General features: G+C 33.7%; 1 protein-coding gene across 1 annotated transcript; it reads right to left on the reverse strand.

Moving 5' to 3' along the window:
• Positions 1 to 109,363: 109,363 nt before the first annotated feature.
• LOC139888301 (eukaryotic translation initiation factor 5A-like) lies at positions 109,364 to 243,574 on the reverse strand. The gene is made up of 6 exons (XM_071871318.1): positions 243,452 to 243,574; positions 242,605 to 242,746; positions 171,427 to 171,470; positions 171,278 to 171,346; positions 166,307 to 166,312; positions 109,364 to 109,474 (listed from the first exon to the last, which is right to left on the reverse strand). The coding sequence occupies exons 1-6, from the start codon at positions 243,572 to 243,574 to the stop codon at positions 109,364 to 109,366; spliced, it is 495 nt and encodes a 164-aa protein (XP_071727419.1).
• Positions 243,575 to 243,793: the final 219 nt, after the last annotated feature.

Consider the following 243,793-nt stretch of genomic DNA (forward strand, 5'->3'; position numbering starts at 1 on the left):
CGGAAAATTCGTTCACAATTCGTACGTCATCCACACTCTTCACCTCGGTTTCTAACGTTTTCACATGTGTTAAAACAACAAGACGTCCTTTCTTCATGATCTTTTGTGCTTTCATGCAACTAATGAGGTTCAGATTCGAGCTACATCTCTCTCTGTAAATAATCAGTGGCTCATCATCTCCGTGTGGTATACAAAGAGCTTTATCTCCACAGATAATGTCGGCCCTTATCTTGGTCAACCAGTCCATACCGACAATAACATCAAAGCTTCCCAATTTAATGGGTATCAAGTCAATCTCGAAATCCACACCAGCTATATTGATAATAGCTCCTCGGCTAACTTGGTCAAATTTCTCAAGTTTTCCATTGGCTACCTCTACAAGCATACTCTCCTTTAAAGGAACTAACGACCAATTTATCTTAGAGAAAAAGTGTCTACATACATAACTTCTATCGGCACCAGTATCAAACAGCACAGAAGCTAATAGATTATTGATAGTGAATATAACTGTGACCAAGTCGGGGTTCTCACGGGCATCCCTTGCGTTTACATTGAATGCTCTTCCACGCGGTGGTCCGCCATCCTTTCGCTTGTTGGGACACTCATTTCTGAAGTGGCCAGTCTGTCCGCATTCATAGCACTTTCTCGGTCCAGTAGGGTTTGTCTTCACATTCAGGGTGGTGACCTTGCAGTCTTTGCCAATATGCCCAGTGTAGTGACCCGAACTTTTCCATGTTTATATATATTAAATGAAATTGTTATTTACATAATTAAGTGTTTCCAACATGTTAAGCAATCAAACTTGTTAAGACTTGATTAATTGAAATAGGTTTCATATAGACAAGTTGACCGGTGATTCACGAACGTTAAAACTTGTAAAAACTATATGATGACATATATATGATTATATATATAGTAACATGATATTATGATAAGTAAGTATCTCATTAGGTATTTTAACAATGAGTTATATACATAAAATTGAGTTTATTGAATTAAGAAACTCGAAACGATATATATAACGATTATCGTTATAACAACGTCTTACTAAATACATATGAATCATATTAAGATATTGATACACTATGTTTAATCATGATAAATTATAAGTAAACATGTCATTAAGTGTATTAACAATGAACTACATATGTAAAAACAAGACTACTAACTTAATGATTTCGAAACGAGACATATATGTAACGATTATCGTTGTAACAACATTTAACTGTATATATATCATACTAAGATATATTAATATATCATAATATCATGATAATGTAATAATTTAACATCTCATTAGATATAATAAACATTGGGTTAACAACATTTAACATGATCGTTAACTTAAAGGTTTCAAATCAACATTTACATGTAACGACTAACGATGACTTAACGAATCAGTTAAAATGTATATACATGTAGTGTTTTAATATGTATTCGTACACTTTTGAAAGACTTCAAGACACTTATCAAAATACTTCTACTTAACAAAAATGCTTCCAATTACATCCTCGTTCAGTTTCATCAACAATTCTACTCGTATGCACCCGTATTCGTACTCGTACAATACACAGCTTTTAGATGTATGTACTATTGGTATATACACTCCAATGATCAGCTCTTAGCAGCCCATGTGAGTCACCTAACATATGTGGGAACCATAATTTGGCAACTAGCATGAAATATCTCATAAAATTACAAAAATATTAGTAATCATTCATGACTTATTTACATGTAAACAAAATTTCACATCCTTTATATCTAATCCATATACCAACGACCAAAAACACCTACAAACACTTTCATTCTTCAATTTTCTTCATCTAATTGATCTCTCTAAAGTTCTATCTTCAAGTTCTAAGTGTTCTTCATAATTTCTATAAGTTCTAGTTTCATAAAATCAAGAATACTTCCAAGTTTGCTAGCTTACTTCCAATCTTGTAAATTGATCATCCAACCTCAAGAAATCTTTCTTATTTATAGTAATATATCTTTCTAATACAAGGTAATACTCATATTCAAACTTTGATTCAATTTTTATAACTATAACAATCTTATTTCGAGTGGAAATCATACTTAAACTTGTTTTCGTGTCATGATTCTGCTTCAAGAACTTTCAAGCCATCCAAGGATTCTTTGAAGCTAGATCTATTTTTCTCATTTCTAGTAGGTTTATCCACAAAACCTGAGGTAGTAATGATGTTTATAACGTCATTCGATTCATATATATATAAAACTACCTTATTCGAAAGTTTAAACTTGAAATCACTAGAACATAGTTTAGCTAATTCTAAACTTGTTCGCAAACAAAAGTTAATCCTTCTAACTTGACTTTTAAAATCAACTAAACACATGTTCTATATCTATATGATATGCTAACTTAATGATTTAAAACCTGAAAACACGAAAAACACCGTAAAACCGGACATACGCCGTCGTAGTAACACCGCGAGCTGTTTTGGGTTTGATAATTAAAAACTATGATAAACTTTGATTTAAAAGTTGTTCTTCTAAGAAAATTATTTTTCTTATGAACATGAAACTATCCAAAAATCATGGTTAAACTCAAAGTGAAAGTGTGTTTTTCAAAATGGTCATCAAGACGTCGTTCTTTCGAGTGAAATGACTACCTCTTACAAAAATGAATTGTAACTTATATTTCCAACTATAAACCTATACTTTTTCTGTTTAGATTCATAAAATAGAGTTCAATATGAAACCATAGAAATTTGATTCACTCAAAACGGATTTAAAACGAAGAAGTTATGGGTAAAACAAGATTGGATATTTTTTTATTGTTGTAGCTACGGGAAATATTGTAACAATTCTATACAAATCATATCCTAGCTAACTTATATTGTATTATACATGTATTCTAATATATTATTTAATCTTAAGATACCATAGACACGTATTCAAATGTTTTTACATATCATATCGACCCATCTATATATATTATTTGGAACAACCATAGACACTCTATATACAGTAATGTTGGAGCTAGCTATATAGGGTTGAGGTTGATTCCAAAAATATATATACTTTGAGTTGTGATCTAGCCCGAGACGTGTATACACTGGGTCGTGGAATGATTCAAGATAATATATATTAATTTATTTCTATACATTTAACTATGGACAACTAGTTGTAGGTTACTAACGAGGACAGCTGACTTAATAAACTTAAAACATCAAAATGTATTAAAAGTGTTGTAAATATATTTTGAACATACTTTGATATATACGTACATATTTGTTATAGGTTCGTGAATCGACCAGTGGCCAAGTCTTACTTCCCGACGAAGTAAAAATCTGTAAAAGTGAGTTATAGTCCCACTTTTAAAATATAATATTTTGGGATGAGAATACATGCAGTTTTATAAATAGTTTACGAAATAGACACAAGTAATTGAAACTACATTATATGGGTGAATGATCGAAGCCGAATATGCCCCTTTTGCTTGGTAACCTAAGAATTAGTAAACCGATCTACTAATTGACGCGAATCCTAAAGATAGATCTATTGGGCCTAACGAACCCCATCCAAAGTACCTGATGCTTTAGTACTTCGAATTCGTTTTTATCATGTCCGAAGGATTTCTCGAAATGATAGAGGATATTCTTATATGCATCTTGTTAATGTCGGTTACCAGGTGTTCACCATATGAATGAATTTTATCTCTATGTATGGGATGTATATTGAAATATGAAATCTTGTGGTCTATTATTATGATTTGATAATATATAGGTTAAACCTATAACTCACCAACATTTTTGTTGACGTTTTAAGCATGTTTATTCTCAGGTGATTATTAAGAGCTTCCGCTGTTGCATACTAAAATAAGGACAAGATTTGGAGTCCATGCTTGTATGATATTATGTAAAAACTGCATTCAAGAAACTTATTTTTGATGTAATATATTGTTATTATAAACCATTATGTAATGGTCGTGTGTAAATGGTATATTTAAGATTATCATTATTTGATAATCTACGTAATGCTTTTTAAACCTTTATCGATAAAATAAAGGTTATGGTTGTTTTAAAAATGAATGCAGTCTTTTAAAAACGTCTCATATAGAGATCAAAACCTCGCGACGAAATCAATTAATATGGAACGTTTATAATCAATATGAACGGGACATTTCAGTTGGTATCCGAGCGTTGGTCTTAGAGAACCAGAAATTTGCATTAGTGTGTCTTATCGAGTTTGTTAGGATACATTAGTGAGTCTGAACTTCGACCGTGTTTTCTTTAAAAACGATTGCTTAACACTTTTGTTGGGAACTATATATTATTAACATGTAAATATTATGTGATATATTAACCTCTTAATGTGTTTGATATTGTGTGATAGATGTCTACCACTAGTACAAATTCCATCGACTCACCTAATAATAATGAAGAGTCGAATATACTTTGGGAAGATTCACAAATTCCCGAAGAGGAACTGGAAGAAGAGGAACCGGAAGAAGAGGAACCAGAAGAGGAGGAACCGGAAGAGGAGGAACCGGAAGAAGAAGAGGTTCCGGATGAAGAAATATTGATACCTATAATAAATTGATTAAATAAAAGAAAATCCTCAACCAACGGACCAAAGTTAATAATGGTCAATGGTGTTGCCGCCGAGGAAGCAAAATATTGGGAAGATTACCAATTTTCCGATGAATCGGATCCCGATGAGGATTCCGATGATGTTATAGAAATTACCTCGACCCAATTTAATAAAGCGAAAGAAAATAATAAGGGAAAAGGTATAAAAATAGAGAAATTCGATTCCAACCCCGATGAACTTTATATGTATCGGCAACATCCGTATTTCCTAAAATGTAACAATGACCCGGGAACCTCTAAACCACCAGGTTTTTCTAAACCATTGTGAAAAACGACGGCTCGTATTAGAGGAACACCATATATTCCTAGAAAATTAAGAAAACGAACCAAGTCCGAAGAAGAAGAAACCAGTGATTCAGATTAGAGGGTTGTAATCATATTATATGTGTTGTAATCATATTGTATATTATATGTGTTATATGTAAAAATTGCTTGTATTGTTTGTTAATTATCTTTTACGAATCTAATCCTTGTCTATTTTACAGTATAAAAACAAAATGGACGTTAAGGGTAGACAACGGAATATTTTAGAAGATCTACCAGAGGATATGATTGAGGAAATCTTGTCTAGAGTCGGTCAGAATTCATCAGCACAATTAATTATGGGCAAATTAACTTGTCAAACATTTGAAAGACTTTCCAGAAATGCCTTAGTTTATTAAAGGCTTTCCTTTGATAGGTGGGGTATATCACATTGGGGAGACCGTAAGTTACGCCGTGTTTTCTTTAAAGCGTTAAATGCAGGGAACCCAAATGCAATTTTACGCTACGGGTTAAGAACCTATTTTGACTCAACATATCCCAACATAGGATTTCGTGAATTAGAAAGAGTTTCTAACATGCAACATAAAGAAGCATGTTATGCTTACGAGTTAGTGAGGTTTGCTTCTTACCAAGGTGAGAAAAAGAACATCGGATTGCAACTTTTAAATAAAACCTTCCCACAAGTGACGGATTCAGTAGTTGGGGTGAGAAACAAGGTTTTTAGATTATTACGGGGCTGTTGGACATTACGAAACCTTCGTCCTTTTGACGACATTACAACATGCTGCCTAGCCAATGGTCATAACGGTTATTTTCCACAAGACGAAGGATGGGAAGTCGTCTTAGTAAAATCGGAATGCATGACTTGTTTCTAGACTTATGAACTATGTGTCTTTATTTCCTTTGCTGAACAACTTGCATATTAACTAGGTTTATCTTCAAAAACTTTCATGTATCAAAGTGTACTATATTTCATGTTATATGTAATATAGCGAAGTTGTAAGTTTGAAGAATATTTGTATGTGATATATTATTATAATCAGTTTTTCATATGGAATTGTAGTAGTTGAATTGTATATTAGCTACTAAGTATGAACTTAACGGGTAGGTAGTACCCGAATTTAAACTTATAAAATGCTAATATGAAGAAAAAGCTTTTATAAATGAGTTCATATTATGCTACGAAATACTATTGACTACTCTAAATATTCTGTATGATTAACTCAATTCAGTTGGCTATTTTGAAGGAAATGGCACCGACTACTCGACACACCATGAATATGAGCGAAGAGGAATTTCGTACCTTTCTTGCTGCAAACATAGCCGCAGTACAGGCTGCGGTACATACCAACAATAACTCTGAATCTAGCAATGCAGCTAACGGCACAAGAAATCATGTAGGATGTTCATACAAAGAATTCACTGCCTGCAAACCTTTGGAATTTGATGGAACCGAAGGACCAACTGGATTGAAACGGTGGACCGAGAAAGTCGAATCAGTGTTTACCATAAGTAAGTGTACTGAAGAGGACAAAGTTAAGTACGCTACGCATACCTTCACAGATACTGTGTTAACGTGGTGGAACACCTATCTTGAACAGATAGGACAAAATGCTGCTTACGCACTACCGTGGTCGGTATTCAAGTAATTGATGAACGAGCAGTACCGTCCTAGAAACGAAGTCAATAAACTTAAGGCAGAACTTAGAGAGTTATGAATACAAGGGTTCGACGTTACCACATATGAATGACGATTCACAGAGTTGTGCTTATTGTGTCCGGGAGCATTCGAAGATGAAGAAGAGAAGATCGACGCATTTGTAAAAGGGTTACCAGTAAGGATTCAAGAAGATGTGAGTTCACACGAGCCCGCTTTTATACAGAAGGCAAGTCGAATGGCTCATAAACTCATAAATCAGATTGAGGGAAGAATTAAAGAACAGGCGGCCGAAGAAGCCAACACGAAACAACTCAAGAGTAAGTGGGAGGAAAACGGTGACAAGAGTCACCAGTACAACAACAACAACAATTACAACCACAATCGCGACAACTATCCCAACAACCGCAACAACAATCGCAATAATAACCGCAATCCTAACAATAACTACAACAAACATCCCAACAACAACAACTACAACAACCATTTCTACAACAATAACAACCTCAACAACAACCTCAATAACAACAACGGCAACAAAAACCAAAAACAACCATGTCATAGGTGTGAAGAAAATCATTAGGGGTTTTGTGTGATGACCCAGAAATTTTCGACTAAATTTAAACTTTATCTTTATATTATTCTGACACGATAAGCAATGTTTGATAAGTTAAATCTCAAGGATTTTAAACTATGTTTATACATTCATTTAAACCTCGACCAAATTCCAATGATTCACGAACCATTAAATGAACATATATGAATATGTATGTATATGTGTATATGTTATAAATTAAAAATGTCAACAAAGTATTTAAACGTATAATGCTTTATATGAACGTATTTGTTTCAATATGATTATAGACGAAATTAAAAAATATATATATTAAATGATTGAATTATCAGAAACTTTGAATTATGATTACAAGTCTCTGTTGAGAGGTCCACTATGATTTGAGAAAATCTATTCCTCTTAACGATATTCGGAATAATTTGTAAAGCTATTTATAAATAAAAATAAAAGTGTCATTTACGAAAGTTAGACAAAAGCTAGTGGAGAATTGGTTTCCATAATATTCTATTAATCTATTTTCAAACGTACAAAAACGTTTTCTGTTTAAAAAGAACTTTATTATTAAAACATATATAACTTTTATAAATATCTAGAATCACTTTTGACAACTCATTACTTAACCAGTATAATAAATATAACGATATTTATATTTTATTTCATTAAATATATATAACGATTTAAATTAATATTATATATATTTATACGCGTATTATACGTACATAGTTTTATACTTTTACTATACTTTAACTTTACCTTTACTTTACTTTTACTTTACTTTAACTTTAATAATTCACTTTAATAATTCATACTTTAATAATTCACTTTAATAATTTATACTTTAATAATTCACTTTAATAATTCATACTTTAATAATTCACTTAAATAATTCATACTTTAATAATTTACTTTAATAATTCATACTTTAATAATTCACTTTAATAATTCAAAAATCTATTATAAATAGAATTCAATAGGTTTCATTATTTCATAGAAACTTGTAAATATATTTCTCTAAACTCTCTCAATCGAATTACATATATATATTTACTTAGTATTATTTCAAGATATTATTAGTATACATAAAATATTACGACGGAGTGATGTCCGAGTGATTTCAAAATAGTTTTTTTGAATGAGTCGAAGCTAAGGAAATTATGGGTTATAGCTATGGAGGTGATGGGTATGGTTCATGGGTATGCTCGTAAGGTCAATCTAGTGTTTATCATCTCCGTTGCATCTACGTACTTTTCTGCAATATTGAATCTCAATATTGATATGTGAGCACTCATAACTTAACTTTTATATATCAATAGTGTATCCCTGACTAGTGCTCGAGTATATAGGATTATGCATGCTTGTACAATCGATATTGTCCTTAGATAGGTTTGTTGAATCCTGAATTAGATACATATGCTACTGAGATAGGGTATATGATATGCATGTCATTGGAAAGCTAGCGAAAAATTAAGAACTTTTTATTTAGATATGGAATAGTTTTGATGAACGAATTAGAAGTTATAGTCAACTGAATTTTAGTATTATTGTTAAAATGATTATTATTACTATCGTCGTTATTATTTTAATAGAAATATCATTGTTATTATAAAATATCATTATTACTATTATGTTAGTATTATCATTTTATCATAATAACATTTTTAGTAAATATAAATATTGTTATTTTTTTATAGAATAATAATAATTATTATTACAAAATAATACAACTTTTACTTATTATTATTATGATCAATATTATTTTATCAAATAAATAGGGGATGCAAAAATATTTTTCACCACGCGTAATATCATTACATTAATAATACTTACCACTATAGTTTTACGATATTAAGTGAACTTTATAAATTTTACTACTTAAGATATATAAAAGTATATTTTAATATATATAAACGTTAATATAAATTTTTATTAATAAATGACTTTTATTATTATAAAATCTAATAAATATATTTAAATATATAAAACGACTATAGTTAAGTTATATAATAAACACGTATAAATTTTAGAAGTCATTTTGGGTCAAGTTGACTTTTGTATATTAGTCTCGAGCATTAGGATTGTGGTACACTATGACTTGACCAAAAATTGTTAGACAAATATTGACCAACATATAAATATATATAATTAATATAGGTTCGTGAATCCGAGGCCAACCTTGCACTTGTTAAATGACGTTATATGTATTTTTACTACGAAATACAGTATGGTGAGTTTCATTACTCCCTTTTTATATATATTTTTGGGCTGAGAATACATGCGCTGTTTTATAAATATTTTACGAAATAGGCACAAGTACTAAAACTAATTCTATATGGGTTTAAACCAGAAATATACCCTTAGCTTGGTAACATTAAACTACTTGTCTATGTACGGTAGGCACGAATCCTAAAGATAGATCTATTGGGCCTGACAAACCCCATCCTGACTATGGGATGCTTTAGTACTTCGAGGTTATTTTAAACACACCTGATCTGGTGTACTTCAGAGGGTAAAACATGAACGTTAAGGCTTGTTACCGGGTGCCTACAGCTTATAGAATACTTTTATACACTTGCGAGTGTACATATATTTATAAACGGAAATCTTGTGGTCTATTAATATATTGAAATGATTGTTATGATAAACCTATGAACTCACCAACCTTTTGGTTGAAACTTTAAAGCATGTTTATTCTCAGGTATTAAAGAAATCTTCCGCTGTGCATTAGCTCATTTTAAGGATATTACTTGGAGTCATTCATGGCATATTTTGAAAGACGTTGCATTCGAGTCATTGAGTTCATCAAGATTATTATTATGTCAATTATAGTTAGATGTATTATGAAATGGTGTGCATGCCGTCAACTTTCGTTGTAAAGAAAGTTTGTCTTTTAAAAACGAATGCAATGTTTGTAAAATGTATCATATAGATGTCAAATACCTAGCGATGTAATCAACTATTGTGAATCGTTTGTAATGTATATGAACGGGTCCTTTCAGTTGGTATCAGAGCGGTGGTCTTAGAGAACCAGGTCTTGCATTTGTGTGTCTAACTGATAGTTGTTAAGATGCATTAGTGAGTCTGGACTTCGACCGTGTCTGCATGTCAAAAAGTTTGCTTATCAATTCTAGTCGGAAATCATCTACTTATCATCCTTAGGAAATTACCTTCTTATCATATTAAGTCTAGACGCGTTTTCCTGCATTTATTGCATAATAGTGTATAGACGGATTCTTATCTTAGCACATCTATTACTGTGAACTTTGACTGTCATCTTTTCAAAGATTCTCCGTAATTTACGGAATTTTGGTATTATATATACATATGCAAATTCTGTAATTGAAGAATACCAAATCTAAATTCTACAATCTATTTCATACCAAAAATTCTTTCCCTGATCCTACGAGATGGATCCCTCAACCAGTTCGAATTCCTCAGATTCCGACAGCTATTCCGATATGGATATCTACCTGAGCTCCGAAAGTAGCATCACCGGAATGGATCAACCAATTTCCCATCATCTATTTTGGATGAATTGGGGATGGGTCTATAGTCAACTCAACCATTGAAGACAAGAAGAAGGTGATCCCTTCCATTCACCACATTGCCCTCTTGGCGATGAACCTGAAGCACTTACCGGCGAACCTGTTCGAGTCACCATTTTCTCACTCATTGCTAGAGTATCTCGTCATGATTATATACTATTCCATATTGCAAATCTTATTCATCCGCTCTTTCCAACCGCCAATCATCCCGGGGTACTAGCAGAAATTAACGAACTTCGCGCCCGAGTAGTGGCTTTGGAACACATGGTGCACGGATTACAAACACCATCAGCAGCACCAGCAGCATAACCAATACCGCCAGTAACATCCACATCGCAAGCCTCAATACCACAAGCTTCAGCAGCATCACCAGTAGTTACCGGCAGTATCATCAGCATCAATAATATCGTCAGCACCACCATCACCGTCAGTACTGTCAGTATCATCAGCACTAGCAGCACCTATAACATCACAAGTTCCGTCAGTTCAAGAATCGCCGTGGACGTCATCATTGATCAACAACGAGTATTTTGTATCAACGAGTTATGAAGTATTAACTCATTCTTCTGAAGAAATTATATATATATTTTATATATATGAATGTTGAAACTATAAAAATCTTTCGTACTAAGCTATTGAATATGAATTGAAAAAGGGTAGATACTACTCAGTTAAATTCATATTACTAATATGCTATGATGTACATCCTTCGTTAACAACCTAACCATCGTAACTACAATCTTTGATTCAATTAAATGAATTCGGTTTCATAATAAACCAAGTGCATCATTCAATAACATGTTTGATTTTACACTTTCATCTTCAATGTACTCGAAACTTACTGGAAAACAACATTCGTATCTTGTGAAGTTAGCAAGAGTTCTATGAGCATCAGCATAATTCACTAAGGAAATATCTATAAGAATAAATATTGAAGTATTGATTACATTAGCGAAATACTCCGCGAAGATTATGTAATCTCTAATGTTTTAGAGATTATTCTTTACTAATCCAAGCCGAAAATCAAATAAGCTTAATATGATATTAACTCATTAAATCTGTATTACATCTGAAGAAAATATACATACATATATTTTCATAAAGACTGTAATGAAAAATTTTTGTTCAAAATATTATTTGTGACATTTTTTTAACGGGAAGGTAATACCCGAGAGATATATAAATGCACAATTAATATATTACATTCTTCGATTCTAATTCAGTAAATCATCAACTATACTCCCTATTTTCACAACAGTATACCTTCTTTTATAAGAAATCAAAACAACCATACTCATTCAAATTCAATCACCTATTCTGATTTTTGAAATCTCAGAATGCAACTCGAGATATAAGAAAAACCATCACTCTTAGATCCTTACATTTTTTTTTTTCAAAGCTATACTTTGACTTTAAAACTGTGATAGAACATCACTTTTAATTGTAACACTCAAAAGGATACGAGAATCAATCGAGATTTATGACGAATTTATCCTTTGGATATTGACAATGACAAGCTGCATTTAAAACGCTTCAAAATTTTGGAAGACACTTCAAATAAGGAACAATCGAGATGATGATCCAATCACACATTACCCGAAGTCTTGTACCTGAAAAACTCTCGAACCCAAAGTCATAGTTTAACATGTATCCGCGTTGAATTCTTTAGCATTTATTAGCAAAAACAACCTTACGATTCTTTTCAAAGTAGCCAGTTTTGTCACAGCTCCAACAAGTCAACTTCGACTTTTCAGTAAAACTAATTTTATTATAACTTCGATAGATACGCTGCCCTTTCACCGTCGTTACTGTGGAACCTTTCATATCTCACCACATTAGCAGTAAACTTATTAACAACTTCATTAACCTTCGACTTAAACCTCTCCGAAAAGTCACTATACTTATTCATTGAAACTCCATCTCTTACTCATCCGCATCTTGTAACAAGAATTGCCATACCAATTACTGAAAATCAGCAATCAGTATTTTGAAATCTCGCAGCGTTTCTACTTTAATAGTTATATATACATATAACGTCTATCTCCTAAACTTACACACTTCGAATGTGAAGTTTCTAAAAAACATCTCAAACTGTGAATTAGTTCTCGAAATGCTAATGAAGCAGCAGAAACTGTAAACGACTTTAACAGTCAAAAGTTTGATGACAAAGAATAATGTGTTGGTAAAGGCCAAAAAAAGAGAAGAGTTGGTACTGACAATGGATTGAGCAGACCGTGAAGGAGACCAAGGACAAATACAAGGACCAAAGTCTGTATTTAAAGAATCTTGATGATTCTGTTTCTGACGAAGTCATTAACGAATACCTTGCTCCTGACTCTAAACCTTTGCGGACCTTATACTTCATCATCATCTTATCTTAAATATTATAAGATATCTTCGTATCTCTTATTATACATATTCTCCATATTTCTGGAGATATTTTCACAACTATTCTTATCTGAGATCATTTATCTCTCCATAATATCTGCAACATAAAAGAAACTGTGTTGGTTTCTAAATTCTGAAGAAAAAAAATCAAATATGAATGTTTTGAAGTAGTATTGGGAACTGAAGCATGAGTTAGTATAATATAATGACACTTGATCAACATGATTATATTACAGTAATTCATGCTGAGTTTCTAATGGAACGTGATGATTAACAGAACATACCATCATCATGTGCCATTTACACGACTCTTACATTCTACCAAATCTCCAAACATATTAAGAACATATCTTCTTGATAGTTCTATCTTTTCGGATATTCTGGTAATTTGCCAAATCAAGATTGTACCATTACGATTTCCTGCTTAGAACATTAACTATGTTCATTCTGAAATTCATATCTGTGAATACTGGACCATTACAAGTTGCTTAATCGCAAGAAGAAGAAACGAAAGGACAAAACTCCAAAATAGAAATTGGAGTATAAATCGCAGCAAATAGAATGGAGCATTAACTGTGGATGTCAATGATTATAAAAGACAAAAGCAGGGGCTTTTAAATATAAGGGAAAATATAAAACCCAAGAACCACCCAAAAATTATAAACCATATATATCGATGCATATAGCAATATAAAGACACGGAAGAACTAAAAACACTATAAAACCGAGAGTATAGTAGAAGTAAATAGATTCTTCCGGAGGCAGATAAAAAAGAAGAACGACAGATATGAAAGTGAGGAGTATATCGTGAATCAGTACTGGATGAAGCATATTGACAAATACTTTAAAATATGAGTTGAGGGAGAAAGAATAGAAGGTGTGAGTTGTAAGGAAACGAAGGATGTGGATTTATAGTGAAATACCCGACAGAGAAATCAAGATGGATTATCGTATTAATTCGAAGAGAATCATAATCTCCTTAATCACCGAAGCATCAAATCCAACATAGATTACAAAGATTTTCTTTAAATTCGGAGATCAATTGTGATGATGTCAAAAGATATGACGAATCACTATAATCTTATTTCCTTCATTTACGATAACTTCCCTCATACGCTTCGAGTAATCGAATTATTTTATCCATACTTCTTAGACATGATAAAACTTGATAATCATCATAATAACATTCTCATTGTTAGCCATAATGACCTCTATCAAATTTCGGGGACGAAATTTCTTTAACGGGTAGGTACTGTGATGACCCGGAAATTTTCGACTAAATTTAAACTTTATCTTTATATTATTCTGACACGATAAGCAATGTTTGATAAGTTAAATCTCAAGGATTTTAAACTATGTTTATACATTCATTTAAACCTCGACCAAATTCCAATGATTCACGAACCATTAAATGAACATATATGAATATGTATGTATATGTGTATATGTTATAAATTAAAAATGTCAACAAAGTATTTAAACGTATAATGCTTTATATGAACGTATTTGTTTCAATATGATTATCGACGAAATTAAAAAATATATATATTAAATGATTGAATTATCAGAAACTTTGAATTATGATTACAAGTCTCTGTTGAGAGGTCCACTATGATTTGAGAAAATCTATTCCTCTTAACGATATTTGGCATAATTTGTAAAGCTATTTATAAATAAAAATAAAAAGTGTCATTTACGAAAGTTAGACAAAAGCTAGTGGAGAATTGGTTTCCATAATATTCTATTAATCTATTTTCAAACGTACAAAAACATTTTCTGTTTAAAAAGAACTTTATTATTAAAACATATATAACTTTTATAAATATCTAGAATCACTTTTGACAACTCATTACTTAACCAGTATAATAAATATAACGATATTTATATTTTATTTCATTAAATATATATAACGATTTAAATTAATATTATATATATTTATACGCGTATTATACGTACATAGTTTTATACTTTTACTATACTTTAACTTTACCTTTACTTTACTTTTACTTTACTTTAACTTTAATAATTCATACTTTAATAATTCACTTTAATAATTCATACTTTAATAATTCACTTTAATAATTCATACTTTAATAATTCACTTAAATAATTCATACTTTAATAATTTACTTTAATAATTCATACTTTAATAATTCACTTTAATAATTCAAAAATCTATTATAAATAGAATTCAATAGGTTTCATTATTTCATAGAAACTTGTAAATATATTTCTCTAAACTCTCTCAATCGAATTACATATATATATTTACTTAGTATTATTTCAAGATATTATTAGTATACATAAAATATTACGACGGAGTGATGTCCGAGTGATTTCAAAATAGTTTTTTTGAATGAGTCGAAGCTAAGGAAATTATAGGTTATAGCTATGGAGGTGATGGGTATGGTTCATGGGTATGCTCGTAAGGTCAATCTAGTGTTTATCATCTCCGTTGCATCTACGTACTTTTCTGTAATATTGAATCTCAATATTGATATGTGAGCACTCATAACTTAACTTTTATATATCAATAGTGTATCCCTGACTAGTGCTCGAGTATATAGGATTATGCATGCTTGTACAATCGATATTGTCCTTAGATAGGTTTATTGAATCCTGAATTAGATCATATGCTACTGAGATAGGGTATATGATATGCATGTCATTGGAAAGCTAGCGAAAAATTAAGAACTTTTTATTTAGATATGGAATAGTTTTGATGAACGGATTAGAAGTTATAGTCAACTGAATTTTAGTATTATTGTTAAAATGATTATTATTACTATCGTCGTTATTATTTTAATAGAAATATCATTGTTATTATAAAATATCATTATTACTATTATGTTAGTATTATCATTTTATCATAATAACATTTTTAGTAAATATAAATATTGTTATTTTTTTATAGAATAATAATAATTATTATTACAAAATAATACAACTTTTACTTATTATTATTATGGTCAATATTATTTTATCAAATAAATAGGGGATGCAAAGATATTTTTCACCACGCGTAATATCATTACATTAATAATACTTACCACTATAGTTTTACGATATTAAGTGAACTTTATAAATTTTACTACTTAAGATATATAAAAGTATATTTTATCATATATAAACGTTAATATAAATTTTTATTAATAAATGACTTTTATTATTATAAAATCTAATAAATATATTTAAATATATAAAACGACTATAGTTAAGTTATATAATAAACACGTATAAATTTTAGAAGTCATTTTGGGTCAAGTTGAGTTTTGTTGACTTTTGTATATTAGTCTCGAGCATTAGGATTGTGGTACACTATGACTTGACCAAAAATTGTTAGACAAATATTGACCAACATATAAATATATATAATTAATATAGGTTCGTGAATTCGAGGCCAACCTTGCACTTGTTAAATGACGTTATATGTATTTTTACTACGAAATACAGTATGGTGAGTTTCATTACTCCCTTTTTATATATATTTTTGGGCTGAGAATACATGCGCTGTTTTATAAATATTTTACGAAATAGGCACAAGTACTAAAACTAATTCTATGTGGGTTTAAACCAGAAATATACCCTTAGCTTGGTAACATTAAACTACTTGTCTATGTACGGTAGGCACGGATCCTAAAGATAGATCTATTGGGCCTGACAAACCCCATCCTGACTATGGGATGCTTTAGTACTTCGAGGTTATTTTAAACATACCTGATCTGGTGTACTTCAGAGGGTAAAACATGAACGTTAAGGCTTGTTACCGGGTGCCTACAGCTTATAGAATACTTTTATACACTTGCGAGTGTACATATATTTATAAACGGAAATCTTGTGGTCTATTAATATATTGAAATGATTGTTATTATAAACCTATGAACTCACCAACCTTTTGGTTGACACTTTAAAGCATGTTTATTCTCAGGTATTAAAGAAATCTTCCGCTGTGCATTAGCTCATTTTAAGGATATTACTTGGAGTCATTCATGGCATATTTTGAAAGACGTTGCATTCGAGTCATTGAGTTCATCAAGATTATTATTATGTCAATTATAGTTAGATGTATTATGAAATGGTGTGCATGCCGTCAACTTTCGTTGTAAAGAAAGTTTGTCTTTTAAAAACAAATGCAATGTTTGTAAAATGTATCATATAGATGTCAAATACCTCGCGATGTAATCAACTATTGTGAATCGTTTGTAATGTATATGAACGGGTCCTTTCATTTTGCATGACATTTTGCAATAGGTGTAAAAGAAATGGTCATAGCGCGACAAAGTGTGAGGTCTACGGACTAAAGTTTAACAGAACTAAAAGAACAAATAATGTCAGAACAAGTAATGCCGAAACGAATAGTGTCGGAGCAAGTAATACCAACGCTGTTTGTTATAAATGTGGAAAACTGGGCCACATTATTAGAAATTACCCGAATCAGGGGAATACTAATGGGCAGGACCGTGGAAGAGTTTTCAATATTAATGCGGCAGAAGCACAGGAAGACCCGGAGCTTGTTACGGGTACGTTTCTAATTGACAATAAATCTACTTATGTTTTATTTGATTCTGGTGCGGATAGAAGCTATATGAGTAGAGAATTTTGTGCTAAATTAAGTTTCCCATTGACGCCTTTGGATAATAAATTTTTACTCGAATTAGCAAATGGTAAATTAATTTTAGCAGATAATATATGTCGGGATAGAGAAATTAAACTGGGTGATGAAACGTTTAAGATTGATTTAATACCAGTCGAGTTAGGGAGTTTTGATGTAATAATTGGCATGGACTGGTTGAAAAAGGTAAGAGCAGAGGTCGTTTGTTACAAAAATGTGATTCGCATTATGCGTGAAAAAGGAAAACCTTTAATGGTGTACGGAGAAAAGAACAACGCGAAATTAAATCTTATTAGTAGTTTGAAGGCGCAAAAACTAATAAGAAAAGGTTGTTACGTCATTCTAGCACACACCGAAGAAGTTTAACCTGAAGAAAAGAACATCAGTGATGTTCCCGTCACAAAAGAATTTCCTGATGTATTTCCGAAAGAATTACCGGGATTACCCCCACATCGATCCGTTGAATTTCAAAAAGACCTTGTACCAGGAGCTGCACCAATAGCTCGTGCTCCATACAGACTCGCACCCAGCTAAATGAAAGAATTACAAAGTCAGTTACAGGAACGTTTAGAGCGTGGTTTCATTCGACCAAGCACATCACCATAGGGAGCTCCTGTTTTGTTTGTCAAGAAGAAAGATGGTACATTCAAGTTGTGTATTGACTACCGAGAGTTGAACAAACTTACGATCAAGAACCGCTACCCACTACCGAGAATCGACGACTTATTTGATCAACTACAAGGCTCGTCTGTTTATTCAAAGATCGATTTACGTTCTGGATATCATCAAATGAGGGTGAAGTAGGATGATATTCCAAAGACTGCTTTTAGGACGCGTTACGGTCATTTCGAGTTTATGGTTATGCTGTTTGTATTGACTAACGCACCAGCTGTGTTCATGGACCTCATAAACAAAGTGTGTGGGCCTTATCTTGACAAGTTTATCATTGTTTTCATCGATGACATACTTATTTACTCGAAGAATGATCAAGAGCACGAAGAACATTTGAGAAACATGCTAGAGTTGTTGAGAAAAGAAAAACTGTACGCTAAGTTTTCAAAATGTGCATTTTGGTTGGAAGAAGTTCAATTCCTCGGTCATATAGTGAACAAAGAAGGTATTCAGGTGGATCCAGCAAAGATTGAAACCTTTGAAAAGTGAGAAACCCCAAAAACTCCGAAACACATACGTCAATTTTTAGGGCTAGCTGGTTATTACAGGAGATTCATCCAAGATTTTTCTAAAATAGCAAAACCCTTGACTGCATTAACGCATAAAGGGAGGAAATTTGAATGGAAGGATGAATAAGAAAAAGTGTTTCAATTGTTGAAGAAAAAGTTAACTACGGCACCTATATTGTCATTAGCTGAAGGGAATGATGATTTTGTGATATATTGTGACGCCTCAAAGCAAGGTCTCGGTTGTGTATTAAAACAACGAATGAAAGTAATTGCTTATGCATCTAGACAATTAAAGATTCACGAGCAGAATTATATGACGCATGATTTGAAATTAGGCTCGGTTGTTTTTGTATTAAAGACTTGGAGGCACCACTTATATAGGGTCAAAAGTATTATATATACCGACCACAAAAGTCTTCAACACATATTTAATCAGAAACAACTGAACATGAGGCAGCGCAGATGGATTGAATTGTTGAATGATTACTACTTTGAGATTCGTTACCACCCAGGAAAGGCAAATGTGGTAGCCGACGCCTTGAGCAGAAAGGACAGAGAACCCATTCGTGTAAAATCTATGAATATAATGATTCACACTAACCTTACTACTCAAATAAAGGAGGCGCAACAAAGAGTTTTAAAAGAGGGAAACTTAAAGGATGAAATACCCAAAGGATCGGAGAAGCATCTTAATATTCGGGAAGACGGAACCCGGTATAGGGCTGAAAGAATTTGGGTACCAAAATTTGGAGATATGAGAGAAATGGTACTTAAAGAAGCTCATAAAACCAGATACTCAATACATCCTGGAACGGGGAAGATGTACAAGGATCTCAAGAATCATTTTTGGTGGCTAGGTATGAAAGCCGATGTTGCTAAATACGTAGGGGAATGTTTGACATGTTCTAAGGTCAAAGCGGAGCATCAATAACCATCAGGTCTACTTCAACAACCCAAAATCCCAGAATGGAAATGGGAAAACATTACCATGGATTTCATCACTAAATTGCCAAGGACTGCAAGTGGTTTTGATACTATTTGGGTAATAGTTGATCGTCTCACCAAATCAGCACACTTCCTACCAATAAGAGAAGATGACAAGATGGAGAAGTTAGCACGACTGTATTTGAAGGAAGTCATCTCCGGACATGGAATACCAATCTCTATTATCTCTGATAGGATGGCAGATTTATTTCAAGATTCTGGCAGACTTATAGCAAGCATTAGGAACTCGTCTAGACATGAGTACTGCCTATCATCCACAAACTGATGGGCAGAGCGAAAGGACGATACAAATGCTTGAAGACATGCTACGAGCATGTGTTATTTATTTCGGAAACAATTGGGATCGACATCTACCGTTAGCAGAATTTTCCTACAACAACAGCTACTATTCAAGCATTGAGATGGCTCCTTTTGAAGCACTTTATGGTAGAAAGTGCAGGTCTCTGATTTGTTGTAGTGAAGTGGGGAATAGACAGATTACGGGTCCTGAGATAATACAAGAAACTACCGAGAAGATCATCCAAATTCAACAACGGTTGAAAACTGCCCAAAGTCGACAAAAGAGCTACGCCGACATTAAAAGAAAAGATATAGAATTTGAAATTAGAGAGATGGTCATGCTTAAGGTTGCACCTTGGAAAGGCGTTGTTCGATTTGGTAAACGAGGGAAATTAAATCAAAGGTATATAGGACCATTCAAGATTATTGATCGTGTCGGACCAGTAGCTTACCGACTTGAATTACCACAACAACTCGTGGTTGTACATAACACTTTCCATGTCTCAAATTTGAAGAAAGGTTTTGCTAAAGAAGATCTCACTATTCCGTTAGACGAAATCCAAATCAACGAAAAACTTCAATTCGTCGAAGAACCCGTCAAAATAATGGATCGTGAGGTTAAAAGACTTAAGCAAAACAAGATACCAATTGTTAAAGTTCGATGGAATGCTCATAGAGGACTTAAGTTCACCTAGGAATGAGAAGATCAGATGAAGAAGAAATACCCACACTTATTTCCAGAAGATACGTCAACACCTCCAACTGCTTAAAATTTCAGGATGAAATTTATTTAACGGGTAGGTACTGTAGTGACCCGAACTTTTCCATGTTTATATATATTAAATGAAATTTTTATTTACATAATTAAGTGTTTCCAACATGTTAAGCAATCAAACTTGTTAAGACTTGATTAATTGAAATAGGTTTCATATAGACAAGTTGACCGGTGATTCAAGAACGTTAAAACTTGTAAAAAGTATATGATGACATATATATGATTATATATATAGTTAACATGATATTATGATAAGTAAGTATCTCATTAGGTATTTTAACAATGATTTATATACATAAAATTGAATTTATTGAATTAAGAAACTCGAAACGATATATATAACGATTAGCGTTATAACAACGTCTTACAAAATACATATGAATCATATTAAGATATTGATACACTATGTTTAATCATGATAAATGATAAGTAAACATGTCATTAAGTGTATTAACAATGAACTACATATGTAAAAACAAGACTACTAACTTTATGATTTCGAAACGAGACATATATGTAACGATTATCGTTGTAACAACATTTAACTGTATATATATCATACTAAGATGTATTAATATATCATAATATCATGATAATGTAATAATTTAACATCTCATTAGATATAATAAATATTGGGTTAACAACATTTAACATGATCGTTAACTTAAAGGTTTCAAATCAACATTTACATGTAACGACTAACGATGACTTAACGACTCAGTTAAAATGTATATACATGTAGTGTTTTAATATGTATTCATACACTTTTTAAAGACTTCAAGATACTTATCAAAATACTTCTACTTTACAAAAATGCTTACAATTACATCCTCGTTCAGTTTCATCAACAATTCTACTCGTATGCACCCGTATTCGTACTCGTACAATACACAGCTTTTAGATGTATGTACTATTGGTATATACACTCCAATGATCAGCTCTTAGTAGCTCAGTTGAGTCACCTAACACATGTGGGAACCATCATTTGGCAACTAGCATGAAGTATCTCATAAAATTACAAAAATATTAGTAATCATTCATGTCTTATTTACATGTAAACAAAAGTACACATCCTTTATATCTAATCCATATACCAACGACCAAAAACACCTAAAAACACTTTCATTCTTCAATTTTATTCATCTAATTGATCTCTCTCAAGTTCTATCTTCAAGTTCTAAGTGTTCTTCATAAATTCTATAAGTTCTAGTTTCATAAAATCAAGAATACTTCCAAGTTTGCTAGCTTACTTCCAATCTTGTAAAGTGATCATCGAACCTCAAGAAATCTTTCTTATTTATAGTAAGATATCTTTCTAATACAAGGTAATAATCATATTCAAACTTTGATTCAATTTCTATAACTATAACAATCTTATTTCGAGTGGAAATCTTACTTGAACTTGTTTTCGTGTCATGATTCTGCTTCAAGAACTTTCAAGCCATCCAAGGATCCTTTGAAGCTAGATCTATTTTTCTCATTTCTAGTAGTTTTATCCACAAAACCTAAGGTAGTAATGATGTTCATAACGTCATTCGATTCATATATATAAAACTACCTTATTCAAAGGTTTAAACTTGAAATCACTAGAACATAGTTTAGTTAATTCTAAACTTGTTCGCAAACAAAAGTTAATCCTTCTAACTTGACTTTTAAAATCAACTAAACACATGTTCTATATCTATATGATATGCTAACTTAATGATTTAAAACCTGGAAACACGAAAAACACCGTAAAACCGGACATACGCCGTCGTAGTAACACCGCGGGCTGTTTTGGGTTTGATAATTAAAAACTATGATAAACTTTGATTTAAAAGTTGTTCTTCTGGGAAAATTATTTTTCTTATGAACATGAAACTATATCCAAAAATCATGGTTAAACTCAAAGTGGAAGTATGTTTTTCAAAATGGTCATCAAGACGTCGTTCTTTCGACTGAAATGACTACCTCTTACAAAAATGACTTGTAACTTATATTTCCGACTATAAACCTATACTTTTTTCGTTAAGATTCATAAAATAGAGTTCAATGTGAAACCATAACAATTTTATTCACTCAAAACGGATTTAAAACGAAGAAGTTATTTGTAAAACAAGATTGGATATTTTCTGATTGTTGTAGCTACGAGAAATATTGTAACAATTCTATACAAATCATATCCTAGCTAACTTATATTGTATTATACATGTATTCTAATATATTATGTAATCTTAGGATACCATAGACATGTATGCAAATGTTTTGACATATCATATCGACCCATCTATATATATTATTTGGAACAACCATAGACACTCTATATGCAGTAATGTTGGAGTTAGCTATACAGGGTTGAGGTTGATTCCAAAAATATATATACTTTGAGTTGTGATCTAGCCTGATACGTGTATACACTGGGTCGTGGATTGATTCAAGATAATATATATTAATTTATTTCTGTACATTTAACTATGGACAACTAGTTGTAGGTTACTAACGAGGACAGCTGACTTAATAAACTTAAAACATCAAAATGTATTAAAAGTGTTGTAAATATATTTTGGACATACTTTGATATATATGTACATATTTGTTATAGATTCGTGAATCGACCAGTGGCCAAGTCTTACTTCCCGACGAAGTAAAAATCTGTGAAAGTGAGTTATAGTCCCACTTTTAAAATCTAATATTTTGGGATGAGAATACATGCAGTTTTATAAATGTTTTACGAAATAGACACAAGTAAATGAAACTACATTATATGGGTGAATGATCGAAGCCGAATATGCCCCTTTTGCTTGGTAACTTAAAAATTAGTAAACCGATCTACTAATTGACGCGAATCCTAAAGATAGACCTATTGGGCCTAACGAACCCCATCCAAAGTACCGGATGCTTTAGTACTTCGAATTCATTTTTATCATGTCCGAAGGATTTTCCGGAATGATAGGGGATATTCTTATATGCATCTTGTTAATGTCGGTTACCAGGTGTTCACCATATGAATGATTTTTATCTCTATGTATGGGATGTATATTGAAATATGAAATCTTGTGGTCTATTATTATGATTTGATAATATATAGGTTAAACCTATAACTCACCAACATTTTTGTTGACGTTTTAAGCATGTTTATTCTCAGGTGATTATTAAGAGCTTCCGCTGTTGCATACTAAAATAAGGACAAGATTTGGAGTCCATGCTTGTATGATATTATGTAAAAACTTCATTCAAGAAACTTATTTTCGATGTAATATATTCTTATTGTAAACCATTATGTAATGGTCGTGTGTAAACGGTATATTTTAGATTATCATTATTTGATAATCTACGTAATGATTTTTAAACCTTTATAGATAAAATAAAGATTATGGTTGTTTTAAAAATAAATGCAGTCTTTGAAAAACGTCTCATATAGAGGTCAAAATCTCGCGACGAAATCAATTAATATGGAACATTTATAATCAATATGAACGGGACATTTCACCCAGTCCTTTTACATTTTTCGCAGACCACGTTGCAGTACCCGGTGTGATGCTTGTAGCATCTCGTGCACTGCTGTAGACTATCCTTGTAGTTAGAGTTCGAGCTAGTGTTCGGGTTGGGGTTGTTTCCCTTGAAACCTTCATGCCTCTTTGCCGGGTTTTGATCATAGACTCTCCCCTTGTTGTTGTCCTACTTACGCTTCTCACTACTACCCGATTTGGATTTTGCTCTTTCCGGTTCATCGCTGATAATTTGGTTCATTAACGTGTGCGCCATGCGCATTGCTTCCGGGACATCAGCTGGCTTTGAAGAGGTAACATTTCCCTTAATGGTCTTAGGAAGTCCCCACAAGTACCTTTCCATTCGCTTAAACTCCGGGGTAACCATCGTGGGACACATCAGAGCTAATTCCAGATACCTACGGTTGTAACCATCAAGATCGTTTCCTACCACTTTCAGTCCCCAAAACTCAGTTTCCATCTTCTGTATCTCCGTTCTGGGGCAGTACTCTTCGATCATAGCCCCCTTAAATTCCTCCCACGGGGTAGCATACGCCTCATCAATACCCTTAGCTTGAGCAAGTGTGTTCCACCAGGTTAGTGCGCCGTCCGATAGCGTAGATGAGGCATACTTTGTTTTGTTCATCTCTGCTTACACGGAACACCGATTCTAATTTCTCAAACCACCTAGTGAGACCAACTGGCCCCTCAGTACCACTAAAGTTGTAAGGATTGCAGCTTTGGAATTCCTTATAAGTACACCCATTACGAATGGGCTGGTTAACTGGTGGGGCTTGGGGGTTCATTTCCGCTAAAGTTGCGGCTACTCGTTCAGTGATCATTTCTTCGATCTGTGCTGCTGTGGGCGTTGATCTTCCGTTGGCCATTGTTGTTCTAAACAAAATTTTTGACTCAAGTCAAAATCCAGTATTCAAATAATAGTAATACAGTATATGGTAACCAACATGGAATCAACACAACACATGTTAATTAAGTAATGCAACTAGATACAGGTACCACGAAATCATCATACAGTAACGTAAATAGAACACCGTACAAAAGTTAAACAACTCAAAGTTCCATTCATTAATAAAAAGTTGCATACATTCGCATAAGATTCGTACAATACATGAGTGAAACATGAAACTACAAACGAGATTACATAATGAAATCTAATACAAATGTCCTATGGTGATGGTGGGTGTAGGATGTCCATTACGTGGGACATCTGGTCCTCGAGCTCAGTGACCCGAGCAAGGAGGATCTCCACTTCCCTCGTCAGTTCCTCGACAGAGGGAGATGGTGGGGCAGGCGGTGTAGTCGGTACAGGTGGTGCTGGTGGTGCAGACGGTCCAGCACCAGAAGTAGATGGTGCATAACGGTAAGGATTACGCACAAATGGATCAGCAGGGTACGGCACAAGACGCTTACGGGTGGTAACCCTAACCCGCTGACCATGTGCGTCAATGAACGCTCTACATCCGTTAATCCCTGGAATAATGGTACCATCGAAACGATACCGCTTCTTCGGCGGGGTGGAGGGTGGCTGTACGGGTGCCTCATCAGGGTCCTCATCGGAATCCTCGTCGCTGGAGTCGTCGAAGGATGAGTCATCGGATGATGAGTCAGCGGATGATGGGTCATCTGAATCGGCTGGGGGTGGCTGCACGGGTGGCTCTGCTCGGCCAGCTATCATCAGTCAGTATCTGAAAGGCGGGATTGACACGAGACGTCCATCAGGAAGGTGTCGGCACCAATGGTTATGCTCATTACGGAACGAACCTTCCCCATGTTCCCCAGGAATCACAGCACCACCGGAATGGTGCCGTGGCTCCGAGGGTCCTGGGGCAAGTGGAGCTGGAATCTCCTGTAGGTCCTCGGCTCCGTCTGAGGTGATCACTGGGTCAGGTGCATGGCTACTGGCTCCAGAGTACGAAGCGCCGGAGTCGCTAGAGGGTAAGGAGGACGGGATCTGTGAATCGGCAACAATGGCAGGCGATGTGGCGGATGAGTCTGAGTCGCTCTCCAAAATGATAACGGGCGGGACATCCGACATCTGAAAAAGGAAAAAATAACTTTTTCCAGGTCAGTAAGTCATAAAGCAAGCACGTATTAGGCAAAGTAACTACGACAGTCTAGATCATCTATAGCAGTAAGTAGCATGGCAATAACGACAAGTATCATGCAATCGAAAGCAGATAATAGATGCAGAAGTGAAAGCAAGTAACAGTACACGGCATATAGTAGTAAAAGTAAGCAGCAGCATGCAGCAAGTTTCGCAGAAACAGGTAAACTAGCAAGTTGTAGATTAGTCCTATTAGTGAATCCTATTCGGTCCGGTCTAGACTCACTAATGCAACCTAATTCCCTACAACCAATGCTCTGATACCAAATGTAATGCCCCGTACTAAATCAATGTGAACGGACCATCATCAACATGATCATTACAAGGTCAAACACTATATGCTGTTTCAAAATGAGTTTGCATTCATGATAAAAGGTGACGTTTTAACCAACGTCAAATGTTTAACATCCGAAAGTATGCTTCTACGAATAGCAAGCAAAAATAATAGTACGTGACCCATTGGTCATTACAAATACATTGTTTCAAAAATAACATTGTTTGAATGTAAATTAAACGTTTCATGCAGTGATGTAAAGTAGGCCACGAGATTTCAGTGCTTCAAACAGCGTTTCAAAACAGTATGAAAAGTATATGTTTAACCGTGGGCACTTGGTAACTAACTTAACATAAGTAACGCCCCCTAAAAGTACATTTGGCGAGTGCGTAAGTTTACGAAGTATTAAACACCCGTTAAATGCTAGCGCTACTAGCCCGAGTGGGGATGTCAAACCCTATGGATCCATATCTAAGATTCGCGTTCACCGGTTCAAAGACCGATGACTAAACGTTACCGAGCTAAGGGGAAAGTTTATGCCGTTGTATAACCCACACATATATAAAGTTTAAGTACTCGTGCCTAGTATGTAAAACGTTAAATGTGCATGTATTCTTAGTCCCAAAATAGTTAAAGTAAAAAGGGATGCTATAACTCACAGTGGAAAGTAGTAAAAGTTGATACGCGGGAATAGTATGCAAGTGGTTAGTCCGGAAGGTCCTCAACCTAAGTAAAAAGTAATAAGTCAGTAAATCATTCCCGAAGGTTTAAAAGTATGTAAATTAGGTCTTAACTACCATCATCATTCATCATTAAACAAAAAGTGTAAAGTAAGTTTCAAGTCAAGACTAGGGTTTGAAATAAAGGCTGAATTCGTTCAGTCGCCACGACTTCTATACAAACTGAAATGAGGTGAGACCAGTGGCCATGGCTCCGTATATGAGTCCCCTAGAGGTTGACCAATTTCCAGAACCAAACTCATCTTCGTTTGACCGTTGTGACGGTTTAAGTGCTAGTAGGTCAGAAATTTCAGCACAACGTTAATAGGGTGTAGTGACTTTCGGGAGGCCATAGATCCTAAACCGTAACTCGGATTAAGATGAGGTCTAAACGGAAAATCATATAATCGAACCGAACTAACTGAAAATCAACTTTACAGTAGCTTAGGTAGTCTGATCAGTTCCAGAAACAGTAAGTAAAGGTGTTCCAGTGGGTTCTTGGTGCTTGATGCTCATCACGGTTCTCATCCTTGATGCGTATAGCTTCAAGTGTACAACTCGTTGATGGGTTTGTGATGTGTACAAGGTGGTGTATAAAATAGTTATAATTTTTACAAGAAAATACTATTAAATACGATACAATTTTACACAAGATATTTATTTATTTATAGAATGGATATACCTAAACCTTGCTACAACACTTATAGGCAGTGTACCTAATCGTACAGTAGTGTAGTTTTTAGTAAGTCTGGTTCGTTCCACAGGGACCTTATAAACTAGTTCAACGCTATATTAGTTTTAACTTATAGTTGTAAAAATACAAAAATATATATAAGTAGTATTATTATTATAAAAGGGGATTTTACCGTTTAATGACCGGTTTGTCGATTTTAAAACTTTTAGTCGCAGTTAAAACCTAATGTAAAATATTAAAAATAAATATAACTTAATTTAAAGCGTAAAGTAAATAACGATAATGAAATTGCGATACATAAAATTGCGATAAAATAAAATTGCTATAAATAAAGAGTACGATAATTAAAAATGCAATTAAATAAAATGACAATAAATAAAAGTGCGTTAATTAAAAGTGCAATTAAATATGAAATATATAAATTATGCTTATTTACACTTCCGTAATCATGATGTTTGACGTGTTGATTTTAGTTTTATTACCATGGGTTAATTGTCCTTTGTCCTGAATTATTTGATATGTCCATACGGATTTGTCCATAATAGTCCATCAGTCATAAATATAAAGTGCGAGAGCCTTCGTCAAGTTATTCTTATTCCCAAAGTCAAATATTCCAACTAATTGGGGATTCGAATTGTAACAAGGTCTTAATACTTTGTTTAATGAATACACCAGGTTATCGACTGCGTGTAATCCAAGGTTTTACTACTTTGTTAACAATTACACCAATTACCTTTGAATGTAATCCACCCCTATTTCAACAAGTCTATTAACTATTAATCCAGTCCCGTGTCCGGTAAAATGAACAATTATTGGTATTTATAGATATCCCGCCCACCGTACCCAGTCAAGCGTATGTGGTTATATATAAATACGTCAAATTATAAGTCTATATATTAAATCAACGAGGTATCATTTAGTTAATATAAAACCCATTAATAGTCCATAGTCTAATTTCTACAAGTGTCATTCTTTTATCTAAAACCCAATTATGGTACAAAGCCCAATTACCCAATTTTAATATTTAGCCCAATATCATGATTACTTCATCTTAAATAAGCATAATAATAACTTAGCTACGAGACATTAATTTAAAAAGGTTGAACATAACTTACAATGATTAAAAATAGCGTAGCGTTACACGGACAGAATTTCGACTTACACCCTTACAACATTCGCTAACATACCCTTATTATTAAAATTAAAATTAAAATTATAATATATATATATTTATTTATTTATACGTTGAGAGAAGAGAAGAAAAAGATGGTGATGATATTCGATCAAAACTGCGCTTTTTATAGGAATGTGGCCCTCCACTGTACACCATGCGATCGCATGGAAAATGTACTTCCAGGCCATGCGATCGCATGGCCACTTTTTCCAGCTCACAAAACTTTGTTTCTTTCTTTGCCGACGGATTAATAAATAAATATAATATATAAATAATTTTAAGAATTATTTAAATATTATATTATATTTATGTGCATAGTTGACTTGTAATTTTTAGTCCGTTACGTCGAGCGTTGAGAGTTGACTTTGGTCTCGGTTCCGGATTTTCGAACGTCCTTGCGTACAATTTAATATCTTGTATTTTGCGTTTCGCGTCTTGTACTCTTGTAATTTTGAGACGTTTCTCATCAATAATTGGAACCACTTTGATTGTATTTTGTACTTTTGAGCTTTTTGGTCGTTTGCGTCTTCAAATCATCGAATCTGTCTTTTGTCTCCACCTTTTATTATTTAAACGAATATCACTTGTAAATAGAACAATTGCAACTAAAAGCTTGTCTTTCTTGAGGGATAATGCTATGAAATATATGTTCGTTTTTAGCATTATCAAATATTCGCACACTTGAGCGTTGCTTGTCCTCAAGCAATATAGTCTTGAAATAAAAACATACTAGAATCACTTCTTTATTCTTCACACTTTGTACATCAGTGATTTCTATACGGTGGTATAAACAATGATAGTAACGATGTGGTTTACAGTCCCACATGACTATAAAAATTTAGATCCTTTAGGAAATTGGATCTTTATGAAAACATTTGATCTTTTTGAAAATTAAATCTAGCTTTTACCCTAGATAAGTTTTCCGGAATAACCCTTCACCGGTGTTTACGAAATTGTTTTTGTGGGTTTGGTGGGTTTCATATTTGAAAATTTTTAGCTCAAAACTTGCGGTTTTGTGTCACCCACTTGCTAACCTTGTATTGGGAAAGCAACACGTCCAGTATACTTGCTCCGTATATTGCCTTTCGATAAACTACCGTCCGGTTGTAAAGGAAAGCGTTGAACAAGCAACTGTTAAGGCAATGTCCCCTGACATGCTTTTAATTATGGTCTATAACGTGTCGGATGCAATTACTATCCTTTGTAGGAGCAATAGTAAAGATCACCCTATAGTTATTCGGTCTGGCACAAGGTCCTGTCTTCGACCATGCTATGCAACCACCGTTCTTATGGTTGACACCCGATTTGGTTCAGGTGACCTAATGAACTCCAGGTGAATTCCTAGGATTTTACGTTCAATGGTAATGAACGCATTTAAAATGGGTTTTTTCAGAAAACAAATAGGTTTGTAATTTTGATCGAAATATTTTCTCAATCTTTAAAGTCAATCTCAAGGATTGAGTAATATCAGGCTTAAAAGTTGATTTTTAATCTTTAAGGAGATTATCCTTTCTGGGGGTCTGATTTATTAGTCTTATCAAGCTAATTTGCACGGCGTCCTCCCCATTTTACAAGACAGATCCTCTCATGGTTAAGATAAGTCTGACCACTTGGCGACCCTGTTTGATGCTGAGCTCCGTGGATTTCCTGCTGATTTTAGAGATGACTTTTCAAGGTTTTTCGTAGACTCTACAACTGGTCTGGACGACAACTTCCTGACCTAAATCAAGAAGCGCGTTTCTTTTTAGGAAGACTTTACTTCCTTTTAATGATGGAATTGATTCATCGTGTAGATCCATCTTTCTTTCAAATATATTACAATAAATCGGGTAAAACGGTTAATTTTGTCCAAAACAAAAGTATGTTCAATTATTTATAAAAATATGTGATATATGTTCAAAATAACTTGATAAATTTTTCCCACACTTGGCTTTTATTTTCCTTTCTTTGCCTTTTTATTGTCCTCTATTCCATTTTAAATGAATTCTAACATTTTGGGTTGTTTCTCAATTTATGTCCTTTCCGAGGTAACAATAATTTCGGTATTAACACCTAGTTTTATCGTTCATAAATATGTATAAACATGATTTTGAGTTCATTTAATTGAAAATTTTGAAAAATTTTACTAGAATTTGGTAGTCAGTATATAAGACTAGGGCTGTTCTTTATTATCAGAGAGCACTAGATTCTAATACAACTACTGCGTTACTAGTATTTTTTATGGTAACCAAGTGTATAAGTCAAAAATTTTAAAAATCCGAAAGAATTTAACCCCTTCCCACACTTAAGATCTTGCAATGCCCTCATTTGCAAGAAATCAGTAACAATTTTAAATTATTGAGGGTAATTAGCGTAGAAAAATGATTAAATTTTACCAAAGTTTCCAAACATATTGGCGTTTGTTTGTTGAATGATAAATGGTGCACATCATTTGTTCATTCCGTCTTGTTGTTACATCACATTTGTTTTTCGTTTTGTCGTCAAAATTAGTAGCTTTTGCTGAACTTAATGCCAGTCTTTGAAAATGCGCTGTTTTACCCTGTTGTGTACAATTGACAATATACATACATACAAATATAAACATGCATGGTAATTTGAAATGGGACTTAAAATCCCACTTTCAAATCAAATATGAAATATTAGTACAAAATAATAAAAATATTAAACAATACATTAATGTATCACAATATCATATGTTTAAACATAAATAAATAAAAATAATAAAAAGATAAAAATCATAGAAATCACCAACTGGGACTATATCAATCTGGATAGGGGTTCCAGTTCATGTTGTCGTCCGGGTTCCATGGTTGGTGATAGGTGTACTGGTAGGCCTGGTTACGGTCGTAGAGAGTATATGGTGGTCTCATCTAGGGCTGGTGTGGAGGATAGTAAGCGGGTCGGATTGGGATGTAGTGATCCTGAGGTGACAGCCAGCTCATAATCTGACGCTGATGATAGTCCCATCTATCATGCTGTCGTCGCCTGGAATGCTCGTAATCATTCCGGGCTTGCCACTGCTCCATCCGACTAAATCTTTCCCCGTTTGTCATATCTACCTCGTCTACACGTTGGTAGACGTCAGTCATAGCCTCCCTAATGACATCCCTAATGTCATCCGCTTCCTCCATTTCCTCATCTGAAACTCTCTCTACCTGAGGATGACTACCTTCATAGGGTACTGGCTGGTTACGTCTGCTCTTTAATACCTTAGCACCCTGATAGACCTTCAATCCTAAAGGCTTAACATGTTCCCTACATTCCAAAAGTGGACCCCCTTGGTTCCTATCTACACCCAAATACTCTCCAATGAGAGTAACAAAAATACCTCCTCCTATTATTCCTCCTTCCTGTATTCCTTCCACCATCTTAGACAAATAAAAACCAACACAGTAGGGGATATTAACAAAGCTTCTTGGGTCTCGAATACACTTTAGGTAAAATAAATCATGTAAGGTCATTTTCTCCTTGTTGTGACCTCTCTGTGTAATCGAGTTAGCCAGAAATCTATGAATTATACGAAGCTCGGCTTTGTTAATATGTAAGTAGGAGTGTTTTCCTCCCAGTGTAAAAACATTATAGTTTGACATACGCCTCCAAAAGGCGTTCGCGTCAAAATTCCTATCTACCCTTTCACCACGATAAATCAAATTCATACAATCGGGTAGTAGCAATTCACTAGGAGTGTAAATCTGTAATGCCCTGGCCATGTCCAGCATGGACATCCTGTACATCATACGGCCAAGTATAAACCTAAGAAAACTTCTATCATCTAACCTATCTACATCTACATTTAATGCTAGAGTACTCATAAGCTCTATACACCATTCCTTATATACAGGTCTACGGATGGTGAATAAACGTTCCCAATCATGAAAAGAAGTGCTGCCATACCTTTGGATCAAATGCTGTCTAACAGAGTTAGCAAGTTGGACCCTTTCCAAAGGATCCCAATCGATTACCCTTGGCACTTCTACATTTTTCGGTATCAGTTTGAATTTGTTACTTTGATATGCCGGGTAATCCCTCCAGCTTCTATCGAATCTCAGATTAGGATGCAACGTGTGTTCAGGAATTGTTGGGTATTCTACTGGTGGATGCATCGGAAATACTGTAAAGGCATCAACAAATTGTAGCGGATCATAATAATGTACGTGTTGATCAGGCTGTTGTTGTGGTTCCTGTTGTTGTTCCGGTTCAGGCTCGTATTGCGGCTCATATTCTGGTTCATGTTCGTATTGCGGTTGTCTAGATGATGATGAAGCACCAGCAGTATCGGTTTTCTGCAAAACACATTAAACACAAAATTTGTGCATCCAAATATGCATTAGTGTTAGCAAAATAACAACTTGAAACAATTACAATAACATGTTAAATCAAAATTAAACTTATACACATTTTCACAATTTTATCAATTCTACACTTTTTCAAATAAGTCTATATGAAAATGTATACAAAGTTCATAAGTATTTAACTCAAATAACATGTCAAAATAGTCATTACTAATAATTAAACAAGTCTCAAATGGCAATTATATCAAATTAATCAAGTTCATGAATTTTGTACCTAAAAAGTCTACTTTAATCTCAAAAATCATGTTTAGGATCAATGTTTGGATCATTTAGCTACCTAAACATGTTACACTACTTAATTTAGCAATAATTCATGACAAAAATCGGCCATAACCTGTTTATATCAAAAAGCCCCAAATTGCTCAAGAACACAAACCCTATATTCCTAAAAATTTTGAAGTTTTTGGCTTCAAATCATGTTAAATAGCATCAATTTAGGTTATACATGCATAAAATACTAACAATTTAACTCTAATTACACTAGAAATTAACAAAATCAAATTAGGTATAATATTGGTAAATATTACAAAAATTAGGAATTTTAAGAGTTTAGGGGAGTAATTTTTACCTTTTTGTTGAAAAATCCGAACCTAGACATGATTATAGCGGATTGTAGGACGAAATTTGGTGAATTTTTGTGAAAAAATGGTGATTTTAGGAGTGTATATGTGTGTATGTTCGTGTGTGTGTTGGTGTTTGAAGTGAGGCAGATAGCAGAACTCGCTGGCCTTTTCTTTCTGTCTAGAATTCCAGCCTCATGCGACCGCATGAGGTTTGTGAAGGAACCCCATGCGATCGCATGGGGCCTGTATTTTTTTTTTTTTTTTTATAAAAACCCTTACTTAATAAAAGATATATTTAAATTAAATTTTAAAAATTTGTTTCTTTTTAGGATGAGGGCGTTTCGGAACGATGTCCTAGTCCGTCCCTCGACAAAATTTTAAAATTTGTCATTTTTAAGCGCGGTTTTAAAAGTAAAGATTTTTGGGTAGTTTAAATGTTTTTGGCATACTTTAATTCAATAAGCTTAAAAATAATGATAATATAAGTTCTCGTCCCTCCCTTGGGTAGAGCAATTTCGGCTCAACGACCTAGTTTTTAACTCACGACGAATTTTAAAAATCAAATTTTTAACTTAGCGAAATAAAGTAAATTTTGTTTTTAATTCACACCAAACTTAAATTTAAAATGCATAAAATTAAAAATTCATATTATGAAAATTGAAAATTCACACCAAACTTTTATTATAATTTTGTTTTTATACATACAAACTTATATTAAAAATATTAAATTTTTAAATATTTATAAACTTAAATATATTGATTTTAATAAGTTACATTAATAATTTAATATTAATTTTAAAAACAAAGTAAAAATAAAATTTAAAATCTTTTTGGTCTTTTATCCCACTTTAATCAATCAAATATTATCAAAAATATTCGCCCCTCTTTTCGGTAAAGTAATTTCGGTTCCATAACCTAGTTTAACTCATGACGAATTTTTGAAATATTTTGGTTTGATCGATTAAAGATATTTATACCTTAAGAATAAACGGTAAATTTCGCAGTGATGTAATAAATTTTTGTATGATATCAATAATTTAGGTCGCAAAACCTAATTTTATTGAATACCAATTTTATACTTTATAGCGAACGATTTAGCGTTTATTATCAAAATGTTAAAAGTAATAAAATAAAAATAAAAACTGTACAAACTTACCTGTGAGATAGAATTCTCAGTGACCTGCTTTAGCCCACTCATAGGATAGTCGGACTAATTGGTTTTCCTTAGCTACATAGGCATAACCTTGAGCATTCAATGATTTTTCTTCGAAACATATGAACGGTCCTTCTCTGCATAAAGTAACGAACTCGGTATTGGAATATGTTTGATTCATCGAGCATTTTCCTTCGTGTGACCATTTTTCGCATTTGTGACATCTTTCAAGGTGTCGTGCTCTTCTTTTCGCTGCGGATTTTGATTTTCCTTTACCAAAATGTAACTTATTATGATCGTTTCTGAGTTCTTTTCTTACTCCGTCCAATTTGGCTCTTATTACTGATACCAGGTCACTTGGGAGTGTGTCATTATTACGTTTAGTGATCAAAGCGTGTAGCATTAGACCATGGTTCAGATCAAAGGAATTCTTCATCTCGTAAAACCTAAAAAAATAAAAATTCAGAATGGTGGGAGAAGACTAGTTCTTTAGGGTCTGCTAGGGAAAGACCATTCGGATTCCATTCTCGAAGACTACACGAAAACAGAATATCTAACTCTAACAGAAATACATATTACCCTAAAAAGATTCGAACCTCCCCACACTTAGTTAGATGTGGTGTTGAAATTGTGATTAACTTCGTTGTCAACTTCCATCGGATCATGTACGTAATGTTTAACTCTGTGACCATTAAGTCTCACAGCTTTAGATGCCGGAAAGAATTGTTTAAGAAATTTTTCAACTAAAACGTCCCATGTATCAATCGCCCCTTCAGGTAACGATTCTAACCAATCTTTGGCTTCTCCCTTTAAAGTCCAAGGAAATAACATGAGATATATCTGTTCATCCTCCACTTCTCTTATTTTAAATAAAGTACAGATCCTATTAAAAGTACGAAGATGTTCATTTGGATCTTCCTTCGGCGCACCACTAAATTGGCATTGATTAGTTACCATATGTAGGATTTGTCCTTTGATTTCATAATCTGGCGCATTAATGTCTGGTTGAGTAATTGCGTGACCTTGGCCAGTGCGTTTAGCTCGCATTCGGTCTTCCATACTTAACGGTTCCAGATTCTCCATAATTGAATTTGTTGAATCTAAATCACTAGAGGATTCTGATTTAATAGTTGGTTCTTCTACAATCTCTGTTTGAATGATTGGTGGTTTCGGAGGAAAGATTAATGGTTCAGGATCTATGAATTGTCCCTGAAGATCCTCCGGATTCTCAATTGTGAGGTCGGGTTCAAAAAATGGATTATCGGAAATTTGAATTGGTGTACTTGGTCGACTGGATGACGATTCTAAAGAAAAATCAACGGCGACAATATTTGCTAGATGTCTTGATCGAGTTACAGGTGGTGAACGTACAAAAGGTGGTGAACGTTTTGCTCGGTGCATTCACTGAATATCCTATTAGTTATAAAAAATTAAAAATTATATAAGTTATCAAATTAAGAGACTTTTCTGCTTTTGTCCATGTTTCGAATAGCCAATAGCTGCAGCAGGGAGCCAGAACCCTTTAAATCAGAAGCTCACAACTCAGCCACTAACAAATCCAACTATTACTACGAAACAGAAAATTTGGATGTCTATCAATTTAACCGCTTAAAATAATTTTTCGTTGAAATTTAAAGAAATTTTAGAGAAGAAATAGAAAATTCTAAGTCCTAAAAACTAGAGTGTCGCGAAATAAGAAAGAAAAAGAGCGCGTCGAAAAAACGTCAAAAAATAAAAGGTCGAAAAATAATAGGTGTCGAAAAATAAAAATAAGAAAGTAGCGCGTCAAAACTTAAAAAGGAACTAAAAACTAAGAATTAAAAGTTACGTCTAAAAATATTAAAGCTTAAAAGAAATACTATATCCCAAAATGGCAATAACTTAAAAATGTACTAAAATATTAAAAACGGCGTCGCAAAATTCTAAAGCACCTAAATTTTAGTCTAAAGAAAAAGCACTTAAGGGATTTTACGGCAAAGCCTAAAAATCTAGAAATAAAAATAACTATGGCAAAAAACTATGTCTTAAAACTAAATACGAGCGAAAAATACAAATATTACGCTAATACAAATAAAAAGATACAAAAAAAAAATAATCTTAAAGTTGTAAAAAGTACAATTTTTATAAAAATATATTATTTTTATATTATTTATTTTATAAAAGTATTAATTTTATAATTTATTAAAACTAATTAATACTTAAAATACAATTTAAATAATAAAAACTAAACTTAATTAATTTAAAATTAAACCCTAATTAGGGTTTTAATAATAATAATAAAAATATACTCCGTAATTATTGCTGTAATCAGTCAACTGTGGCGTGTCAGAACCAGTCATGCGATCGCATGGACTTTTGCCTTCTGGCTCATGCGATCGCATGAGCTAGGTTTTCGGGCCAGGTTATGGGCTGCTATAGTACCGGGCCTCGAGTGTTTTAATATTTTTTTTTTTCTTTCTGTTTTTCTGTTTTTAATATAAATAAATATTTATATAAATTAAATAAAAACTTAATTCTTAAAAACTAAAAATAAAGATAAAGAAACTTTATAATTTTATATATATATATATGTAACAAAATCTTAAATATATATATTTTGTTGTTCTTTTTATATATTTTTTATATTTTTTTTAAAAAAACGTATATTTTTAATAAAAACTTAATAAAATTTTTTTTTATATAGCGTTGCGCTTCCAGCGTTTAAGCAAGAGTTCCCCTGCAGCGGCGCCAAAAATACTTGATGTGTGCGAGGTGGTGTATAAAATAGTTATAATTTTTATAAGGAAATACTATTAAATACGATACAATTTTACACAAGATATTTATTTATTTATAGAATGGATATACCTAAACCTTGCGAAAACACTTATAGGCAGTGTACCTAATCGTACAGTAGTGTAGTTTTTAGTAAGTCCGGTTCCTTCCACAGGGACCTTATAAACTAGTTCAACGCTATATTAGTTTTAACTTATAGTTGTAAAAATACAAAAATATATATAAGTAGTATTATTATTTTAAAAGGGGATTTTACCGTTTAATGACCGGTTTGTTGATTTTAAAACTTTTAGTCGCAGTTAAAACCTAATGTAAAATATTAAAAATAAATATAACTTAATTTAAAGCGTAAAGTAAATAACGATAAATAAAATTGCGATAAAATAAAATTTCTATAAATAAAGAGTACGATAATTAAAAATGCAATTAAATAAAATAACAATAAATAAAAGTGCGATAATTAAAATTGCAATTAAATATGAAATATATAAATTATGCTTATTTAAACTTCCGTAATCATGATGTTTGACGTGTTGATTTTAGTTTTATTACCATGGGTTAATTGTCCTTTGTCCTGGATTATTCGATATGTCCATACGGATTTGTCCATAATAGTCCATCAGTCATAAATATAAAGTGCGAGAGTCTTCGTCAAGTTATTCTTATTCCCGAAGTCAAATATTCCAACTAATTGGGGATTCGAATTGTAACAAGGTCTTAATACTTTGTTTAATGAATACACCAGGTTATCGACTACGTGTAATCCAAGGTTTTACTACTTTGTTAACAATTACACCAATTACACCAATTACCCTTGAATGTAATCCACCCCTATTTCAACAAGTCTATTAACTATTAATCCAGTCCCGTGTCCGGTAAAATGAACAATTATTGGTATTTATAGATATCCCGCCCACCGTACCCAGTCAAGCGTATGTGGTTATATATAAATACGTCAAATTATAAGTCTATATATTAAATCAACGAGGTATCATTTAGTTAATATAAAACCCATTAATAGCCCATAGTCTAATTTCTACAAGTGTCGTTCTTTTATCCAAACCCCAATTATGGTACAAAGCCCAATTACCCAATTTTAATATTTAGCCCAACATCATGATTACTTCGTCTTAAATAAGCATAATAATAACTTAGCTATGAGACATTAATTTAAAAAGGTTGAACATAACTTACAATGATTAAAAATAGCGTAGCGTTATACGGACAGAATTTCGACTTACACCCTTACAACATTCGCTAACATACCCTTATTATTAAAATTAAAATTAAAATTAAAATTAAAATTATAATATATATATTTATTTATTTATACGTTGAGAGAAGAGAAGAAAAAGATGGTGATGATATTCGATCAAAACTGCACTTTTTATAGGAATGTGGCCCTCCACTGTACACCATGCGATCGCATGGAAAATGTACTTCCAGGCCATGCGATCGCATGGCCACTTTTTCCAGCTCACAAAACTTTGTTTCTTTCTTTGCCGACGGATTAATAAATAAACATAATATATAAATAATTTTAAGAATTATTTAAATATTATATTATATTTATGTGCATAGTTGACTTGTAATTTTTAGTCCGTTGCGTCGAGCGTTGAGAGTTGACTTTGGTCCCGGTTCCGGATTTTCGAACGTCCTTGCGTACAATTTAATATCTTGTATTTTGCGTTTCGCGTCTTGTACTCTTGTAATTTTGAGACGTTTCTCATCAATAATTGGAACCACTTTGATTGTATTTTGTACTTTTGAGCTTTTTGGTCATTTGCGTCTTCAAATCGTTGAATCTGTCTTTTGTCTTCACCTTTTATTATTTAAACGAATATCACTTGTAAATAGAACAATTGCAACTAAAAGCTTGTCTTTCTTGAGGGATAATACTATGAAATATATGTTCGTTTTTAGCATTATCAGTTTGCATCATCTTAACCAAGGTTTGACCATCATAACACTAGTATAAGTCTAAGATATGTAGCACAACTCACTTAAGAGTTGTATGTAGTTTGATGAACCAAAGTTACATCAAGATCTTAGATCCGACACATACATGAGTTCTACTAGTAATATTAAGCTACAAACTTGAAAGTAAACTAAATAAATAAGATCTTAAGTTGTAGAACATAGTTCTTAGTTAGATCTTGAAGATCCTAGACCCAAAAGTCTAGATATAAAGTTCTTAAGTTAAACCCTAAGTTATATAACTTGGATCTTAACTTTAATGAAACCGTAAGTCATGAAACTTAGATTTTCATCTTGTAAAATGTATGTAAGCTTATAAGCTCTTGTTTACAACAAAATTAGAAGACCATAAGCTATAGAAACTTAGATTCAACATAAGTGTATGAAGTTATAACTAGAAAGTTATACTTCCATGTTCTTGAACTTATAAAGTTAACTTTAGTTCAAGAAATATGAGATCAAGATTAACTAGTAACACTTGACCAACAAACAACAAATCACGAATTTAAAAGTGCATAACATGAAGAAATAAACTAAATTTACAAGTAATAAGTTCATGGTTGTTCATACTTAGAAAGATTCAAGCCAAGGCTTTGATCTTTAAGAAAGTAAACCTTAAGTCTACAAACATGAACACAAGTATGATAATGAAACTTATGAACTTTAAATCTATAAAACATTTAAGTGTAAAACCATAAACTAGAAAGTTTAGATTCTTGTTCTTGGTTATTTACAAACAAAAGATGGAAGTAACCAAGATTACATGAAGATACAAGTTAGAAAACTTGATCTTTAACATAAACAAGAAACAACAACAAGTAACAACAAACTACAACTAGTAATTGATGATGATGGATGGCGGTTTTGGAACAAGAAAAAGAAGAAAAAGAAAAAGTTTTGTTACTTACAATATTTGAGAGAAAAAAAGATGAGAGAAAGTTGAGAGAAAGTGTAAGTATGTGTGTGTGAAGAAATGAGGAAGTAATACTAGTAAATAAGTATATAAAAAAAATTTGAACTCCTCCCTCCTACACACCAAAACTGACAGTTTCAAGGGAGCCAAAAGGGGCAAGGTTCAAATCTAATTTCATGCATGGGGAGGTGGTGAGAGCTTGAAATGGTATTAAAGCTAAATGGTATGGGAAAGTGATGTAAGTATACAAGTAACTAGTCTTTACATAACACTAATTAATCTAGTTTAAGCCTTAATGAAATACTTGCATAAAAGTGGGCTTACTTAGTCCATTAAGAAGGTAGGGTGGGCTTCCAAGTCCATGTACATTAATAGAAGCCCAAGTTCAAGTAAGTAACAAATTAAATAAATAAAGCCCAAGTAATTAACTAGTTACATTAGTTAATTAAAAATGATTAATAATAATTAATCATGAACGTAAATAATATTTAAAATATTATTCGTGAAAAGTACGTGTGTCACAAAGACAAGTCGGGAAATGTAAAGTCAAATACGATAATAAGTAACACGTATAAGAACACGTTTATTAAAACACAAGCATTAATAATAAATTATTAATAATTAAACGTTGGAAAATCCAGGGTCGTTACAATAAATATATATATCCATTTATATAACATCATGTAGTTTTTACAAGTTTTTAACGTTCGTGAATCGCCGGTCAACTTAGGTGGTCAATTGTCTATATGAAACTCATTTCAAATAATCAAGTCTTAACAAGTTTGATTGCTTATCATATTGGAAACATTTAATCATGTAAATATCAATCTCATTTAATATATATAAACATGGAAAAGTTCGCGTCACTACAGTACCTACCCGTTAAATAAATTTCGTCCCGAAATTTTAAGCTGTTGAAGGTGTTGACGAATCTTCTGGAAATAGATGCGAGTATTTCTTCTTCATCTAATCTTTACGTTCCCAGGTGAACTCGGGTCCTCTACGAGCATTCCATCGCACCTTAACGATTGGTATTTTATTTTGCTTAAGTCTTTTAACATCACGATCCATTATTTCGACGGGTTCTTTGATGAATTGAAGTTTTTCATTGATTTGAATTTTGTCTATCGGAATAGTGAGATCTTCTTTAGCAAAACATTTCTTTAAATTTGAGACGTGAAAAGTGTTATGTACAGCCGCGAGTTATTGTGGTAACTCAAGTCGGTAAGCTACCGATCCGACACGATCAATAATCTTGAATGGTCCAATATACCTTGGATTTAGTTTCCCCCATTTACCAAATCGAACAACGCCTTTTCAAGGTGAAACCTTAAGCATGACCATCTCTCCAACTTCAAATTCTATGTCTTTTCTTTTAATGTCCGCGTAACTCTTTTGTCGACTTTGGGCGGTTTTCAACCGTTGTTGAATTTGAATGATCTTCTCCGTAGTTTCTTGAATTATCTCTGGACCCGTAATCTGTCTATCCCCCACTTCACTCCAACAAATTAGAGACCTGCACTTTCTACCATAGAGTGCTTCAAACGGCGCCATCTCATTACTCGAATGGTAACTGTTGTTGTAGGAAAACTCTGCTAATGGTAGATGTCGATCCCAACTGTTTCCAAAATCAATAACACATGCTCGTAGCATGTCTTCAAGCGTTTGTATCGTCCTTTTGCTCTGCCCATCAGTTTGTGGATGATAGGCAATGCTCATGTCTAGACGAGTCCCTAATGCTTGTTGTAACGTCTGCCAGAATCTTGAAACAAATCTGCCATTCCTATCAGAGATAATAGAGACTGGTATTCCATGTCTGGAGACAACTTCCTTCAAGTATAGTCGTGCTAACTTCTCGATTTTATCATCTTCTCTCATTGGCAGAAAGTGTGCTGACTTGGTGAGACGATCGACTATTACCCAAATAGTATCATAACCACTTGTAGTCCTTTGCAATTTAGTAATGAAATCCATGGTAATGTTTTTCCATTTCCATTCCGGGATTTCGGGTTGTTGAAGTAGACCTGATGGTTTCTGATGTTCAGCTTTGACCTTAGAACACGTCAAATATTCTCCTACGTATCTAGCAATATCGGCTTTCATACCCGGCCACCAAAAGTGTTTCTTGAGATCTTTGTACATCTTCCCCACTCCGGGATGTATTGAATATCTGGTTTTATGTGCTTCCTTAAGTACCTTTTCTCTCACATCTCCAAACCTTGGTACCCAAATTATTTCAGCTCTATATCGAGTTCCGTCTTCCAGAATATTAAGGTGTTTCTCCAACCCTTTGGGTATTTCATTTTTCAAATTCCCTTCTTTTACAACTCCCTGTTGCGCCTCCTTTATTTGAGTAGTAAGGTTAGTACAAATAATTATATTCATAACTTTTACCCGTATAGGTTCTCTGTCCTTTCTACTCAAAGCGTAAGCTACCACATTCGCCTTCCCGGGTGGTAACGAATCTCAAAATCGTAATCATTCAATAACTCAATCCATTTACGCTGCCTCATGTTCAGTTGTTTCTGATTAAATATGTGTTGAAGACTTTTGTGGTTGGTATATATAATACTTTTGACCCCATATAAATAGTTCCTCCAAGTCTTTAATGCAAAAACAACCGCGCCTAATTCCAAATCATGCGTCGTATAATTCTGCTCGTGAATTTTCAATTGTCTAGACGCATAAGCAATTACCTTCGTTCGTTGCATTAATACACAACCGAGACCTTGCTTTGAGGCGTCACAATATATCACAAAATCATCATTCCCTTCAGGCAATAACAATATAGGTGCTGTAGTTAACTTTTTCTTCAACAATTGAAACGCTTTCTCTTGCTCATGCTTCCATTCGAATTTCTTCCCTTTATGCGTTAATGCAGTCAAGGGTTTTGCTATTTTGGAAAAATCTTGGATGAATCTTCTGTAGTAACCAGCTAGTCCTAAAAATTGACGTATATGTTTCGGAGTTTTCGGGGTTTCCGATTTTTTAACAGTTTCAATCTTTGCCGGATCCACCTGAATACCTTCTTTGTTCACTATGTGACCGAGGAATTGAACTTCTTCTAACCAAAATGCACACTTTGAAAACTTAGCGTACAGTTTTTCTTTGCTCAACAACTCTAGCATTTTTCTCAAATGTTCTTCATGCTCTTGCTCATTCTTTGAGTAAATAAGTATGTCATCGATAAAAACAATGACAAACTTGTCGAGATATGGCCCACACACACGGTTCATGAGGTTCATGAACACAGTTAGGGCGTTAGTCAATCCAAATGGCATAACCATAAACTCGTAATGACCGTAACGCGTCCTGAAAGCAGTCTTTGGAATATCATCCTCCTTCACCCGCATTTGATGATACCCGGAACATAAATCAATCTTCGAATAAACCGACGAGCCTTGTAGTTGATCAAATAAGTCGTCGATTCTCGGTAGTGGGTAACGGTTCTTGATGGTAAGCTTGTTCAACTCTCGGTAGTCGATACACAACCTGAATGTACCATCTTTCTTCTTGTCAAATAAAACAGGAGCTCCCCACGGTGATGTGCTTGGTCGAATGAAACCACGCTCTAAAAGTTCTTGTAATTGATTTTGGAGTTCTTTAATTTCGCTGGGTGCGAGTCTGTATGGAGCACGAGCTATTGGTGCAGCTCCTAGTACAAGATCTATTTGAAATTCAACAGATCGGTGTGGAGGTAGTCCCGGTAAATATTTCAGAAATACATCGGGAAATTCTTTTACAACGGGAACATCATTGATGTTCTTTTCTTCGGTTTGTACTTTCTCGACATGTACTATCACGGCATAGCAACCAGTTTAATTTCTCGATTCCGACATATTTTATCTGCCGAAATTAATTTACCGTTTGCTAATTCGAGTAAAAATTTATTATTCATAGGCGTCAATGGACCACTTAATTTAGCACAAAAATCTCTACTCATATAGCTTCTATCCGTACCCAAATCAAATAAAACATAAGCAGGTTTTTCATTGATAAAAAACGTACCCGTAACAAGCTCCGGGTCTTCCTGCGCTTCTTCCGCATTAATGTTAAAAACTCTCCCACGGCTTTGCCCATTATTATTTCCCTGGTTTGGGTACACAGTTTTGTAGTGGCCCTTCTTCCTGCATCCATAACAAATAATGTGGGCATTACTTGTTCCTTTACCCGATGGTCCATAAACTTCACACTTCGTTGCATCATGACCCTTTCTATTACATTTGGTACATGTTGCCGGACAAAAAGTAGTTGGATGGTACCCTTCACACCTTAGACACGGAATTTTCTAATTTTGAATACCAGTGTTGATATTGATCTTGTTGTTGGGATTGTTGTTATTGCGGTTGGTATTGTTGTTGGGATGATTGTTGTAGTTGTTGTTGTTGAAATGGTTTTTGTTGCGTTTGTTGTTGCGAAAAACGGTGCGATTTTGGTTGTGGTTTTGGTGTTGATTGTTGAAGCGATAGTTACTGTTGTTGTGTTAATTGTTGAAATTGTAACTCTTGTCACTGGGTTCTTCCTACTTTCTCTTGATTTGCTTCATTTTGGCCTCTTCGGCCGCCTGCTCCTTAATTCTTTCCTCAATCTGATTTATGAGTTTGTGAGCCATTCGACTTGCCTTTTGTATGGAGGCGGGCTCATGTGAACTCACATCTTCTTGAATCCTCTCCGGTAACCCTTTTACAAATGCGTCAATTTTCTCCTCTTCATCTTCGAACGCTCTTGGACACAATAGGCATAACTCTGTGAATCATCGTTCGTACGTGGTGATGTCAAAACCTTGAGTTCGTAATCCTCTAAGCTCTACCTTGAGCTTATTGACCTCATTTCTGGGATGATACTGCTCAGTCATCAGGAGTTTGAATGCTGACCATGGTAATGCGTAAGCAGCATCTTGTCCCACTTGCTCGAGGTAGGTATTCCACCATGTTAACGCAGTACCTGTGAAGGTATGCGTATCATACTTTACTTTGTCTTCTTCAGTACATTTACTTATGGAAAACACCGATTCAACCTTTTCGGTCCACCGTTTCAATTCGATTGGACCCTCGGTTCCTTCGAATTCCAAAGGTTTGCAGGCAGTGAATTCTTTGTAGGAGCACCTACACGAGTTCTTGTGGAATTTATTCCACTGCTAGAACCAGAGTTATTGTTGTTATTTTGCATTGCGGCTTGCACTGCAGCTATGTTCGCAGCAAGGAAAACACGGAAGTCTTCCTCGCTCATGTTCAAGTTCTGACGAGTAGTCGGTGCCATTTCCTTCAAAAATAGCCAAAAGAATTAAGTTAATCATATAGAATATTAAGAGTAGTCAATAGTATTTCGTAGCATAATATGAACTTATTTATAAAATCTTTTTCTTCATATTAGCATTTTATAGTTCTAATTCGGGTAGTACCTACCCGTACGTTCATACTTAGTAGCTAATATACAATTCAACTGCTACAATTCTATATGAAAAACTGATTACAATAATATTTCACATTCAAACTTATATACAATATTTTGCAAACTTACAATACCGCTATTATACATATAGCATGAAATATAGCACATAAAAACTTTGATACAAAGCAGTTGCGAAGACAATTCTATTTAATACGCAAGTCATTCAACAAAGGAAATAAAGACACGTAATTCATACGTCCAGAAACAAGTCATGCATTCTGGTTTTACTAAGACTACTTCCTATCCCTGGTCTTGTGGAACATAACCGTTGTGGCCGTTGACAAGACAGCATGTTGTAACATCGTCGAAGGGACGAGGGTTTCGTAATGTCTAACAGCCCCGTAATAATCTAAAAACCTTGTTTCTCACCCCAACTACTGAATCCGTCACTTGTGCGAAGGTTTTATTTAAAAGTTGAAATTCGATGTTCTTTTTCTCACTTTGGTGAGAAGCGAACATCACTAACCCGTAAGCATAACATGCTTCTTTATGTTGCATGTTAGCAGCCCTTTCTAAAGTTCGAAGTCCTATGTTGGGATATGTTGAGTCAAAATAGGTTTTTAACCCGTAGCGTAAAATTGCATTTGAGTTCCCCGCATTTAACGCTTTAAAGAAAACACGGAGTAACTTACGGTCTCTCCAATGTGATATACCCCATCTTTCAAATGAAAGCCTTTTATAAACTAAGGCATGCCTGGAACGTTCATCAAATATTCTACAAACTAATTTTGCCGTAAATAACAGTGCCGACGAATTCTGACCGACTTTAGACAAGATTTCATCAATCATGTCCCCGGGTAGGTCTTCTAAAATTTTTGGTTGTCTATCCTTAACATCCATTTTGTTTTTATACTGTAAAAATAGACAAGGGTTAGATTTGTAAAAGATAATTATCAAATAATAAAAGCAATTTTTACATACAACATAATAGTACAAGCACACTTATATTACATATTTTACACCTCATGATTACAACTCTTTATTCCGACTCACTTGTTTCTTCCTCTTCGGACTTGTTTCGTTTTGCTAACTTTCTAGGGATATATGGTGCTCCCCTAATACGAGCCGTTCTTTTCACAAATGGTCTAGAAAAACCTGGTGGCTTAGAGGTTCCCGGGTTATTGTTACAAATTAAGAAATACGGGTGTTGACGATACATATATAGTTCATCGGGGTTGCAATCAAGTTTTTCTATTTTAATGCCCTTTCCCTTATTATTTTCTTTTGCTTTTTCAAATTGGGTCGAGGTAATTTCTATAACATCATCGGAATCCTCATCGGGATCCGATTCATCGGAAAATTGGTAATCTTCCCAATATTTTGCTTCCTCGGCGGAAACACCTATTGACCATTATTAATTTTGGTCCATTAGTTGAGGGTTTTCTTTTATTTGTCTGTTTTTCAGTGGTTCCTAAAATTTCCCCCTCTGGAACCTCTTCTTCCGGTTCCTCCTCTTCCGGCTTCCTCCTCTTCCGGTTCCTCTTCTTCCGGTTCCTCTTCGGGAATTTGTGAATCTTTCCAAAATATATTCGGCTCTTCATTATTATTAGGTGAGTCGATGGGATTTGTACTAGAGGTAGACGCCTATCACACATTATCAAACACGTTAAGAGATTAATATATCACATAATATTTACATGTTAAATATATATAGTTTTCAACAAAAAGCGTTAAGCAATCTTTTTTAAAGAAAAATATACGGTCGAAGTCCAGACTCACTAACGCATCCTACATACTCGATAAGACACACTAATGTAAATTTCTGGTTGTCTAAGACCAACGCTCGGATACCAACTGAAATGTCTCGTTCATATTGACTATAAAGGTTCCATATTAATTGATTTCGTCGCGAGGTTTTGACCTCTATATGAGACGTTTTTCAAAGACTGCATTCATTTTTAAAATAACCATAACCTTTATTTTTATCGATAAAGGTGTAAAAAGCATTACATAGATTATCAAGAAATGATAATCTAAAATATACCGTTTACACACGACCATTACATAATGGTTACAATAAAAATATGTTACATCGAACTAAGATCTTGAATGCAGTTTTTACACAATATCATACAATCATGGACTCCAAATCTTGTCCTTAATTTAATATGCAACAGCGGAAGCTCTTAATAATCACCTGAGAATAAACATGCTTAAAACGTCAACAAAAATGTTGGTGAGTTATAGGTTTAACCTATATATTATCAAATCATAATAATAGACCACAAGATTTCATTTTTTCCATAAATATACATCTCATATCAGGCATTTCGCAAACTGCATAGAGATAAAAATTCATTCATATGTTGAACACCTGGTAACCGACCTTAACAGGATGCATATAGAATATCCCCATCATTCAGGGACTCTCATCGGATATGATAATTCGAAGTACTAAAGCATCCATATCGGATGTGGCTTGTTGGGCCAAATAGATCTATCTTTAGGATTCTCGTCAATTAGGGGCCATTTCCCTAATTCTAAGGCTACCAAGCTAAAAAGGGGCATATTCGGTTCGATAATCCAACATAGAAAGTAGTTTTGATTACTTGTGTCTATTTTGTAAAACATTTATAAACTGCATGTATTCTCATCCCAAAATAATAGATTTTAAAAGTGGGACTATAACTCACTTTCACATATTTTTACTTTGCTGGAAATAAGACTTGGCCACTGGTCAATTCACAAACCTATAACAATATGTACATATACATCAAAGTATGATCTAAATATATTCACAACATTTTTTATTACATTTTAATGATTTAAGTTTATTAAGTCATATGTCCTCGTTAGTAACCTACAACTAGTTGTTCACAGTTAGATGTACAGAAATAAATCAATATATATATTATTTTGAATCAATCCACGACCCAGTGTATACATGTCTCAGGCTAGATCACAACTCAAAGTATATATATTTTTGGAATCAACCTCAACCCTGCATAGCTAACTCAAGCATTACTGCATATAGAGTGTCTATGGTTGTTCCAAGTAATCTATATACATGGGTCGATATGATATGTCAAAACATTGTATACGTGTCTATGGTATCCCAAGATTACATAATACATGTATAATACAATATAAGTTAGCTAGGATATGATTAATATGGATTTGTTATACAATTTTCGTAGCTACAACAAGTAAAATTTTCCAATTTTGTTTTACCCATAACGTCTTCGTTTTAAATCCGTTTTGAGTGATTCAAGTTGCTATGGCTTGATATTGAACTTAAGTTTATGAATCTAAACATAAAAAGTATAAGTTTATAGTCATAAATACAGATTATAAGTCAATATTATAAGAGGTAGTCATTTCAGTCTAAAGAACGACGTCTTGATGACCATTTTGAAAAACATACTTCCACTTTGAGTTTAACCATGATTTTTGGATATAGTTTCATGTTCATAAGAAAAATAATTATCTCAAAACAACAACTTTTAAATCAAAGTTTATCATAGTTTTTAATTAACTAACCCAAAACAACCCGTGGTGTTACTACGACGGCGTATGTCCGATTTTACGGTGTTTTTCGTGTTTCCAGATTTTAAATCATTAAGTTAGCATATCATATAGATATTGAACATGTGTTTAGTTGATTTTAAAAGTCAAGTTAGAAGGATTAACTTTTGTTTGCGAACAAGTTTAGAATTAACTAAACTATGTTCTAGTGATTACATGAATGACTCCATTTGATAGTATATCCAATTATAATTGACTTAATAATAGTATTGATGAACTCGACGACTCGAATGCAACGTCTTTTGAAATATGCCATGAATGACTCCAAGTAATATCTATAAAATGAGCAAATACACAGCGGAAGATTTCTTTCATACCTGAGAATAAACATGCTTTCAAGTGTCAACCAAAAGGTTGGTGAGTTCATTAGTTTATCATAAACATTCATTTCTATCATTTTAATAGACCACAAGATTCTCATTTTTCATAAATATTATTACACTCGCAAGTGTATAAAATCCATTCGTATGATGAACACCTGGTAACCGACACTAACATAATGCATATAGAATATCCCCCACATACTCGCAAGTATGCCATAATATTGGCAATCGCAATCACCATTTAAATCGAAGTACTAAAGCATTTCAAATTCCATAATGGGGTTTGTTAGGCCCATAGATCTATCTTTAGGATTCGCGTCAATTAGGGGCCATTTCCCTAATTCTTAGACTACCAGACTTGAAGGGGCGATATTCGGTTTAATAATCCAACCATAGAATGTAGTTTTAAGTACTTGTGTCTATTTCGTAAAACAGTTATAAAAACAGCGCATGTATTCTCAGTCCCAAAAATATATATTGCAAAAGCATTTAAAAAGGGAGCAAATGAAACTCACCATACTGTATTTTGTAGTAAAAATACATATGACGACATTGAACAAGTATATGGTTGGCCTTGGATTCACGAACCTATATCATTTGTATATTCATTAATACATATTCTTGTAATCGAATTTATATATCTTTAGTTTTGTTTTAAGATTAATATATATATATATATATATATATATATATATATATATATACAATTTTATTAATACTTATCATATATTATAATGTTCATTTGATATATAATTTAATTACCGTTATATCAATGTAGATGATATTATATTAGTTAAAACATAATATTATGTAATATTAGTATACTTAGGTAATAAATATATTCTTATAAAATTTTCTTTTGTTTGAAAAATATTTATGATAATAGTACTAGAATAAGGATATTTATAGTTATAATACTAATAATAATGATAATGATAATAATAATAATAACTTTAATAAAGATGGTAATTTTGATAATAATGATAGGATAAAATGATAGTTTTCATAAAGATAATATTTTTAACAATAATGGTACTTTTAATAAACATGATGCTTTTTAATAGAAATTTTACTAATCATATTACTAATATTACTAATATTAACGTTAAATGATAATTCTAATACTAACTATTAATAATAATGGTACTTAGTACTAGGACTAATTTTAATGATAACCAGTGGATAATTTTTAGTAAAGATGACAATAGTAGTAATAATTTTCAATAATAACAATACTAATAACGATAATAATCCTATCAATGATAATATTAATAGTAATACTTATGTTACTACTAATAATTATAGAAATGGTATTAATATTAATATAAATGAAAATAATAATAATTTGTATCATTTTTCATAATAATATTTATATCCAAGATTTCTGTATTTATTATCTTATCAATATTATTAAAACACGCATATTCATAGTTATAATATACATAACCTTCGCGTTTAATTTATAGCCTAATGACGATAATTTATTTTAAAAACTTATTTGTAATCATGATAATATTACTAGCATTAATACAATAATAATAATAATATTAATAATAATAATATTAGAAATGATAATACTACTAGTGTTTCTAAATGATAATACTAATAATAATAATGATAATATCGTAATTTACATTAACGAAGTTAATGATACCAATCATAATGATAACTAACAAAATGACCATAATTAATAATATAACAATAATAATAACAAACAATAACAATAATAATAATAATTTTTAGAAAAATGGAACTACCTCATGAGAAGCTTTAAAAAAAATTGTCGCGAACCGGACTCGAACTCAAGACCTCCCGCTCACTCAACTAAACCCCAAACCACTCGTCTGTCTCTTTATTTCTATTTTAAACCCAAACTAAATATTTATAACCGATTATTATTTTTGTTTCCTTTTCTTCTTTTTCTACAGCTCGATCAGGGATAAAAACATTAACAACAGCTAATTAAATAAATGATTTAGGTTCCTTAATTAAAACAGAAACGACCCATACAGATTGTTTGAATTAAAAAGAACGGAAAAGAAGAACATTAAAAAATATATATCTGTACAGGTTGGAAGAACGCGGGTATGAACTCAAATGCAAAAATCAATTTTTAAAACGTTTTAGACTCAACTTACAACATGAAAAAGATTTTAAATCACACATAGAAACTTTCTGGATAAACAATTTAACTTGAAACACAAAATCCAATTTGAATTTTAATGAAGAACGTTCGGTTGACTTTTGAATTTTATAGTTTGACACTTAAATTCAAATTTGATAGATGAAATTAGATATTGAGGCTTTACAGATAGATTACATAATAGTTTCCTAACAGAACCTCATTAATAGATTTTTGAATTAAATTCGAATTAGAGCTTTTAAAAAAAATAAAACACGAACAGGGTACTCGACCTGTGTTCTTCATTTTTCTACTTTAATTTCTCAAACTGTAAGCTTTTAAAGGTAGCTGTAGTTGATAATGGTGATAAGAAGTCGAATACAGTTCCTTAACAACTTGTAATGATCGATTAAATAGAAATTAAGGTCGACAGGAAATATTTTTCAAGGACAGATAAATAAATAAAAAAATAAAAGTGTATACGATTTGTAACGGATTTTGTTTGAATCTGTAGATTTATTCGCCTGGTAACCAGATAAGAAACAAAAATATAAAGGTGATCGTGATGTTAAACTATTTCCAAAGAAAAAGAAACTCATTTCTTATTTTTAGTAAATAATAAATATAATATTAATAATAATTGTATTAAATATTATTAACAAAATACTGATAATAATAAAAAAAATATATATATAACGATAAATATATGAGGATTTTAATAACAACCAAAATGATATATATATATATATATATATATATATATATATATATATATATATATATATATATATATATATATATATATATATATATATATATATATATATATATATATATATATATATATATATATATATATATATATATATATTTTATCATAATGATAATAATAATATTCTTATTGATACAAATAATAAATTGTATTATTTTCTAATAATATTAATACTAATGATTTTAAGGATACTGGTAAAAATAATAATAATAATAATAATAATCTTAATCAAAGTTTACTACTCATAATAACATAATAATGATATTAATACTGATAACAATAATATTTGTAATAATAATATCATAACAATTTATATGTATCAATGGTCATCCCCATATATTATCTTTTGAAAATAATAATAATACTATCACTAAATTTTAATATTAATATTAGTATTAATATTGATATTAGTATAACAATCATATGTTTAACTTATAATTACAGTTAATATATTACACTTTATTGATTATGTAATATTACCATATCCTATATTATATGGTAACGTTTATTGAATATTTGATATAGATATATATATATATATATATATATATATATATATATATATATATATATATATATATATATATATATATATATTACAATTTAATAATAATTATGAATAGAATTCATGTATAGATTTATATATATACTACTATATATACAATTATGTTTTAAATATTAAATAGATAACTACTTATATATATTAAACAATTAAACTCAAAGTATAAAGTTATACCTTTAATACTTTAATAACGTTGACAATTTATGTTTGAAACCATTTATATCTAATATACTCTATATATTTAAAGTAACAATTTTTAGTTATTTAAGGTTATCTTTCATAATAACTACCTCACTTAATAGTTCATTAATATATTTAATTTATTATATATAATTATTTACATATATAATTATTTATATATACATTTCTATTTACCATTACAGGTTCGTGAATCGTCGGGAATAGTCAAAGGTTAAATGAATCCATGAAAATAGTTAACAAGTTTTGAGACTCAACATTACAGACTTTTCTTATCGTTTCGAATCATATAAAGATTAAGTTTAAATCTGGTCAGAAATTACCTGGTCGTCACAGTACCTACCCGTTAAAGAAATTTCGTCCCGAAATTTGATTGGGATCGTCATGGTTGTCAATAAGTATGTTTTCATGACTCATATGAATTGATGAAAATAGAGTTTTATCATCATTGAGTAATATGAATAAGACAATTCGATTACTCGAAGAGTACGAATGAAGCTATCACTAAATAGTGAAATGAGAAAGACAAGTTTCATCATAACTTTTGACTAGTCATGGTTGAATTCCGGAATTCAAGGAATTTAGAGAAAATTTTCGTAATGAGATTTGATTCTTTGGTAATTAAGGAAATTAGAGTTTTCTTTGGTTAAAGGCAATAATCTGACTTGATTGCTCTGTCTAATATTTCACTATAAATCCACTCTCTTCATTTCCTTTATATTTTGAAGTTCCATACTTTTGTTTTCTCTTCTCGACTTGAAGTCAAACGAATAATGGTCCAGAATTCGTAGGTATGAAGTTTCGAATGAACATGACTAATGTTCTAAGAGAGGAATTGTAATAGCACGATCTTGATTGGTTAAATTACCAGAATTCAAAAGAAAAGATAGAATTATCAAGAAGATATGTCTCGGTATGTTTGGAGATTAGGTAGAATGTAAGAGTCGTGTAACATGGCACATGATGACGTTATAGTCTGTGAATCATCATGTTTCATTAGAAACTCAGCATGACTTAGTGTAATATAATCACGTTGATCAAGTGTCATTATATTATACTAACTCATGCTTCAGTTCTCAACACTACTTCAAAAACATTCTTTTTTTTTTAAACTCGAAGTTTTCAAAATTTAGAAACTAAAACAGTTTCCTTTATGATGTGATACAAATAACGCGAGGAGAATAGATGATTTCAGATAAGAATAGTTATGAAAATATCTTCAAAAATATGGAGGATATTTACAATGAAAGATACGATGATACCTTAGAATTTCTAATATCAATGGATGATGAAGTAGATTTGTCCGTAAGGATTTAGAGTCAGGAGCAAGGTATTTGTTAATGACTTCAGCAGATACTGCATCATTTGAATTCTTTGAAGGCAGGTTTAGTCGTTGTGATTCGTTCAGAGTTTCCTTCATGGTTTGCTCAATCCATTTTCCAGTACCAAAATCTTTGAGCTTTTTCAACACTCCATTCTTTATCATCAAACTTTTGATTGTTAAGGCAGTTTCAGTTTTCACTGCTTCATCACCTTTTTCAAAACTCAGAAATCTGGTTCATAGACTAAAGCGCTTTTCAGAAATTCAGAATTGAAGTTCGTAAATCTAGGAGATAAAAGTTATATATATATATATATATATATATATATATATATATATATATATATATATATATATATATATATATATATATATATATATATATATATATATATATAATTGTTATCGTAGAATCGCTGAGAAATTCGATATTATCGATTGATGCCTCTCGGTATTTGGTATGGTAATTATCGTTACAAGATGCCAATGAGTTCATGATAAGACTTTAATAGATAAATATAGTGATTTGTCGGAGAGATTTAAGCCAAGGAACAACGAGGTTGTTGTTACGTCTGCTGGTAATATGGTGGAATATAAAAGGTTCCCCGATAACAGTAAAAGAGCACTGATAGTGCTCCAAATGAACATATATTTAGTAACAATATTCTCCCAATATGTAAATTATTTAGTTGTAATTGTCCTATTGTAAGTTGTAATCGTTTATATTAAATAAGTGCGAAGACAAAAGGCAAAAACGACAATTTGAAGACGCAAATGACCAAAAAGCTCAAATGTACAAGATACAATCCAAGTGGTTCAATTTATTGGTAAGAAACGTCTAAAAATGACAAAAGTACAAGTTGCGGAACGCAAAGTACAAGATATTAAATTATACGAAAGGACGTTCGGAAATCCGGAACCGGGACCTGAGCCAACTATCAACGCCCGACGCAACGGACTAAAAATTATGAGTCAACTATGCACAAGAATATAATATAATATTTAAATAATTATATAAATTATTTATATATTATATATATTTAAATAAAACGTCGACAAGCAAATGGCCAAAAATTTGTGAACTGGATTTCGGACCTCCGCACTCGCGGAGATCTGAAGGCTTAAACCTCCACGATCGCGGAGCACACCAGGATCAAAATTTCCTATAAATTCAACGAGCTTCTGCCGAGTTTTACCACAAAAATAAATAATACTCCCTCTGTAATAATATATATATATATATATATATATATATATATATATATATATATATATAATATATATATAATATATATATAATATATATATATATATATATATATATATATATATATATATATATATATATATATATATATATATATATATATATATATATATATATATATATATATATATAGTATAGGTTAGTTTTATATTAGTTAGTTTGGGTTATGTTAAGATTATTTTACGGGTTTTTGAAGTCGAAGTTCTGTCCGTGTAAAACTACGCGATAAATAATCAATGTAAGCTATGTTCTCCTTTTTACATTAATGTCTCGTACTTAAGTTATTATTATGCTTATTTAATGCCGAAGTAATCATGATGTTAGGCTAAAAATATTAAAATTGGGTAATTGGGCTTTGCACCATAATTGGGGTTTGGACAAAAGAACGACATTTGTGGAAATTAGACTATGGGCTATTAATGGGCTTTATATGTGTTTAACTAAATGATAGTTTGTTAATTTTAATATAAATATTACAATTGGACATACTTATAAATAACCATATACACTCAATCGGACACAATGTGCGGGATATTTATATGTACGAATAATCGTTCATTTAACCGGACACGGGAATGGATTAATAGTCTATGGAATTATTAAAACAGGGGTAAAATTATGTACAAGGACACTTGGCGTAATTGATAACAAAGTATTAAAACCTTGGATTACATGCAGTCGATATCCTGGTGTAATTATTAAACAAAGTATTAAGACCTTGTTACAGTTTAAGTCCCCAATTAGTTGGAATATTTGACTTCGGATATAAGGATAATTTGACGAGGATACTCGCACTTTATATTTATGACTGATGGACTGTTATGGACAAAAACTAGACGGACATATTAAATAATCCAGGACAAAGAACAATTAACACATGGGAATAAACTAAAATCAACACGTAAAACATCATGATTACGGAAGTTTAAATAAGCATAATTCCTTTATTTTCATATTTAATTGCACTTTTAATTATCGCACTTTTATTTACTGTTATTGTATTTAATTGCACTTCTAATTATCGTACTTTTTAATTATCGCAATTTTATTTTATCGCACTTTTATTTATCGCAATTTCATTATCGTTATTTACTTTACGCTTTAAATTAAGTCTTATTTTTAATATATTTTACATTAGGTTTTAACTGCGACTAAAGTTTTAAAATCGACAAACCGGTCATTAAACGGTAAACCTCCATTTTATATATTATTATATATAATTATATATATTTTGTACAAATATAGTTAATTAAAATATAGTGTGAAATAACCCAGCTCCCTGTGGAACGAACCGGACTTACTAAAAACTATACTACTCTACGATTAGGTACACTGCCTATAGTGTTGTAGCAAGGTTTAGGTATATCCCATCTGTAAATAAATAATTAAAACTTGTGTAATTCGTAACGTATTTCGTAGTAAAAAAATAATAGTATTTCCGTAACCCCACGCTACGACATCAAGTTTTTGGCGCCGCTGCCGGGGAATCGGCAAAATGCTATATTTTTTATTTTTAATATATATTTGTGTAAATATTTTTATATATAATTTTTAGAAAAACAATATAAAATTTAAAAAAAAAAAATTTCAGAACCTGTCGAATGAAACCAGCACCTCATTTGAATTTTCACCCTTCGCGACTCGCGGAGTTCGCCTAGCACGTGGCACCGCACTCGCGGAGCCGTCTGACACGAGCCTGGTCCAGCAATTAATACGATTTAGGTTTTAATTAATTATTATTATTATTATTAAACCTAATTAGGTTTTATATATAATATTATTTAGTTTAAGTTTTTAATTAATTTGTAATATTAAGTTTTATTATTATTTTTAATTATATAAATTAATACTTTTTAATAAATAATATAAAAATAATATTTTTATAAAAATTGTAACCTTAAGTTTTATTTTTACTTTTTGTTTTTTTAATCGTTTAATCGAAATTTGTATATTTATCATTCGTAATTAGTTTTAAACTTAGTTCTTGCCGTAGTTATTTTATATTTCTAGATTTTTAGGCTTTGCCGTAAAATCCCTTAAGTGCTTTTTCTTTAAGATTAATATTTAGGCGCTTTAAAATTTTGCGACACAGTTTTTAGATTTTAGTGCCTAATTAAGTTATTGCCATTTTGGATATAGAATTCCTTTAAGCTTTAATACCTTTAGGCGCAAATTTTTAGATTTAATTTTTAGATTTTTAAGTTTCGACGTTTTCTTTCTTATTTTTATTTTTCGACGTTTTTCGACGCTTAATCTTTTTCTTTCTTATTTCTCGACACACTAGTTTTTAGGACATAGATTTTCTATTTCTTCTCTAAAATTCCAAACGAAAAATTATTTTAAGCGGTTAAATTGATAGACATGAAATTTTCTGGTTCGTAGTAATAGTTAGATTTGTTAGTGGCTGAGTTGTGAGATTCCGATTTAAAGGGTTTTGGCTCCCTGCTGCATCTATTGGCTATTCGAAATGTGGGCAAAAGCAGAAAAGTCTATTAATTTGATAACTTATATAATTTTTAGTTTTATAACTAATAGGATAATTAGTAAATGCACCACATTGTAGCTAAAATTTGGTAATAAGCGCATTATGGAAACTCTCGATGATATTTTGGAAACTCTTTATAACATCCGAAATCAATTTAATCAATACTCTCAAACGGGTGTTGATGACAATTCGTTCAGTCAATCTAGGATCACGAATGACGAAACAATAACTGGTTGTGAAATCTGTGGAGATTATCACTCAACATGGGAATGTTATTATTACGTTCCTATGAAAAATTACACACCCACGGAACCTGAATGGAACGATTATGAAGAATACAATTCAAATTGGGATTATTCCCAAGAATATATCCAGACTCAACAACCAGAAGACGAGGAAAATTATGTGCCTGAAAATTCTTTAGATTATATGAAAATCAAACTCGAAGAACTTGATGCTCAAAATGAACAAATGAGAGAGTTTGTAAATCGGCAAGCTGAAACCCTATCAGATTACACACCTGTTGATCTGAGGAGTCGTGTGCAAGAAAATATCATATCATCGAATTTTGATGAATTCGAGAGCTCCGAAATCACCAATTATCCCGATGATACTTTTTATTCAGCTTTACCAATTTCACAACATATCGACACATTAGCCTCAATCGACGAAATCATCGATCCATCAATGGATGAAGAAGAAGAAAGGGTGACAAATTGGTACTCATGAGAAAACAATAACGTTGAAAATTTTACCCCCGAGACTAAAGTGGTGGGACCGATAAGGACCGTTAATGAAGAAGAATCTACTTCGATCCCGAAATTCAAAATTCCACAACCATCCAACCCAATATTCTCATTAGACGAGTCATCTACATAAGATGAACTACAAGCTGTAATAGATATTGACACGTCGAATTTCACCCAATTGGGTAATCGAGGTGAAAACTTTGATCCAGAGAATAAACGGAAGGAAATGTTAGGAATTGTCCACCCTATAGAAATATGTATATCGGTGTATATCGATCCATTTGACCAATAACCAGAAAAGAGACATATCCATTTACTAAAAGCTACACTTAAAAAAGAATTAAGTAGTGACGATCGGGTGATTCTAAACTTTAAACCCATTAATATATTATACACCACCCGAGATGTAAATAACTGGCTCACTATTCTAATTCATGGAACTTATTCTACCGACTTCACATGTCGTCAGCTAAGTGTGGGGAAGTCTAACCCCACTTAACGTTAAATTAGGGGTTTGGGTTAGTGCATAACTCGTTAATAAACATGCATGATGAGTAAGGGTAAAAGACGCATTTTTAAAAATTAGCAAACAGTTCAGAAAAGTAACCGTTTTTGAAGAAAAACATGTGTGATAAAACAAGAAGGAATGAACGATGAGGTGCGCCATCTATCATTTGACGAGCTTTGTAATTCCAAACTGGGTATTTTTTTATCACTTTTCTACACTAATCACCCTCATGAATTTATAATTATAGTCTGATTACATGCAAATGAGGGCATTGCATGACCTCTGTAGTGACCCGAACTTTTCCATGTTTATATATATTAATTGAGATTGATATTTACATGATTAAATGTTTCCAACATGTTAAGCAATCAAACTTGTTAAGACTTGATTAATTGAAATATGTTTCATATAGACAATTGACCACCCAAGTTGACCGGCGATTCACGAACGTTAAAACTTGTAAAAATGACATGACGATATATATATGGATATACATATGGTTAACATGAGATTATGATAAGTAAGTATCTCCATAAGTATATTAACAATGAGTTATATACATATAAACAAGACTACTAACTTAAGGATTTTGAAACGAGACATATATGTAACGATTATCGTTGTAACGACATTTAAATGTATATATATCATATTAAGATATATTAATATATCATAATATCATGATAATATAATAATTTAACATCTCATTAGATATAATAAACAATGGGTTAACAACATTAATTGAGATCGTTAACTTAAAGGTTTCAAAACAACACTTACATGTAACGACTAACGATGACTTAACGACTCAGTTAAAATGTATATACATGTAGTGTATTTAGATGTATTAAAATACTTTTGGAAGACTTCAAGACATATATCAAAACACTCATACTTAAAGAAAATGGTTACAGTTACTTTCCCATTCTTTTCTTTCATCAAGAATTCTAGTCGTATTCTTACCCGTATTATACACAGCTTCAAAACGTACTTACTATAGGTATATACCAATAGGAACTAGCATGGAATTCCACTCTTGATTATGTCATGTATGACTAATCAATTTTAACTTCTACCATGAGCTAGTCAACTAACTAGAACTCCTTTTAACCCCACTCACCACTCACCAATTACCACTCATCATTCACTCCATTTCACTTCCAATTCTCTTTCTAATTCTCTCTCAACACACACACACACTATTATGAACGTATTTTTTCAGTAGTTAATCATCATCTTCATCAAAAATCACTTCAAGAATCAAGCTATAATCATCATAGGAAGAACACTTCAAAAATCCCTTCAAGTTTACTAATTTACTTCCAAGCTTTCTAATCCATTCCAAGTAATCATCTAAGATCAATAAACCTTTGTTATATACAGTAGGTTATCTTTCTTATTCAAGGTAATATTCATATTCAAACTTTGATTCAATTTCTATAACTATAAACTATCTTAATTCGAGTAAAAATCTTACTTGAACTTGTTTTTGTGTCATGATCCTACTTCAAGAACTTTCAAGCCATCCAAGATCCTTTGAAGCTAGATCATTTCTTTTCACTTCCAGTAGGTTTACCTACTAAACTTGAGGTAGTAATGATGTTCATAATATCATTCGATTCATATATATAAAACTATCTTATTCGAAGGTTTAAACTCGTAATCACTAGAACATAGTTTAGTTAATTCTAACTTTGTCGCAAACAAAAGTTAATCCTTCTAACTTGAATTTTAAAATTAACTAAACACATGTTCTATATCTATATGATATGCTAAATTAATGATTTAAAACCTGGAAACACGAAAAACACCGTAAAACCGGATTTACGCCGTCGTAGTAACACCGCGGGCTGTTTTGGGTTAGTTAATTAAAAACTATGATAAACTTTGATTTAAAAGTTGTTATTCTGAGAAAATGATTTTTATTATGAACATGAAACTATATCCAAAAATTATGGTGAAACTCAAAGTGAAAGTATGTTTTCTAAAATGGTCATCTAGACGTCGTTCTTTCGACTGAAATGACTACCTTTACAAAAACGACTTGTAACTTATTTTTCTGACTATAAACCGATACTTTTTCTGTTTATATTCATAAAATAGAGTTCAATATGAAACCATAGCAATTTGATTCACTCAAAACGGATTTAAAATGAAGAAGTTATGGGTAAAACAAGATTGGATAATTTTTCTCATTTTAGCTACGTGAAAATTGGTAACAAATCTATTCCAACCATAACTTAATCAACTTGTATTGTATATTATGTAATCTTGAGATACCATAGACACGTATACAATGTTTCGACCTATCATGTCGACACATCTATATATATTTCGGAACAACCATAGACACTCTATATGTGAATGTTGGAGTTAGCTATACAGGGTTGAGGTTGATTCCAAAATATATATAGTTTGAGTTGTGATCAATACTGAGTTATGTATACACTGGGTCGTGGATTGATTCAAGATAATATTTATCGATTTATTTCTGTACATCTAACTGTGGACAACTAGTTGTAGGTTACTAACGAGGACAGCTGACTTAATAAACTTAAAACATCAAAATATATTAAAAGTGTTGTAAATATATTTTGAACATACTTTAATATATATGTATATATTGTTATAGGTTCGTGAATCAACAGTGGCCAAGTCTTACTTCTCGACGAAGTAAAAATCTGTGAAAGTGAGTTATAGTCCCACTTTTAAAATCTAATATTTTTGGGATGAGAATACATGCAGGTTTTATAAATGATTTACAAAATAGACACAAGTACGTGAAACTACATTCTATGGTTGAATTATCGAAATCGAATATGCCCCTTTTTATTAAGTCTGGTAATCTAATAATTAGGGAACAGACACCCTAATTGACGCGAATCCTAAAGATAGATCTATTGGGCCTAACAAACCCCATCCAAAGTACCGGATGCTTTAGTACTTCGAAATTTATATCATATCCGAAGGGTGTCCCGGAATGATGGAGATATTCTTATATATGCATCTTGTTAATGTCGGTTACCAGGTGTTCACCATATGAATGATTTTTATATCTATGTATGGGATGTGTATTGAAATATGAAATCTTGTGGTCTATTGTTACGATTTGATATATATAGGTTAAACCTATAACTCACCAACATTTTTGTTGACGTTTAAAGCATGTTTATTCTCAGGTGAATATTAAGAGCTTCCGCTGTTGCATACTAAAATAAGGACAAGATTTGGAGTCCATGTTTGTATGATATTGTGTAAAAACTGCATTCAAGAAACTGATTTCGATGTAACATATTTGTATTGTAAACCATTATGTAATGGTCGTGTGTAAACAGGATATTTTAGATTATCATTATTTGATAATCTACGTAAAGCTTTTTAAACCTTTATTTATGAAATAAAGGTTATGGATTGTTTTAAAAATTAATGCAGTCTTTGAAAAACGTCTCATATAGAGGTGAAAACCTCGCAACGAAATCAATTAATATGGAACGTTTTTAATCAATAAGAACGGGACATTTCAGTTGGTATCTGAGCGTTGGTCTTAGAGAACCAGAATTTTGCATTAGTGTGTCTTATCGAGTTTGTTAGGATGCATTAGTGAGTCTGCACTTCGACCGTGTTTACTTGAAAAATGATTGCTTAACAAATTTTGTTGGAAACTATATATTTTTAACATGTGAATATTATGTGATATATTAATCTCTTAACGTGTTTGATATTATGTGATAGATGTCTACCTCTAATACAAGTCCCATTGACTCACCTAATAATAATGAAGAGTCAAATGTAATTTGGAATGATTCATGGACTGATTCACAAGTTCCCGAAGAGGAACCGGAAGAAGAATCGGAATCGGAAGAAGAATCGGAACCGGAGGAGGAGGAACCGGAAGAAGAAATAGAACCGGTGGGGGAAATAATAGAACAGTTAAGTAAAAGAAAATTCTCAACCAACCGACCAAGGTTAATTAAGGTCAACGGTGTTTCCGCCAAGGAAGCAAAATATTGGGAGGATTACCAATTCTCCGATGAATCGGATCCCGACGAGGATTCCGATGATGTTATAGAAATTACCCCAACTGAATTTAAAAAGGCAAAAGAGAACAATAAGGGAAAGGGCATAAAAATAGAGAAATCTGATTCCAACCCCGATGAACTTTATATGTATCGTCAACACCCGTATTTCTTAAGTTGTAACAATAACCCGGGAACCTCTAAACCACCAGGTTTTTCTAGACCAATGTGGAAAACGACGGCTCGTATTAGGGAAACATCATATATCCCTAAAAACTTAGCAAAAAGAACCAAGTTCGAAAAAGAAGAAATGAGTGAGTCGGAATAAGATAGTTGTATTTGTGCGGTGTAATATATGTAATATAGTGTGCTTATGCTTTACGATATATGTAAAAATTGCTTGTATTAATAAGTATCTTTTATGAATCTAACTCTTGTCTATTTTATAGTATAAAAACACAAAATGGATAGACAACCCAATATTTTAGAAGACTTACCCGGAGACATGATTGATGAAATCTTGTCTAGAGTCGGTCAGAATTCCTCGGCACAACTATTTATGGCAAAATCAGTTTGTAAGACATTCGAAGAACGTTCCAAGAATGCCTTGGTTTATAAAAGGCTTCTGTTTGAAAGATGGGGGATATCACATTGGGAAACCCATAAGTTACGATGTGTTTACTTTGACGCATATATTACGGGGAACCCAAATGCTATTTTACGCAACGGGTTAAGAAATTATTTTGACTCAATGTATCCGAATATAAGACTTCATGATTTAGAAAAAGCGGCTAATATGCAATATAAAGAAGCATGTTATGCTTACGGGTTAGTAATGTTCGCTTCTCACCAAAGTGAGAAAAAGAACATCGGGCTACAACTATTAAACAAAACGTTCCCACAAGTGACGGAGTCGGTAATTGGGGTAAGAAATGAGGTTTTTAGGTTATTACGAGACTGTTGGTCATTACGTAACCCTCGTCCCTTTGACGACGTTACAACACGCTGTCTTATCAACGACTATAACGGTTATGTTCCACAAGACCAAGGATGGGAAGTAGTCCTTGTAAAACCAGTATGCATGACTTGTTTCTGGACGTATGAATTACTTGTCTTTATTGCCTTTGCTGAACGACTTGTGTACTAGCTAGAATTATCTTCACAACTATCTTGTATCAAAGTTATTGTGTGCTATATTTCATGCTTTATGTAAAATAAGCGGTATTGTAAGTTTGTAAAATATTGTATAAAAGTTTGAACGCGAAATATTACTATAATCAGTTTTTTATATAGAATTGTAGTAGTTGAATTGTATATTAGCTACTAAGTATGAACTTAATGGGTAGGTACTACCCGAATTTAAACTTATAAAACGCTAATATGAAGAAAAAGCTTTTATAAATGAGTTCATATTATGCTACAAAATACTATTAACTACTCTTAATATTCTGTATGATTAACTTGTTCCATTTGACTATTTTGAAGGAAATGGCACCGACTACTCGACACACCGTGAATATGAATGAAGAGGAATTCCGTACTTTTATAGCTTCAAACATAGCCGCAGTACAGGCTGCGCTACATACCAACAATAACCTTGGATCTAGCAGTACAGGAAATCGTGTAGGATGCACCTACAAAGAATTTACTGCCTGCAAACCTTTGGAATTTGATGGAACCGAAGGACCGATCGGGTTGAAACGGTGGACCGAGAAGGTCGAATCGGTGTTTGCCATAAGTAAGTGTACTGAAGAGGACAAAGTGAAGTACGATACGCATACCTTCACAGGTTCTGCGTTAACATGGTGAAATACCTATCTAGAGCAAGTGGGACAAGATGATGCGTACGCACTACCGTGGTCAGCATTCAAGCACTTGATGAACGAGAAGTACCGTCCCAGAACCGAGGTCAATAAGCTCAAGAAAGAACTTAGAGGGTTACGAAACCAAGGATTTGATATTACCACGTACGAAAGACGATTCACAGAATTGTGCCTATTGTGTCCGGGAGCGTTCGAAGATGAGGAAGAGAAGATCGACGCGTTTGTGAAAGGATTACCGGAAAGAATCCAAGAAGATATAAGTTCACACGAGCCCGCCTCCATACAACAGGCATGTAGAATGGCTCACAAACTAGTGAACCAGATTGAGGAAAGAATTAAAGAACAGACGGCTGAAGAGGCCAATGTGAAGCAAGTCAAAAGAAAGTGGGAGGAAAACGGTGATAAGAATCACCAATACAACAACAACAGCAATTACAATAATAATCGCAACAATTATCCCAACAATCGCAACATCATTCGCAACTACAACAAACGGCCCAACAACAACAACAACAACAACAACAACAACAACAACAACAACAACAACAACAACAACAACAACAACAACAACAACAACAACAACAACAACAACAACAACAACAACAACAACAACAATAGCAACTACAACAATCATCCCAACAACAATAACAACCGCAACAACAACAACAATCAGAAGCAGCTATGCCAAAGGTGTGAAAAGTATCACTCGGGGTTCTGCACCAAATTTTTCAATAAGTGTAAAAGAAATGGTCATTGTGCGGCGAAGTGTGAGGTCTACGGACCAGGGGTTAATAGAACGAAAGGAACAAATGGTGTCGGAACGAGTAATGGCGGAGCAAGTAGTGTCGGAGCAAGTTATGCCAATGTTGTTTGTTATAAATGTGGAAAACCGGGCCACATTATTAGAAATTGCCCGAACCAGGAGAACATGGATGGACAAGGCAGCGGAAGAGTTTTCAATATTAATGCGGCAGAGGCACAAGAAGACCCGGAGCTTGTTACGGGTACGTTTCTTATTGACAATAAATCTGCTTACGTTTTATTTGATTCGGGTGCGGATAGAAGCTATATGAGTAGAGATTTTTGTGCTAAATTAAGTTGTCCATTGACGCCGTTGGATAGTAAATTTTTACTCGAATTAGCAAATGGTAAATTAATTTCAGCAGATAATATATGTCGGAATCGAGAAATTAAACTGGTTAGCGAAACATTTAAGATTGATTTGATACCAGTAGAGTTAGGGAGTTTTGATGTGATAATCGGTATGGACTGGTTGAAAGAAGTGAAAGCAGAGATCATTTGTTACAAAAATGCAATTCGCATTATACGAGAAAAAGGAAAACCCTTAATGGTGTACGGAGAAAAGGGCAACACGAAGCAACATCTTATTAGTAATTTGAAGGCACAAAAACTAATAAGAAAAGGTTGCTATGCTGTTCTAGCACACGTCGAGAAAGTACAAACTGAAGAAAAGAGCATCAATGATGTTCCCGTCGCAAAAGAATTTCCCGATGTATTTCCGAAAGAATTACCGGGATTACCCCCACATCGATCCGTTGAATTTCAAATAGATCTTATACCAGGAGCTGCACCAATAGCTCGTGCTCCTTACAGACTCGCACCCAGCGAGATGAAAGAACTGCAAAGCCAATTACAAGAACTTTTAGAGCGTGGTTTCATTCGACCAAGCACATCACCGTGGGGAGCTCCTGTTTTGTTTGTCAAGAAGAAAGATGGTACATTCAGGTTGTGTATCGACTACCGAGAGTTGAACAAACTTACCATCAAAAACCGTTATCCACTGCTGAGAATTGACGACTTATTTGATCAACTACAAGGCTCATCAGTTATTCGAAGATCGATTTACGTTCTGGATATCATCAAATGCGAGTAAAGGAGGATGATATTCCAAAAACTGCTTTTAGGACGCGTTATGGTCATTACGAGTTTATGGTTATGCCGTTTGGATTGACTAACGCACCAGCTGTGTTCATGGACCTTATGAACCGAGTGTGTGGGCCATATCTTGAAAAGTTTGTCATTGTTTTCATCGATGACATACTTATTTACTCAAAGAATGATCAAGAGCATGAAGAACATTTGAGAAAAGTGCTAGAAGTATTGAGGAAAGAAAAAACTGTACGCTAAGTTTTCAAAGTGTGCATTTTGGTTGGAAGAAGTTCAATTCCTCAGTCACATAGTGAACAAAGAAGGTATTAAGGTGGATCCGGCAAAGATAGAAACTGTTGAAAAGTGGGAAACCCCGAAAACTCCGAAACACATACGCCAGTTTTTAGGACTAGCTGGTTACTACAGAAGGTTCATCTAAGACTTTTCCAGAATAGCAAAACCCTTGACTGCATTAACGCATAAAGGGAAGAAATTTGAATGGAATAATGAACAAGAGAAAGCGTTTCAGTTATTGAAGAAAAAGCTAACTACGGCACCTATATTGTCATTGCCTGAAGGGAATGATGATTTTGTGATTTATTGTGACGCATCAAAGCAAGGTCTCGGTTGTGTATTAATGCAACGAATGAAGGTGATTGCTTATGCGTCTAAACAATTGAAGATTCACGAACAAAATTATACGACGCATGATTTGGAATTAGGCGCGGTTGTTTTTGCATTAAAGACTTGGAGGCATTACTTATATGGGGTCAAAAGTATTATATATACCGACCACAAAAGTCTTCAACACATATTTAATCAGAAACAACTGAATATGAGGCAGCGTAGGTGGATTGAATTATTGAATGATTACGACTTTGAGATTCGTTACCACCCAGGGAAGGCAAATGTGGTAGCCGATGCCTTGAGCAGGAAGGACAGAGAACCCATTCGAGTAAAATCTATGAATATAATGATTCATAATAACCTTACTACTCAAATAAAGGAGGCGCAACAAGGAGTTTTAAAAAAAAGGAAATTTAAAGGATGAAATACCCAAGGGATCGGAGAAGCATCTTAATATCCGGGAAGACGGAACCCGGTATAGGGCTGGAAGGATTTGGGTACCAAAATTTGGAGATATGAGAGAAATGGTACTTAGAGAAGCTCATAAAACCAGATACTCAATACATCCTGGAACGGGGAAGATGTACAAGGATCTCAAGAAACATTTTTGGTGGCCAGGTATGAAAGCTGATATTGCTAAATATGTAGGAGAATGTTTGACGTGTTATAAGGTCAAAGCTGAACATCAGAAACCATCAGGCCTACTACAACAACCTGAAATCCCGAAATGGAAATGGGAAAACATTACCATGGATTTCATTACTAAATTGCCAAGGACTGCAAGTGGTTATGATACTATTTGGGTAATAGTTGATCGTCTCACCAAGTCAGCACACTTCCTGCCAATAAGAGAAGATGATAAGATGGAGAAGTTAGCACGACTGTATTTGAAGGAAGTCGTCTCCAGACAAGGAATACCAATCTCTATTATCTCTGATAGGGATGGCAGATTTATTTCAAGATTCTGGCAGACATTACAACAAGCATTGGGAACTCATCTAGACATGAGTACTGCCTATCATCCACAAACTGATAGGCAGAGCGAAAGGACGATACAAACGCTTGAAGACATGCTACGAGCATGTGTTATTGATTTCAGAAACAGTTGGGATCGACATCTACCGTTAGCAGAATTTTCCTACAACAACAGCTACCATTCAAGCATTGAGATGGCGCCGTTTGAAGCACTTTATGGTAGAAAGTGCAGGTCTACGATTTGTTGGAGTGAAGTGGGGGATAGACAAATTACGGGTCCGGAGATTATACAAGAAACTACCGAGAAGATCATCCAAATTCAACAACGGTTGAAAACCGCCCAAAGTCGACAAAAGAGCTACGCTGACATTAAAAGAAAATATATAGAATTTGAAATAGGAGAGATGGTCATGCTCAAAGTTGCACCTTGGAAATGCGTTGTTCGATTTGGTAAACGAGGGAAATTAAATCCAAGGTATATTGGACCATTCAAGATTATTGATCGTGTCGGACCAGTAGCTTACCGACTTGAGTTACCTCAACAACTCGCGGCTGTACATAACACTTTCCACGTCTCGAATTTGAAAAAATGTTTTGCTAAAGAAGATCTTACTATTCCGTTAGATGAAATCCAAATCAACGAAAAACTCCAATTCATCGAAGAACCCGTCGAAATAATGGATCGTGAGGTTAAAAGACTTAAGCAAAAAAAGATACCAATTGTTAAGGTTCAATGGAATGCTCGTAGAGGACCTGTGTTCACCTGGGAGCGTGAAGATCAGATGAAGAAGAAATACCCGCATCTATTTCCAGAAGATTCGTCAACACCTTCAACAGCTTAAAATTTCGGGACGAAATTTATTTAACGGGTAGGTACTGTAGTGACCCGAACTTTTCCATGTTTATATATATTAATTGAGATTGATATTTACATGATTAAATGTTTCCAAAATGTTAAGCAATCAAACTTGTTAAGACTTGATTAATTGAAATATGTTTCATATAGACAATTGACCACCCAAGTTGACCGGCGATTCACGAACGTTAAAACTTGTAAAAATGACATGACGATATATATATGGATATACATATGGTTAACATGAGATTATGATAAGTAAGTATCTCCATAAGTATATTAACAATGAGTTATATACATATAAACAAGACTACTAACTTAAGGATTTCGAAACGAGACATATATGTAACGATTATCGTTGTAACGACATTTAAATGTATATATATCATATTAAGATATATTAATATATCATAATATCATGATAATATAATAATTTAACATCTCATTAGATATAATAAACAATGGGTTAACAACATTAATTGAGATCGTTAACTTAAAGGTTTCAAAACAACACTTACATGTAACGACTAACGATGACTTAACGACTCAGTTAAAATGTATATACATGTAGTGTATTTAGATGTATTAAAATACTTTTGGAAGACTTCAAGACATATATCAAAACACTCATACTTAATGAAAATGGTTACAGTTACTTTCCCATTCTTTTCTTTCATCAAGAATTCTAGTCGTATTCTTACCCGTATTATACACAGCTTCAAAACGTACTTACTATGGGTATATACCAATAGGAACTAGCATGGGATTCCACTCTTGATTATGTCATGTATGACTAATCAATTTTAACTTCTACCATGAGCTAGTCAACTAACTAGAACTCCTTTTAACCCCACTCACCACTCACCAATTACCACTCATCATTCACTCCATTTCACTTCCAATTCTCTTTCTAATTCTCTCTCAACACACACACACTATTATGAACGTATTTTTTCAGTAGTTAATCATCATCTTCATCAAAAATCACTTCAAGAATCAAGCTATAATCATCATAGGAAGAACACTTCAAGAACACTTCAAAAATCCCTTCAAGTTTACTAATTTACTTCCAAGCTTTCTAATCCATTCCAAGTAATCATCTAAGATCAATAAACCTTTGTTATATATAGTAGGTTATCTTTCTTATTCAAGGTAATATTCATATTCAAACTTTGATTCAATTTCTATAACTATAAACTATCTTAATTCGAGTAAAAATCTTACTTGAACTTGTTTTTGTGTCATGATCCTACTTCAAGAACTTTCAAGCCATCCAAGATCCTTTGAAGCTAGATCATTTCTTGTCACTTCCAGTAGGTTTACCTACTAAACTTGAGGTAGTAATGATTTTCATAACATCATTCGATTCATATATATAAAACTATCTTATTCGAAGGTTTAAACTCGTAATCACTAGAACATAGTTTAGTTAATTCTAAACTTGTTCGCAAACAAAAGTTAATCCTTCTAACTTGAATTTTAAAATTAACTAAACACATGTTCTATATCTATATGATATGCAAACTTAATGATTTAAAACCTGGAAACATGAAAAACACCGTAAAACCGGATTTACGCCGTCGTAGTAACATCGCGGGCTGTTTTGGGTTAGTTAATTAAAAACTATGATAAACTTTGATTTAAAAGTTGTTATTCTGAGAAAAATGATTTTTATTATGAACATGAAACTATATCCAAAAATTATGGTTAAACTCAAAGTGAAAGTATGTTTTCTAAAATGGTCATCTAGACGTCGTTCTTTCGACTGAAATGACTACCTTTACAAAAATGACTTGTAACTTATTTTTCCGACTATAAACCTATACTTTTTCTGTTTAGATTCATAAAATAGAGTTTAATATGAAACCATAGCAATTTGATTCACTCAAAACAGATTTAAAATGAAGAAGTTATGGGTAAAACAAAATTGGATAATTTTTCTCATTTTAGCTACGTGAAAATTGGTAACAAATCTATTCCAACCATAACTTAATCAACTTGTATTGTATATTATGTAATCTTGAGATACCATAGACACGTATACAATGTTTCGACCTATCATGTCGACACATCTATATATATTTCGGAACAACCATAGACACTCTATATGTGAATGTTGGAGTTAGCTATACAGGGTTGAGGTTGATTCCAAAATATATATAGTTTGAGTTGTGATCAATACTGAGATACGTATACACTGGGTCGTGGATTGATTCAAGATAATATTTATCGATTTATTTCTGTACATCTAACTGTGGATAACTAGTTGTAGGTTACTAATGAGGACAGCTGACTTAATAAACTTAAAACATCAAAATATATTAAAAGTGTTGTAAATATATTTTGAACATACTTTAATATATATGTATATATTGTTATAGGTTCGTTAATCAACAGTGGCCAAGTCTTACTTCTCGACGAAGTAACAATCTGTGAAAGTGAGTTATAGTTCCACTTTTAAAATCTAATATTTTTGGGATGAGAATACATGCAGGTTTTATAAATGATTTACAAAATAGACACAAGTACGTGAAACTACATTATATGGTTGAATTATCGAAATTGAATATGCCCCTTTTTATTAAGTCTGGTAATCTAAGAATTAGGGAACAGACACCCTAATTGACGCGAATCCTAAAGATAGATCTATTGGGCCTAACAAACCCCATCCAAAGTACCGGATGCTTTAGTACTTCGAAATTTATATCATATCCGAAGGGTGTACCGGAATGATGGGGATATTCTTATATATGCATCTTGTTAATGTCGGTTACCAGGTGTTCACCATATGAATGATTTTTATCTCTATGTATGGGATGTGTATTGAAATATGAAATCTTGTGGTCTATTATTACGATTTGATATATATAGGTTAAACCTATAACTCACCAACATTTTTGTTGACGTTTAAAGCATGTTTATTCTCAGGTGAATATTAAGAGCTTCCGCTGTTGCATACTAAAATAAGGACAAGATTTGGAGTCCATGTTTGTATGATATTGTGTAAAAACTTCATTCAAGAAACTGATTTCGATGTAACATATTTGTATTGTAAACCATTATGTAATGGTCGTGTGTAAACAGGATATTTTAGATTATCATTATTTGATAATCTACGTAAAGCTTTTTAAACCTTTATTTATGAAATAAAGGTTATGGTTTGTTTTAAAAATGAATGCAGTCTTTGAAAAACGTCTCATATAGAGGTCAAAACCTCGCAACGAAATCAATTAATATGGAACGTTTTTAATCAATAAGAACGGGACATTTCAATCTCAAGTGTGGGGAAGGGTTATAAATTCTCTCGGGTTTATACTTCGCTTATTTTCTAAATTTTGTGAAAATTTTAAAATTTTTCAACTAAATGAATTCAAAATCATGTTTATATATATTTATGAACGATAAAACTAGGTGTTAATTCCGAAATTATCGTTACCTCGAAAAGGACATAAATTGAGAAACAACTAAAACGCTTGAATTTATTTATTAAATATAAAAAGACGCATGATAAAAGCCAAGTGTGGGGAGAATGTACCAAGTTATTCAATTAAAAACTATCTATCATATGTTTCTGTAAAGTTATTGCAGGTGCTTCTGTTTTGGACTAAATTAACTATTTTACCCGATTTATTGTAATACTTTTGAAAGAATAGATGGATCTACACGATGAATCAATTCCATCATTACAAAGAAGTAAAGTCTTCCAAAAAAGACACGCGCTTCTTGATTTAGGTCAAGAAGTTGTCGTCCAGACCGGCTGTAGAGTCTACGAAAAACCATGAAAAGTTTTCTCAAAACTCAGCTGGAAATCCACGGACCTCAGCATCAAACAGGGTCGCCATGTGGTCAGACTTATCCTAACCATGAGAGGATCTGTCTTGTAAAATGCGGAGGGCGCCGTGCAAATTAGCTTGATAAGACTAATGAATCAGACCCCCAGAAAGGATAATCTCCTTAAAAGATCAAAAATCAGCTTTTAAGACTGATATTACTCAATCCTTGAGATTGACCTTAAAGATTGAGAATTACAAACTCATGAAATTCAATGATATCTAAACTCGAGCTTGAACGAGAAAATATTTTGATCAAATTACAAACCGATTTGTTTTCTGAAAACCCATTTTCAATGCGTTCATTACCATTGAACGTAAAATGCTAGGAATTTACCTGGAATTCATTAGGTTATCTGAACCAAATCGGGTGTCAACCGTAAGAACGGTGGTTGCATAGCATGGTCGAAGACAGTGAAATGTCCCGTTCTTATTGATTAAAAACGTTCCATATTAATTGATTTCGTTGCGAGGTTTTGACCTCTATATGAGACGTTTTTCAAAGACTACATTCATTTTAAAACAAACCATAACCTTTATTTCATCAATAAAGGTTTAAAAAGCTTTACGTAGATTATCAAATAATGATAATCTAAAATATCATGTTTACACACGACTATTACATAATGGTTTACAATACAAATATGTTACAACAAAATAAGTTTCTTGAATGCAGTTTTTACACAATATCATACAAGCATGGACTCCAAATCTCGTCCTTATTTAAGTATGCGACAGCGGAAGCTCTTAATAATCACCTGAGAATAAACATGCTTAAAACGTCAACAAAAATGTTGGTGAGTTATAGGTTTAACCTATATATATCAAATCATAATAATAGACCACAAGATTTCATATTTCAATACACATCCCATACATAGAGATAAAAATCATTTATATGGTGAACACCTGGTAACCGACATTAACAAGATGCATATTTAAGAATATCCCCATCATTCCGGGACACCCTTCGGATATGATATAAATTTCGAAGTACTAAAGCATCCGGTACTTTGGATGGGGTTTGTTAGGCCCAATAGATCTATCATTAGGATTCGCATCAATTAGGGTGTCTGTTCCCTAATTCTTAGATTACCAGACTTAATAAAAAGGGGCATATTCGATTTCGATAATTCAACCATATAATGTAGTTTCACGTACTTGTGTCTATTTTGTAAATCATTTATAAAACCTGCATGTATTCTCATTCCAAAAATATTAGATTTTAAAAGTGGGACTATAACTCACTTTCACAGATTTTTACTTCGTCGGGAAGTAAGACTTGGCCACTGGTTGATTCACGAACCTATAACAATATATACATATATATCAAAGTATGTTCAAAATATATTTACAACACTTTTAATATATTTTGATGTTTTAAGTTTATTAAGTCAGCTGTCCTCGTTAGTAACCTACAACTAGTTGTCCACAGTTAGATGTACAGAAATAAATCGATAAATATTATCTTGAATCAATCCACGACCCTGTGTATACGTATCTCAGTATTGATCACAACTCAAACTATATATATTTTGGAATCAACCTCAACCCTGTATAGCTAACTCCAACATTCACATATAGAGTGTCTATGGTTGTTCCAAAATATATATAGATGTGTCGATATGATAGGTCGAAACATTGTATACGTGTCTATGGTATCTCAAGATTACATAATATACAATACAAGTTGATTAAGTTATGGTTGGAATAGATTTGTTACCAATTTTCACGTAGCTAAAATGAGAAAAATTATCCAATCTTGTTTTACCCATAACTTCTTCATTTTAAATCCGTTTTGAGTGAATCAAATTGCTATGGTTTCATATTGAACTCTATTTTATGAATCTAAACAGAAAAAGTATAGGTTTATAGTCGGAAAAATAAGTTACAAGTCATTTTTGTAAAGGTAGTCATTTCAGTCGAAAGAACGACGTCTATATGACCATTTTAGAAAACATACTTCCACTTTGAGTTTAACCATAATTTTTGGATATAGTTTCATGTTCATAATAAAAATCATTTTCTCAGAATAACAACTTTTAAATCAAAGTTTATCATAGTTTTTAATTAACTAACCCAAAACAGCCCGCGGTGTTACTACGACGGCGTAAATCCGGTTTTACGGTGTTTTTCGTGTTTCCAGGTTTTAAATCATTAAGTTAGCATATCATATAGATATATAACATGTGTTTAGTTGATTTTAAAAGTCAAGTTAGAAGGATTAACTTTTGTTTGCGAACAAGTTTAGAATTAACTAAACTATGTTCTAGTGATTACAAGTTTAAACCTTTGAATAAGATAGCTTTATATGTATGAATTGAATGATGTTATGAACATCATTACTACCTTAAGTTCCTTGGATAAACTTACTGGAAAAGAGAAAAATGGATCTAGCTTCAACGGATCCTTGGATGGCTCGAAGTTCTTGAAGCAGAATCATGACACGAAAACAAGTTAAAGTAAGATCATCACTTGAAATAAGATTGTTATAGTTATAGAAATTGAACCAAAGTTTGAATATGATTATTTCCTTGTATTAGAATGATAACCAACTGTAATAAACAAAGATTTCTTAAGGTTGGATGATCACCTTACAAGATTGGAAGTGAGCTAGCAAACTTGAAAGTATTCTTGATTTTATGTAACTAGAACTTGTAGAATATATGAAGAACACTTAGAACTTGAAGATAGAACTTGAGAGAGATCAATTAGATGAAGAAAATTGAAGAATGAAAGTGTTTGTAGGTGTTTTTGGTCGTTGGTGTATGGATTAGATATAAAGGATATGTAATTTTGTTTTCATGTAAATAAGTCATGAATGATTACTCATATTTTTGTAATTTTATGAGATATTTCATGCTAGTTGCCAAATGATGGTTCCCACATGTGTTAGGTGACTCACATGGGCTGCTAAGAGCTGATCATTAGAGTGTATATACCAATAGTACATACATCTAAAAGCTGTGTATTGTACGAGTACGAATACGGGTGCATACGAGTAGAATTGTTGATGAAACTGAACGAGGATGTAATTGTAAGCATTTTTGTTAAGTAGAAGTATTTTGATAAGTATATTGAAGTCTTTCAAAAGTGTAAAAATACATATTAAAACACTACATGTATATACATTTTAACTGAGTCGTTAAGTCATCGTTAGTCGTTACATGTAAGTGTTGTTTTGAAACCTTTAGGTTAACGATCTTGTTAAATGTTGTTAACCCAATGTTTATAATATCAAATTAGATTTTAAATTATTATATTATCATGATATTATCATGTATGAATATCTCTTAATATGATATATATACATTAAATGTCTTTACAACGATAATCGTTACATATATGTCTCGTTTAAAAATCATTAAGTTAGTAGTCTTGTTTTTACATATGTAGTTTATTGTTAATATACTTAATGATATGTTTACTTATCATAGTATCATGTTAACTATATATATATATCCATATATATGTCATCATATAGTTTTTATAAGTTTTAACGTTCGTGAATCACCGGTCAACTTGGGTGGTCAATTGTCTATATGAAACATATTTCAATTAATCAAGTCTTAACAAGGTTGATTTCTTAACATGTTGGAAACATTTAATCATGTAAATAACAATTTCATTTAATATATATAAACATGGAAAAGTTCGGGTCACTACAGTACCTACCCGTTAAATAAATTTCGTCCCGAAATTTTAAGCAGTTGGAGGTGTTGACGTATCTTCTGGAAATAAGTGCGAGTATTTCTTCTTTATCTGATCTTCTCGTTCCCAGGTGAACTCGGGTCCTCTACGAGCATTCAATCAAACCTTAACAATTGGTATCTTGTTTTGCTTAAGTCTTTTAACCTCACGATCCATTATTTCGACGGGTTCTTCGATAAATTGAAGTTTTTTCGTTGATTTAGATTTCATCTAACGGAATAGTGAGATCTTCTTTAGCAAAACATTTTTTCAAATTCGAGACGTGGATAGTGTTATGTACAGCCGCGAGTTGTTGAGGTAACTCAAGTCGGTAAGCTACTGGTCCGACACGATCAATAATCTTGAATGGTCCAATATACCTTGGATTTAATTTCCCTCATTTACCAAATCGAACAACGCCTTTCCAAGGTGCAACTTTAAGCATGACCATCTCTCCAATTTCAAATTCTATATCTTTTCTTTTAATGTCAGTGTAGCTCTTTTGTCGACTTTGGGCGGTTTTCAACCGTTGTTGAATTTGGATGATCTTCTCAGTAGTTTCTTGTATAATCTCCGAACCAGTAATCTGTCTATCCCCCACTTCACTCCAACAAATCGGAGACCTGCACTTTCTACCATAAAGTGCTTCAAACGGCGCCATCTCAATGCTTGAATGGTAGCTGTTGTTGTAGGAAAATTCTGCTAACGGTAGATGTCGATCCCAACTGTTTCCGAAATCAATAACACATGCTCGTAGCATGTTTTCAAGCGTTTGTATCGTCCTTTCGCTCTGCCCATCAGTTTGTGGATGATAGGCAGTACTCATGTCTAGACGAGTTCCTAATGCTTGCTGTAATGTCTGCCAGAATCTTGAAATAAATCTGTCATCCCTATCAGAGATAATAGAGATTGGTATTCCATGTCTGGAGACGACTTCCTTCAAATACAGTCGTGCTAACTTCTCCATCTTGTCATCTTCTCTTATTGGCAGGAAGTGTGCTGATTTGGTGAGACGATCAACTATTACCCAAATAGTATCAAAACCACTTGCAGTCCTTGGCAATTTAGTGATGAAATCCATGGTAATGTTTCCCATTTCCATTCCGGGATTTCGGGTTGTTGAAGTAGACCTGATGGTTTCTGATGCTCAGCTTTGACCTTAGAACACGTCAAACATTCTCCTACTTATTTAGCAACATCGGCTTTCATACCCGGCCACCAAAAATGTTTCTTGAGATCCTTGTACATCTTCCCCGTTCCAGGATGTATTGAGTATCTGGTTTTATGAGCTTCTCTAAGTACCATTTCTCTCATATCTCCAAATTTTGGTACCCAAATTCTTTCAGCCCTATACCGGGTTCCGTCTTCCCGAATATTAAGATGCTTCTCCGATCCTTTGGGTATTTCATCCTTTAAATTTCCCTCTTTTAAAACTCCTTGTTGCGCCTCCTTTATTTGAGTAGTAAGGTTATTATGAATCATTATATTCATATATTTTACTCGAATGGGTTCTCTGTCCTTCCTTCTCAAGGCATCGGCTACCACATTTGCCTTCCCCGGGTGGTAACGAATCTCAAAGTCATAATCATTCAATAATTCAATCCACCTACGCTGCCTCATATTCAGTTGTTTCTGATTAAATATGTGTTGAAGACTTTTGTGGTCGGTATATATAATACTTTTGACCCCATATAAGTAGTGCCTCCAAGTCTTTAATGCAAAAACAACCGCCCCTAATTCCAAATCATGCGTCGTATAATTTTGTTCGTGAATCTTCAATTGTCTAGACGCATAAGCAATCACCTTCGTTCGTTGCATTAATACACAACCGAGACCTTGCTTTGATGCGTCACAATAAATCACAAAATCATCATTCCCTTCAGGCAATGACAATATAGGTGCCGTAGTTAGCTTTTTCTTCAATAACTGAAACGCTTTCTCTTGTTCATCATTCCATTCAAATTTCTTCCCTTTATGCGTTAATGCAGTCAAGGGTTTTGCTATTCTGGAAAAGTCTTGGATGAACCTTCTGTAGTAACCAGCTAGTCCTAAAAACTGGCGTATGTGTTTCGGAGTTTTCGGGGTTTCCCACTTTTCAACAGTTTCTATCTTTGCCGGATCCACCTTAATACCTTCTTTGTTCACTATGTGACCGAGGAATTGAACTTCTTCCAACCAAAATGCACACTTTGAAAACTTAGCATACAATTCTTCCTTCCTCAATACTTCTAACACCTTTCTCAAATGTTCACCGTGTTCTTAGTCATTTTTTGAGTAAATAAGTATGTCATCAATGAAAACAATGACAAACTTGTCAAGGTATGGTCCACACACTCGGTTCATAAGGTCCATGAATACTGCTGGTGCATTAGTTAAACCAAACGGCATGACCATAAACTCGTAATGACCGTAACGTGTTCTGAAAGCAGTCTTTGGAATATCATCTTCTTTCACCCGCATTTGATGATACCCGGAACGTAAGTCAATCTTTGAATAAACAGACGAGCCTTGTATTTGATCAAATAAGTCGTCGATTCTCGATAGTGGGTAGCGGTTCTTGATGGTAAGTTTGTTCAACTCTCGGTAGTCGATACACAACCTGAATGTACCATCTTTCTTCTTGACAAACAAAACAGGAGCTCCCCACGGTGATGTGCTTGGTCGAATGAAACCACGCTCTAAAAGTTCTTGTAATTGGCTTTGCAGTTCTTTCATCTCGCTGGGTGCGAGTCTGTAAGGAGCACGAGCTATTGGTGCAGTTCCTGGTACAAGATCTATTTGAAATTCAACGGATCGATGTGGGGGTAATCCCGGTAATTCTTTCGGAAATACATCGGGAAATTCTTTTGCAATGGGAACATCATTGATGCTCTTTTCTTCAGTTTGTACTTTCTTGACGTGTGCTAGAACAGCATAGCAACCTTTTCTTATTAGTTTTTGTGCCTTCAAATTACTAATAAGATGTAGCTTCGTGTTGCCCTTTTCTCTGTACACCATTAAGGGTTTTCCTTTTTCTCGTATAATGCGAATTGCATTTTTGTAACAAACGATCTCTACTTTCACTTCTTTCAACCAGTCCATACCGATTATCACATCAAAACTCCCTAACTCTACTGGTATCAAATCAATCTTAAATGTTTCGCTAACCATTTTAATTTCTCGATTCCGACATATATTATCTGCTGAAATTAATTTACCATTTGCTAATTCGAGTAAAAATTTACTATCCAAAGGCGTCAATGGACAACTTAATTTAGCACAAAAATCTCTACTCATATAGCTTCTATCTGCACCCGAATCAAATAAAACGTAAGCAGATTTATTGTCAATAAGAAACGTACCCGTAACAAGCTCTGGGTCTTCCTGTGCCTCTGCCGCATTAATATTGAAAACTCTTCCGCGGCCTTATCCATTGGTGTTCTCCTGGTTCGGGCAATTTCTAATAATGTGGCCCGGTTTTCTACATTTATAACAAACTACATTGGCATAACTTGCTCCGACACTACTTGCTCCGCCATTACTCGTTCCGACACCATTTGTTCCTTTTTCTCGTATAATGCGAATTGCATTTTTGTAACAAACGATCTCTACTTTCACTTCTTTCAACCAGTCCATACCGATTATCACATCAAAACTCCCTAACTCTACTGGTATCAAATCAATCTTAAATGTTTCGCTAACCATTTTAATTTCTCGATTCCGACATATATTATCTGCTGAAATTAATTTACCATTTGCTAATTCGAGTAAAAATTTACTATCCAAAGGCGTCAATGGACAACTTAATTTAGCACAAAAATCTCTACTCATATAGCTTCTATCTGCACCCGAATCAAATAAAACGTAAGCAGATTTATTGTCAATAAGAAACGTACCCGTAACAAGCTCTGGGTCTTCCTGTGCCTCTGCCGCATTAATATTGAAAACTCTTCCGCGGCCTTATCCATTGGTGTTCTCCTGGTTCGGGCAATTTCTAATAATGTGGCCCGGTTTTCTACATTTATAACAAACTACATTGGCATAACTTGCTCCGACACTACTTGCTCCGCCATTACTCGTTCCGACACCATTTGTTCCTTTCGTTCTATTAACCCCTGGTCCGTAGACCTCACACTTCGTCGCGCTATGACCATTTCTTTTACACTTGTTGCAAAATTTGGTGCAGAACCCCGAGTGATACTTTTCACACCTTTGGCATAGCTGCTTCTGATTGTTGTTGTTGTTACGGTTATTATTGTTGTTGGGATGATTGTTGTAGTAGTAGTAGTTGTTGTTGTTGTTGTTGTTATTGTTGTTGGGCCGTTTGTTGTAGTTACGATTGATGTTGCGATTGTTGGGATAATTGTTGCGATTATTGTTGTAATTGCTGTTGTTGTTGTATTGGTGATTCTTATCACTGTTTTCCTCCCACTTTCTTTTGACTTGCTTCACATTGGCCTCTTCAGCAGTCTGTTCTTTAATTCTTTCTTCAATCTGGTTCACTAGTTTGTGAGCCATTCTACATGCATGTTGTATGGAGGCGGGCTCGTGTGAACTTATATCTTCTTGGATTCTTTCCGGTAATCCTTTCACAAACGCGTCGATCTTCTCTTCCTCATCTTCGAATGCTCCCGGACACAATAGGCACAATTCTGTGAATCGTCTTTCGTACGTGGTAATATCAAATCCTTGGGTTCGTAACCCTCTAAGTTCTATCTTGAGCTTATTGACCTCGGTTCTGGGACGGTACTTCTCGTTCATCAAGTGCTTGAATGCTGACCACGGTAGTGCGTACGCATCGTCTTGTCCCACTTGCTCTAGATAGGTATTCCACCATGTTAACGCAGAACCTGTGAAGGTATGCGTAGCGTACTTCACTTTGTCCTCTTCAGTACACTTACTTATGGCAAACACCGATTTGACCTTCTCGGTCCACCGTTTCAATCCGATCGGTCCTTCGGTTCCATCAAATTCCAAAGGTTTGCAGGCAGTGAATTCTTTGTAGGTGCATCCTACACGATTTCCTCTACTGCTAGATCCAAGGTTATTGTTGGTATGTAGCACAGCCTGTACTGCGGCTATGTTTGAAGCTAGAAAAGTACAGAATTCCTCTTCATTCATATTCACGGTGTGTCGAGTAGTCGGTGCCATTTCCTTCAAAATAGTCAAATGGAACAAGTTAATCATACAGAATATTAAGAGTAGTTAACAGTATTTCGTAGCATAATATGAACTCATTTATAAAAGATTTTTCTTCATATTAGCGTTTTATAAGTTTAAATTCGTGTAGTACCTACCCGTTAAGTTCATACTTAGTAGCTAATATACAATTCAACTACTACAATTCTATATGAAAAACTGATTATAATAATATTTCGCGTTCAAACTTTTACACAATATTTTACAAACTTACAATACCGCTTATTTTACATATAGCATGAAATATAGCACACAATAAATTTGATACAAGATGGTTGTGAAGATAATTCTAGCTAGTACACAAGTCGTTCATCAAAGGCAATAAAGACACGTAATTCATACGTCCAGAAACAAGTCATGCATTCTGGTTTTACTAGGATTACTTCCCATCCTTGGTCTTATGGAACATAACCGTTATGGCCGTTGATAAGACAGCGTGTTGTAACGTCGTCAAAGGGACGAGGGTTACGTAATGTCCAATAGTCCCGTAACAATCTAAAAACCTCATTTCTTACCCCAATTACTGACTCCGTCACTTGTGGGAACGTTTTGTTTAATAGTTATAGCCCGATGTTCTTGTTCTCACTTTAGTGAGAAGCGAACATTATTAATCCGTAAGCATAACATGCTTCTTTATGTTGCATGTTAGCCGCTTTTTCTAAATCACGAAGTCCAATATTCGGATATATTGAGTCAAAATAATTTCTTAACCCATTGCGTAAAATAGCATTTGGGTTCCCCGCAATATATGCGTCAAAGTAAATACATCGTAACTTATGGATTTCCCAATGTGATATCCCCCATCTTTCGAACGAAAGCCTTTTATAAACCAAGGAATTCTTAGAACGTTCTTCGAATGTCTTACAAACTGATCTCGCCTTAAATAGTTGTGCCGAAGAATTCTGACCGACTCTAGACAAGATTTCATCAATCATGTCTCCGGGTAGGTCTCTTAAAATATTGGGTTGTCTATCCATTTTGTGTTTTTATACTGTAAAATAGACAAGAGTTAAATTCATAAAAAAAATACTTATTAATACAAGCAATTTTTACATATATCATAAAGCATAAGCACACTATATTACATATATTACACCACACAAATACAACTATCTTATTCCGACTCGCTTGTTTCTTCTTCTTCGGTTTTGGTTTGTTTTGCCAAGTTTCTAGGGATATATGATGTTCCCCTAATACGAGCCGTCGTTTTCCACATTGGTTTAGAAAAACCTGGTGGTTTAGAGGTTCCCGAGTCATTGTTACAACTTAAGGACTTCGGGGGTTGACGATACATATAAAGTTCATCGGGGTTGGAATTAGATTTCTCTATTTTTATGCCCTTTCCCTTATTATTTTCTTTTGCCTTTTTAAATTCAGTTGGGGTAATTTCTATAACATCATCGGAATTCTCGTCGGAATCCGATTCATCGGAGAATTGGTAATCCTCTCAATATTTTGCTTCCTTGGCGGAAACACTATTGACCATAATTAACCTTGGTCGGTTGGTTGAGGATTTTCTTTTACTTAACCGTTTTATTATTTCCCCCACCGGTTCTATTTCTTCATCCGGTTCCGATTCTTCTTCCGGTTCCGTTTCTTCTTCCGGTTCTGACTCTTCTTCCGGTTCCTCTTCGAGAACTTGTGAATCAGTCCACGAATCATTCCAATTTACATTTGACTCTTCATTATTATTAGGTGAGTCAATGGGACTTGTTCTAGAGGTAGACATCTATCACATAATATCAAACGCGTTAAGAGATTAATATATCACATAATATTCACATGTTAAAAATATATAGTTTCAAACAAAATTTGTTAAGCAATCATTTTTCAAGTAAACACGGTCGAAGTCCAGACTTACTAATGCATCCTAACAAACTCGATAAGACACACTAATGCAAATTTTCTGGTTCTCTAAGACCAACGCTCGGATACCAACTGAAATCTCCCGTTCTTATTGATTAAAAACGTTCCATATTAATTGATTTCGTTGCGAGGTTTTGACCTCTATATGAGACGTTTTTCAAAGACTGCATTCATTTTAAAACAAACCAAAACCTTTATTTCATCAATAAAGGTTTAAAAAGCTTTATGTAGATTATCAAATAATGATAATCTAAAATATCCTGTTTACACACGACCATTACATAATGGTTTACAATACAAATATGTTACAAAAAAATAAGTTTCTTGAATGGAGTTTTTACACAATATCATACAAGCATGGACTCCAAATCTCGTCCTTATTTAAGTATGCGATAGCGGAAGCTCTTAATAATCACCTGAGAATAAACATGCTTAAAACGTCAACAAAAATGTTGGTGAGTTATAGGTTTAACCTATATATATCAAATCATAATAATAGACCACAAGATTTCATATTTCAATACACATCCCATACATAGAGATAAAAATCATTTATATGGTGAACACCTGGTAACCGACATTAACAAGATGCATATTTAAGAATATTCCCATCATTCCGGGACACCCTTCGGATATGATATAAATTTCGAAGTACTAAAGCATCCGGTACTTTGGATGGGGTTTGTTAGGCCCAATAGATCTATCTTTAGGATTCGCGTCAATTAGGGTGTCTGTTCCCTAATTCTTAGATTACCAGACTTAATAAAAAGGGGCATATTCGATTTCGATAATTCAACCTTATAATGTAGTTTCACGTACTTGTGTCTATTTTGTAAATCATTTATAAAACCTGCATGTATTCTCATCCCAAAAATATTAGATTTTAAAAGTGGGACTATAACTCACTTTCACAGATTTTTACTTCGTCGGGAAGTAAGACTTGGCCACTGGTTGATTCATGAACCTATAACAATATATACATATATATCAAAGTATGTTCAAAATATATTTACAACACTTTTAATATATTTACATGTTTTAAGTTTATTAAGTCAGCTGTCCTCGTTAGTAACCTACAACTAGTTGTCCACAGTTAGATGTACAGAAATAAATCGATAAATATTATCTTGAATTAATCCACGACCCAGTGTATACGTATCTCAGTATTGATCACAACTCAAACTATATATATTTTGGAATCAACCTCAACCCTGTATAGTTAACTCCAACATTCACATATAGAGTGTCTATGGTTGTTTCGAAATATATATAGATGTGTAGACATGATAGGTCGAAACATTGTATACGTGTCTATGGTATCTCAAGATTACATAATATACAATACAAGTTGATTAAGTTATGGTTGGAATAGATTTGTTACCAATTTTCACGTAGCTAAAATGAGAAAAATTATCCAATCTTGTTTTACCCATAACTTCTTCATTTTAAATCCGTTTTGAGTGAATCAAATTGCTATGGTTTCATATTGAACTCTATTTTATGAATCTAAAAAGAAAAAGTATAGGTTTATAGTTGGAAAAATAAGTTACAAGTCGTTTTTGTAAAGGTAGTCATTTTAGTCGAAAGAACGACGTCTAGATGACCATTTTAGAAAACATACTTCCACTTTGAGTTTAACCATAATTTTTGGATATAGTTTCATGTTCATAATAAAAATCATTTTCTCAGAATAACAACTTTTAAATCAAAGTTTATCATAGTTTTTAATTAACTAACCCAAAACAGCTCGCGGTGTTACTACGACGGCGTAAATCCGGTTTTACGGTGTTTTTTGTGTTTCCAGGTTTTAAATCATTAAGTTAGCATATCATATAGATATAGAACATGTGTTTAGTTGATTTTAAAAGTCAAGTTAGAAGGATTAACTTTTGTTTGCGAACAAGTTTAGAATTAACTAAACTATGTTCTAGTGATTACAAGTTTAAACCTTCGAATAAGATAGCTTTATATGTATGAATCGAATGATGTTATGAACATCATTACTACCTTAAGTTCCTTGGATAAACCTACTGGAAAACAGAAAAATGGATCTAGCTTCAACGGATCCTTGGATGGCTCGAAGTTCTTGAAGCAGAATCATGACACGAAAACAAGTTCAAGTAAGATCATCACTTGAAATAAGATTGTTATAGTTATAGAAATTGAACTAAAGTTTGAATATGATTATTACCTTGTATTAGAATGATAACCTACTGTAAGAAACAAAGATTTCTTGAGGTTGGATGATCACCTTACAAGATTGGAAGTGAGCTAGCAAACTTGAAAGTATTCTTGATTTTATGTAACTAGAACTTGTAGAATATATGAAGAACACTTAGCACTTGAAGATAGAACTTGAGAGAGATCAATTAGATGAAGAAAATTGAAGAATGAAAGTGTTTTTAGGTGTTTTTGGTCGTTGGTGTATGGATTAGATATAAAGGATATGTAATTTTGTTTTCATGTAAATAAGTCATGAATGATTACTCATATTTTTGTAATTTTATGAGATATTTCATGCTAGTTGCCAAATGATGGTTCCCACATGTGTTAGGTGACTCACATGGGCTGCTAAGAGCTGATCATTGGAGTGTATATACCAATAGTACATACATCTAAAAGCTGTGTATTGTACGAGTACGAATACGGGTGCATACGAGTAGAATTGTTGATGAAACTGAACGAGGATGTAATTGTAAGCATTTTTGTTAAGTAGAAGTATTTTGATAAGTGTATTGAAGTCTTTCAAAAGTGTATAAATACATATTAAAACACTACATGTATATACATTTTAACTGAGTCGTTAAGTCATCGTTAGTCGTTACATGTAAGTGTTGTTTTGAAACTTTTAGGTTAACGGTCTTGTTAAATGTTGTTAACCCAATGTTTATAATATCAAATGAGATTTTAAATTATTATATTATCATGATATTATCATGTATGAATATCTCTTAATATGATATATATACATTAAATGTCTTTACAACGATAATCGTTACATATATGTCTCGTTTAAAAATCATTAAGTTAGTAGTCTTGTTTTTACATATGTAGTTCATTGTTAATATACTTAATGATATGTTTACTTATCATAGTATCATGTTAACTATATATATATATCCATATATATGTCATCATATAGTTTTTACAAGTTTTAACGTTCGTGAATCACCGGTCAACTTGGGTGGTCAATTGTCTATATGAAACATATTTCAATTAATCAAGTCTTAACAAGTTTGATTGCTTAACATGTTGGAAACATTTAATCATGTAAATAACAATTTCATTTAATATATATAAACATGGAAAAGTTCGGGTCACTACAGACAGGACCTTGTGCCAGACCGAAAAAATCATAGGGTGATCTTTACTATTGCTCCTACAAAGGATAGTAATTGCATCCGACACGTTGTAGACCATGAACATCTGCATGTCATTAGACATTGCCTTAACAGTTGCTTGTTCAACGCTTTCCTTTACAACCGGACGGTAGTTTACCGAAAGGTAATATACGGGACAAGTAAACTGGATGTGTTGCTTTCCTAATACAAGGTTAGCAAGTGGGTGACACAAAACCATAAGTTTTGAGCTAAAATTTTCAAATCTGAAACCCACAAAACCCACAAAAACAATTTGCAAACACCGGTGAAGGGTTATTCCAGAAAACCTGTCTAGGGTGAAATCTAGAATAAATTTTCAAAAGATCAGATGTTTTCATAAAGATCCAATTTCCTTAAAGGATCTAAATTTTCATAGTCATGTGGGACTGTAAACCACATCGTTACTATCATTGTTTATACCGCTGTATCAAAATCACTGATGTATAAAGTGTGAGAATAAAAAAAATTGATTCGAGTGAAGTATGATTTAATTTCAAGTTCTGTATTGCTTGAGGACAAGCAACGTTCAAGTGTGGGGATATTTGATAGTGCTCCAAATGAACATATATTTAGTAACAATATCCTCTCAATATGTAAATTATTTAGTTGTAATTGTCCTATTGTAAGTTGTAATCGTTTATATTAAATAAGTGCGAAGACAAAAGGCGAAAACGACAATTTGAAGGCGAAAACGACAATTTGAAGACGCAAATGACCAAAAAGCTCAAATGTACAAGATACAATCCAAGTGGTTCAATTTATTGGTAAGAAACGTCTAAAAATGATAAAAGTACAAGTTGCGGAACGCAAAGTACAAGATATTAAATTATACGAAAGGACGTTCAGAAATCCGAAACCGGGACCTGAGCCAACTATCAACGCCCGACGCAACGGACTAAAAATTATGAGTCAACTATGCACAAGAATATAATATAATATTTAAATAATTATATAAATTATTTATATATTATATATATTTAAATAAAACGTCGACAAGCAAATGGCCAAAAATTTGTGAACTGGATTTCAGACCTCCGCACTCGCGGAGCTCTGAAGGCTTAAACCTCCACGATCGCGGAGCACACCAGGATCAAAATTTCCTATAAATTCAACGAGCTTCTGCCGAGTTTTACCACAAAAATAAATAATACTCCCTCTGTAATAATAATATATATATATTTAATATATATATATATATATATATATATATATATATATATATATATATATATATATATATATATATATATATATATATGTTAGTTTTATATTAGTTAGTTTGGGTTATGTTAAGATTATTTTACGGGTTTTTGAAGTCGAAGTTCTGTCCGTGTAATACTACGCGATAAATAATCAATGTAAGCTATGTTCTCCTTTTTAAATTAATGTCTCGTACTTAAGTTATTATTATGCTTATTTAATGCCGAAGTAATCATGATGTTAGGCTAAAAATATTAAAATTGGGTAATTGGGCTTTGCACCATAATTGGGGTTTGGACAAAAGAACGACACTTGTGGAAATTAAACTATGGGCTATTAATGGGCTTTATATTTGTTTAACTAAATGATAGTTTGTTAATTTTAATATAAAGATTACAATTGGACATACCTATAAATAACCATATACACTCAATCGGACACGATGGGCGGGATATTTATATGTACGAATAATCGTTCATTTAACCGGACACGGGAATAGATTAATAGTCTATGGAATTATTAAAACAGGGGTGAAATTATGTACAAGGACACTTGGCATAATTGATAACAAAGTATTAAAACCTTGGATTACATGCAGTCGATATCCTGGTGTAATTATTAAACAAAGTATTAAGACCTTGTTACAGTTTAAGTCCCCAATTAGTTGGAATATTTGACTTCGGATATAAGGATACTCGCACTTTATATTTATGACTGATGGACTATTATGGACAAAAACCAGACGGACATATTAAATAATCCAGGACAAAGAACAATTAACCCATGGGAATAAACTAAAATCAACACGTCAAACATCATGATTACGGAAGTTTAAATAAGCATAATTCCTTTATTTTCATATTTAATTGCACTTTTAATTATCGCACTTTTATTTACTGTTATTGTATTTAATTTCACTTCTAATTATCGTACTTTTTAATTATCGCAATTTTATTTTATCGCACTTTTATTTATCGCAATTTCATTATCGTTATTTACTTTACGCTTTAAATTAAGTCTTATTTTTAATATATTTTACATTAGGTTTTAACTGCGACTAAAGTTTTAAAATCGACAAACCGGTCATTAAACGGTAAACCTCCCTTTTATATATTATTATATATAATTATATATATTTTGTACAAATATAATTAATTAAAATATAGTGTGAAATAAGCCAGCTCCCTGTGGAACGAACCGAACTTACTAAAAACTATACTACTCTACGATTAGGTACACTGCCTATAGTGTTGTAGCAAGGTTTAGGTATATCCCATCTGTAAATAAATAAATAACTTGTGTAAAATTGTATCGTATTTAATAGTATTTTCCTTGTAAAATATAAACTATTTTATATACACCTCTACGCACATCAAGCACGCATATATATCAAGGTTATAATAAGGTTTATTCGAATGAAAAGTCAAATATGATCTGTTGAAGCTGTGACAAAATTGGCTAATTTGAAAAAGAATTGCAATGTTATTTTCGACAATAACAACGCCAAAGGAGCTAGCATAGATATGTGTTAAACGTTTGCTCAGGTTCCGAGTGTTTTCAGGTGCATATCTTTATGCATCAATCTTTTCTTCCGTAGATGAGATGCAGTTGGTTCATCCTCTTGATTGAGGCGTTTTCAAAAATCATGAAAGGTTTGAACGCAGATTGTAATCGTCGAGATACAAATGAGGTTTAAGATGAAATCAAGTGGCAAACTTAAAGAAATATTTAGTTTCATATATTATAATCAGTATTTTAATTCATTTTAATTGTCCAATATTAGTAGTCCACAGTTGATAGTCCACAGTTAACAGTTCAATAATTCATATATAGTTTAATATATAATATTCGAATTAATTAATACATGTCGTGACCCATTATATACATGTCTTAGACTCGATCACAACTCAAAGTATATATATTATTTGAGAATCAACCTCAACCCTGTATAGCTAACTCAAGCATTACTGCATATAGAGTGTCTATGGTTATTCCAAATAATATATATATAGATGCGTCGATATGATATGTCAAAACCTTGTATACGTGTCCCGATATTTAAAGTGCGTAAAATAAATAACAGAAATTAAATGATGATAAATAAAATTGCGAGAATTAAAATTGCGATAAATAAATTGCGATAAATAAAATGTAATCAGTTAGCTAGGAACAGTTAGCGTGGATTCTTAACAAAATTTTTCTCATAGTTAATTTGTTTGTTTCTAACAAATTTTATTTTTGTCCAATGTTTTCTTCATTATGCCACTTGTTGGATTCTGATATGTCAAAATCCAAATATGAAATTGAATGAAAATGGTTATTCTGTGGTGAATGAATTCGTATATCTGTGGATGTAAGTAGGATAGTAAATGACTGTTGAATCAAATTGGAAGAATGTACAGTGTAACTTATTAATGTAAAATCTAAATATTCCTCGGGTATTACCTACCCCTTAAAATATTTTCACCATTAACAGTTTGTACAAAAGAATTATTTTTATTACAAACCTTATGAAAACATATATATACATATATATTTTCTTCAGATGTAATCATGGATTTATGAGTTAATATGATATTAATCTCATTTGCTTTTTGGTTTGAGCTAAAATAAATAATCTCTAAGACTTTAGAGATTACATAATCGCCGCCTAATAGTTCTCCAATGAAGTTATGAATCAATACTTCATCGTTGATTCTTATTAGTCCTCCTTGGTATCTATGGTAAGTACGATGTTGATGCTCGAGGTACAGATTATGATGTCGAGGTGTGGGATGCGGATGTTGCTGTTGGTGCTTGTAATCTTTGCACCATATTCTCCAAAGTCACTACCCGAGCGAGAAGCTCGTAACTTCTTCTATTACACCGGGATGATTGTCGGTTTAGACGAGTGGATGAATAAGATCTAGAATCTGAGATAGTATGTAATCCTGATGAGATATTCGGGAAATAAGGGTGAAAATGGTATTTCGAACTGGTTCACCGGTAAGTGCTTCAGGTTCTTCGTCAAGAGGTGAATTTGATTGATGGAAAGGATCACCTTCTTTTTGTCTCCAATGATTAAGTAGGCTACGAACCCATCAGATGAATTGGTTGATTCATTCTGGTGACACTGCTTTCGGAGCTTAGGTGAAACTCCATATCGGAATAGCTGTCGGAATCCGAGGAATTCGAACTGGTTGAGGGATTCATCTCGTATGATCAGATGAAGGATTTTCGATAAGAAATATATTATAGGATATAGATTAGTACCCTGCAATACCTAATTTACATATTCATATATAATACTAAAATCTCATAAGTTATGGAGGAATCTACGGAAGTTGTCAGGCAAAGGTAACAATAACAGATAAGCTAAGATATGAATTTTGTCTATACACTATTCATGCAATCAATGTAGTAAGATATGTCTAGACTAGGAATGATAAGCAGGTAATTTCCTAAGGATAATAAGTAGATGATTTTCAACACGAAGGATAAGCAAAACTTTTGACATGCAGAAACGGTCGAAGTCCAGACTCACTAATGCATCTAAACAACTATCAGTTAGACACACTAATGCAAGACCTGGTTCACTAAGACCACTGCTCTGATACCAACTCTAATGCCCCGTCTTAATCCATCTGGACGAATACATTACATTTGGTTACATCCATAGGTAATTGACCTCTATATGATATGTTTTACAAACATTGCATTCGTTTTTAAAAGACAAACGTTCATTACATTGAAAGTTGATGGCATGCATACCATTTTATAGTATATCCAATTATAATTAACTTAATAATAATCTTGATGAACTCGACGACTCGAATGCAACATCTTTTGAAATATGCCATGAATGACTCCAAGTAATATCTCTAAAATGAGCAAATACACAGCGAAAGATTTCTTTCATACCTGAGAATAAACATGCTTTCAAGTGTCAACCAAAAGGTTGGTGAGTTCATTAGTTTATCATAAACATTCATTTCTATCATTTTAATAGACCACAAGATTCTCATTTTTCATAAATATCATTACACTCGCAAGTGTATAAAATCCATTCGTATGATGAATACCTGGTAACCGACACTAACATAATGCATATAGAATATCCCCCGCATACTCGCAAGTATGCCATAATATTGGCAATCGCAATCACCATTTAAATCGAAGTACTAAAGCATTCCAAGTTCCAGAATGGGGTTTGTTAGGCCCATAGATCTATCTTTAGGATTCGCATCAATTAGGGGCCATTTCCCTAATTCTTAGGCTACCAGAGTTGAAGGGGCGATATTTGGTTTAATAATCCAACCATAGAATGTAGTTTTAAGTACTTGTGTCTATTTCGTAAAACAGTTATAAAAACAGCGCATGTATTCTCAGTCCCAAAAATATATATTGCAAAAGCATTTAAAAAGGGAGCAAATGAAACTCACCATACTGTATTTTGTAGTAAAAATACATATGACGACATTGAACAAGTATATGGTTGGCCTTGGATTCACGAACCTATATCATTTGTATATTCATTAATACATATTCTTGTAATCGAATTTATATATCTTTAGTTTTGTTTTAAGATTAATATATATATGTGTATATATATATATATATATATATATATATATATATATATATATATATATATCTATATATATATATATATATATATATATATATATATATATATATATATATATATATATAATTTTATTAATACTTATCAAATATTATAATGTTCATTTGATATATAATTTAATTACCGTTATATCAATGTAGATGATATTATATTAGTTAAAACGTAATATTATGTAATATTAGTATACTTAGGTAATAAATATATTCTTATAAAATTTTCTTTTGTTTGAAAAATATTTATGATAATAGTACTAGAATAAGGATATTTGTAGTTATAATACTAATAATAATGATAATGATAATAATAATAATAACTTTAATAAAGATGGCAATTTTGATAATAATGATAGGATAAAATGATAGTTTTCATAAAGATAATATTTTTAACAATAATGGTACTTTTAATAAACATGATGCTTTTTAATAGAAATTTTACTAATCATATTACTAATATTACTAATATTAACGTTAAATGATAATTCTAATACTAACTATTAATAATAATGGTACTTAGTACTAGGACTAATTTTAATGATAACCAGTGGATAATTTTTAGTAAAGATGACAATAGTAGTAATAATTTTCAATAATAACAATACTAATAACGATAATAATCCTATCAATGATAATATTAATAGTAATACTTATGTTACTACTAATAATTATAGAAATGGTATTAATATTAATATAAATGAAAATAATAATAATTTGTATCATTTTTCATAATAATATTTATATCCAAGATTTCTGTATTTATTATCTTATCAATATTATTAAAACCTGCATATTCATAGTTATAATAATCATAACCTTCGCGTTTAATTTATAGCCTAATGACGATAATTTCTTTTAAAAACTTATTTGTAATCATGATAATATTACTAGCAATAATTCAATAATAATAATATTAATAATAATAATATTAGAAATGATAATACTACTAGTGTTTCTAAATGATAATACTAATAATAATAATGATAATATCGTAATTTACATTAATGAAGTTAATGATACCAATCATAATAATAACTAACAAGAATGACCATAATTAATAATATAACAATAATAACAATTAATAATAATAATAATAATAATAACAATAATAATAATAATATAATAATAATAACAACAATAATAATAACAATAATAATAATAATTTTTAAAAAAATGGAACTACCTCATGAGAAGCTTTAAAAAAATTATCGCGAACCAGACTCGAACTCAAGACCTCCCGCTCACTCAACTAAACCCCAAACCACTCGTCTGTCTCTTTATTTCTATTTTAAACCCAAACTAAATATTTATAACCGATTATTATTTTTTTTTCCTTTTCTTCTTTTTCTATAGCTCGATCAGGGATAAAAACATTAACTACAACTAATTAAATAAACGATTTAGGTTCCTTAATTAAAACAGAAATGACCCATACAGATTGTTTGAATTAAAAAGAACAGAAAAGAAGAAAATTAAAAAAAAAAATATCTGTACAGGTAGGAAGAACGCGGGTATGAACTCAAATGCAAAAATCAATTTTTAAAACGTTTTAGACTCAACTTACAACATGAAAAAGATTTTAAATCACACATAGAAACTTTCTGGATAAACAATTTAACTTGAAACACAAAATCCAATTCGAATTTTAATGAAGAACGTTCGGTTGACTTTTGAATTTTATAGTTTGACTCTTAAATTCGAATTTGATAGATGGAATTGGATATTAAGGCTTTACAGATAGATTACATAACAGCTTCCTAACAGAACCTCATTACTAGATTTTTGAATTAAATTCGAATTTGAGCTTTTTAAAAAAAATAAAACACGAACAGGGTACTCGACCTGTGTTCTTCATTTTTCTACCTTAATTTCTCAAACTGTAAGCTTTTAAAGGTAGTTGTAGTTAATAATGGTGATAAGAAGTCGAATGCAGTTCCTTAACAACTTGTAATGATCGATTAAATAGAAATTAAGGTCGACATGAAATATTTTTCAAGGACAGATAAATAAATAAAAAAAATAAAAGTGAATACGATTTGTAACGGATTTGGTTTGAATCTGTAGATTTATTCGCCTGGTAACCAGATAAGAAACAAAAATATAAAGGTGATCGTGATGTTAAACTATTTCCAAAGAAAAAGAAACTCATTTCTTATTTTTAGTAAATAATAAATATAATATTAATAATAATTGTATTAAATATTATTAACAAAATACTGATAATAATAAAAAATATATATATATATATAACGATAAATATATGAGGATTTTAATAACAACCAAAATGATATATATTTTTATCAGAATGATAATAATAATATTCTTATTGATACAAATAATAAATTGTATTATTTTCTAATAATATTAATAATAATGATTTTAAGGATAATGGTAAAAAAAAATTATAATAATCTTAATCAAAGTTTTACTACTCATAATAACATAATAATGATATTAATACTGATAACAACAATATTTGTAATAATAATATCATAACAATTTATATGTATCCATTTTCATCCCCATATATTATCTTTTGAAAATAATAATAATACTATCACTAAATTTTAATATTAATATTAGTATTAATATTGATATTAGTATAACAATCATATGTTTAACTTATAATTACAGTTAATATATTACACTTTATTAATTATGTAATATTACCATATCCTATATTATATGGTAACGTTTATTGAATATTTGATATGTATATATTACAATTTAATAATAATTATGAATAGAATTCATGTATAGATTTATATATATACTACTATATATACAATTATGTTTTAAATATTAAATAGATAACTACTTATATATATTAAACAATTAAACTCAAAGTATAACGTTATACCTTTAATACTTTAATAACGTTGACAATTTATGTTTGAAACCATTTATATCTAATATACTCTATATATTTAAAGTAACAATTTTTAGTTATTTAAGGTTATCTTTCATAATAACTACCTCACTTAATAGTTCATTAATATATTTAATTTATTATATATAATTATTTACATATTTAATTATTTATATATACATTTCTATTTACCATTACAGGTTCGTGAATCGTCGGGAATAGTCAAAGGTTAAATGAATCCATGAAAATAGTTCACAAGTTTTGAGGCTCAACATTACAGACTTTGCTTATCGTTTCGAAATCATATAAAGATTAAGTTTAAATTTGGTCGGAAATTTTCGGGTCGTCACAGTTTGAGTATGAGTATTACCTTGAACTAGAAAGATATCTTACTGTAAATAAGAAAGATTTCTTTAGATTGAATGATCACTTGAAATGGATTTACAAGATTGGAAGTAAGCTAGCAAGTTTAAAAGATTTCTTGAAGTGTTCTTGAATGGTTGTTTTTATGATGATTAAAGCTTGTAATTGAAGCTAAAAGATGGTAAAAATGCTTGGAGATGATCAGGTATGATGTTAGGAGTATTTTGAGAGAATTTGGAGTGTAAGTATGAGAAAATGGAATGAAAAAATGGGGTGAAATCATAAAAACGGGATTACTTGTTATAAAGAAGAAAAAAAAAAGATCCTTAAGTTTGTTTTTAGCTCATTAGTCATACAAGTTGTTAAATAATGATTCCACATGTTTTTGACTCTAAGATGGCTGATAATAATGAATGATTAAAGATGTATATACCAATAGTAAATACATCTAGAAGCTGTGTATTGCACGAGTATGAATACGGATACATACGAGTAGAATTGTTGATGAAAATGAATGAGAATGTAATTGTGAGCATTTTTGCTAAGTAGAAGTACTTTGATATGTGTCTTGAAGTCTTTCAAAAGTGTACTAATACATATTAATACACTTCATGTATATACATTTTAACTGAGTCGTTAAGTCACCGTTAGTCGTTACATGTAAGTGTTGTTTTGAAACCTTTAAGTTAACGATCTTGTTAAATGTAATTGATCCATTGTTATAATACTTAAATAAGATGTTAAATTGTTATGTTATCATAATAACATGTTGTATAAATATATCTTAACATCATATATATATGTTAAAATACTATTACAACGATAATCGTTACGTATATGTCTCGTTTCGAAATCCTTAAGTTAGTAGTCTTGTTTTTACATATGTAGTTCATTGTTAACACACTTAATGATTTACTTAATTTTCATTTTATCATGTTAAATATAGTGTAACAATATCTTAATATGATACATATGTATTTAGTAAGACGTTGTTATAACGATAATCGTTATATATATCATTTTCGAGTTTCTTAAATCAATAATCTCATTTGTTTGTATATAACTCATTATTAACATATTTATGGAGATACTTACTTATCATAATCTCATGTTAACCATATATAAATCCATTTATATAACATCATGTAGTTTTTACAAGTTTTTAACGTTCGTGAATCGCCGGTCAACTTGGGTGGTCAATTTTCTATATGAAACTCATTTCAAATAATCAAGTCTTAACAAGTTTGATTGCTTATCATGTTGGAAACATTTAATCATGTAAATATCAATCTCATTTAATATATATAAACATAGAAAAGTTCGGATCACTACAAATGAAATGGCTATATTTACACACAACAAACTTTAAATTTAGTAGTTAGTAACATAAAAGCTAGTTTATTCCATAAACACATAGATTCATATTAACTATGTCGATTCAACAACAAATTGAATATGGTGAACATCTTTTAGGTATGCTTTTCTTGATAAAAAAAAAAAGGCAACACCGCCCAATAGATGGGTTAACTACCCATAAAGGCTCTAACTTTGACTTTTCAATAACATGTTTGACTCCTATCAAAAACACCAATTTCAATACAACTTTATTTTCTCTCCATCATCCTACTAAAACAATAATACTTGGTATTATTCCAGTGTGTAAGTTCAAAGGAGATTTTAATATCATATGCCGTTTGCATCATACCTGATTAAGAGCTTTTAACTATTCAAAAGTTACCTCCAATAACAAACTTTCTTACACTTTACTTTTCTTTCTCCTACGTGTTTGGTTTACCTAAATGTGTGAGATGTGAAGAGGTTCCACATCCAACGCTTTGAGCTACAACTGTTTAAAGCAAGTATTATTGTAAAGTTTGTTTTTGAAGATACTAAAAATGATACAGATATCCAAAGTTATTACTACTTACTTCTATGTTACACTTGGCAGGTCAACGTCCTTGTCCTTTGAATCAACGAACCATGGCATGTGCAGTTCATTTAACTCCAAGACGGAAGCGGATACGGGATGGCTTGCTTATGATACAAAGCATCCTCCGAGTATCTCTTACCTTTGATCAAAGACATCTTACGAATAGGACGATCAGTCCTAGTGTTACAGATGTTCAAAAAAGATATAACAATTGTATCAGTAAACAAAAAACAATAACGTAGCTGTGAAATCTCTTGAAAGCACAAAAAAAAAACGTATAATTTTGCTAGAATTATGACTGTATATGACTTCGTGTGTATTACACTATTGTAGACAATGACAAAAAAAATATTAAGTATAAACGAATTCCAGGAAATCACATTTTGACAAACCAAAACTAAAACATATAATTATACTTATATGTAAGAAATACATAAGATCGTTATTTTATAAATCGTAACATTTATACTGTTAAAAAATTGCCTATCAACATTGAATATTCGAAGCAACTACTAAAATCATTAACTCATATCATAATCATAGAAAAACATTTGTTTTTTGACAGTTAAGTTAAAGAGATTCCACAACACCTAATCAAGATATCAAGATATTAACAATAAATTAGAAATTCAAAACTTGTATTAACAATTTAATGACTATAAAGATACCTTAAAGTGCTAGCTGAGATCAGCAACCCTAGGTGTGCAAGATTAAAAATAACAATCAAAACATACACCAATTAATAATTACATCTAAAAAACCCTAGAAACACCTAATTTACCAATAAGCGTGATAATTTTGAAAGTTAAATAGAAAAACAGAATTGTTAAAACTTACATTTAATAGGTTTTCGTGTTCCTTTGATTATTTCGCATGAAATTATATATCAACGTCAACAACAAAAACATTGGTTCAAAACATTCGATACATAAGAAGTATACATCATATATTGGGCGGTGTGAACTCACCTTGCCGACAGTGACGACAGCAGCTACAACAGTAATGGCGAAGGTTTCAGGTAAATCTCCTAAAACCCTAAATTATACTCCAAATATGCACTCGATTTTAAAGATCTGGGGAAACGGAATATGTGTTCTTCACGAACACCAACTAAAAAACAGCGGTGAGTGGCGGCAAGTAACCCGTAATCCGTCTTCCAAATTGCGTAGTAACCAACATAAAACCAACAAATCGATAATCCTAATTAATTATTTAAGGTATGAATTTTGAAAACAAATCAGGCTTTGCAGCTTCGGGGATGGCAAAGGAGACGGTGATGGCGGCGGAGACAGTGGTGGCGGTGGAGAAGATGATCGGTGGCGGTAGTGGCGCCAAAATCGGCTGAACCTTCTCGGAGTGTATTGCCAGGAAGCAAATGGGATTGCTTAAATGAGAGGGAAATCGCCAGAAGCGTCTGGAGAGAAGGTGAATGGGGAAGAAATGACAAAGTGGTGATAAATATATAATGAGTTAAAAAGACAAAAATACCCTTTAAGAGTAAAATAATGTGGTGAATAGTAAATTTATGTTCTCTATTGATATATGTACAATAAAGATTTATTTTATTCTATTAATATATTAGAAGCTTCATGATGCGTTGACATTCATTTTGATCAATTTCAATTAAAAAAAAAGATAAAAAAAAACTAAAAATATTTGGAAAAAGAATTTAAATAATAGAAAAGCAAAAATAAAAATATATATAAATAAAAAATAAAAATATATATAAATATAAAAATTCAAACATTAAAAAATTCAAAACTTAAAAAATAAAATTTTAAAATAATTAATTTGTTTTTTAAAAAAGTAACATATTTAAAAAAAATAAAAATAAATAAATAAAAACAAATAAAAAACCAAAATTATATCATTCTAAAATTTAATAAGAAAAATAGATCTCAACCCAATCCAACCTGTTTGGACCTGACTCATTCGACACGTTTGAAAATTGAAACTCGTTCGACTTATTATTCGTTTTGACCCAAATCCGTTAGATCTCTGACACAACCCGTTGCCAGGCATTAAAATTGGGTTTTGAAGGGTTGTAAGTTTTGTAGATCTAAAAGTTTATAAATTAACAAGTTTAGTCCTTTTAGTTTCATAAATGTAAACAAGTCTTGACATGTTCATTAGGTTTTCTTCACCATGCCTACAAATGGACATTCATTTTTTGGATACGAGTAGCCCTCAACTTTCAATGGCTCTCAAAAAATGTTAAAAAAAAGTTGCAATTGTAACTCTCTCGATCTCTTTAGCTCCTTTGTCATTGTATTAAAATTTCACACCTCCCTCCTGTTTTTCACCTCTTTCGACCATCGGCATCTCTCCCTCTTGCGTTAATTATAGTATCAACAACATTAACTAACGCCACCTAAGCAATGAGGTCCAGATTGAAACATATTGTAGCAGCTGATCGGTAGCTCTATGGACATCAGGGCGGATGATTTAAAGGGCTGGGGTGGCCATGGTCCTCCCAAAAATTTATGTCTGTACTAACAATTTTTCTGGTTTTAAGGACTAAACACGATAATTTTTAATCTTAACCCCACCAAATTAAAATTAGAATATGAAGAGACTACGTTATTTTCAACTCTATGGAACCTATTTATATATTAGACGTTACAAGTTTTGATTAAGTTATTTTGGACTCCTTATTGTTAGTGTTCAAGCTCCGTCACTAATGGACATGATCCACAGTGACCAGAAACCTTGCTTCTGTAGAGGTGGACCACAATGGTGGAGCCTTGCAGCATGTAAATGATCACGGTTCATGGTACAACAAAGTACAAACGTTTCACACCAACAAATTTAAATAATAAAAAAACACATTCAAGCATTTGAAAAACAAAAACGTGTAGATGTGAACTGGCATTGAAGCGTTGCAACTCTATACTTAAAAATATGATAATTTGATTCTATTACCTACAATAAAAGAAACTATCAGGACTAACACAGGTAATGATTATTTGACTCTATGATAATTTGTGAGAAGCTTAAAACTTTTGGACAATTTTTGGTCAACCAAACGTACACATACAAAAGAATTACTCATTTTGACATGTTACCCGACATGCTTAGCAGAATAAGTTTTGTACTGATAGCATACCAAAAAAGTTGAAAAACAAAACTACATAAATAATAAAAAGAAAAAAAATTAACTTGACATCTTGGAATTAATATTATTGTGGTTTTCAGGGGATGTAAAGAAAATGGAAGGTTGGAGATGCTTTAAAATAATCAAGGATTAATAATTGTTGGTAGATTACAGTATCTTTTATCCCGCTTTGGTTATCAAGTACGATCGAGATCAGGGGCGGAACATTATGGAGATGGGGCGGGTGCAGCTGGATTCTCTTTAAAAAAAATTTACACTAAAAAAAATAAATAATTTACTACAAACGAAGGTTTTTTTTAGTATTCGCTCCAGCTGTCATTGAAAAATTTAATAAAATTTTAAACACGCCCCATATGTGGTCGGGTTCAAGTTCCGCCACTGATCGAGATGCTTGAAAATAATCAAGAATTAATGATTTTTTGTGATCATGGAAGAAATGGAAAATCTATCTTTATCTGGCTTTAGTTATCATGAACGATAAACAGGAGAAAAGTGGGGCAACAGCAAATGACAACGTGCTGTAACATACACAGACTGTTCCTTGTACTCAACTGTGCACGTTCTCGCAGGGTGCTCAGTTGTACCTCTAATCCTCTATGATCTATGCATGCTGTGACAAAATAATACCACCTTTATTCCAGGTTATGATAAAGATGCACATAAACGGAATGTAGCCAATAATTTGAGTGAACAATTTTGCTCACCAAGATCAAACACACATCGATAATTCTTGATATACCCTATAATCTTCTCATCATACTCAAACCCATGGTTCCAGACCAAAGAGCCATAACCAAATGTTAAAATACAATGCAAATTTAGAATAATATGGAATTAGTAAATGTATATGGGTAAAATATCTAGATATTAATATGTATATGAAAAATATCTAGATATTAAAATGTAAAGAAAAATCTAGATATTTATATGTGTAAAAATATCTAGATATTTATATGTATAAAAATATCTTGATATTTATATATCCATGGAAATATCTAGTTTCTAGAAACTTTCATGGAGTAGTATAAATATAGGTGGTGGGTTCATTTGTGTAAAGTGTGAAGTAAGGTGTGAGAGTTGTGAAGAAGTGAGAAAAGAGTGAGTTAGAGAAAGAAAGCTTATAAGTAGCGAATAGAAAGATAGTGTGGCAAGTAACATTGTAATTGTATTTTGTATCAATAAAAGTGTTATTTGTTTAGTTTCCCGGTTAAGCCTTAGTTTGTGTTTAAGTTCTTAGTGCGCTTGTGTTACTTGTATTATATGGTCGGCTCTGCCGCCTAAGTGATATATGGTCGGTTATACCACCTGAATGATATATGGTCGACACCGTCGCCTCACTATTATTGTGCACTAAGGATTCATAAAATTAAAGGCTAACCAACGTCAAAGTGTTGGTGTACTGAGTGTACTATAATCTAGGTCCTCTATAGTGGGTGTGTTGGGCTCGTCGAAGCTTCCAACAATTGGTATCAGAGCGGGTCGTTCGAGACCATTGCTAGTGGAGGTACTCATCGGTAAACGTTGGACGTTTACATCGTCTTGTTAACACCAAGGCCCTAAGGGAGATTCTGTCGGAGCACAGTTAGGAACTGTGAAAGCTCATCGGTCTGAGACCAAGCTTATTAGACGATGGACGTCATGATGGCAGATCTTGCAAGTACGAGCAGTGGAATCAAGAGTCTCAATAACCATAACTATGGTTATTGGCGGACTTGCATAGAATCCTACCTACAAGTACAGGATTTATGGGAAATAGTTGCTGGCAGTGACACAACGCCTCCACCGAAAGAAAATGCCGAAGCCTTGAGAAAATGGAACATCAAGGCCGGAAAGGCTTTATTTATATTGAAGACTACAATCGAGGAGGATCTATTGTAGCACATTCGTGACGAGAAAACACCAAAGGCAGCTTGGGAAACTTTTGAAAAATTGTTTTCAAAGAAGAATGAAGCACGCCTTCAGCTCTTGGAAAATGAGTTCGCAGGTATCTCACAAAGAAGTCTATCTATTTCTCAGTATTTCACCAATGTGAAATCTATTTGTCGTGAGATATCTCAACTTGCTCCTGAAGAGAAAGTGAGTGATGCAAGGATGAAGAGAATTATCATCCATGGCTTAAGATCCGAGTATAATGGATTTATAGCCGCTGTGAGAGGATGGCCTACTCAACCATCATTAATAGAGCTGGAGAATTTATTGGCTAATCAAGAGGCATTAGCCAAGCAGATGAATGAAGTAACCATAAAAGACGGAGAAGATGCACTCTTCACCAATAAGAAGAAAGCAACATCTCGAAGACAAGAGGCGATGAAAGAAAGTAAGACATATGGGTGGAAGGTTCACCCAAAATCAAAAGGCAACGCTTCAGGGGGAGCTCAACAAGGAAGAAGAGATCATCGCCAACAATACGGGGAAAATGAAAAGAGAAAGAATGGTGAATGCTTTAATTGTGGCAAGAAGGGTAATTTTGCTCGAGGTTGTAGATTCCCCAGAAGGTAAACTTTCGAAGGAAATGTGGCCGCCGCAAGAGATGAGCAGAAAGAGGTCACATTCGAAGCAACCATTAAAGAGGAAACATGGGATGCAGAAGCTGGACTCTCTGTTGAAGCTGACATAGATGATCAAGCTCTTACAACAACTTTAAAGTCAAAAATAAACTACAAAGATGATTGGATCATCGATTCTGGGTGCTCAAATCATATGACCAACGATGGGACGAAGCTGCAAGAAATGGATGATTACAAAGGAAAGAGAGTCGTGTTGACAGCCAACAATTCAAGGTTATCTATTTCTCACATTGGAAAGACAATAATTCCAAATGGAGGCAGCTCTCAAAAGCTCCAACTCGAGAAGGTGTATCTTGTCCCTGGCCTAAAGAAGAATTTACTATCAGTACCACAATTAACAGCAGAAGGGAACTATGTGCTCTTTGGACCAGAAGATGTGTCCGTATTCAAGAGAGTAAAGGTGGTTGGAAATCCAGTTATGCATGGAAGAAGAATAGAATCGGTCTATGTATTATCTGCTGAAACAGCTTATGTGGATAAGACTCGAAAGAATGAGACGGCTGATCTATGGCATGAACGTCTTGGGCATGTGGGATACAATAAGTTAAAGGAGATGATGGTGAAACGCATAGTAAATGAACTTCCTCAAATTGATATCCGAACAGATACAATATGTGCTGGATGTCAATTTGGCAAAGCTCACCAATTGCCATTCAAGGAGGTCAGCAAGGCCGAGACAGCCTAATCCAAGGTATGCCAATGTTGCTCATGTGGATGAATCAATACCTATTGAGCCTTCTACTTATGAAGAAGCAGCGCAAAATCGAGAATGTCAGAAAGAGATGGAAGAAAAAATTAATGCACTAAAAGAAAACCAGACATGGAGTTGAGTTCCAAAGCCAAAAGATGTAAAACCAATATCTTGTAAATGGGTTTACAAGGTGAAGACTCGATCAGATGGCTCTATTGAAAGGTATAAAGCTCGACTTGTTGCTAGAGGTTTTTCTCAACAATATGGGCTGGATTATGAAGAAACGTTTAGTCCAGTGGCGAAGATCACAACAATTCGAGCTCTACTAGCTTTAGCCGCTAGCAAATCTTGGAAGTTGTGGCAGATGGATGTCAAGAACACTTTCTTACATGGAGAACTTGACAAAGACATTTATATGGAGTAATCAATAGGCTTTGAGAACAAGTTTCATCTTGACCATGTCTGCAAATTAAAGAAAGCACTATACGGCTTGAAGAAGGCTCCAAGAGCTTGGTACGGGAAAATTGGTGAGTTCTTAGTACAAAGTGGTTTCACAGTTGCTCCTTCAGATTCTAGTTTATTTGTGAAACAAGATCAAGAAAAACTAGCCATAGTGCTAGTATATGTGGATGACTTAATCATCACGGGAGATCACTATGAGGAGATCCAAAGAACAAAAGAGAAACTGTCTATCAGATTTCATATGAAGGAGCTTGGAGAACTCAAACATTTTCTTGAACTCGAAATAGAGCAGAAAAGAGAAGGATTATTTCTGGGACAACAAAAATATGCGCGAGATCTTTTACAAAAGTACGGAATGCTTAATTGCAAACCTATCTCAACCCCAATGGATCCGAATACAAAACTACGAGCAGATGAAGGAACAAGTCTTCAAGATGTTACCATGTATCGAAAGTTGGTCGGAAGTCTTATTTATCTCACACTAAGCCGGCCAGATATATCTTATGCAGTTGGAGTGGTTAGTCGATACATGAGCAATCCGAAGAAGCCTCACCTTGATGTTGTACGACACATCTTAAGGTATGTTAAAGGCACTATTAACTTTGGCATTTTGTACAAGAAAACAAAAGAATGTCACGTGACTGGATATTGTGACGCTGATTACGCTGGAGACTATGATACACGACGATCAACAACTGGATACATGTGTAATCTTGTATCGAGAGTAATATCATGGTGCAGCAAGAGACAACCAACTGTATCCTTATCAAGCACTGAAGCAGAATATCGATCGGCAGCATCAGCAACACATGAAATTACTTGGTTGAAGCAACTAATGGAAGATCTTCATCAATCAACAGATTATCAAGTAAAACTTTTCTGCGATAATCTATCAGCTATTCAATTAGCAGAGAATCCAGTCTTCCATGCAAGAACAAAATATATAGAAGTGCACTATCACTATGTTCGCGAGAAGGTCCTTGAAGGGGAGATCAAGATGACGCCAACAAAGACAGATGAACAGGTTACAGATATATTCACCAAGAGCCTAAGTAAACCGAAGTTTACAAAATTCAGAAAAGCACTTGGAATGGTCTGCAAGACATCGTTGGAAGAAAATTTGTATTGAGGGGGAGTGTTAAAATACAATGCAAATTTAGAATAATATGGAATTAGTAAATGTATATGGGTAAAATATCTAGATATTAATATGTATATGAAAAATATCTAGATATTAAAATGTAAAGAAAAATCTAGATATTTATATGTGTAAGAAATATCTAGATATTTATATGTATAAAATATCTAGATATTAATATATATCCATGGAAATATCTAGTTTCTAGAAACTTCCATGGAGTAGTATAAATATAGGTGGTGGGTTCATTTATGTAAGGTGTGAAGTAAGGTGTGAGAGTTGTGAAGAAGTGAGAAAAGAGTGAGTTAAAGAAAGAAAGCTTATAAGTAGCGAATAGAAAGATAGTGTGGCAAGTAACATTGTAATTGTATTTTGTATCAATAAAAGTGTTATTTGTTTAGTTTTCCGGTTAAGCCTTAGTTTGTGTTTAAGTTCTTAGTGCGCTTGTGTTACTTGTATTATATGGTCGGCTCTGCCGCTTAAGTGATATATGGTCGGTTATACCACCTGAATGATATATGGTCGACACCGTTGCCTCACTATTATTGTGCACTAAGGATTCATAAAATTAAAGGCTAACCAACGTAAAAGTGTTGGTGCACTGAGTGTACTATAATCTAGGTCCTCTATAGTGGGTGTGTTGGGCTCGTCGAAGCTTCCAACACCAAACACCCAGAAAACCATTGATTCCAACTCTTCACAAACCACAGTCCACAGCTGTTGATAATGAAAAGTTTAAACATTAGTTATGCTTTGTTTTGTCAAAAGCACAATAATTATCAACACGTAAATGAGAAAGTTAAATTGGCCATATTATTACTATACTATCTATTTGACAAAAATGATGAATCGTATCAGGGGCGTTTTCATCTTTTCACTTTTTTCCCTTTATTTTAACTAACACCACAAACGCCCTCACACTTTGTTCAACAATTAAAATCGACCCCCAAAATAGGGGGTTAAAGTGTCAAATCAAAAGTTTCATAAAATATCTTAAATAAACTCCACTCAAATATTCAACGGGTCATATCTTCTCGCTCGCAACGAGTTAAATTTTTCTGACACCATCATTAAACTCGAAATAATTTTACGAACACAATGTCACTAACTATACGCAAAACGGACACTTTTTTAAAAACGCTAAATATTTAGGGTACTTTTCATATACGTTGATTTTTAACTCGCAGGCTCCGTAACTAAACACAATAAAATACATTAAAAATCGAACCACCGGCGCGAAGCGAGAGTTTGAAAACTAGTTTGTAACCAAAGGCTACCCATTTCAACTACCACTTTGTAAATCACTCATATCAATTAGCAGCATATCAATAAACTCATTCAACTCAGACAAAAAGGCAACATTTGACTTTTCTTGCATCAAACATATTACTTTCCATGAATAATTATGACGTTTTTATAACTAGCAACAACTTTTTTTAATGGCGGATAGGAGCCACCGACGGGGTCTAAACACAGTGTCGGAACCCACTCACCCAATCATTTCGTGGACATACATTACAGTCCTATCGCCCCTAGGAAGGAAACCCCACGGCGAATCCATTCGGGCATCACTTGTGGTAAAACCTGCTCGGGTGCAGCTCAAACGTGAGACATCCGAGGCCTCCGAGGCCCATGAAATGGGCGGGTAACCTCAAGGGAAATAATTTGCAGCTCATGGGAGTCAAAAACCCCTGACCTCCCTTATGTGAAGTCAGGTAACCACCAATACACCAACGCCTTGACGTTAGCAACAACTTAACAACGGTAATCAATCAATCATCTATCATCTATCAACAATAAAAATATAAAACTTAATACTCCATACAAATCATTTTTCATTTTTCAAGTACCCAAACACAAATTAGTCAAAAATTATAGTAGATTGCTAGTATTACAACAGAAAAGTTTCTGTTGATAATGGTTAATATAATTTTGTGCCGCTAATATCCTTGATAGCACAAATCTGCTCCTCTCCCATTGCTGACATCACAGTCACGACCAGTTCCTTATCCATTAGTAATCCATCCTCTATCTGTCAATCACACAATCCGTTAACAAAATTTATTAACAGGAACAACAGAATATAAATCCATCCATATTGTTATTACATACTTTACATAATTGTATTTAACGGCAAATATATCTAACAAGATTGTTAATACTTTTTGACAGAAAGTATTCCCGTCTACACTAACTGAATGCAACTTATCAGCTTGATGCTTTTAAGTTTTAACTAAAGCTAAAATTGTTAAAACAATAATTTGATAATCTGATCTTGTATTGAATACTAATTTGTTTGATACAATTGAATTGGATTTTTTACAATGAAATGCTAAATTATTTATACAACAAGGGTGTAACAGCTAATTTCTCTTTTGGAATGCTGTTATGTTACTTTTGAAAGAATCAATCTGCTTTTGACTAAAAAGGAACTAGCCGTTAGCATTTCTTGGTCAACTCTTTTAAGGAAATGATGAATTGGTAACAATTCTGATCCTTTTATTTCAACACTCCCCCTCAAGTTGAATAGTGGGATCTCCGAAATTCAACTTGACCAATACTTCTTTAAATAGTCTTCCATTGACGGCTTTGGTAAGAATGTCCGCAAGCTGGTCTTCTGATCTTACAAATGGAAGTGAGATGATTTCTGTTTCTAGCTTTTCTTTGATAAAATGTTTGTCAATTTCAACATGCTTTGTTCGATCATGTTGAACAGGATTTTCCGAGATAGCAATTGCTGCTTCATTGTCGCAAAAAATTTGACTTGTGTCTTCTGGTGGAAATCCGATCTCTGTTAGTAGCTTTCGGATCCATAATGCTTCTTGTACTCCTATTGCTATCCCTCTGAACTCAGCTTCAGCACTTGAAAGAGCTACAACCTTTTGTTTTTTACTTTTCCATGTAACCAGGTTCCCGCCAACTAAGCTAAAATACCCTGATGTGGATTTTCTGTCTCCTTTTTCACCTCCCCAACTTGCATCTGTATATATTTGAGTTTTGAGGTGTCCGTTGTTTTTGAATACAACTCCATGTCCAGCTATTCCTCTGAGGTATCTGATGATTCTCCACACAGCTTCCATGTGATGTACTTGAGAGTGATTCATAAATTGGCTGACTACTCCTACTGCATACGCTATATCTGGGAGAGTATGAGCAAGGTATATCAATTTTCCAATGATCCTTTGATATTGTTCTTTATCTGCAAGTTCAGTTCCTTCTTCAATAAACAGCTTCTGGTTTGGGATTGCAGGGGTCTCAGCTGGTTTGCAGTCGATCATCCCTGTTTCAGCAAGTAAATCAAGCACATATTTCTTTTGACATATAAATATTCCTTGTTGAGATCGTAAAACTTCAATCCCTAAGAAGTATTTTAGCCTTCCCAAATCTTTCATTTCAAATTCATTAGATAAATTTGTTTTTAAGTTGAAAAACTCATCTCTGTCATTTCCTGTAATTATCATGTCATCAACATAAATAATCAAGCAAGTTATCATTTTGTTTCTTTGTTTTAAAAATAAAGTGTGGTCTGAATTACTCTGTTTATAGCCATATTTTTTCATGGCTAAGGTAAATTTCCCAAACCAAGCCCGAGGTGATTGTTTTAGCCCATATAAAGATTTTTTAAAGCGACAAACTTCCCTATTTTTGAAGTTTTTTGAGAATCCTGGTGGAACTTGCATATAAACCTCTTCCTTGAGCTCGGCATGTAGAAAAGCATTTTTCACATCAAACTGGTGAAGAGGCCATCCTTTATTTGCGGCAACATAGAAGAGAACTCTAATGGTGTCAATTTTAGCCACCGGTGAAAAAGTCTCGGAATAGTCTATCCCATAAGTCTGAGTGTATCCCTTGGCAACTAGCCGGGCTTTGTATCTTCAATTGTGCCATCTTGTTTGTGTTTTATTGTAAACACCCATCGACATCCTACTGGTTTCTTCTCTTGAGGAAGAATACATTTTCCCATGTATCACTTTTCTTCAACGCCTCCATTTCAACCTCAATTGCCTTTCTCCAGTTTTTTGACTTTAGCTCTTGTTCTATGGTAGTTGGTATTTCTTCAGAGTATATCGCGGAATTGAATTTCTTTGCTTCTTCTGATAAATTTCCTTTGGCAATATTCGCCATTGGATATCTTGATCTAAGAGCTTCTTTCTCGGGATCATATCTTTTAGGTGGAACTCCTCTGTTAGCTCTTGGAGGAAGTACATAACCTTCATTTGATTCATTCTGACTTGCAACAGGTTCCACTAGAATTTGTTGAGTTGATTCGTGATTTGAACTTTGCGGTTCGTCAGGAATTTGTTAAGTTGATTCACTTTTATTTGAACATTCTGGCTCATCCTGTGTTGTAGTATTTGGTGTCTCGAGATTTGGTGTTGATGTTAATGTTTGGATATTGTCGGGATTTGGTGTCTCGGGATTTGGTGTTGATGTTGATGTTTAGATATTGTCGGAATTTGATATTGGAATTTGGATATTGTCAGGTTTAGGTGTCCATTGTATCTAACTTAGAGTGTCATTATCCTCTTTCTCCCCTTCACTCGTGAGTTGAGTATTATAAAAATATTCCGTTTCGACAAAGTCACAGTTCATTGTAGTAAAAACATGACACCTTTTTGGACCATAACACCGATACCCTTTTTGGTTTATTCCATAGCCAACCATGACACATTTTTCCACACATGGATCAAGTTTGGTACGTTCGTGTTTAGGAATATGGACAAAGACGGAATACCCAAATATTCGAGGTTCAATGCTAAATGAAGTCGGGAGGGTATGGAATTGGGAAAGAGTATCTTTAGGAGTTTTTGTGCCCAAAATTTTAGTGGGTAAACGGTTGATAAGATAGGTAGCGGAAGCAAGAGCTTCGGGCCAAAAACTCTTCGGAGCTTTGGATTCAATTAATAAAGCTCTTGTCATTTCTAAGAGTAGTCAATTTTTTCGTTCGGCTACTCCGTTTTGTTCGGGAGTATGAGCACAAGATGTTTGGTGAATAATCCCTTTATCTTCACAAAATTGTTTCATTAGAGTATTGACAAACTCACCCCCATTATCGGATCTTAAAATTTGTATATTTTTGTTAAATTGAGTTTTTACCATTGTATAAAAGTGAGAAAACTTTTCAAACACTTCCGATTTGTGAATTAAAAAATAAATCCAGGTCATGCGTGAATGGTCATCAATAAATAAGACAAAGTACCGAAAATTTCTGCCCCCAACAACCGGTGCAGGACCCCACACATCAGAATGAATTAAAGCAAAATGTACTTCTTTTCTAGTATTACTAGGTTTAAACGTACTTCGGTGGCTTTTAGCCAAAATACAAGTTTCACAATTTAAGTTTACATTAGACGAAAAAAGACTAGGAAATAAAGCGTGTAAATATTCGGCTGATGGGTGACCCAACCTCCTATGCCATAACCAAGCTTCCCTCATAGGTGTTCCGTGAGCTAGCATCACGGTACCTTGTTGGGTTACTTCGTCCACATAGTACAACCCACCCGTTCGGTACCACGCCCAATAATTACCCCAGTCCTAATGTCTTGAAGGATACAGAATGTGGGGTGTAATAGAACAGAACAATTTTGTTCTTTTGTAACGTGGCTAATAGATAATAGTTTATGAGACAGGGTCGGGATATATAAACAATTAGATAATTTCAACGTTGGAGTAATTTCAATTCTCCCACCCCCTTTTACTTGTACAATCCCTCCGTTGGCAGTTTGAATTTTATTTACTCGAGGTTTTTTTTCAGAACAAAAATCAGATTTTTCAAAAGTCATGGTGTGAGTAGCACCACAGTCAAAAATTCATTCATCACTTTTTATGTTATTTGTGACAACATTAACTTTTGCACAAGAACTTTTACTTTCTAAAGGCTTTATATCACCAGAAAACGTACAGTAATCGGATTTGATTATACTTGAGCCACTACCATTTTTAAAAAAGTTAATTTTAATTGGACCATTTCTTTTATTTGTTTTAAAAACATGATCAGACACTTTTCCATTATAAAAAGATTTATTATTTTCAAAATCATTTTTTGATTTCTTATTCATTAAAAACTCGTATGATGACTTTCCATTTCTTAAAAGGTCATTTGACCATTCCATTACCTCTTGGTTACTTAAAAGGTTTTTTGAAACATGTTTTACTTGACCAACGTCTTTTGCTTTACAGCTCATACCACCCACATCAGTATTCCCAACATTTTCTATATCATCACTCATCCTCATCACTTTATTATTATCGGCCATTTGCAAAGATCCAAAAATAGGGTTTAAATTCCCCTTTTCTTCAAGACAATAGAAGCGATTATGGTTAACCAATGTTGCTTCATCATCTATCGATTTAAGGTTTTGGTTTATAGCTCTACCCGATTCATAGCAATTATATGAAACCTTAGGGTTTGAGGCCTTTTTCCTCACTATTTTGGCCTGATTATACGAATTGAGTGTAATACCAGGGTCGAAATTTGGGCTTGAGGATTTTTTCCTCACCAATTTGATTGGTTTATGCGAATTAAAAAATAGAGAGTTTTTATTAGGGTTTGAGGTTTTTAATCTCAGCCCTGTACCTCTTGTTGATATCTGAGTTGCAAAAGTATGACTTTTTTGTTTGATTACGGAAGTGCCGTTGCTGGTTACCTCACTCTTAGCTCCGGCCGTCGTTACGATTCCCGCCGTTGCCGCCAGCTCCGCCGTATTCAACCTTTCACCTTTTTGGTAGGCTTTGAATTTATCGGTTTTGATGGTGACCGGTAATGAATGGCATAGAACATTCAGGTAAGTGTTTTTGATGACTCTTAACTGCTAAGATTTCATATTCTGACTAATTGAGCTCCCGTCAAAAATAGACATGGCAGCTTGATTTTTCTGGTAAATGATTGAAGCAAAAAATGGTTGTATTGATCCCTCGATCTACACCGTTAGCTCTGATACCATGTTAAAACAATAATTTGATAATCTGATCTTGTATTGAATACTAATTTGTTTGATACAATTGAATTGGATTTTTACAATGAAATGCTAAATTATTTATACAACAAGGGTGTAACAGCTAATTCCTCTTTTGGAATGCTGTTATGTTACTTTTGAAAGAATCAATCTGCTTTTGACTAAAAAGGAACTAGCCGTTAGCATTTCTTGGTCAACTGATAGTGCTCCAAATGAAGATATATTTAGGCACAATAACCTTCCAATATGTAAAGCTTTTAGTTGCAATTGTTCTATTTTTATGTAATATTCGTTTAAATAAATAAGTGTGAAGACAAAAGAAAAAAACGACGATTTGAAGACGCAAATAACCAAAAAGCTCAAATGTACAAGATATAATTCAAGTGGTTCCATTTATTGATAAGAAACGTCTAAAAATGACAAGAGAACGAACCGCAGAACGCAAAGTACAACATATCTCCGCGTAGGAAAGGACGTTCGAAAATCCGGAACCGGGACCTGAGCCAACTATCAAAGCGCGACGCAGCGGACCTAAAATTACAAGTCAACTATGCACAACAATATAATATAATATATATATAATTAATATAAATTATATATATTATATATATTTAAATAAAACGTCGGTAAACTAGAAAACAAAGTGATTGAGCTGGATCCAGATGGCCATGCGATCGCATGGCCTGGCTGACTTATTCCCATGCGATCGCATGGCAGGGAAATGGTGGCCAAGTCTATAAATTCAGCATTTTTCGGACGAGTTTTACACATCTTTTTATTTTCCTTCTCTGTAACGAAAACATATATATATATATATATTTATAATATTAAGTTTAAATTAAGTTTAATAATAATTGGGTTAATGTAAGAAATGTTTTAAGGTTTTGTAAGTCGAAATTCTGTCCGTGCAACGCTACGCAATTAATCACCACTGTAAGCTATGTTCTTCCTTTTTAATTTAATGTCTCATAACTAAGCTATTATTATGCTTATTTGAGCCAAAGTAATCGTGATGTTAGATTAAATATTAAGACGGGGTTATTAGATTTTGTACCATAATTAAGGTTTGGACAAAAGACCGACACTTGTGAACATTGGACTATTGACTATTAATAGATAGGGAGTATTGTCAAATCGAATGACAACTCATTAGAATCTGTCGAACCTATATTCAAATTAGTTAATCTAATAATTATTAAAATGATTATGTATGTTCTATTTAGTGACGTTTATACGACATCTTTTACGATCATTTAATTAATTATTCGGGTTGGGTAATTGATTATTCATTCTGATCAAGTGGGTAAATTAATATTCATATCTCATTAAAACAGGGGTAGATTACATACAAGGATAATTGGTGTAATTGTTAACAAAGTATTAAAACCTTGAATTACACGCAGTCGATAACCTGGTGTAATTATTAACAAAGTATTAAAACCTTGTTACAGTTCGAATCCCTAATTAGTTGGAATATTTGACTTCAGGAATAAGGTTAATTTGACGAGCATTTTATAATTATGACCGATGGACTATTATGGACAAAAACCAGATAGGTATCAAATAAACCAGGACAAAGGACAATTAACCTAGGTAACAATTAATTAAAATCAAAACGTCAAACATCATGATTACGGAAGTTTAAATAAGCATAATACTTTTATTTCATATTTCATCGTACCTTTATTTACTATCATTTTAATTACTGCAATTTACTTTATCGCAATTTAAATTCTGCCATTTATATTATCGTCATTTATCTTTACGCTTTATTTAAAATCGACAAACCGGTCATTAAACGGTAAAAACCCCCTTTTATAATAATAATACTTATATATATATATATATATATATATATATATATATATATATATATATATATATATATATATATATATATATATATATATATATATATATATATATATATATATATATAGTTGTTAAAAATATAGTACGTAATTGCTAGCTCCCTGTGGAACGAACCGGACTTACTAAAAACTACACTACTCTACGATTAGGTACACTGCCTATAAGTGTTGTACTAAGGTTTAGGTATATCCATTCTATAAATATATAAATAACTTGTGTAAATTGTATCGTTTTCCGTAATAAAAATAATACTATTTCGTACTACACCTCGCACACATTAAGTTTTTGGCGCCGCTGCCGGGAACGCCGAAGCAAAACGCTATATTTTTGTAAACTATATATTTGTAAAAATATATTATTTCTTATTTCGTAAAAATATTTTGTTTTTATAAAAACTGTTAAAAATAATTAATATATATATATATATATATATATATATATATATATATATATATATATATATATATATATATATAAGACTTTATTTATAAAATTAAAAAATACTTTTATATTTTACATAAATATTCTATAAATATTTTCTTTATTAAAATCAAAAATCAAATAAAAATATTAAATTGGGTCGAGGCCTGATCGAAGCCCATTTGTGAACTGGACCTCTTGTCCATGCGATCGCATGTAAAGAAGGTTGAAACCCCATGCGAACGCATGGGGTGATGGGACAGGCCTAATCCTTAATTCAATTAATACGGAGTAGGTTATTATATTTTTATTATTATTATTTAGGGTTTAATTTTTATATTATTTAGTTTTAAGTGTTTAATTATTATTTGTATTATTAAGTTTATTAGTTTTATTAATCATATAAAATTAATACTTTTATATAAATAATATAAAAATAATATTTTTATAAAATTGTATTTTTATAACTTTAGTTTTATAGTTATAATTTGTACATTTTAATCGTTTAATTCGTAATTTGTATATTTATCGTTCGTAATATTAGTTTCGTAGTTATAGATTTGCCGTAGATTTTTAGCTTTTAAGACTTTGCTGTAAAATTCCTGAAGTGCGTTTTCTTTAGAATTAAGATTTAGGCGCTTTAGAATTTTACGACGCCGTTCATATATTTTAGTGCCTTTTAAGTTATTGCCATTTTGGATATAGAATTCCTTTTAACCTTTAATACCTTTAGGCGCAACTTTTTAGATTTAGTTTTTAGAATTTTAAGTTTCGACGTTTTTCTTTCTTATTTTTATTTTTCGATTTTTATTTTTCGACGTTTTTCGACGCACTCTTTTTCTTTCTCATATCTAGGCTCTAGTTTTTTAGGACATAGAATTTTCTTTATTTTCTTTAAACTTCGACGAAAAAATTATTTTAAATGGTTAAATTGATAGACATCCAAAATTTTCTGGTTCGTAGTAATAGTTGGATTTGTTAGTGGCGAGTTGTGGGCTTCCGATTTAAAGGGTCCTGGCTACCTGCTGCATCTATTGGCTATTCGAAACGTGGGCAAAATAAGAAAAGTCTATTAATTTGATAACTTATATAATTTTTATCTTTTATAACTAATAGGATATTCAGTGAATGCACCGAGCAAAACGTTCACCACCTTTCATACGTTCACCACCTGTAACTCGATCAAGACATCTAGCCAACATTGTCGCCGTTGATTTTTCTTTAGAATCATCATCTAGACAACCAAGTACTCCAATTCAAATTTTCGATAATCCATTTTTTGAACCCGACCTCACAATTGAGAATCCGGAGAATATTCAGGGACAATTCAGAGATCCTGAACCACTAATCATTCCTCCTGAACCACAAATCACTCATCCAGAGATTGTCGAGGAAGAAACCATTAAGTCAGAATCCTCTAGTGATTCAGATTCAACAAATTTAATCATGGAAAATCCGGAACCTCTAAGTATGGAAGACCGAATGAGGGCTAAATGCACTAGCCAAGGACACGCCATTATTAAGCCAGACATTAATGTGCCAGATTATGAAATCAAAGGACAAATCCTAAACATGGTAACTAATTAATGCCAATATAGTGGTACGCTAAAAGAAGATCCAAATGAACATCTTCGAACCTTTAATAGGATCTGTACTCTATTTAAAATCAGAGAAGTTGAGGATGAATAGATCTATCTCATGTTGTTTCCCCGGACTTTAAAGGGAGAAGCCAAAGATTGGTTAGAATCGTTACCTGAAGGAGCGATTTGCACATGGGATGTCTTAGTTGAAAAATTTCTTAAAAGATTCTTTCCGGCATCTAAAGCAGTGAGACTTCAAGGAGAAATTGTTACGTTCACGCAAAAGCCAAATGAAACTCTATATGAGGCGTGGACAAGATTAGGAAAATTGTTGAGAGGATGTCCTCAACACGGTTTAGATACTTATCAAATAGTACAAATATTCTACCAAGGTGTCAACGTTGCTACACGAAAAGACATCGACACAGCAGCTGGTGGTTCTATTATGAAGAAAACCTCAACCAAAGCTCACAAAATTATTGATAACACAGCCTCCCACTCACATGAGTGGCACCAGGAAAAAGATATCTTTCGTTCATCTAAAGCGGCTAGAGCCGATTCTAGCCATGACTTTTATTCCGTTTCCGCAAAAATAGATGCTTTCGAGAGACTAATGGAAAAGATGAATAAAGATATTCATGCAATACGAATCAGTTGTGAGCAATGCGGTGGACCATACTTAACGAAAGATTGTAATGTTGAACAAACGATGGAACAATGAGAGAATGTTTCCTACATGAACCAAAGGCCGGGAAATAATTATCAAAATAATTATCAACCGCCAAGGCCAAACTTTAATCGAAATCAAAACATTCTTTACAATCCAAATGGACCCAACAATAACTCGTACAACCAACAAGGTCCAAATAACCAACCAACTCAAAACAACACTTTCAATCAACAAAGATCTAGCTTGTATAAACCACCACAACAAACAGAAGAGAAAAAGTCAAATCTGGAAGAAATGATGGAAAAGCTAATGGAATCTCAAACACAATTTATTACATCTCAAACCCAAACAAATGAGAGGTTTGATCAGTCATTAAGAACTCAACAAGCTTCCATTTTGAATCTAGAAAAACACGTAGGTACTCTTGCTAGCATGATAAGTCAGAGGGAACAAGGAAAGCTACCGAGTGATACTGAAGTAAATCCTCGAAATGAGAATGTTAATATGGTGTCAACAAATTATGAAAAACCAGCACCAGAAGATGGGAATGTTTTCGATGTGAGTAACAATGAAGAAGTTACAACACCACCACCACCACCCGAGTATGTAAAGCCAGTGGTAGCACCATACAGACCACCCATCCTGTTTCCAAGAAAAGGAGTTGAGTATGAGCTAGTAATAGGTAATAAAGTTTGTGATACCTCTGGAAAGAAGAAGAAAAATAAGAAAGTGCAAGAAACAAAAACCGTAAAGATAAACCCGGTGAAGACAGTTCCACCAAAACCTCCACCCAGGGTAGGTGATCCGGGTGAATTTATTGTTCCTTGTCTACTTAGTGATTGTGTCATGTATGATTCACTAGCAGATTTAGGTGCAAGTGTGAGTGTTATGCCTCTTTCATTATATAAGAGACTAGGAGTAGGTGAGTTAAGTCCAACAGAGATGAGTGTTCGACTCTTTGATCAAACTATTAGGCACCCAGTTGGAATTGCTGACAACCTACCCGTTCAAGTGGGTAATTTAACTTTTTTAGTCGAATTTATTGTCATTGACATAGAAGAGGACCCAAACATTCCTCTAATTTTATGTCGACCATTCTTAGCGTCCACCGGGGCGTTATTTGATGTAAGAAAAGGTAGAATGACACTTAGTAATAATGAAAAATCGATCACCTTTGTGAGTCGAAAGTCTAAATCTCCACCAACCAAAACCGTTGAACCAACAAAAACGATTGGTAAGAACCACATTATTTTACCAACTCCAACGGTAGTGCTTAACAATAATAAAATGCCTAAGTGTGGGGAAAATGAAGTAACACCTAATGATGACCTAATAACAAAGAACCCCGTTGTTGATACAAAATTAAATGACCCCGTTATTAATAGTTCAATGAAGAAACTTATTAAACGAATTCGCGATGCTAGAATTAAGGGGAACTTTAAGTTATGTATCCGGTTAGTATCCAATCTATCGCCTAAAGAAAAGGCGAAACTAGTTGAATTTTTGGATATTACACAGGAATCCGACCAATGGCTTAAAGCAAAAGTCACAGATATGCAAGTTCATTACGGTCCAAAAGAAATTGACGATGAAGTTAATCACAATTTCGACACCACGACTACCTAAGTGTGGGGAGATTCAAAAGTTCTAAAAAGAAAATGCTGTCTAGAGTTAGTTGTTCTGTTCTCGTGTAGTTCTGAAAATGGAATCTGATTGGTCTTTTCCACTAGCAGACACTAAAGAACTAGTTTTCTCCCCCCATTCTGAATTTTTGTTTTGTAGGTTTTGTATGAAATTAATATGCATTTTTAAATTTAAGTTTTGTGTGAATTTAAAAACAAAAATTATTTTATTTCATTAAGTTTAAAAAAATGATTTCTAAAATTCATCGTAAGTTGAAGACTAGGTCATGGAACCGAAATTGCTTTACCCGAGGGCGGGGCGAAAAATTTTTTTATCATTATTTTTAATTTTATTGATCTAAAGTATACCAAAAAAAATTTAAAAAAACCCAAAAATCTTTCCTTTTAAAACAATCGCTTTAAAAACGACAAATTTTAAATTTTGTCGAGGGACGGACTAGGTAAACATACCGAAACCACCTAAAGTAAAAGGAAACAAAATTTTAAAAAAATTATTCATTTAAATTGTTTTAATAAATAAATATTTTATAAAATATGTATATATATATATATATATATATATATATATATATATATATATATATATATATATATATATATATATATATATATATATATATATATATATATATATGCTTGTAGTTTATCTTATGTACAAAACAGGGTAAAACAGCGTATTTTCAAAGACTGACATTAAAGTTCAGCAAAAGCTACTAATTTTGACGATAAGACGCAAAACATATGTGAAATTACAACAAAAGAAATGAACGATGAGGCGCGCCATCTATCATTCGACGACCTTAGTAATTACAAACTGGGTATTTTTAATCACTTTTCTACACTAATCACCCTCATGAATTTATAATTATAGTCTGATTTCATGCAAATGAGGGCATTGCATGATCTCAAGTGTGGGGAAGGGTTATAAATTCTCTCGGGTTTACACTTAGTTTAATTGCCAAATTTTGTTAAAATTTGAAAAAATTTCAACTAAATGAATTCAAAATCATGTTTATACATATTTATGAACGATAAAACTAGGTATTAATGCCGAAATTATTGTTACCTTGGAGAGAACATAAATGGAGAAACAACCCAAAACGCTTGAATTCATTTAAAATGGAATAGAAGAGAATAAAAAGGCAAAGAAAAGAATAAATAAAAGCTAAGTGTGGGAAGAATTTACCAATTTCTTTAAAACACATATCACATATTTGTACAAGATTATTGCAGGTACTTTTGCTTTGGACTAAACTAATCAGTTTTACCCGATTTACTGTAATATATTTGAAAGAAATATGGATCTACACGATGAATCAATTCCATCATTAAAAGGAAGTAAAGTCTTCCGAAAAAGACACGCGCTTCTTGATTTAGGTCATGAAGTTGTCGTCCAGACCAGCTGTAGGTTGACGAAAAATCTAGAAAAGTCATCTCTAAAATCAGCAGGAAATCCACGGACCTCAGCATCAAACAGGGTCGCCAAGTGGTCAGACTTATCCTAACCATGAGAGGATCTGTCTCGTAAAATGGGGAGGGCGCCGTGCAAACTAGCTTGATAAGACTAATGAATCAGACCCTCAGAAAGGATAATCTCCTTAAAGATTAAAAATCGGGCTTTAAGACTGATATTACTCAATTCTTGAGATTTATCTTAAAGATTGAGAATTACAAACTCATGGAATTCGATGATATCTAAACTCGAGCTTGAACGAGAAAATATTTTGATCAAATTAAAACCGATTTGTTTTCTGAAAACCCATTTTCAATGCGTTCATTACCATTGAACGTAAAATCCTAAGAATTCACCGAAATTCATTAGGTCACATGAACCAAATCAGGTGTCAACCGTAAGAACGGTGGTTGCATAGCATGGTCGAAGACAGGACCTTGTGCCAGACCGAAAAATTATATGGTGATCTTTACTATTGCTCATACAAAGGATAGTAACTGCATCCGACACGTTGTGGACCATGAACATCTGCATGTCATTAGACATCGCCTTAACAGTTGCTTGTTCAACGCTTTCCTTTACAACCGGATGGTAGTTTACCGAAAGATAATATACGGAGCAAGTATACTGGACATGTGCTTTCCTAATATGAGGATTAGCAAGTGGGTGATACAAAACCGCAAATTTTGAGCTAAAATTTTGAAATCTGAAACCCACAAAACCCACAAAAATATTTTACAAACACCGGTGAAGGGTTATTCCGGAAAACTAAAATCTAAAATGAATTTTCAAAAGATCAAATGTTTTCATAAAGATCTAATTTCCTTAAAGGATCTAAATTTTTAATAGTCATGTGGGACTGTAAACCACATCGTTACTATCATTGTTTATACCGCCTATCAATATCACTGATGTATAAAGTGTGAGAATAAAAAAAAACTGATTCGATTGAAGTGTGATTTAATTTCAAGTTCTGTATTGCTTGAGGACAAGCAACGCTCAAGTGTGGGGATATATGATAGTGCTCCAAAACAACATATATTTAGGCACAATATCCTTCCAATATGTAAAGCTTTTAGTTGCAATTGTTCTATTTTTATGTAATATTAGTTTAAATAAATAAGTGCGAAGACAAAAGAAGAAAATGACGATTTGAAGACGCAAATGACCAAAAAGCTCAAATGTACAAGATATAATTCAATTGGTTCCATTTATTGATAAGAAACGTCTAAAAATGACAAGAGTACGAACCGCGGAACGCAAAGTACAAGATATCTCCGCGTACGAAAGGACGTTCGAAAATCCGGAACCGGGACCTGAGCCAACTATCAATGCGCGTCGCAACGGACCTAAAATTACAAGTCAACTATGCACAAGAATATATAATATATTATATATATATATATAATTAATATATATTATATATATTTAAATAAAACTTCGGCAAACTAGAAAACAAAGTGATTGAGCTGGATCCAGATGGCCATGCGATCGCATGGCCTGGCTGCCTTATTCCCATGCGATCGCATGGCAGGGAAATGGTGGCCAAGTCTATAAATTCAGCATATTTCGGACGAGTTTTACACATCTTTTTCTTTTCCTTCTCTGTAACGAAAACATATATATATTTATAATATTAAGTTTAAATTAAGTTTAATAATAATTGGGTTAATGTAAGAAATGTTTTAAGGTTTTGTAAGTCGAAATTCTGTCTGTGCAACGCTACGCAATTAATCACCACTGTAAGCTATGTTCTTCCTTTTTAATTTAATGTCTCGTAACTAAGTTATTATTATGCTTATTTGAGCCAAAGTAATCGTGATGTTAGACTAAATATTAAGACGGGGTTATTAGATTTTGTACCATAATTAAGGTTTGGACAAAAGACCGACACTTGTGAACATTGGACTATTGACTATTAATAGATAGGGAGTATTGTCTAATCGAATGACAACTCATTAGAATCTGTCGAACCTATCTTCAAATTAGTTAATCTAATAATTATTAAAATGATTATGTCTGTTCTATTTAGTGACGTTTATACGACATCTTTTACGATCATTTAATTAATTATTCGGGTTGGGTAATTGATTATTCATTCTGATCAAGTGGGTAAATTAATATTCATATCTCATTAAAACAGGGGTGGATTACATACAAGGATAATTGGTGTAATTGTTAACAAAGTATTAAAACCTTGAATTACACACAGTCGATAACCTGGTGTAATTATTAACAAAGTATTAAAACCTTGTTAAAGTTCGAATCCCTAATTAGTTGGAATATTTGACTTCGGGAATAAGGTTAATTTGATGAGCATTTTATAATTATGACCGATGGACTATTATGGACAAAAACCAGATAGGTATGAAATAAACCAGGACAAAGGACAATTAACCCGTGTAACAATTAATTAAAATCAAAACGTCAAACATCATGATGACAGAAGTTTAAATAAGCATAATACTTTTATTTCATATTTCATCGTACCTTTATTTACTGTCATTTTAATTACTGCAATTTACTTTATCACAATTTAAATTCTGTCATTTATATTATCGTCATTTATCTTTACGCTTTATTTAAAATCGACAAACCGGTCATTAAATGGTAAAAATCCCCTTTTATAATAATAATACTTATAATATATATATATATATATATATATATATATATATATATATATATATATATATATATATATATATATATATATATAGTTGTTAAAAATATAGTACGTAATCGCTAGCTCCCTGTGGAACGAACCAGACTTACTAAAAATTACACTACTCTACGATTAGGTACACTGCCTATAAGTGTTGTAGTAAGGTTTAGGTATATCCATTCTATAAATAAATAAATAACTTGTGTAAATTGTATCGTTTTCCGTAATAAAAATAATACTATTTCGTACTACACCTCTCACACATCAAGTTTTTGGTGCCGCTGCTGGGGACACTTAAGCAAAACGCTATATTTTTGTAAACTATATATTTGTAAAAATATATTATTTCTTATTTCGTAAAAATATTTTGTATTTATAATAAGTGTTAAAAATAATTAAATATATATATATATATATATATATATATATATATATATATATATATATATATATATATATATATATATATATATATATATATATATATTTAAGACTTTATTTATAAAATTAAAAAATACTTTTATATTTTATATAAATATTCTATAAATATTTTCTTTATTAAAATCAAAAATCAAATAAAAATATTAAATTGGGCCGAGGCCTGATCGAAGCCCATTTGTGAACTAGACCCCTCTGCCATGCGATCGCATGTAAAGAAGGTTGAAACCCCATGCGAACGCATGGGGTGATGGGACAGGCCTGATCCTTAATTCAATTAAAACGGAGTAGGTTATTATATTATTATTATTATTATTATTTAGGGTTTAATTTTTATATTATTTAGTTTTAAGTGTTTAATTATTATTTGTATTATTAAGTTTATTTGTTTTATTAATCACATAAAATTAATACTTTTATATAAATAATATAAAAATAATATTTTTATAAAATTGTATTTTTATAACTTTAGTTTTATAGTTATTATTTATACTTTTTAATCGTTTAATTCGTAATTTGTATATTTATCGTTCGTAATATTAGTTTCGTAGTTATAGATTTACCGTAGATTTTTAGCTTTTAAGACTTTGCCGTAAAATTCCTTAAGTGCTTTTTCTTTAGAATTAAGATTTAGGTGCTTTAGAATTTTACGACGCCGTTCATATATTTTAGTGCCTTTTAAGTTATTGCCGTTTTGGATATAGAATTCCTTTTAAGCTTTAATACCTTTAGACGCAACTTTTTAGATTTAGTTTTTAGAATTTTACGTTTCGACGTTTTTCTTTCTTATTTTTATTTTTCGATTTTTATTTTTCAACTTTTTTCGACGCACTCTTTTTCTTTCTCATTTCTACGCTCTAGTTCTTTAGGACATAGAATTTTCTTTATTTTCTTTAAACTTCGACGAAAAAATTATTTTAAGTGGTTAAATTGATAGACATCCAAAATTTTCTGGTTCGTAGTAATAGTTGGATTTGTTAGTGGCGAGTTGTGGGCTTCCGATTTAAAGGGTCCTGGCTACCTGCTGCATCTATTGGCTATTCAAAACGTGGTCAAAATCAGAAAAGTCTATTAATTTGATAACTTATATAATTTTTATCTTTTATAACTAATAGGATATTCAGTGAATGCACCGAGCAAAACGTTCACCACCTTTCATACGTTCACCACCTGTAACTCGTTCAAGACATCTAGCCAACATTGTCGCTGTTGATTTTTCTTTAGAATCATCATCTAGACGACCAAGTACTCCAATTCAAATTTTCGATAATCCATTTTTTGAACCCGACCTCACAATTGAGAATCCGGAGGATATTCAGGGACAATTCAGAGATCCTGAACCACTAATCATTCCTCCTGAACCACAAATCACTCATCCAGATATTGTCGAGGAAGAAACCATTAAGTTAAAATCCTCTAGTGATTCAGATTTAACCAATTCAATCATGGAAAATCCGGAACCTCTAAGTATGGAAGACCGAATGAGGGCTAAATGAAATGTCCCGTTCATATTGATTATAAATGTTTCATATTAATTGATTTCGTCACGAGGTTTTGACCTCTATATGAGACGTTTTTCAAAGACTGCATTCATTTTTAAAACAACCATAACCTTTATTTTATCGATAAAGGTTTAAAAAACATTACATAGATTATCAAATAATAATAATCTAAAATATACTGTTTACACACGACCATTACATAATGGTTTACATTAAGAATATATTACATCAAAAATAAGTTTCTTGAATGCAGATTTTACACAATATCATACAAGCCTGGACTCCAAATCTTGTCCTTATTTTAGTATGCAACAACGGAAGCTCTTAATAATCACCTAAGAATAAATATGCTTAAAACGTCAACAAAAAATGTTGGTGAGTTATAGGTTTAACCTATATATTATCAAATCATAATAATAGACCACAAGATTTCATATTTCAATATACATCCCATACATAGAGATAAAATTCATTTATATGGTGAACACCTGGTAACCGACATTAACAAGATGCATATAGAATATCCCCATCATTTCGGGACACCCATCAGACATGATAAAATCGAAGTACTAAAGCATTCCAAATTCCAGAATGGGGCTTGTTGGGCCCGATAGATCTATCTTTAGGATTCGCGTCAATTTGGGGGTCTGTTCCCAAATTCTTAGGCTACCAAGCTAAAAAGGGGCATATTCGGCTTCGATCATTCACCCATATAATGTAGTTTCATTTACTTGTGTCTATTTCGTAAAACATTTATAAAATTTGCATGTATTCTCATCCCAAAATATTAGATTTTAAAAGTGGGACTATAACTCACTTTCACAGATTTTTACTTCATCGGGAAGTAAGACTTGGCCACTGGTCGATTCACGAACCTATAACAAATATATACATATATATCAAAGTATGTTCAAAATATATTTATAACATTTTTAATACGTTTTAATGTTTTATGTCAGCTGTCCTCGTTAGCAACCTACAACTAGTTGTCCATAGTTAGATGTACATAAATAAATCGATATATATTATATTGGATCAATCCACGACCCAGTATATACACGTCTCAGGCTAGATCACAACTCAAAGTATATATATTTTTGGAATCAACCCCAACCCTGTATAGCTAACTCCAACATTACTGCATATAGAGTGTCTATGGTTGTTCCAAATAATATATATACATGGGTCGATATGATATGTCAAAACATTTTCATACGTGTCTATGGTATCCCAAGATTACATAATATATTAGAATACATGTATAATATAATATAAGTTAGCTAGGATATGGTTTGTATAGAATTGTTACAATATTTCCCGTAGCTACAACAATAAAAAAATATCCAATCTTGTTTTACCCATAACTTCTTCGTTTTAAATCCGTTTTGAGTGAATCAAATTGCTATGGTTTCATATTGAACTCTATTTTATGAATCTAAACAGAAAAACTATAGGTTTAAGTCGGAAATATAAGTTACAAGTCGTTTTTGTAAGAGGTAGTCATTTCAGTCGAAAAAACGACGTCTTGATGACCATTTTGAAAAAAACATACTTCCACTTTGAGTTTAACCATGATTTTTGAATATAGTTTCATGTTCATAAAAAAAATCATTTTCCCAGTAGAACAACTTTTAAATCAAAGTTTATTATAGTTTTTAATTAACTAACCTAAAACAGCCTGCGGTGTTACTACGACGGCGTATATCCGATTTTACGGTGTTTTTCGTGTTTCCAGGTTTTAAATCATTAAGTTAGCATATCATATATATATATATATATATATATATATATATATATATATATATATATATATATATATATATATATATATATATATATATATATATATATATATATATATATATATATATAGAACATGTGTCTAGTTGATTTTATAAGTCAAGTTAGAAGGATTATGAAAGGACGCGTTCATATACATTATAAACGATTCACAATAGTTGATTACATTGCGAGGTATTTGACCTCTATATGATACATTTTACAAACATTGCATTCGTTTTTAAAAGACAAACTTTCTTTACATCGAAAATTGACAGGCATGCATACCATTTCATAATATCCACTATCCAACTATAAATTGATTTAATAATAATCTTTGATGAACTCAATGACTCAAATGCAACGTTCTTCGAAATATGCTATGAAAGACTCCAAGTAATATCTTTAAAATGAGCAAATGCACAGCGGAAGATTTCTTTAACACCTGAGAATAAACATGCTTTAAAGTGTCAACCAAAAGGTTGGTGAGTTCATTTGTTTATCATAATCATTTATTTCCATCATTTTAATAGACCACAAGAATTTCATTTCCGGTTCTCATAAATATGCGTCCCATGCATAGAGACAAAAATAATCATTCATATGGCGAACACGTGGTAACCGACATTAACTAGATATATATAAGAATATCCCCTATCATTCCGGGATCCTCCTTCGGACATGATATAAATTTCGAAGTACTAAAGCATCCGGTACTTTGGATGGGGTTTGTTAGGCCCAATAGATCTATCTTTAGGATTCGCGTCAATTAGGGTGTCTGTTCCCTAATTCTTAGATTACCAGACTTTAATAAAAAGGTGCATATTTGATTTCGATAATTCAACCATAGAATGTAGTTTCAATTACTTGTGTCTATTTCGTCAAACATTTATAAAAGCGCATGTATTCTCAGTCCCAAAAATATAAAGGGTAAAAAGGCAAATGAAACTCACCATACTGTATTTCGTAGTAAAAATACATATAACGTCATTGAAAAAGTGCAAGGTTGGCCTCGGATTCACGAACCTAAATTAATTATATATATTTATGTGTTGGTCAATATTTGTCTAACAAATTAGGTCAAGTCATAGTGTACCACAATCCTAATGCTCGAGACTAATATGCAAAAGTCAACAAAAGTAAATTTGACTCAAAATAATTTCCAAAAATCTATACATGATTAATATATAGTTCAAATATCGTCATTTTATATTTTTAAATATTTTTAAAAGATTTATTAGAGTAAATAATATAATTTATTTATTAATAAATAAAATTTTATATTAAATTTATATAATAAAATATACTTTTATATATATTAAGTAATAAAATTTATAGGGTTCATTTAATATCATAAAGATAATATGATAGGTATTATTAAAGTAAGTTATTACACGTAGTAAAATATATTTGTATCACATATTTATTTGATAAAATAATATCTATATCGATAGTAAGTAAAAGTTGTATTATTTTGTAATAATAATTATTATTATAAAAATATCAATATTTATAATTACTAAGATGACATTATGATAAAACGATAATTCTAATTATGATAACTTTAATATTTACGATAAATTTTAATATTATCTTTAAAATAATAATTCTATTTAAAATAATAATAATAATGATATTTTATAGTAACAATGACATTTCTATTAAAATGATAATTTTTGTTAAAATGATAGTTTTAATACTAACGATACTTTTAATAATAATAGTAATGATAAAAATAATAAGAACAATAATTTTATCTAAATCAATATCTTATAATATTTTAATTTCATCATGATACTCTTACTCATTATTTCCTAATCGTTTCGTTTAATAGCTTTTAATCGTCTTTTATATCGTGTTCATAATAATGATAATAATAGTAATCAAAATAATTAGGTGTTACAAATATTTGTTTTAATTACACTAATATTAATAATGATAGTTACTATAACATTATTAACGATAATACTAATAACTATCTTAATGATAATATAGTAATAATAATAATAACAATAATAATAACCATTTTTAAATAATGATATATATATATTAATAATGATGATAATAATAATAATAATAATAATAATAATAATAATAATAATAATAATAATTGGATAATAATAATAATACTAATTATAACTTTAACGATAATAACGATAGTAATAATAAAAAAATAAAAATTTTTAATGATAAATCCCTTTTATTGATAAAGATAATAATAATGATAATAATAAGATAAAACTAGAACGACGATAAAAACGACGTTAATAATAATCATTTTTAATAAAAATATCGAAAATTCAATTGATTATAACTTCTAATCCGTTCATCGAAACCATTCGATATCTAAAGGAAAAGTTCTTAATTTTTCGCTAGCTTTCCAAGGACATGCATATCTTATACCTTATCTCAACCGCAAATGTAACTAATTCAAGATTCAACCTAACCTGTCTAAGGGCAATATCAAAAGTACAAGCATGCATAATCCTAAATACTCGAGCACTAGTCAGGGATACACTATTAGTATGTAAAAGTTAAATTATGAGTACTCACGTATCAATATTGAGATTCAATATTGCAGGAAAGGTACGTAGACGCAACGGAAACGATAAACACTATATTGACCTCACGAGCATACCCATGAACCATACTCAATCACCTCCATAGCTATAACCCATAATTTCCTTAATCCTATCCTACTCGAAAAACAATTTCGAAATCACTCGGACAGCACTCCGTCGTAATATTTTATGTATACTAATAATATCTTAAAATAATAAGGAGTAAATATATATATGTAAATCGATTGAGAGAGTTTAGAGAAAAATATTTTCAAGTTTCTATGAAATAATGAAACTTATTGAATTCTATTTATAATAGATTTTTGAATTATTAAAGTGAATTATTAAAGCATGAATTATTAAAGTGAATTATTAAAGTATGAATTATTAAAGTGAATTATTAAAGTATAAATTATTAAAGTATGAATTATTAAAGTGAATTATTAAAGTATGAATTATTAAAGTGAATTATTAAAGTTAAAGTAAAGTAAAAATAAAGTAAAGATAAAGTTTAAGTATAGTAAAAGTATAAAACTATGTACGTATAATACGCGTATAAATATATATAATATTAATTTAAATTGTTATATATATTTAATAAAATAAAATATAAATATCGTTATCTTTATCATACTAGTTAAGTAATGAGTTGTCAAAAGTGGTTCTAGATATTTATAAAAGTTATATACGTTTTAATAATAAAGTTCTTTTTAAACTGAAAAAGTTTTTGTACGTTTGAAACTAAATAGATCAATCGAGTCTTTATGAGATTCAATCTTCCACTATCCTTTGTCTAGTTCTCAATGATTGACAATTTGTTCTTATTTATAAATCACTTTACCATTTTTCGAATATTGTTAAAATGGAAAGATTTCTCAAATCAACGTGGGCCTTTCAACAGAGACTTGTAATCATAATTCAATATATCTGATAATTCAATCATTTGATCTTATCTTCTAATTCCATTGATAAACATTTTGAAACAGATACAATCATATAAAGTATTTAATCTAATATTTTGTTTACGTTTCAAGTTATAATATATATACACATATACATATATAATCATATTCGTTTAATGGTTCGTGAATCGTTGGAACTTGGTCGAGGTTGAATGAATGTATGAACATAGTTTAAAATTCTTGAAATTTAACTTAACAAATATTGCTTATCGTGTCGGAAACATATAAAGATTAAAGTTTAAATTTGGTTGGAAATTTTCGGTGTCGGAAACATATAAAGATTAAAGTTTAAATTTGGTTGAAAATTTCCGGGTTGTCACAGTACCTACCCGTTAAAGAAATTTCGTCCCGAAATTTGAGTGGAAAGGTCATGAATGATAATAAGTATGTTTTCATGATGCATACGGGCTGAAAATTAGAGTTTTATCATCAGCGAATAATTTGGATAAACAATCCATTTATATGAAGAGTACGAATGAAGCTAACATAGAAGAGTGAAATGAGTAAGTGTAGATTCATCTTATCATTTGACGTAGATATGATTGATTCCCAGATTTCAAGGGATTTGAAGAAAATCTTCTTAATAAGATTTGACTCTCCGGTAATCAAGGGAATTAGGATTCGCTTTAAATGCGATCGTCCATTTTAATTGTTCTGTCGGAGATTTTCTTATAAATTCACCTCCTTCGTTTCCTTACAACTCACACCTTCTGTTGATGCATTTTATGTAAGTCCCTAGACATCTACCCACGTCCATTGCAGGTACAACAGTTTACAGGCCACCATGATTGCTCGTTATTATCATATCCGTGTTTGTATGTGGTTACAGGAACTGCAGGAACGAGATTTAGATGTTTGAATATGTTAGACTTAGTCAGACGTACGAGTGAAGCCTCACTAGTACGGCTGACAGGCTCATACGCATGGTTGATGCTGAGCTAAGTCACAATTACAATCTAAATGAGAAGACACGAGTGAGTGATCACCCGTACGGCTGATGAAGCCAACTCGTACATGTGATGAATGAATCGTATGGGTGAGTCAACAGCAGGGGTATATAAAGTCTTATGTTCTTCATTTTAGGTTAAGACTCTCATTTGTTACACACACTCAGATCTAGTGAGCTCCTCCAATTCTCTCTCAGTCCAAATCACCCAGGTGGTGAATAATAGCTCTAGGTGTTGATCTAATCACACTTGATTTAGTTGTGGTTTGACTAAATTAATCAAAAAAAACTTAACCTATTCAATAGAGGGTTTGATTCACTTATTCCGCCATTATGTGAGTTAAATCTATTGATTTCTAAGTTCCTAGTCATGTTTCATCACCTTCTATTCTTTCCCCCTCAACTCATATTTTAAAGTATTCATCAATATGCTCCATCCAAGTCTGATTCTCGATATACTTCTAACTTTCATATCGGTCATTCTTCTTTTTCATCTACCGTCGGAAGAATCTATTTACTTCTACTATACTCTTGGGTTTATAGTGTTTCTAGTTCTCCCGTGTCTTTATATTGCTATATGCATCGATATATATGGTTGATAATTTCTGGTTTGTCATTGGGCTTTATATGTTCCCTTATATTTCAAAGTCTCTACTTCTGTCTTCTATAATCATTATCATTCACAGTTAATGCTCTCTTTTATTTGCTGCAATTTATACCCCAATTTCTATTTCGGAGTTTTGTCCTTTCGTTTCTTCTTCTTGCGATTAAGCACCGCTTGTAATGGTCCAGAATTCACAGATATGAATTTCGGAATGAACATTGTTAATGTTCTAGGAAGGAAATTGTGATGGCACGATCTTGACTTGTCAAATTACTAGAATACCTTGGAAAAGGCCGAATCATCAAGAAATATTTTCTTGATATTTTAGAGGTTAAATAGAATACAAGAGTCGTATAACATGGCACATGATGATGTTATGATCTGTGAATCATCACGTTCTATTTAGAAACTCAGCATGACTTACTGTAATATAATCACATTGATCAAGTGTCATTATATTATACTAATTCATGCTTCAGTTCCCAACACTACTTCAAAATATTCCTATTTTAAACTTGAATGTTTCAAAATTTAGAAACTAAAATAGTTTCTTTTATGATGTAATAAAGATAGCGCGAAGAGGTAAATGATTTCAAATAAGAAAAGTTAAGAAAATATCTTCAGAAATATGGAGGATATTTATAATAAAAGATATGATGATATTTTAGAATTTCTAATATCAGAGGATGATGAAGAATATTGTCCACAAGGGTTTAGAGTCAGGAGCAAGGTATTCGTTAATGACTTCAGCAGGTACTGAATCATTTGGATCCTTTGAAGTCAGGTTCAGTCTTTGTAATTTGTCCACAGCCTCCTTCCTACTTTGCTCAATCCGTTTTCCAGTTCCAATACTTCTCTTTTTCTGCGCTTTGCCAGCACACTTCATCATTATCATCCAACTTTTACCGTTTAAAGTCGTTTATAGTTTTTGCTGCTTCATCAGCATTTTTTCTATTTTCGGAGAACCAATTCGTAGTTTGGAGTGTTTTTCAGAAACTTCACATTCAAATTAAGTCCAGAAGATAGACGTTATATATACACATATAACTGTTGGCTTAGACATGCTGCAAGATTTCAAAATATTGATTGCTAATTCCCAATGATTTGTATGGCAATTCTCATTACAAGATGCGAATGAGTAAATGATGGGGTTTCAATGAATAATTATAATGACTTTTTGGAGAGGCTAAAGTCAAGGGGTAATGAAGTTGTTGGTACATCTGCTAATAATGTGGTGGAATGTAAAAGGTTCCCTGGTAACAATGGTGTATATCTCAAGGTTATAATAAGGTTAGTCTGACTGAAAAGTCGAAGTTGATTTGCTGGAGCTGCGATAAAACTGTCTACTTTGAATAGGAGTCGCAAAGTTATTTTTGCTAATAAATGCCAAAGAATCTGACGCGGATACGTTGTTTAAACTTTTACTTTGGTTTTAAGAGTTTTTCGGGTACATAACTGTGGGTAACATGTGGTTGGATCATCATCTCGATTGCTCATCATTTGAAGTGTCTTCAGAAATTTTCGAAGGGTTTGAACACAGATTGTAATCGTTAACATACATTTGATATTCTAACACAGTTTTGAAGTCAAAATATAGCTTGTGAAAGATGTAAGGATCTAAGAGTGATGATTCTGGTCATATCTCAAGTTGAATTTTGAGATTTCAAAATCAGAATATGTAATTAAATTTTGAATGAGTATGGTTGTTTTGATTTCTATAAAAGAATGTATATTGTTGTGAAAGTAGGGAGTATAATGGATGATTTGTTGAATCAGATTCGAAGAATGTAACATATTAATTTTGAATTTATATATCTCTCGGGTATTACCTACCCGTTAAAAAAAAATTTCACAATTAATATTTTGTACAAAAGAATTTTATTACAGTCTTTATGAAAATATATATATGTATATTTTCTTCAGATGTAACATAGATTTAATGAGTTAATGTTAAATTAAACTCATTTGATTTACGGTTGAAACTAGAATTGAATATTCCCTAAAGGCTTTAAAAAGTACATAACTTTTACGCAGTATTTCTTTAATGACATTGAAATTATGAATCAATACTTCGTTATTTGTTGATGTATGATGTTCGGTTCGTGGAATTCTTGTGAATTTCGCAAAGTACGAATGATGTTATCTGAAAAGTTTCGGGTACATCGATGATGAAAGTGTAAAATCAAATATATACTTGATTTATTATGAATTGGAATTTGTTGAATTGCGACAGAGATTGTAGTTAACGCTGGTTAAGTTGCGGCCGAAGTACGTACATTATTGCATATTTGTAATATGAATTAACCGAGTAGTTAAGATTCACACACAATAGCTTAGCACGGAAAGATTTATTTCAATATATATATATATATATATATATATATATATATATATATATATATATATATATATATATATACATACATACATATAATTTCTTCAGAGGGAATGAGTTAATTCTTCATAACTCGTTGATACAATATACACGTTATTGATTCGTAATGATATCCACAGTGATTCTTGAACTGACGGAGTTTGTGATGTTATCGGTGTTGTTGATTCGGATGTTGACTGTACTGACGATGCTGGTAACGCTGACGGTACTGTTGATGCTGTTGGTAAAGCAAGTTTAGCTTGTTAATCACACACCATTTTTGTCAGGGTTTCTACTCTTCCTTCTATCATTTTGGTTCGCTTAACTGATTTATGGTTAGGGCTAGATTAGATAATCTCTAAGACTTTAGAGATTACATAATCGCCGCGGAATGTTTCTCCAATGAAGTTATGAATTAATACTTCGTCAGTTATTGTTGTTGGTACTCCTTGGTATCTATGGTGCGTATGACGTTGATGCTCGTGGGACAGATTGTGAAGTTGAGGTTTACGATGCGGTTGTGGTTGGAGGTGATAATGGTACTGTTGGCGTTGATGATGGTGGTACTGGTTATGTTGCTGATGCTGCTGCTGGTGTTTGTAATCTCTGCACCATATTCTCTAAAGCCACTACCCGAGCGCGAAGCTTGTTGACTTCTTCTATTACACCGGGGTGATTGTCGGTTCGGACGAGCGGATAAATAAAATCTAAAATTTGATGTAATATATAATCGTGATGAGATACTCTGGAAATGAGCGAAAAAATGGTGGTTCGAACAGGTTCGCCGGTAAGAGCTTCAGGTTCTTCATCAAGAGGGCAATGTGGTGGATGGAAGGGATCACCTTCTTCTTGTCTCCAATGATTGAGGAGGCTACGAACCCATTCCCAATTCATCCAGAATAGGTGATGACTGATTGGTTGATCTATTCTGGTCACACTGCTTTCGGAGCTTGAATGGGATTCCATTTCGGAATCTGAGTGACTTGAACTGATGACGAATTCCATTTCGTACGATTGGATAAAGGATATTTTTTTCGATATGAAATGATTTTGGCTAACGGATGGTATTCTAATTACATAGAATATATATATATATATATATATATATATATATATATATATATATATATATATATATATATATATATATATATATATATATATATATATATAGATCAAAAGATTTCGTAGATTACGGAGGACTTTGCGGGATATGTCAGGAAAAGTTTAAAGTAACAGATACGATAAGATATGATTTAGCAGATATGCTAAGATATGAATTTTTGTCTATACACTATTCATGCAATCAATGCAGCAAGACGTGTCTTAGACTAAAAATGATAAGCATGTAATTTCCTGAGGATGAAAAGTAGTTAATTTTCGACACAAAATGATAAGCAAAACTTTTGACATGCAGACACGGTCGAATTCCAGACACACTAATGCAGACCTGGTTCACTAAGACCACCGCTCTGATACCAACTGAAAGGACCCGTTCATATACATTATAAACGATTCACAATAGTTGATTACATTGCGAGGTATTTGACCTCTATATGATACATTTTACAAACATTGCATTCGTTTTTAAAAGACAAACTTTCTTTACATCGAAAATTGACAGGCATGCATACCATTTCATAATATCCACTATCCAACTATAAATTGATTTAATAATAATCTTTGATGAACTCAATGACTCGAATGCAATGTTCTTCGAAATATGCTATGAAAGACTCCAAGTAATATCTTTAAAATGAGCAAATGCACAGCGGAAGATTTCTTTAACACCTGAGAATAAACATGCTTTAAAGTGTCAACCAAAAGGTTGGTGAGTTCATTAGTTTATCATAATCATTTATTTCCATCATTTTAATAGACCACAAGAATTTCATTTCCAGTTCTCATAAATATACGTCCCATGCATAGAGACAAAAATAATCATTCATATGGCGAACACCTGGTAACCGACATTAACTAGATATATATAAGAATATCCCCTATCATTCCGGGATCCTCCTTCGGACATGATATAAATTTCGAAGTACTAAAGCATCCGGTACTTTGGATGGGGTTTGTTAGGCCCAATAGATCTATCTTTAGGATTCACGTCAATTAGGGTGTCTGTTCCCTAATTCTTAGATTACCAGACTTTAATAAAAATAGGCATATTCGATTTCGATAATTCAACCATAGAATGTAGTTTCAATTACTTGTGTCTATTTCGTCAAACATTTATAAAAGCGCATGTATTCTCAGTCCCAAAAATATAAAGGGTAAAAAGGTAAATGAAACTCACCATACTGTATTTCGTAGTAAAAATACATATAACGTCATTGAACAAGTGCAAGGTTGGCTTCGGATTCACGAACCTAAATTAATTATATATATTTATGTGTTGGTCAATATTTGTCTAACAAATTAGGTCAAGTCATAGTGTACCACAATCCTAATGCTCGAGACTAATATGCAAAAGTCAACAAAAGTAAATTTGACTCAAAATAATTTCCAAAAATCTATACATGATTAATATATAGTTCAAATATCGTCGTTTTATATTTTTAAATATTTTTAAAAGATTTATTAGAGTAAATAATATAATTTATTTATTAATAAATAAAATTTTATATTAAATTTATATAATAAAATATACTTTTATATATATTAAGTAATAAAATTTATAGGGTTCATTTAATATCATAAAGATAATATGATAGGTATTATTAAAGTAAGTTATTACACGTAGTAAAATATGTTTGTATCACATATTTATTTGATAAAATAATATCTATAATGATAGTAAGTAAAAGTTGTATTATTTTGTAATAATAATTATTATTATAAAAATATCAATATTTATAATTACTAAGATGACATTATGATAAAACGATAATTCTAATTATGATAACTTTAATATTTACGATAATTTTTAATATTATCTTTAAAATAATAATTCTATTTAAAATAATAATAATAATGATATTTTATAGTAACAATGACATTTCTATTAAAATGATAATTTTTGTTAAAATGATAGTTTTAATACTAACGATACTTTTAATAATAATAGTAATGATAAAAATAATAAGAACGATAATTTTATCTAAATCAATATCTTAGAATATTTTAATTTCATCATGATACTCTTACTCATTATTTCCTAATCGTTTCGTTTAATAGCTTTTAATCGTTTTTTATATCGTATTCATAATAATGATAATAATAGTAATCAAAATAATTAGGTGTTACAAATATTTATTTTAATTACACTAATATTAATAATGATAGTTACTATAACATTATTAACGATATTACTAATAATTATCTTAATGATAATATATTAATAATAATAATAACAATAACAATAACCATTTTTAAATAATGATATATATATATATATATATATATTAATAATGATAATAATAATAATAATACTAATAATAATAATAATAATAATAATAATAATAATAATAATAATAATAATAATAATAATAATAATAATTGGATAATAATAATAATACTAATTATAACTTTAACGATAATAACGATAGTAATAATAAAAAAATAACAATTTTTAATGATAAATCCCTTTTATTGATAAAGATAATAATAATGATAATAATAAGATAAAACTAGAACGACGATAAAAACGACGATAATAATAATCATTTTTAATAAAAATATCGAAAATTCAATTGATTATAACTTCTAATCCGTTCATCGAAACCATTCGATATCTAAAGGAAAAGTTCTTAATTTTTCGCTAGCTTTCCAAGGACATGCATATCTTATACCTTATCTCAACTGCAAGTGTAACTAATTCAATATTCAACCTAACCTGTCTAAGGGTAATATCAAAAGTACAAGCATGCGTACTCCTAAATACTCGAGCACTAGTCAGGGATACACTATTAGTATGTAAAAGTTAAATTATGAGTACTCACGTATCAATATTGAGATTCAATATTGCAGGAAAGGTACGTAGACGCAACGGAAATGATAAACACTATATTGACCTCACGAGCATACCCATGAACCATACTCAATCACCTCCATAGCTATAACCCATAATTTCCTTAATCCTATCCTACTCGAAAAACAATTTCGAAATCACTCGGACAGCACTCCGTCGTAATATTTTATGTATACTAATAATATCTTGAAATAATACGGAGTAAATATATATATGTAAATCGACTGAGAGAGTTTAGAGAAAAATATTTTCAAGTTTCTATGAACTAATGAAACCTATTGAATTCTAGTTATAATAGATTTTTGAATTATTAAAGTGAATTATTAAAGTATGAATTATTAAAGTGAATTATTAAAGTATGAATTATTAAAGTGAATTATTAAAGTATGAATTATTAAAGTAAATTATTAAAGTATGAATTATTAAAGTAAATTATTAAAGTTAAAGTAAAGTAAAAATAAAGTAAAGGTAAAGTTTAAGTATAGTAAAAGTATAAAACTATGTACGTATAATACGCGTATAAATATATATAATATTAATTTAAATCGTTATATATATTTAATAAAATAAAATATAAATATCGTTATCTTTATCATACTAGTTAAGTAATGAGTTGTCAAAAGTGGTTCTAGATATTTATAAAAGTTATATACGTTTTAATAATAAAGTTCTTTTTAAACTGAAAACGTTTTTGTACGTTTGTAACTAAATAGATCAATCGAGTCTTTATGAGATTCAATCTTCCACTATCCTTTGTCTAGTTCTCAATGATTGACAATTTGTTCTTATTTATAAATCACTTTACCATTTTTCGAATATTGTTAAAATGGAAAGATTTCTCAAATCAACGTGGGCCTTTCAACAGGGACTTGTAATCATAATTCAATATATCTGATAATTCAATCATTTGATCTTATCTTCTAATTCCATTGATAAATATTTTGAAACATATACAATCATATAAAGTATTTAATCTAATATTTTGTTTACGTTTCAAGTTATAATATATATACACATATACATATATAATCATATTCATTTAATGGTTCGTGAATCGTTGGAACTTGGTCGAGGTTGAATGAATGTATGAACATAGTTTAAAATTCTTGAAATTTAACTTAACAAATATTGCTTATCGTGTCGGAAACATATAAAGATTAAAGTTTAAATTTGGTTGGAAATTTTCGGTGTCGGAAACATATAAAGATTAAAGTTTAAATTTGGTTGGAAATTTCCGGGTTGTCACAGATTAACTTTTGTTTGCGAACAAGTTTAGAATTAACTAAATTATGTTCTAGTGATTTCAAGTTTAAACCTTCGAATAAGGTAGTTTTATATATATGAATCGAATGATGTTATGAACATCATTACTACCTCAGGTTTTGTGGATAAATCTACTGGAAATGAGAAAAATAGATCTAGCTTCAAAGGATCATTGGATGGCTTGAAAGTTCTTGAAGCAAAATCATGACATGAAAACAAGTTCAAGTAAGATTTCCACTCGAAATAAGATTGTTAAAGTTATAAAAATTGAATCAAAGTTTGAATATGAGTATTACCTTATATTAGAAAGATATCTTACTGTAAATAAGAAAGATTTCTTGAGGTTTGATGATCACTCAAAGTGGATTTGCAAGATTGGAAGTAAGCTAGCAAACTTGGAAGTATTGTTGATTTTATGAAACTAGAACTTATAGAATTTATGAAGAACACTTAGAACTTGAAGATAGAACTTGAGAGAGATCAATTAGATGAAGAAAATTGAAGAATGAAAGTGTTTGTAGGTGGTTTTGGTCGTTGGTATATGGATTAGATATAAAGGATGTGTAATTTTGTTTACATGTAAATAAGTCATGAATGATTACCAATATTTTTGTAATTTTATGAGATATTTCATGCTAGTTGCGAAATGATGGTTCCCACATGTGTTAGGTGACTCACATGGGCTGCTAAGAGCTGATCATTGGAGTGTATATACCAATAGTACATACATTTAGAAGCTGTGTATTGTACGAGTACGAATACGGGTGCATACGAGTAGAATTGTTGATGAAACTGAACGAGGATGTAATTGTAAGCATTTTTGTTAAGTAGAAGTATTTTGATAAGTGTCTTGAAGTCTTTCAAAAGTGTATGAATACATATTAAAACACTACATGTATATACATTTTAACTGAGTCGTTAAGTCATCGTTAGTCGTTACATGTAAATGTTGTTTTGAAACCTTTAGGTTAATGATCTTGTTAAATGTTGTTAAGCCATTATTTATTATATCTAAAGAGATGTTAAATTATTACATTATCATTATATTATGATATATTAATATATCTTAGTATGATATATATACAGTTAAATGTTGTTACAACGATAATCGTTACATATATGCCTCGTTTCGAAATCATTAAGTTAGTAGTCTTGTTTTTACATATGTAGTTCATTGTTAATATACTTAATGATATTTTTACTTATCATAATATCATGTTAACTATATATATATATCCATATATATGACATCATATAGTTTTTACAAGTTTTAACGTTAGTGAATCACCGGTCAACTTGGATGGTCAATTGTCTATATGAAACCTATTTCAATTAATCAAGTCTTAACAAGTTTGATTGCTTAACATGTTGGAAACACTTAATCATATAAATATCAATTTCATTTAATATATATAAACATGGAAGAGTTCGGGTCACTACAGTACCTACCCGTTAAATAAATTTCGTCTTGAAATTTTAAGCAGTTGGAGGTGTTGACGTATCTTCTGGAAATAAGTGCGGGTATTTCTTCTTCATCTAATCTTCTCATTCCCAGGTGAACATGGGTCCTCTACGAGCATTCCATCGAACCTTAACAATTGGTATTTTGTTTTGTTTAAGTCTTTTAACCTCACGATCCATTATTTCGACGGGTTCTTCGATGAATTGAAGTTTTTCGTTGATTTGGATTTCGTCTAACGGAATAGTGAGATCTTTTTTGGCAAAACATTTCTTCAAATTCGAGACGTGGAAAGTGTTATGTACAGTCGCGAGTTGTTGAGGTAACTCAAGTCGGTAAGCTACTGGTCCGACACGATCAATAATCTTGAATGGTCCAATATACCTTGGATTTAATTTCCCTCGTTTACCAAATCGAACAACGCCTTTCCAAGGTGCAACCTTAAGCATGACCATCTCTCCAATTTCAAATTCTATATCTTTTCTTTTAATGTCGGCGTAGCTCTTTTGTCGACTTTCGGCGATTTTCAATCGTTGTTGAATTTGGATGATCTTCTCGGTAGTTTCTTGTATTATCTCCGGACCCGTAATCTTTCTATCTCCCACTTCACTCCAACAAATTGGAGACCTGCACTTTCTACCATAAAGTGCTTCAAACGGCGCCATCTCAATGCTTGAATGGTAGCTGTTGTTGTAGGAAAATTCTGCTAACGATAGATGTCGATCCCAACTGTTTCCGAAGTCAATAACACATGCTCGTAGCATGTCTTCAAGCATTTGTATCGTCCTTTCGCTCTGCCCATCGGTTTGTGGATGATAGGCAATACTCATGTCTAGACGAGTCCCTAATGCTTGCTGTAATGTCTGCCATAATCTTGAAATAACTCTGCCATCCCTATCAGAGATAATAGAGATTGGTATTCCATGTCTGGAGATGACTTCCTTCAAATACAGTCTTGTTAACTTCTCCATCTTGTCATCTTCTCTTATTGGCAGGAAGTGTGCTGATTTGGTGAGTCGATCAACTATTACCCAAATAGTATCAAAACCACTTGTAGTCCTTGGCAATTTAGTGATGAAATCCATGGTAATGTTTTCCCATTTCCATTCCGGGATTTCGGGTTATTGAAGTAGACCTGATGGTTTCTGATGCTCAGCTATTGAAGGATTTTCTTATGCCCGAGAGACATAATTAATTATTGTGGCCAATATGTTATGATCCAAGTCGGGTCATACCCAATAACAAACCGTCAACACTTTTATGTATTTATTTTAATGAGTGGATCTTTAAAATAAATATTTGACACTTAGACATTAGAAATTGGTTTTCTAAATATAAAATGCAAGAAATAATTATTTGGATAATTATAGGTGCAAGTTTAATTATTTATGATTAAACTTATATGTGTGTTATATTTTATAATTGGTTTATAAAGTATAATTTTATAAAAGGTTTATAAAATTATATAAGGTGCAAGTATCATGGAAATAAAACCAAGTTATATAAATGTTTAGCAAAAAAAAAAAAAAAAAAAAAAGGGAGAGAGAAGGGGACGGTTTTGGGGGTTCCTAGGGAGCTCCCATGCTTTACATTAACTTGTATTAAACTCCACCTAATCATCATTAAGTCTTGCATCTTTTCACACACTTTACTCTTGCAAATTCAAACTAGCAAAACACTCTTCCTCCTCTCCCATTCTTGGCCGATTTCTTTGAGTAAGAACAAGGGGTTCTTTGCTTGATTTTGTTAGTTAATAAGTGTCCTAAAATCCTAACCAAAGAAGGGTGTTGATTCAAGGTTTGTGGGTATCAAAGGCTTGAGGTTTCAAGTAAGAAACTAGCTTCTTCATCATCTCCATTTTCTTGTTTCTTCAACCTCCATTTTAGGAGAAGGTATAAACCCTAAACTAGCTCTATTTACATTTTAGTATATTTTCAAGACTAGATCTATGAAATGGAATACATTTAAAAGGTTAAAATATACATGCAAACACTTGAAATTGCTTCCGCTTACTCTATGTTTTAGGCCGAAATATATACATATACAAAATGGGTTTTGTGAATTGTTTACATGTGGTATTCCATCAATGGTATCTAGAGCCAAGGTCTTGTTAATATGCTTCTTGTTTTTGGCTAGAAAACTCATTTGTTTTACAATCTACTAACATGCATGAAAGTAGAATGTAAAAATCTTGAGTTTTGGTGGGGTTTTGGTTTTGGCCGAATTTTGAACCCAAAAATGGGTCTTGGGACTTCAAGTTTGGCCAAGTTTGTTGTTATGTTATTGTTCACAATCGAGCCTAGACCATGTGGTTGTATGTTTGAATGATTTGGTTGTTATTCATGATTGTAACATTCATTCATATGGTTTGTATTAATTTGTAATAATTTTGTAATTTTGGTTTGTAATAAGTTGTAAGTAAATCTTGTAATTTTTCATGTAATTTATTCTATTTGTTTGTAAAAATAGAATAGGTTGTTATTTCATTTTCTAGAAAAATTGTATTAGGATATAATTTTGTAAAGAGAAAATGAAGAATCAAGAAGAAGGTTACAAGTTGGAGCTCTTGAAGATTACAAGATTAAGTGGGAGATTTTGCTTAAAATCTCTTACTTTCCTTTACCCTTACCGGTGACATTTGTTTTTTGGCTAAACAAATGTCCACCAAAATGGCTCCCGATTGTGAACATATTTTGTTATGCATGTTGTGTATGTTTGTATGATTGGTTGCTACAAGATTATCACATGTTAACACTTGCATAATACATTATAAGTGGTTATAATAAAACTTAACAAAATGACACTAATAATTGGTTATTAGATCTAAATAAAATGGTTTATTTAAAAGGTAATGAAATGGTTTATAACTAGTAATTGGTTTACTAAAAGGACATGAAAATATGTTTTTCATAAAACACTACACACCAAATGCATGTTGGTGTATTGCATTTTGTTTTCTAAAACTAGAATGTAGAAAACATAAAATCCCTTTAACTAAAACAAGGTAAACAAGTTAAACGCCATCTTTTTGTGGGAACACTTAGACATATTAGGAATCTCTTGATGGGATAAAGGTCACCTAACCGTCATGAGTGAACTAATATGAATAAGGTACACTTCACATACATGTGGGATAAAGGTCACCTAACCACTTGTATGTTAAGTCTACATGTTTACACAAGTAGGACGACTTGATTTGGGAATCATGAACTTAGGGTCACCGAATCATGAGGAACAAATAGGCGTTGATGGGATTAATATGCCATGCAAAAGGATTGCATGATCCCATAACTTAGAAGTTGCAAAAGGATTGCAATTGTCATTATGACTACCAAGCTAAATCAAATGACGGGATAAAGGTCACCTAACCGAAATTTGATTTACCGTTGGATTCTAATATTTAATAAAACAAATTAAAAGGGTATTGTTTATTAAATTTAAAATCGATACTTAAAAGGACTTTGTTGAATTTTGTAGATGGCCGCTAATAACAACAACAACATGCAAAACGCACCACTTAACATGAACAACCTATCGTTACGGTCTCTCCTCGAGAAAGACAAACTCAATCATACCAACTTTATGGATTGGTTCCGCAATCTTCGGATTGTCCTCAAACAAGAGGATAAAGCGTATGTACTTGAGGACCCCATTCCCGATCAACCGGATGAGAATGATGTGGAGGCAATGGCCTCTTACGATAATTATTGCCACGACTCCCTTCAAGTCTCATGCTTAATGCTTGGGACTATGATACCCGAACTCCAAAAGGATTTCGAGCATCATAGTGCATACGACATGATAACGCAATTGAAGGAGATGTTCCTCCAACAAGCGCGTGTCGAGCGTTTCGAAACGGTTCGGGCGCTACATGCTTGTCGTATGGACGATACGCAATCGGTTTCATCTTATGTACTTAAGATGAAAAGCCTTATCGATCGTGCTAACCGCCTTAACCTAAACATATCTAATGAGTTAGCCACCGATCTTATCCTTAACTCCCTATCAAAAAGGTTTGATCAATTTGTAATTAATTACAATATGAATGGGATGGATAAGAGCATAGGTGAGCTTCACGGTATGCTTAGAACGGCGGAAACTAGCATGGGTAAAAGGGCTTTACCCGTGTTAGCAATCGATCAAGGTGGGTCAAAAGGTAACACCTCTAAGCCAAAGGTGGCCAAGAGAAAAGGACCCGCCCATCAAGGCAAAGGGAAAGGGAAGATGGTTACCCCAACCATCAACAAGGCTAAGAAGCAAAAGGTAGCCGAGAAGGCAAACCCCAAAGAAGACCCATGTTTCGGTTGCGGTGAGATGGGTCATTGGAAACGAAACTGTCCGGTCTATCTTAAGGAGTTGAAGGACAAGAGGGATGCAGGGTAAACCTCAGGTAATATATATATATATGGTATATATAGAGCTTAGTATTACCTCTTCTAATACATGGGTATTAGACACGGGATGTGGAACTCATATTTGCAATTCTTTGCAGGGGTTCAAAAGAAGTGATCATAAGGCAGGAACATCAAGTCTCTATATGGGCAATGGTGCAAAGGTGCATGTTAAAGCTCAAGGAGATTTTATTTTGAAGTTTCCAAGCAGATTGGAACTTATTTTAGAAAATGTTTTGTATGCTCCGGATTTGTGTAGAAACATTATTTCTATTTCTCGCTTAAAACAATGTGGTTACGTTGTTAATTTTATTGATGATGATATTCATGTTTCTAAAGACAATGTATTATATTTCAAGGCTTCGCCTTCAAATGGAATTTATGAATTGGTTCATGATGACGCATCATCGAGCTCTATATACCATACAAGCACCAAGAAACTCAAAAGGGATTTGAGTGATTCCTATTTATGGCATTGTCGCCTTGGCCATATAAACAAGAACCGAATGCATACACTTCAAAAGAATGGACTTTTGAAATCAAATGAAATGGATTCGTTTGATGTATGTGAATCTTGTTTACAAGGCAAGATGACTAAAGCACCTTTCAAAGGGACTTATGAAAGGGCTAAGGATTTATTGGGATTAATACATTCGAATGTATGTGGACCCTTTAAACCCATGACTAGGAATGGTGAAAGATACTTTGTTACTTTCATTGATGACTTTAGTCGTTTCGGATATGTCTACTTATTAAGACACAAGGACGAAAAGTTTGAAGCATTCAAAGAATATCAAAACGAAGTACAAAATCAACTCAATAGGACAATTAAGGTACTTCGTACCGATAGAGGAGGTGAATACCTAAGCGATGCCTTCCAAGATCATCTTAGGAGTTGTGGGATTATCTCACAACTTACTCCACCCGGAACACCCCAACTTAATGGAGTTTCCTAAAGGAGGAACCGAACCCTAATGGATATGGTTCGATCTATGATGGCAAGAAGCTCGTTACCTCTATCATTTTGGGGTTATTGTCTAAGCTTCGCGGTTCGTATTTTAAATATGGCCCCAACTAAGAAAGTGGAACGAACTCCTCATGAGATGTGGTTTGGAAAACCTCCTTCTCTTTCATACTTGAAAGTATGGGGATGTGAAGCTTATCCTAAGCGTTATGTAGCGAATAAGCTACATGCTCGATCCACAAAGTGTATCTTCATAGGATATCCCAAAGATGACATGGGATATTACTTCTATGATCCATCCGAACAAACGGTATTTGTTGCTCGAAAGGCGTAATTCCTTGAAACCAAGTTCCTTATGGAAGGTGATGGTGAAAGGAAGATAGATCTTGTAGAGGTACAAGATCAAGCCGATGATACACAATTGGTTGGCACTAGTACTCAACATGAGGATGTTGAAAATGATCAAGTGAATGATCAAAGTACACAAGACGTTCGAAGATCTAGTAGGATTAGTAATCCTCCTGAGAGATATGGTTTTCTCGTGGATGGTTGCTATACGGTTGATTTGGATGAACCCACAAACTACGAAGATGCTTTATCAAGGATTGATAAAGATAAATGGTAGGAAGCCATGAACGCCGAGATGCAATCCATGTATGAAAATCAAGTTTGGGAACTTGTTGTGCAACCTCCTAGCTCCAAGCTAGTTGATTGCAAATGGCTTTTCAAGAAGAAAACCGACATACATGGAAACTTGGATACATACAAAGCTAGACTTGTAGCAAAAGGTTTCACTCAAACTCAAGGGGTTGATTATGATGAAACTTTCTCGCCAGTGGCGATGCTAAAGTCTATTAGGATATTATTTTCCATTGCTGCTCACTATGACTATGAAATATGGCAAATGGATGTCAAAACCGCTTTCCTAAATGGATATCTTGAGGAAGATGTCTATATGGTACAGCCCGAAGGTTTTGTTGATTCGAAAAATCCTAAAAAGGTATGCAAGTTAAAGAAATCAATCTACGGATTGAAACAAGCATCTAGAATGTGGAATCATCGTTTTAATGAAGAGGCAAAGAGATTTGGCTTCATTAAGAATGGTGATGAAGCTTGTGTATACAAAAAGGCTAGTGGGAGCTCTATAATGTTCCTTGTGCTATATGTGGATGATATATTATTATTTGGGAATGATATTACCACAATGAAAGAAGTCAAAACTTGGCTAAAGAGTTGCTTCTCCATTAAGGATCTTGGAGAAGCACAATACATATTGGGGATAGGGATCTATAGGAATAGATCCAAGAGATTGATAGGTTTAAGTCAAAGTACATACATTGATAAAATCTTGAAAAGGTTCAAGATGGAAAACTCTAAGAAAGGTTTGGTACCTATTCAAAGAGGAACCATTCTCAGTTCATCTCAGTGTCCTACCACGAAAGATGAACAAGAGAGAATGAAGAAAGTCCCATATGCATCCGCTATTGGGTCTATCATGTATGCAATGATATGTACTAGACCGGATGTGTCATACGCTCTAAGCTTGACAAGTAGATATCAGAACAACCCAGGAAACAGTCATTGGATTGCTGTTAAAAGTATATTGAAATACCTTAGAAGGACTAAGGATATGTTTCTAATATATGGGTCTGGTGAGGAAGAACTCGCTGTAAAAGGTTACGTGGACGCGAGTTTCTAAACTCATCGAGATGACTCTCGATCACAATCCGGTTATGTCTTCATGTTAAATGGTGGTGCAGTCTCTTGGAAGAGCTCAAAACAGGAAGTTGTTGCGTTATCCACTACAGAGTCGGAGTACATTGCCGCCTCACTGGCAGCTCAGGAAGCTGTATGGATGAAGAAATTCATCGACGACTTAGGAGTGGTCCCTTCCATTCAGGACCCTCTTGAGATCTTTTGTGACAACGAGGGTGCGATTGCTCAAATCAAGGAACCTCGTGCTCATCAAAAGACTCGTCACATTGAGCGGAGATTCAACTACATTAGGGATGAGGTTGAAAAAGGAAAGATATGTATTCACAAAGTTCACACAGATCAAAATGTTGCGGATCCACTCACGAAGCTTTTACATGGGCCAAAACATGAGGGACATGTTTGTGCATTAGGGCTTCGATATTCTAGTGATTGGAATTGATCTATTTTAAGTATTGTAACGGAACGAATTAGTTCAAACTCATCAATATAATTATGGTATTAATTTAATTATTAGTCATGTTCCAATTTTGCATATTTTATCCATGAATAAACTATTATTCTAAATTCCGTAGTTGATCACATTTGTGGGAGCAAGTGTGAGGTCTAAACTATTATGAACTTGGATTGGTTAACATTCAAATGGTGAATGTGGGGCAAGGTTTCAACCAAGGTTCATAGATATTTGTGGGACACAAATATTGGAAGACCCGCTCTCAAGATTTACTATATGGAGCCTTTGTGGTTGATCACATGTAATCTTGAGTAAAGGAGAATATCATTATATCCTCTGACCTGAGACACATATTGGGTTCGGATATTCACCGAATATTGTGCCTTTATTCTTTCCTTCGCTATTCTGAAATATGGTAGTACATAAGGGAGGCTTCAGGTATGGTACTAAGTGTGGTGTCTAGGACGTATGTAGTCAAGATGGAATTTGTCCCTCTTATTCGTTGAGAGTCGGATGTCTAAGGCCTGATAAAGTTAAATCTATAAGAGAGTGATCATTCTATGTCTCTTGGATTTGACATGACATCTAGGACAAAAGGATATATTGAAAGATTCACCTAATCATATTCGAGATGGGAACTCGAAAGGGATGATGTTATTGAATGGCACTAAGTCATAACATGTTGGGGGTGATGGACGGTAGTTAGTTGGTATCTGTCACTTACATTAATTCCTTATGTTTCTCGTGCAAGTGGGAGATTGAAGGATTTTCTTATGCCCGAGAGACATAATTAATTATTGTGGCCAATATGTTATGATCCAAGTCGGGTCATACCCAATAACAAACCGTCAACACTTTTATGTATTTATTTTAATGAGTGGATCTTTAAAATAAATATTTGACACTTAGACTTTAGAAATTGGTTTTCTAAATATAAAATGCAAGAAATAATTATTTGGATAATTATAGGTGCAAGTTTAATTATTTATGATTAAACTTATATGTGTGTTATATTTTATAATTGGTTTATAAAGTATAATTTTATAAAAGGTTTATAAAATTATATAAGGTGCAAGTATCATGGAAATAAATACAAGTTATATAAATGTTTAGCAAAAAAAAAAAAAAAAAAAAAAAAAAAAAGGGAGAGAGAAGGGGACGGTTTTGGGGGTTCCTAGGGAGCTCCCATGCTTTACATTAACTTGTATTAAACTCCACCTAATCATCATTAAGTCTTGCATCTTTTCACACACTTTACTCTTGCAAATTCAAACTAGCAAAACACTCTTCCTCCTCTCCCATTCTTGGCCGATTTCTTTGAGTAAGAACAAGGGGTTCTTTGCTTGATTTTGCTAGTTAATAAGTGTCCTAAAATCCTAACCAAAGAAGGGTGTTGATTCAAGGTTTGTGGGTATCAAAGGCTTGAGGTTTCAAGTAAGAAACTAGCTTCTTCATCATCTCCATTTTCTTGTTTCTTCAACCTCCATTTTAGGAGAAGGTATAAACCCTAAACTAGCTCTATTTACATTTTAGTATATTTTCAAGACTAGATCTATGAAATGGAATACATTTAAAAGGTTAAAATATACATGCAAACACTTGAAATTGCTTCCGCTTACTCTATGTTTTAGGCCGAAATATATACATATACAAAATGGGTTTTGTGAATTGTTTACATGTGGTATTCCATCAGCTTTGACCTTAGAACACGTCAAACATTTTCCTACGTATTTAGCAACATCGGCTTTCATACCCGGCCACCAAAAATGTTTCTTGAGATCCTTGTACATCTTCCCCGTTCCAGGATGTATTGAGTATCTGGTTTTATGAGCTTCTCTAAGTACCATTTCTCTCATATCTCCAAATTTTGGTACCCAAATTCTTTCAGCCCTATACCGGGTTCCGTCTTCCCGAATATTAAGATGCTTCTCCGATCCTTTGGGTATTTCATCCTTTAAATTTCTCTCTTTTAAAACTCCTTGTTGCGCCTCCTTTATTTGAGTAGTAAGGTTAGTGTGAATCGTTATATTCATAGCTTTTACTCGAATGGGTTCTCTGTCCTTTCTGCTCAAGGCGTCGGCTACCACATTTTCCTTCCCCGGGTGGTAATGAATCTCAAAGTTGTAATCATTTAACAATTCAATCCACATGCGCTGCCTCATGTTCAGTTGTTTCTGATTAAATATGTGTTGAAGACTTTTGTGGTCGGTATATATAATACTTTTGACCCCATATAAGTAGTGTTTCCAAGTCTTTAATGCAAAAATAACCACGCCTAATTCCAAATCATGCGTCGTATAATTCTGCTCATGAATCTTCAATTGTCTTGACGCATAAGCAATTACCTTCGTTCGTTGCATTAATACACAACCTAGACTTTGCTTTGAGGCATCACAATATATCACAAAATCATCATTCCCTTCAGGTAATGACAATATAGGTGCCGTAGTTAACTTTTTCTTTAACAATTGAAACGCTTTTTCTTGTTCATCCTTCCATTCAAATTTCCTCCCTTTATGCGTTAATGCAGTCAAGGGTTTTGCTATTTTGGAAAAATCTTGGATGAATCTCCTGTAATAACCAGGTAGCCCTAAAAATTGGCGTATGTGTTTTGGAGTTTTCGGGGTTTACCACTTTTCAACGGTTTCAATCTTTGCTAGATCCACCTGAATACCTTCTTTGTTCACTATATGACCGAGGAATTGAACTTCTTCCAACCAAAATGCACACTTTGAAAACTTAGCGTACAGTTTTTCTTTTCTTAACAACTCTAGCACTTTTCTCAAATGTTCTTCACGCTCTTGGTCATTCTTTGAGTAAATAAGTATGTCATCGATGAAAACAATGACAAACTTGTCAAGGTATGGTCCACACACTCGGTTCATGAGGTCCATGAACACAGCTGGTGCGTTAGTCAACCCAAACAGCATAACCATAAACTCATAATGACCGTAACACGTCCTAAAAGCAGTCTTTGGAATATCATCCTCCTTCACCCGCATTTGATGATATCCAGAACGTAAATCAATCTTCGAATAAACCGACGAGCCTTGTAGTTGATCAAATAAGTCGTCGATTCTCGGTAGTGAGTAACGGTTCTTGATGGTAAGTTTGTTCAACTCTCGGTAGTCGATACACAACCTGAATGTACCATCTTTCTTCTTGACAAACAGAACAGGAGCTCCTCATGGTGATGTACTTGGTCGATTGAAACCACGCTCTAACAGTTCCTGTAATTGACTTTGTAATTCTTTCATTTCACTGGGTGCGAGTCTGTATGGAGCACGAGCTATTGGTGCAGCTCCTGGTACAAGGTCTATTTGAAATTCAACGGATCGATGTGGGGGTAATCCCGGTAATTCTTTCTGAAATACATCGGGAAATTCTTTTATGACAGGAACATCACTTATGTTTTTTTCTTCAGGTTTAACTTCCTTGATGTGTGCTAGAATGACGTAACAACCTTTTCTTATTAGTTTCTGCGCCTTCTAACTACTAATAAGATTTAATTTTGCGTTGTTCTTTTCTCCGTACACCATTAAAGGTTTTCCTTTTTCACGCATAATGTGAATCGCATTTTTGTAACAAACGGCCTCTGCTCTCACCTTTTTCAACCAGTCCATGCCAATTATTACATCAAAACTCCCTAACTTGACTGGTATTAAATCAATTTTAAACGTTTCATCCCCCAATTTAATTTCTCTATCCCGACATGTATTATTTGCTGAAATTAATTTACCGTTTGCTAATTCGAATAAAAATTTACTATCCAAAGGCGTCAATGGGCAACTTAACTTAGCACAAAAATCTCTACTCATATAGCTTCTATCCACACCCGAATCAAATAAAAAATAAACAGATTTATTATCAATAAGAAACGTACCCGTAACAAGCTCCGGGTCTTCCTGCGCTTCTGCCGTATTAATATTGAAAACTCTTTCGCGGCCCTGCCCATTAGTATTCCCCTGATTCGGGCAATTACTTCTAATGTGGCCTGGTTTTCCACATCCATAACAAACAAAGGCGGCATTACTTGTTTTTGCACTATTTGTTCCTTTAGTTCTGTTAAACTTTGGTCCGTAGACCTCACACTTTTTCGCACCATGGCCAGTTCTTTTACACTTGGTGCAAAATGTCGTGCAGAACCCATTCTGGTGGTACTCTTCACACCTTTGGCATTTTTGGTTTTTGTTGCCGTTGTTGTTATTGATGTTGTTGTTGGGATTGTTATTGTTGTTGGAACGGTTGTTGTAGTTGTTGTTGTTGTTGTTGTTGTTGGGACGTTTGTTGTAGTTATTGTTGGGATGGCGGTTATTGTTGCGATTGTTGTTGCGGTTGTTGGGATAGTTGTTGCGATTGTGGTTGTAATTGTTGTTGTTGTATTGGGGACCCTTGTCACTGGTTTCTTCCCACTTTCTCTTGAGTTGTTTCTTGTTGGCTTCTTCAGCCGCTTGCTCTTTAATTCTTCCCTCAATCTGATTTATGAGTTTATGAGCCATTCGACATGCCTTTTGTATGGAAGAGGGCTCGTGTGAACTCACATCTTCTTGAATCCTTACTGGTAACCCTTTTATAAACGCGTCGATCTTCTCTTCTTCATCTTCGAACGTTCCTGGACATAACAGGCACAACTCTATGAATCGTCGTTCATATGTGGTAATGTCGAACTGTAACATCCTCAATCGGGCCTAGCTGTAAGATTACTAAATTGCCCTTAAGTTAGTATTGTGTTATTATATCTTTTATTTTTATTTAATGTTTATGATTAATTAATGATGTGGTTAGGACCAGTTTGTGACAAGGGTCATAGAACAGGTTTGTTTATTTAATGTGTACTTCGTTTGGGTCACCAAATGATGTACGAAAGTTATCAGATAACTGATAAATACCCGTGTGTTGCACTGTGTGGAAATTAACCACAATTAAGTGACTAGTGTTGCTTGTCTTCTCTCATTTTCTAGACTTTTCCCAAAAACAACCCGTTCTTCATCTTCTCACCTACACCAAAACCCTAATCTAAATCCTTGTTCTTGAGCTCAAATATTTCTTACTATTTTGTTCCTTGTGTTTTACTGATTCTATCAAGGTAAGATTTGTAGCATTTCATGCTCTAATCTTTGAGAAATTTGAGTTTTTGTGTTAGTTTTTATAAAGTGAGTAATTTGGGTCAAAGGTTAGATTTGATGTTGTTTAAGTCCAAATCTTGTGGGTTTATGTTTCTAAATGCTTAGTGTCTTTGATTTGGTCAGTTTTGAAGTCGTAATCGAGCTCTAGAGCAAGAATTGGTCGATTTTGGGTGAAACCCGTCACTTTGTTTTCAGCTTCTGCAGATGAACACGGTCGGCCGATTGTCTCCTGACACTCGACCGATCGACGAGACCATCGACCGAGTGTGTATGACCCATGGCCGAGTGTGTCTGTGTGACTCGGTCGACTGTCTATGACAGTATAGACAGTCGACCGAGTGTCTTGGGCTGTGAAATATTTTACCAAGTGTTGATTTTTAGCCGTTATGCTGCCCGTTTTTATTTTGATGATTTTGATGTAAATTTTGAAAGTGCATAAAGTGTTAAGCAAAAATTTTTAGCGGATACTTTTTCTGACAAAGATTTCAGTATTGTGCTGTTTTGTGCTATCGGATAGAAACTAACTTTTGTGTATGTTTTTCTCAGGAGAAAAGGAGAAAGAGAAGGTTCAGTGATTAGATAGCTGAATACCTTCTCGTTTGCTGGTAATTGGTGAGTGGGACTAACTAGAGAATATAGTATATAGAAGCATGTTATATTATGATTGCCATGCTTGTTAGATATACTTATTGTTGTGGTTAGTTAGTTCTTGTGATGACTGCATGTTAGTTGATGCTTGTCTGCTGGAGCCCAGTGCGTCCCTATTGTGTGGTAGCCTCGGTAGGAGAGATCAACCTGCGGGTTGGGTTCCTCTGTGGTAGCCTAGACAGCCGTGGTGTATATATATGTGAATGACGCGTCCGTCACGTGTGGATTATGTATATACATACGGTAGTGGAGGAACTTCTGGTAAGCCCCAGTCCGATCAGCTGGTGGTTAATGGTTTGGCCGAGCCGCCAGAGTCTCTGTAGACGGCACTTGGGTGATGTTTGTGTGTTAGACCATGTGACATGATTAGTATAACAGTTATGTATGCTATGGCCTGTAGTTAGTCGTACTCACTTAGATTCGTGCTAATTCCCCTCCATCTCCTCCCTGCAGGTTGATAGCTTTTGTAGATTGTGCTTTTCGGGAGAAGACGTGCATGGTGATGTTATGTTTGACAGGGTTAACTCTGATGTGGTGTTTTAGAATATGAACCGTGTACTTTTGAAAACATAATGTATTTACGTCTTTTCCTGTTAATATGTAATTTGTTTTAATGACACGTGACATCGGTTTGTACAATTGTTGATATCGTATTTAATTAATATTATGCTTCCGCCACGTATTTAAAAAAAAATAAAAATTAGCGGTGTCACAAGTTGGAATCAGAGGTGAATTTGGCAGCATGTGCATTGTGATCAACATGTCATGTTCCCAAACTTAGAAGAGTCATGTCAAACATAACATGATGGGGATGGGTTAAGTGAGTATTAGGACAGGATATGTGTTAGTTGTTAGTACTAACAGAATTTATACTAAGCTTTGGTGTAAGTGTTGTGGTAGTGCAGTAATGGCAAATAATCAAGCAACCGCTACTGGCCCTACTGTCCCTGGAACTGGTACTTTTAGAGCCCCTGACGAAGATAGACATGTGTCTTCAGAAGAAGAAACTTCTCAAGAAGTAATAGAACTTCAAAGTCGGTTACTAGAAGCTCAGGAGAAAATTAAGGTATTGGAACAAGAACGGGCGCAATGGAACCCTAATACCACTGCGTTAAACACAACTTTTCCTTTAAACCTTTATAATCAAGCCGGCGGCAGTTCTCAGTCACAGTTTCCTCAAAATACCTATCAAAACTATCAAATGCCATTTCCGTTTAACCAGACTTTTCCTAATCAAATGATGTACCCATTTCAAGTTCACGAGACGAAAATGAAGTGTACCTATAAACAGTTTATGGACTGCAAACCTCCTGAGTACAGTGGTCACACAAACCCTACAATGACCCTTAATTGGCTAAGAGAAGTAGAGAGAGAGTTGGAAGCATGTTTTTGTGAGCCTGAATCTATGGTGTTATTTGCTAGTAGGCTTCTCAAAGGGGAAGCAATGGAGTGGTGGGATTCTATTACTGCATATTTACCCAAAGAACAGATCACTCAAATTACCTGGGAACAATTTGCTGCTAAAGTTCGTGAGCAGTGTTGTTCTGAGTATGAGATGGAAAGATTGAAAACCGAGTTTCTGAGTATGAAAATGACCAAAAACATGACGATTGATGAGGTTTTCAGAGATTTCACATCTAAGCTAAGGTTCGTTCAACAGTGGGTACCAACTGAGAAAGATAAGATTCATCATTTTATGCGGGTGATTAAGCCGGAATACAGAACTGTTGCGAGATTTGAAACAACCTTGGTGCAGGCTCAAGAGATGGCTAAAGTTACAGAAGGTGATATAATGGCAGAAAAAAGAGAAAGTTCGAGAAGTGGATCTTTTGGGGGTAAATCAGAAGGTCAATCGGGTGGACAGTCAAATCAGCAGTCGAGTAAGCAATCCGGTTTTCGTGGTAAAAAGTCAGGCGGGTTTAAACAGAAGAGTAAGTCTGGTATGAGCGGATCGGGTTCTAGCCAGTCAGGTTGGTGCAATGTTTGTAAGTCAACCCATGTCGGTCCATGTTCTCCAATGACCCGAAGATGTTTAAAATGTAGGGTGCTAGGTCATGAATCAACAGCTTGTTCTTTTAAGTCTAATGTTTGTTGAAGTTTCCATCAAGAGGGGCATAGATCTGCAAATTGTCCATCTGCGTTAAGAGCCGGTTCTGAGGCAGGGTCAGGGGCGAGGTCAGTAACTTCTGGGGGATCTTCTGTTTCTACTGCCGGGCAGAAGAGAAAGAATCCTCCAACAGCAGACGCAAGGGCGTTTCAGATGACGGTAGACGCTGCAACCACTACCGATGATGTCATTACCGGTATGTTCTTGGTTAATTCCTTGCCAGCTCGTGTGTTATTTGATTCGGGAGCAAATCATTCTTTTATGTCCTTAGGCTTCTGTGATAAGTTGAAGTGGCCTGTTAGGATGTTAGATGAGCCTTTGGGAATAGAAGTAGCTGATGGTAAAATGGTTCTATGCACGTCATCTGTGTCTGGAATTACCATCGAAATTGACGGCCATTCCTTCTCTTTAACTTGTTTGTTGATGCCTATACCTAGCTTTGATGTAGTCATAGGCATGAATTTGTTAAGAGCTAATAGGGCTAATATTAAGTGTGATAAGAAGATGATTTCTTTCCGTTTGGCCAATGGATCCCGAGTGATAGCTAGGGGAGAGTGCAGTGGACTTAACTTCCCTATGGTTTCCCTAATGAAAGTTCAGAAGGCAATATCGAAAGGGTGTGATTCATTCTTTGCCTACGTGATCGATGTTAAGAAAGAAAAGAAGCAGGTGACCGATATTCCTGTTGTGTCAGAATTTCCTGAAGTGTTTCCAGATGATCTACCAGGGTTACCTTCAGTGCGTGAAGTAGAGTATAAAATTGATTTGGTTCCAGGTGCTACACCAGTTGCAAAAGCTCCTTACAGATTAGCTCCGTCAGAAATTCGAGAAATGATGTCTCAGATTCAGGAACTGTTAGATATGGGGTTTATTTGACCAAATTCTTCACCGTGGGGTGCTCCTGTTTTGTTTGTGAAAAAGAAAGATGGGTCGCTTCGTATGTGTATAGATTACCGCAACTTAAATAAGAGAACAATCAAGAATAAGTATCCGTTACCAAGAATAGATGACTTATTCGATCAGTTACAGGGTGCTTCCTACTTTTCAAAGATTGATTTACGTTCAGGGTATCATCAGGTACGTGTTGCAGAGAGTGATATACCGAAACAGCGTTCAGAACTAGATATGGTCATTATGAATTTTTAGTTATGTCATTTGGGTTAACAAACGAGCCAGCAGTGTTTATGGATCTCATGAACAGGGTGTGTCGTCAGTATCTTGACAAGTTTGTGATTGTCTTCATAGATGATATCTTGATATATTCGAAAACCGAGAAAGATCATGCTACGCATCTGAGGTTGGTGTTAGAACTTTTGAAACAGGAACAGTTGTACGCTAAATTCTCCAAATGTGAATTTTGGTTGCGGGAAGTACAGTTTCTGGGTCATGTGATTTGTGAACAGGGTATTAAAGTAGATCAGTCTAAGATAGAGGCCGTAATGAATTGGAACTCACCGAAAACGCCGACAGAAATTAAGAGTTTTCTGGGTTTAGCAGGTTATTACCGCCGATTTATCAAAGACTTCTCTAAAATAGCAGGTCCGTTGAATAAGTTAACTAGAAAAGATGTAGCCTTTCGATGGACTGATGAACAAGAAAAGGCTTTTCAGACTCTCAAACAGTTGTTATGTCAAGCGCCAATTTTAGCTTTACCAGAGGGAACAGAAGATTTTGTGGTTTACTATGATGCGTCATGTGCAGGTCTGGGTTGCGTTTTGATGCAGAGAAATAAAGTTATAGTGTATGCTTCACGACAGTTGAAGAATCATGAACGAAACTACCCTACTCATGATTTAGAGTTAACTGCAGTTGTGTTTGCTTTGAAGCTTTGGAGACACTATTTGTATGGTACGCATTGTGAAATCTATACAGATCATAAGAGTCTTCAATATATCTTTTCGCAGAAAGAATTAAATATGCGTCAACGTTGATGTTTAGAATTGATTAAAGACTATGACTGTGAGATTAAATACCATCCGGGTAAAGCAAATGCGGTCGCAGATGCTCTGAGTCGCAAGAAAACAGTCGAAAATGTTAGATTTATGAGAACTGAGATAGTTTCAGACTTGATTGATCGATTGAAAACCGTTCAGTTAGTAGCTTTGAATGACGAAAACCTAAAGACTGAACAAATGACTAAAAGAAAATTTGACCTATGCAATGATTCTAGAGGATTAAAGACCTATAAAGATCGAATTTGGGTGCCTATGCTTGGAGATTTGAGGGATTTAATCCTTACTGAAGCGCATAAATCGAGATTATCAGTGCATCCAAGTAGTACTAAGATGTACCGAGACTTGAAAACATTGTATTGTTGGCCAACAATGAAGACAGATGTTGCAGGTTTCGTTGAGAAATGTCATATATGTGCGCAAGTTAAGGCAGAACATCAGAAACCATATGGATCTCTGCGACAGTTAGAAATTCCTCAATGGAAATGGGATCATATAACGATGGATTTTGTAACCAAGTTACCCCGAACCCAGAAAGGTCACGACATGATCTGGGTGATAGTGGATCGTCTGACCAAGAGTGCTCACTTTTTAGCTACTCGTGAAACCGCTTCGCTAAGATTTGGCAGAGTTGTACTTAAAAGAGATAGTTAGTCGACATGGTATACCGTTGTCTATAGTTTCTGACAGAGATACTAGGTTTGTATCGAACTTCTGGAATAGTTTACAACAGAATCTGGATACACGTGTGAATCTAAGTACAGCATATCATCCACAGACAGTCGGTCAGAGTGAACGGACGATTCAGACGTTAGAAGACATGTTGAGAGCGTGTGTCTTAGAATACGGTGGTTCTTGGGATACACATCTTCCATTAATAGAGTTTGCTTACAACAATTCATATCATTCGAGTATCGGAATGCCGCCATATGAAATGTTGTATGGTCGCAAGTGCAGAACTCCTACGTGTTGGTTAGAAGTAGGTGAGAAACAATTTGCAGGTCCCGAAATTATTCAGATAACCACAGAAAAGGTTAAAATTGCACGTGAGAAGTTAAAAGCAGCTAGAGATCAACAAAAGATGTATGTTGATCCGCGCCGATGTCCGGTAACATTTAATGTAGGTGATCGTGTATACTTGAAAGTTTCACCGTGGAAGGGAGTGATCAGATTTGGTAAACGTGGTAAACTAGCTCCGAGGTTTATTGGTCCATTTCCAATCAAAGAAATTGTAAATGATCAGACTGTTGTTTTAGATCTTCTTTCAGGGTTGGCAGGAATTCACAACACGTTTAATGTGTGTTATTTAAGGAAGTGTAAAGTAGACGACGAAAGTTTGATTCTTTCGCTGAATCTTCTTAAGGGGGGTAGATTTGTAACATCCTCAATCGGGCCTACCTGTAAGATTACTAAATTGCCCTTAAGTTAGTATTGTGTTATTATATGTTTTATTTTTATTTAATGTTTATGATTAATTACTAATGTGGTTAGGACCAGTTTGTGACAAGGGTCACAGAACAGGTTTGTTTATTTAATGTGGACTTCGTTTGGGTCACCAAATGATGTACGAAAGTTATCAGATAACTGATAAATACCCGTGTGTTGCACTGTGTGGAAATTAACCACAATTAAGTGACTAGTGTTGCTTCTCTTCTCTCATTTTCTAGACTTTTCCCAAAAATAACCCGTTCTTCATCTTCTCACCTACACCAAAACCCTAATCTAAATCCTTGTTCTTGAGCTCGAATCTTTCTTACTATTTTGTTCCTTGTGTTTTACTGATTCTATCAAGGTAAGATTTGTAGCATTTCATGCTCTAATCTTTGAGAAATTTGAGTTTTTGTGTTAGTTTTTATAAAGTGAGTAATTTGGGTCAAAGTGGTTAGATTTGATGTTGTTTGAGTCCAAATCTTGTGGGTTTATGTTTCTACATGCTTAGTGTCTTTGATTTGGTCAGTTTTGAAGTCGTAATCAAGATCTAGAGCAAGAATTGGTCGATTTTGGGTGAAACCCGTCACTTTGTTTTCAGCTTCTGCAGATGAACACGGTCGGCCGAGTGTCTCCTGACACTCGATCGATCGACGAGACCATCGACTGAGTGTGTATGACCCATGGCCGAGTGTGTCTGTGTGAGACCATCGACCGATTAACTTGACAATCGGCCGAGTGAGTGTAGACAGTCATAGGCCGACTGTCTATGACAGTCGACCGAGTGTCTTGGGCTGTGAAATATTTTACCAAGTGTTGATTTTTAGCCGTTATGCTGCCCGTTTTTATTTTGATGATTTTGATGTAAATTTTGAAAGTGCACAAGTGTTAAGCAAAAATTTTTAGCGGATACTTTTTCTGACAAAGATTTCAGTATTGTGCTGTTTTGTGCTATCGGATAGAAACTAACTTGTGTATATGTTTTTCTTAGAAGAAAAGGAGAAAGAGAAGGTTCAGTGATTAGATAGCTGAATACCTTCTCGTTTGCTGGTAATTGGTGAGTGGGACTAACTAGAGAATATAGTATATAGAAGCATGTTATATTATGATTACCATGCTTGTTAGATATACTTATTGTTGTGGTTAGTTAGTTCTTGTGATGACTGCATGTTAGTTGATGCTTGTCTGCTGGAGCCCAGTGCGTCCCTATTGTGTGGTAGCCTCAGTAGGAGAGATCAACCTGCGGGTTGGGTTCCTCTGTGGTAGCCTAGACAGCCGTGGTGTATATATATGTGAATGACGCGTCCATCACGTGTGGATTATGTATATACATACGGTGGTGGAGGAACTTCTGGTAAGCCCCAGTCCGATCAGCTGGTGGTTAATGGTTTGGCCGAGCCGCCAGAGTCTCTGTAGACGGCACTTGGGTGATGTTTGTGTGTTAGACCATGTGACATGATTAGTATAACAGTTATGTATGCTATGGCCTGTAGTTAGTCGTACTCACTTAGCTTCGTGCTAATTCCCCTCCATCTCCTCCCTGCAGGTTGATAGCTTTTGTAGATTGTGCTTTTTGGGAGAAGACGTGCATGGTGATGTTATGTTTGACAGGGTTAACTCTGATGTGGTCTTTTAGAATATGAACCGTGTACTTTTAAAAACTTAATGTATTTACGTCTTTTCCTGTTAATATGTAATTTGTTTTAATGACACGTGACATCGGTTTGTACAATTGTTGATATCGTATTTAATTAATATTATGCTTCCGCCACGTATTTTAAAAAAATAATTAGCGGTGTCACACGAACCCTTGTGTTCGTAACTCTCTAAGCTATACCTTGAGCTTATTGACTTCGTTTCTAGGACGGTACTGCTCGTTCATCAATTGCTTGAATGCCGACCACGGTAGTGCGTAAGCAGCATTTTGTCCTACCTGTTCAAGATAGGTGTTCCACCACGTTAACGCAGTACCTGTGAAGGTATGTGTAGCATACTTAACTTTGTCCTCTTCAGTACACTTACTTATGGCAAACACCGATTCGACTTTCTCGGTCCACCGTTTCAATCCAATTGGTCCTTCAGTTCCATCAAATTCTAAAGGTTTGCAGGAAGTGAATTCTTTGTAGGAGCATCCTACACGATTTCTTGTGGAATTAGTTCCACTGCTAGATCCAGAGTTATTGTTATTTTGCATCGCAGCCTGTACTACGGCTATGTTTGCTGCAAGGAAAACAAAGAAGTCTTCCTCGCTCATGTTCAAATTCTGACGAGTCGCTGGTGCCATTTCCTTCAAAAATAGCCAAAAGAATTGAGTTAATCATATAGAATTTAAGAGTAGTCAATAGTATCTCGTAGCATTATATGAACTTATTTATAAAAGCTTTTTCTTCATATTAGCATTTTATAGTTTTAATTCGTATAGTACCTACCCGTTAAGTTCATACTTATTACAATAATATTTCACGTTCAAACTTTATACAAAATATTACAAACTTACAATACCGCTATTATACATATAGGATGAAATATAGCACATAATAACTTTGCTACCCGGCAGCTATAAAGGCAATTCTAGTTAATACGCAAGTTGTTCAGCAAAAGAAATAAAGACACATAATTCATAAGTCCGGAAATAAGTCATGCATTCTGGTTTTACTAAGATGACTTCCCATCCTTGATCTTATGGAAAATAACCATTATGACCACTGGCTAGGCAGCATGTTGTTATGTCGTCAAAAGGACGAGGGTTTCGTAATGCCCAACAGCCTCGTAGCAATCTAAAAACCTTGTTTCTTACTCCAACTACTGATTCCGTCACTTGTGAAAATGTTTTATTTAAAACTTCCAACCCAATGTTCTTTTTCTCCATTTGATGAGAAGCGGACATTATTAACCCGTAAGCATAACATGCTTCTTTATGTTGCATGTTAGAAGCTCTTTCTAAAGAACGGAGTCCTATGTTGGGATATGTTGAGTCAAAATAGGTTCGTAACCCGTAGCGTAAAATTGCATCTGGGTTTCCCGCACTAAATGCCTTAAAGAAAAATTGGCGTAACTTAAAGTCTCCCCAATGTGATATACCCCATCTTTCAAAGGAAAGCCTTTCATATACTAAGGCATGCCTGGAATGTCCTTCAAACGTTTGACAAACTAATTTTGCCGTAACTAATTGTGCTGATGAATTCTGCCCGACTCTAGACAAGATTTCATCAATCATATCTCCTGGTAGGTCTTCTAAAATTTTTGGTTGTCTATCCTTAACGTCCATTTTGGGTTTTTATACTATAAAATAGACAAGGATTAGATCCGTAAAAGATAATTAACAAACAATACAAGCAATTTTTACATAGAACATAAAAGTACAAGCACACTACAATACATATAATACACAACATGATTACAACCCTCTAATCTGAATCACTGGTTTCTTCTTCTTCGGACTTGGTTCATTTTCCTAATTTTCTAGGGATATATGATGTTCCTCTAATACGAGCCGTCGTCTTCCACAATGGTTTAGAAAAACCTAGTGGTTTAGAGGTTCCCGGGTAATTGTTACAATTTAGGAAATACGGACGTTGCCGATACATATAAAGTTCATCGGGGTTGGAATCAGGTTTCTCTATTTTTATACCTTTTCCCTTATTATTTTCTTTTGCCATATTAAATTGGGTCGAGGTAATTTCTATAACATCATCGGAATCCTCATCGGGATCCGATTCATCGAAAAATTGGTAATCTTCCCAATATTTTGCTTCCTCGCCAGAAACACCATTGACCATTTTTAACTTTGGTCCGTTGGTTGATGATTTTCTTTTATTTAATCGATTTACTGTAGGTATCAATATTTCTTCCTCCGACACCTCTTCTTCTTCCGGTTCCTCCTCTTCTAATTCCTCTTCTTCTGGTTCCTCTTCTTCCGGTTCCTCTTCGGGAATTTGTGAATCTTCTCAAATTATATTCGACTCTTCATTATTATTAGGTGAGTCGATGGGATTTGTACTAGTGGTAGACATCTATCACACAATATCAAACACATTAAGAGGTTAATATATCACATAATATTTACATGTTAATAATATATAGTTTCCAACAAAAGTGTTAAGCGATCGTTTTTAAAGAAAACACGGTCGAAGTCCAGACTCACTAATGTATCCTAACAAACTCGATAAGACACACTAATGCAAATTTCTTGTTCTCTAAGACCAACGCTCGGATACCAACTGAAATGTCCCGTTCATATTTATTATAAACGTTCCATATTAATTGATTTCGTCGCGAGGTTTTGACCTCTATATGAGACGTTTTTCAAAGACTGCATTCATTTTTAAAACAACCATAACCTTTATTTTATCGATAAAGGTTTAAAAAGCATTACATAGATTATCAAATAATGATAATCTAAAATATACCATTTACACACGACCATTACATAATGGTTTACATTAAGAATATATTACATCAAAAATAAGTTTCTTGAATGCAGTTTTTACACAATATCATACAAGCCTGGACTCCAAATCTTGTCCTTATTTTAGTATGCAACAGCGGAAGCTCTTAATAATCACCTAAGAATAAACATGCTTAAAACGTCAACAAAAAATGTTGGTGAGTTATAGGTTTAACCTATATATTATCAAATCATAATAATAGACCACAAGATTTCATATTTCAATATACATCCCATACATAGAGATAAAATTCATTTATATGGTGAACACCTAGTAACCGACATTAACAAGATGCATATAGAATATCCCCATCATTTCGGGACACCCATCGGACATGATAAAATCGAAGTACTAAAGCATTCCAAATTCCAGAATGGGGCTTGTTGGGCCCGATAGATCTATCTTTAGGATTCGCGTCAATTTGGGGGTCTGTTCCCAAATTCTTAAGCTACCAAGCTAAAAAGGGGCATATTCGGCTTTGATCATTCACCCATATAATGTAGTTTCATTTACTTGTGTCTATTTCGTAAAACATTTATAAAATTTGCATGTATTCTCATCCCAAAATATTAGATTTTAAAAGTGGGACTATAACTCACTTTCACAGATTTTTACTTCGTCGGGAAGTAAGACTTGGCCATTGGTCGATTCACGAACCTATAACAAATATGTACATATATATCAAAATATGTTCAAAATATATTTACAACATTTTTAATACGTTTTAATGTTTTAAGTTTATTAAGTCAGCTGTCCTCGTTAGCAACCTACAACTAGTTGTCCATAGTTAGATGTACAGAAATAAATCGATATATATTATCTTGGATCAATCCACGACCCAGTGTATACACGTCTCAGGCTAGATCACAACTCAAAGTATATATATTTTTAGAATCAACCTCAACCCTGTATAGCTAACTCTAACATTACTGCATATAGAGTGTCTATGGTTGTTCCAAATAATATATATACATGGGTCGATATGATATGTCAAAACATTTGCATACGTGTCTATGGTATCCCAAGATTACATAATATATTAGAATACATGTATAATACAATATAAGTTAGCTAGGATATGGTTTGTATACAATTGTTACAATATTTCCCGTAGCTACAACAATAAAAAAATATCCAATCTTGTTTTACCCATAACTTCTTCGTTTTAAATCGGTTTTGATTGAATCAAATTGCTATAGTTTCATATTAAACTCTATTTTATGAATCAAAACAGAAAAAGTATAGGTTTATAGTCAGAAATATAAGTTACAAGTCATTTTTGTAAGAGGTAGTCATTTCAGTCGAAAGAACGACGTCTTGATGACCATTTTGAAAAACATACTTCCATTTTGAGTTTAACCATGATTTTTGGATATAGTTTCATGTTCATAAAAAAATCATTTTCCTAGCAGAACAACTTTTAAATCAAAGTTTATTATAGTTTTTAATTAACTAACCCAAAACAGCCCGCGGTGTTACTACGACGGCGCATATCTGGTTTTACGGTGGTTTTCGTGTTTCCAGGTTTTAAATCATTAAGTTAGCATATCATATAGATATAGAACATGTGTCTAGTTGATTTTAAAAGTCATGTTAGAAGGATTAACTTTTGTTTGCGAACAAGTTTAGAATTAACTAAACTATGTTCTAGTGATTTCAAGTTTAAACCTTCGAATAAGGTAGTTTTATATATATGAATCGAGTGATGTTTTGAACATCATTACTACCTCAGGTTTTGTGGATAAACCTACTGAAAATGAGAAAAATAGATCTAGCTTCAAAGGATCCTTGGATGGCTTGAAAGTTCTTGAAGCAAAATCATGACATGAAAACAAGTTCAAGTAAGATTTCCACTCGAAATAAGATTGTTAAAGTTATAGAAATTGAATCAAAGTTTGAATATGAGTATTACCTTATATTAGAAAGATATCTTACAGTAAATAATAAATATTTCTTGAGGTTTGATGATCACTCAAAGTGGATTTGCAAGATTGGAAGTAAGCTAGCAAACTTGGAAGTATTCTTGATTTTATGAAACTATAACTTATAGAATTTATGAAGAAAACTTAGAACTTGAAGATAGAACTTGAGAGAGATCAATTAGATGAAGAAAATTGAAGAATGAAAGTGTTTGTATGTGTTTTTGGTCGTTGGTATCTGGATTAGATATAAAGGATGTGTAATTTTGTTTACATGTAAATAAGTCATGAATGATTACTAATATTTTTGTAATTTTATGAGATATTTCATGCTAGTTGCCAAATGATGGTTCCCACATGTGTTAGGTGACTCACATGGGCTGCTAAGAGCTGATCATTAGAGTGTATATACCAATAGTACATACATTTAGAAGCTGTGTATTGTACGAGTACGAATACGGGTGCATACGAGTAGAATTGTTGATGAAACTGAACGAGGATGTAATTGTAAGCATTTTTGTTAAGTAGAAGTATTTTGATAAGTGTCTTGAAGTCTTTAAAAAGTGTATGAATACATATTAAAACGCTACATTTATATACATTTTAACTGAGTCGTTAAGTCATCGTTAGTTGTTACATGTAAATGTTGTTTTGAAACCTTTAGGTTAACGATCTTGTTAAATGTTGTTAACCCATTATTTATTATATCTAAAGAGATGTTAAATTATTACATTATCATGATATTATGATATATTAATATATCTTCGTACGATATATATACAGTTAAATGTTGTTACAACGATAATCGTTACATATATGCCTCGTTTCGAAATCATTAAGTTAGTAGTCTTGTTTTTACATATGTAGTTCATTGTTAATATACTTAATGAAATTTTTACTTATCATAATATCATGTTAACTATATATATTTCCATATATATGACATCATATAGTTTTTACAAGTTTTAACGTTCGTGAATCACCGGTCAACTTGGGTGGTCAATTGTCTATATGAAACCTATTTCAATTAATCAAGTCTTAACAAGTTTGATTGCTTAACATGTTGGAAACACTTAATCATGTAAATATAAATTTCATTTAATATATATAAACATGGAAAAGTTCGGGTCACTACACTAAACGCACTGGCCAAGGACACGCCATTATTAAGCCAGAAATTAATGTGCCAGATTATGAAATCAAAGGACAAATCCTACACATGGTAACTAATTAATGCCAATATAGTGGTACGCCAAAAGAAGAACCAAACGAACATCTTTGAACCTTTAATAGGATCTGTACTCTATTTAAAATCAGAGAAGTTGAGGATGAACAGATCTATATCATGTTGTTTCCCTGGACTTTAAAGGGAGAAGCCAAAGATTGGTTAGAATCGTTACCTGAAGGAGCGATTGACACATGGGATGTCTTAGTTGAAAATTTTCTTAAAAGATTCTTTCCAGCATCTAAAGCCGTAAGACTTCAAGGAGAAATTGTTACGTTCACGCAAAAGCCAAATGAAACTCTATATGAGGCGTGGACAAGTTTTGAAAAATTGTTGAGAGGATGTCCTCAACACGGTTTAGATACTTATTAAATAGTACAAATATTCTACCAACGTGTCGACGTTGCTACACGAAAAGACATCGACACAGCAGCTGGTAGTTCTATTATGAAGAAAACCGCAACTGAAGCTCACAAAATTATTGATAACACAGCCTCCCACTCACATAAGTGGCATCAGGAAAAAGATATCTTTCGTTCATCTAAAGCGGCTAGAGCCGATTCTAGCCATGACTTTGATTCTGTTTCCGCAAAAATAGATGCTTTCGAGAGACGAATGGAAAAGATGACTAAAGATATTCACACAATACGAATCATTTGTGAGCAATGCGGTGGACCACACTTAACGAAAGATTGTAATGTTGAACAAACGATGGAACAACGAGAAATTGTTTCCTACATGAACCAAAGGCCGGTAAATAATTATCAAAATAATTATCAACCGCCAAGGCCAAACTTTAATCGAAATCAAAACATTCTTTACAATCCAAATGGACCCAACAATAACTCGTACAACCAACAAGGTCCGAATAACCAACCAACTCAAAACAACACTTTCAATCAACAAAGATCTAGCTTCTATAAACCACCACAACAAACCGAAGAGAAAAAGTCAAATCTAGAAGAAATGATGGCAAAGCTAATGGAATCTCAAACATAATTTATTACATCTCAAACCCAAACAAATGAGAGGCTTGATCAGTCATTAAAAACTCAACAAGCTTCCATTTTGAATCTAGAAAAACACGTAGGTACTTTTGCTAGCATGATAAGTGAGAGGGAACAAGGAAAGCTACCGAGTGATACTGAAGTAAATCCTCGGAATGAGAATGTTAATATGGTGTCAACAAATTCTGAAAAACCAGCACCAGAAGATGGAAAGGTTTTCGATGTGAGTAACAATGAAGAAGTTACAACACCACCACCACCACCCGAGTATGTAAAGCCAGTGGTGGCACCATATAGACCACCCATCCCGTTTCCAAGAAAAGGAGTTGAGTATGAGCAAGTAATAGGTAATAAAGTTTGTGATACCTCTGGAAAGAAGAAGAAAAATAAGAAAGTGCAAGAAACAAAAACCGTAAAGATAAACCCGGTGAAGACAGTTACACCAAAACCTCCACCTAGGGTAGGTGATCTGGGTGAATTTATTGTTCCTTGTCTACTTAGTGATTGTGTCATGTATGATGCACTAGCTGATTTAGGTGCAAGTGTGAGTGTTATGCCTCTTTCATTATAAAAGAGACTTGGAGTAGGTGAGTTAAGTCCAACAGAGATAAGTGTTCGACTCTTTGATCAAACTATTAGGTACCCAGTTGGAATTGCTGACAACCTACCCGTTCAAGTGGGTAATTTAACCTTTTTAGTCGAATTTATTGTCATTGACATAGAAGAGGACCCAAACATTCCTCTAATTTTAGGTCGACCATTCTTAGCGTCCACCGGGGTGTTATTTGATGTAAGAAAAAGTAGAATGACACTTAGTAATAATGAAAAATCGATCAACTTTGTGAGTCGAAAGTCAAAATATCCACCAACCAAAACCGTTGAACCAACAAAAACGATTGGTAAGAACCACATTGTTTTACCAACTCCAACGGTAGTGCTTAACAATAATAAAATGCCTAAGTGTGGGGAAAATGAAGTAACACCTAATGATGACCTGATAACAAAGAACCCCGTTGTTGATACAAAATTAAATGACCCCGTTATTAATAGTTCAATGAAGAAACTTATTAAACGAATTCGCGATGCTAGAATTAAGTGGAACTTTAAGTTATGTATCCGGTTAGTATCCAATCTATCGCCTAAAGAAAAGGCGAAACTAGTTGAATTTGTGGATATTACACAGGAATCCGACCAATGGCTTAAAGCAAAAGTCACAGATATGCAAGTTCATTACGGTCCAAAAGAAATTGACGATGAAGTTAATAACAATTTCGACACCACATCTACCTAAGTGTGGGGAGATTCAAAAGTTCTAAAAAAGAAAATGCTGTGCCAGGCGAGCATCATCAGTTGGGAGCTTTAGGTCATCTTTGATGTCGCCTTTTTCAGTCAACAAAATCACCTGAGATAGTTTAAAAAGGTAAGTGTAACATTCTATATTCTACTAATTCACATAACAAGCCTGTATAAAATGAACCATACAGATCCATCTTCACAGATATCAATAAGATGGTAATCAGTATACACTACAAGAAAAACGATTTTTCCGGACAGGACCTTTCCGGACGACTAAAGTCGTTCGCAAAAAGCCACAAACCGACAAAATTTATTGCCTTTTCTGTTTGCTTTTTCCTGATTGTTTGACCAGAGTTTCCCGGACGACCCAATGTCGTCCAGAAAGATTGGATCCAATTATTGTGCCGTAAAAAATTGGCTCCAAAAGAGAATAGTTTTCGCGGGCTTTTTTCTCCGGACGACAAATCGTCTGGGATACCTTTGGGGATGACAAATCATTTGGAAATACATTTTGGGATGACCGTTCGATTTGCCTACTTATACCTCATCCTTAACACATATTGAACACATATCTAACACACATCCAACACTTAAACTGCACTATCACACTTCCAAACTCAAAAGGATGACCCTTTTGCCGATGATTGTCTCAATCGAAGTGTATTACGGAAGTGAATTTCGTAATGAAATGAAAGTTTATGATTATACGGGTGGTTCAAAAGCTACGTTCAAAAACATTGACGTTCACGACGTTGGTTTAGATGAGCTTTTAACCTTTTTGAAAGAAAATGTTCCGTTCGAACACACGAACGTATTGTTTTATGAAGATGACTGTGTTCCGGAATTGTCCGCCACATATCTCCGTACCGAAGATCAGTGGAACGGTATAAAAGAAACCCTAAGTTGGCGTTCTGATCGTGTAATGACCCGCACTTTTTCGATCATTCTATACTTGTAAGATTAATATTTACATAAATTAAACCTTACCAACATGATAAGCAATCCAAATTGTTGAGATTTATGTTTTTGAAAAGAGTTTTACACAACGTTTGACCGTCTAGTTTGACCGATGATATCACGAACTATATAACATATGATAATTATACGTTTGTGTATATATATGTATATATACATATTTAACATGATCTAAGAATGTTTTAATATCTCATTTTGTATTAATAACAATAAGTTATATGTATATTTTGAAACTACTAACTTAAGTTTTCAAAACGATAACCATACGCAACGTTATTTGACTTAAATACTTATGACCTATAATGTTTATACATATATCGTATAAGTAATGAATTTAATCACTTTTAAGAATTTAAATACATAAAACCATATAAGTGTATTCACAAAAGATAGCTATGTTTGAATCCTCATTCCATTTTTCACAAAATTTCTATACGTATATCTAGAGTATATGTACTCGTATCATACGCAGCTTCTAGATGTATTTACTATTGGTATATACCAATAAAAATCTGCTCCTTAGCAGCCTTAAATGATTAAGAAACATGTGGAACCAACCATTTGTCAAGTAGCATGAATTATTTAGCAAGAAAACAAAGTTAGGTATCTTTTTTTTCCTTTATAACCTAAAAACGTTTTTATGCATGCACACCATTTCTTCACCCCATTTTCTCATACTTACACTTCCATTTCTCTCTCAAAATACTCTTAACTTCATACTTGATCATCTCCAAGCATTTTCTCCATCATTTAGCTTCAAAAACAACACTTAAATCTCATAAGAAAACCTTACAAAAACACTTCAAGAAATCCTTCCAAGAACACAAACTTACTTCCAATCTTTCATCCAATTCCATCACCCTTTTGGTTCTAGGTTCTTACTCCTCTTTTACAGAAACCTTGTCCAAGGAACTTGAGGTAGTATCTATGTTCATAACCTTATTCGATTCATATATATATAGCTATCATATTTTGTGGTATACAATTTTAACAACAAGAACATAGTTTGAATGTTTTCAAACTTGTTTGCAAACTAAATAGATCCTTCTAACTTAACTTTTAAAATACTTCAAGACCTGTAATATAACTTAAATATATGCTAATTTAACAAGGTATAACTTGGTTTTTCAAAGAACACCTTAAAAACTGTTTTTACGACGTCGGAGTGTAACCGGGGGCTGTTTTGGGTTGGATAATTAAAAACCATCTTAAACTTTGAATTGAAGGTTTATGTTCTGGAAAAATGATTTTTACTATGAATATGGTAACACATAAAAATTTCATGATTTAATTCAAAGTATAAGTATTTTTAGAAAAATAATCATTTAAGGTTGCCTACATAAAGGAAAAGGTTTAACTTCATAAGTTTCACTAAAGTTTCACCTATGCCGTGTGATTTTGAATACAAACTAAGATATTTAAAGTTCATAGTCTTAAAGAGTAACTCGATCCAAGGAGATGGCAAGTTGAATCAACGAAAACGGAGTTGTAACGAAGAAACTATGACCGAAACAAAATTGGCTATCCAAGACTAGTTTAACTTCGGGATTAATTGGAGAAAATTAAAATAAATCACATCTTTTTAAGATAACATGATATTTTATATATATGTACTCATAATTCAATTTTATATGGTTCAGGATCACCCGTAAACAACACGAGAAGATTAATCATAAGATCCCATGTTTGTACGCAACACGTCATTTGACAACACCGGTACTTTATGTACGCAACACGTCATTTGACAACACCAGTACCGTGGGTCAAGATTAATCTCGACCAATACATATACGTTGGGGGTTTTATTTATTTCGTTGGGGGTTTATTAAACATCTAAATATGAACCATTAAAATTGAATTACTAACAACGAACTGCTAACTACGGACTAAGGAATTATAAAAAGTATTAAAAGTATAACAAGTATATATATGTGACGTTGTTTAAAAAGAAAAGGTATTGATATATTATATATGGATAGGTTCGTGATATCAACCGGGAGACCAAGTCAAAATATATATATCTTCAAGACGAAAGTGAGTATATAGTCCCACTTTTAAACTCTAAATATTTCGGGATGAGAATACATGTATTTTATGTTTTACGTTATGGACACAAGTAACTGAAAAATATATTCTACGTTGAGTTGTACCACTGGCATACTTCCCTGTAGCTTGGTAACTAATATTTACAGCTGTATTGTAAACGCGAATCCTGTTGATAGATCTATCGGGCTTGACAACCCCAACCGGACTGGACGACCAGTATTCAACGGTTGCACAGTACTTCATTTCGTGACTATACTTGGTACAGTGTAGTAAGATTTCATATTAAAGGGAATATGCGACGTGATTAATTGTTAAGTATGGTTACCAAGTGCTCAACCACTTAGAATATTTTTATTAAACTGTTTATATACGAAATCTTGTGGTCTATATATATATTGCTGCCGGCACTAAACCTATATCTCACCAACTTTATGTTGACGTTTTAAACATGTTTATTCTCAGGTGATAATTAGAAGTTTCCGCTGCATTATGTTGAATTTGAGCAGGATCTTGCGTACGCATATTTGTGTCAAAAATAAGACTGCATATCCAAGAACTTGTGTTGTAAAATATGCTAGAAATCGTGTTGTTATCATCATTTGAAAAGTTTGTAAGTCGAAGATTATCGCTAAACGATAATCATCTTTATTTTGTCCAAAGTGTAGTGACCCGAACTTTTCCATGTTTATATATATTAATTGAGATTGATATTTACATGATTAAATGTTTCCAACATGATTAAGCAATCAAACTTGTTAAGACTTGATTAATTAAAATAGGTTTCATATAGACAATTGACCACCCAAGTTGACCGGTGATTCACGAACGTTAAAACTTGTAAAAACTATATGATGACATATATATGGTTATATATATAGTTAACATGATATTATGATAAGTAAACATATCATTAAGTATATTAACAATGAACTACATATGTAAAAACAAGACTACTAACTTAATGATTTTGAAACGAGACATATATGTAACGATTATCGTTGTAACGACATTTAATGTATATATATCATATTAATAGATATTCGTACATCATAATATCATGATAATATAATAATTTAAAATCTCTTTGGATATTATAAACATTGGGTTAACAACATTTAACAAGATCGTTAACCTAAAGGTTTCAAAACAACATTTACATGTAACGACTAACGATGACTTAACGACTCAGTTAAAGTGTATATACATGTAGTGTTTTAATATGTATTCATACACTTTTGAAAGACTTCAAGACACTTATCAAAATACTTCTACTTAACAAAAAGGCTTACAATTACATCCTCGTTCAGTTTCATCAACAATTCTACTCGTATGCACCCGTATTCGTACTCGTACAATACACAACTTTTAGATGTATGTACTATTGGTATATACACTCCAATGATCAGCTCTTAGCAGCCCATGTGAGTCACCTAACACATGTGGGAACCATCATTTGGCAACTAGCATGAAATATCTCATAAAATTACAAAAATATGAGTAATCATTCATGACTTATTTACATGAAAACAAAATTACATATCCTTTATATCTAATCCATACACCAACGACCAAAAACACCTACAAACACTTTCATTCTTCAATTTTCTTCATCTAATTGATCTCTCTCAAGTTCTATCTTCAAGTTCTAAGTGTTCTTCATAAATTCCAAAAGTTCTAGTTTCATAAAATCAAGAATACTTTCAAGTTTGCTAGCTCACTTCCAATCTTGTAAGGTGATCATCCAACCTCAAGAAATCTTTGTTTCTTACAGTAGGTTATCATTCTAATACAAGGTAATAATCATATTCAAACTTTGGTTCAATTTCTATAACTATAACAATCTTATTTCAAGTGATGATCTTACTTGAACTTGTTTTCGTGTCATGATTTTGCTTCAAGAACTTCGAGCCATCCAAGGATCCATTGAAGCTAGATCCATTTTTCTCTTTTCCAGTAGGTTTATCCAAGGAACTTAAGGTAGTAATGATGTTCATAACATCATTCGATTCATACATATAAAGCTATCTTATTCGAAGGTTTAAACTTGTAATCACTAGAACATAGTTTAGTTAATTCTAAACTTGTTCGCAAACAAAAGTTAATCCTTCTAACTTGACTTTTAAAATCAACTAAACACATGTTCTATATCTATATGATATGCTAACTTAATGATTTAAAACCTGAAAACACGAAAAATACCGTAAAACCGGATTTACGCCGTTGTAGTAACACCGCGGGCTGTTTTGGGTTAGTTAATTAAAAACTATGATAAACTTTGATTTAAAAGTTGTTATTCTGAGAAAATGATTTTTATTATGAACATGAAACTATATCCAAAAATTATGGTTAAACTCAAAGTGGAAGTATATTTTCTAAAATGGTCATCTAGACGTCGTTCTTTCGACTGAAATGACTACCTTTACAAAAACGACTTGTAACTTATTTTTCCGACTATAAACCTATACTTTTCTGTTTAGATTCATAAAATAGAGTTCAATATGAAACCATAGCAATTTGATTCATTCAAAACGGATTTAAAATGAAGAATTTATGGGTAAAACAAGATTGGATAATTTTTCTCATTTTAGCTACATGAAAATTGGTAACAAATCTATTCCAACCATAACTTAATCAACTTGTATTGTATATTATGTAATCTTGAGATACCATAGACACGTATACAATGTTTCGACCTATCATGTCGACACATCTATATATATTTCGGAACAACCATAGACACTCTATATGTGAATGTTGGAGTTAGCTATACAGGGTTGAGGTTGATTCCAAAATATATATAGTTTGAGTTGTGATCAATACTGAGATACGTATACACTGGGTCGTGGATTGATTCAAGATAATATTTATCGATTTATTTCTGTACATCTAACTGTGAACAACTAGTTGTAGGTTACTAACGAGGACAGCTGACTTAATAAACTTAAAACATCAAAATATATTAAAAGTGTTGTAAATATATTTTAAACATACTTTGATATATATGTATATATTTTTATAGGTTTGTGAATCAACCAGTGGCCAAGTCTTACTTCCCGACGAAGTAAAAATCTGTGAAAGTGAGTTAGAGTCCCACTTTTAAAATCTAATATTTTTGGGATGAGAATACATGCAGGTTTTATAAATGATTTACAAAATAGACACAAGTACGTGAAACTACATTCTATGGTTGAATTATCGAAATCGAATATGCCCCTTTTTATTAAGTCTGGTAATCTAAGAATTAGGGAACAGACACCCTAATTGACGCGAATCCTAAAGATAGATCTATCGGGCCCAACAAGCCCCATCCAAAGTACCGGATGCTTTAGTACTTCGAAATTTATATCATATCCGAAGGGTGTCCCGGAATGATGGGGATATTCTTATATATGCATCTTGTTAATGTCGGTTACCAGGTGTTCACCATATGAATGATTTTTATCTCTATGTATGGAATGTGTATTGAAATATGAAATCTTGTGGTCTATTATTATGATTTGATATATATAGGTTAAACCTATAACTCACCAACATTTTTGTTGACGTTTTAAGCATGTTTATTCTCAGGTGATTATTAAGAGCTTCCGCTGTCGCATACTTAAATAAGGACGAGATTTGGAGTCCATGCTTGTATGATATTATGTAAAAACTGCATTCAAGAAACTTATTTTGTTGTAACATATTTGTATTGTAAACCATTATGTAATGGTCGTGTGTAAACAGGATATTTTAGATTATCATTATTTGATAATCTACGTAAAGCTTTTTAAACCTTTATTGATGAAATAAAGGTTATGGTTTGTTTTAAAATGAATGCAGTCTTTGAAAAACGTCTCATATAGAGGTCAAAACCTCGCAACGAAATCAATTAATATGGAACGTTTTTAATCAATAAGAACGGGACATTTCAGTTGGTATCCGAGCGTTGGTCTTAGAGAACCAGAATTTTGCATTAGTGTGTCTTATCGAGTTTGTTAGGATGCATTAGTGAGTCTGGACTTCGACCGTGTTTACTTGAAAAATGATTGCTTAACAAATTTTGTTGGAAACTATATATTTTAACATGTGAATATTATGTGATATATTAATCTCTTAACACGTTTGATATTATGTGATAGATGTCTACCTCTAGAACAAGTCCCATTGACTCACCTAATAATAATGAAGAGTCAAATGTAAATTGGAATGATTCGTGGACTGATTCACAAGTTCCCGAAGAGGAACCGGAAGAAGAGTCGGAACCGGAAGAAGAATCGGAACCGGAAGAAGAATCGGAACCGGATGAAGAAATAGAACCGGTGGGGGAAATAATAAAATGGTTAAGTAAAAGAAAATCCTCAACCAACCGACCAAGGTTAATTATGGTCAATGGTGTTTCCGCCAAGGAAGCAAAATATTGGGAGGATTACCAATTCTCCGATGAATCGGATTCCGACGAGAATTCCGATGATGTTATAGAAATTACCCCAACTGAATTTAAAAAGGCAAAAGAAAATAATAAGGGAAAGGGCATAAAAATAGAGAAATCTAATTCCAACCCCGATGAACTTTATATGTATCGTCAACGCCCGAAGTCCTTAAGTTGTAACAATGACCCGGGAACCTCTAAACCACCAGGTTTTTCTAAACCAATGTGGACAACGACGGCTCGTATTAGGGGAACATCATATATCCCTAGAAACTTGGCAAAACGAACCAAAACCGAAGAAGAAGAAACGAGCGAGTCGGAATAAGATAGTTGTATTCGTGTGGTGTAATATATGTAATATATGTAATATAGTGTTCTTATGCTTTATGATATATGTAAAAATTGCTTGTATTAATAAGTATTTTTTTATGAATCTAACTCTTGTCTATTTTACAGTTTAAAAACACAAAATGGATAGACAACCCAATATTTTAAGAGACCTACCCGGAGACATGATTGATGAAATCTTGTCTAGAGTCGGCCAGAATTCCTCGGCACAACTATTTAAGGCGAGATCAGTTTGTAAGACATTCGAAGAACGTTCCAAGAATGTCTTGGTTTATAAGAGACTTTCGTTTGAAAGATGGGGGATATCACATTGGGAAACCCATAAGTTACGATGTGTTTACTTTGACGCATATATTGCGGGGAACCCAAATGCTATTTTACGCAACGGGTTAAGAAATTATTTTGACTCAATATATCCGAATATTGGACTTCGTGATTTAGAAAAAGCGGCTAACATGCAACAAAAAGAAGCATGTTATGCTTACGGATTAGTAATGTTCTCTTCTCACCAAAGTGAGAACAAGAACATCGGGCTACAACTATTAAACAAAACGTTTCCACAAGTGACGGAGTCGGTAATTGGGGTAAGAAATGAGGTTTTTAGATTATTACGGGACTGTTGGACATTACGTAACCCTCGTCCCTTTGACGATGTTACAACACGCTGTCTTATCAACGGCCATAACGGTTATGTTGCACAAGACCAAAGATGGGAAGTAGTCCTAGTAAAACCAGAATGCATGACTTGTTTCTGGACGTATGAATTACGTGTCTTTATTGCCTTTGCTGAACGACTTGTGTACTAGCTAGAATTATCTTCACAACTATCTTGTATCAAAGTTATTGTGTGCTATATTTCATGCTTTATGTAAAATAAACGGTATTGTAAGTTTGTAAAATATTGTATAAAAGTTTGAACGCGAAATATTATTATAATCAGTTTTTCATATAGAATTGTAGTAGTTGAATTGTATATTAGCTACTAAGTATGAACTTAACGGGTAGGTACTACCCGAATTTAAACTTATAAAACGCTAATATGAAGAAAAAGCTTTTATAAATGAGTTCATATTATGCTACGAAATACTATTAACTACTCTTAATATTCTGTATGATTAACTTGTTCCATTTAACTATTTTGAAGGAAATGGCACCGACTACTCGACACACCGTGAATATGAATGAAGAGGAATTCCGTACTTTTCTAGCTTCAAACATAGCCGCAGTACAGGCTACGCTACATACCAACAATAACCTTGGATCTAGCAGTACAGGAAATCGTGTAGGATGCACCTACAAAGAATTCACTGCCTGCAAACCTTTGGAATTTGATGGAACCGAAGGACCGATCGGATTGAAACGGTGGACCGAGAAGGTCGAATCGGTGTTTGCCATAAGTAAGTGTACTGAAGAGGACAAAGTAAAGTACGCTACGCATACCTTCACAGGTTCTGCGTTAACATGGTGGAATACCTATCTAGAGCAAGTGGGACAAGACGATGCGTACGCACTACCGTGGTCAGCATTCAAGCACTTGATGAACGAGAAGTACCGTCCCAGAACCGAGGTCAATAAGCTCAAGACAGAACTTAGAGGGTTACGAACCCAAGGATTTGATATTACCACGTATTAAAGACAATTCACAGAATTGTGCCTATTGTGTCCGGGAGCATTCGAAGATGAGGAAGAGAAGATCGACGCGTTTGTGAAAGGATTACCGGAAAGAATCCAAGAAGATATAAGTTCACACGAGCCCGCCTCCATACAACAGGCATGTAGAATGGCTCACAAACTAGTGAACCAAATTGAAGAAAGAATTAAAGAACAGACTGCTGAAGAGGCCAATGTGAAGCAAGTCAAAAGAAAGTGGGAGGAAAACGGTGATAAGAATCACCAATACAACAACAACAGCAATTACAACAATAATCGCAACAATTATCCCAACAATCGCAACATCAATCGCAACTACAACAAACGGCCCAACAACAACAACAACAACAACAACAGCAACTACAACAATCATCCCAACAACAATAATAACCGCAACAACAACAACAACAATCAGAAGCAGCTATGCCAAAGGTGTGAAAAGAATCACTCGGGGTTCTGCACCAAATTTTGCAACAAGTGTAAAAGAAATGGTCATAGCGCGGCGAAGTGTGAGGTCTACGGACCAGGGGTTAATAGAACGAAAGGAACAAATGGTGTCGGAACGAGTAATGGCGGAGCAAGTAGTGTCGGAGCAAGTTATGCCAATGTAGTTTGTTATAAATGTGGAAAATCGGGCCACATTATTAGAAATTGCCCGAACCAGGAGAACACGAATGGACAAGGCCGTGGAAGAGTTTTCAATATTAATGCGACAGAGGCACAGGAAGACCCGGAGCTTGTTACGGGTACGTTTCTTATTGACAATAAATCTGCTTACGTTTTATTTGATTCGGGTGCGGATAGAAGCTATATGAGTAGAGATTTTTGTGCTAAATTAAGTTGTCCATTGACACCTTTGGATAGTAAATTTTTACTCGAATTAGCAAATGGTAAATTAATTTCAGCAGATAATATATGTCGGAATCGAGAAATTAAACTGGTTAGCGAAACATTTAAGATTGATTTGATACCAGTAGAGTTAGGGAGTTTTGATGTGATAATCGGTATGGACTGGTTGAAAGAAGTGAAAGCGGAGATCGTTTGTTACAAAAATGCAATTCGCATTATACGAGAAAAAGGAAAACCCTTAATGGTGTACGGAGAAAAGGGCAACACGAAGCTACATCTTATTAGTAATTTGAAGGCACAAAAACTAATAAGAAAAGGTTGCTATGCTGTTCTAGCACACGTCGAGAAAGTACAAACTGAAGAAAAGAGCATCAATGATGTTCCCGTCGCAAAAGAATTTCCTGATGTATTTCTGAAAGAATTACCGGGATTACCCCCACATCAATCCGTTGAATTTCAAATAGATCTTGTACCAGGAGCTGCACCAATAGCTCGTGCTCCTTACAGACTCGCACCCAGCGAGATGAAAGAACTGCAAAGCCAATTACAAGAACTTTTAGAGCGTGGTTTCATTCGACCAAGCACATCACCGTGGGGAGCTCCTGTTTTGTTTGTCAAGAAGAAAGATGGTACATTCAGGTTGTGTATCTGTCAAAAATAAAACTGCATATCCGAGGACGTGTGTTGTAAAATATGCTAGAAATCGTGTTGTTATTATCATTTGTAAAGTTTGTAAGTCGAAGATTATCGTTAAACGATAATCATCTTTTTATTATCTAAAGCTTGTAACAAAAATAATGGTTTGGTTTGTAATGTATAATATATGCAGTTTTCCTTTTTAAAAATGTCGCATATAGAGGTCAATACCTCGCAATGAAATCATACGTTATCTAACACGTTCTTATGGTTAAGGACGGGTTATGACAGTATCGACTACCGAGAGTTGAACAAACTTACCATCAAGAACCGCTACCCACTACCGAGAATCGACGACTTATTTGATCAACTACAAGGCTCGTCTGTTTATTCAAAGATTGACTTACGTTCCGGGTATCATCAAATGCGGGTGAAAGAAGATGATATTCCAAAGACTGCTTTCAGAACACGTTACGGTCATTACGAGTTTATGGTCATGCCGTTTGGTTTAACTAATGCACCAGCTGTGTTCATGGACCTTATGAACCGAGTGTGTGGACCATACCTTGACAAGTTTGTCATTGTTTTCATTGATGACATACTTATTTACTCAAAGAATGACCAAGAACACGGTGAACATTTGAGAAAGGTGTTAGAAGTATTGAGGAAGGAAGAATTGTACGCTAAGTTTTCAAAGTGTGCATTTTGGTTGGAAGAAGTCCAATTCCTTGGTCACATAGTGAACAAAGAAGGTATTAAGGTGGATCCGGCAAAGATAGAAACCGTTGAAAAGTGGGAAACCCCGAAAACTCCGAAACTCATACGCCAGTTTTTAGGACTAGCTGGTTACTACAGAAGGTTCATCCAAGACTTTTCCAAAATAGCAAAACCCTTGACTGCATTAACGCATAAAGGGAAGAAATTTGAATGGAATGATGAACAAGAGAAAGCGTTTCAGTTATTGAAGAAAAAGCTGACTACGGCACCTATATTGTCATTGCCTGAAGGGAATGATGATTTTGTGATTTATTGTGACGCATCAAAGCAAGGTCTCGGTTGTGTATTAATGCAACGAACGAAGGTGATTGCTTATGCTTCTAGACAATTGAAGATTCACGAACAAAATTATACGACGCATGATTTGGAATTAGGAGCGGTTGTTTTTGCATTAAAGACTTGGAGGCACTACTTATATGGGGTCAAAAGTATTATATATACCGACCACAAAAGTCTTCAACACATATTTAATAAGAAACAACTGAATATGAGGCAGCGTAGGTGGATTGAATTGTTGAATGATTACGACTTTGAGATTCGTTACCACCCGGGGAAGGCAAATGTGGTAGCCGATGCCTTGAGCAGGAAGGACAGAGAACCCATTCGAGTAAAATCTATGAATATAATGATTCATAATAACCTTACTACTCAAATAAAGGAGGCGCAACAAGGAGTTTTAAAAGAGGAAAATTTAAAGGATGAAATACCCAAAGGATCGGAGAAGCATCTTAATATTCAGGAAGACGGAACCCGGTATAGGGCTGAAAGGATTTGGGTACCAAAATTTGGAGATATGAGAGAAATGGTACTTAGAGAAGCTCATAAAACCAGATACTCAATACATCCTGGAACGGGGAAGATGTACAAGGATCTCAAGAAACATTTTTGGTGGCCGGGCATGAAAGTCGATGTTGCTAAATATGTAGGAGAATGTTTGACGTGTTCTAAGGTCAAAGCTGAGCATCAGAAACCATCAGGTCTACTTCAACAACCCGAAATCCCGGAATGGAAATGGGAAAACATTACCATGGATTTCATCACTAAATTGCCAAGGACTGCAAGTGGTTTTGATACTATTTGGGTAATAGTTGATCGTCTCACCAAATCAGCACACTTCCTGCCAATAAGAGAACATGACAAGATGGAGAAGTTAGCACGACTGTATTTGAAGGAAGTCGTCTCCAGACATGGAATACCAATCTCTATTATCTCTGATAGGGATGGCAGATTTATTTCAAGATTCTGGCAGACATTACAGCAAGCATTAGGAACTCGTCTAGACATGAGTACTGCCTATCATCCACAAACTGATGGGTAGAGCGAAAGGACGATACAAACACTTGAAGACATGCTACGAGCATGTGTTATTGATTTCGGAAACAGTTGGGATCGACATCTACCATTAGCAGAATTTTCCTACAACAACAGCTACCATTCAAGCATTGAGATGGCGCCGTTTGAAGCACTTTATGGTAGAAAGTGCAGGTCTCCGATTTGTTGGAGTGAAGTGAGGGATAGACAGATTACGGGTCCGGAGATTATACAAGAAACTACCGAGAAGATCATCCAAATTCAGCAACGGTTGAAAACTGCCCAAAGTCGACAAAAGAGCTACGCTGACATTAAAAGAAAAGATATAGAATTTGAAATTGGAGAGATGGTCATGCTTAAAGTTGCACCTTGGAAAGGCGTTGTTCGATTTGGTAAACGAGGGAAATTAAATCCAAGGTATATTGGACCATTCAAGATTATTGATCGTGTCGGACCAGTAGCTTACCGACTTGAGTTACCTCAACAACTCGCGGCTGTACATAACACTTCCCACGTCTCGAATTTGAAGAAATGTTTTGCTAAAGAAGATCTCACTATTTCGTTAGATGAAATCCAAATCAACGAAAAACTCCAATTCATCGAAGAACCCGTCGAAATAATGGATCGTGAGGTTAAAAGACTTAAGCAAAACAAGATACCAATTGTTAAGGTTCGATGGAATGCTCGTAGAGGACCCGAGTTCACCTGGGAGCGTAAAGATCAGATGAAGAAGAAATACCCGCATCTATTTCCAGAAGATTCGTCAACACCTTCAACAGCTTAAAATTTCGGGACGAAATTTATTTAACGGGTAGGTACTGTAGTGACCCGAACTTTTCCATGTTTATATATATTAATTGAGATTGATATTTACATGATTAAATGTTTCCAACATGATTAAGCAATCAAACTTGTTAAGACTTGATTAATTGAAATAGGTTTCATATAGACAATTGACCACCCAAGTTGACCGGTGATTCACGAACGTTAAAACTTGTAAAAACTATATGATGACATATATATGGTTATATATATAGTTAACATGATATTATGATAAGTAAACATATCATTAAGTATATTAACAATGAACTACATATGTAAAAACAAGACTACTAACTTAATGATTTTGAAACGAGACATATATGTAACGATTATCGTTGTAACGACATTTAATGTATATATATCATATTAAGAGATATTCGTACATCATAATATCATGATAATATAATAATTTAAAATCTCTTTGGATATTATAAACATTGGGTTAACAACATTTAACAAGATCGTTAACCTAAAGGTTTCAAAACAACATTTAAATGTAACGACTAACGATGACTTAACGACTCAGTTAAAGTGTATATACATGTAGTGTTTTAATATGTATTCATACACTTTTGAAAGACTTCAAGACACTTATCAAAATACTTCTACTTAACAAAAAGGCTTACAATTACATCCTCGTTCAGTTTCATCAACAATTCTACTCGTATGCACCCGTATTCGTACTCGTACAATACACAAATTTTAGATGTATGTACTATTGGTATATACACTCCAATGATCAGCTCTTAGCAGCCCATGTGAGTCACCTAACACATGTGGGAACCATCATTTGGCAACTAGCATGAAATATCTCATAAAATTACAAAAATATGAGTAATCATTCATGACTTATTTACATGAAAACAAAATTACATATCCTTTATATCTAATCCATACACCAACGACCAAAAACACCTACAAACACTTTCATTCTTCAATTTTCTTCATCTAATTGATCTCTCTCAAGTTCTATCTTCAAGTTCTAAGTGTTCTTCATAAATTCCAAAAGTTCTAGTTTCATAAAATCAAGAATACTTTCAAGTTTGCTAGCTCACTTCCAATCTTGTAAGGTGATCATCCAACCTCAAGAAATCTTTGTTTCTTACAGTAGGTTATCATTCTAATACAAGGTAATAATCATATTCAAACTTTGGTTCAATTTCTATAACTATAACAATCTTATTTCAAGTGATGATCTTACTTGAACTTGTTTTCGTGTCATGATTTTGCTTCAAGAACTTCGAGCCATCCAAGGATCCATTGAAGCTAGATCCATTTTTCTATTTTCCAGTAGGTTTATCCAAGGAACTTAAGGTAGTAATGATGTTCATAACATCATTCGATTCATGCATATAAAGCTATCTTATTCGAAGGTTTAAACTTGTAATCACTAGAACATAGTTTAGTTAATTCTAAACTTGTTCGCAAACAAAAGTTAATCCTTCTAACTTGACTTTTAAAATCAACTAAACACATGTTCTATATCTATATGATATGCTAACTTAATGATTTAAAACCTGAAAACACGAAAAATACCGTAAAACCGGATTTACGCCGTTGTAGTAACACCGCGGGCTGTTTTGGGTTAGTTAATTAAAAACTATGATAAACTTTGATTTAAAAGTTGTTATTCTGAGAAAATGATTTTTATTATGAACATGAAACTATATCCAAAAATTATGGTTAAACTCAAAGTGGAAGTATATTTTCTAAAATGGTCATCTAGACGTCGTTCTTTCGACTGAAATGACTACCTTTACAAAAACGACTTGTAACTTATTTTTCCGACTATAAACCTATACTTTTCTGTTTAGATTCATAAAATAGAGTTCAATATGAAACCATAGCAATTTGATTCACTCAAAACGGATTTAAAATGAAGAATTTATGGGTAAAACAAGATTGGATAATTTTTCTCATTTTAGCTACATGAAAATTGGTAACAAATCTATTCCAACCATAACTTAATCAACTTGTATTGTATATTATGTAATCTTGAGATACCATAGACACGTATACAATGTTTCGACCTATCATGTCGACACATCTATATATATTTCGGAACAACCATAGACACTCTATATGTGAATGTTGGAGTTAGCTATACAGGGTTGAGGTTGATTCCAAAATATATATAGTTTGAGTTGTGATCAATACTGAGATACGTATACACTGGGTCGTGGATTGATTCAAGATAATATTTATCGATTTATTTCTGTACATCTAACTGTGAACAACTAGTTGTAGGTTACTAACGAGGACAGCTGACTTAATAAACTTAAAACATCAAAATATATTAAAAGTGTTGTAAATATATTTTAAACGTACTTTGATATATATGTATATATTTTTATAGGTTTGTGAATCAACCAGTGGCCAAGTCTTACTTCCCGACGAAGTAAAAATCTGTGAAAGTGAGTTATAGTCCCACTTTTAAAATCTAATATTTTTGGGATGAGAATACATGCAGGTTTTATAAATGATTTACAAAATAGACACAAGTACGTGAAACTACATTCTATGGTTGAATTATCGAAATCGAATATGCCCCTTTTTATTAAGTCTGGTAATCTAAGAATTAGGGAACAGACACCCTAATTGACGCGAATCCTAAAGATAGATCTATCGGGCCCAACAAGCCCCATCCAAAGTACCGGATGCTTTAGTACTTCGAAATTTATATCATATCCGAAGGGTGTCCCGGAATGATGGGGATATTCTTATATATGCATCTTGTTAATGTCGGTTACCAGGTGTTCACCATATGAATGATTTTTATCTCTATGTATGGGATGTGTATTGAAATATGAAATCTTGTGGTCTATTATTATGATTTGATATATATAGGTTAAACCTATAACTCACCAACATTTTTGTTGACGTTTTAAGCATGTTTATTCTCAGGTGATTATTAAGAGCTTCCGCTGTCGCATACTTAAATAAGGACGAGATTTGGAGTCCATGCTTGTATGATATTATGTAAAAACTGCATTCAAGAAACTTATTTTGTTGTAACATATTTGTATTGTAAACCATTATGTAATGGTCGTGTGTAAACAGGATATTTTAGATTATCATTATTTGATAATCTACGTAAAGCTTTTTAAACCTTTATTGATGAAATAAAGGTTATGGTTTGTTTTAAAATGAATGCAGTCTTTGAAAAACGTCTCATATAGAGGTCAAAACCTCGCAACGAAATCAATTAATATGGAACGTTTTTAATCAATAAGAACGGGACATTTCACAAAGCTTGTATCAAAAATAAGAATCATGGTTTGTAATGTATAATATATGCAGTTTTTCTTTTAAAAATGTCGCATATAGAGGTCAATACCTCGCAATGAAATCATACGTTATCTAACACGTTCTTACGGTTAAGGACGGGTTATGACATGTGGTATCAGAGCGGTGGTCTTAGCGAACCAGGTTTGCATTAGTGTTTCTAACTGATAAGTCGTTAGGATACATTAGTAAGTCTGGACTTTGACCGGGTCTGATTTAAAAACCATTGCTTATCATTGTTGGTTAAAATTTATATGTAAATATTATGTAGTACTAATGGGTTAGTTGTTGTGTGATAGATGTCGGGCTCAAAACTTGTTATCACATTCAGCGACTCCGAACCAGAATCTTCAGATGGTGTTCCAGTCATTAACCTATCCGATGACGAAAATAATATCTTTGGGGAAGACTCACAAATTCCGGATGAACCGACTATAGAGAACCCGGAAAGTGAACCCGAGGAGGAAAGTGAACCCGAGGAGGAAAGTGAACCCGAGGAGGAAAGTGAACCCGAGGAGGAAAGTGAACCCGAGGAAGAAATACAGGAAATTACAAAAGAAGAGTTCGAACTAGGAAAGAAACGAAAGGCTAATGAATTAGAAAATTCAAATCCTGAGTTTAATAAGGATGATGTGGCACCAACTCCACTAGACACTACCACCCCTATTCCCGCTATTCCTATTCGTTCTATCCCGGCATCCAGTTCTTCAGTCCCACAGCCAAAATATAGGCAGACAGCTAGGATAAGCGTTAAGCGATTCTTTGAACCTAAACGTCCTAGAAAATAGACCAAACGATGCGCTGCCGTATTAAACCATGGGATCATATAATGTTTTGTATAATATTATTAGTGTGGTTTGCTTAATGTTCGATGTAAGATAAGCATATGTAAAATAGTGAAGTGTGAAATGCAATAATTTTCCATGGTTAAGTATTATTTAGATGGTAGTAATTGATTCTGTACTAAGCTATTAAGTATGGACATTAACGGGTAGGTACTACCCTAGATATAATTATAAAACGCTAATAAGAAGAAAAGGCTTTTATAATAATACCTGGTTCATATTATTAATAAGCTATAATGTACTGTAAATATACACTACATCTATAATATTCCATGTGAATAATTATTTTCTTTTCATTCTTATAGAAGAATATGGCGCGATTGAACAGAATGACGGAACAAGAAATCCAGGAACTCATCAATCAGCGAGTGAACGACAGAATGTTATGGGTCGAGGCTGCAAGAGGTGCTGCAGTTAACCCAAATCCTCGTGTGGGGTGCACTTACAAAACTTTTCAAGCTTGCAAGCCCTCATCATTCAGTGGAACAGAAGGACCGATCGGTTTAACCCGGTGGATAGAAAAGATGGAAACTGTGTTCAAAATCAGTGGTTGTGTTGAAAAGGACATGACCAAATACGCATCGTGCACTTTACAAGATAGTGCACTCACGTGGTGGAAAAATTATGTGAAGGCTGTAGGAGGAGATGTAGCTTATGATACTCCATGGGAAGAATTCAAAACAATGTTAATCAACGAATATTGTCCAAGGAACGAGGTTAGGAAGTTGGAAGATGAGTTACGAAGTCTGAAGGTTATTGGTACTGAAATCACCAACTACAATCAGCGATTCATGGAATTAGTTTTGCTATGTCCTGAATTGGTTCCAATCGAAGAACGGAAGATTGAAATGTACAAAGATGGTTTGCCCAAAAAGGTCAAGGCAAATGTTACAGCATCGAAACCTAAGACAATTCATGAAGCTATAACCATGGCAAACGAGCTAATGGATCAGGTCATCATGGATAAGAAAGTATCCAATACTGATGTGAAGGTATCAGGTAACAAAAGAAAGTGGAATGGAAATTATGATCGAGGTAACCAACAACAATCTTTTAAGAAACAAGAAAACACGCAAGGTACGGGTAGTGGTTCAGGCTTTGGTTATAAAGGACAAAATCCTTTATGCAATCGATGCCACAAACATCACTCTGGTTACTGTAATGTGGTATGCAACAAATGTAATCGAAAGGGTCATCTTGCTGAAGATTGTAGGGCTCTCGTTACAAATACAAATGGTACCAAGTGAAATGTCCCGTTCTTATTGACTAAAAACGTTCCATATTAATTGATTTCGTTGCGAGGTTTTGACCTCTATATGAGACGTTTTTCAAAGACTGCATTCATTTTCAAAACAAACCATAACCTTTATTTCATAGATAAAGGTTTTAAAAAGCTTTACGTAGATTATCAAATAATGATAATCTAAAATATCCTGTTTACACACGACCATTACATAATGGTTTACAATACAAATATATTACAACAAAATAAGTTTCTTGAATGCAGTTTTTACACAATATCATACAAGCATGGACTCCAAATCTCGTCCTTATTTAAGTATGCGACAGCGGAAGCTCTTAATAATCACCTGAGAATAAACATGCTTAAAACGTCAACAAAAATGTTGGTGAGTTATAGGTTTAACCTATATATATCAAATCATAATAATAGACCACAAGATTTCATATTTCAATACACATCCCATACATAGAGATAAAAATCATTCATATGGTGAACACCTGGTAACCGACATTAACAAGATGCATATATAAGAATATCCCCATCATTCCGGGACACCCTTCGGATATGATATAAATTTCGAAGTACTAAAGCATCCAGTACTTTGGATGGGGTTTGTTAGGCCCAATAGATCTATCTTTAGGATTCGCGTCAATTAGGGTGTCTGTTCCCTAATTCATAGATTACCAGACTTAATAAAAAGGGGCATATTCGATTTCGATAATTCAACCATAGAATGTAGTTTCACGTACTTGTGTCTATTTTGTAAATAATTTATAAAACCTGCATGTATTCTCATCCCAAAAATATTAGATTTTAAAAGTGGGACTATAACTCACTTTCACAGATTTTTACTTCGTCGGGAAGTAAGACTTGGCCACTGGTTGATTCACGAACCTATAACAATATATACATATATATCAAAGTATGTTCAAAATATATTTACAACACTTTTAATATATTTTGATGTTTTAAGTTTATTAAGTCAGCTGTCCTCGTTAGTAACCTACAACTAGTTGTCCACAGTTAGATGTACAGAAATAAATCGATAAATATTATCTTGAATCAATCCACGACCCAGTGTATACGTATCTCAGTATTGATCACAACTCAAACTATATATATTTTGGAATCAACCTCAACCCTGTATAGCTAACTCCAACATTCACATATAGAGTGTCTATGGTTGTTCCGAAATATATATAGATGTGTCGACATGATAGGTCGAAACATTGTATACGTGTCTATGGTATCTCAAGATTACATAATATATAATACAAGTTGATTAAGTTATGGTTGGAATAGATTTGTTACCAATTTTCACGTAGCTAAAATGAGAAAAATTATCCAATCTTGTTTTACCCATAACTTCTTCATTTTAAATCCGTTTTGAGTGAATCAAATTGCTATGGTTTCATATTGAACTCTATTTTATGAATCTAAACAAAAAAAGTATAGGTTTCTAGTCGGAAAAATAAGTTACAAGTCGTTTTTGTAAAGGTAGTCATTTCAGTCGAAAGAACGACGTCTAGATGACCATTTTAGAAAACATACTTCCACTTTGAGTTTAACCATAATTTTTGGATATAGTTTCATGTTCATAATAAAAATCATTTTCTCAGAATAACAACTTTTAAATCAAAGTTTATCATAGTTTTTAATTAACTAACCCAAAACAGCCCGCGGTGTTACTACGACGGCGTAAATCCGGTTTTACGGTGTTTTTCGTGTTTCCAGGTTTTAAATCATTAAGTTAGCATATCATATAGATATAGAACATGTGTTTAGTTGATTTTAAAAGTCAAGTTAGAAGGATTAACTTTTGTTTGCGAACAAGTTTAGAATTAACTAAACTATGTTCTAGTGATTACAAGTTTAAACCTTCGAATAAGATAGCTTTATATGTATGAATCGAATGATGTTATGAACATCATTACTACCTTAAGTTCCTTGGATAAACCTACTGGAAAAGAGAAAAATGGATCTAGCTTCAACGGATCCTTGGATGGCTCGAAGTTCTTGAAGCAAAATCATGACACGAAAACAAGTTCAAGTAAGATCATCACTTGAAATAAGATTGTTATAGTTATAGAAATTGAACCAAAGTTTGAATATGATTATTACCTTGTATTAGAATGATAACCTACTGTAAGAAACAAAGATTTCTTGAGGTTGGATGATCACCTTACAAGATTGGAAGTGAGCTAGCAAACTTGAAAGTATTCTTGATTTTATGAAACTAGAACTTTTGGAATTTATGAAGAACACTTAGAACTTGAAGATAGAACTTGAGAGAGATCAATTAGATGAAGAAAATTGAAGAATGAAAGTGTTTGTAGGTGTTTTTGGTCGTTGGTGTATGGATTAGATATAAAGGATATGTAATTTTGTTTTCATGTAAATAAGTCATGAATGATTACTCATATTTTTGTAATTTTATGAGATATTTCATGCTAGTTGCCAAATGATGGTTCCCACATGTGTTAGGTGACTCACATGGGCTGCTAAGAGCTGATCATTGGAGTGTATATACCAATAGTACATACATCTAAAAGCTGTGTATTGTACGAGTACGAATACGGGTGCATACGAGTAGAATTGTTGATGAAACTGAACGAGGATGTAATTGTAAGCATTTTTGTTAAGTAGAAGTATTTTGATAAGTGTCTTGAAGTCTTTCAAAAGTGTATGAATACATATTAAAACACTACATGTATATACATTTTAACTGAGTCGTTAAGTCATCGTTAGTCGTTACATGTAAATGTTGTTTTGAAACCTTTAGGTTAACGATCTTGTTGAATGTTGTTAACCCATTGTTTATTATAAAAAAATGAGATATTAAATTGTTATATTATCATGATATTATGATATATAATATATCTCAGTATGATGTATATACAGTTAAATGTCGTTACAACGATAATCGTTACATATATGTCTCGTTTCGAAATCATTAAGTTAGTAGTCTTATTTTTACATATGTATTTCATTGTTAATACACTTAATAATATATTTACTTATCATTTAACATAATTAACCAAGTGTATCAATATCTTAATATGATTCATATGTACCTAGTAAGACGTTGTTATAACGATAATCGTTATATATATCGTTTTCGAGTTTCTTAAATTAATAGTCTCATTTTTATGTATATAACTCATTGTTAAAATACCTAATGAGATACATACTTATAATAAAAACATGTTAACTATATATATAACCATATATATGTCATCGTATAGTTTTTACAAGTTTTACGTTCGTGAATCACCGGTCAACTTGGGTGGTCAATTGTCTATATGAAACATATTTCAATTAATCAAGTCTTAACAAGTTTGATTGCTTAACATGTTGGAAACATTTAATCATTTAAATATCAATCTCAATTAATATATATAAACATGGAAAAGTTCGGGTCACTACAGTACCTACCCGTTAAATAAATTTCGTCCCGAAATTTTAAGCTGTTGAAGGTGTTGACGAATCTTCTGGAAATAGATGCGGGTATTTCTTCTTCATCTGATCTTCACGCTCCCAGGTGAACTCGGGTCCTCTACGAGCATTCCATCGAACCTTAACAATTGGTATCTTGTTTTGCTTAAGTCTTTTAACCTCACGATCCATTATTTCGAAGGGTTCTTCGATGAATTGAAGTTTTTCGTTGATTTAGATTTCATCTAACGGAATAGTGAGATCTTCTTTAGCAAAACATTTCTTCAAATTCGAGACGTGGAAAGTGTTATGTACAGCCGTGAGTTGTTGAGGTAACTCAAGTCTGTAAGCTACTGGTCCGACACGATCAATAATCTTGAATGGTCCAATATACCTTGGATTTAATTTCCCTCGTTTACCAAATCGAATAACGCCTTTCCAAGGTGCAACTTTAAGCATGACCATCTCTCCAATTTCAAATTCTATATCTTTTCTTTTAATGTCAGCGTAGCTCTTTTGTCGACTTTGGGCGGTTTTCAACCGTTGTTGAATTTGGATGATCTTCTCGGTAGTTTCTTGTATAATCTCCGGACCCGTAATCTGTCTATCCCCCACTTCACTCCAACAAATCGGAGACCTGCACTTTCTACCATAAAGTGCTTCAAACGGCGCCATCTCAATGCTTGAATGGTAGCTGTTGTTGTAGGAAAATTCTGCTAACGGTAGATGTCGATCCCAACTGTTTCCGAAATCAATAACACATGCTCGTAGCATGTCTTCAAGCGTTTGTATCGTCCTTTCACTCTGCCCATCAGTTTGTGGATGATAGGAAGTACTCATGTCTAGACGAGTTCCTAATGCTTGCTGTAATGTCTGCCAGAATCTTGAAATAAATCTGCCATCCCTATCAGAGATAATAGAGATTGGTATTCCATGTCTGGAGACGACTTCCTTCAAATACAGTCGTGCTAACTTCTCCATCTTGTCATCTTCTCTTATTGGCAGGAAGTGTGCTGATTTGGTGAGACGATCAACTATTACCCAAATAGTATCAAAACTACTTGCAGTCCTTGGCAATTTAGTGATGAAATCCATGGTAATGTTTTCCCATTTCCATTCCGGGATTTCGGGTTGTTGAAGTAGACCTGATGGTTTCTGATGCTCAGCTTTGACCTTAGAACACGTCAAACATTCTCCTACGTATTTAGCAACATCGGCTTTCATACCCGGCCACCAAAAATGTTTCTTGAGATCCTTGTACATCTTCCCCGTTCCAGGATGTATTGAGTATCTGGTTTTATGAGCTTCTCTAAGTACCATTTCTCTCATATCTCCAAATTTTGGTACCCAAATCCTTTCAGCCCTATACCGGGTTCCGTCTTCCCGAATATTAAGATGTTTCTCCGATCCTTTGGGTATTTCATCCTTTAAATTTCCCTCTTTTAAAACTCCTTGTTGCGCCTCCTTTATTTGAGTAGTAATGTTATTATGAATCATTATATTCATAGATTTTACTCGAATGGGTTCTCTATCCTTCCTGCTCAAGGCATCGGCTACCACATTTGCCTTCCCCGGGTGATAACGAATCTCAAAATCGTAATCATTCAATAATTCAATCCACCTACGCTGCCTCATATTCAGTTGTTTCTGATTAAATATGTGTTGAAGACTTTTGTGGTCGGTATATATAATACTTTTGACCCCATATAAGTAGTGCCTCCAAGTCTTTAATGCAAAAATAACCGCGCCTAATTCCAAATCATGCGTCGTATAATTTTGTTCGTGAATCTTCAATTGTCTAGACGCATAAGCAATCACCTTCGTTCGTTGCATTAATACACAACCGAGACCTTGCTTTGATGCGTCACAATAAATCACAAAATCATCATTCCCTTCAGGCAATGACAATATAGGTGCCGTAGTTAGCTTTTTCTTCAATAACTGAAACGCTTTCTCTTGTTCATCATTCCATTCAAATTTCTTCCCTTTATGCGTTAATGCAGTCAAGGGTTTTGCTATTCTGGAAAAGTCTTGGATGAACCTTCTGTAGTAACCAGCTAGTCCTAAAAACTGGCGTATGTGTTTCGGAGTTTTCGGGGTTTCCCACTTTTCAACAGTTTCTATCTTTGCCGGATCCACCTTAATACCTTCTTTGTTCACTATGTGACCGAGGAATTGAACTTCTTCCAACCAAAATGCACACTTTGAAAACTTAGCGTACAATTCTTCCTTCCTCAATACTTCTAACACTTTTCTCAAATGTTCACCTTGTTCTTGGTCATTCTTTGAGTAAATAAGTATGTCATCAATGAAAACAATGACAAATTTGTCAAGGTATGGTCCACACACTCGGTTCATAAGGTCCATGAACACAGTTGGTGCATTAGTTAAACCAAACGGCATGACCATAAACTCGTAATGACCGTAACGTGTTCTGAAAGCAGTCTTTGGAATATCATCTTCTTTCACCCGCATTTGATGATACCCGGAACGTAAGTCAATCTTTGAATAAACAGACGAGCCTTGTAGTTGATCAAATAAGTCGTCGATTCTCGGTAGTGGGTAGCGGTTCTTGATGGTAAGTTTGTTCAACTCTCGGTAGTCGATACACAACCTGAATGTACCATCTTTCTTCTTGACAAACAAAACAGGAGCTCCCCACGGTGATGTGCTTGGTCGAATGAAACCACGCTCTAAAAGTTCTTGTAATTGGCTTTGCAGTTCTTTCATCTCGCTGGGTGCGAGTCTGTAAGGAGCACGAGCTATTGGTGCAGCTCCTGGTACAAGATCTATTTGAAATTCAACGGATCGATGTGGGGGTAATCCCGGTAATTCTTTCGGAAATACATCGGGAAATTCTTTTGCAATGGAAACATCATTGATGCTCTTTTCTTCAGTTTGTACTTTCTCGACGTGTGCTAGAACAGCATAGCAACCTTTTCTTATTAGTTTTTGTGCCTTCAAATTACTAATAAGATGTAGCTTCGTGTTGCCCTTTTCTCCGTACACCATTAAGGGTTTTCCTTTTTCTCGTATAATGCGAATTGCATTTTTGTAACAAACGATCTCCGCTTTCACTTCTTTTAACCAGTCCATACCGATTATCACATCAAAACTCCCTAACTCTACTGGTATCAAATCAATCTTAAATGTTTCGCTAACCAGTTTAATTTCTCGATTCCGACATATATTATCTGCTGAAATTAATTTACCATTTGCTAATTCGAGTAAAAATTTACTATCCAAAGGCGTCAATGGACAACTTAATTTAGCACAAAAATCTCTACTCATATAGCTTCTATCCGCACCCGAATCAAATAAAACGTAAGCAGATTTATTGTCAATAAGAAACGTACCCGTAACAAGCTCCGGGTCTTCCTGTGCCTCTACCGCATTAATATTGAAAACTCTTCCACGGCCTTGTCCATTCGTGTTCTCCTGGTTCGGGCAATTTCTAATAATGTGGCCTGGTTTTCCACATTTATAACAAACTACATTGGCATAACTTGCTCCGACACTACTTGCTCCGCCATTACTCGTTCCGACACCATTTGTTCCTTTCGTTCTATTAACCCCTGGTCCGTAGACCTCACACTTCGCCGCGCTATGACCATTTCTTTTACACTTGTTGCAAAATTTGGTGCAGAACCCCGAGTGATTCTTTTCACACCTTTGGCATAGTTGCTTCTGATTGTTGTTGTTGTTGCGGTTATTATTGTTGTTGGGATGATTGTTGTAGTTGCTGTTGTTGTTGTTGTTGGGCCGTTTGTTGTAGTTGCGATTGATGTTGCGATTGTTGGGATAATTGTTGCGATTATTGTTGTAATTGCTGTTGTTGTTGTATTGGTGATTCTTATCACCGTTTTCCTCCCACTTTCTTTTGACTTGCTTCACATTGGCCTCTTCAGCAGTCTGTTCTTTAATTCTTTCTTCAATCTGGTTCACTAGTTTGTGAGCCATTCTACATGCCTGTTGTATGGAGGCGGGCTCGTGTGAACTTATATCTTCTTGGATTCTTTCCGGTAATCCTTTCACAAACGCGTCGATCTTCTCTTCCTCATCTTCGAATGCTCCCGGACACAATAGGCACAATTCTGTGAATCGTCTTTCGTGCGTGGTAATATCAAATCCTTGGGTTCGTAACCCTCTAAGTTCTGTCTTGAGCTTATTGACCTCGGTTCTGGGACGGTACTTCTCGTTCATCAAGTGCTTGAATGCTGACCACGGTAGTGCGTACGCATCATCTTGTCCCACTTGCTCTAGATAGGTATTCCACCATGTTAACGCAGAACCTGTGAAGGTATGCGTAGCGTACTTCACTTTGTCCTCTTCAGTACACTTACTTATGGCAAACACCGATTCAACCTTCTCGGTCCACCGTTTCAATCCGATCGGTCCTTCGGTTCCATCAAATTCCAAAGGTTTGCAGGCAGTGAATTCTTTGTAGGTGCATCCTACACGATTTCCTGTACTGCTAGATCCAAGGTTATTGTTGGTATGTAGCGCAGCCTGTACTGCGGCTATGTTTGAAGCTAGAAAAGTACGGAATTCCTCTTCATTCATATTCACGGTGTGTCGAGTAGTCGGTGCCATTTCCTTCAAAATAGTTAAATGGAACAAGTTAATCATACAGAATATTAAGAGTAGTTAATAGTATTTCGTAGCATAATATGAACTCATTTATAAAAGCTTTTTCTTCATATTAGCGTTTTATAAGTTTAAATTCGGGTAGTACCTACCCGTTAAGTTCATACTTAGTAGCTAATATACAATTCAACTACTACAATTCTATATGAAAAACTGATTATAATAATATTTCGCGTTCAAACTTTTATACAATATTTTACAAACTTACAATACCGCTTATTTTACATAAAGCATGAAATATAGCACACAATAACTTTGATACAAGATAGTTGTGAAGACAATTCTAGCTAGTACACAAGTCGTTCAGCAAAGGCAATAAATACACGTAATTCATACGTCCAGAAACAAGTCATGCATTCTGGTTTTACTAGGACTACTTCCCATCCTTGGTCTTGTGCAACATAACCGTTATGGCCATTGATAAGACAGCGTGTTGTAACGTCATCAAAGGGACGAGGGTTACGTAATGTCCAACAGTCCCGTAATAATCTAAAAACCTCATTTCTTACCCCAATTACCGACTCCGTCACTTGTGGAAACGTTTTGTTTAATAGTTGTAGCCCGATGTTCTTGTTCTCACTTTGGTGAGAAGCGAACATTACTAATCCGTAAGCATAACATGCTTCTTTATGTTGCATGTTAGCCGCTTTTTCTAAATCACGAAGTCCAATATTCGGATATATTGAGTCAAAATAATTTCTTAACCCGTTGCGTAAAATAGCATTTGGGTTCCCCGCAATATATGCGTCAAAGTAAACACATCGTAACTTATGGGTTTCCCAACGTGATATCCCCCATCTTTCAAACGAAAGTCTCTTATAAACTAAGACATTCTTGGAACGTTCTTCGAATGTCTTACAAACTGATCTCGCCTTAAATAGTTGTGCCGAAGAATTCTGGCCGACTCTAGACAAGATTTCATCAATCATGTCTCCGGGTAGGTCTCTTAAAATATTGGGTTGTCTATCCATTTTGTATTTTTAAACTGTAAAATAGACAAGAGTTAGATTCATAAAAAAAAATACTTATTAATACAAGCAATTTTTACATATATCATAAAGCATAAGAACACTATATTCCATATATTACACCACACGAATACAACTATCTTATTCCGACTCGCTCATTTCTTCTTCTTCGGTTTTGGTTCGTTTTGCCAAGTTTCTAGGGATATATGATGTTCCCCTAATACGAACCGTCGTTGTCCACATTGGTTTAGAAAAACCTGGTGGTTTAGAGGTTCCCGGGTCATTGTTACAACTTAAGGACTTCGGGGGTTGACGATACATATAAAGTTCATCGGGGTTGGAATTAGATTTCTCTATTTTTATGCCCTTTCCCTTATTATTTTCTTTTGCCTTTTTAAATTCAGTTGGGGTAATTTCTATAACATCATCGGAATTCTCGTCGGAATCCGATTCATCGGAGAATTGGTAATCCTCCCAATATTTTGCTTCCTTGGCGGAAACACCATTGACCATAATTAACTTTGGTCGGTTGGTTGAGGATTTTCTTTTACTTAACCGTTTTATTATTTCCCCCACCGGTTCTATTTCTTCATCCGGTTCCGATTCTTCTTCCGGTTCCGATTCTTCTTCCGGTTCCGACTCTTCTTCCGGTTCCTCTTCGGGAACTTGTGAATCAGTCCACAAATTATTCCAATTTACATTTGACTCTTCATTATTATTAGGTGAGTCAATGGGACTTGTTCTAGAGGTAGACATCTATCACATAATATCAAACACGTTAAGAGATTAATATATCACATAATATTCATATGTTAAAAATATATAGTTTCCAACAAAAATGTTAAGCAATCACTTTTAAAGAAAACACGGTCGAAGTCCAGACTCACTAATGCATCCTAACAAACTCGATAAGACACACTAATGCAAATTTTCTGGTTCTCTAAGACCAACGCTCGGATACCAACTGAAATGTCCCGTTCTTATTGACTAAAAACGTTCCATATTAATTGATTTCGTTGCGAGGTTTTGACCTCTATATGAGACGTTTTTCAAAGACTGCATTCATTTTCAAAACAAACCATAACCTTTATTTCATAGATAAAGGTTTTAAAAAGCTTTACGTAGATTATCAAATAATGATAATCTAAAATATCCTGTTTACACACGACCATTACATAATGGTTTACAATACAAATATATTACAACAAAATAAGTTTCTTGAATGCAGTTTTTACACAATATCATACAAGCATGGACTCCAAATCTCGTCCTTATTTAAGTATGCGACAGCGGAAGCTCTTAATAATCACCTGAGAATAAACATGCTTAAAACGTCAACAAAAATGTTGGTGAGTTATAGGTTTAACCTATATATATCAAATCATAATAATAGACCACAAGATTTCATATTTCAATACACATCCCATACATAGAGATAAAAATCATTCATATGGTGAACACCTGGTAACCGACATTAACAAGATGCATATATAAGAATATCCCCATCATTCCGGGACACCCTTCGGATATGATATAAATTTCGAAGTACTAAAGCATCCAGTACTTTGGATGGGGTTTGTTAGGCCCAATAGATCTATCTTTAGGATTCGCGTCAATTAGGGTGTCTGTTCCCTAATTCATAGATTACCAGACTTAATAAAAAGGGGCATATTCGATTTCGATAATTCAACCATAGAATGTAGTTTCACGTACTTGTGTCTATTTTGTAAATAATTTATAAAACCTGCATGTATTCTCATCCCAAAAATATTAGATTTTAAAAGTGGGACTATAACTCACTTTCACAGATTTTTACTTCGTCGGGAAGTAAGACTTGGCCACTGGTTGATTCACGAACCTATAACAATATATACATATATATCAAAGTATGTTCAAAATATATTTACAACACTTTTAATATATTTTGATGTTTTAAGTTTATTAAGTCAGCTGTCCTCGTTAGTAACCTACAACTAGTTGTCCACAGTTAGATGTACAGAAATAAATCGATAAATATTATCTTGAATCAATCCACGACCCAGTGTATACGTATCTCAGTATTGATCACAACTCAAACTATATATATTTTGGAATCAACCTCAACCCTGTATAGCTAACTCCAACATTCACATATAGAGTGTCTATGGTTGTTCCGAAATATATATAGATGTGTCGACATGATAGGTCGAAACATTGTATACGTGTCTATGGTATCTCAAGATTACATAATATATAATACAAGTTGATTAAGTTATGGTTGGAATAGATTTGTTACCAATTTTCACGTAGCTAAAATGAGAAAAATTATCCAATCTTGTTTTACCCATAACTTCTTCATTTTAAATCCGTTTTGAGTGAATCAAATTGCTATGGTTTCATATTGAACTCTATTTTATGAATCTAAACAAAAAAAGTATAGGTTTCTAGTCGGAAAAATAAGTTACAAGTCGTTTTTGTAAAGGTAGTCATTTCAGTCGAAAGAACGACGTCTAGATGACCATTTTAGAAAACATACTTCCACTTTGAGTTTAACCATAATTTTTGGATATAGTTTCATGTTCATAATAAAAATCATTTTCTCAGAATAACAACTTTTAAATCAAAGTTTATCATAGTTTTTAATTAACTAACCCAAAACAGCCCGCGGTGTTACTACGACGGCGTAAATCCGGTTTTACGGTGTTTTTCGTGTTTCCAGGTTTTAAATCATTAAGTTAGCATATCATATAGATATAGAACATGTGTTTAGTTGATTTTAAAAGTCAAGTTAGAAGGATTAACTTTTGTTTGCGAACAAGTTTAGAATTAACTAAACTATGTTCTAGTGATTACAAGTTTAAACCTTCGAATAAGATAGCTTTATATGTATGAATCGAATGATGTTATGAACATCATTACTACCTTAAGTTCCTTGGATAAACCTACTGGAAAAGAGAAAAATGGATCTAGCTTCAACGGATCCTTGGATGGCTCGAAGTTCTTGAAGCAAAATCATGACACGAAAACAAGTTCAAGTAAGATCATCACTTGAAATAAGATTGTTATAGTTATAGAAATTGAACCAAAGTTTGAATATGATTATTACCTTGTATTAGAATGATAACCTACTGTAAGAAACAAAGATTTCTTGAGGTTGGATGATCACCTTACAAGATTGGAAGTGAGCTAGCAAACTTGAAAGTATTCTTGATTTTATGAAACTAGAACTTTTGGAATTTATGAAGAACACTTAGAACTTGAAGATAGAACTTGAGAGAGATCAATTAGATGAAGAAAATTGAAGAATGAAAGTGTTTGTAGGTGTTTTTGGTCGTTGGTGTATGGATTAGATATAAAGGATATGTAATTTTGTTTTCATGTAAATAAGTCATGAATGATTACTCATATTTTTGTAATTTTATGAGATATTTCATGCTAGTTGCCAAATGATGGTTCCCACATGTGTTAGGTGACTCACATGGGCTGCTAAGAGCTGATCATTGGAGTGTATATACCAATAGTACATACATCTAAAAGCTGTGTATTGTACGAGTACGAATACGGGTGCATACGAGTAGAATTGTTGATGAAACTGAACGAGGATGTAATTGTAAGCATTTTTGTTAAGTAGAAGTATTTTGATAAGTGTCTTGAAGTCTTTCAAAAGTGTATGAATACATATTAAAACACTACATGTATATACATTTTAACTGAGTCGTTAAGTCATCGTTAGTCGTTACATGTAAATGTTGTTTTGAAACCTTTAGGTTAACGATCTTGTTGAATGTTGTTAACCCATTGTTTATTATAAAAAAATGAGATATTAAATTTTTATATTATCATGATATTATGATATATAATATATCTCAGTATGATGTATATACAGTTAAATGTCGTTACAACGATAATCGTTACATATATGTCTCGTTTCGAAATCATTAAGTTAGTAGTCTTATTTTTACATATGTATTTCATTGTTAATACACTTAATAATATATTTACTTATCATTTAACATAATTAACCAAGTGTATCAATATCTTAATATGATTCATATGTACCTAGTAAGACGTTGTTATAACGATAATCGTTATATATATCGTTTTCGAGTTTCTTAAATTAATAGTCTCATTTTTATGTATATAACTCATTGTTAAAATACCTAATGAGATACATACTTATAATAAAAACATGTTAACTATATATATAACCATATATATGTCATCGTATAGTTTTTACAAGTTTTACGTTCGTGAATCACCGGTCAACTTGGGTGGTCAATTGTCTATATGAAACATATTTCAATTAATCAAGTCTTAACAAGTTTGATTGCTTAACATGTTGGAAACATTTAATCATTTAAATATCAATCTCAATTAATATATATAAACATGGAAAAGTTCGGGTCACTACACCAAGACTCCTGCCACCAATGCAAATAGAACTGCTTTGGCTACCATTACTTGTTTTGGGTGTGGAAAACAAGGTCACTATAAGAGCCAGTGCCCGAATCCAGAGAAGAATATCGGACCTGCACGTGGAAGAGCATTTGTTATTAATGCTAGAGAGGCATGTGAAGACCCGGAGCTTGTTACGGGTACGTTTACCATTAATAACTTATCCGCATCTATTATATTTGATACTGGTGCTGATAGAAGTTACGTGTGTAGAGACTTTCACGCTAAATTGAATTGTTCATCATTACCTCTCGATGCTAAGTACATGATTGAGTTAGCTAATGGTAAACTAATTAAAGCCGATAAAATTTGCCGTGATTGTAAAATAAATTTAGCCGGAGAAACGTTTAAAATTGACTTGATACCCGTAGAATTAGGAAGTTTTGATGTAATAGTCGGCATGGACTGGATGTCCAAAATAGGAGCTGAAGTTGTGTGCGCCAAGAAGGCAATTCGCATTCCTCGTAAGGATAAAACGCCAGTAATGATTTATGGAGAGAAGGGTAACTCAAAGCTAAAACTCATTAGTTATTTGAAAGCTCAAAAGTGCTTGAAGAAAGGGTGCTATGCTATCTTAGCACATGTTAATAAAGTCAAAACAAAGGAAAAAGTGAAGAGCATCAATGACGTGCCTGTGGTAAGAGATTTTCCTGAAGTCTTTCCGGAAAAGTTGCCGGGATTACCTCCATTTAGATCTGTAGAATTTCAAATAGATTTAGTACCAGGAGCTGCACCAGTGGCTCGTGCTCCATATAGACTTGCACCGTCCGAGTTAAAAGAACTTCAGAGTCAGTTAAAAGAATTACTGGATCATGGATTCATACGACCAAGTACTTCACCGTGGGGAGCTCCGATTCTATTTGTTAAAAAGAAAGATGGATCTTTTAGGATGTGTATAGATTATCGTGAATTAAATAAGTTAACTATCAAGAATCGGTATCCACTACCGAGAATTGACGACTTATTTGATCAACTCCAAGGATCATGTGTGTACTCAAAAATTGACTTAAGGTCGGGCTATCATCAATTACGTGTCAAAGAAGAGGACATTCCGAAAACTGCTTTTCGGACACGTTATGGTCATTACGAATTTTTGGTCATGCCGTTTGGGTTGACAAATGCGCCAGCTGTATTCATGGACCTCATGAATCGAGTTTGTAGTCCATATTTAGATAAGTTTGTTATCGTTTTCATTGATGATATTCTTATCTATTCCAAGAGTGAGCAAGAGCATGAGCAGCATTTAAGGTTGATATTAGAGTTGTTGAGAAAAGAACAGCTATATGCTAAATTTTCTAAATGTGCTTTCTGGTTGAAAGAAGTGCAATTTCTTGGCCACGTTGTTAGTAGCAAAGGAATTCAGGTTGATCCAGCAAAAATTGAAGCCATTGAAAAATGGGAGACTCCTAAGACACCAACGCAGATACGCCAATTTTTAGGTTTAGCCGGTTATTATAGAAGGTTTATTCAAGATTTTTCCCGAATAGCTAAGCCGTTGACAGCGTTAACGCAAAAAGGGAAGAAATATGAATGGACTTCTGAGCAGGAGAGTGCATTTCAATTACTAAAGAAGAAGTTAACTACGGCGCCTATTTTATCGTTACCAGAAGGGAACGATGATTTGGAAATATATTGTGACGCTTCGTGACAAGGTTTTGGTTGCATTCTTATGCAACGAAAGAAAGTTATTGCATACGCATCCCGACAATTGAAGATTCATGAGCGGAATTATACGATGCATGATCTAGAACTGGGAGCAGTCGTGTTTGCATTGAAGATATGGAGACACTACTTGTATGGGGTTAAATGCACTGTGTTTACTGATCATAAAAGCCTTCAACATATTTTTGATCAGAAACAGCTGAACATGAGACAACGTAGGTGGGTCGAGTTAATAAACGACTATGATTGTGAAATTCGTTATCATCCCGGGAAGGCGAACGTGGTGGCCGATGCTTTAAGCAGAAAGGAATGAGAACCAATTCGAGTACGAGCGATGAACATAAAAATTCGCATGAATCTCAACTCACAAATCAAAGAAGTTCAACGAGAAGCACTTACTAAAGAAAATATAGGAAATGAAATAATGAAGAAGTATGAGAAGCAACTCATTATGCGGGAAGATGGAATTCGATATTTTGCAAATCGTATTTGGGTACCGAAGTTGGGTGGATTAAGGAAGTTGATATTAAATGAGGCACATAAGACAAGATACTCGATACATCCTGGAGTTGGAAAGATGTACCAAGATCTTAAGACACATTATTGGTGGCCTAATTTAAAGACAGACGTTGCAACATATGTTGGGGAATGTTTAACTTGTTCCAAAGTCAAAGCTGAACACCAGAAGCCGTCAGGGTTACTTCAACAACCAGAAATCCCAGAATGGAAATGGGATGGTATTACCATGGATTTCATCACGAAGTTACCAAAGACTGCCTGGGGATACGACACCATTTGGGTGATTGTTGATCGTCTCACCAAGTCTGCACACTTCTTGCCTATAAAGGAAACGGATAGAATGGAGAAACTATTACGATTGTATATAAAGGAAGTTGTTTCAAGGCATGGAATACCTATTTCCATTATATCCGATCGTGATAGTAGATTTACATCAAAGTTCTGGCAATCACTACAGGAGGCCCTAGGAACTCGTTTGGATATGAGTACCGCGTATCATCCGCAAACCGACGGGCAGAGTGAAAGAATGATTCAGACTCTTGAAGACATGCTCAGGGCATGTGTGATCGATTTTGGAAACGGATGGGATAAATATCTACCATTAGCAGAATTCTCGTATAATAATAGTTATCATGCGAGCATTAAAGCTGCGCCATTCGAAGCATTGTACGGAAGGAAGTGTAGATCTCCTATTTGTTGGAATGAAGTAGGAGATCGACAATTAACTGGTCCCGAGATCATACACGAAACGACTGAGAAGATAGTACAAATCAAGGAGAGATTGAAAACAGCCCGTAGTCGCCAAAAGAGCTACGCCGATGTTCGAAGGAAACCATTAGAGTTTCAGATCGGTGACATGGTTATGTTAAAGGTGTCACCTTGGAAAGGTGTAATACGTTTTGGAAAAAGGGGTAAACTAAACCCAAGGTATGTAGGCCCGTTCAAGATCATCGAACGCATTGGACCGGTAGCTTATCGACTCGAGTTACCGCAACAACTCGCCGGAGTACATAATACCTTTCACGTCTCAAACCTTAAGAAGTGTCTTGCAAAGGAAGACCTCACCATTCCTCTTGAAGAAATCCATGTCGACGAGAAACTACAATTCATCGAAGAACCAATCGAAATCATGGATCGTGAAGTTAAACGGCTCAAGCAGAGCAACATACCGATCGTTAAGGTTCGTTGGAATGCTCGAAGGGGTCCCGAGTTTACTTGGGAACGAGAGGATCAAATGAAACAAAAGTATCCACACTTGTTTCCCGATGACGCAAAATAGGTACAATTTTAAAATTTCGGGACGAAATTTATTTAACGGGTAGGTACTGTAATGACCCGCACTTTTTCGATCATTCTATACTTGTAAGATTAATATTTACATAAATTAAACCTTACCAACATGATAAGCAATCCAAATTGTTGAGATTTATGTTTTTGAAAAGAGTTTTACACAACGTTTGACCGTCTAGTTTGACCGATGATATCACGAACTATATAACATATGATAATTATACGTTTGTGTATATATATGTATATATACATATTTAACATGATCTAAGAATGTTTTAATATCTCATTTTGTATTAATAACAATAAGTTATATGTATATTTTGAAACTACTAACTTAAGTTTTCAAAACGATAACCATACGCAACGTTATTTTACTTAAATACTTATGACCTATAATGTTTATACATATATCGTATAAGTAATGAATTTAATCACTTTTAAGAACTTAAATACATAAAACCATATAAGTGTATTCACAAAAGATAGCTATGTTTGAATCCTCATTCCATTTTTCACAAAATTTCTATACGTATATCTAGAGTATATGTACTCGTATCATACGCAGCTTCTAGATGTATTTACTATTGGTATATACCAATAAAAATCTGCTCCTTAGCAGCCTTAAATGATTAAGAAACATGTGGAACCAACCATTTGTCAAGTAGCATGAATTATTTAGCAAGAAAACAAAGTTAGGTATCTTTTTTTTCCTTTATAACCTAAAAACGTTTTTATGCATGCACACCATTTCTTCACCCCATTTTCTCATACTTACACTTCCATTTCTCTCTCAAAATACTCTTAACTTCATACTTGATCATCTCCAAGCATTTTCTCCATCATTTAGCTTCAAAAACAACACTTAAATCTCATAAGAAAACCTTACAAAAACACTTCAAGAAATCCTTCCAAGAACACAAACTTACTTCCAATCTTTCATCCAATTCCATCACCCTTTTGGTTCTAGGTTCTTACTCCTCTTTTACAGAAACCTTGTCCAAGGAACTTGAGGTAGTATCTATGTTCATAACCTTATTCGATTCATATATATATAGCTATCATATTTTGTGGTATACAATTTTAACAACAAGAACATAGTTTGAATGTTTTCAAACTTGTTTGCAAACTAAATAGATCCTTCTAACTTAACTTTTAAAATACTTCAAGACCTGTAATATAACTTAAATATATGCTAATTTAACAAGGTATAACTTGGTTTTTCAAAGAACACCTTAAAAACTGTTTTTACGACGTCGGAGTGTAACCGGGGGCTGTTTTGGGTTGGATAATTAAAAACCATCTTAAACTTTGAATTGAAGGTTTATGTTCTGGAAAAATGATTTTTACTATGAATATGGTAACACATAAAAATTTCATGATTTAATTCAAAGTATAAGTATTTTTAGAAAAATAATCATTTAAGGTTGCCTACATAAAGGAAAAGGTTTAACTTCATAAGTTTCACTAAAGTTTCACCTATGCCGTGTGATTTTGAATACAAACTAAGATATTTACAGTTCATAGTCTTAAAGAGGAACTCGATCCAAGGAGATGGCAAGTTGAATCAACGAAAACGGAGTTGTAACGAAGAAACTATGACCGAAACAAAATTGGCTATCCAAGACTAGTTTAACTTCGGGATTAATTGGAGAAAATTAAAATAAATCACATCTTTTTAAGATAACATGATATTTTATATATATGTACTCATAATTCAATTTTATATGGTTCAGGATCACCCGTAAACAACACGAGAAGATTAATCATAAGATCCCATGTTTGTACGCAACACGTCATTTGACAACACCGGTACTTTATGTACGCAACACGTCATTTGACAACACCAGTACCGTGGGTCAAGATTAATCTCGACCAATACATATACGTTGGGGGTTTTATTTATTTCGTTGGGGGTTTATTAAACATCTAAATATGAACCATTAAAATTGAATTACTAACAACGAACTGCTAACTACGGACTAAGGAATTATAAAAAGTATTAAAAGTATAACAAGTATATATATGTGACGTTGTTTAAAAAGAAAAGGTATTGATATATTATATATGGATAGGTTCGTGATATCAACCGGGAGACCAAGTCAAAATATATATATCTTCAAGACGAAAGTGAGTATATAGTCCTACTTTTAAACTCTAAATATTTCGGGATGAGAATACATGTATTTTATGTTTTACGTTATGGACACAAGTAACTGAAAAATATATTCTACGTTGAGTTGTACCACTGGCATACTTCCCTGTAGCTTGGTAACTAATATTTACAGCGGTATTGTAAACGCGAATCCTGTTGATAGATCTATCGGGCTTGACAACCCCAACCGGACTGGACGACCAGTATTCAACGGTTGCACAGTACTTCGTTTCGTGACTATACTTGGTACAGTGTAGTAAGATTTCATATTAAAGGGAATATGCGACGTGATTAATTGTTAAGTATGGTTACCAAGTGCTCAACCACTTAGAATATTTTTATTAAACTGTTTATATACGAAATCTTGTGGTCTATATATATATTGCTGCCGGCACTAAACCTATATCTCACCAACTTTATGTTGACGTTTTAAACATGTTTATTCTCAGGTGATAATTAGAAGTTTCCGCTGCATTATGTTGAATTTGAGCAGGATCTTGCGTACGCATATTTGTGTCAAAAATAAGACTGCATATCCAAGAACTTGTGTTGTAAAATATGCTAGAAATCGTGTTGTTATCATCATTTGAAAAGTTTGTAAGTCGAAGATTATCGCTAAACGATAATCATCTTTATTTTGTCCAAAGCTTGTATCAAAAATAAGAATCATGGTTTGTAATGTATAATATATGCAGTTTTTCTTTTAAAAATGTCGCATATAGAGGTCAATACCTCGCAATGAAATCATACGTTATCTAACACGTTCTTACGGTTAAGGACGGGTTATGACAGATCGCATTTCTCTTTATTTGGTTTTGGAAGACGAAAACACTTTTTTAACTTTCCGTTAAGTTAGTTAGTTAACTTGGGTGGATTTGTATCGTTTGTATTTCTGTATCGTTTGTATTTGTGTCTCGTTTGTATTTGTGTCTCGTTTGTATTTGTATCGTTTGAATTTGTATCGGTTGTATTAGTTCTGTTGAATGAAATTGTTATGTAGTTGTCATTTGTTTTGAATGAAAACGGATTGTAAGTAGATAAATCGGTTATTATATATAAAGAGATATTTAAGTAGACAAATAAATTAAACACAACAAGCGACAAACATTAAATTAATATAATACAAAGTTACCGAATTTAAACACACTTACTGAATTAAACACACTTACTGAATTAAACACTCTTACTTATCAGACATCGTCCTACATATCCTTCAAGCATACGACTAAAATTAAACACACTTACTAAATTTAAACACACTTACTGAATTAAACACACTTCAACCACACGACTACAAAGTTACTGGTATTGAAACATACTAATAACGACGACGAGGATGACTACGGGCATCCAATTTAGTGGACGAACTTTCAGAACCTGAGCTCGATGCTGCCGATGTTTTAGAAACGAAGGATCGATCGATAGGTAACGTCGTCCCACCAAACCTTCAACCGCACCAATACTAGTAAATAGACGGTTCAGAAATGCTCCGTACGGAAGATGAGGTCTTGTTTCTGCATAACGAAGTTGATTCATTCGGGAAGCGACCAAATGAGCAATATTTACTCGGATGTTGTGAGTTATGCACCAGTGAAGACATGCTTCGGTCATTGACAATCGAGTGACGTTTGGTTCGCGGTGGTACATGTTACTCTTAATAAGTGCATTTCTTATAGCAATATTTCCCGGACGAAGGTATTCGTCAAGGATGCCTGAACGTTCTATGGTTCTGAATGGAACCGCAATACGACACACAAGTATGGCCATGCCATATTTTGGAATATCCTGAGGAAGAGCTTCGAGGTCTTCACTGGGAAAATAGATATTTTTACCTTCAAATGGTACGCTCAATAGCATACCAAATTGTTCAAGAGTATACTCGTGTTGCCTATCATAGATTTGAAACCTCACCAATTGTTCATTAGTGAATTCAAAGTTGGAATAGAATTGATGCACGAGAGCAGGAAAAAAAAACTTATCAAGCAAAAGGAAAGGAAGCCAACCCATTATTCTGAATTCACGATCGATCTCTGGAAAATCTTGTTGTCTGACTTGTCGACCTTCACTAATAGGTCTATTATTTGTTGGTTGATTCATAGTGTGATTGTAGAGATAGAGATAGAGAGACTTGAATGGGTGGATATGGATGAAAAGAGTGTGTATAGCTACTCTTTAAGTAGATCCACAAAGTTTTCCCGGACGACCCAATGTCGTCCGGAAAGATATGATCCAATTATTGTACCGGAAAAAATGGCTCCAAAAAAAGGAAAGTTGTTTCCCGCTACACCAAGAATTCCCGCACAAATGTTTCCCGCCCAAAAATTTTCCCGCCCTAGTGTAACGGTGTTTATGTGTCGGTGTACATAACGGTGTTATGTAACGGTGTATTGTTATTATTAAATTTATTAAGACCTTATTAAATTTTTAATACTATTACAAATATAAATCACTATTTTTTTTGAACGTCACTTTTATTAAAACAACATCACGGTTACAATTTTTTGAAACTACAGATTAAACACAATAATAATAAAAGCTAAACAACGATAATAAACAATGATAATACAACAAAACATTTAGAAATCATTGAGATCAGGAGAATCAGACGAATAGAATTTACCATCCATGTCGTACTGTGGCCCGTAGGGCACGTAGTCCTCCACATCAGACACAATGTTTTCGCTCTCATCCCGGAACTCGATATACAACTTGATGATTTCGTTGCTGTTAACTGCTCGACCCACAAGCATGGTCCAGTCTTCTTCATCTTTAAAAAGACTGGATGGAACATTGGGTTCCTTGAAGAACCACACTTGTGAGAATGCAAGAGGTATGTCCTCCTTGAGAAAATCAAGTAGTTCAGACAACGGGTAATTCGGACATTCATGCAATGCTCCCTCTGTTCAGAATTAACGGTGGAGTAATTCTTGACCTCGTGGTCGAATTCCCGACCATAGTTAACTTGAAGCATAACATTCATCTGAGACATTTTGAACTTATAAATTTTAGATTTAGTAGAGAGATAAGTGTTTGAGGTGTGATTTGTTAACAATCGAGGGGGTGTATTTATAGGGGATTGAAGCACTTGTTTGAACGAATCTAGTGGTCATGAATTAAAATCACATGTTGAATACAGCTTTATGCAGAGCATCTCTGCTCAACACAACTTTATGCAGAGCATCTCTGCTCAACACAACTTTATGCAGAGCATCTCTGCTCAACACAACTTTATTACACGAATTCAATGTTAAAATTACACGATTTATTGAAAATTAAAATTACACAGTTTATTAAAATACAACAATTTATTGAAATTCAAAATACAACAATAACACAATTTAAGCATTCAAAGTTGGTCATGAATATGGTGGTGGTGGATTAGATGATGGAAGGCTGGCGTCAATATCAAGCATGAAGATGCATTAAAATAGTAGAAACTGAAATACTAGAAACTGAAATTAATTATGAAACTACAAACTAATACTGAAACTGAAATACTAGAAACTGAAATACTAGAAACTGAAATTAATTCTGAAACTACAAACTACAACACAATACTTCCATAGGTGATTACATCGGTTAGTTGAAAATGAAATACGACACAAATGCTACAAAAGTACAAATTAACATCAGTTTCAACATTTTTGCTTGACGTTTTGCGATTTTGAGTGAACGTTCTAGATCTTTTTTGGACCTTAACAATTCTGGTATCACCTCAAGCGCCCTCTCATACCAGAGTGGATCAATCCAAATTTGTCGCTTTCCACAAAGTGCAGACATCAATGTGCCAAACCTACCACCACAACCATAATATCGTCGACCGTACTGGTACTCATCAGTCAAGCAAGTTTTGAGAACCATCTTTGAACCACAAGATCGACAAAATTTCACAGGCAAAGTTTCCACTGGACCATAATGGTAATTATCAGCCATATTGTTGCAACCATCTAGTGTTGTGATTGGTGGGGTAGTTATATAGAAGAATTTTCCCGCCCAAAAAGCCATCATCTGTTTTCCCCCCAAAAATTTCCCACCAAATGTTTCCCACCAAAGATTTGACGTCACATATGACGCGGATGACGATGATGACGATGATGATAATGATTACGGTGATATGTGACGATGATGATAACGGATTAATTTAACGATGACGATGATGACGACGATGACGACGATGACGATGATGATGACGATGATGATGACGACGATGATGATAATTAGGTTTTAATTAGGATTTAATTTATATAATTTATAAGTAATTAAAAAATTATTTAAGTGATTAAAATTAATTTTTAATTAAATAAAAGTAATTTTTAATTAATTAAAAGTAATTTTTTAATTAATTAAAAGTAATTTTAAAAGTAATTTTATAATTTAAAAGTAACTAAAAATAATATTTAAGTAATTAAAAATTATTTAGAAGTAATTTTTGATTAAATACTTAAGTAATTATATAGATTTTATTAATAAATAATTTCACCAAATAAATAATAAATACTTAAGTAATTAATAATTTTTGATTGAAATTAATTAATTATTCAAAAATTTCACCAAAAAAATGGCGATGCACTTTTCGTTTCCCTCCAGTTCACCTTCCCAGACGACAAGTCGTCCGGAAAGGGTCGTCCGGGAAAAAATTGGCCCAAAAAGCTGAACTGGAGCAATCTGTCGGCAAATACCAAAAAAAAAAAAAAACCACTCCCAAACTCTTCAAGAACTCCGGCGATTTTGAGGTATTTTGAACCAAATCCAACTCTAATAACACTAACAAAGGTATGTTCTTCAATATTTTTGTTAAATCCAATTTTTATTTTTTTTTTGCTTATTTTAGTTAAATCCGAATTTTTATGAACCAATTTGAGTTATTGCTATTAAATTCAAAATTTGTGTTTATGTTTTGAAGATTGTTGTGTGTGATTATGTTTATGCTCAAGAAAAACATGCTTTGACTTATTGCTATTAATTAAATCCGAATTTTGCTTATGTATGTTGATTATGTTTGTTATATAGGTTGAAATTTAATATTTTTTTAATTAATATAAACTGAAAATTAAGTTATGTTTAGTTATGCATGTTGATTATGTTTAGTTATGTAATTTTTTAATTAGAAAATTAAGTATTCATGTTGATTATGTTTAGTTATGTATTTTTTTTAATTAGAAAATTAAGTATTTATTTAGTTAGTAAATTGATGGGTTTGATGATGAAAGTTATATGTTTAGTTTGTATAAGTATAAGTATAAGTGTAAATGTTATTGTTTATGTTTATGTTTATGCTTATTGTTTTATGAACATTGTTAAGTTTAGTGGTTAATTTCGGAATAGTTGTACCTTAGGTTCGAAATTAATCAATCCTATAGAATACCCATCCAAGGTTAATTTATTAGAAATTAACTTTAGAAGGTCCCCTTTTTGGGACCGCTTTCTGTGTGTTTTGTCTCTTTTAGGATGTGGATGCGTATAACTTATTTACTAGTTACAAAAATTTTGGTACACATTTTCCCTTTACTCCTACAAAGATGCGTTTAATACGACATATTTGGGGAGTTTAGGGGAAATGCTGCCGAATTTTTGCTAACTATTAAATTAGTTGTGCGCATCCATAGTTGAGACAAAACATTCAGAGAGTGGGTTAGGTTGTCTTCCATAGTTGGACCACCCGACTTTGATTATACATATATTAAGTGTTTTTAATTTTAAAGTTTTTTGCTGTTTTAAACTTGATTTAATTAGGGAATATCTATGACGATTGATAAGAGGTGGACTACTATATGACATACATTTAATCCTGACTTTATTAAAGGTCTTAATGCATTTAATGAGGTGTAACAACAATTTGGATTCGCACGGTAAGTGTAGTTGCCCATGTAAACATTGTGGTAATACGGTTTTTCTTAAACCTAAACATATAAAAGCCCATATAACTAGATATGGGTTTGAACCCTCTTATATCATATGGCGGCATCACGGTGAACTACCACAACCACCCGAAGTACACAACACAACGGACCCTCTAAGAAATTTCTTGCACGATATTCAGTTGGAGGAAGTTCCTAATTTTGAGGACGAAGGTCCGAATGACGATGAGACTATGAATGACATGACCGCAACTGCTCTTGATGATTTAATTGACTCCACCCAAACCGAGCTATATCCCGGTAGCAAGTTGTCCTCGTTAGAGTTTTTAGCTAAGTTAACACACATTAAGGTCTTGAACAAATGGACAAATACTTCATTCGACCAATTGTTAGAATTACTCATACAATCACATCCCCCAAATAACACGATTCCGAAATCATTTTACGAAACTAAGAAGTGGATGAGAAAGATCGGTTTAGGGTATCAAGCGATACATGCTTGTAAGAATGATTGTTGTTTGTTTTATAAAGAATACCATGATTTGGAAAACTGTCCAATATGTAAAGAGAGTAGATGGAAAGATGAACGCACAACTGGGAAAAAAGTTCCTAATAAAGTTTTGCGTTATTTTCCAATAACTCCAAGACTAAAACATTTGTACAGTTCCAGATACACTGCAAAGGATATGACTTGGCATGCTACTGGGCGGTGTAATGAAGAGGGTAAGATGCGTCATCCGGTAGATGGTCGAGCTTGGAAAGAAATTGACAAAAGATATCCGGATTTTGCACGTGAACACAGAAACGTTCGACTAGGGTTGGCTGCTGATGGTTTCAATCCATTCGGCAACATGAATAATCCTTACAGCATGTGGCCAGTCATATTGACAACGTACAATATGCCGCCGTGGATATGTATGAAAGAAAGTTCTCTCATGTAGACTCTGTTAATTCCTGGTCCTAAATCACCTGGAAAAGATATTGATGTTTACTTGAGGCCTTTAGTTGATGAACTGAAGATTTTATGGTCCGAAGGGGTGGTTACACATGACTCAGTTACAAACACGTATTTTCAAATGAAAGAAATGCTTATTTGGACCATAAACGATTATCCTGCCCGTAGTAGTTTGTGCGGTTGGAGTGGCTAAGGCTATAAAGCATGCCCTACATGTAACGAGGACACTCCTGCTATGCGTGTGAAAAAAAAATTGTTTTTTTCAGTCACAGACCGAACCTTGAATCGAATCACCCATACAGAGAAAGCTTAGAATTCAATGGTAAGGTTGATCATACCTCTAAACCTAGAAAGTTCAAAGTAGCTGTAATCGAAAACCAACTTACAGATTTGTTGCCAGTTGGCAATCCCTGTAAAAATCATACAAATGTTGGTGAAAAAGGAAAACGTCCCCCTAATTGCCGTCACAACTGGACTAAAATTTCTATTTTTCGGGAACTTGAGTATTGGAAATATCTTCCACTGCAACACAACTTGGATGTCATGCATATTGAAAAGAATGTGTTGGAGGCTATTTTGGGTACCTTATTAATGAATGACAAGTCCAAAGACACTCACAATTCACGAGTTGACTTGAAAAAATTGAGTATTCGAAAAGATTTGTGGCTCAAACCTAACACCAAAAGTAAAAAATATGGGTGATTCTTCAAACCTCTTCCCAAATACTCTTTAAAACCCGAAGACAGGGTAAGTTTTTGTAAATTCATTAAAGAAGTAAAACTTCCAGATGGGTTTGGATCAAACTTCAGGCACAAAGTGAACAAGGATAATACCAACATTACGAACATGAAATCTCATGATTGCCATATCATGATGCAACGATTATTACCGGTCGGAGTTAACGCGTTTTTGGAAGAAACCATCTCTACACCAATAATGCAGCTATGCGCATTCTTTAAGCAAATTTGTGCTCGATAGTTAATGGTGGCAGACATGTTGAAAGCTCAAAAACAATTGATTAAACTGTTATATACTCTCGAGTTAATTTACCCACCCGCTTTTTTTGACATAATGATTCATTTGGTGATGCATTTACCGGAAGAGGCTATATATGGAGGGCCTGTTTACATGAGGTGGATGTATCCAATTGAGAGATACATGAAAAAACTAAAAAAATATGTTAGAAATAAAGCTAAGCCTGAAGGTTGTATAGTTGAGGGGTACGTTGCTGATGAAGCATTAACTGCATGTTCAATGTCTCTTGAAGGTATACAGACGAGATTTAATCGTCCTGACAGATATGCGGACGAGCCAATTAGGTCATGTGAGTTTCGTGTGTTCAACTCGTTATGTAAATTTATCAGTAAAGGTGTATTCAAATCTCTGGCCCGGGATGTTCAGGATAAACTTCACTGGTATGTACTCGACAATTGTTCTGACATCGAAGAATACAAAAAGTAAGTCATTATACTAAAATATGAATTTTCAATGACTTAACTGTGTAAACGTTGATCATACTAACAATTCTCTTTGAACATTTACAGTCAGTTTAAAGCAGAGAACCCCAATATGGACATGAAAACAAATTTTCCTAGTTGGTTCACCAACCAGGTAAACTCATTGTGTGTGTATATATATATATATATATATATATATATACATAAATTTAATTTACATTTGATAACTATTTTTTAATAGATACGTGAACTACGGTCAGTTGACGGATCGAAGTATAGCGATGAATTGATCTGTCTATCTGAAGGACTGGTGGGTACCTCAAACCATTACAGTGCCTGTAATGTGAATAGTGTCAGGTTTGTGGTTAGCAATCGTGATGATCGACGCACAACACAAAATAATGGAATTGCAACACTCGCAGATGTCGGTGCTCGTGTCTCTAAGTATTATGGTCGGTTGGAAGATATTGTTGAGTTGCATTATGGTGGTGCATTTAGTGTTGTGTTATTCAGATGCCGTTGGTTCAATACTGAGAACACCCAGAATCGTAAACGTACAGTTAAAGTGAATAACATAACTAGTATTGACACGAAAGATGAGTGGTACCAAGATGATCAACACATTTTTGCAACACAAGCTCAACAAGTCTTTTACATCGACGATCCTTCACAAACCTCTAGCAGCTGGAAGGTCGTTCATGAGGTACATCTTCGAAAACTCTGGGATAAGGACATTATCAAAGACACCATACGGGATGTTGGACAGGAAACCAATTCATCCAATCTTAGCCTTGATGCTGATTTAGATAATATGACTTCTACAAGTATGAGTGTACCCAGAGAATCAATACCATTTCAGTTTAATCCACCAACACATGAAGTTAATCCACCAACACATGAAGTTAATGATGATGATGATGAAGTTGATGATGATGATGACATTTGTGATGATGATGATGATGATGATGATGTGGTGGCTGACTGTCACGACCCTACTTTTTCCGTTATCTTTTTCCGTTAATTATTTAACGACCGTTAACTGTTAGTGTGCCACGTCATTTCCATGACCTATATTATTATTTTTGTAATAATATATATATAATAATTATTATGTGTTATGTGGATATATGTATTCATATTTTAATTTATACGTTTCTACGTTCCGCGGATTTCCATCCGGCGAATCTTTTCGGTTTTTAAACCAACGGTCGAACTTTCTGGATTTTTAAATCCTAAATATTTTAAATATGATATTTTAAGGTCATATTATTGTTAGGTGTATTTATATTTATTTTTCGTCGCGCGTTCGTTATCCTTCCGGATTTTTAATCGCGTAAGCGTGTTTTCGCGTTTCGGGCTTCGTACGGGATCTCGGGCCACAAGGATTTCATTATTTAGCAAGACGGGCTTGTGGGGCCCACCCCACACCCCACCTTCGGCCGAATCCCCTTAGAGGGGGGGAGTATGTGTTTTTCCTTTTCATTATTTTCCCATTTACATTTTACAAAATTGGAAATCAAAACCTAATCTTATTTTCTCTCAAACTCTCTCCTCCCTCTCCCTTTGTGCCGCCACCATCACCACCATAAACCACCATCTTCATCTAAAATTGTAGCTTGGATCAAGGATTGAATAGCATACACGCGTTCCTCTCTTCGTTCTCTACACATCTATATACTTTGATTCTTGATTAGGGTATAAACCCTAACCCTAGATCTTTTCATTTTTATTTATTTTTCTGTATTTTGATGTTATATGATTAGTATGATATGTATAAGTTGTTGTAATGTTGTTTGAATGCGTAGAATTACTCGTTTATTCATGTTTTCGGTTTGTAAATTTTGGACAGCAGTTTGTGTCGTATATTCTGACCATATAACTGATATGAATGTTAAAATAAAGTACATAAATGAGTTCCTCTCATCAAGACATTAATTTTAGACTCCGGATTCATGTCGTTTCGATTCCCGGAGCCCTAGATACGCTTAATTTGGTTTTTGTTAAAGATTGAAAGGTGTTCTTGGCATGAACAAGGTTGGGTCCGACTTTGTGACCATCCTTGGTGTCTTTAGGGTGCCTCATTTGGTTAGGACTGATGGTGAGACGAATATTCATGCTCGGGTCACCTAAATCCGAGCCACGGTTCACCCGTTTTGCCCGAATTACTGTTTTGAGTAAAATGATTTCCCAATTGAAGTCATGGCTGATATGCACGACTTAGGGACTGTTCTTGGAGTGTTCTTGAGTTCATAAATGTGTCGGGTGGTTTGAGTAGGTGAAGTTGCATATGTGGCTTGCCCGAAACCGACACCCGGGGCTCAAGATACGACCCGGCGAACTTTTAAACTTAAAACTTATGGTTAATGATTAAACTTATGATAAAATTTATGGAATTCATTATTAATTAATTACTTATGTTAAAGAAGTAATTATTTTATTTTAAGACTTTTAATATAATTATTTATTATATTATTTAATTATTAATTATAATTTAATTAACATTTTAATTAAACTTATGATTAATAACACTTTTAATTGTTAAAGGAAAATACTTATGATAAGTATTAAATTTAATTATGAGAAATTATTATAAGACTTATAATAAATATTAAATAATTATTTAATTATTATAAGACTTAATTATTATTTAATTATGACTTAATTATTAAATACTTATGATTTAATAATTTTAATTAGAAACTTATGATATGATTAATAATTCATTATTAATTAATAATACTTATGATATGATTTAAAATTTATTATAAATTAATAATATTTATATTATGATTGATATTTAATTAATTAATTAAATACTTATGTTATACTAATTATAACATTTCAACTTATATTAACTTTAATAATTCATTTTATTTAATTAAACTTATGTTAAGACATTATTATACACTTTTGACTTTAAATAACATTATAACCTATGTTATTATTATAACTTACACTTTTAAAATTAATGTTGACTATGTTTGACCAAGGTTGACTTTTGAGTTGACTTTCGGTTGACTTTGACTTTCAGTTGACTTCTGTTGACTTTCTAAATAAGGAAACTTTCCTAACTTCAAAACTTTCTAAAAATAGAACTTTCTAAATTTGGAAACTTTCCAAAAATAGAAACTTTCCAAAAATAGAAACTTTCCTAAAATAGAAAACTTTCCAAAAATGGAAACCTGCTAAAAATAGAAACTTTCTAAAAATAGAAAGTGTGTGTCCTTATGCTGTTCCAATCAAACTGATGCTTGCTGAGTAATGTTCTATGCCTACTTGCAACATGTACAATAGCTATCATACTAAGACTTGGCCTAAGTTAGTTATTTATTTCGACCTGCTTTATTTATAGGTCGGCGTTGTGATCTTTCTTGATCACTTTACTTTACTTGCTGTTCGCGTGTTTGTGAGATTTCTTCAGTTGCTATTTAAGGTGAGTTATAGTCCCGTTTTTACATACTTTTCAAAGTATATTTTTGGGATGTGATTACATGCAGATTTTTATTTACGTTTAGACACAAGTAACAGTTAAATTTAATTATTCATTGTGAGTTGGACAAAAATATTCCCTAGTCTGGTAACTGTAATCATTGGTTTCTACCGGTGAACGCGAATCCTACGGATAGATCTATCGGGTTTGACAACCCCATTTCGAGCTAGTCGCGCTAGCAATTTATAATCGGAATGTTTAGTACTTCGTAATTTGTTGTAGATACACTGTCCAAGTGTATATTTTTATTGTGTTTGGCAAGGGTAAATAAAGGGTTAAGTGGTTACCAGGTGGCTCATTGATAATGGAATAATGTTTAATGTTTTCTAACATTTTTAAATCTTGTGGTCTAAAGTTTACTATATATTTAAACCTATAATTCACTCAACCTTTGTGTTGACAGTTTACTTGCATGTTTTCACAGGTACTTGAGTTATTTGATGCTTCCGCTGTCGTTAGAAGAGTCTGCATGCATTTGGGCAGATTTTATGAAACAATTTATGAAACTTAAGTTTGCATTCTATTTTGGATAATTTAAATTGTGGGTTTGTTGGCAATGTTTTGTGTCAACTTTTGGTTTCATATTATGGTTGGTTGGTTTTCAAACTACTTAATTTGGTTTGTTTCCTTTTTGGGTAACATTTTGAAATAAAAGAATGCAACTTTGTTTATTTAATTCATTTAAGTCCGATCAAGCTATGGGACCAACTGACGGATCCGTTAAGTGTTTTGACGGGGTCGTCACATGTGGTATCAGAGCGCGGTTGTAGGGAACTAGGCGGTCTTAATGTGGTCAACCCGTGGTTATTAGGGTGCATTAGAGTCTAGTCTACAGCCCGACCATTTTGCTATAGCATTATTATGCATTTCATTTCGTATAAGTTATATTATTAGCTTTTATATCTTTTGGTATATGGTTTGCGGTTTTGTTGTTTGCAGATGTCGACTTCGAGCGATAACTCTGTTGCTGCTCCTGCTCCACCGTCTCCTGCTAGACGTCGTGCTAATCAACCGGAGATCGATGATCCTGTTCATTACTATTTTTCTACCATTACTCATATGAACCGGGCTTATAATGAGGTGACACGTATTAACGCCCTTAGTGATTGTTTGCGCACCTTGCCACATAATGAAGTTATGGACGAGATCCGTGCCGACATGAGAAACTTTATCACTTTCAAGCATAGGGTTGAGGATGCGAACCGCAAGCGTGATCGAGAAGTTAATGCTAAGTTCGAGGCTCTCGAGAGCACTGTTCGTGTGTTGAAGGAAGAGTTGGATGTTGTGAAAGGGAAGTTGCGTAAGTATGAGGATCCTGCTGAGACTCATGCTGGACCAGCTTATCACACCCGCTCTAAGCGAATGTGATGTGATTATTCATATTGATTATCTATTTCATCAGACTTAATGTCCTTTTTATACATACATTTTGGGTTATGTACGGCGTTTTGCCGAGGATTTTATTAAGATTTTGTTATGGGATATTTTTTCATTATGTATGGATGGTTATTTTTATGACATCTATTATCATTATCATGTTTTATTTCTGATGTTGTGGCTCTTGGCATGTTATATTATGCGTAATATATGTTCATGTATGTTAGGTGCTATGTATGTTGTATGATGTTATCATAAAATATGTATGCATGTGATGGTTATTTCTATAACAATCATAACTGTCATGTTATTACTCATAGTGTTAGTTGACTAATATCTTAATGGTTAGTCTTTTCGTGTTTTGATCTATTCCTTTATGACACTAGTATTATTCCTGGTACTAACGGATGTGTTATTCTATTTTGAAGATCATGCCTCCAAGAGAGTCCACTGAAGCGCGTATGCAACGCCTGATCAATGAAGGAATTGCTGCTGCTATGGCAGCAAATGCTAATGTTAACGCCAATGCGAACAACAACGTGGGATGCTCCCACAAAACTTTTATGGCTGGTCGACCTCAAGAATTCAGTGGTACGGAAGGACCAATAGGGCTTACTCGTTGGTTCGAGAAAATCGAATCTATTTTCAGGGTCAGTCGGGTCCGTGAAGAGGACAAAGTTAGTTTCGCTAGTTGCACTCTCAAGGATAGTGCCTTGACATGGTGGAACAATCTGGTTAGTAGTTTGGGAAGCGATGTAGCTTATGGTTTGGCCTGGAATGATTTTAAGGAAAGATTGATCACCCGCTATAGACCTCGGGGTGAGCTTAAGAAGCTAGAGGTTGAGCTCAAGAATTTGAAAATGCATGGCACCGAGTTAGATGCCTATGAACGAAGGTTTTTCGAGTTAACTTTGCTGTGTCCTAGGGTTTATGCGGATGAGGACCGCAAAATTGAGGCTTACATTGATGGTTTATCCGAGAAGATTGAACACGGGGTTGAGTCCAGTGAACCCCAGACTATTGAGGCAGCTATGACTATGGCCCACAAACTTAATGACAAGGTGTTGAGAAGAAGCAAGACTACAGTTGTTGAAAGTAGTGAGGAGGTTGTCAAGAAGGCTGATAATGGGAAACGAAAGTGGGATAACAACCGCAATCAAAACCAAAATCAGCAGAAGAAACAGGATACCTCAGGTGCTAACAACAGAAGTCAGCGTGTGTGTCCTCGTTGCTATAAAGTTCATGATGGTTACTGCACAGTTACTTGTAAGAGGTGCTCTAAGCAAGGGCACATTGCTAAAGATTGTACAGTGCTTTTGCCGGGGTCTGCTACTCCCGCGACTGGTGGTAATAATAATAATGTTGGTAATAGAGGTGGTAACGGTAACGGTAATGGGAAGTCGAATAATGGAGGTAATCCAAGGGTTTGTTATGAGTGTGGGAAGCCGGGGCATTTCCGAGATGCTTGTCCCAACAAGAAGACTGCAGAGACTGCACGCGGCCGAGCGTTCAACATTAATGCTAAGGATGCGGAGGAAGATCCTAAGCTTGTTACTGGTACGTTCTCAGTCGATGATTTATCAGTTTATGTTCTATTTGATTCAGGGGCTGATTTAAGTTTCGTGTCGAGTAAATTAAGTCCGAGAATCAAAACGCCGTTAACTCTCTTAGACAATACTTATGTTATTGAAGTAGCTAATGGTAAAGAACTTACTGCTAAGACTGTACATCGTAAGTGTAACATTAACCTGGGTGGTAGGGATTTCGAGATAGATTTGATACCGATTGAACTTGGTAGTTTTGATATTGTTATTGGTATGGATTGGTTGTCCGCGAACCGTGCTGAGATCGTGTGTTATGATAAGGCTATTCGTATTACTGATGTGATTGGAGAGCCACTGATGGTCTTTGGAGATAAGAAATGCACACAGTTAAACCTTATTAGCTGTATGAAAGTTCGTAAACATCTCCGTAAGGGCTGTCATGCTATTCTTGCTCATGTTGTTGATCCTAGTATGGAAGTAAAGAACGTTGATGACGTTCATATTGTTAGGGATTTTCCCGAGGTGTTTCCCGATGACTTACCTGGCCTTCCGCCGCAACGCGCGGTAGAATTCCAAATTGATCTTGTTCCCGGCGCTGCTCCTGTAGCACGTGCTCCTTATCGTCTTGCGCCTTCTGAACTTCAAGAATTGTCGAGTCAACTCCGTGAGTTGTTAGACAAGGGTTTTATTCGTCCTAGTTCGTCCCCTTGGGGAGCTCCTGTTCTGTTTGTTAAGAAGAAGGTTGGTTCTTTTCGTTTATGCATTGATTATCGTGAACTGAATAAGCTCACTGTTAAAAATCGTTATCCTCTTCCGAGAATTGATGATCTGTTCGATCAGCTTCAGGGTTCTTCTGTTTATTCAAAAATTGATCTTCGTTCTGGCTATCATCAGTTGCGTGTTAAAGAATCTGATGTTTCAAAAACTGCTTTTCGCACCCGTTACGGTCACTTTGAATTTCTTGTTATGCCGTTCGGATTGACAAATGCACCTGCTGTGTTCATGGACCTCATGAACCGTGTGTGCAGACCCTATCTGGACAAGTTCGTTATTGTTTTCATTGACGACATCCTTATCTATTCTAAGAGTGATGAAGAGCACGAAGAACATTTGAGGTTAGTGCTTGATTTGTTAAAGAAAGAAGAGTTGTACACTAAGTTCTCTAAGTGTGCTTTTTGGTTAAGAGAAGTTCAGTTCCTTGGTCACATTGTTAGCAAACAAGGAATACAAGTTGATCCTGCTAAAATTGAGGCGATTGAAAAGTGGGAAACCCCGAAAACTCCTACTCAAATTCGTCAGTTCTTAGGATTGGCAGGTTACTATCGAAGGTTCATCCAGGATTTCTCTCGTATAGCGAAACCTCTGACTGCTTTAACGCATAAAGGGAAAAAGTATGAGTGGAAGGATGAACAGGAGAATGCTTTTCAGATTTTGAAGAAGAAACTGACTACCGCTCCGATATTGTCTTTACCGGAGGGTAATGATGATTTTGTTGTTTATTGTGACGCATCACGACAAGGCTATGGTTGCGTTTTGATGCAACGAAAGAAGGTTATTGCGTACGCATCACGTCAGTTGAAGATTCACGAGCAGAACTATACAACTCATGATTTAGAGTTGGGGGCCGTTGTTTTTGCACTTAAGATTTGGAGACATTATTTGTATGGGGTCAAGAGTACTGTGTACACAGATCACAAAAGTCTTCAACATATCCTCGATCAGAAACAGTTGAACATGAGACAACGAAGATGGATTGAGACGTTGAATGATTACGATTGTGACCTTTTGTATCACCCGGGTAAGGCCAATGTTGTGGCTGATGCATTGAGTCGTAAAGAAAGGACTGAACCTCGCAGGGTTAGGGCCTTGAATATGACAGTTAGATCAAACCTCGCAAGGCAGATTCTTGAGGCACAACAAGAAGCCTTAAAGGAAGAGAATTTTGTGAAAGAAAACGTAAGAGGTATGGCTAAGAAATTCGAGATTCGAGCAGATGGTACTAGGTACTTTGTAGGACGTCTTTGGGTTCCGAAGTTTGGTGAACTGCGACAACTTGTTTTGGATGAGGCTCATAAGTCTAGGTACTCTATTCATCCTGGTTCAGGGAAGATGTACCATGATCTTAAGGAGCTGTATTGGTGGCCAAATTTGAAAGGTGATGTGGCTACGTATGTGGCTAAGTGTTTGACCTGTTCTAAGGTCAAAGCTGAACATCAAAAACCGTCCGGATTGTTGGTACAACCAGAAATTCCCGAGTGGAAGTGGGAAGGTATCACTATGGATTTTATCACTAAGTTACCAAGAGTTTCGGGTGGCTACGATGCGATTTGGGTGATTGTAGATCGACTCACTAAGTCGGCTCACTTTTTGCCGATTAGGGAAACCGATTCCATGGAGAAACTCACCCGTTTGTATTTGAAAGAGATTGTTTCGAGGCATGGTGTTCCCGTTTCTATAATTTCCGACAGAGATAGTCGATTTGTATCGAGATTTTGGCAATCGTTGCAAGAAGCCTTGGGCACTAGATTGGATATGAGCACCGCTTATCATCCTCAAACGGATGGTCAAAGTGAGAGGACCATTCAGACATTAGAAGATATGTTGCGAGCTTGTGTGATTGATTTTGGAAATGGGTGGGATAAGTATTTGCCGTTAGCTGAGTTTTCTTATAACAACAGCTACCACGCAAGTATTAAAGCCGCACCTTTTGAAGCTTTGTACGGTAGGAAGTGTAGATCTCCTATTTGTTGGAATGAGGTTGGGGATGCTCAACTTACAGGTCCAGAGATTATTCACGAGACTACTGAGAAGATTGTTCAAATTAAAGAAAGGTTGAGAACTGCTAGAAGTCGGCAAAAGAGTTATGCCGACAAAGGAAGGAAAGATGTTGAATTTCAAGTTGGTGATCGTGTTATGTTAAAAGTTTCGCCTTGGAAGGGTGTTATTCGTTTTGGTAAGAGAGGGAAGTTAAGTCCTCGTTTTGTGGGACCGTTTGAGATCATTGAAAGAATTGGACCGGTGGCTTATCGTTTGAAGTTGCCACAAGAACTCAGTGCTGTTCACGATGTTTTCCATATTTCGAACTTAAAGAAGTGTTTGGCTGAATTTGATCAGACTATTCCTTTGGAGGAACTTCAGGTTGACAAGCAATTGCATTTTATTGAAGAGCCAGTTGAGATCATGGACCGAGAGGTTAAGACTCTTAAACAGAGCAGAATTCCTATTGTTCGGGTCCGATGGAACGCTAGACGCGGTCCCGAGTTCACTTGGGAGCGTGAAGACCAAATGAAGCAGAAGTATCCGCATTTGTTCTCAGATGCCGAGTCAACCCCTGCGCCTGCTTAAATTTCGGGACGAAATTTCCATAACGGGGAGGTACTGTCACGACCCTACTTTTTCCGTTATCTTTTTCCGTTAATTATTTAACGACCGTTAACTGTTAGTGTGCCACGTCATTTCCATGACCTATATTATTATTTTTGTAATAATATATATATAATAATTATTATGTGTTATGTGGATATATGTATTCATATTTTAATTTATACGTTTCTACGTTCCGCGGATTTCCATCCGGCGAATCTTTTCGGTTTTTAAACCAACGGTCGAACTTTCTGGATTTTTAAATCCTAAATATTTTAAATATGATATTTTAAGGTCATATTATTGTTAGGTGTATTTATATTTATTTTTCGTCGCGCGTTCGTTATCCTTCCGGATTTTTAATCGCGTAAGCGTGTTTTCGCGTTTCGGGCTTCGTACGGGATCTCGGGCCACAAGGATTTCATTATTTAGCAAGACGGGCTTGTGGGGCCCACCCCACACCCCACCTTCGGCCGAATCCCCTTAGAGGGGGGGAGTATGTGTTTTTCCTTTTCATTATTTTCCCATTTACATTTTACAAAATTGGAAATCAAAACCTAATCTTATTTTCTCTCAAACTCTCTCCTCCCTCTCCCTTTGTGCCGCCACCATCACCACCATAAACCACCATCTTCATCTAAAATTGTAGCTTGGATCAAGGATTGAATAGCATACACGCGTTCCTCTCTTCGTTCTCTACACATCTATATACTTTGATTCTTGATTAGGGTATAAACCCTAACCCTAGATCTTTTCATTTTTATTTATTTTTCTGTATTTTGATGTTATATGATTAGTATGATATGTATAAGTTGTTGTAATGTTGTTTGAATGCGTAGAATTACTCGTTTATTCATGTTTTCGGTTTGTAAATTTTGGACAGCAGTTTGTGTCGTATATTCTGACCATATAACTGATATGAATGTTAAAATAAAGTACATAAATGAGTTCCTCTCATCAAGACATTAATTTTAGACTCCGGATTCATGTCGTTTCGATTCCCGGAGCCCTAGATACGCTTAATTTGGTTTTTGTTAAAGATTGAAAGGTGTTCTTGGCATGAACAAGGTTGGGTCCGACTTTGTGACCATCCTTGGTGTCTTTAGGGTGCCTCATTTGGTTAGGACTGATGGTGAGACGAATATTCATGCTCGGGTCACCTAAATCCGAGCCACGGTTCACCCGTTTTGCCCGAATTACTGTTTTGAGTAAAATGATTTCCCAATTGAAGTCATGGCTGATATGCACGACTTAGGGACTGTTCTTGGAGTGTTCTTGAGTTCATAAATGTGTCGGGTGGTTTGAGTAGGTGAAGTTGCATATGTGGCTTGCCCGAAACCGACACCCGGGGCTCAAGATACGACCCGGCGAACTTTTAAACTTAAAACTTATGGTTAATGATTAAACTTATGATAAAATTTATGAAATTCATTATTAATTAATTACTTATGTTAAAGAAGTAATTATTTTATTTTAAGACTTTTAATATAATTATTTATTATATTATTTAATTATTAATTATAATTTAATTAACATTTTAATTAAACTTATGATTAATAACACTTTTAATTGTTAAAGGAAAATACTTATGATAAGTATTAAATTTAATTATGAGAAATTATTATAAGACTTATAATAAATATTAAATAATTATTTAATTATTATAAGACTTAATTATTATTTAATTATGACTTAATTATTAAATACTTATGATTTAATAATTTTAATTAGAAACTTATGATATGATTAATAATTCATTATTAATTAATAATACTTATGATATGATTTAAAATTTATTATAAATTAATAATATTTATATTATGATTGATATTTAATTAATTAATTAAATACTTATGTTATACTAATTATAACATTTCAACTTATATTAACTTTAATAATTCATTTTATTTAATTAAACTTATGTTAAGACATTATTATACACTTTTGACTTTAAATAACATTATAACCTATGTTATTATTATAACTTACACTTTTAAAATTAATGTTGACTATGTTTGACCAAGGTTGACTTTTGAGTTGACTTTCGGTTGACTTTGACTTTCAGTTGACTTCTGTTGACTTTCTAAATAAGGAAACTTTCCTAACTTCAAAACTTTCTAAAAATAGAACTTTCTAAATTTGGAAACTTTCCAAAAATAGAAACTTTCCAAAAATAGAAACTTTCCTAAAATAGAAAACTTTCCAAAAATGGAAACCTGCTAAAAATAGAAACTTTCTAAAAATAGAAAGTGTGTGTCCTTATGCTGTTCCAATCAAACTGATGCTTGCTGAGTAATGTTCTATGCCTACTTGCAACATGTACAATAGCTATCATACTAAGACTTGGCCTAAGTTAGTTATTTATTTCGACCTGCTTTATTTATAGGTCGGCGTTGTGATCTTTCTTGATCACTTTACTTTACTTGCTGTTCGCGTGTTTGTGAGATTTCTTCAGTTGCTATTTAAGGTGAGTTATAGTCCCGTTTTTACATACTTTTCAAAGTATATTTTTGGGATGTGATTACATGCAGATTTTTATTTACGTTTAGACACAAGTAACAGTTAAATTTAATTATTCATTGTGAGTTGGACAAAAATATTCCCTAGTCTGGTAACTGTAATCATTGGTTTCTACCGGTGAACGCGAATCCTACGGATAGATCTATCGGGTTTGACAACCCCATTTCGAGCTAGTCGCGCTAGCAATTTATAATCGGAATGTTTAGTACTTCGTAATTTGTTGTAGATACACTGTCCAAGTGTATATTTTTATTGTGTTTGGCAAGGGTAAATAAAGGGTTAAGTGGTTACCAGGTGGCTCATTGATAATGGAATAATGTTTAATGTTTTCTAACATTTTTAAATCTTGTGGTCTAAAGTTTACTATATATTTAAACCTATAATTCACTCAACCTTTGTGTTGACAGTTTACTTGCATGTTTTCACAGGTACTTGAGTTATTTGATGCTTCCGCTGTCGTTAGAAGAGTCTGCATGCATTTGGGCAGATTTTATGAAACAATTTATGAAACTTAAGTTTGCATTCTATTTTGGATAATTTAAATTGTGGGTTTGTTGGCAATGTTTTGTGTCAACTTTTGGTTTCATATTATGGTTGGTTGGTTTTCAAACTACTTAATTTGGTTTGTTTCCTTTTTGGGTAACATTTTGAAATAAAAGAATGCAACTTTGTTTATTTAATTCATTTAAGTCCGATCAAGCTATGGGACCAACTGACGGATCCGTTAAGTGTTTTGACGGGGTCGTCACATGTGGTATCAGAGCGCGGTTGTAGGGAACTAGGCGGTCTTAATGTGGTCAACCCGTGGTTATTAGGGTGCATTAGAGTCTAGTCTACAGCCCGACCATTTTGCTATAGCATTATTATGCATTTCATTTCGTATAAGTTATATTATTAGCTTTTATATCTTTTGGTATATGGTTTGCGGTTTTGTTGTTTGCAGATGTCGACTTCGAGCGATAACTCTGTTGCTGCTCCTGCTCCACCGTCTCCTGCTAGACGTCGTGCTAATCAACCGGAGATCGATGATCCTGTTCATTACTATTTTTCTACCATTACTCATATGAACCGGGCTTATAATGAGGTGACACGTATTAACGCCCTTAGTGATTGTTTGCGCACCTTGCCACATAATGAAGTTATGGACGAGATCCGTGCCGACATGAGAAACTTTATCACTTTCAAGCATAGGGTTGAGGATGCGAACCGCAAGCGTGATCGAGAAGTTAATGCTAAGTTCGAGGCTCTCGAGAGCACTGTTCGTGTGTTGAAGGAAGAGTTGGATGTTGTGAAAGGGAAGTTGCGTAAGTATGAGGATCCTGCTGAGACTCATGCTGGACCAGCTTATCACACCCGCTCTAAGCGAATGTGATGTGATTATTCATATTGATTATCTATTTCATCAGACTTAATGTCCTTTTTATACATACATTTTGGGTTATGTACGGCGTTTTGCCGAGGATTTTATTAAGATTTTGTTATGGGATATTTTTTCATTATGTATGGATGGTTATTTTTATGACATCTATTATCATTATCATGTTTTATTTCTGATGTTGTGGCTCTTGGCATGTTATATTATGCGTAATATATGTTCATGTATGTTAGGTGCTATGTATGTTGTATGATGTTATCATAAAATATGTATGCATGTGATGGTTATTTCTATAACAATCATAACTGTCATGTTATTACTCATAGTGTTAGTTGACTAATATCTTAATGGTTAGTCTTTTCGTGTTTTGATCTATTCCTTTATGACACTAGTATTATTCCTGGTACTAACGGATGTGTTATTCTATTTTGAAGATCATGCCTCCAAGAGAGTCCACTGAAGCGCGTATGCAACGCCTGATCAATGAAGGAATTGCTGCTGCTATGGCAGCAAATGCTAATGTTAACGCCAATGCGAACAACAACGTGGGATGCTCCCACAAAACTTTTATGGCTGGTCGACCTCAAGAATTCAGTGGTACGGAAGGACCAATAGGGCTTACTCGTTGGTTCGAGAAAATCGAATCTATTTTCAGGGTCAGTCGGGTCCGTGAAGAGGACAAAGTTAGTTTCGCTAGTTGCACTCTCAAGGATAGTGCCTTGACATGGTGGAACAATCTGGTTAGTAGTTTGGGAAGCGATGTAGCTTATGGTTTGGCCTGGAATGATTTTAAGGAAAGATTGATCACCCGCTATAGACCTCGGGGTGAGCTTAAGAAGCTAGAGGTTGAGCTCAAGAATTTGAAAATGCATGGCACCGAGTTAGATGCCTATGAACGAAGGTTTTTCGAGTTAACTTTGCTGTGTCCTAGGGTTTATGCGGATGAGGACCGCAAAATTGAGGCTTACATTGATGGTTTATCCGAGAAGATTGAACACGGGGTTGAGTCCAGTGAACCCCAGACTATTGAGGCAGCTATGACTATGGCCCACAAACTTAATGACAAGGTGTTGAGAAGAAGCAAGACTACAGTTGTTGAAAGTAGTGAGGAGGTTGTCAAGAAGGCTGATAATGGGAAACGAAAGTGGGATAACAACCGCAATCAAAACCAAAATCAGCAGAAGAAACAGGATACCTCAGGTGCTAACAACAGAAGTCAGCGTGTGTGTCCTCGTTGCTATAAAGTTCATGATGGTTACTGCACAGTTACTTGTAAGAGGTGCTCTAAGCAAGGGCACATTGCTAAAGATTGTACAGTGCTTTTGCCGGGGTCTGCTACTCCCGCGACTGGTGGTAATAATAATAATGTTGGTAATAGAGGTGGTAACGGTAACGGTAATGGGAAGTCGAATAATGGAGGTAATCCAAGGGTTTGTTATGAGTGTGGGAAGCCGGGGCATTTCCGAGATGCTTGTCCCAACAAGAAGACTGCAGAGACTGCACGCGGCCGAGCGTTCAACATTAATGCTAAGGATGCGGAGGAAGATCCTAAGCTTGTTACTGGTACGTTCTCAGTCGATGATTTATCAGTTTATGTTCTATTTGATTCAGGGGCTGATTTAAGTTTCGTGTCGAGTAAATTAAGTCCGAGAATCAAAACGCCGTTAACTCTCTTAGACAATACTTATGTTATTGAAGTAGCTAATGGTAAAGAACTTACTGCTAAGACTGTACATCGTAAGTGTAACATTAACCTGGGTGGTAGGGATTTCGAGATAGATTTGATACCGATTGAACTTGGTAGTTTTGATATTGTTATTGGTATGGATTGGTTGTCCGCGAACCGTGCTGAGATCGTGTGTTATGATAAGGCTATTCGTATTACTGATGTGATTGGAGAGCCACTGATGGTCTTTGGAGATAAGAAATGCACACAGTTAAACCTTATTAGCTGTATGAAAGTTCGTAAACATCTCCGTAAGGGCTGTCATGCTATTCTTGCTCATGTTGTTGATCCTAGTATGGAAGTAAAGAACGTTGATGACGTTCATATTGTTAGGGATTTTCCCGAGGTGTTTCCCGATGACTTACCTGGCCTTCCGCCGCAACGCGCGGTAGAATTCCAAATTGATCTTGTTCCCGGCGCTGCTCCTGTAGCACGTGCTCCTTATCGTCTTGCGCCTTCTGAACTTCAAGAATTGTCGAGTCAACTCCGTGAGTTGTTAGACAAGGGTTTTATTCGTCCTAGTTCGTCCCCTTGGGGAGCTCCTGTTCTGTTTGTTAAGAAGAAGGTTGGTTCTTTTCGTTTATGCATTGATTATCGTGAACTGAATAAGCTCACTGTTAAAAATCGTTATCCTCTTCCGAGAATTGATGATCTGTTCGATCAGCTTCAGGGTTCTTCTGTTTATTCAAAAATTGATCTTCGTTCTGGCTATCATCAGTTGCGTGTTAAAGAATCTGATGTTTCAAAAACTGCTTTTCGCACCCGTTACGGTCACTTTGAATTTCTTGTTATGCCGTTCGGATTGACAAATGCACCTGCTGTGTTCATGGACCTCATGAACCGTGTGTGCAGACCCTATCTGGACAAGTTCGTTATTGTTTTCATTGACGACATCCTTATCTATTCTAAGAGTGATGAAGAGCACGAAGAACATTTGAGGTTAGTGCTTGATTTGTTAAAGAAAGAAGAGTTGTACACTAAGTTCTCTAAGTGTGCTTTTTGGTTAAGAGAAGTTCAGTTCCTTGGTCACATTGTTAGCAAACAAGGAATACAAGTTGATCCTGCTAAAATTGAGGCGATTGAAAAGTGGGAAACCCCGAAAACTCCTACTCAAATTCGTCAGTTCTTAGGATTGGCAGGTTACTATCGAAGGTTCATCCAGGATTTCTCTCGTATAGCGAAACCTCTGACTGCTTTAACGCATAAAGGGAAAAAGTATGAGTGGAAGGATGAACAGGAGAATGCTTTTCAGATTTTGAAGAAGAAACTGACTACCGCTCCGATATTGTCTTTACCGGAGGGTAATGATGATTTTGTTGTTTATTGTGACGCATCACGACAAGGCTATGGTTGCGTTTTGATGCAACGAAAGAAGGTTATTGCGTACGCATCACGTCAGTTGAAGATTCACGAGCAGAACTATACAACTCATGATTTAGAGTTGGGGGCCGTTGTTTTTGCACTTAAGATTTGGAGACATTATTTGTATGGGGTCAAGAGTACTGTGTACACAGATCACAAAAGTCTTCAACATATCCTCGATCAGAAACAGTTGAACATGAGACAACGAAGATGGATTGAGACGTTGAATGATTACGATTGTGACCTTTTGTATCACCCGGGTAAGGCCAATGTTGTGGCTGATGCATTGAGTCGTAAAGAAAGGACTGAACCTCGCAGGGTTAGGGCCTTGAATATGACAGTTAGATCAAACCTCGCAAGGCAGATTCTTGAGGCACAACAAGAAGCCTTAAAGGAAGAGAATTTTGTGAAAGAAAACGTAAGAGGTATGGCTAAGAAATTCGAGATTCGAGCAGATGGTACTAGGTACTTTGTAGGACGTCTTTGGGTTCCGAAGTTTGGTGAACTGCGACAACTTGTTTTGGATGAGGCTCATAAGTCTAGGTACTCTATTCATCCTGGTTCAGGGAAGATGTACCATGATCTTAAGGAGCTGTATTGGTGGCCAAATTTGAAAGGTGATGTGGCTACGTATGTGGCTAAGTGTTTGACCTGTTCTAAGGTCAAAGCTGAACATCAAAAACCGTCCGGATTGTTGGTACAACCAGAAATTCCCGAGTGGAAGTGGGAAGGTATCACTATGGATTTTATCACTAAGTTACCAAGAGTTTCGGGTGGCTACGATGCGATTTGGGTGATTGTAGATCGACTCACTAAGTCGGCTCACTTTTTGCCGATTAGGGAAACCGATTCCATGGAGAAACTCACCCGTTTGTATTTGAAAGAGATTGTTTCGAGGCATGGTGTTCCCGTTTCTATAATTTCCGACAGAGATAGTCGATTTGTATCGAGATTTTGGCAATCGTTGCAAGAAGCCTTGGGCACTAGATTGGATATGAGCACCGCTTATCATCCTCAAACGGATGGTCAAAGTGAGAGGACCATTCAGACATTAGAAGATATGTTGCGAGCTTGTGTGATTGATTTTGGAAATGGGTGGGATAAGTATTTGCCGTTAGCTGAGTTTTCTTATAACAACAGCTACCACGCAAGTATTAAAGCCGCACCTTTTGAAGCTTTGTACGGTAGGAAGTGTAGATCTCCTATTTGTTGGAATGAGGTTGGGGATGCTCAACTTACAGGTCCAGAGATTATTCACGAGACTACTGAGAAGATTGTTCAAATTAAAGAAAGGTTGAGAACTGCTAGAAGTCGGCAAAAGAGTTATGCCGACAAAGGAAGGAAAGATGTTGAATTTCAAGTTGGTGATCGTGTTATGTTAAAAGTTTCGCCTTGGAAGGGTGTTATTCGTTTTGGTAAGAGAGGGAAGTTAAGTCCTCGTTTTGTGGGACCGTTTGAGATCATTGAAAGAATTGGACCGGTGGCTTATAGTTTGAAGTTGCCACAAGAACTCAGTGCTGTTCACGATGTTTTCCATATTTCGAACTTAAAGAAGTGTTTGGCTGAATTTGATCAGACTATTCCTTTGGAGGAACTTCAGGTTGACAAGCAATTGCATTTTATTGAAGAGCCAGTTGAGATCATGGACCGAGAGGTTAAGACTCTTAAACAGAGCAGAATTCCTATTGTTCGGGTCCGATGGAACGCTAGACGCGGTCCCGAGTTCACTTGGGAGCGTGAAGACCAAATGAAGCAGAAGTATCCGCATTTGTTCTCAGATGCCGAGTCAACCCCTGCGCCTGCTTAAATTTCGGGACGAAATTTCCATAACGGGGAGGTACTGTCACGACCCTACTTTTTCCGTTATCTTTTTCCGTTAATTATTTAACGACCGTTAACTGTTAGTGTGCCACGTCATTTCCATGACCTATATTATTATTTTTGTAATAATATATATATAATAATTATTATGTGTTATGTGGATATATGTATTCATATTTTAATTTATACGTTTCTACGTTCCGCGGATTTCCATCCGGCGAATCTTTTCGGTTTTTAAACCAACGGTCGAACTTTCTGGATTTTTAAATCCTAAATATTTTAAATATGATATTTTAAGGTCATATTATTGTTAGGTGTATTTATATTTATTTTTCGTCGCGCGTTCGTTATCCTTCCGGATTTTTAATCGCGTAAGCGTGTTTTCGCGTTTCGGGCTTCGTACGGGATCTCGGGCCACAAGGATTTCATTATTTAGCAAGACGGGCTTGTGGGGCCCACCCCACACCCCACCTTCGGCCGAATCCCCTTAGAGGGGGGGAGTATGTGTTTTTCCTTTTCATTATTTTCCCATTTACATTTTACAAAATTGGAAATCAAAACCTAATCTTATTTTCTCTCAAACTCTCTCCTCCCTCTCCCTTTGTGCCGCCACCATCACCACCATAAACCACCATCTTCATCTAAAATTGTAGCTTGGATCAAGGATTGAATAGCATACACGCGTTCCTCTCTTCGTTCTCTACACATCTATATACTTTGATTCTTGATTAGGGTATAAACCCTAACCCTAGATCTTTTCATTTTTATTTATTTTTCTGTATTTTGATGTTATATGATTAGTATGATATGTATAAGTTGTTGTAATGTTGTTTGAATGCGTAGAATTACTCGTTTATTCATGTTTTCGGTTTGTAAATTTTGGACAGCAGTTTGTGTCGTATATTCTGACCATATAACTGATATGAATGTTAAAATAAAGTACATAAATGAGTTCCTCTCATCAAGACATTAATTTTAGACTCCGGATTCATGTCGTTTCGATTCCCGGAGCCCTAGATACGCTTAATTTGGTTTTTGTTAAAGATTGAAAGGTGTTCTTGGCATGAACAAGGTTGGGTCCGACTTTGTGACCATCCTTGGTGTCTTTAGGGTGCCTCATTTGGTTAGGACTGATGGTGAGACGAATATTCATGCTCGGGTCACCTAAATCCGAGCCACGGTTCACCCGTTTTGCCCGAATTACTGTTTTGAGTAAAATGATTTCCCAATTGAAGTCATGGCTGATATGCACGACTTAGGGACTGTTCTTGGAGTGTTCTTGAGTTCATAAATGTGTCGGGTGGTTTGAGTAGGTGAAGTTGCATATGTGGCTTGCCCGAAACCGACACCCGGGGCTCAAGATACGACCCGGCGAACTTTTAAACTTAAAACTTATGGTTAATGATTAAACTTATGATAAAATTTATGGAATTCATTATTAATTAATTACTTATGTTAAAGAAGTAATTATTTTATTTTAAGACTTTTAATATAATTATTTATTATATTATTTAATTATTAATTATAATTTAATTAACATTTTAATTAAACTTATGATTAATAACACTTTTAATTGTTAAAGGAAAATACTTATGATAAGTATTAAATTTAATTATGAGAAATTATTATAAGACTTATAATAAATATTAAATAATTATTTAATTATTATAAGACTTAATTATTATTTAATTATGACTTAATTATTAAATACTTATGATTTAATAATTTTAATTAGAAACTTATGATATGATTAATAATTCATTATTAATTAATAATACTTATGATATGATTTAAAATTTATTATAAATTAATAATATTTATATTATGATTGATATTTAATTAATTAATTAAATACTTATGTTATACTAATTATAACATTTCAACTTATATTAACTTTAATAATTCATTTTATTTAATTAAACTTATGTTAAGACATTATTATACACTTTTGACTTTAAATAACATTATAACCTATGTTATTATTATAACTTACACTTTTAAAATTAATGTTGACTATGTTTGACCAAGGTTGACTTTTGAGTTGACTTTCGGTTGACTTTGACTTTCAGTTGACTTCTGTTGACTTTCTAAATAAGGAAACTTTCCTAACTTCAAAACTTTCTAAAAATAGAACTTTCTAAATTTGGAAACTTTCCAAAAATAGAAACTTTCCAAAAATAGAAACTTTCCTAAAATAGAAAACTTTCCAAAAATGGAAACCTGCTAAAAATAGAAACTTTCTAAAAATAGAAAGTGTGTGTCCTTATGCTGTTCCAATCAAACTGATGCTTGCTGAGTAATGTTCTATGCCTACTTGCAACATGTACAATAGCTATCATACTAAGACTTGGCCTAAGTTAGTTATTTATTTCGACCTGCTTTATTTATAGGTCGGCGTTGTGATCTTTCTTGATCACTTTACTTTACTTGCTGTTCGCGTGTTTGTGAGATTTCTTCAGTTGCTATTTAAGGTGAGTTATAGTCCCGTTTTTACATACTTTTCAAAGTATATTTTTGGGATGTGATTACATGCAGATTTTTATTTACGTTTAGACACAAGTAACAGTTAAATTTAATTATTCATTGTGAGTTGGACAAAAATATTCCCTAGTCTGGTAACTGTAATCATTGGTTTCTACCGGTGAACGCGAATCCTACGGATAGATCTATCGGGTTTGACAACCCCATTTCGAGCTAGTCGCGCTAGCAATTTATAATCGGAATGTTTAGTACTTCGTAATTTGTTGTAGATACACTGTCCAAGTGTATATTTTTATTGTGTTTGGCAAGGGTAAATAAAGGGTTAAGTGGTTACCAGGTGGCTCATTGATAATGGAATAATGTTTAATGTTTTCTAACATTTTTAAATCTTGTGGTCTAAAGTTTACTATATATTTAAACCTATAATTCACTCAACCTTTGTGTTGACAGTTTACTTGCATGTTTTCACAGGTACTTGAGTTATTTGATGCTTCCGCTGTCGTTAGAAGAGTCTGCATGCATTTGGGCAGATTTTATGAAACAATTTATGAAACTTAAGTTTGCATTCTATTTTGGATAATTTAAATTGTGGGTTTGTTGGCAATGTTTTGTGTCAACTTTTGGTTTCATATTATGGTTGGTTGGTTTTCAAACTACTTAATTTGGTTTGTTTCCTTTTTGGGTAACATTTTGAAATAAAAGAATGCAACTTTGTTTATTTAATTCATTTAAGTCCGATCAAGCTATGGGACCAACTGACGGATCCGTTAAGTGTTTTGACGGGGTCGTCACACTGACGATGAGCTAAATCCCCAAATTCCTCTAAATGAAGCTTACTCTAGCGATGATGATGATTATTGATGTGTAATTCTTGTCATTTATCAAAAAACGTTTGTTGTTGTAATCAAATGTTTAATATTTTTATGAATGTTATTTCTATGAATGTCTTTTTAAATTTTTAGCATGAAATATATGTATATGTATACACACACACACACTATACATATATAATGTATATATATATATATATATATATATATATATATATATATATATCATTGTTCTATTCACTTTATTTGTATTTATGTAGATGAATTTCTTTGCTCTCATTTTCCTAATGATCAGTGCTGGGGCCGGTGGCCAAGATAACGATCCCCAACCTAATGCAAGGGGTAAACGGGGAAAAACAAAAAAACATAGGTTTACGAAAATTGAGAGATGCTCACGGACGACTCGACATTGACTTTGATTTTACGTGGAGAACCGTTAATCCGATAGGCCCTAATAGTTCAATGTTTGTTAATTTGATAGCTAGTGTTGTTAGGTCCCCAAAGTTCCCGAAACATTACGCGTGTTGGGCGGATGTGCCAAGTTCTTCAAAAGAATTAGTTTGGATTAATATCCGCGTAAGTTTAACTAATTAGTACTTATACATATACATATACATACATATATACACGTATATACATATATACACGTATATATATACACGTTTATATATATACACGTATATATACACGTATATATACACGTATATATACATGTATATATATACACACGTATATATATACGTGTATATATATATGTATATGTATATGTATATATATATGTATATATGTATATATGTATATATATGCGTTTCTTATATACAATCTTCTAATATATCTATTATTTTTTTTCGTAGAATTTCTTTAAAATTGAAACATGGCTAGAATCGGAGAGAGAACAACAAGTCTGAGCTGCTATTAACAAGATAGCGGGGGATAGATGGAAAAACGAAAAAAGTGAACAACAAGGTTATTACAAAAACCTTGTGTATGAATTTTATTCGTTCCCACCCACCACCGGACGTTGAAGCCGAACTCTGGAATCCTTTTGTTGACTTGATGCTTAACGAAGAATACCAAAAGCGTTGTGAGCAAAATGCAAAAACCCGGTCTTGTGTCCAATACCACAGTTTGCATGGAAGCAAATCGATAGTTAAACATTTGGTAAATTACTTAAACCTCCTTGTTTTTAATGTTTTACATAAATGATAAAATGTTAGAAAATATGTTATTTGATTTATATACATTTAAGTTATTTTTGTGTGTTTGTAGAACGATAATAAGGTAAAGCACAGTCCGCAACCTTTCGGTCCTATCAAAAATTACAAGCTCTTGCACAAACCCAAGGACGGAACCACGTGGACTAATGCTTTCAAACCAAAACAGAACTACGTAAGTAATAAATTTTCATAGATTTTGGTGTACTACATATAAATATAAATATAAGTCAAATGGTATATATATATATAAAGTCCCGAAATGTATATATATAAGTATATTCGTGTATATATATATATATATATATATATATATATATATATATATATATATATATATATATATATATATATATATATATATTTATATAATATTAATATTTGTTTAACCTTGTAGAAAAAAATGAAGGAATTGCTAAATGAACAACCGGGAAGAGATGAGACCGATATCATGGATGAAGTTTTGGGTGAGCGAACCGGACACCAACGCGGAGTTGGGCCAAAGTTACCAAAGTCGGCAAGTAATTCTGCATCTTCATCTTCTACCGGTCGGAGCCACCAACCACCAATGGAACCATACTACACGGCAAGTCAAATTGAACAAATCTTTCGTTTTAATAATCTTGTAGTCCCTCCCGATATTCAACCAAATTTTGGGTATCCTACCGGTACTTCTAATTCCAATACTCCGCGCCTGAGCCGTAACAATGATGATGATTTGTATGATGATCCATTTGCCGGTTTGTAATTTGTTTGGTGTGTTTGAAGACAAGTATGCTTTTGTTGGGTGTTTTCCCGGTTGTTTCAAGACAATTATGTTAAGTTTAGTTGATTTGTAAACAATATTAGTTGATTTGGTAGTTTTTCCGGATTTTAAAATGTATGGATAATTATTGTCGCGTTTGGATATATTTTTTTTAATGTTATTGTGGTATTTTGTGAAAGTATAATCTTATTTATTTAGCAGGTTTGGATATTTAAAATGTGCTTATCGAATACGGCTGGAAACAACAGAAACGAATTGGTCCTGAAACAGCAGACGGCTTTCCGGACGACTAGTCGTCCAGGAAGAGTCGTCTGATTTTTTTTTCTTTTTCTGTTATTTTTTTTAATGTTATTGTGGTATTTTGTGAAAGTATAATCTTATTTATGTAGCAGGTTTGGATATTTGAAATGTGCCGTATTGAATACGGCTGGAAACAACAGAAACGAATTGGTCCTGAAACAGCAGACGGCTTTCCAGACGACTAGTCGTCCAGGAAGAGTCGTCCGATTTTTTTTTTTCTTTTTCTGTTATTAATAAATAATTAATAATAAATAATTAGTATTATTTTAATATTATTTCTTTTGGGACGATATGTCGTCCCCAAGGGTCGTCCGGAAAAAGCGTCCACGAAGGCAAGCGTTCAAAGTCAATGTGGGCCCCACCTTCTGTCCGGGAAAAAAAAATGCCATCCAGAAAAACTTTCCGGGACGAACCTTTCTGGACGACACATTCCGGACGATGTGTCGTCCGGGAAGACTTTCTGGGACGAAAAATCGTCCCCAAGAGTCGTCCGGAAAGTGCTTTTTTCCAGTAGTGATAGTTGACATGAGGAACCTGTAAAAACAGATATTACACATGGACCCGTTAATTAGTACTCCAAAACGAATTTACAACAATAAACATAGCAAAAAGGCCAGAAAAACAAGGATTACTTACATCACAGTTATGGGAAGATGGCACAATATCTTCAAGCTTTTTCCCATTACAGTTGTCAACTGCAACAAAGTGACACTTAACATGACTATGTCGCCTGCCAATCCAGCTGGGGGTAAATACATCTAGGACCTATTTAAATTTGGTTAAAAGGTCAGAAAACCATAACATATATATGTACTGTAAAAAAGCACCACTGTCTATTTAAACACAAACTAAGCAAGGGATCAGAAACAGACAAACATGAAAGTAGAGTTGGTTCGATAATACAAGCAAATACGATGAGCTGAACATCCATGTTTGTGCTATTAAGTTAGAGAAAATTTACATCAACTTAAACGGAAAGGCTCATTCAACATGCATCCAATTATGACATACAATCTTCACTTGGCTCGCAAGTTTGTGGGCGAAAAAATGTTTGCACATATAGTTTCAAGATGTACTAGTACAGTACAAGTAACTAAATGCATCCAGTTACTTGAAAGAAATATATAGTAATTAAAAACAGCCAAATTCAGTTTCATCTTATATTAACTTTCATCGTAACACCTCTTCACTTTGAAAAGATTACAGTGTAATAAAATGGACTTAGATTAAGTTATAGTACTAATCATCATCATCAGCCGCTTATCCAAATTCAATTATGTCAACCTTTAATACATAAGCGTAATAATGAATAAGTAACTACACATCTAACAAATATGTTGAATCAAAAAAAAAAAAAGTTAGACAAAAAAAACCCTAATTAATCAATAGTCAAAGTCAAATCAACACCCACTTAAGAAACGACCGATGACAGGATTTATGTAACGGAGAGATGAAAAGTGAATATTAAACCTTGCAAGCACGGTTTTTGATGACGATGTGACCACCTTTACGGATAGTACCAGCTTGCTGAGGGTAGGTTTTGGATGCAACGGCATTAGCCATTGATTCAAATTGATGCTCTTCGTCCGACATATATACTTCTCGATCTCCAGTGAGTTGATTACTGGGTGAATATATATACCTAAGGGTTTAGTGTATTTGCCCCCGAATTTTACTCGTATTAGGGTAATTAAATAAAATAAGGCCGAGCATGATTAAGGTGTTAGTTTGATATTGGATGGAAATAAAGGGAGAATATAGAATGAAAGTGGTGAGAAAAAATTAGTAAAAATTGTGTAAATTTATAGGAGA

This window comes from Rutidosis leptorrhynchoides, chromosome 2 (assembly GCF_046630445.1).
Source record: "Rutidosis leptorrhynchoides isolate AG116_Rl617_1_P2 chromosome 2, CSIRO_AGI_Rlap_v1, whole genome shotgun sequence".
Taxonomy (NCBI): Eukaryota; Viridiplantae; Streptophyta; class Magnoliopsida; order Asterales; family Asteraceae; genus Rutidosis; species Rutidosis leptorrhynchoides.

Coding starts and splice junctions, on each gene's coding strand:
- LOC139888301 (XM_071871318.1), bottom strand. CDS start 243,574: ATGTCGGACGAAGAGCATCAATTTGAATCAATGGCTAATGCCGTTGCA. Junction 171,471..242,604: donor CTGTGATGTAAGTAATCCTT/GTTTTTCTGGCC, acceptor TTTTTCTTGTAG/TGTATACTGATTACCATCTT. Junction 171,347..171,426: donor ATATCTGTGAAGATGGATCT/GTATGGTTCATT, acceptor AAACTATCTCAG/GTGATTTTGTTGACTGAAAA.